The sequence below is a fragment of the Anolis carolinensis genome, chromosome 3 (assembly GCF_035594765.1).
Source record: "Anolis carolinensis isolate JA03-04 chromosome 3, rAnoCar3.1.pri, whole genome shotgun sequence".
Taxonomy (NCBI): domain Eukaryota; kingdom Metazoa; phylum Chordata; class Lepidosauria; order Squamata; family Dactyloidae; genus Anolis; species Anolis carolinensis.
In genome coordinates this window covers 115,723,338-116,011,695 of record NC_085843.1, presented here as the reverse complement: position 1 = coordinate 116,011,695, position 288,358 = coordinate 115,723,338, and the positions used below count along the sequence as shown (strand labels likewise).

General features: G+C 41.5%; 1 protein-coding gene and 2 long non-coding RNA genes across 18 annotated transcripts; 2 read left to right on the top strand and 1 right to left on the bottom strand.

Annotated features, from left to right (window-relative positions):
• Positions 1–60,374: 60,374 nt before the first annotated feature.
• On the bottom strand, positions 60,375–65,796 carry pou3f3 (POU class 3 homeobox 3). Its single transcript, XM_003224282.4, has one exon. It carries the CDS (start codon positions 64,406–64,408, stop codon positions 63,044–63,046), a length of 1,365 nt encoding a protein of 454 aa, XP_003224330.1. The 5' UTR covers positions 64,409–65,796; the 3' UTR covers positions 60,375–63,043.
• Positions 65,797–67,943: 2,147 nt separating this feature from the next.
• On the top strand, positions 67,944–226,722 carry LOC103279704 (uncharacterized). 14 transcript variants are annotated; one of them, XR_010004334.1, is made up of 4 exons: positions 67,944–69,443; positions 86,011–86,073; positions 142,779–142,876; positions 161,257–161,891. It is a non-coding gene; the product is annotated as an uncharacterized LOC103279704 (long non-coding RNA). The 14 variants fall into 14 exon arrangements; XR_010004333.1 differs by lacking the exons at positions 67,944–69,443; positions 161,257–161,891 and adding exons at positions 84,698–84,969; positions 223,672–226,722; XR_010004332.1 differs by lacking the exon at positions 67,944–69,443 and adding an exon at positions 84,698–84,969.
• On the top strand, positions 106,996–122,672 carry LOC134297548 (uncharacterized). 3 transcript variants are annotated; one of them, XR_010004337.1, is made up of 3 exons: positions 106,996–107,035; positions 109,999–110,087; positions 110,984–122,672. It is a non-coding gene; the product is annotated as an uncharacterized LOC134297548 (long non-coding RNA). The 3 variants fall into 3 exon arrangements; XR_010004336.1 differs by having other exon boundaries at positions 107,002–107,035; positions 109,999–122,672; XR_010004338.1 differs by lacking the exon at positions 106,996–107,035 and having other exon boundaries at positions 107,042–110,117.
• Positions 226,723–288,358: the final 61,636 nt, after the last annotated feature.

Below are 288,358 nucleotides of genomic sequence, written 5' to 3'. Positions count from 1 at the left end.
TAGGAACCTATTGTGTCATTGTGGGCTATCCCAGAAGACATTGTAATATACAGTAGGTTCTTTGCCAGGTTGTTCTCATCACTATATCTCATCACTTTATTTAAGGGTGTGTGTGCCTTGGTTGGATCTGCAGTAGGATTCTTCAAATCTTCTTTAAACTGACTTTTGGTCTGCTGATGTAGCTCAATGGTTTGATGAGCAAATTTTCTCTTCTATTCTTCTTCAGCATTTTTTTTACAGTTTTTTAATGTATAAGAAGCGAATTGAGAATATACTGCAAGTCGCTTGTGGTATGAGATTTGGAGGGAAGGTAATGGCTCTCCATGCAGTCATGCCAGCCACATGACCATGGAGGCGTTTATGGATAATGCCAGCTCTTCGGCTTAGAAATGGAGATGAGCACCACACCCCAGAGTTGGACATGACTGGACTTGATGTCAGAGGGGAACTTTTACCTGTTATGGGATTCAAAATCTGTTTGCACAGCAGTTCTACCACTTTAAGGAAGTTGCACTTTTCCAAAAGGGAGTCTATGTGTGATCACCAATGATCTAAGACATAAGCAGCCTTAAATCTAAGTACAGTACCTCAAAGAGTAGATGGTTGGTCAACAGGAATCACTACCATCATAATAGAGCAAACAAACACATATGTTGTTGAAGATGTTGAATGGGGTTTGGACCTAACTGGAATGAATGAACAACTCTAAAATCAAACAATGTAGTGTATATGAAGTCTTCATAATTACAGAAAAGAGAAGGCAAACCTGAGCATTAGTTCCCAGTAGAGATGGACAGGATATTCATCATTATTTGTTTCCCAGCAGAATAAGGTTTTCCTAATGTTTGATAAACCATTTCCAAAAAGAATTAAGCAGCAGCAAAGATTCCTTGTGGTTTGCAAAGTATTTTGAAAAAAATATTCTGTGTAGAAATTCACATGGTTTTATTCATTAAGCCCCCACTCTTTCTGCATAGCATAATCTTGTTTGTTTATATGAAAATTCATTTTCTGAAAAACATCTGAAAAATGCTAATATCTCCTAAGAATTCCACAGAACTCTCTGTTTTCTCTCACATGGGGTGAACACTACAGAAACTATTCATCTTTTTATGTGAGAACATAGAATCCAACAATTTACATCCCTAGTTCCCAAACAAATTTGTAATCGCGTAATGTTTCCTGAGATTGATCAGTCTTAACTTCAAAAGAAGAGCCAGTTGCTGGCTGCCTTGTAGGCGCTCAAGTATGTAGCTGGAATGAGAGGGTTTAATTAAAACAATGAGGCTTGAGCTTTAGGGTAACAGTATTTTGATATTCTCAGAGGTATCTGAAATCACTCAGATTGTGAACCAGTTCTCATTGTTTGAAATGAGATTTTACTAAACTGAACACAGACTGCATTTTCTGCCCAACTATATTATAAATGGTTTTAAATAGCCACGAATAAATCATTACTGGTTTTGATAAATGCCAACTGACTTCTAAACTTCGGTCAAGGTTATTGGATTCTATATCCATTACATTGCCCATGCTAGGCAAGCCAGATACGAGCTGAAGTCCAAAACATCTTGAAGTGGCAAGGATATCCTACGCCTCTTTTTTCAACGGTAAAGTTTCCTAGTGCAGTCTTTCCCAACCAGTTGTCCTCCAGATCTTCTAGACTGCAATGACTACAAGTTCAGAAGCATAGCTGGTGGCTAGGAATGCTAATGTTTGTAGTTCAAAACAGCCAGAGGCAGCATTTTGCAGGTGCCTTTATTGAGAATGAAGCTGTTGTCCAGATGTCCCAGGACTGTATCTGCCCTGCTGAGCTATCACCTCCTCCATGGGTTAATCTACCCTTCTTCTTGCTGTTTGTGGAGGTACCCTGTTCAGTCATCAGGAGATGTGTCCTTAATGGCTGAGAGGTCAAATGGTGCTCTGTACCTGAATAAGAGTGGCAATGTGTCAGAGTAATTTGCAGCGCAGCAGTAGTTGGATGGAGTCAGTGGAACGCAGAACGAAGAGACACCCATATATACAAAGTTTTACTGTACAAGACAAACAGGCTTGCAGACAATGGACACAGGACTTAACACCTAGGCAGACAGCACTCAACTCAGAACTGAACTGAACTGATCTGATGCAATCAGCAATGCACACACACTTGTGTCTGGACACTCCCTGTTCCAGCCACATAGCAAGGACATCACAGCTTCTCAGCAATTAACTCTTTCCAGATTATGTTACACTCTGGATGATGCAATCAGTATGCAATACAGGCAAGACACAAATTTCATTTAAACACTATCTATATACAAATCCCACATTAACACAATGGCCATGTTCCATCTCCTGTGCTGATCAGTGCAAGGAAAGGGTGATGTCACAAGTGTCCTGTCTGGATAGAGGATTGGGCTGGTTCATACCCAGACTGCCCTGAAGCTCTGTGATACTCCAAAGTTTTCTGCAAACTGTGGAGTGTGCCCAGCCCTTATCAAAATGGAGACAAAGTCATCAATACTCCCCAGAATCCATTGTGCCTCATGATGACATCCAGCACTCCATTAGTGGTTAGTCTGGATTTCTGGCCCAGTGAAGACAAGCCCTGAGAAACAGAGCAATGGAGTCAAACTATAGAAAAAGAGATTCCACCTAAACATTAGGAAGAACTTCCTGGTGGCAAGGGCTGTTCAATAGTGAACTAGGCTGCCTCTGCATGTAGTAGGGTCTCCTTCTTTGGAGGTTTTTAAATAGGGTCTAGATGCTCATCTGTCAGGAGTGCTTTGATTTGGTGTTCCTGCATGGCAGATGTTTGACTGGATGGCCTTTGTGGTCTCTTCCAACTCTATGATGACTCAATGTTTTTTAAAAACCCCTATAGATATTTGCAACGTTTTCATGCAAGTCAGTGCATTCACTTTGATATTGGATTCTCTTGTTCCCACCAGTGGAACATATAATGCTGAGGCTATACATCTGGGCCCCCTCCCAAAGTCCAGTGATATTGGCAGGGGTAATGTGGTACTTCCATGCCTGGATAAGCCATAGAAGCAGAAAAAAGGGAGTGAGGTCAAGTGACCTACTGTAGGATAAACAGAAATAAATAATTCAGATTCTCATTATCGGGGGAGTGTGCAACCCTCAAATAGAGCTGAGTGCCTGCTTTTGTGCAAACTGGTATGTGGTGGTTGCGTTGGATAGCCTTAGCAATGTAATCGTGCATTTATATTAACCTCAGAATCAATGGCAGAAATTACCATCTTTCTAACGTCTTCAGCGATAGTTGAATTCACACCATATTGTTTAGTCCTCCTGGGCATTTTAATAATCATGTAATAGAAATGTTGGACTGCTTGAGATGCTCTTTGTATTACTCTCTGAAAAGGTCTTTAACAGAATGTCTTTAGCAGACAGGTTGATAGAATGTGCTATAGGAAGAAAAAGAGAAAGGAAATATGCCTATTTTAGTTATATGGGAATGTTTCATTAGTTCAGCCTGCAGTGATATGACATTACATTTAAAAAGGAATACAATTAATAACAATGGGAAGGATGGTGGGTGGTGTGTGCGCAAAGTGTTTGCTCTCATAATACTCACTGAGTGAGGTGTCAGGGCAATTAAGGCAATGCAATGAGAAGCTTTGTTTTCAATTCACTGGCCAACTGAATAGAGAATTCCTTTGGATCCCGGCCCCCATTCACACATGTACTACCTACATCAATAGGTGATTTGTCACTGGTTGGCTTGCAGTTGAATGTGTGAACTCTTCCCATAAAATGGTTTTTGTTTTTGAAATGACGCAATAGCAGAGACTAGAAGTAATGTGTTACATTAAACAATGTTGCCTGTAATGCCTTACTTTGCTGAGTAATTAGCATGTATCGTTATAGTGCATTAGGAAATTAATGTAACGGCAAATAATATGAAAATTCCCAATGTAACAAGTTAACTTTTACTCCATTATCTCTATGATGTTTTGGAAGAATTTTATATTGGCCCTTTTGGACCACAGCTCTCTGGTTTTTCTATATAGTTTGCACTCAGTTAAATCAGGAAGTAAGAAAGGAGAGAAAGAGATGGGATATTGCCCTTCCCAGTAAATATGCTTACTGCAGCCTAACTATCCTAGTTTGTGTATTCTTCCTCAATAATACCCTTTGCCATCCTGACACCATTCTATTGTTGCTTGGCCACACATGGCCTTTTTCATCTGTGAAAATGTGATTATCTTAGCAATATGCTAGTTTTCTTGGCATGTATACTAAATCAGATCATTATCATCATTGGCTATCACTCACGGCCGAGTATGATTGTTTTCCAAGTGTAGAGTATTGGCAGTGGGTCCGTAAGTGATTGTAGAGGCCTATTCTTGATATGTATGTTCTGTTTCAGTGAAGACATTGGTTTCCAGATGGAAGGTGGTCCCAGCAAGGGCTGGCTTGATGCGCCTTCCTCTTGACTTGTTTCTCCTTTTCATCCCCGATTTGTGCCTCTTCGAATTCCACAGCACTGTTGGTAACAGCTGACCTCCAGTCAGAACGCTCAAGGGCCAGGGCTTCCCAGGTCTCAGTGTCTATGCCAAAGTTTTGTAGGTTAGCTTTAAGCTTGTATTTAAATCTCTTTTCCTGTCCACCAATGTTCTGTTTTCCATTCTTGTGTTGAGAGTATAGTAACTGCTTTGGGAGACAGTGATCAGGCATTCAGACAATGTAGCCGAGCCAGCAAAATTGATGGCAAAGGATCATTGCTTTAGTGCTGGTGATCTTTGCTTCTTCCAGCACGCTGATATTTGTCCACCTGTTTTCCCAAGAGATTTGCAGGATTTTTTGGAGGCAACGCTGATGGAATCATTCCAGAAGTTGAAAGTGATGTCTGTAGACAATCCACGTTTTGCAGGGTTATAACAGGATTGGCAGGACAATAGCTTTATAAACAAGCATCTTGGTATCCCTATGACTGTCCCGATCCTCAAACACTCTCTGCTTCATCTGGAAAAAATGCTGCACTTGCAGAGCCCAGACAGTGTTATATTTTGGTGTCGATGTTGACTAAACTTTCTGTTTAGAAGATTTATTTATTTATTTATTTTTCAAACTTATATGCCGCCACTCCCCTAGGGCTCGGAGAGGCTTACAAGAACCGGCTAAAATCAACAATTTAAAAAACATCTTAAAAACATATTTAAAAACATCTTTAAAACATCCTAAAAACATCTTTTAAAACATCAACAACAGAACTCAAAAGTCTGTCGAAACAGGTGTGTCTTACATGCCCTGCGGAAGGCCAACAAGTTCCGCAAGGCACGAACTTCAGGTGGCAAGGTGTTCCAGAGCGATGGCGCCACTACTGAAAAGGCTCTGCGTCTAGTTGCAGTTATATGCAAAGTCTTAAAACTGGGGACTTCCAGTAGGTCTTGGTCCTCAGAACGGAGGGATCTCTGGGGTTTGTAGGGAGTGAAGCGGTCCCTCAGGTACATAGGCCCTAGACCATGTAAGGCCTTGAAGGTAAGTACCATTACTTTGAAAGTGATCTGGTGCTCAATTGGTAACCAGTGCAGCTGCCCTAAGATTGGTGTTATGTGGCATCTTATCGGGACTCCCGCAACGAGCTGGGCAGCTGCATTTTGCACCAATTTGAGCTTCTGGATCACCGACACAGGAAGGCCAATGTAAAGGGCGTTACAGTAATCCAGTCTCGAGATGACTGTAGCCTGGATCACCGTAGCCAGGTTGTCCCTAGACAGATAGGGGGCTAGCCGTCTAGCCTGCCGAAGATGAAAAAAGGCAGTTTTGGTAACGGCGGAGACCTGGGCTTCCATCGTCAATGAAGGGTCCAAGAGGACTCCCAGACTCTTTACCAGTAGAGACGGGCGTAGCACTTTATGAGCTTGGGTTCAATTTATGAGCTTGGGTTCAATTTATGAGCTTGGGTTCAGATATGTTCAGTTAATGAGTTATTAAAGGAGCTATTAGTAATATGTGAGATATAGGCAATGGACACTATGTAGTTTGTCCTACCCAATGGGACAAAATATCCAGACATCTTATTTTGTCAACAGAATTATTTCTGTGTGCAATTCTGTGTCACAAATCTTTTGGCATTCTCCCATAAAACACATTCAAAATTAGTTATCTGTAGAAAAAAAGTAACTAACCCATTTATAGAATGGATAGGTTTCTTGGAATCTAGAAGAACATTTGATCGAACAAAAGCTTTTACCAATGAGAGGAGGAAGGTATTTTTTTCATAATTTTCCCCACTCTGTACTCTGGAGTCTTATCCACCCATGAAATTTCCTCTGCATCCTCTAATATGCTCTGTAGGTTTTGGAGACCCCTTTAAACACCTCAGAAAGCTGTGATGGGGAGAACTGCAAGGAACAATAATCACTGGGAAACATCCCTCACCTTCTGTTTGTGAAGGTCTGGGAGAGATTCAGAAACTTTTCAATGAATGGAAGAACAATCTTGTGCATTTGTGTGAACCACTGTGTGAATCAGGAGTAGTACGCATGTCCACACTAAATGTAACAAGTATTTAGAACGGATGATGACTAATCTATGTTCACCCAAACTGAACATATTTGAGCTGTAACCATAACCATGCTTACTAGGGAGTAAACTCGACTGTTCTTAAAAGGATTCATTTTTTCCCCAAAAAATAAGCACGGAACTGTTGTGCATATTGTTTAGGTGATCAGGGAGCTGTCAAGATTTAGGGGATGAACACCATTGACAATTTTTATTGTACAGAACTGTGCTTATTGATTTTGCTACATCTTTCAATAACTTCAACAATAATAGACGATATTGCCATAAAACAATACAAAATCCATCCTGAATTACTTTTGGAATTTTAAAATAACCAACCCTGGAAATCATTATTGGTCATGGATAGAATGATAGCTTGGATGTGTGTAAAGTGATCAGGAGACCAACAAAGCATAATGGATTCAGTAAGTTTTGTAATTTGAATTCTGTATTGTGTTTGCTGATCTGTAATAACATATATTTTTAAATAGGGCATATTAAAAAAAATCAACAGCAAGAGTATCCATGGCCATGCTGTCTAAAAATAAGTTTTAGGAAGAAATTTTGCTTCATACATATGGTTTTTGAGGACATTCTCTGACATATATTGCACTTTCTTATGGAAATCCTTAGTAACTCAGATAAAATTATCTTGAATATGTGCCATTGATGCTGATCTGTACTTACCTTAGTCATTTTTCATCAAATTGTCCAGATTAGACTGTGGATTGTGATACTGAAATCTGGACTATGATAGCCTCCAGAGTTTTCTCAAAAGAAACATTGCTTTGACTGGAAGCAGCAAGAACTGTCCTGCTAAGAAGGCAAAGGAAGTAGGTGGTTATTATTATTATTTCTTTATATAGCATAGGCAAGTGTTCATGGCATTTTACAGTAAAACAATAAAAACGGTAAATCCTGCCAATGAATACACTATACAATTTATACACATATAAACACAGAGGGAAAAAAGCAACAACAAATCACCAAATTGTAATATAATTCCAATACAAATCATCCAGCTGAAATTGGAAAAGAGGGGGACAACCACAATATAATACAAAACAATCTGACCAATACATGTAATAAAAATATACAAGACTACAAGACAATATCAAACTAAAAATCCAAATGTTTGGAAAATAAAAAAAGTTTTCAATCATGATTTTAAACCAAGGGGAGGAGTAGTCCACAAATGTTCAAGGAGGCAATTGCAAGAGCAGCAAGTGAAAAATGATGAAAGTGAGTCAATGAAGAATAAACCCTTGGTTGGGTGAGAGTTTAGAATCCTAGAACGAAAACCTGAACAGGCCAGTAAAAAGAAATAAGAGCTGAAAGTTAGAGAGGAGTGAGGTCATTTAGGGCTTTGAACATTAGCACAAGAATCATATACTGAATCTTAGGAATGGGTATGTTCAGCCCACTGCAAAGACACAGTTAGTACTCTCTTCCTCAATTATTTGCTTACACTAAATACTTACTGTCATAAGTATTTGGTGGTATATCATCAAGAGTTTAAGATTTGCAGATGATACCATACTACTCCCAGAAATAGCAAAGATATGGAATAAACTATTGAGGAAAATCAAGGAAGAAAGTGAAAAATCAGGGATACAGCTAAATGTTGATAAAATAAAAATAATAGGCCTAGAAATTGACTTATGTTGGCTCTGTTAATTTCATGAGGTTTTCTTAGGCAAGGAATCCTCAGAAGTAGTTTGGCCAGTTCCTTTCTCTGAAGTACAGCCTATGGTACCTGGTGTTCATTGGTGGTCTCCCATTCAAGTATTAACCATGAATGACCCTACTTAGCTCTCATGATCAGATGGAAACTCATGCCTTCAGCATATCTAAGCCCTCCACAGGTGACTTGCAGAACTTTAAAGTAGATGATAAAGCCAATGACTGGTTCAAGATTGGGAAAGGAGTACGTCAGGGCTGTATACTCTCACCCTACCTATTCAACTTATACGCAGAACACATCAAGTGACTTGCAGGGCTTGATGAATCCAAGGCTGGAGTTAAAATTTCTGGAAGAAACATTAACAACCTTAGATAAGCAGATGATACCACTCTGATGGCTGAAAGTGAGGAGGAGCTGAGGAGCCTTATCAGCAAGGTGAAAGAAGAAAGTGCAAAAGCTGGGTTGCAGTTAAACACCAAGAAAACCTTTGGTCTAAAACTATTTAGTTGTTTGTGATTTCCTCTATTTTTCCCCCATCATTTTTAAAATGTATTTGTTATGCAATGCTTTTGACACGAAATAAATAAATAAAACCAAGAAAACCAAGATTATGGCAACTATACTGATTGATAACTGGCAAATAGAGGGAGAAAACGTGGAGGCAGTGACAGACTTTATATTTCTAGGCGCAAAGATTACTGCAAACACAGGCTGCAGCCAGTAAATCAGAAGACGTTTACTTCTTTGGAGAAGAGCAATGGCCAACCTCGATAAAATAGTGAAGAGCAGAGACATCACACTGGCAACGAAGGTCCACATAGTTAAAGCAATGGTATTCCCCATAGTAACCTATGGTTGCGAGAGCTGGACCGTAAGGAAGGCTGAGCAAAGGAAGATAGACGCTTTTGAACTCTGGTGCTGGAGGAAAATCCTGAGAGTGCCTTGGACCGCAAGAAAATCTAACCAGTCCATCCTCCAGGAAATAATGCCCGGCTGCTCACTGGAAAAAAGGATATTAGAGGCAAAGATGAAGTACTTTGGCTACATAATGAGAAGACAGGAGAGCTTGGAGAAGAGAATGACGCTGGGGAAAATGGAAGTAAAGAGGAAGAGAGGCCGACTAAGGGCAAGATGGATGGGTGGTATCCTTGAAGTGACTGGCTTGACCTTGAAGGAGCTGGGGGTGACGACAGCTGACAGGAAGCTCTGGCTGGGCTGGTCCATGAGGTCACGAAGAGTCGGAAGCGACTGAACAAGTAAACAACAAACAAAGCCAATGAAATAGTGAAATGTATGAAATACCTTGTCTCAGTCATAAATCCAGCTATGAAGGAACTAGGTAAGATTCTTAGGTATAAAGCTGTATCGTTGAATTCAAAATCAGGATAATCCATGCCATTGTATTTGCACAATGACTAGTTGTAAAAACTGGAAATTCAAGAAATCTGACAGGAAAGAAATCAAGTCATTTGAAATGTGATGCTGGGTGAGAGTTTTACAGATATTACTGCCAATATGACCAAAAGAGAATATTAGAGCAAATCAAGGTTAAACTTTCCCTAAAAGTCAGAACACCCAAACATAGGGTATTGTATTTTTTCTGTGTCAGGAGAAACTTGAGAAACTGAAAGTCATTGTCCAGGGGACGCCCGGATGTTTGATGTTTACCATCCTGTGGGAGGCTTTTTTCATGTCCTTTCATGGAGAGCTAGAACTGACAGATGGGAGCTCACCCCGCACCCTGGATTCGAACTGCGGACCTTTTGGCCAGCAGTCCTGCCGGCAGAAGGGTTTAACTCATTGCGCCACCAGGCTATTGTATGATTTAATAGAAAATATACTGATAATTGGCAAAGATAGAGGCAATACAAAAAGAAAGAAAGAAAGAAACAGGATAGGTAGCCTCAGCCCTGACTTTGCAGGATCTTAGCAGGGTTATTAATGACGCAGTTTCTTGAAAAACTCTCATTCACAGAGTTGTCATAAGTCGAAATCAACTTAGAATCATAGAATTATAGAGTTGGAAGAGACCATACGGGGCATCCAGTCCAACCCCCTGCCATGCAGGAAAAGGACAGTCAAAGCATCCCCAACAGATGGCCATCCAGCCTCTGCATAAAAGCGTCCAAAAAGGAGCCTCCATCACACTCCGAGACACTAAGTTCCACTGTTGAACTGCTTTTGGCAATATGTAGCAATAATTTCCCTAAACCAGTGCAAATGGATAAGATCTGGGACATAAAGTCTGAAATCGATTTAATATTGCCATTGTTTGAGAAAAATAGAGACATGTCATAACGAATAATACTTGGGACTGTTTGGACTTGGCGTATTTAGCAGACTTATTTTAGAATACATGTGTCTGAACCTTTGCCAATAGATATTTTACTGTATACTGTTAGTGTAATTTACTGCCCTCATTATTAGCAATCACATTTTTTGCGATATTATTAACGAGCATTTCCCTCCCCTCTTATTCATGACTATTGGTTGAGCAATTTATTTATGTAAGCGGTCATTGGAAAGTACATTATTTTAATGAGTCCTCCAGCTCAGGATGCTAAGTTTGTCGCCTTAACTGTTGATCTTTATCGGGTGATAAACTTTGGCCAAATCAAAAGTAGCAGGTGAACTAAAATCAGCCAGCACCATTTCACAGAATGATTTTTGTGTGTGTCAGGACAACTTAAGAGACTTCAAGTCGCTTCTGGTGTGAGAGGATTGGCCTTCTGCAAGGACATTGCCCAGGGATGCCTGGATGCTTGACGTTTTTACGATCCTTGTGGGAGGCTTCTCTCATGTCCCCACATGGAGCTGGAGCTGACAGAGAGAACTCATCTGCGCTCTCCCAGGTTGGATTTTTGATGTTTTACCATCCTTGTGAGAGGCTTCTCTCATGTCCCCGCATGGGCAGCTGGAGCTGACAGAGGGAGCTCATCTGTGCTCTCCCCGGATTTGAATCAGCAACCTTCAGGTCAGCAACCGAACCTTCAAGTCAGCAGTCCGGCTGTTACAAGGGCTTAAACCATTGCGTCACTAGGGGCTCCTTCACATAATGATAGAAATGGGGCAAATGTACAGGCAGTCCCTGAGTTAGAAACATCCAACTTACATAATTACAAAGGGGGGTGAGACAACAGGAAGTGGGAGAAATCTATCCTTGAAAGGGAAGTTCACCCCTGAAAGAGTTATCATGGGGAAAATGGGTCTTCACTGAAGCTTTATCATAATACTTGTTTCCACAGTAAGACACATTTTTCAAAAACCAGTGATCACAGAGACAAAGTGAAGGGAAATCTTCTGAACAAGGGCACTATGCCATGCAAAGCTGAGATAGATAGAGACAGAGACAGAGACAGAGAGAGAGATATGGAACCCCCAGTGGTGCAGTAGATTAAACCACTGAGCTGCTGAACTTGACTGAAATGTCGATGGTTTGAATCTGGGGAGCAGAGTGAGCTCCTGCTGTTAGCCCCAGCTTCTGCCAACCTAGCAGTTCAAAAACATGCAAATGTGAGTAGATCAATAAGTACTGCTTCTGCGGGAAGGTAATGGCACTTCATGCAGTCATGCCAGCCACATGACCTTGGAGGCGTCTATGGACAATGCTGGCTCTTCAGCTTAGAAATGGAGATGAACATCAACCCCAGAGTTGGAGACGAGTAGACTTAATGTCAAAGGGAAATCTTTACCTTATATAGATATAGATATGGCTGAAGTTACAATTAAAAATGTACCTGTTCTGACTTACACACAAATCCAACTTTCGAACAAACCTACAGAACAAACCTTGTTTGTAACTTGTGGATTGCCTGTACAAGCAAATGTTTTTCTGGAGCCCGGAGGGTTAATCAGCAATGCCCTAGCAGTTGATAAGTAATGCATTACAGTATGATAGATAATAAATTCCTAATTCAGGAAGCTCCAGGTGTGTCCGAACTTGCATCGCTGCCAGGTTAATGTGCCACTAGGCCAGCCACTTCCGCAGTCCTGGTCCTGTGTTTTTCTCAAGGTTTCAGGAGGCCTCCACTTGGAGGGTTGCCCCGCGCTGACTGTGGACCCTGCTTAGCCCCTGCATATATGCAGAAGCACACAGGCCTCCCTACAATTAAATCACCCCAAACTGCCGAGGGACTGCGGCCTCGGGAACGTTATGGGAGCCATTCCCCTCCCCGGCTAAGTATTATTGACAAACCCATCAAAGGCAGTGATGCATCGGTTTCCACCTTACCTCGAAGGACGCCCGGGCAACGGCGACATGCTGTCACCGTGGTAACTGCTGCTGAAGTGAACAGCCTGTTGGGATAGGTGACCTGCCTTGGCAGCACGCCTGGAGATGTCGCAGCCACATGGCAGCCATGTTCCCCGAGCCCAAAGGAGAGGCCACGGCGCCCTCCAATTGATTCATTAGGCCTTAAAGGGTATCGATCCCTCCAATTTGCACGAATTTATTATATTGATATGGGGCTGATTAACATTTTGTGCCAGACCGGTTCGATATGTGCTTGTAACAGCTTTTAATGATTAATTGACTTTTATGATTCCATCTCGGGGCTGTCAGTGAGCTGTGAACTGTGGGCCGGCTCATTCCCCAGCCGCCTCCGCCGTGGCCCAGGGCAGTGATTGAATACCTGGGAAATTAGTGTCCTTGCTGTCTCATTTTATGAAAGATAAATGCTATGACATTTAATGCAGACCTTAATTTAGAACAGAACGAAAGCCGATCATTTTGCAATTTAATCATAAACAGGTAAATATCAGAACTTGTTTAGCATTTTACACATTAAACAGACAGATGACAGGGACAAGGCCAAGGTTTTCGTGGGGGAACAGTGGAGGTAGACTGAGGCAACAAGGACTACTGCTAACGCCCTTTTAATACCTGATGCGAGATGCAAACATTTGTATTCATATGTCCAGCTTCTGGAACAGTCTCTAGTGCATGCTTGATCTCACTCATTCTTTGCTGCTGTCGACACTTTACTGTGGCTATGACAAACTACTTTGGAAATATTATTTTTGGGCTTACAACTCCCAGCATCCCCAACCACAGTGACTATTTTCCCCAGCTCCGAGACATACATCTTCAGCAACCTCAGATAACTGTTCCATGAAATCAAGTAAAAGCTTCTTATCCCAAGGAGAATTGTGTGAGTGTGTTTGCATGTACGTGCACAAATAAAGCAACTTTTTGTTAATATTCGAAAGGATGTGTGTGAGAGTTGCTTACACAGTTATAGCCAGAGATTTAATCTTTGTAAATTCTGGTACAAACTGGCCCAATCCACCCAACTTGTAGAAAAGTTCCAATTCCCAGATTCCCCCACACAACATGATAACCAATATCCATCTCCCTTGGCAAGCTCTGGAAACTTTGGGTTTAAAAAAAAACAAAAAAACCTTCCCAGACTTGGACTAATATGTCAGTCAGAACTTAGATGTCTATCAACTTCCATATTTTCATACATTCCAGTGTAGTTTTCAGCTTAAATACGCATAAAAAGCATTAAAAATTCATATTTTGAGAAAAACACTCTAAAATGCTTATTTAAATTAAAATATGAATGGCGATTTTAATAACAGGAAAGCAAAACAGAATAGATACATGAGTGAACATATGTAAAGGTGACACATCCCAGAAAGACAGTAGCAGAGTGACCATATATATGTCTATTCAGACAGAATGGTCCATTGAACTAAATGGACTTTTCTCCAAGGTAAATAAACACAGGATGTCAACCTGGTTTGCCAGTGCGTAATTATACCCTATTGTACTTGTTCGGTTTGTGAAAAACAAAACAAAACAAAAACTCACCACAGCCATGTCTCTGTTAAATAACCGGATGCTAGAAAAACATCTGTTCCTTTCTGCATCTTTCTATCCATATAGGTAATGTGCATGGCACTTTAGAGAGTAACAAAAGCAAAGCTGATCTTACTAAATGAATTTACACCATGATGATGGAGAGCATGGGAGGGGGACACAGAACAATACAGATATAAGAAGGAGGCAGTTGGCGTTCGATGAATGGAAGCAACTGCATTAGAAAATACTGGGTTATAGTCTTCTCAAGCAGCACTTGCAATATTCAGCTGAGTCATTCTTTCTAGGGATTTAAAAGTGGCACTGGACAAGGAGAAGAAAACAACAAAGATTATTAAATGAACAGTGCCGTATTGTGTGATCCTGCACATGTGTATTCAGCAGTGAGTCCCATCAAGTTCATTGGGGCGTACTCTGTATCTCCTAAAAGCTGGCATAGGATTGCCCCCATAGGGCAGATCTTCACGAGGCCTCCCTGAGCCAATGTCACTCTCAGACATTTCAACACCAGATTCTTCTTCATATTCTGTAGCAGTGCTCCCTCCTTCCTTCCCTCCCTCCCTCCCTCCCTCCCTCCCTCCCTCCCTCCCTCTCTTCCTTCCAACTAGGAGAATGGTCATTCTTTGTAAACTGCTTCATGACTGAGAGCTTCATATGATTCCATTGTAAAGATCGCTAACATTTCTCAATCTGGTGCCTTCTGGATGTTATGGACTACCAGACTCCATCATTCACAGACAGTATACCCTGGGTTCTTCACACACTGAGTAAGAGTGCAGTAAGCATTCATTTTGTGCAAAAATATAAGAAAATTTATTTATATGGCCATATTGTTTGGAATTTTGTCCCTCTTTTCAGTCTGGCATCCAGCGATTCTTCCAATCTCAATGCTCATGGTAAAGCTGCATATAAATTCAATTGATTGCACAAATTGGGTATTTTCTTTGTGTTGAAGCTTCCTGCTCCATTCCACCCACCTTGGTAGGTGCATTGTAAACAATGGAAAACAATGTCATACCTCTGTAAACAGAAAAATTTACAGTCCAGGCACACTATATATCACAAAGCAAAATGTATATGGCACTTTAGAGTGTCCAGAGGAGGATGAACAAAATGATCAAGGGCTTTGAAGTCAAGCCTATGAGAAATGGTTTAGGAAGCTGGCTACATCTAGCTTGGAGAAAAGAGGGGTGAGAGGGAACATGATAGCAATGTTTAAATATTTGAAAGGATGCCACATTGAGAAGGAGCAAGTTTGTTTTCTGCTACTCTGGAGACTAGGACACGGACCAATGGATTAAAATTGCAGGGAAATTATTCCACCTAAACATTCAGTAGAACTTCTTGACAGGAAGAGCTGTTTGCCAGTGGAAGATGTTGCCTCAGAGCATGGTGGAGTCTCTCCTCTGAAGGTTTTTAGGCAAAGGCTAGATGGCCATCTGCTGGAAGTTGCTTTGATTGTGTGTTCCTTCATGGCAGAATGGGGTTGGACTAGATGACCCTTGTGATTTCTTTCAACTCTGTGATTCTATGAAATTACTGAATAAAATTCCACCAACTTATAATTTGTGGCAAAACCCTGGCCAACAATATGAAAATTCATGAATCCATATCTTAATGATTGAGGCCTATGTTGTCAGCAAATTTATATAAAGTTCCTAGAGACAAAGTCCCACTGAACACAATACTGCTTCATTCCTGTTGGGATTAAACAATCATAAGTACTTTTTTCTGCCATAGACCTGGCTGAGATCCAAGGTTTTATTTCAGCAATAATCTCAAAACTTTGGAACTTCTCCCCAGAAGATATTAGGAGGGCATAACCATAGGAACATAGGAAGCTGTCTGATGCTGAATCACTGTATTGATCTATCTTGCTCAGTAACATCAACTCTGGCCGGCATCCATCGCTCTCTAGGGATTTAGGCAGGGTTCTTTCCTAGCCCTGCTTGGAGATTTCTGGGATCATCTAAGGGTCTCCCATTCAAGAGACCTTCAATCCCAGCTTTGTGTAGGTTCAGACACCAAATGAGTTCATCCTGTTCTAGAGCTGTATCTACTGGCAGCTGAACTGCATCTGAATGAGGTTGTGGTTTTCCTAAAGCAGAAATGGGAGATGTTTCAGGTAAAAATGAAAGTTTCATTTGAACAATATTTGGAGGCCACACATTCTTCATCCCTAGCCTAAAGATATTTAATGAGTTAATTTTTTTTATGTCAAGAACGACTAGAGAAACTGCAAGTTGCTTCGGGTGTGAGAAAATTGGCCACCTGCAAGGACATTGTCCAGGGGATGCCTGGATGCTTGATGTTTTTACGATCCTTGTAGGAGGCTTCTCTCATGTCCCGACATGGAGCTGGAGCTGACAGAGGGAACTCATCTGCACTCTCCCAGGTTGGATTTGAATCGGCAACCTTCAGGTCAGCAATCCAGCAATCCAATGTGAGGGCAATCTGGCTGCGACATCTGTCACCCCATTGATCGCCGGGGTTGATTCGGCTGATCTGGCTGGCTAGGCAGGTGTCCCATCCCTCCCTCAGCGCTTCATGTGTGTCCCTCCTGAAGCTGCATGCTCGATGGAAGAGGATGGCTTCCCAGGTATAGAAGGAGTATACTTTCCTTCACGTCATCAGTCCTGCCAGCATAAGAGTTTAACCCATTGCACTAGCGAGGGCTCCTTATGAGTTCAATGAAAAAGCAACATTTGCATGAGAGACTGCCATACTCAGATCTTCGAAATGCCACAAGTAGAAACTCTCATTTGATGCTGCTTTCATCTCATCAGAGTTCCCATACAGAATAGGATGTCTACTAGGAATTGGTATACTTGTATAAGCTACTTCTTTGAACCCAAAGATATTTAAATCTTAGAGTGAATTTGTACCAATAGTGAACATGTTTCTGGTCTGAGGAATACCTGGCTGATGTGTACTGGTGGAACAGAAGACAGGGTCAGCAGAGGAAAATCAAAGTGTCTCCATCTCCTCCTCATCAAGCTTCCCATCCAACATCCTCCCTTGCAAAGTGTTCATTGTAAATATAAATTCAACCACTCCTGCTGGTTGGGAGTGGTGTGGGGAATTAAATGGGCAGTATTTCATCTAACCAATAGTATGATCCTCTCTGATCTCTTCTGATTATAGGTAGGACTTCGCAAAATATTTTTTCATATGACCTGGCAGAATCCTTCTCCATACAAATATTTGAAAGTATGGCTGGTTCCATGTGTGAGCAGCATATGAGTAGTATACTGGTAAATACTGAATTGGAGGTGCTTATTGAGTTCATTATGCTAGGCATGGCAAGGACAACCCCCTCAAAAGTCAACAAACGTAAAGTTAACAAATCACTTCTAGCAGTTTTAATCTCTACTACAAGAAGGTGTTCTATAAAACTTGGCTGTTGTTTATTGCTATCAAGTTGGCTTCAACTTATGGTGATTTTATGAATGAGAATCCTCCAAAATATCATGACATCACAACCTTGCTCAGGTCCTGCATGCTCTGGGCTGTGGTTTCCAGGGATCAAATATACCAATATCCACCTGTAATGTAAACTTCTTTTCTTATTGCCTCCTAGTTCATTCGGGTTGTAGAATTAATGAGTTTCAGCTGCTCATTGAAGGCCAAAATAGACCCACATGCCTTGTATTAGAGTTAAGATAACTCACAATAATGTAATGCTATTTATTCATGTCAGGAGCAACTTGAGAAATTGCAAGTCGCTTCTGGTGAAAGAGAATTGACCGTCTGCAAAAATTTTGCCCAGGGGATATCTGGATTTTTTTTGTCATTTTACCATCCTTGTCTCATGTCCCTGCATGGAGCTGGAGCTGACAAAGGGAGCTCATCCACGCTTTCCCCAGGATGGATTTGAACCGACAACTTTCAGGTCAGCAACCCAACCTTCAAGTCAGAAGTCTACCAGCACAAGGGTTTAACCCATTGCACCACCAGGGGCACCGTGTTGCTATTAGAAAAATCTGTTCTAGATACCACAAGTGTTGTTAAATTGAAAGGGTATAGTTATGTTAAGAAGGATGGTAAATGACATAGGACTTTAGCACATCAGCCTATTGTCTTTCAGCAATCTTGTTGTTTAAGCAATTTTTTTTGTGTCAGGAGCAACTTGAATGGCTTCTGGAGTGAGAGAATTGGCCGTCTGCAAGGATGTTGCTCAGGGAACGCCCGGATGTTTCGATGTTTTTACCATCCTTGTGGAAGTCTTCTCTCATGTCCCCGCATGGAGCTGGAGCTGATAGAGGGAGCTCATCCGCACTCTCCCTGGGTGGGATTCGAACCTGGCAGATTTCAGGTCAGCAACCCAACCTTCAAGTCACTTAGTCCACTATGCCATCTGGGGGCTCTGCTTAAGCAAATGGAACCATATCAGTAGAAACTATCTCTTTCACACCTTCTTTCCATAGAACTATGTTGCCACTTCAATGGTGCACATTCCCACAATTGGTCTTCTGTTCTTACTCACCTGACCTATTTCCTGCACAGTGGATATGCAGCTTAATCTTTTCTTCATGTTATGCTTCAATTGCATAATTGCACAGTTTTGGTGATACTCAAATATGGTGTTGCCATAATTGAATAACTACAGCATGCAATCGCACAACTATAGCAAAACAAAATATATGAAATCAAACGGAGTTAATGGGAATGGAGTAAAGCCTTGTGACTTCACCCTGTTTAGTAACAGAGAGGGGGAAGAAGAAGAGAACCACACCCATTCACACCACATGACTCCTGGAATAGCGTGGCTGCGGCAAAATGAAATGTTTGCACCAGAAACAATAGTTGAGCAATGATAGCAATACTGGAACCATTGATGGGTTTTTCCCATGCAATCCAATAATGCTGGAAATTTAATGGAAAAGTCATGAAATATGTGATAATGAAAGATGGAACATGGAATTAACCCAGTGTGATCATGCAACAAATCTATCATGTGATAAAGTCTATGGTCATCCTTGCTAATCAGAAGTCCTGAAGTTTCAGTCCTATGAACTGATATCAGCTCCACTGCAAGCCTGGTTATAATATAATAATATATAATATCTATATATATATATATATATAAAAGGATAAAAAAAATTCAGCCTAGGACAAAACAACAAAACTACACATCCCAGAAACACTAAACTTGACAACACAACCCCTCATCCATGCCTCTACATTTATACAACAAAAATAAAAGAAAAATAAAATCCTAATTAGAAGGAGAGGAATCATTTGTTTTTATCTAATTGCTGCCAGTTACAAGGCTAAACTCTGCCCACTTGGTCTCCTAGCAACCTACTCAGCCCAGGGGACAGGCACAGTTAGGCCTCAGGCCTCTTCCACACTGCCTATAAGATACAGATTATCTGATTTTAACTGGATTATATGGCATTGTAGACTCAAGGTCCTTCCACACAGCTATATTACCCATTTATCATTTTATATTATCTGCTTTGAACTGGATTATCTTGAGTCCACACTGCCAGATAATTCACTTCAGTGTGCATTTTATACAGCTGTGTAGAAGGGGCCTCATATAATCCAGTTCTAAGCAGATAATATAAGATTATAAAAATACAGTAGAGTCTCACTTATCCAACATAAACAGGCCAGGAGAACGTTGGATAAGTGAATATGTTGGATAATAAGAAGGGATTCAGGAAAAGCCGATTAAACATCAAATTAGGTAATGATTATACAAATTAAGCGCCAAATATCATGTTATACAACAAATTTGACAGAAAAAGTAGTTCAGTGCTCAGTAATGCTATGTTGTAATTACTGTATTTACAAATTTAGCACCAAAATATCACAATGAATTTAAAACATTGACTACAAAAACATTTACTACTAAAAGGCAGACTGCGTTGGATAATCCAGAACACTGGATAAGTGAATATTGGATAAGTGAGATTCTTACTGTAATATGAAATAATTACTGTGGTAATCCAGTCCAACCCAATTCTGCCATGGAGGACACAATCCAAGCACGCCCAACAGATGGCCACCCAGCCTCTCAATAATAATAATAATAATAATAATAATAATAATAATAATAATATCATACAATCATAAGGTTAGGAGACACCCCTAAGGATCATCCAGTTCAACTTCCTCATATCATGCAGGAGGACACAATCCAACCACTCCTGACAGATGGCCATCCAATATCTGCACAATAATAATACACATCGAATCATAGCATCAGACAGTTAGGAGACATCCCTAAAGGCCACCCAGTCCACCCCAATTCTGCCATGCAGGACACAATCCAAACACTCCCAACAGATGGCCACCCAGCCTCTCAATACTAATACTAATACTAATACTAATACTAATAAGAACATCATCATACAATCCTAAGGTTTGGAGTGACCCCTAAGGATCATCCAGATCAACTTCCTTCTACCATGCAGGAGGACACAATCCAAGCACTCCTGACAGATGGCCATCCAGCCTCTACATAATAATGATGATGAAGATGAAGATGATGATGATGATGATAATAGAAGCATAGAATCCAAGAGTTTGGAGAGACCCCTAAGGGCCATCCAGCCCAACCCTTTCTACTATGCAGCAGGACACAATCCAAGCATTCACAACACATGGACAATGTATAAATACTATACAATACTACACAGGGACATAGACCCCCTCTACCCTCACCACTTTCACAGTACACAAACAACCAAATGCATACTAAACATAAAGACAACCATACAACAGACATTCAATACCACCACTACCTCAACAATTTCTCAGCAACACCACCAGACAACGCCACAGCAACATGTGGCTGGGCACAGCTAGTAGTGTTATATATAATTATAACACTATAATAAGCCCCCGGTGATGCGGCTGGTTAAACTGCTGAGCTGTTGAACTTGCTGATCAAAAAGTTGGCAGTTAGAATCCAGGGAGCAGAGTGAGCTCCCACGGTTAGCCCCAGCTTCTGCCAACCTAGCAGTTTGAAAACATGCAAATGTGACTAGATCAATAGGTGGGAAGGTAATGGCACCCCATGCAGTCATGCCGGCCACATGACCTTGGAGGTGTCTACATACAACGGCAGCTCTTCGGCTAAGAAATGGATATGAGCACCAACCCTCAGGGTCAGACACGACTAGATTTAATGCCAAGGGAAAACCTTTCTATATATATAAAAGAGTGATGGCATCACGGCAATTCACAAAACAACAAAAGTACAGGCCCCCCAACCTCAAAATTTGACAACACAACCCATCATCCACGCCTCAAGGTTGATACAACAAAAAGAAAAGAAAAATAAAGTCCTAATTAGAGGGAGAGCAATAATTTTTTTTATCCAATTGCTGCCAGTTTAGAGGGCTAATCTATGCCCACTTGGTTGCCTAGCAACCAAGGGACAGCCAGGTTTCAGTTAGGGGACAGGCAGATTTAGGCCTCACTTAGACTTCTTCCACAGATTATCTAATTTGCACTGGATTATATGGCAGTGTAGACTCAAGGCCCTTCCACACAGCTATATAACCCATTTATAATCTTATATTATCTGCTTTGTGCTGGATTATCTTGACTCCACACTACCATATAATCCACTTCAGTCTGCATTTTATACAGCTGTGAAGAAGGAGCCTTATATAATCCAGTTCTGAGCAGATAATATAAGATTAGAAATATACAGTAGAGTCTCACTTATCCAACGTAAACAGGCCGGCAGGATAAGTGAATATGTTGGATAATAAGAAGGGATTCAGGAAAAGCCAATTAAACATCAAATTAGGTAATCGTTATACAAATTAAGTACCAAAACATCATATTATACAACAAATTTGACAGAAAAAGTAGTTCCATGCGCAGTAATGCTATGTAGTATTTACAGTAGAGTCTCACTTATCCAACACTCACTTATCCAACGTTCTGGATTATCCAACGCATTTTTGTAGTCAATGCTTTCAATATATCGTGATATTTTGGTGCTAAATTCATAAATACAGTAATTACTATATAGCATTACTGTGTACTGAACTACTTTTTCTGACAAATTTGTTGTCTAACATGATGTTTTGGTGCTTAATTTGTAAAATCATAACTTAATTTGATGTTTAATAGGGTTATCCTTAATTCCTCATTATCCAACATATTCGCTTATCCAACGTTCTGCCGGCCCGTTTATGTTGGATAAGTGAGACTCTACTGTACTGTATTTACAAATTTACCACTAAAATATCACAATGAATTTAAAACACTGACTACAAAAGCATTGATTATGAAAAGGCAGACTGCGTTGAATAATCCAGAACATTGTATAAGCGAATGTTGGATAAGTGAGATTCTTCTTTAATATGAAATAATTACTGGGATAGAATAACGCAGAACAATATAATCTCTAAAACCAGGACAGTAAATAAACGGGAATTCCACACAGGAAACAATCAGGGCCAGCTAACACCTCCCAACAAAGTATTCCCATCATCAAAGTCTGGCAAATCCTGTTTTCTCAGGGCCACAGACAGTAGAAGCACATAAAATATCGCAAACAACATCACTCTGAAAACAAGGGTATTCCAGACAGGAAACAATCAGGGCCAGCTAACACCTCCCAACAAAAAATTCACTCAGGGAGGAAACAGCCAGGCTTTAAAGCTGCAAGGCCATTACATCCTAATCATTTTTCCTAATTGCAGCATTCAGACTTGCCTCCAACAAACAAAAAAAACCAATCAGAAATATTGTATATTCACAACCTTTAGGAAATAATATCCCCTGATGGCGCAGCGTGTTAAAGTGCTGAGCTGCTGAACTTCTGGACTGAAAGGCCACAGGTTTGAATTGGGGGAGCGGAGAGAGCCCCCACTGTTCGCTCCAGCTTCTGCCAACCCAGAAGTTCGAAAACATGCAAATGTGAGTGCATCAATAGGTACTGCTCCGGCGGGAAGGTAACGCCGCTCCATGTAGTCATCCCACATGACCTTGGAGGAGTCTACGGACAACGCCGGCTCTTCGGCTTAGAAATGGAGATGAGCACCAACCTCCAGAGTAAGATACGACTGGACTTAATGTCTGGGGAAAACCTTTACCCTTGACCTTAACTACCACCAATTCCTCAATACTTTAGTTCCCATACCACCAGACTTCGCCACAGCAACGCGTGGCCGGGCACAGCTAGTATCTTATAATATTGTAGGTTGGAACCAACATCCAGACAAGTAACTTGCCACTCAGCCACTCATTCTATGTCTAGTCATTCTGCTTACTTAAATAAGTGCTCTTTCAATTTTTTTCTCTTCTCCTTCTGTTTTTGCCCTACCCATATGTTTTTTCAAGTACTTCTCATAATGAGGCAAGTGGAATATTATTTTTTTAGTCTTTTGGATGTCCTCCTTTCTGAGCTGCTTTCTCCGATTTTGAAGCTACGTGAATAAATAAATAAGGATCTGTGCCTCTGTCTGCAATGCCTTCAGCTCCTTCTTTATGATTCCTCTTAACTTTCTAAGTGTTCCAAATCATACAGTTTGTTGGTTTGTTTTAAACATAGACTTAACTGCCTTTGGCTTCATTTTGCATCATGATGCCTTCTGTTCATTTTAACAGTATGTATATATTGAATATACTTCTTAATTCTCAAAGATTTTTTCTGCACTTTTTAAAATGCAAAAACAGAAGCATGTTTGCTCTTGTTGGTTCACAATCTAGAATAGAAAAGACTTCTACAAACATCTGCCATTATTTAACTGGCTTTGAATCTCTCTATTTTCTGTTCTAATGCTATTTACTAATTATCCTACATCACCTTAATAAATGAAGGATCTGTCCACAGCAATGTGTTAAGTCCAGTTTGTTCCAACTTGGTTGACCCTTGAGGGCGGTAGAATTTAAGATTAAAGTCAAATAGCAAATGTCTAACAATTTTACTGAGTCTGCACTAGTTGGTATTCTCTCATTCTTCATTCCTTCCTCCTCTATTGTTTATTTAAAATTATTACAATCAATCTACCAATGGAATCCAAAGCTCAGTCAGTACCAAACTTAACCCTAAATCCATTTTTGACAGCCCCAAATATAACAGACTTATTGAATTAACTGCTGAATGGGAAGTCAAGAAATCTATAAACACTATTGATTCAATGGTTCTGTTCTAGTTGGGATTGGCAATTGGATTCGGTCCCATGCACTTCTACTCTAGATCATCATATGATGAAATGATGCTGAATTCATTGATTGTGTGGCACAAGATAACTGGGATTCATGAATTAAGAGTGTTGCCTTAAATATATGTGTGATTAAATTATTGTTTAAAGAGAGTAGACTAATAAGAGATAACAACCATCAGATAGAGAGTGGTAAGTTTATAGGTTTTTTATGGATTGGATTAAATGAACATGGTCCTCTGTAAGGCGGTTTTAATGGCAGTTTATGTATAATGCTATTGCTCAAATGGACAAAGAAGCTTTTCTTAGAAAAAGCCCCTCTAATAGATCTCACCCCTGCAAAATGCACTGTGTTACCATGCCTATATAAAGAACAACACAATGTTGTTATTTCCTTTGCTGTCCAATTCTTCTTTGTACTGTTTGTGTATCTGATTCAAACCATATTGCTATCCAGGCAGAATACTGAAAGCATTTAATTCTGCCCCCTTTACAGGATAAAAAAGTTTGGAACAGGTGGCCTTAAGGAGGAAGAAACAGATGGGCAGAAAAATCCTCAAATGCTGCATAGCTAAGGTTAGCTTCTTAAGCCCATCCATCGATTTCTTGATGAAAAGGTTTCCATTTCCAGAGATGGGGAATCAGCATGGTTTCCATTTAGATAGTTTTGCTCTGCCACCTTTTGTGTTTTAGACATATCCCTAAGATGTTTGAATATATACTTTTAAGGTGTAATGTGTAAATGCAACAAAAAACCCACCCCCCACCCCTGTGTGTTTACAAGGATGCAGCTGTGTTCATCAAGGACCCAAGATATGCCCCCTACTTGGTCAAGTAAATATGATACAGTTTTGTCACTAAATCACGTGCAAAATGGACTTTCAGCATCCTGTAAAATTTACAGTGTAAATTATTGTAAAATTTACAATGCAAATTAACAATGTAGCTTAATACACATTTACCTAGCAGCCTAAATACCAAGATCATGTTTCTCTGTTGGTGTTCCTAATTTAAGAAAGGGGATTTGGGAGGGAGCGTAGCTCAGTGTTTATCTTTGGTAAAAATGGAGAGGAAATAGCTCATGTAAATCAGGTGATGGACAACTATTATCTCTCAGTTGTTGGGCTTTATCCGTGATCAGCCCTAGGCAGAGCGAGCAATAGTAAGGAATGGTGGGCATTGCAGTCCAATACAGCACTCCACAAATTGTTCACCTTTGGCTGAGGGAAATCTTAGCATTATTAGTTGTGTCTTGTCACAAACATATAGACATGAGATACCTGCAGGTTCTTCTTCATTGTCTGCAGTTCATAATACAAAAAGAGAAAAGATAGTTTACTTGTTGAACAGATGAGGAGATGCCCCCTGAAAAATGGGCACATTTAAAATCAGATATTTGGTGGAAAAAGCAAGTTATTTACATAAGATTATGCTGACAGTTACAGAAGGTCTACATGTAGGGCATTTTGTGAATTTCAGGGGCCATGTGCTCAAGTATCTCTCTGTTTTCCAATATTTGCATGGAGCTGCTGGGGGGAAATGATTTTACACACCCATTTTCATTTCAAAGATAGTTTCCTTCCATCACAGTTGCCTGCCATTTGGGACAGGGCTGGAGTGAAATCAGCCTCCCATGCAATCCCCAGCATTTGGAATCAGCCCAAACAGTTCTGAGGCCAGAATATGGATAAATGAGATTTTGATATTTAGGCTGCATTCCTATACCCAGTTTCCTGGAAACAAGCCTCATTACACTCAATGGGAATTACTTTTAAGTAGGTCCATGTAAAAGCTTGCTGGGTCATTGGATATGTTTTTATACACACACACATCCTCTATAAAAATATGGTTTTACTTCAAGTGTGTCAGATCTGCATTCGTTTTTCTTTTTAACTAGAAAATCAATGCCCACAGTCCAAACCTAAAGGCAAAAGAATTGTTGGATGGGTCAGAATCAGTGGTGAATTAGTGAATTTCATACTATAGACACCGGTGGACAGAGATTTCCATGTAGTAGTGCAGTAAATCTACTTTGTATTTTTTTTTTTACAGATTTTGAAGTAGCTGTCCAAGAGAATTAATATATGGTGGTCTTCAGCACCTTGGATAGCTTCTTTCAAATCCAGAATAAAACCCAGCATAGATTCACTTCATCACTGTCATTAAAGTCATTGCTGCCCCTAAATAGAATACAATCTACCTTCAATCTGCTTCTGTACCAGTTTAAGGAATCAAACGGGGTTCTGTTCCCAGCACCACCAGTGTGGTGGGTTAGTTGAGAGTTTGACAAAGTTACTTTTGGATACTACAACTCCAGTAATCCTCCAGCAATCATGCTGGGAGTTATAGTTAAAATAAATAACATTATTTTCATTATTTAATGCACAACCTAAAAATAAATAAATATTTTTTTAAGGGAGGGATTTGAAATGTGACCTACAAACATATAGACCAGTGGTTCTCAACCTGTGGATCCCCAGATGTTTTGGCCTACAACTCCCAGAATCCCAGCCAGTTTACCAGCTGTTAGGATTTCTGGGAGTTGAAAGACAAAACATCTGGGGACCCACAGTTTGAGAACCATTGAGATAGACAATGGATCCCTACATTCTTTATACTGTATTTGAAGGGGATGTAGTGGTATGTCTTTAATAGTATCAAGAAAAGTTTGGGGCAGGTTAATCTTGTGTGGGCCTGGCAAGATTATCTCCTTGTCCACAGCACTGCCAGTTTGTGTCTAATGGGGAAGAGGGGTTTTGCTGGGTTCTTTAGCCTGATCATGGAAGCAGAAATTTGCTTCCTGATTTTTTCTACAGCCCTTGTTATTTGTCATGAGGTATGCTGCACATCTGCCAAAATAGTCCTCCCCTCTTCAGTAGTGGGAATTGCAATAACCATAAGCAATCTCAAACCTGCTCTGTGTTCTCTTTCTTCGGCTTGCGAGCATAATGTTCTGGCAGTCAGGCCTTGAAACTGTATTGAGATTCTAGGATTAAACCTTGTAGAGCTTGAGTTCACAAACTTCTTTGTTTCTGCAATTGGATCTTGAGTCTCATGAATGAGGGCATACCTTTATGATTGTTCAGAGTAGACATTGTTAGCTGGGGATTCTGGGAACTGAAGTCACTTTTCTAAACGCTGGCCCTCTCTTACAGAACTCTGTCCCAAAGGATGTATGCTTAGCCCCTTCAGTTGCATTGCCAAAGAACAGAATCAAAACCATGTGTTTAAAATGAATTTTAATTCAAATGTTTGCTGGATGTTTTGCTGCTATGGCCTGGAAATGATTATATACTGACTTATATTTAATGTGCCGTGCTTTCTGTGCATTTATGTGTGTTTAAATGTTTATACTTTATTTAAAATACCTTGCATTTTACTGTTATACTCTTGTCAGCTTTCTTGCAGTGGCCACAGAGCAGTGAGGTGGCTTATGAATATTTAAAATAAATTAAAACAACAACAAAATAATATGTGCACCTGTTGGAATGGCATTAACATATAATTTTATTCTGAGCAGCGATTCCTGGGAATCACTGTTTTATTTATCTTTTGGAAAAATATAAGAGTATAGATGGTATTCTATTTTTGGGGAGATGTCACAAAAGCATATTACTTTCAGGGGGACTGACACAATAAGTTTTCTTTATACCAGGATGCACTATTTGTTCATCTAATTCTAGTTTTGTATACACTGAATGGCAGCCACTCTCTAAGATCTGAAGCAGGAAAAGCTTGAGTTCTTCTAATCATGGAGTCTGCAGGCTGCATAGCCCATGTGCATTGGCTTTAGGATCCTCTTAACCAATGGTTCTCAACCTAGGGTCCCCAGATATTTTTGACCTACAGCTCCCAGAAATCCCAACCAGTTTACCAGCTGTAAGGATTTCTTGGAGTTGAAGGCCAAAAACATCTGGGGACCCCAGGTTGGGGACCTCTGCTCTAAACATTTCCACCATTGACAAAAACATTCTATGGAAAGGCACAGCCTCCTGGTAGTATGGAGAGGGCCAACATATTGCAGTGGTTTGAGTGTTGGACTACTAGACATGGGAGACCAGTATTCAAAGCCCTCTTGGGCCATGGAAGCCCTGTAGGCAGAGAGGGTGTGACTTGTACAAGGTTATCCACCTTCCATGGCCCAATAGGTAATGGCAAACCAATCTTAACAAATCTTGCCAAAAAAAGCTTGTAATTTGGTCAGTTTTAGGATTTATTTTATCATGTCAGAAATGACTTGAGAACATACTGCAAGACGCTTCTGGTGTGAGAGAAATGCCAGTCTGCAGAGATGTTGCCCAGGGGATACCCGGATGTGTTACCTTCATGCTGGAAGGCTTCTCTCATGTCCCTGCAAGCTGGAGCTAACAGACGGGAGCTCACCCCATCTCGTGGATTCGAACCGGCAAACTTCAGGTCAGCAACCTAACCTTCAGGTCAGCAGTCCAGCCGGCACAAGAGTTTAATCCATTGCACCACCATGGCTCACCAAGTTTGACATCAACATACGTTGTAAATGATTTGAAGGCACACATAAACAATAGCAGGAGCACACACTTTTAAAAGGGGTTATTTATTTATTTATTGAATTTATATCCCAACTTTCCCCCCAAAATGGAATTCCAGTCAATTTACAATAATTTTAAAAGGATGCAATTAAAACATTCATTTACAAAAGTTTTTAAAGGAATTATCATTATTAATAAATACAGTTAAAAGCACTTAAAATATATTTGCAACTTATTTACAATGTACAACATACCATATTCTTTTTAAAATCATGAGTGAGATTCCAGCCATTTCTAGTTTTAGTGGAGGCACCCCCCCCCCCCCCCCATTTATCTGGGCAGGAAATGCAATCCAGATGCTCAGAACTGGCCCAACACTATTCTAGTTGGAGATGCAAAGCTTGAACTTGGGTCCTTCTGCATGCCAACCATCTGTTCTAACTCTCAACTTTGTTGTCCTTGTTGTTGCTGCTGCTGCATGCCTTCAAATTGTTTCTGACTTATGGTAACCTTAGGAAAAATCTATCCAGGACTCCTTGACTAGTTTTGTTCAGAGGAGATTTTCTATTGCTTTCCTCTGAGGTTGAGAGTGGCTGAGCGATAATTTGAACCCAGGTCTTCAGAGTCTTAGTCAAATCTTAGGAACATTGAGGAGAAAGGAAAGGAACTACCTGGGAGCAAGCAGTAAGTCAAAGAGGGAAGGAAGTCATGGCACCTGATAGGTTGCACTCAACACCATGAGGCAAGAAAGTGTGACTAAAAACAACACCCATTCAGCATGACCACAGCGATAGAAGTCCTGCTCTGCTTGACTGGGATGTGTTTGCTTTGATTAAAACGTGAACTTAACATGGTTTTCTGTGAAACCAGCAGAAATTAAAGGCTGATTTCAAAGTTCTCAAGGGTTTTTTTTTTCATGTCAGGAGCAACTTGAGAAACTGCAAGTTGCTTCTGGTGTGACAGAATTGGCCATCTCCAAGGACATTGCCAAGGGGACGCCCTGATGTTTTGGTGTTTTTGCCATCCTTCTGGGAGGCTTCTCAGCTTCTCTGATGTCCCTTCATGGAGCTGGAGCTGATAAGGGGAGCTCATCTCTGGGTTGGATTTGAACCAGCAACCTTCAGGTCAGCAACCCAACCTTCAAGTCATCAGTCCTGCTATCACAAGGGTTTAACTCACTGTGCCACCGGAGGCTTCAGTTATCAAGTTATTCAGTTATCAAGGTGTGACAACTACAATTGGAGAAAGTGTTGTTGTTGTTGTTGTTGTTGTTGTTGTTGTTGTTGTTATGTTTCTTCAAGTAATCCTATATAAGGTTTTATTGGCAAATTTATTCAGATGTGGTTTGCTATTGCTTTCCTTTGTAGCTGAGAGTGTTACTTGCCCAATAGGTTTTCATGGCTCATCAGGAATTCAAATCTGGTTTCCTGGACTTCTTGTCCAACACTCCATTCTCTATCCCACATTGGCTCTTGGAGCAAAATGAAATAACCAACATTGGAATGGGCAGCTTTGTCCTTGGCTACTCCTTTCTCTTGGAGGACAGGACTTTCTGCTCCAGCAAGTCCAAATGTCTTGCAGACCCTGAACTACCCTGATGCTTCAGATGTGGTAGAGAAAACCATATTATCATCCAATGTTCCTCTGCTAGTCCAGTTCAGATCAGCACATGGAAGTAAATATGGGGGAGTACTTTGTTCTCAGTCAGCAAAATGCCTTGGGCTAATTTTGTTTAAGCTAAGTAGTTATGTTGGTTGCACCCTGTAAAATAATGACTGAAGGTGGGCCTGCTCAATGGGCAGAGTGCCTTGCCTTCATAACTGAGCAGTTACAGGAAGCCTCTACACAAATGGAATATGAACAAGGAGTTGCAACATAAAAGAAAAGGCCAAGATCCCAGCAAGTTTCATTTTAGTAAGGTCTGTTTCAATTTCTGAACTACATGGGTTTTTTTCAACCTGTTTCCAGAGAACTCAGGAGGATATACCAGTTTTTCTTTTTTCCCTTCTAATCTTCACAACAACCCTAAAAGGTATCTAAGTCCAGAAAGGCCTGACCTCTAACAGTCAAGGAGCTTGAGATGTTTCAGACTACAGCCCCCATTAACCATTTCAGGGTGCAATTCTCACTGACCATTAACCATGCTGGGACCATGAAAGATGTCAAAATAACCTGGAGGATGCGAAGATTGCTCTAATCACTATTCAACCCCTTCTATTTATAGTATAAAGACAACAGGATCAAAATATCCTAAAACCACCAGTTCGTCAGATCTTGGAAGCTAAACTGAAGCAGCCTTGGTTAGTACTTGGATGAGAGACCGCCAACAAACACTGGGTGCAGTGAATTCTATTACAGAGGCAGGAACGGCCAAAACCACCTCTGAGGATTAGTTGCATTAGAAAACCCAGCTAAAGGCTCTGTGGCTTGCATAGAAGCTCATGCATTCAGCAATTGAATTTTCCCATCTGCCCATTCCTGTTGAACTTTTGCCTGCCACACAGTTTTTGTTGGAAAGGAGAGGATCCCTTTAAAAAACCAAAGACATGTGTGGCCAGTTTGGGACAGTGAGCTGGTCAAGGCCTCATTTCCAGACTCCTCCAGGCAACCCAAGGTGGATCAACACTGTAGAATTATTGCAGTTTGTCATCACATTAAAGGCCATGGCTTGATGCCTTATAGTCATGGGAGTTGCTGTTTTACAAGATCTTCAGCTTTGGGTTGTTGTGAGTTTTCCAGGTTATATAGCAATGTTCCAGAAGTATTCTCTCCAGACGTTTCTCCTGCATCTATGGCAGGCATCCTCAGAGGTTGTGAGGTCTGTTAAAACTAGGCAAGTAGGGTTTAAATATCTATGGAAAGTGCAGGGTGGGAGAAAGAACTCTTGTCTGTTTAAGTCAAGTGTTAATGTAACAATTGGCCACCTTGATTAGCATTTAATGGCCTTGCAGTCTCAAGGACTGGCTGCTTACTCCCTGGGGGAATCCTTTGTTAGGAGGCATTAGTTGCCCCTGATGGTTTTCTGTCAGTAATTCTCCTGCTTTCTGGGTGTAGTTCTTTATTTACTGTCCTAATTTTAGAGTTTTTTTTAAATACTGGTAGCCAGATTTTGTTCATTTTCATGGTTTCCTCCTTTTTGTGGAATTTGTCCACATGCTTGTGGATTTCAATGGCTTCTCCCTGTTGTCTGACATGGTGGTTGTGAGAGTGGTCCAGGATTTCTATGCTCTCAAATAATATGCTGTATCCAGATTGGTTAATCAGGTGCACTGCTATGGCTGACTTCTCTGATTGATTTAGTCCGCAGTGCTTTTCCTGTTCCTTGATTCGTGTCTGGGCAATGCTGCGTTTGGTGGTCCCTATGTAGACAGCTGCATGGGATACTGTAGACTCCTGCAGAGGTGAGAGGATCCATCTTTGCTGTCCTTTGCTGAACATAGCATTTAGTGGGCCTGTAGATAGTTTGTAGGTTGTGTTTCTTCATCAGCTTCCCTGTGTGTTCAGTGTTTCCCTTGATGTATGGTAAGCTGCAAGGCCATTAAATGCTAATCTAGGTGACCAATTGCTATATTAATACTTGCCTCTTCCTGGATTTTCCACAGATATATAAGCCCCACTTGCCTAGTTTTCAACAGACCTCACAACCTTGGAGGATGCCTGCCATAGATACAGGTGAAACATCAGGAGAGCATGCTTCTGGAACATGGCCATATAGCCCTGAAAACTCACAACAACCCAGTGATTCCGGCCATGAAAGCCTTCGACAACACATCTTCAGCTTTCTCTGCCAAGGGCTGCTGGTGTCTCACTAAACTACAACTCCCAGTGTTCCATAGCATTGAGCCATGGCCAGTACCCGATTTAGCACTTTGCTTAGGTGTGCTGAAGCACAGGCCCCTTACCCCCAAAAGTTTGTTGTGCCACAAAGTAGGTGCTGTTGGCTTATCTGGCCTACCTCCTTCAGAGCTCAAGGCAGGTGGCTCATAACTTAATTAGTATAGGGTCTCGTTTGTCCCAAATCCGGCACTGGGGATGGCAGTTAAAGTGGTGTTCTACAGTGTAATCATTCAAGCGACCTTGGGCAGGAGAAGCGCCCTCCCTCCGAGCCGCACTACTCATGGCTCCCGTTAGGTGGCGCTAAAGACTTGACAACCATCCCTAAAAAGGGCTTATTGTCCAAAACACAAAAAGCGATGACATTTTGAAAAGGGAAGAACCCAGCCTTGGGACGGGCACATAATGCATTTGTAAACGGAGATTTGCAGGGGATTCTTTAGTGTTTGAACTGAACATCCCCTCCAAGACCTGAGAGACAGAGCGAGATGGGCTGCCTTCTTGCCTCCAAGGAAACTGGGCCTTTAGGATGTGTCCGACTGAGCTCTTGTTATTGTTGCTGTTGTGTGTTTTACAAGTCATTTTTTAATTATGGCGAGCCTTTCAGGTTTTTCTTGGCAAGGTGTATTCAGTGGGGCTTTACCATGGCCTTCCCGTGAGGCTGAGAGAGTGTGACTCGCCCCCGGTCGCCCAGGGGGCTTCCATGGACGAACGGGTTCAAACCCTGGACTCCGACATCCTAAATAATGATGATGATGATGATGATGATGATGATGATGATGATGATGATGATGATACTTTATTATTCTCTCCTCAAGGGACTCAGGGAATTTACAGACACAAAACAACAAGGCAAACATTCAATGCCTCAAAATAATCCAAGATAATACACAGTAACCACAGTAAATTTACAACAACAAAAATAAGCATAGAGATGAAAAAAAAATCAAAAACAATCCAATAAGACATAGTAAACTAAAACATGAGTTTACAAATCACTTAACTGCCTTTATCCCAGCATCTGATCCCAGATTATCTGCTTTAAACTGGAATATATGAGTTCCCACTGCCAGATAACCTGGGACAAACAAAGAATCCGGGATCAGATCCTGGGATATAGGGGCAGTGTGGGAGGGCCCTTAGCTTGCATTACCTCCCTTAATATTCACAAGAGAGGATGGAGGTTGCAGTCCAATCCATTTGCAGGGCCCAGGTTGGGGGAGCTTGAGTGATCTTCACGTAATGAGCAGACGAAGGAAGGAAGGAAGGAAGGAAGGAAGGAAGGAAGGAAGGAAGGAAGGAAGGAAGGAAGGAAGGAAGGAAGGAAGGAAGGAAGGAAGGGAGGGGTGGACTTCACAATATCCCTCCGTAAAAAACTGATGAAACTGCTACCCAAAACAACATCCCTATTAAAAAAAGTAGCTCCCGGATTCCACACATATAGTTCCTCAAAAGTAACGCTGTGTTGGTTTTTGAGCGCAGCCCCTGTCTGTTGTCTTGTCGAAGGCTTTCATGGCCGGAATCACAGGGTTGCTGTGAGGCTGCTGTGAGTTTCTGGGCTGTATGGCTATGTTCCAGAAGCATTCTCTCCTGTCGTTTTGTTTGCATCTATGGCAGGAATCCTCCGAGGTTGTGAGGTATGTTGGAAACTAGGCAAGTGGGATTTATATGTGGAACTTCAGGGTGGGAGAAAGAACTTTTGGAGGCTGATGTGAATGTTTCAACTGGCCACCTTGATTAGCATTGAATAGCCTTGCAGCTTCAGGGCCTGGCTGATTCCAGCCTGGGGGAATCCTTTGTTGGGAGGTGTTGGCTGGCCCTAATTGTTTCATGTCTGGACTTTCCCTGTTTTCAGAGTGTTGTTCTTTATTTACTGTCCTGATCTCAGAGGTTTTTAATACTGGTAGCCAGATTGTGCTCATTTTCTTGGTTTCCTTCTTTCTTTTGAAATTGTCCAAAGAAGTCAGCCATAGCAGAGCACTTGATGAACCAAATTGGACACAGCATATTTTTTGAGAACACAGAATTGCTGGAGCATTCCAACAACCACTATGTCAGATTACACAGAGAAGCTACAGAAATCCACAAGCATGTGGATAATTTCAACAGAAAGGAGGAAACCATGAAAATGAACAAAATCTGGCTACCAGTATTAAAAAAAAAACTCTAAAATCAGGACAGTAAATAAAGAACAACACTCAGAAGACAGGGGAATTCCAGGCAGGAAACATTCAGGGCCAGCTAATCACCTCCCAACAAAGGATTCCCCCAGGCAGAAATCAGCCAAGTTTTGCAGCTGCAAGGCTTTTCAATGCTAGTCAAGGTGATTAATTGCAACATTCACACTTGCCACCAGCAGACAAGAGTTCCTTCTCCCACCCTGGACATTCCACAGATATATAAGCCCCACTTGCCTAGTTTCCAACAGTCCCCACAACCTCTGATGATGCCTGCCATAGATGTAGGCGAAATTAGGAGAGAATGCTTCCGGAACATGTCCATACAGCCCGGAAAACTCACAGCAACCCAGTGATTCCGGCCATGAAAGCCTTCGACAACACATCAGATAATATTTGCTTGCTTTTCAGGAGGATGTTTGAAGCCAAAGGTTACTCCTACAGTTCAGTCGGGACTTTCTGTCTCTTAATCCCATTAACAAGAGTATTGCTGCTATTTATTCGTGGAGCGAGAGAATGAGACAGAATGCACTTTATATGTGCTCAAGAGCACCCTCGACGCCATTTGCATCTCCATCTGCATCTTCCCGGGTTGGCATTCAGTGCCCAGAGTTTAAGAGTTTCTGAACAGGATTGAAGTAAAGGAAAGTATGCCAATGTCTAAGATAATGTATTTACGCTTCCCCCGTTCCCCGTTGGTTACCATGCCTGGGTTTACTTAGGGTGGTGTTCAGGACTTCGAAGAAAACCATATTCTGTGTATCATCTGCCTATTTGTTCAGCTTGGGCTTGGTCCAGTAACATTCGTGGATTTAGGGCTTGGGTGGGAATCGTCTGCTCTTGATCCGCCGATCTGCTTGGTCCGAGGTTTGTGTCCACCAGCCCAAAGCCTCGACTCCCGGCTCAGCCCCGTGGATCCACCGTGGCTTCGGGTGGGTTGGGGTCTCGATCTCTCAGGGAAAGGCCAAATCGTTTTCTCTCCGGCATTTAGGAGAGGCCACGGAGTCGTTTCAGGCGGGAAAAACCCAACCAGCGGCCTCAGCGGATCTGTGCAGCCATTCAAGCCCTGCTTGAAGCAAGAGCTGAGTTTCGGGAAGGAAAGACTAACCCGTTCCCTCCGCCGGTCTGTGAACTCGGAGGGCCCAACAGTAAGAGACTACCGCCTCTGAAACGCAATTAAAGGGGTTGAAGTTGCCATGACCTCCCGGCTGGAAATCCGTGTAAATGTCGTTCAAAAAAGCCAGACGAATTCTATGTAGGAGGGCGACACTGGCAGGTAGGCGCCAAAGAAGCGACTCCAACTTGATCCCGGTCCTGCATCATAAGGTGGGTTTGGAGGAGCTGCCTTTACAATCAAATTGAGGGACGAGTATTTTAATTTTATTTATGAGTTCGAAAAGAACCCGATTCCCCAAGTCCACCCACAGGTTCGAAGATGAAGTCAGAAGGCTTGAGAAGGGGTCTCTGAATCGGGTTGCTGTGAGTTTTCCGGGCTGACGTTTCGCCTGCATCCTCAGAGGTTGTGAGGTCTGTTGGAAACTAGGCAAGAGGGGTTTATATATCTGTGGAATGTCCAGGGTGAGAGAAAGGACTGTTGGTCTGTTGGAGGCAGGCCTGAATGTTGCAACTGGCCACCTTGATTAGCATTGAATAGCCTTGCAGCTTCAAAGCCTGGCTGATTCCTTCCTGGGGGAATCCTTTATTGGGAGGTATTAGCCGGCCCTAGTTGTTTCCTGTCTGGAATTCCCCTATTTTCAGAGTGTTGTTCTTTATTTACTGTCCTGATTTTAGAGTTTATTTTAAATACTGGTAGCCGATTTTGTTCATTTTCATTGTTTCCTCCTTTCTGTTGAACTTGTCCACATGCTTGTGGATTTCAATGGCTTCTCTGTGTAGTCTGACATGGTCTACTATGTAGTCTGCAAGGCTATTTAATGCTCATCAAGGCGGCCAATTGCAACATTCACACTTGCCTCAGGCAGACAATCCACTCTGGACCTTCCACAGATATATACACCCCAGTTGCCTAGTTTCCAACAAACCTCACAACCTCTGAGGATGCCTGCCATAGATGTGAGCGAAACGTCAGGAGGGAATGCTTCTGGAACATGGCCATACAGCCCGGAAAACACGCAGTAACCCAGTGATCAGGTATGCTTTCGCCTCCTCCTCCTTCTCCTTGTCCCAATACCCATGGGAGCTCCCTCTTTCACCCATCTGATCTTTCGGCAGGACTAAGACTAGCAGAAGGGCAGAATAAACTAACCCAGTCCATAAACTCTCCCCCCACAATCCCTCCCTCCGCGCATGCGTAAAAGTGCGCCAAGCCAGTAGCTGTTCCCACCTGTAGCACAGAGGCCTGGTCAAGTCTCAAGTCCTTAGTTTGTCCTGAGTATCCCAAAGATGCTTGTTTTCGGAGCTTCCCGAGAAAGGCGGGGCGAAGTATGCCTGGCTGCAAAATGCAAAAAAGGGTGGAGAAGCTCTTCCCGGGTCGCCGAAGGGCTTCTTCCCGCCCAGCGGACGCCAACTTTTCCTGCTTCAAGGGTGAAAGGAGCCCTACGGGTGGGACGGGTGGGTGGGCCCCGGTTCCAGAGACTTTAAGGGAAAGGGAGGAGGGCTTTCGGCTGGCGAGGAACGGAAGGGAAGGGAAGAAGGGGGGGAGGGCATCCGCCCCGTCTAGCCGCCTGCCGTCATTGGGGGTTGTAGAATTGCCATAGACTTCTTCGAATCGTGAGCTTTGAATTCGTGGGTTTTGCTCCAGGCCTCTTAAGTGTGTGGGTTGCTGAAGGAGGGGGGAGAAATGCTGGGGTCGGTTCAGGAGCATGCAGGCTCGCTGTTGGGTTTCATGCCTGAACTTCACAAGTCTTTTGTGTCATCAAGTTTCCAGTCCTCAGTGAGTAGGTAGGCTAGAGACAGGGCTAAGCTGAGGGATTCCTTCCCCCACATCCCTATGCATGTTTTTCCCAAAAAGGGCTTTGTCTTTCCCTCTCCTGTTAGCCACTCTCTCCACACCGCATTGATGATGTAGTAATGGATTTTTGTGAGGGAACTTGATGGCCATTTGCCATTTTTCAGTTTTTTGCTTTTCTTTCTACCTATGAGGATGCAGATTTTTCCTCTCTCTAGGCAAAATGTAGTTGCATGCGCTTTTTACACTTTTACCTCTTTAGAAGATCAGATTTAGTAAGCTAGGTAGTGCCAATACCTTTCTATCAAAAATATATTTCTTTTACTTCAATAAATATTTTTGAACCTAAAGTTCCAACTCTGCAATCCTAAGCCATCCTGAGAAATGGAAGCCTATCTTAGCTCACCACACCTAAGTTTTGTCAGAAATATTAAAAATTATTATTTTTAATTACAATTAATGTGAGTCAAGCACTAAAAGGGTTAAATGGATGCAATGACTCAGCAAAAACTGCAAGTTCAATATAAGCAGGGGTGGCTGTAGCTTAGTAGGCTTCAGTGTGATGTGGGCCTCAGTGAGAGAAGGCCCAGTGAAAAAAGCACCAGTCTGAGAAGGCCTGTGAGAGAAGGGCCAGGTTACTGTGTGAAGCTCCTGTAAGTTCGTGTGAGAGAAGGTTCTGTGAGAGTGAAGCTGTTTATCTGCATGAGAAAGAAGCCCAGCTTGGAAGCAAAGAAGGAAGTATTAAAAAAAACTTTATTTGTGTTATGGAAACCTTGTTTTTGTAAATAGTACAACCATATTATTTTGCTATAAAGAAACGCCTTCTAAGGAAGAGATAATATTGGTCTCTGTGTTTTTGTTCTTTTTATCACTTTTAGTTACTGGTGCTGGGCCACGCTGATCTGCTGCTAATAAGTTACTCTGCTATATGTTTATGGGGAGGGTCTTTTGTTAATAAGCCCACTCGCCCAAAACATCACGCTTAAATTTCTGATGGTTATGAAGTTTACTTCTGGTACTCTTCTTTATTTATGGTGGAATCACTCCAGTTATGGGTTATATTGAGCCTAACAGCTCCGATTCCCCAACACTCGCAAAGGGTAGATCCCATCAACACCGAGCAGTTCATACGGTTGGAAGCTAGGCTCAAACTGCCTGGACCACACAAGTAATGTGTATCAGGAATCGAGTTTGTGCAGTCACATCCGGACCTCCAACTGGTTCTAGGATTTCCTCTGTCCATCACCTGCACAGTGAAACCGGTTCGAAACTGATTTAAGTCTGGGAAGACTCCGAAGAGGCCTGCTTTAAAGCTGGAAGGAAAGGAGAGCGCAAGGGAGGCGGGACAGGCTCGGGGAAGCCGGCGAGGCGGAATCGTCTTTCTTGGGGTTTGATCTCCACTTCCAGCCCCAGATGAGGGAGGGGGTGGGTTAAAATGCCAGGCACAAAGAGTAAAATAGAAAAGGGTGGGTCGAGCAGGCCCCAGGTGCCCGCCAAGAGCAGCATTTTCGTCTCTTCCAGGCCAAGTTGAAATCCGAGGAACAAGATTTGAGGCAGGAGATTTCAGAGTCGAGATTTCCCCTCGCTCCATCCCTGTTCCCAATGTGTACGAGCAATAGGCCTCACGGGAAACGAAAGCTCGTTTCAAGCCATGGCTCCTTCCCAAGGCCACTTGGAGAAAGTTTCTTTCTGAACACATTTGTTGACAGGCCCCAGAACCACCACCTCCAGTAACTTTTCCTCCCTCTGGACCCAATTCCTTCTTATTCTCAAGATATGGGCAAGATGGGAAGCCCCAAATCACAAGTCAAGGAAGGCGCAGAGAAGCCACCCTGTGAGAAGGGACTACTTGCCCCACCTTTTTCGCAAGGGATTTCGAGGGTGAAGAGAAGTGGAGAATTAAACACCCGCTTCAGTTAAAACTTCTCTTTCCATCTTGTCTAATGAAATGTCGCTTTCACAGCTCCCTTTCGGGATGCAGTAATTCCGCTTGAAAAACATTTTGATAAGGGAAAAGAAGATAATCAGAAAGACAGACATAAGATCCCTCTGCTCGGGACAGAGGTGGGTGGGAGAGAAATCGGAAGGTCAACAAGTTTCCTAAAATGATGGGGCAAACCCAACTTGAGCCTTTGTGCCTGTGCTCTCGCACCCAAGTTGCTTGAAATGTCTTTAGTGCTAACCTGTCTTAACTTTCTATCAGTTTGTGGAATGCTGGTTTGCCTTCCTGTTTGAGCAAGGAACCCCACAGTCAATGTCCACGCTATTGCTTTAGAGAAACAGGAGGATTTACTCATTGGTCTTGGGCCTATCTCCACCCAGGTACTACCTTGATTTCTGCACAACAAAGTCCATGCTTAAAGTTTGAAGGTAACTGGTTGTTTTTGAAGTCACTGCTAGTGGATGATTCCTGAGAAGAAGAATAAAGTTTCCCTTGCTCACTTTCTCTGGTGATCAGGCCAGAGGCTGAGAGAGCAGGTCTCTCCTATTGAGGCCTGTCACCCTGCTGAAGGCTCTGGAAACTCCACAGGCTGTCACTGACAGGAGTCCTAGGTCAGTATAGTCTAATGAGTTCCTGAATAGTTAGTTAGGATTGGCTTGAAATGACTTGTCCAAGCCTGGATCTCGTTGACACCAACTATAGACACATCTTGCTTCCAAAATGCCCTAATGGGAATAACTCTAATCTAAAATGGCTCCCTTTCCTCAGGTAAAGGGGCGGACAAACTTACTGATACAAACCAGGAAAGATTTTCTTAAACTCCACTCTCATAAACTAGCTGAAAAATTGCTACTCTCAAGCTGTGGGTGAGTCAGTCTAACAAAAGGAACTGGGACATATACAGTTCCAGCACAGTGGCCAACTTCTTTGGTTGAGTTCCTCCTCTAGTCATTTCTAACTTTATGGTGACCCTAAATTGGAGTATTTTTGACAAGCATTTCGAAATAAATTCCCATAGGCTGGAATCACATCTATACTGGCATGTGATGCAGTTTCAGACTGCAGCTTAACTGCATTGAACCGGGTATATGGCAGTGTAAACTCATATAATCGATTTCAAGGCAGCTAAATTGCGTTATATGGCATCGTAGATGGAGCCTGGTTCTACACTGCCATATAAAGTTCAAAGTGGATCCAGCTACAGAGTGCATTGCAAGTCAGTATGCTGGGCTGGGCCACCTACCACTTCCAAGGGCATTAGGATTTTTTTCAGTCCTGGATTGCTGTCCAGGCTCAATCCCAGCAGGCTCAATTGGGAGCCCTGGTGTTGGTTATCCTCTCAACATCCCAGACCAAACATCTAGCGATAAACACAGCCGAAGATGGCCTATGAACATTTTTGTCATAGGCCAAGGTGGTGTGATAATGATTTATTTGAATGTGTTGTCGAAGGCTTTCACTCGATTGCTGTGAGTTTTCTGGGCTGTATGGCCATGTTCCAGAAGCATTCCCTCCTGAAGTTTCACCCATATATCTATTGCACCTATCCTCAGAGGTTGTGAGGTCTATTGGAAACTAGGCAAGTAAGGTTTCTATATCTGTGGAAGATCCAGTGTGGGAGAAAGAAGTCTTGTCTGTTGGAGGCAAGCGAGAATGTTGCAATTAATTAATTATTATTTTTAACCCCTTTATACCCCGCCTTTCTCTACTCCAAAGGGGACTCAAGGTGGCTTACAATTAATCACCTTGATTAACATTCAGTGGCCTTGCAGCTTCAAAGCCTGGCTGATTCGTGCCTGGGGAAATCCTTTGTTGGGAGGTGTTGGATGGCCCTGATTGTTTCATGTCTGAAATTACTCAGTCTTCAGAGTGTTGTTCTTTATTTACTGTCTTGATTTGTGAGACTACACAGAGAAGCCATTGAAATTCACAAGCATGTGGACAATTTCAACAGAAACGAGGAAATAATGAAAATGAACAAATTCTGGCTACTAGTATTAAAAAACTCTAGAATCAGGACAGTAAATAAAGAGCAATATTCAGAAGACAAGGGAATTCCAGACAAGAAATAATCAGGGCCAGCTAATCACCTCCCAACAAAGGAAGCAGCCGGGTTTTGAAGCTGTAAGGCTTTTCAATGCTAATATAAATACTGTAAATAAATAAATAAAATACTCAACGTGATTGATTGCAACATTCACACTAGCTTTCATCAGTCACACTAGCTTCCAACAGTCAAGAGTTCTTTCTCCCACCCTGGACCTTCCACAGATATATTAACATCATTCACCTAGTTTCCAATATTCCTTACAACCTCTGAGGATGCCTGCCATAGACGGGGGCGAAACGTCTGGAACACGGCCATACAGCCCGGAAAACCCACAGCAATTTAGGCACATTTTTGTCAGAGGCCAAGGTGGTGTAACAATGTGTTAAGTATTGGATGAGTCCCCACTCAGCCACGGGAAAGGACTGGGTGGCCCTGGGCAAGTCCCCCTCTCTGGGCCTCAGAGGAAGGCAAGGCCAATCCCGCTCTGAAAAAAAACCCCGGGATGGCCAAGTCGACTTGAAAGCACGAGGCAGGGTTTGAAGCCAGTCCTTCTCGGGAAGGTCAGAGTTGGAGCAAGAGCGGCCTGCTTTCCCCAGATGAGGCGCAACCTGGCCCTATTTATTATTTCTCACAAAACGCTCCCCATAGACCTGGAAGAATTCCCTATCTTGCAACCTGCCGGTGTATATTTTCACATTCGCACTCACTCAGAATTTTTAAGAGTCTTTTTTCAAAGGGAAAGGGAAACCGTGCCTGTGATTGTTCCCACTACTAAACATTTCATCAAAGATCCGAAGATTTCCAGAAGCTCAAAGTGTCATTCAGCGGAGGGAAAGAATCAGAGCGAGCCCCTGAGAGCAAAGCCCAGAAGAGGGAAAACTTGAGAAAGAATACGAAAACCGAGGAGGCAAGACAAGGCCGGGGACAAAGGGGAGCCCGGTGACGCCTCTTTCCCTTAGACCCCTCTTTAGCCCTCGGCCGGGTAGGTATAATGGCGAGATAATCCATCTCCTATTGAAATCAAGCGCCAAACCCGGGTTGATTTAAATGGAGCTGGATGGAGCTATTATGAGGGAAGTTCAATTGGTCACTGTGACAGCTTCTCGAGGAGGCCTGACAGAGGCGGGAGGGTGGGGGGCAAAGTGGACGGCGTCTCAGCGTTATTGGGGGGAGGACTGGGGAAAACTGAACCTAGATCTTCTCTTAAGTTCACAAGAGCCTATAGATGAAATACTACTTCTAAATAAACTTTTAAGACGAGGTGTGTTGTGATATTTCGGTTTTAGGAGATTTGAGAGAAAAAGTTCTTCCTTTCCTCGCTAAAATTGGATGCTGGGCTGCATCGAGGGAGGCTTTCTTTCCCATTCAGTACTAACAATCTCTAATTGATTGAACTAATCCAAAAGGTTGCTTGCTGTAGAAAGCAGGCAGAAAGGCCTGAGTTGGGTACAAGGTTTTTACTTCGTACTAGACCTTAACATAGACTAAATGCTGTCTTCACATTACACTATCCCTTTCTTTTTCAAGTTTCCCGCCTTCTGGGTTTCTGTGACTTTTTCGGGCTGTATGGCCATGTTCCAGAAGCATTTCTTCCTGACGTTTCACCTGCATCCATGGCAGGCATCCTCAGAGGTTGTGAGGTAATTGGGAATGTTCAAGGTGGGAGAAAGAACTCTTGTCTGTTTGAGGCAGTTGTGAATGTTACAGTTGGCCACCTTGAATAGCCTTGCAGCTTCAAGGACTGGCTGCATACTGCCTGGGGGAATCCTTTCTTGGAAGGTGTAAGCTGGCTCTGATCGTTTCGTGTCTGGAAGTTAGCTGTTTTCCGAGTGTTGTTTTTCATTTACTGTCCTGATTTTAGAGTTTTTAAATACGGGTAGCCAGATTTTGTTCATTTTCATAGTTTCCTCCTTTCTGTTGAAATTGTCCACATGCTTGGGGATTTCAGTGGCTTCTCTAGGTATAGCCTGACATGGTGGTTGTGAAAGTGGTCCAGCATTTCTGTGTTCTCAAATAATATGCTCTGAGGTTGCCTGCCATAGATGCAGGGGAAACGTCAGGCGATAATGCTTCTGGAACATGGCCATACAGCCCTGAAAACTCACAGTAACCCATGAAAGCCTTCGCCAACATATTTCCACCTTCTGTCCTTTTCATTCTCGGTGTGAGACTGGTCAAAGCAGCTGGATCTTGTTTGGCGCTCCTGTTTGAGTTTAAACTGGTGGCCATGCGGCGGAAGGACGGGCTTGAGAGCAGCTCATCTGTAAATAAAAGACTGTGGAGAACTTTTTAAAAGAAGGAGTCTTCGAGTATTTCAGGAAGGGACTTTGGAACCAATGGGCAAAGGTTTGAGGGTTGGGTGAGCGCTCTAGCAGATCAGAGTTCAAATCCTAGTTTGACTGAAAGCCCACAAGAAAACCTTAGGCCTCAGGGGAAAACAATGGCAAACCCCCTTCTGAACAAACCTGGCCAAGAAAAACCCACCCCACTGCCCTTGGTTCTCCAGGCAGTCTCATTCCACCCACATCGAGAGCGTCCAGCTGGGGAAGGCCTGGTTAGATCCTAGGAAGGTCCAGACCTTCTTGATATTCCCCGCGGGGTCACGGGGTCAGCCTTGGACTGATGCCTCCTGGGCTTTTCTATCCTGAAATCCACAAGCATGTGGACAATTTCAACAGAAAGGAGGAAACCATGAAATTGAACAAAACCTGTCTACCAGTATTAAAAAAAACTCTAAAATCAGGACAGTAAATAAAGAACAACACTCAGAAAACCGAGGAATTCCAGACATGAACCAATCAGGGCCAGCTAACACCTCCCAAACAGTAAGCAGACAGACCTTGAAGTTATTCAATGCTAATCAAGGTGGCCAATTGCAACATTCACACCTGCCTCAAACAGACAAAAGTTCTTTCTCCCACCCTGAATATTCTACAGATATATAAACCCCAAATGCCTGGTTCCCAACAGACCTCACAACCTCTGAGGATGCCTGCCATAGATGCAGGAGAAACGTCAGAAGAGAATGCTTCTGGAACATGGTCATACAGCCCGGAAAACTAAAAGTAACCCAGTGATTTCGGCCATAAAAACCTTCGACCGAGGCAGTTAAACTGTACTATATAGCAGTGTAAATGGGGCCTGAGTCTGCGCGTTCTTGCCAATCTCCTCTGAATGCCTCCTCAAGCCTCCTTGAACTGGGCAGGACTTATTCCCAAATAGATTTGCCCAGGATTTCCCAGCCTTTCTAGGATGGATTGTCTCAGGAGTGGATTAATTCAACTGGGTTTCAAGGAAAGGGGCCAGACCCCCCCCCCTTGCCCCTCTTAGTCCCTATGTCTTCCCTTCTCTGCCGCCTCCTTTCCTGTCTCATGGCAGAGATGTTTGAGAGACTTCAAGGAGAAAGAATCACTTGGTTGGGAGAAATCTAGCTTTTACCTATCAGCAAGAATTAATCTCTCCTTCGCCAATCCCCAAAGAATTTCCCAGCTCCTGTGGGAGATGGTCCTCCGAATCAGGGGAACAGGAATGAAAGGCTGAATCAGCTCCAAGGCCTGCCAGTCTCACCCGGGGAGGCCTCTTCTTCTCTACCTCGAGACACAGGCGTTCAAGCCGAGGAGGCGCATTGGTGCCCGCTTAAGTCAGGTTCCCGAGTTGTGAGAGGGCACAAATACACACAACAAAGCAATATCGGGTCTTGTCATCTCCTGATTTCCACGAATTCCACCGGATTTTCTTAAACAAGAGTCCTTAGAGGTGGTTTTACCACGTCCTTCCTCTGAAATATAGTCTACAGCGCCTGCCATTCCTTACAAGGTTCCCATCCCAGGACTAACCAAGGCTGGCCCTGCTGCATTTCCAAGATCAGGCGACATCTGGTACCATACCTGTATTCAAACTAAAGTTTTCGACAATACCTTCCAAAATCCGCCAACCAATATGGTCATTTTTTCGGGGGGCTGCAAAGTAGACTATTCTGTCTTCATGATTCTGGGAGGAATTGGAGGGAGGGATTTCTCTGAACTATCCTTAAATCCCGCAAGACTTTTTGTGGGGGTGCATTGTTTTCTTACAATCAACGTAATCTCATTGCCCAAATAGGCTCTATTGGAGAAAGCCCTGCCTCCCTTTGGCCTAAGAATTACCATTCCGTCCTGACCAGAGGAGACCCATTCAATCAGCGAGACTAACCTACGTGTTGGCTTCCCATTCAAAATGAATGAAGAAGTTCTGGTTTAATGTGTTGTCGAAGGCTTTCATGGCAGGAATAACAGGGTCGCTGTGAGTTTTCTGGGCCGTATGACTATGTTCCAGAAGCATTATCTCCTGACGTTTCGCCTACATCTATGGAAGGGCATCCACAGAGGTTGTGAAGTATGTTGGAAACTAGGGAAGTAGGGTTTATATATCTGTGGAAGGTCCAGGGTGGGAGAAAGAACTCTTGTCTGTTGGAGACGAGTGTGAATGTTGTAATTAATCACCTTGATTAGCATTGGAAAGCCTTGCAGTTTCAAGGTCTGGCTGCTTTCTGCATGGGGGAATCTTTTGCGGGGAGGTGTTAGCTGGCCCTGATTGTTTCAGGTCAAATTCCCTTGTTTTCAGAGTGTTGTTCTTTATTTACTGTCCCGATTTTCGAGTTTTTTAAATACTGGCCAGTTAACACCTCCCAACAAAGGATTCCCCCAAGCAGGAATCAGCCAGGCTTTGAAGCTGTAAGGCTTTTCAATGCTAAGCAAGGTGATTAATTGCAAAATCACACTTGCCTCCAACAGGCAAGAAGAGTTCTTTCTCCCACTCTGGACCTTCCACAGATATATAAACCTCCCTTGCTTAGTTTCCAATACTCACATTTAGTTGAGGGTCACCAAGAAAACAATAGTTGCTGCTCACCACTGGTTGATTCCTCCATTCTGTTATTCTGGGCTAGTTTAGAGTAGGACTCTTGTCGCCAGTGGCACCTGGCGTTAGTCCCGGCTCAAGCAAGTCCAGCTTTGTTTCGGCGAAGTCCGATATGTGTCCCTTTAGGCTGGATCCTCTCTATCTCGTGAAAATGGACAGCCTCCAAATCTACCACACTCCCATCTTTTTTCACTTTGCAGAACAGTTACTCTCCCTAGGGAGCGTAAACTGTGATCCTCTACCACCAAAATTTAGGTGTAATATAATTTGAGGCGGTGGAAGAAAATAGCTTGCTCATTTTTCTTTCTTGATTTTGGGCTGCCTTCGAGGACGAGTATCTTCCTCTTAAGCCTCCTAAACACAGAGAGAGGTGCCCACAAAAGACTGGCAAATGGAAACGTGAAACTGGCCAAACTGGAGCTGGGAAGGGGAAGAGGGAGTCTATTGGGGTTTCGGAAGGGGTTGGCTCCCGAATCTTCCAACCAGCAATCGAAAAATGAACCCACCCAACCTAGGAAAGGGCCCCTTTGCTCTCTCCCTAATACAGACACTGAGGTTTTTGCTGGTGAACTGTTACAGATCTCCCCGTAAGGGCCTGCCTCTACTCTCAAAACATCCCAGTACGTCTCTCAAATATTGCTTTTCAATTTTCCATTTCAAAAAGTGAGATAAAAAGTGAGAGGAGGCATTATTCCAGTGCCCGCTCAGCTCCAAAAAACATACATTTGTTGCGTTGTTGTGTACCTTCCCGTCATTTCCAGCTTATGGCGACCCGAAGGCGAAGGTCTCAGTGGGAGGATTTGTTCAGAGGTTTGGCTCCAACTGAGGCTGAGAGAGTGTGGATTTCCTTGGCCGAGTGAGGAACTGAACCCTGGTCTCCCAGGGTCCTCCTTTCAGCATTCAAGCCGCTACACAGCAATAGCTGCCTTTTCAGACTTCCTTAGAAGTAAAATCACCAGAAATCAATGGAACTGAACCCTAGGCGAGGGCATCTCGAGGATTGTACTCTTTCCTATTATAAAACCCGTGGGAATGGGAAGTTATATATACATCGGTCCCCTTCTGTTCTACTTTATCTTCCTCGCTCAAAACTCAGACATTTCCAAGGAGGAAAAATGCTCCTATATCACGCCTTTGTGGGTGCAAAAGAGAGAAGGTGTTGCTACAGCCTTTCAGCGGTGATCCCCAAACGAGGAAAGGAGAAATTACCAAAGGCGCTCCTCCTGGTTGTAGTCAAAAATTTTGGAAGCATTCTCATAACCGATGCACATTTCTTTTATTTGGACCCTTTATAATAAAGGCTGAAGCTTTTGGACAACACATATGGGTGCATCTACACTGTGGAATTAAGGCAGTTCGACGCTGCTTTGATTGCCACGATTCAATGATATAGAATCCTGGTAGTTGCCGTTTTACAAGGTTTTTGGCTTTCTCAGCCCAAGAATGCTGGTGCCTCAAATCTCGGGATTCAATAGCATTGAGCCATGGCAGTTAAAGTGTGTCAAGCTTTATTAATTCTAAGTATAAATCAATCCTAGGACTTTGAGTTCGGCTATCAACAACTTACAATGGCCAATGGGTTGTCGAAGGCTTTCGTGGCTGTGCATTTTCCAGCCTGTATGGTCATGTTCCAGAAGCATTTTCTCCTGACGTTTCGCCCTCATCGATGGCAGGCATCCTCAGAGGTTGTGAGGTATATTGGAAGCTAGGCAAGGGAGGTTTATATATATGTGGAAGGTCCTGGGTGGGAGAAAGAACTCTTGAAGCTGCAAGGCTTTTCAACTCTAATCAAGGTGATAAATTGCAACATTCACACTGGCCTCCAACAGACAGGAGTACTTTCTCCCACCCTGGACCTTCTACAAATATATAAATCTCCCTTGTCTAGTTTCCAACAGACCTCACAACCTCTGGGGATGCCTGCTATAGGTGTGGGCGAAATGTCAGGAAGAATGCTTATGGAACATGGCCATACAGCCCGGAAAACTCACAGCAACCCAGTGATTCCGGCCATAAAAGCCTTCGACAACATATAAAACAAAATCCTCTCCTACATCTATACTGCCATATATAATCCAGATTATCTGATCTGAACTGGATTATATGAGTCTATACAGCCATATAATTCAGTTCAAAGCAGATAACTCGGAATTTATATGGCAGTGTGGACGAGGCCTGAGAGAGATAAGGCGGATTTGAAGGTACACAACAACTGCTTGCAGGAGAGAAAGGGGACAATTTTCACTCCTGTTGAAAACTTTAGAAATTGAACCCAGCCCAATTACATTTCTATGAGTTTGAAGTGGCAGGAGTGGATAAGGAATCTCTCTCTTTCTCTTGGTATATTTTGATAGGAATTTTGGCATTGACCTCAATGGGGGCGAGCAGATTTTGAGGTGCCTAATTCTCCTACAGAGCCAATCTACTTTGACCCCACTTTAACTGCCAGTACTCAATGTTATGGACTCCTGAGGTTTATAAGTAAAATGAAAACTCACAAGGTTCAATGTTTTGTTGAAGGCTTTCATGCCGGAATCACTGGGTTGCTGTAGGAGAAAACCATGAAAATGAACAAAATCTGGCTGCCAGAATTGAAAAAACGCTAAAATCAGGACAGTAAATAAAGAACACCCTAGAAACAGAGAAATTCCAGACATGAATCAATCAGGGCCAGCTAACACCTCCCAACAAAGGATTCCCTAAGGCAGGAAGCAGCCTGGTTTTGAAGCTGCAAGGCTTTTCAGTGTTAATCAAGGTGATTAATTGCAACATCCACACTTGCCTCCAACAGACAATAGCTATTTCTCCCACCCTGGACCTTCCACAGATATACAGGGTGTTTGAAAAAGAACTCCCTATTCACCATTTAAATTGAATGGTGAATAGGGAGTTCTTTTTCAAACACCCTGAATAAAACCCACTTGCCTAGTTTCCAATATATCTCACAACCTCTGAGGATGCCTGCCATTGATGTGGGCGAAACGTCAGGAGAGAATGCTTCTGAAACAAGGCCATACAGCCCGGAAAACTCACAGAACTACTAGGGTTCTTTAGCATTGGTTTAGGACAACTGAAGTGGTGTCAAACTGTATTTAAACCCCACTGCGTAGATTCGCCCACAATGGATCCCGTGAGGTATAGTTTCACCAAGTCTTTAGCCTTCTCTGCCAAAGAGGACCTGGTGCCTCCACTAACTTCAACTCCCACCATCCCAGAGCATTGACTGTATGTGTGTGAAGGGAGAGATATAGACTTTGGACCCCTTTCTGTGCAAGTACCTTGACTCTGCGTCCCAACTGAGAAGTCCTTCGACTGGAGGCGGCTGAAAGTTTTCCCCCTTCTCTCCACCCTTCGGCTTCCTCTCTCTTTCTCTCTCTCTCTCTTTCTCTCTCTCAATCTCTTCCTCGACGAAGCGTGCAGCTCCTGAGCAAACACTCCCCTGTTTTCTCTCAGAGGGAGGACGGAGGTGGGGCCCGCCGCCAGCGTTTCCAAAAGGAGCAACAAAAAGGTTACTGTCCGTCCACAACGTGCTCCCAGCCCCAGCGAGACTCGAGTTGTTTGAACGTCGGTTTGGGGCCCGCAAATAGAGCAGCTTGCGGTTCTCTCCTCCCTGAAAAGCTGGAGAAGGGCAGACCTTCCAGGAGAAGAATGTCTCCAAACAACACACGCTGCAATGTCTACAATAATAACACACTCTCCTGGAATGGTGGGGGGCAGTGTCGTTTCCTCCCACGCTTTGGCCTCCCAACATCACAACAAAGACACACCTACCTCTTCCACACTTCTCTTAAAGAGTGAAGGATCCCGGCCATGAACTTTGGCTGGACCTTGGAGCCACACAGGGCTGAGACAGACACCCATGGGACACCTTGGCTCCATCTACATTGGCCATTTAATGCAGGTCGAAGGCAGCTTTAAATTGGAGCAGCCAGACAACAAAACTGCCGCACTTGCGCCAAAGAAAGCCCTTTACGCGCATCTGGTTTTGACAACTCGCCATCCAGACCTCCTCCAACTGGTTCCAGGATTTCCTATGGACTTGTCTGCACAGATATTTTCTTCAAGACGGTTTCAAACTCCATCAAATGCTCAGTGTAGAAGGGGCCCTGGAGCCTGCTCCCTGTGCAGCCATCCTTCTGAAAACGCATCCTCAGTAGCGACTCAGGGCCCTTCCACACAGCCATATAACCCGGAATATCAAGGCAGAAAATCCCACAATATCTGCTTTGAATCTGTGTCCACGCTGCCATATATTCCAGTTCAAAGCAGATAATGTGGGATTATATTCAGTGTGTGGAAGGGGCCTCAGGCTGGATCTACACTGCCATATATCCCAGGAACTGATCCAAAATTATCTGCTCAGAACTGAATTATATGAGTATACACTGCCAGAAAATCTGGAATAAGAAGATAATCTGGGATCAGATCCTGGTATATAGGGCAGTGTAGATCCAGCCTCATATCGCAGGAAATCTCTACTGGAATATATTACCAGTTTTTTCCCCATTCCAGCAGTTTCTGCTGTGTAACCCGACTACTTTCTGACCATTTATCTATTCAGTCATCTATTCACGCAGGCATCCTCCAATTCTCTTCAAAGCAATGTAGGCAACCCTGGTCTACCTAGTGTTTTGGACTTCAACTCCCAGGTGCCCCAGTCAGCTTGAACAACAGTCAGAAATTCATGGAGTGGGAGTCCACTTGAATCAATGTTTAGGAGCCACTAGAAGAAGATACCCCTGCAAACCCAGAAGGCAGGATTTGAATCCCTGGAAATCTAATGAGGCCCCTTCCACACAGCTGAATAAAATCACACATTATCTGCTTTGAACTGGAATATATGGCAATGTGGACAGATATTGTGGGATTTTCTGCCTTGATATTCTGGGTTATATGGCTGTGTGGAAGGGCCCTGAGGTCCCTTCTACGGGCCCTTCCACACAGCCATATAACCCAGAATATCAAGGCAGAAAATCCCACAGGATCTGCATTGAACTGGGTATCTGAGTCTATACAGTCATATATTCCAGTTAAAAGCAGATAAAGTGGGATTTTATTCAGCTGGGTGGAAGGGGCCTACACTGCCATATAAAATCCAAATTATCTTCTTTGAACTGGATTGTATGGCAGTGTATACTCATATTTTTCAGTTCAAAACAGATAATGTGGATTATTCTGTTTTGATAATCTGGATTATATGGCAGTGTAGAAGGGGCCTAAGTGACCCTGAGCAAGTCACACCCTCTCAGCCTCAGTGGGACTCAAGGGCAAACCTGAACAAATGTCTTGAAAGCAGGAAACAAGCATGCATAAGAAGAGCTGGATTTCCATCCCAACAATCTCAGCTAAGTCCTAATGAATCCCTTGGGTTCAATGATTTCACTTGAATTCATTGACTGGAATCCCTTTTCCTTAGGCGCGGTCAGTTCCCGTCAACTTGAGATTTCACATTTCAGCCCTCGGTTACTGGGATCAGCAAAGAGGAATACTATCGTTGGTTTCCACCTCACTTCTAAAACATTGACTGATTTCCAAAACCAAGACTTACTCCAAGCAATGGAATTTAATGTGTTGTTGAAGGCTTTCTTCCACCCGGAAACATTCCACAGATATATAAATCCCACTTGACTAGTTTCCAACATACCTCACAATCTCTGAGGATGCCTGCCATAGATGCAGGAGAAACGTCAGGAGGGAATGCTTCTGGAACATGGCCATACAGCCCGAAAAACTTATAGCAACCCAATAGAATTTAAGAGAGGGTTCTTCTAGGCTACTGGTCCTCTTGTTTGGGATTGCACTGGAGTCATCCTGCTGTCTTAAAAAGGAGTTAAAGTAGAAAGTATTGAAAGAGAGCGCCTCCGAATTTCCTACACATGAAAGATGTTTTCTCCTAAATCAACCATCTCCCCTTCCAACAAAATTATGTTTCCTCTCACTCTCGGATTTTATACATCCCCCTTAATCTCACAAGTGCTGACATTGATCAACTTTCCTCTTTTTCAATGGAATCAAGACACGGAGAAAGTCTACGTTGTGGCCTATTGTTTATCTCCCTTTAACCTGTATAAGTTGATACCTTCGTCATACGAAACCGTTATAAGCCGTTATAAAACAACACAGACTGAGCTAGACACAGATTAATTTACCTGTGGAAATATCCAAGCTCTTTGCCGGACTCTGCGGCTAACTTGTTTCTTCTGTAGGGTCTGCACATTTAGTAGAAAAGCTGAGAGTTATACGTCTAAAAGGCAGATAATAATAATAATAATAATAATAATAATAATAATAATAATAATAATAATAACAACAACAACAATAGCAGCAACAATATAAATGCGATAGGGCCAAATAGCCTAAAAGCACCATATCCTATCTGATATTGGAAGCTAAGGAGGTTCAGCCCTGGTTACTATTTGGATGGGAGACCTTCAATACATTCCCTGCGGTGTAAGCTGTCTTTCAAAGGAATCGGCTAAACTTGAGTACTCCTTGCCTAAGAAACCCTTATATAATATACCTGGGTTCACCATAAGTCGACAGGTGACACATATACCAAGTTTTCCCCAAAACAAGACACTGTCTTATATTTATTTTTCCTCAAGAAGGCACACTATGTCTTATATTTCAAAGGATGTATTATTTTGATTAAGTATGGTACAATAATCTGCATGTATGGGATGATCTCCCTAGACTCAGTAGCAGACTGCTTGCAGACGGTTTCCCCTATCCCCTGATGCTTGTGGGGCGGGGGGGGGGGGGGGAGACCTACAGACTGTTGCTGATCAGTCCTGGGGAGCAGCGGCTTTACTGGTGTTTGTGTGGGGTGAGAGAGAGCCACCAGTTGGTTGGTGCTGGGGAGAGAAAGAGACCCACAGCTTTACTTCTTCTCCCTGAGGACACTCAATAGCTAAAGCAGAGCTTCCTGCTCCTCACTTCACTGAGGAAACTTACTTCCACTTTCAATGTCTCGCTCTATGCCTCAGCTTGTAGCTATGGGTACTATGGGTATGTCTTATTTCCGGGGTAAATGCGATATACATGGAAAGGGAAAACTAAAGCTCAGCTCTATTGGAAGAAAAGCCCGGAAGAAAACATTGGGAGGACTTCTAGAAGCAAATAGGCAGCACCGTGTGTGTCTCTTCCTCCCAGTCTCCTGTCGACTTATGGAGACCCCTGGAACTTAGGTTTCCTTTCTAAATCTTGGGTAGCAGAGTGAGATCACATTTTGATGACTCCCGTGGAGTTAAACTGCATTATATGGCAGTGTAGATGGGGCCTCAAACGGTGATCTCAAAAGTGGGAACGACTTTCGCTTCATCCGTATGTTTGGAATCTTGTTCCCGAAATTATTCAGTTTTCTGCAGGTAAGGAAAGAGAAATGAGGCGAGAGTGAGCTCAAGAACTGGGTCCAGAATATTTGCCCATTAAAATAAAAGTTTACATGCCGTTTATCGAAGCCACCAAGAACTAAATCCATTCAACAAACGCCGTTGAGCTGGCCAATTGCAACATTCACGTTTGCCTCAGGTAGACAAGAGCTCTTTCTCCAGCTCTGGACTTTCCACAGATGCCTAGTTTCCAACAGACCTCACAACCTCTGAGGATGCCTGCCCTAGATGTGGGTGAAACGTCAGGAGAGAATGCTTCTGGAGCATGGCCATACAGCCGGAAAAGTCACAGCAACCCAACGCAGCTGAGCCACCCCTGAGGTGCGTTTCCTCAGCAGTGAGTCCCCAGGAGTTGAGCCGGACTGACTCCGAGGAAAGTGGGCCAGGGCCGCCTGGGCAGGCCACCTCAAGCGCAAACACAGCTTCCCAAAGCAAACCCTTTCTCCCTCGCACGTACACACGCCGAGAGCCTCCCCTTGCCAGCCATCCCGATCTGTAATTAAATGCCAAGGCCGCCTTGTAATTCTCCAATGGCTTTTACAGAAGTTGCAGCGATCCAAAGTCAGGTTGCTGTGTCAGAGTGGCTCTTTTATTAATGAGAATACAAAAAGAGAGAGAGAGCCTTGCATATTCTTAGCCCTGCTTCAATCCCGTTGCTAAGCAACCCGCTTCGGGTAATTCATCCGCGAAATTTAAATCTCGGAGAAAAGGATCCTGCGTTGGGCTACAACAGGAAAGAGAGAGGGGGGAAATACCCCCCAAAACAAAGCACCCGACACGCACAAAATAGCCCACAGCCCACGATGGGGGAGAGAAAGAGCAGCTGGGAGGGTGGTCAATAGGTTCTCTGTGGCCCCGTGAGATCCTCAGCCTTACAAGAGCCTTAGAAGGAGCTCCCTTGATGCTGTGGAAGGCTTTCATGGCCGGAATCACTGGGTTGGTGTGAGTTTTTCGGGCTGTATGGCAAAAAAAATGGCCATACAGCCCAGAAAACTCACAACCCAGTTTCCTTGGTCCTTCTCCCCGCTCCAGAGCCTCCGCAGCTCGGCTGCAGCCCCGGCAGCATCTCCTTGCTTTCCTTTCCTCTCTATCCGCTCCTCCTCCTCCTCCTCCTCCTCCCGCTCCGCGAGCGCCAAGGCCCATTACATCTCCAAGCAGCGCCATTCATCCCCTGATCGGAGCCGCCCATTACTCAAACGGCGGTGGAGGGGAATTCCTGCCGCCGCCCTGCCTCCCTCCTTCCCATCCTCTCTCTCTCTCACTCTCTCTCTTTCTCTCTGTGCCTCAGTCTCTCGGGGGCTTCCACTGACTCCCATCTCGGGAGAGAAAGGAGAGGAGGATCCAGCGGTCAGGCGCGAAGAAACCAACCCCTTTCCTTCGGGGAGGTTAATGCCGATTAAGACCCTCCCTGGGTCCGAGTCACAAACGCCACCGGAGCTGGAAAGTGGGAAGGAAGGCCCACTCTTCCAGTCTGTGTGACTCACAGAGTGGACAAAAGCCAGGAGGAGAAAGGAAAGTATCTCCGCACTCAGCTACTTTGCCATCCTAAATAATATATCATTCCCCTTCAAAGTCCTTCAGAAGTGGCAGGCTAAAACCCGGAACCTCAAGCAATAGCTGGTACCGAATGAGAGCCTCCCTCCTGGGCACACAGGAGACTGGAAGACTTGGAAGGCACTGAAAAGACTGTGCTCTGGCACCACGAGATGTAGAGCCATCCTTAAGAAATGGGGCCACAAAGAGGAGTCCACCACATGCGAGTGTGGAGAAGAGCAAACCACAGACCACCGACTCCAATGCAGCCTGAGCCCTGCCACGTGCACAATGGAGGACCTTCCTATAGCAACCCCAGAGGCACTCCAAGTGGCCAGCTACTCGTCAAAGGACATTTAGTACAATGCCAAGTTTTTAACTTTATGTTTTAAATATATTACAACTGTACCCTCACTTCGCTTCCGATACGATAAATAAATAAACCAACCACCGCACACCCGCCTGCCTTCATTTAAACTCAACACGACTGTTTTGTCCCAACTGATGTGGACATTGGGTTTTTACCCAATGCTCAACAGTGTAAATCCCATAGAAATGAGAGCAACTGACTATTATGCTGGAAGGATCTCTTGTGAGATTCTGATTTGTATTTATTAGGAGGAGGAGCAGCATTTTGCACAACTTCGCCACTGAAGTAAAGACAAGAGAAAAGGAGGAAAGTGGAAGGACGCTTCCCACAGCCCGTCTCTGGGTATGGATGGGTGCCTCCAGCTACCATGCGAAAGGTTCATCGACACTATAGAATGAATGAAGGGTGACTCCGCTTCCATGACACGATGCTATGGGGTCAGGGGTGTTGTGGTTTTTCAAGGCCTTCTCTGACAAGGGGTGCTGATGCCTCGAAAGTTCGGAGGTTCGAATCCAGGGAGCGGGGTGAGCTCCCTCTGTCAGCTCTAGCTCCTCATTGAGAGAAGCCTCCCTCAGGATGGTAAAACATCAAACATGCAGGGCAACGTCCTTGCAGACGGCCAATTCTCTCACACCAGAAGCGACCTGCAGTTTCTCAAATAGTTCCTGACAGAAAAAAAAACAAAACAACAACAAGAAAACCAAACTACAGACCCCAGGACTCCATAGCATTGAGCTGCCCAGTTAAAGCCGTGTCCTGCTGTACTCATTTTACCGTGTGGAAGCACCCTCAGCAGTCCCAGTCCCCGGATGAGAGGACTTCTGGAAGTCTTGGAGGTCGAGTGACGTCACCTCCGGAATACCTCGGGCAGCGTGGCCGTGGGCCCTTGCCTTTCGGGTATTGGCCCCAACTCTCCCTGGAGGTTTTGGTTTAGACGGAGACCCTGAAGAGGAAGGTCCAGCCAAGCCAACAGGCTTCAAACTTCCCCTTTCCTACTGGAACACAACATACATGGAATGCACAAAACTGGAGAAACAATTGGTCAATTCTTAAGAACAGACGGACAGTTAACCCAATAATAAGCCATCTCAAAATGTGCCCCAACTGAGCCCAGGAGTAGAGGCTCCTTCAGATGTTTTCAACCTCAAATCCTCAAATCCTTGAAGCTCCTGCTCGACCCAAAGGCTAGGAATGGCCGGCCTTTGGGTAGAGCAGGACACTTGTCTGGTTGATGGCCTACCTGGATCACCACCACCACCACCACCATCACCTTCACCACCACCTGAGATTTGCTTGGAAGAAGCGCCTCATTTTCAGCCTTCCTAGCAGCAGCTTTCCCTCATTTCCCTGGCTTTTTCGCCTTGCTTTTTGCCAATGTTCTTGGACCCGGACTGAAGACTACTTGTCCCTCTGCTCAACCCTCCTTTCTGAGCCTACTTGTTGCATCCCTTTTAGAAATTGATTAATCGCCCTGCAACTCATGCGAGCTGAACTGCGCACCGCCGCCAAAAAGGAGGTCCCGCTTTTATCTCTAGGAGCTGGCAGGCACAGATTTATTTTTTCTCCTTCTATTTATATGCAAATATGGCCCGTGTCTTAATAGAACGATACTATATATATATATATATATATATATGCAAAAATATAGAAGTGTCGCCTTGACTTTCGTTTGAAGAGGCTGGTCATTTATTACAAAAATAAACGAATAAATACAACAATATGCTGTTGCTTTCGACAGGATACATATTTTACAAATATATAACCCCTTTTTTAAAAAACAAACACTACACGTATGGAAAATATGACACGCATTGAGAAAAATATCAATAATAATATACACTGTGCTGTCGAAGGCTTTCATGGCCGGAATCACTCGGTTTCGGTGAGTTTTCCGGGCTGTATGGCTATGTTCCAGAAGCATTCTCGTCTGACGTTTTGCTCACATCTATGGCAGGCGTCCTCAGAGGTTGTGCAACCTCGGAGAACGCCTACCATAGATGTGGGCGAAACGTGAGGAGAGAATGCTTCTGGAACAAGGCCATAGAGCCCGGAAAACTCTCAGCGACCCAATAACAGACACTGCATTTCTTATCAGAGCCGAAGGTTTCCTAAAGAGCCAGCTGAAAAGCACCCATACCAAAAAAGTTTCAATCCTTGCAAGATGCGAACTCAAGTCACTATATTTCAACATATTCCCTTTCGAGGTAATCTCTTGAAAGAGAAAAAGGTGGAAGAGGCGCGATTTAAAGGCAGGCTGGAGATTATGGTTCCAGTTCTGAAAACTGGGTGAGTGCCAACGACACCGAGGCACTTGGCAAATTATTGAATGGCTGGGATTTGGATGGGATTGCGATGGGAAATTAGCTAGAGAACTCCGGGGTGGGAGAAGATTTAGGAAAAGACTGGAAAAAAATAGGAGAGGGATGAAAAGGTTAAATGGTTAAAGACAACTCTTGGTAAAAATATTTCTACTTTCAGCTAGAAAGGAATATGGGGGAAATTACCAACAGTGTTTGGTAGAAATACACAAGTTTTACTTCCAGGTCAGTTTGTACAAAGTTGCACCCTAAATGACCAGTCATAAGACACTGGGTTTATACTTGTTTACACTGCTCAGAGTCATCAAGTGATCTGGTGACACAAAATATTACTTTTCTTATCCACATATTAGAAGCGAGCTCCTCATCGAGGTATATTTCGATGTCTGTTCTCATGGACTTGCAACCCTGAAACATGTGTTGTCGAAGGCTTTCATGGCCGGAATCACAGGGTTGCTGTGAGTTTTCCGGGCTGTATGGCCATGTTCCAGAAGCATTCCCTCCTGCATCTATAGCAGGCATCCTCAGAGGTTGTGAAGTCTGTTGGAAACTACGGTAGGCAAATAGGTTTTATATATCTGTGGGATATATATATATATATCCCACCCAGGATCTTCCACAGATATATAAACCCCACTTGCCTAGTTTCCAACAGATCTCATAACCTCTGAGGATGACTGCCATAGATGTGGGCTAAACCTCAGGAGAGAATGCTTCTGAAACATGACCATACAGCCCGGAAAACTCACAGCAACCCAGTTCTGAAACAGCTACATATTCTGGAGCTCCGGAAAGGGCTGAAGGAAAGGCAATGGCTTCCGTACCTTTACCTTTCGGCACCAGAAGGACACAAAGGTGGGCTCATCTTGCAAAGTGGTGACCTAAAATGCAACCGCCAAAGGTTACCTTAATAAACAAAACAAAAGAGAGTTTAAGATTTGCTGCTAACTCTCTGTGGTCGCCCACATCCACAGCAAACAGACCTTTTATTTTTGAAAAGGGGGAAGCAACTTACAGTTCCCAGTACCCTGCTTTTAGGGTGAAAAATAATAGTCTCCCACGTGCGAGTGGTCTCCAAAGACACTTTATGACCTGAACAGTGGAAAGCCTGCTTACTTTCTGTTCACTTACACAGAACAACAATTGATGCCTTTTCTCTTCTGGCTAGCAAATCCAAGCCTAACTGGGATAGCTAAAACAATAGCTCAAAGGGAAGAATAGCTCAGAGAAAAGACACCCTGCTCTCGCTTGCTTCCCTAAACACCCTTTTCCCATCCCTCCCTCTTTGGATGCTGCCTATCAACCTGGGGTGGCATTTTCTACTTTCATTTCCTGAAGGAAAATGGTTTCCTTGTTTCAAACCACCAGCAACACAGCATCAAGGGAAAGAAAAGGAGCTTAGCCGCCCATTGAAACCCTATATCCATCATCATTATCAGATTCACCGGCTCCTCCTTCCTTCCACTGGGGTTTGTTGGGCTTGTTTTTCTTCCTGGGGACACCACAACATTGCAAAGGTGGCTTCAGAGACCCCTTTCTGTGCCTTCCCAGGATGACTACAATACAACAACAAACAATTAGGGACCCTGCTTCTTTTCTTTAAAGCAGTGCATCTATTTGCGCCCTTGATATAACAGGCACTAAGATTAAAACAAGAGGAGAGAAAACACTGAAATATCTGCACACATACCACGCACCAGTCCCTAAAGCCACACAACAGATGTAAACCACACTGGGAATACTTTCTTCCCTGTATACATATCAACTTAGGAGCACCGTTTGTGAAACCAAAGTGACAAATTAAATAATTTTTTAAAAGTCGTAACCATTAGAAGTATCCAAGCAATCTATTTTTAAAAAAACAGATTTTTTTTGGTTTACATTTCGGGAAAGCAGGGGAGAAAGAAAGGGGGATAGATAGCTTCTCACCTGAAGGGAACTGTTGTGCTCAAACTGGATCTTGAATAAGGAATTCTACAAAGGCTTTTTGTCCCAAAGCCTTGCTTTATCATCCCATTAGACACGTTCAGGACATTGATCTAGGTTGTGGGATGGAATATGGATTTCTACTTCTAAAAAGCTAACCTGAATAATACTGGGAGAAGTGGGGATTCCCTCTCTGCCCCTGGCTCACAAACACACGCCAAAACACCACAAACAGGCCAGAGAAAGCAGCTTTCTTCGTCTCCCTTTGATCCAGCCCCGAGAAGCCTTCCAGGATCTTCTAAACCAAACTTCTTCGACCCCCCATTCGTTTTTGTATGCACCAGACAAAAGACTATTTCATTCTAACAAATTTATTTTTTCTCAATCAGCTCTTACGGAATCACTACTCAAATTAAATTACAATCAAATTATCACATCAAAAGATACCCTTATTACCTAATAGCTGTCCGTATTTTTTTTTAAATTTCATTTTTTAAATTTGTGCTCGTCTGAAAAAAACACGTAATACAAGATCTGGGGAAAAAATAAATTACCGTTTTGCAGCAGTTCATAGGTATTCTGAATAAAATATTAAAAGAAGTCATTTAATGAAAATATAAAGCAAATTTTTTTTAGATCAACCACGGATCTAAACATTTCTCTATTGCCGTCTTTTTTTCTTTTTTTGTTTTTGTTTGTTGAAAAGTTCTGTTTATTAAAACCTACCAAAAACACTGCGAGGAAATGGCAGTATTATAGAATCCCCTCCACAGCACCCATTCAATCAAGTTGGCAACGGATTTAGGAGAGAAGTTCAGAGAAGTGCAGCTGTAGGTGCCCAGTCCTTTTTAACTCCCTTTCTCTGCATTAGTCCAGAAATAAAAAATTAATAAAAAAATGAGCAGTGAACTTTTTTTGGAAATTAATCTTCCAGGATGACTGGCAGCCTTCAGAAGCATAACTGTGACAGCTCTGAATTATTATTCCCTTTATGTTGCTCTTTCTCTCAATTCCTGCAAATCCTACAGGGCTCTAACTTTAAAGATCAACCAACTCGCCTTGTTTCCCCTCTCCCCACTTTTTCTTTACTATTTTCAGGGTCAGCTTTCCATTTTCGGAGGTTTCTTTCTTTTCCCCATTTTTTTCTTTCTTCCTTTTCTTCTCCTCCTCCCATTCCTCCCCCCCCCCCCCTAATTCGTCACAAATTTGCGTTTTCTACCGGCTGCTTGCTTTGTTTGTTCTGTTTCAGTGCTGCTAATCTTACATTTCCTTCCTTTCCTATCTTGCAAAAGAGTCGAGCCCTCTCAATTTGGCAGAATACTGCTTCTTTTTATTATTATTTTTCTCTCCAAAAGAGAGAGGCCATCTCAGGGCCCTTCCACACAGCCCCATATCCCAGAATATCAAGGCAGAAAATCGCACAATATCTGCTTTGAACTGGGTTATCTCAGTCCACACTCAAATAATGTGGGATTTTCCGCCTTGATATTCTGGGATATAGTGCTGTGTGGAAGGGCCCTCCTTCTTTACCAAAACAATGCAGTTTGGCTACAGCAGTGGGGAAGCGAACAAAAGGACAGGAAAGGAGCAAGTGTAGATATAAAAGTAATGTTTTGTGTTGTCGAAGGCTTTCCTGGCCGGAATCACTGGCTTGCTGTGAGGTTTCCCAGCTGTATGGCCATGTTCCAGAAGCATTTTCTCCTGAGGTTTCACCCACATCTAGGGCAGGCATCCTCAGAGGTTGTGAGGTCTGTTGGAAACTAAGCAAGGGAGGTTTATATATCTATGGAAGGTCCAGGATGGGAGAGAGAACTCTTGTCTATTGGAAGCAAGTGTGAATGTTGCAATTAATTACCTTGATTAGCATTGAAAAGCATTACAGCTTCAAGGCCTGGTTGATTCCTGCCATATATTGGCCCTGATTATTTCTTTTCTGGAATTCCCCTGTTTTCAGAGTGTTGTTCTTTATTTACTGTCCCGATTTAATACAGTTTTTAATACTGGCCAGCTAACACCTCCCAACAAAAGATTCTTCCAGGCAGGAAGCAATCAGGCTTTGAAGCTGCAAGGCTTTTCAATGCTAATCAAGGTGATTAATGGCAACATTCACACTTGCTTCCAACAGACAAGAGTTGAATTCTGAACATTCCACAGAGATATAAACCCCACTTGCCTAGTTTCCAACAGACCTCAACAACCTCTGAGGATGCCTGCCATAGATGCAGGCGAATTGTTAGGGGAGAATACTTCTGGAACATGGCCATACAGCCCGGTAATCTCACAGCAACCCAGTGAATCTGGCTATGAAAGCCTTCGACAACACCAAAAAGTAATGTTTTGTCTTCCCTCTTTGACCCTCCTGACACCTAGTGCGTGCGGGTGTGAGACTTGATGCTATGTATGTGAGACAGAAACCTTTCTAAGGATTTGTAGGGCGATCCATTTGTGGGTGGCGAGTGGGTGGGCGGGAGTAGGTCTGGGGAGGAAGAAACGGAGCAGAGACAGAGAGATGGGGGGGGGGGGGAAGAGAGAGGGAGAGAGGAGAGGTAGCTGCTCCTTGATGGCGACCATCGCGGCCACTCCAGAGCATCCACGGAGAGACACCTTGTTTGGTGAGGGTGTTGCAAGAGGGAAGAGCTATGGATCTGTGTGTGTGGGAAGGCAAACTGGACTGGGCAACTCCAATTTGGTCCGGATCTGGGGGCGTTGCAAATGTTGGGGAATCTGAGCTGTTCGGCTCCAAATAACCCTCGGTTGGGGTGATTCCACCATAAATATAGCAGAGGAGCAGAAGTAAACAAGGCAGTTGGGGAAGTGGGCCGGAGGGATGTGTGTGTGCATGGCGTGACTGTGTGGCGCTCGCTGGCTCGTTAGCTCGCTCCCTCGCTGCCCTCCACGGCTGCCTTTCTCCGTCTCCCCCTCCTCCCTCTCTCCCTTCTTTCCCTTTGGTGCCTGCCTGCCTGCTTTCCCCAGCCCTCTCTGCCCTTCTCTCTCTCTCTCTCTCTCCGCCCGGCCCGGCCCGCCTCACTGCACGCCGCCCTGGAGTCCGTGGTGCGGGGGCGGCGTGTCCGCGCTGACGTTCCCGACCTGGGAGTAGACGTCGTCAGGCGCCTGCTGCGGGATGCCCGGCGGGGTCATGCGCTTCTCCTTCTGCCTCCGGTTGCAGAACCAGACGCGGACCACCTCCTTCTCCAGCTGGAGGCTGTCTGCCAGCGAGGTGATCTCCTGGGCCGAGGGCTTGGGGCACTTGAGGAAGTGGCTCTCCAGCGCGCCCTTGACACTCACCTCGATGGAGGTCCGCTTCTTGCGCTTCCGGCCCTGCGCCGCGATCTTGTCGATGCTGGTGGGGCTGCCCGTGGAGGAGTCGGCCTCCTCCAGCCACTTGTTCAGCAGCGGCTTCAGCTTGCACATGTTCTTGAAGCTCAGCTGCAGGGCCTCGAAGCGGCAGATGGTGGTCTGCGAGAAGACGTTGCCGTAGAGCGTGCCCAAGGCCAGGCCCACGTCGGCCTGGGTGAAGCCCAGCTTGATGCGCCGCTGCTTGAACTGCTTGGCGAACTGCTCCAGGTCGTCGGAAGTCGGCGTGTCCTCGTCGGAGTGCGGGTCGTGGCTGTTGAGGCCCCCGCCTCCGCCTCCTCCGCCGCCTCCTCCGCCGTGGTGCGCGTGAGGGTGGTGGTGATGCTGCTGGTGGTGGTGGTGGTGGTGCCCGGGGTGGTCGCCCAGCTCCGGCGTGTCTCCGCGCACCAATCCCGGGTGAACCCCCAGCGCTTGGCTGCCCGGCGGAGGGCTCAGCATGCCGTTCACCGTGAAGCCGCCGGGCTGCGAGTAGAGCAGCGGCGCTTGCTGTTGCTGTTGCTGCTGCTGCTGCTGCCCAGCCATGGAGCCCCAGTGGCCTTGGTGGGGCGGCGGAGGGCCCAGGTGGGGCGGGCGGTGGTGCAGCAAGTCCTCCCTCCCGCCGCCGCCACCCTTCACGTCCTGCTGCTGTTGCTGTTGCTGCTGCTGCTGCTGAGGGCTGCCGCTCATGCTGGACCACGGAGACCCCGCTTCGGCGGCCGCGGCGGCTGCGGCGGCGGCTGCGGCTGCGGCGGCGTGGGGCAACGCGGTGACCCATTGGTGGGCATGGCTCAGCATATGTCCGCCATTGCTCTGGACCATGAAGTCGCTCTGGACCATCTTCACCGAGGAAGGGTCGCCGCGGTAGCCGTTGTTGGCGTTGTTATTGCCTCCGTTGCCCCCTCCTCCGGCTCCTCCTCCTCCTCCGCCGGCGACGGAGGTGACGGCGACGCTGCCCGGCTGCATGCCCCCAGCGGCGGCGTCCGAGTGGACGATGGCGCCGGCGGCCGAGAGGAGGCTGTTGCCGGGCAGGTAGGGGTTGGAGGCCGCCGTGGCCATGCTCGCCACCGTCGACGCCGCCGCTGGCCTTCCGGCGCCCCCTCCACCGCGCCCTCCGCCAGCCTCCGCCGCCCAGAAATGCGTGAGGAGAATCCTCGCCCCTCCGCCCGGCCGCCTGCCAGCCTCCCTCGGCCGGCGGGCGACGGGCGAGACCTCCGACCGGGAGGCGCCCCTCCGAAGGAAGGGAGGGAGGGAGGCAGGGAGGGGGCTCTTACGCCACCAGCAGCGCCCTCGCCCTCGCCGCCGCCGCCGCCTTCAGTCCCATTCACCTGCTCGGCATGGAGAGGAAAGAGCGCCCAGTCCAGCCCGGCCCGCTTCTCCTTCGGCCTCGGAGGGGCTTTCTCTCACAACCTCTTTCTCTCTCTCGCTCTTGTGAGAAGGTTACAGTCCAGTCCCGCTTCTTCTTCGCTCCTTGGAGGACGTTTCCCTCTCAATCTCTCTCTCTTTTGCGGGAAGCCAGTCCCGCTTCTTCTCCGCTCCTCTCCTCGGCGGGGCTTTCTCTCTCAATGGCAGCGGAGGCGGGAAGCCAGCCAGCAGGTTACAGTCCAGTCCCGCTTCTTCTTCCCTCTTCTCCTCGGAGGGGGTTTCTCTCTCTCTCTCTCCCTCCTTCTCTTTCTTCTTTTCCGCCACAGAGAAACTTTCTCCCCCTCCTTCCTTCCCCTCCTTGGAAGGCAGGCTTTGTATGGCGTGAATGAGGTGCGTGTGGGCTCCTTTTCTTTCGCCCCTCGCTCACTCACTCCCTCACTCGCGCGCACTGAGGCTGGGAGGGAAAGCCTCTCTCTCTTTCTCTCTCTCTGGCTTTCTTCCCCCACCCCTTTCTCTCTCTCTCTCTCCCTCTTTACTCTCTCGCTCTAAGCGCGCAAGTTTTGTTTATGTCCTAAGCAAAACTTCTGGCGAAAGAGGTTTTCCGGCGGAGAAGCTGCTGCCTGGGAGGGGAGCAGAAGCATCGCTCTTCCAAGTTGCCTTCGGAGAGGGAGCCAGCCAGCCTGAAGAAGAAGGCATGCCGCTCCTCCGTTGCTCCCCCGGCTCGCTTTCCCAGTCCCAGCTCACATGGTTTGTTTGGTTATATTTTGGAGGGAGGGGGAGAAACCCCAAAGAAGAAACGAGAGCAGGAAATGTCCAAGGATAAAGTTGAGAAGGCTCCGCTCCGCTCTGCAACCAGGAAGCGGTGTGTGTGTGTGAGAGAGAGAGCCTCGCTGGAGGGCTGTGGGCGCGCAGAGATGGTTCTCCTCGAGTAGCCAAGGACTCGGCGCTTCCTCTGCCTCCTCTGTTGCCTCCTCCTCCTCCTTCGCCTCCTCCTCTTCCTCTCCTCCCCCTCCTCGCTTCCTTCTCTCTCTCTCGCCTTCTGACAGTTCTGCCTCTGTCCCTCCCTCCCTCCCTCCCTCCCTCTCTCTTTCGCTCTCTCTCTCTCTCTGGCGAGCGAGTGTTTACCCTCCGCCGAGGGCGCGCGCACCACCGCCCGCCGCCGCCACCCCACTTTCCCCAAATACAAGGAAGCCGAGCGCGAGGGCCCCCGCGGATTGGCTGCCCGCTGCGTGATTGGCAGGCCCGGAATGACTGGCTCAGGACCGGAGGCCCCCCCTTCCGGCCGTTCCGATTGGTTGCTTTTTAATTTAGGCGACAGCGTCAAAAGTGGAGGCTGGAAAGATGCCCTGCCTCTCAAGCCCACCCCCTCCTTTCCCTCTCCCTCGTCATCTTAACTCTTTTCAGCCCAGCGAGGAAAGCCGAGTCCCTGGCTCCCCTCCGCGACGAGGTTGAGCTGACCAGAGGGAGGCGGGAGAGAGAGAGAGAGAGAGCGTGTGGGGGGAAAAGCACGCGGGGATGGCCCTCTCCGGAATGCCTTGGGCTCGCCTCGCTTGCCTCTGAGGGTCCCTTTCCGGGGGGAGGCTCGCCATTCCCCACGAAAAGGCGGCGGCGGCGGGGGGGACGCGTGGAAAGGAAAGGAGCGCGCACAAACTTTGTCCTCACTCCCTTCCTTTATTCCCCCATTGGCCTGGGTGAGCACAGATGTGAAGGCCAAGCCCCCCCGCCCCCCCACGAGAGAAACCCGCCCTGCGACGAGGAGGCCAGGGGGCGGCAGCATGACTTTTCCCGCCGGCCTTTGTTTGGCTGCCCTCCGCTCATCCATCTCTCGGCAACGGCGAGGCGTCCCTGTGTGCGCCTCTTTCCCCGCCTCCCTTCCAAAGAAAACAAGAAAAATAAGAATCATAAAAAATTCGGGACGCTCCGAGGTTTATGTGAGCCACACCGAAACTTAGCAATCCTCTTAGTCAAGCATCTGCCCCTTGTTGTTTGAAACGGTGTTGTTTTTTCCCTCCCTCCTTCCCTCCCTCCTCGGTTGCCAAATGCCTTTGAATGAATCTTATTTCCAACAAACAGATTTTTTTTTTAATGTGGCCGGAATCACTGGGTTGCTGTGAGTTTTACGGGCTGTATGTCCATGTTCAAGAAGCATGCTCTCCTGACGTTTCGCCCACATCAATGGCAGGCATCCTCAGAAGTTGTTGAGGTCTGTTGGAAACTAGGCAAGTGGAGTTTATATATCTGTAGAAGGTCCAGGGTGGGAGAAAGAACTCTTGTCTACCTGAGGCAAGTGTGAATGTTTCAATTAATCACCTTGATTAGCATTGAAAAGCCTTGCAGCCTCAAGGCCTGGCTGATTCCTGCCTGGGGGAATCCTTTGTTGGGAGGTGTTAGCTGGTCAGTATAAAAAACCCCTCTAAAATCAGGACAGTAAATAAAAAAACAACACTCTGAAAACAGGGGAATTCCAGGCATGAAACAATCAAGGCCAACATATTGCAGGAATCAGTCAGGTCTTGAAGCTGCAAGACATTCAATGCCAATCAAGGTAATTAATTGCAGCATTCACACTTGCTTTAATACCAGTATTAAAAAAAAACTCTAAAATCAGGATAGTAAATAAAGAACAACACTCAGAAGACAGGGGAATTCCAGGCCTGAAACCATCATGGCCAGCTAACACCTCCCAAGAAAGAATTCCCCCAGGCAGAAAGCAGCCAGACCTTAAAGCTGCAAGGCTTTTTACTGCTAATCAAACTGGCCAATTGAAGCATTCACACTTGCCTCCAACAGAAAGAGTTTTTTCTCCCACCCTGGACCTTCCACGGATATATAAACGTCACTTCAGTAGTTCCAACAGACCTCAACAACCTCTGGGCGAAATGTGGGCAAAACGTCAGGAGAGAATGCTCCTGGAACATGTCCATACCACTCTGAAAACTCACAGCAATCCAGTGATTCTGGCCATGAAAGCCTTTGACAACAGACTATTGTTTGTTTTTTTTAATAATCCAACACCAGTCCACGCGCGATCTGGCAGAATATATTTGTGCAGGCTCTTATCTAGCGGCGTGGAAGCTTGGATGGCTGGCTGCTAGTCCGGCGGAAAGAGTTAAGGTGGGCGGGAGGAAGGGACGGCGAGAGGAGAGAGGGAGGAGAATGGGAGAGAGAAGGAGGGAGGGAGGGAGGGAGAGAAGGAGGAAGGATTGAGAGAGAGAGAGAGAGAGAGAGAGAGAGAGAGAGAGAGAGAGAGAGAGAGAGAGAGAGAGAGAAGGAGGGAGGGGTGGAGGGAGAGAAAACGAGGCGCCCAAGCGGAAACGCAGCACAGAGGCAACCTCAGTGAACCAAGGAAAAAGAGAAAGTGGCAACCCAAACAAGGGCAAATTGAACACTCCGGGGGGATTTCGAGGGAAATGGCTCCTTCAGGGGACACACCTTGGCTAACTGACCCTGCCTGCCTCTTTGTGCGGGGTGTGTGTTTGTTTATATCTGTGGACCAAGCCTCCCTTCCCATTTCAGAAGGCGCCTGAATCTCCCCCTCTCCATCTCCCCCCCCCCCCTTTGAGTCACAATCTTCTCCGGTGTGTGTGTGTGTTTACATGCAGCCTTGCAACGTACCGCCTTCCTGCTCCCCCTCCCACCGCAGAAAAGGGCATTTCGGGGAAGGTGTCCCCGCCATGGGGAGGTTTAGCGCGCATTTGTTTAGGACCCGGTCCAGCGCCTGCTTCCCTAGTCCAAAGATACCATCTCCGGTGGGTTTAGAAAAAGGAGATGGAGCTGGAGAGCCGCCTCTTTCTTCCCTTCTCCCTACTTTTTGTTTCCCCCTTCCAAAGGTTTCCCCCTTTTTGCGGGGAGGGTTGAGGGAGACGAAGGATCGAACACAGATCTCATTGAATAATAATAATAATACATTTTAAAAACCCCGAGATCTCCAGGTGCAGCCGCTTGCCAGAACCCCATGTTTTCTTTTCCAGCCGATTTTGCTTGGATCAGGCTCAAAATCCGAGTGAGTCTCGTGGTTTTGTTTACACTGAATGGGGAGGATAGGAAGGCTGCCATGGGGCCGTCTTTCATTAATATACAGTGAGGATTTTGTCTAAATTACTGCTATGAATTTCACAGTGCAGGCTTTCAAAAGCCGTCTCAGGTGGCCTCATGAAACGTGATCGCTCCTCTCCAAGCAAGACCCACCGAGGTAGCAGTCCTAGGAATCAATAAGAATAACAACAAATACATAAATAATAATAGATAATAATAATAAGGGAGTTTAAAGCCTGCTCCTGAAACACGGTGCAGTTATCCATCAAACAAAGCCGCCTCCAAGCAGAATGTGACATTTTATTATCCCCCCCCCCCGATTTTAATTTTTTAATAAAGGCAAACTTAATCCTTGCCCCATCCCCCAATGATCCACCCCCCCCCCCCATTTCCCCCCACCTTGCTTTCCTGTAGAATGTGATTGCTTTGTCTGGGGGGAAAAATCCAAAGTATATAACAAGGGGAGAACAGTTAGTGCTGATTTCCATTTGCATAAATTTTCATATATTTTGGTGAAAATAATAGACTAGTGGAGAGCTGGGCTTAGTGGAGTCAGTGCAAAGGGAAATCTTACCCTGGATCGGTTGGGGCTGCAGTGGAGGACCCGAATTCTCTCTCTGCAACTTTAAACGGCAGTCAAACACTTAAAATAATAATAATAATTCGAATTCTCCAAAGCCAGGACCTCCTTTGGGTAAGTGCTTTTATTTTTATTTTCTCTTTCCCCTCCCCGCATTTAATTTTTTATTATAGTGAGCATGTCTGTCCACATGAAACTATTTCAATAATAATAATAATAATAATAATAATAATAATAATAATAATAATAATTTACCCACTACCCTTTTCTCTAACATGGAGGTGAAGGATGAACTTGGAGTCATTTCAAAAAGAGCAAAGCAGTTCTTAGGTGCTAGCTTGGGACTACATTTTTCGACAACTTTGCTTTGGAGGGGATGAAGAGACTGGGAGAGAGAGTTCGAGACATAGATTGGAAGATGAGCCAGTGATTAACAATGTTTACCTCACAACCTCTGAGGATGCTTGCCATAGATGCAGGCTAAACGTCAGGAGAGAATGCTTCTGGAACATGGCCATACAGCTCGGAAAACTCACAACAACCCGTTGACTCCGGCCACGAAAGCCTTCTACAACAGCAGTGTTTACTCTTTATCCATGATCTTCAGGACTAGGGGACAGTAGCCGTCCTCCTTCCCTTTGCACAGCCACCTAGTTTTCAGGCATTGCACTAAAGGAGAGACGGTTGTGGAGGGAAAAAGAGGACTTCGGCACCTGCCCTGATCTGGTGAGGTTGGGGGCGTTTTTTTTGGGGGGGGGGGACGGGGAGAGAGAAAGGTCAGGTCGTTGAGGCTGGACCCAGGGGGCTAACCAAGGGGCAGACGGTGAAGCCTAACATCCCCAGCTCTGTAGCGAAAGTGGCTCATCCATCAAAACTAACAAGGACACCCCTTACTTTTATTGTCCAAGGAGGGCATAGGTGGCAGGAGCCTTTTAAAAGGAACTGGATTGGGTTGCTGTGAGTTTTCTGGGCTGTATGGCCATGCTCCAGAAGCATTCTCTCCTGACGTTTCGCCCACATCTATGGCAGGCATCATCAGAGGTTGTGAGGTTTACTGGAAACTAGGTCAGTGAGGTTTATATATCTGTGGAAGGTCCAGGGTGGGAGAAAGAAAAAAACTCTTGTCTGTTGGAAGCAAGTGTGTATGTTGCAAGGAATCACCTTGTTTAGCATTCAGAAGCCTTGCAGTTTTAAAGCCTGGTTGATTCTTGCCTGGGGGAATCCTTTGTTAGAAGGTGTAAGCTGGCCCTGATTGTTTCCTGTCTGGAATTTACCTGTTTTCAGAGTGTTCTTCTTTATTTACTGTCCTGATTTTAGAGGGTTTTTTTTTTAAAAAAAATACTGGTAGCCAGATTGTGTTCATGTTCATGCTTTCCTCCTTTCTGTTGAAATTGTCCACATGCTTGTAGATATTAATGGCTTCCCTGTGTCCTCTGACATGGTGTCTGTGAGAGTGGTCCAGCATTTCTGTGTTCTCAAATAATATGCTGTGTTCAGGTTGGTTCATCAAGTGCTCTTCTCTGGTTGATTTTGTCTGCAGTGCTTTTCATGTTCCTTGATTCCTGTTTGGGCAATGCTGCTGCCTTTGGTGGTCCCTATGTAGACTTGTCCACAGCTGTAGGGTATAGGGTAGGTGGACTCCTGCCTTAGGTGAGAGGATCCCTCTTTGCTGAACATAGCATTTGCTGGATTTTCTTAGTAGGTCTGTAGATAGTTAGTAGATTATGTTTCTTAATCAGTTTCCCTATGCGTTCCCTTGATATATGTTGAAAACACTTTTCCTCTGGATGGATCTTTGTCTTGACTCTCCTGGCTTGTTCTTGGCCTTGCAACCCTTCTGCTGTCTGAGGTGGAGTATCCATTAGCCTTTGGAACTCATTTTAGGGAATTCTTTGTTGGGAGGAGTTAGCTGGCCCTGATTGTTTCCTATCTGGAATTCCTCTGTTTTCAGAGTGTTTTTCTCTATTTACTGTCCTGATTTTAGAGTTTTTTTTAATACTGGACTTCTCCCCACATGGTCCACGGAATCCCACTTCGCACCCAAACAACAACAACAACAACATCGCATGTGTTTGTAAAAAAAGGGGAGGGGGCAAAGTGGTGTGGTGCTAGAGGAAAAACTTTACTATTGGTTGAAAGGGAGTTTTCTCTCCCTCCCCCCTCCAATTTTTTTTTCCACGGAGAATAGATTGATGGCTCTCTTTTCCTCAAGTCTTCTCTTCTGGTCAGATCTCTCCTCCTTGGCCCCCCGCCTCCCAAAGAAGTGTGCAGGAAGGCGGCAAGGGCGCGAGGGCTGGGGAGGCGGCCCGGGGTGGGTTTGGCCCGTGGGGATTTGGCCCCCTTTCTCTCCCCCCCCCCCCGCCCGCCCGCCCGCCGCTTGCTTCCCTCCCTCCCTCCCTCCCTGGGCTCGGAGGGCCCGGGTTCACTCTGCCTGCTCCCTTGGAACAGATGCCGCCCCAAGCTGCTCCCTCCCTCCCCATCATTTGTTTCCTTGATGGGGGAACATTGCTGAGCGGAACCTCTCGGTTGCCATAGCGAGAGGAAGAAAGGGGAGAACACTAGTCACATTAAGCTATATGTTTGTGCATTGGGCTTTAGATAAAAGGGCCCGGGCACGGAGAGGACAAGCCAAATGGCAGGCAGGCAGGCAGGCAGGCAGGAAAGCAGGCGCGAGCACGCAAAACCCCGCGCTTTTGCGCCCTGCGCGGGAAGAAAGCTTTTATTATTTATTATTATTTTGTACTGGATGGACTTTTAGAGCCGAAACCTTTTTTTTTTTACGGGGCGTCGTTAATTTTATACTGAGCCAAATGCAACTTTCCTCCAAGGTTTCGAGGACACACAGAGAGAAAGCGGGTCTGGCCGGCAGGGGGCGCTCTGGCGCGGCTCAACACTTCTGAAAGGAGTTGTGTTCCTGTCGGAGAATCTGAGCTGTTAAGACTCAAAATAACCCTCCGTTGGGGTGATTCCACTATAAATATAGCACAGTACCAGAAGTAAACTTCATAACCAGCAGAAACTTGCTTGTGATGAGCTGGGATAAGTTTCCATTCCTTAGGATGACTTGGGATTGCCATCCTATGGTTCAAAAACATTTATTGAAGTAAAAAAGAAATACCATACATTCTTGATAGAAAATGTCTTGTAGTTATCTCTCTTACTAAATCTCATCTTCTAAAGAGGTAAAAGGGTAAAAAGTCCATGCAGCTACATTTTGCCCTGAGAGAGGCAAGATGTGCATTCTCATAGGTAGAAAGACAAGCAGAAGACAATGGCGAATGGCCACATGGCCAGCTAAGGGCAATACAAACTTTAAAAGGAAGTTGCCTCACAGAATTCCATTGCTACATTATCAAACGGGGTGGATACAGTAGCTGGCAGGAAGAGGAAAGACAAAGCCCTTTTGGGGGGAAAAAACATCCATAGGAATGTGGAGAAAGGACTCTCTCAGCCTAATCCTATCTCTAGTCTAGCTACTCATTGAGGTCTGGGAACACCACATTCAGTGTGTATTTTATACCCCGTTATTTCGTCTCCCTGGGTGCATAGGTGAGAGAGTTAGGACAGCCAAAGGGAAGACCAGGGGAGCATTGCTTGTCTAAATCGTCCTAACCTTTGGGTGCCTTTATGGTGCAGAATTAATGCGGTTTTGACATCACTTGAACTGCCTAGCCTAAGTCCAATGGGATCCTGCTTTTGTCGTCAGGTGAGGCTTCAAGCAAGGAAGGCTAAAAAACTTGTAAAATTACAATTCCCAGGACCCCATAGCATAGAGCAGTTAAAGTGGTGCATAGCTGCACCACTTTAACTGCTCAATGCTATGGGACTGTCCTAACCTGGCAAAACAGCAGAATTGCTACAGGCCAAGGGATACTCCACCACATACATCAGAAGAGCTGCAAGGCCAAGAACAAGCCGGGAGAGTCAAGACAAAGATCCACCCAGAGGAAAAGTGTTCTTACCAGACATCAAGGGAACCACTGACCACATAGGCAAACTGATGAAGAAACACAACCCACATACTATCTACAGACCCACTAAGAAAATGCAACAAACGTTCAGCAAAGAACAAGAGGGATCCTCTCATCTCTGCAGGAGTCTACCGTATACCATGCAGCTGTGGACAAGTCTATATAGGGATCACCAAACACAGCATTGCCCAAACACAAATCAAGGAACATGAAAGGCACTGCAGACTAAGTCAACCAGAGAAGCCAGCCAGAGCAGAGCACTTGGACCAACTTGGACACAGTATATTATTTGAGAACACAGAAATGCTGGACCACTCTCACAACTATCATGTCAGACTACATAGAGGAGCCACACTCATGTAGACAGTTTAAACAGAAAGGAGGAAACCATGAAAATGGACAAAATCTGTCTACCAGTATTTTTTTTAAAAAACCCTCTAGAATCAGGACAGTAAATAGAGAACAACACTCTGAAAACAGGGGAATTGAATACATGAATCAATCAGGGCCAGCAAACACCTCCCAACAAAGGATCCCCCAGGCAGTAAACAGCCAGACCTTGAAACTGAAAGGCTTTTCTATGCTAATCAAGGCGGCCAATTGAAACATTCACATCTGCCTCCAACAGACAAGAGTTCTTTCTCCCACTCTGAAGTTCCACAGATATATAAACTCAACTTGCCTAGTTTCCAACATACCTCACAACCTCGGAGGATTCCTGCCACAGATGCAGGCAAAACGACAGGAGAGGATGCTTCTGGAACATGGATATACAGCCCATAAAATACACAGCAACCTGAAGGCCAAAGACCTTGTAAAATTGCTAATCCCATAGCACCGAGCCCGTTAAAGTGGTGTCAAGTTACATTGATCCTGCACCCCTAGAATGTCGGTGGGGCTGTCCTAACTGGCAAAACAACAGAACTGCACCAGAAACGGGAAAGTTTTTTAAGGTGTGGATTTGGGGCCTATGGTTCCCTTCACCCAAATAAAGGCCAGCTGAAAGTTTCAAGGAGTACACGGGAAAGGCGTGCAAAAGTCCTAGAAATGACTTCGGAAAGAAAAAAAAAGTCTTAGGGTATTTTTCTTTTTCTTTCTTGAGTTGCTATTGTAAACCCCGCAAAGGCGAAAGATATCCAAAGGAAGATAAAGTGGAGATGGCGGGGGAGGAGGAGAGGCTGAAGGTCCGGGCGGAGAAAGGGACATCCCTCCCGCAGACTTCAAGGGAGTTTGCGAAATGACCCTTAACTTCTCGGGGGCGCGGAGTCCTTTTGTGGCTTGGAAAGGGCCTCAAGGCTGCCCCGCTCCGCTGCCCGGATCCGTGCCTCCAGGGATCGATACTTTCCCACCAGGGCCATGGAGCTGAACCGCCAGCCGCCACTCCGTTTTACATTCTCCCAAGGGCCCAATTGGGGATTGGCTTGAGATTTCACGGGGAAATGTTAACCCAGGACCCAAAAAAAAAATGACCCAAGACGAAACAAAGACTGTGGGCTATCGCCGTTGTTGTTGAGCCGCTCAGTCCTTGCTTCATCTTGGGTCGTTTTGCTCTTTCTTCTCGACTCGCGTCAGACACCTGCTAAATTTTAAGAGACCCCTGAGATCTCCTGAGAATCCTGGCCCTTATGGTTTCCTGTCTTGAATTCTCCTGCTTTCTGAGCATTCCTCTTTATTTACTGTCCTGATTCTAGAGTTTTTTTTTAATACTGGTAGCCAGGTTTCCTCCTTTCTGTTGAAATTGTCCACGTGATTGTAGATTTTAATGGCTTCCCTCTGTCGTCTGACATGGTGTTTGTGAGAGTGGTCCAGCATTTCTGTGTTCTCAAACAATATGCTGTGTCCAGGTTGGTTCATCAGGTGCTCTGCTCTGGCTGACTTCTATGGTTGAGTGAGTCTGCAGTGCCTTTCATGTTCCTTGATTCGTGTTTGGGCAATGCTGCATTTGGTGGTCCCTATGTAGGCTTGTCCACAGCTGCATGGTATAGGGTAGGTAGACTCCTGCCTTAGGTGAGAGGATCCCTCTTTGCTGAACATAGCATTTGCTGGATTTTCTTAGTGGGTCTGTAGATAGTTTGTACGTTGTGTTTCTTCATTAGCTTCCCTATGCAGTCTTTGTAGTATTTCTTTTGCTTTATATCTCATTGAACAGTCAGCGTTGGACAGGAGCGAAAGGACGCCCACTGAGGCCTGATTGCATTGCATTGTTATATGTCTCGAAACTGACCACAGAATGCAGTTCCAAACTGCATTATGTGGCAGTGTAGATGGGGTCTGAGACAATTCAGGCCCATTCCTTTGGCGTTTCAAAGCGACCATGTCAAGGTGAAGACTTCTTAGAATGGCGCTAGGAATAAATACTTTGCATTTAAGTCAGTTTCAAACCGGGAGTGAAGAAAATGTTTGTGCGGATGGTTCCATAGGAAATCCTAGGACCAGTTGGAGGCCTGGGTGGCAATGACGCAAAACCACAGAGCACTGACGCGCATTACAAGCTTGCTTTCGCAGGTTTTTGTGGGAGTTTGTCTCGCTGCCATAGTTTGAAGCCAGCTGCGAACTGCATTAAATGGTCAGTGCCAGGCATGTAGGGGGGGCTTGAGAGGCTTCAGCCCCCCCCCCCCGAAATTCTCAGGGCGGTCTGCGAGAAGGCCTTACATTTATTATTTAAACTGTTATGTTTATTCATATAATGATCTGATCACCATGCTCAATATATCCCATATGCTTGGGGGTATTTGGATAAGATAAGAAAGGTTTGCTAGGGTAGATCCGCCCTCACCCAGACTCAGCCCCCCTCCCCCAAGCAAAATCCTGGCTACCCTACTGGTCGGTGCAGATGGGGCCGCAGACTGAACCAAGGGTCTGAGCGGTGACCAGGAATCGAGTCCCCTCTTGGTTATTGAAGCCTACCTTGGCAAGGCACACTCTCTCAGCCCCAGAGGAAAGCAAGGGCATATTATTATATACACAGAATATTATTTGAGAGCACAGAAAGGCTGGACCACTCTAACAACTACCATGTCAGACTACACAGAGAATCCATTGAAATCCACAAGCATGTGGATAATTTCAACACCAAGGAGGAAACCATGAAAATGAACACAATCTGGCTACCGGTATTAAAAAAAACCTCTTAAATCAGGACAGTAAATAAAGAACAACACTCTAAAAACAGGGAAATTCAAGACATGAATCAATCAGGGCCAGCAAACACCTCCCAACAAAGGATCCCCCCAGTCAGTAAACAGCCAGACCTTGAAAATGAAAGGCTTTTCAATGCTAATCAAGGTGATTAATCACATCATTCACACTTGCCCGAAAGAGACAAGAGTTCTTTCTCTTACCATGGACTTTCCACAGATATATAAACCCCACTTGACTAGTTTTCCAACAGACCTCACAACCTCTGAGGATGCCTGCCATAGATGTGGGAGAAACTATGCTTCTGGAACATGGCCATACAGCCCGGAATATTCACAGCAACCCAGTGATTCCGGCCTTGAAAGCCTTCGACAACATAAGGGCAAACTCTTTGGAAGAAATCTTGCCAAGAAACCCCGGCGAGAGATCCCCTTTAAGGCGGCCAAAAGTCGGAAACGACTTGAAGGTGGGCAACAAACCAGTTCAGGCAACTGAAAATTGCCACATAGATGAGTTGGCTGGGAAAGCGAGGACAAGGCCCCAGACAATTGTGGGATGTTTCCAGAGCGCCCGTTGGGTTTCCAGCCCCTCCTCATCATTACCACATCATATTTCATCTATCGTTAATTATGCATTCTGGAGTGCCATTCTGGGCATTGTGAAACGGTGATTTTTTTTTTAAAAAAAGAATATATATACTGTATTGTATCTGAGCTCTGCCATACGCTGGCCTCTCTTCCATGCCTTGCACCCCCTCCCACTCTTGTCACTCTTCTTCCCCTTCTGCTCTGCCGCCGTCCATGAAACTTGCCGGGTTTTTTTTATTTAGAAAGAGAGATAAGAACCCACAAATCCTTTAGTTTCTGGCTGTTGATATCAGAAAAGAGGAAGACTCAGAAAAGGAGCAACAAGTTCATTTGACTGGATGTGCTTCCTATAAATGTGCATTAACGCTTCAAGTGTCCGTGTTTATTCTTTTTTGATCCCTTTGTGAGGCCAATAGTTGGAAGGATATTATTTGTGGCGTTTAGTCACGTAGTTCTGTATTTGAACTCCCTCAGTGGCAGGAAAGGGATCAATGGCGCGAAAAGGATCCTAATGGGAAGGAGGTTGACCGAGGCGAGCGGGACTTGTGGCTCAGCTTCCCAACTTTGGAGCCCATTCTTTTGAAAGGCCTTTTCTTCCTGGGCCCATGAGATGCCTAGGAGAACTGGAAAGGGGGGGGGGGCATTGGGAGAGAAAGCCTATGTGTCTCCGTGTAGCTCGGAAAGAGTATCAGGCCCCCTCAGAGGACAACTGTGGGTGAAGGCCCTCTCCTTTCCCTCCCTCTCTCCGTTGCATTGTGAGGGCCTCCAAGCTCGGCTTTGTTTATTGTTTGGAGGCGAACAAAAGCCTTTCGGGTCGAGTCATAAATTAGGAGTAGGGAGGCAAGAGCAGAGCAAGGCCACCGCAGCCCAGGCTTGGAGAGGAGGAGGAGAGGAAGAAGAAGAAGAGGAGGAGGAGGAGGCATTTTGGGGGAGATGGCCGATCTTCTTCCTGGCGACCATTGTCCTGGTGGGAGGGGGGTTGGAGGGCGAGGAAGAAGGGAAAGAAAAAGGAGAAGGAGAAAGGCAGGAAGACTTTTTCACTTTGGAAGCGGGGTAAAGTGAAGGCAGGAACCCTTTTCCTCTTCTGCCCAATATCTAGAAGGAGCATGTGTTGGAAATCACTGCACCCAATGTCTGGGCACATATCCATTTGAAATGAATGGCAATCATAACCTTATTGGAAAGGAAACATGATCCGTTTGGCCAATGTGAATCTCCATGAACATGTGGAAACCATCTTTTGAAAACCACTAAAGAAAAGCATGACCTTGTTAGAAGTCAACCCTTTGAACAGGTGATATTCACAGACATTCATGCAATGGCACACAGGTAACTCAGCTGTTACACTAAAGAACCATGTCTTTGAACTGCCAAGGATTACAAAAATATATTTGGCTAGCAGAGGATGGTTGTTTCTTTGAAGTTGAAATTGCAGTTACAGAAGCTGGGGGGGGGGGAGGTACAGTTGTAATATATTTAGAAAAACAAACAAGGTTAAAAACTTGGCATTATACTAAATGTCCTTTGACCAGTAGTTAGCCTCTGATGTTGCTATAAGAAGATCTTCCATTGTGCATGTGGCAGAGCTCAGACTACTCTGTAATAGGTGGCCTGTGGTTTGCTGTTCTCCACACTGTCCTGGACTCCACTTTGTGGCCCCATTTCTTAAAGTTGGCTCCACATTTCCTGGTCCTTCCAAGTTGCCCAGTCTTCTGTGTGCCCAGGAGGAGTCTCTCATCTGATATCGGCCATGGCTTGAGGTTCCGGGTTTAGCCTGCCACCTTTGTACTCTTGCTTGCTGAGGTGTTCCTGCAAGTATCTCTGTAGATCTTAGAAAACTATTTTAGTTTTAGTTGCAGTTGCCCAAAAGATATACATTCCCTTGAAACCTCTTAGTTAAAATATGCACTCTGAGATTAAAAAAAACAACAACATTCACTTTCACTTTAAATATTCCTAGGATGGGCCTGATGCCTGGTTCCACGGTCAGGTCTTTAGCTGTCTCCTAAAGGCCAAGAGGGAGGGGGCAACCTGATCTCACTCTTATTAAAGTTCAGTTACAGATATGATGTAGTTCTCTCAGTGTGTTGAGTACACAGGGTATCATTCTTAATCAATAGTCTGTAGTCTAAGTATAATTGCACCGACTGCAGTCCATAAGTCATACTTCTCTACTGAAGTCCAAACAGGAACATGCATCCACCTCCACTGAGGTGTAAAGCAGACAGGATTCAAAATGGAGTCCTGAGTCTGAACATGCTCAGTACAATCACATGTCTATAACCCCTTCCACACCAAAGAGGTACAGTCAAACTGGCAAATCAACATACACTTAGAATACAGGTTAACAAATATATACATTAACAAATAAACAGTGAAAGGCTTGGGAGGTTGCTATTTCCAACAGAATGACCCCCCCCCAAAACAAAACAAAACAAAACAAAACAAAAAACCAAAAAAAAAAAAAGGGCGGATTTGGGAGTATTCCTATCTATCTGAAACCTTATCGGGGTCGAGGGCAAAGGTGGTTTTAGAGCCCTATGTAATACGATTGCATTTTGGAGATGTTGTTTTGTAAAGGGGCAGGCAAGCCAGCAGTTAAAAATGTAGTTATGGACAGGGCCTCCTTCCCTCCCTCCTCCTCCTTGACTCAGGCTAGAAAACAGAGACACGGAGGAGCAGGGAGGCAGCTCTGTTTGCTATTCTTCGATTTTTTTTTAATTTGACATTTGAACTTGTCTATTGTCTGAGCGCCTCGGTGCAGATTGCAGTAGGTCAAGCCAAAGGCTGCTCTTTTTGGAATTTCACACCAACAGCGCCCAGGCCACCGCCGCCTCGCACTGCTCTTGCGGACATGTTGGGGGTGCCATGGGGCGGGATGAGGGGTCCCCGTCTTTACAACCCCTCAAAGTATCCTCTAAAAGGGTTCTATTATGAATGCTGCCCCCTGCCTTCTCTCCCTGCCTCGGTGGGGCTGGCTGAGCTCCCCTTTCTTCACCCGCCCCACATCCTCCAGCTCTTTGTATCTTCCACGAGAAAGGAGAGAGAGAGAGAGACATGGATATGATAAACCTCCACGAAGCTCGCTCAGTGAGAGGAGGACCTGAGAAAAAAGGCCGAGGGAGAGGATATCGTCACTTAACGCCTTTCCCACTACGAAGATCCAATCAGTCAGAGAGAGAGAGAGAGAAAGAGAGAGAGAGAGAGAAAGACAGAGACAGAGACAGAGACAGAGACAGAGAGTATAATGTGTTGGGGAAGGCGTTCATGGCCGGAATCACTGAGTTGCTGTGTTTTCCGGGTTGCATGACCATGTTCCAGAAGCATTCCCTCCTGACGTTTCACCCAAATCTATGACAGGCTTCCTCAGAGGTCGTGAGGGCTGTTGGAAAACTATGTAAGCGGGGGTGTATATATTTGTGGAAGGTCCAGGGTGGGAGAAAGAACTCTTGTCTGATGGAGCCAAGTGTGCATGTTTCAATTAATCACCTTGATTAGCACTGAAAAGGCTTTTCGATGCTGATCAAGATGGCCAGTTGAAACAAACACACTTGCCTCCAACAGAGAAGAGTTTTTTCTCCCACCCTGGATCTTCCACAGATATATAAACCCCCCTTGCCTAGTTTTCCAACAGACCCCACAGCCTCTGCCATAGATGTGGGCAAAAGGTCAAGAAACAATGCTTCTGGAGCATGGCCACGCAGCCTAGAAAACTCACAGCAACCCCAAAGCGATCTTACCTATGAACACAAAATCACAATCATAAACGGGTGATTAGTAGGAGGCTTTATAATTTTCTAATGCATGTATTAAGAGTGGCAATATCCAACCCCCTAAGGCTTACATCGTGGCTCGTATTTATTGATAGATATATATGCATCATTCCTAATAATCATCCTTCGGTCCAGATGCCAGTGTAAAGGTGAGCAGGGGTGAGAATTGGGCTTTTGAGAGCAGAGGTTGAGGCCTACTAGACCTCCTCCCTCTCCAGCCCTGTTCTCTTCCCTCCGAACTGCTTGCTTTCTTCTTCTTCTTCTTCCTCTTCCTCTTCCTCTTCTTCCTCCTTCTCCTCCTCCTCCTTCTCCTCCTCCTCCTCCTCCTTCCCTTTGGGCCACGTCTCCATCTTTCTTGCAGGCCTGCCATTTTTGATCGCATTAGGCGCCTGGTGAGGCAGACTAGAAAGAGAGGAGCGAAAAGACTGCGAGGGGTGAGGAAAACATTGGAGCATTAGAACAAGTCTTTCCCTGGGAATCGTTATTTCTAAGCGGGCAAGCGTTATTTCTGGCGGCAAGAAGGCAACAAACAATACCAGCTCGATGTGTCGTAGAAGACCTTCATGGCCGGAATCACTGTGAGTTTTCTGTGGAAGCATTCTCTCCTGACGTGTTGCCCACATCTATAGCAGGCATCCTCAGAGGTTGTGAGGTTTGTTGGAAACTAGACGATTGGGGTATATATATCTGTGGAATGTTCAGAGTTCAACTCTTGTCTGTTGGAAGCAAGTGTGAATATTGCCATTAATCACCTTGATTAGCATTCAAAAGCCTTGCAGTTTTAAAGCCTGGTTGATTCCTGCCTGGGGGAATTCTTTATTGGGAGGTGTTAACTGTCCCTGATTGTTTCTTGTCTGGAATTCCGCTGTCTACTGAATATTGTTCTTCATTTACTGTCCAGATTCTAGAGTTTTTAATACTGGTAGCCAGATTTTTTGTCAAATTTCATGGTTTCTTCCTTTCTGTTGAAATTGTCCACGTGCTTGTGGATTTCAGTGGCTTCTCTGTGTAGTCTGACATGGTGGTTGTTAGAGTGGTCCAGCATTTCCATGTTCTCCAATAATATGCTGCGTCCAGGCTGGTTCCTCAACTGTTCTGCTCTGGCTGACTTCTCTGGCTGAGTGAGTCTGCAGTGCCTTTCATTTTTCCTTGATTCGTGTTTGGGCAATGCTGAGTTTGGTGGTCCCTACGTAGACTTGTCCGCAGCTGCATGGTATAGGGTAGACTCCTGCAGAGGTGAGAGGATCCCTCTTGCCCTTTGCTGAACATGGCATTTGTTGGATCTTCTTGGTGAGTCTATAGATAGTTTGTAGATTGTGTTTCTTCATCAGCTTCCCTATGTGGTCAGTGTTTCCCTTGATGTATGGTAAGGACACTTTCCCTCTGGATCTTAGTCTTTACTCTCCTGGCTTGTTCTTGGCCTTGCAGCTCTTCTGATGTCTGTGGTCATTGGCCTGTAGAGCCCAGTTTAGGTGGTTCACTTCCCCTTGGAGGGGGTGGGGTTCGCAGATTCTTTTCTGCCATGGCTTCTTTTTTTGACCTGGGTGATGTTCCTTGCAACTTCTGAAGATGCCTGTCACAGATGTGGGTGAAAGGTGAAGACATAATGCTTCTGGAACATGGCATATCTCCCGGAAAACTCACATCAGCCCAATATCAGCTCGCCCTGGGCCCATTAGTTCCAAACTGGGGGATTAGACCGATTTGATAGCCTAATCGAGGGCAAGTTTGAGGCTTCCCTGCTCTTTGATTGTGTACCTCTTTGGTTGAGCCTGAAAATTCTTAAAAATAGATGTGTGCCAGAGAATAATTGGTTCCTCATCTGAACATGTTTTCTCATCACTTCCCACCCCCGTGTGGGTGCATTTCCCCAGCTGGAGTGGAAGGCGTCGTCAGTCCTTCGTGCAAGATGGCCCTGGCTAATGGTCATTTTCTGGGCGAGGAAGGAGGACTGTCCTTCTTGTCTGGAGGAGGAGGGACCCACTGGGGAATGGGCCGGAGTCAGGCCGGGACAAGGCGCGGAGAGGCGCGTTGGGGTCTCTCTCAGTTCTTGGGGTCTCCGTCTGGCTGCGCTGACGGCCGCCTGACAGGCAAGAAGGGCCCCCAGGCGGGCTTGCTCCAGACCTCGGAGCCTTTCCCTCCCTCTCCTCCCCGTTTCCTTAAGGCGAGAAGGGCAGATTGCAAGAGTTGCGGCTCCCTCTGCTTTGTGTCCCCTCATTCCCTCCCCTCCCTCCTTTCCTCCCCCTTGGTCGGGTTTGTTTGTCAAACGGAGGCTCCTCCTGGGAGAAAGGCATTTGTGGCGGATCCCAGCCCAGGATTACGTTAATCAAGGCCTTATTTCCCCAGGGAGGCGGGCCACAAATGAGAGTAAATCCTAATAAAATTGGATCGCCAGCCAACGCCAGTCGTCTGCTCCTCCTGCGCTTTCGCTTTTTGTTTTGTTTTGTTTGGAAGGACCGGCCCAAAGGGTTGGTTGGTTCGCGGCGTCTGGCACTCTGTGGAAAGAGGCCGTCTTCACATTGTCTTCTTTTTGAGCCTTCAGTTGGAAGGCAGCTCCACTTCTTCACATGGAGTCCAAGCTAGGGCCTTTCTCTGGGCTTCCAACTGAGTCCTTTTCCTTCTCCGGGAGCGCATCTGATTCTACACCGTGGAATGGATGCAGCCTGTCACCCCTTTGCCTGCCTTGCTTGCCTCAGCGCTATGGGATCCTGGATGCTGTAGTTTGGCGAGGCTGACCAGCAACGGAGGCTGAAGACCTTTTCAAACTACAACCCCGGTGATTCCACAGCGTTAGGCCCTGGCAGGTGAAGAGGGGTCGGGTCAGGCGGCATTTATCTCACGGTGCAGAACAGCCGGCTAAGGAGAGGAAGGGCCGCAGAAGCCAGCCAAGGCCAAGGCGCCCCTCTGCCGCAGAGTTCAGAGCACAATTGGGGAATAGGGACCGAGCCCGTTCTTCCCTTGTTGGAAATAGCAACCTCCCAAGCCTTTCACTATTTACCTGCTAACCTGTATTCTATGTGTATGTTGATTTGCCAGTTTGACTGTACCTGTTTGTGTGGGCGGGGTTATCAACATGTGATTGTACTGAGCATGTTCAGACTCAGGACTCCATTTTGTATTCAGTGTGTGATTATGGAGGTAGATGCATGTTGCAGTAGAGAAGTATGACTTATGGAGTTCAATGAGTACAATTATACTTAAAGACTATGGACTATTGTTTCAGAATGATATACTGTAAATAAATAAATAAATAAATAAACATACAGAGAGAACTACATCCTATCTATAACTGATCTTTAATAAGAAATGTGCCTGTGTGTACAAGATGTTTGTGAGTAAACAAGGTACGTTTTTTCAAAGAAGACTTTGTTTTTTTAAATCTCTGAGTGCAAATTTTATACTAAGAGGTTTCAAGGGAGTGCATATATTTTGGGCAATTACAATTACAACTGCAATTTCAACTTCAAAGAAACAACCATCCGCTGCTGTTCAAATATATTTTTGTAGTGGCATGTCTTTGTCCTTGGCAGCTCCAAGACATTGTCCTTCAGTTTAACAGCTGAGTTATCTGTGTGCCATTACATGAATGCTTGTGAATATCACTTGTCCAGAGGGTGGACTTCTAACAAGGTCATTCTTTTCTTGCCTGGTGGCTTTCAGAAGGTGGTCTCTACATGTTCATGGAGATTCACATTTGCCAAAGGGATGTAACATCCTTTTTTCCCTTTTCAATAAGATTGTGATTGCCATTTATTTCCAAAGAGGCTGGGTGCAGTTATTTCCAATATATTTCCACGAGAGGAGCGCAGCGTCTTCCTATCGAGGGGCCTTTATTTCTGTGGCCGGAGGAGGGAGAGGAGACGGCGGCTGACTCTGGGCGTGTGTATGTTGATGTGCTGTGCATCATCTTCCTGCTCCAACCCCAGAGAAGCGGGGAGGGAAGGAAGCGGGCTGCTGCCCAGACCTCCTCCTCCTCCTCCTCGGAGGGGCGGCGGAGGCAAACCGGGGCGGCAGATGCGGCTCTAATTGCTTTCCTGGACCCTTCCTGGAGGCTTTGGGGCTGAGGCGGAGGAGGAGGAGTGGCAGGCTGGCGAGTCCCGTCCACTCCACATCCACACCACATCGGCGGAGGGAGGGGAAAGTCGTCCATACATACACATAATAGAGCCAGGTAGCCTCTCCCAATCTCATGCCAGCCCTCCCTCCCTCCTTCGCCATTCCGACGTGTGGCGTGTTTCCCCGGCATCCCTTCCCTCCCTCGCAACCCATTGGCCAACCTGAGTCTCCCACTTGGGCTGGCGACTTTCAAGAGTTCAGGTCTCTTCCTTCCTTCCTTCCTTCCTTCCTTCCTTCCTTCCTTCCTTCCTTCCTTCCTTCCTTCCTTCCTTCCTTCCTCCCTCCCTCCCTCCCTCCCTCCCTCCCTCCCTCCCTCCCTTCCCCACCTGCCCCCCTCATGGCGAGGCTACTTCCCTCCTGACGAGGCAAAATACGGCCGAGGAAGGGGAGAAGAGTCTTTGAATGTTCAAAGAGAGGGCAGCTCGGGGTGTGTGTGTGTATGCGTTGGGGAGGGGAGGAAAAGGGGAGGAAGGCTGAGCGAGGAGAGGCAGCGAGTGAGTGAGTGAGTGAGTGAGTGAGTGCCTTGGGGAAGCTCCCTCGCCCACGCCGCCCTCCCGCCTCCCCTCCGCTCAGTCGCCGAAGGACAGCAGTCTGCTTGCCTGGCTGACTGGAGGCTTCTTTCCCTCCCAATATACTCAACCGGGAAAGCCGCCCGCCGCCGTTTTCGAGCTAATCTTGAAGCGGAGCCCCGAGCAGGCAGCAGCGAAGCCATGGCCTCTCTGTCCCCTTCTTTGATGCCTTTCTCTTCCTCATCGCCAGGGCAGAGGATGGGGTGGGTGGATGAGTGGGGGCATGAGATGGTGATGGTGATGCTTCCTGGCCACTGAGCCTCCCCCTCTTCTACGCAAAACCAGAAAATGTGGGGCTCACGCTGAAGGGTAGGATTTCCTTCCTTCCTTCCTTCCTTCCTTCCTTCCTTCCTTCCTTCCTTCCTTCCTTCCTTCCTTCCTTCCTTCCTTCCTTCCTTCCTTCCTTCCCTCCCAGCCCCCTTGCCCCCTTCTTTTCTACCCCCGCCCTTCAAAACCCACTCCTTGCTCCCCAGCTGCGTGGATCAAAAATATCAAAGGAGACTTCTTCACTTGTCTCCCCTTGACAGGGCTGATCCCTTCACCCGCGAACTCTGAGGAGGCTGGAAAACCCTTCACTGCCTGGGAGAGCAGTAAGTTTTTTTTTTTTTTACATATTAAGCACCCCCTTTCTCTCAGTTCATTCTACCTTGATGTGATTGTTTTGATGGTGAGGTGTGTGCGTGTATCTATATCTATATGTTTATGTAAGTATATATCTCGAAAGAGAGCTATTTTAAACCTCACAATATATTTTATTTATTTATTTACTTACTATATTTATATACCAAATAGACAAATAAAATAAATATATCGTGAGGTTTTAAACTGTTCTCTCTCTCTCTCCCTCTCTCTTTTAAACTAAACTACATTGTAATTGGTGGTCACCTGTATATATATTTTATTTTATTTCATTTTAAATCAAATCCTTGCCTATATTTTCAATTTTGTGGCATTAGTAGATTGCATTCTCTACTCTTGATATATATATTTTAAAAAACACTTCCAGCCTTTTGCAAAGAAATATATGATTTCTTGACTCTCTAAACCCAACATTGTGCTACTTCTGGATCTATATGCATGCATGATTTGTGTAGTTTTGAGTCATTAAAAGAACCCAGAAGATGTGGTGGGATAATAGACCAGGGGCACATTCTACCTGGGACACATTTGATATAATTGCTATTGAACCAGATCAAAGATATATAGATTTGTCATACCATTTCCAAGACACCTTCTAGCAACAATGGACAGATGGATTTATAATTTAATCTATTGTTTAGTTGTTACAATACTTAGTGAAAGGATATGTGTTTTTGCTGGCACATGTTCACAGGTGAATTTTTAGGTGTCCACTGTTATATGTGATTTTCAGTGTGTTGCTGGACACTCATTCATTGACCAACCTAACTTTTTATCACTCATTTTTTCCATCTGGTAGTTTGTCGAAGAGCCACTCTCTCGATATCTATTTCCTCATCACTTTATTTAGAAATTCAGTATTATTTACTGTCAATGCATCAGCAACAAAGATCTTCACCAAGTTGCCATTGAATTATTTAAAATCTTATTCTGTTTTTGAGTTATATATTTGAGGCGTAAGCTACAATTGCACAGTTATGGAGAGAGAAGTAGTAATGCATGCAACAATCTGTTCATTTAGGAAACTAAGTGGAAATGATACGAGAACATTCATATTTATAAGCAGATGACTCATTCATATCAAGTGGTTAACTCACAGAGGCTTTAAAAATGTATTTCCTACTTGCACCTAAACACATTTAAAATAATAAAATTATTACAATTGGACTAGTAATATTGAGAAGGGAAGAAATGAAGTATAAAACAATGCTTGCTACATTCATTCATTCATTGTGACTCTGGCATTAGACATTTAGTGGTATTCTATTTGTTGAAACCATGAGATATTTTATAAAATAAATTAATTGAATAGTGACATAAAGAGAAACACATTTTCCCTTTGAATTATAAAGCATGAGTAACTTCAAATGACACATAGAAATCATTGAATAAATAATGGGCAATATTAATATTTGAAAATATGTATTATGTACTAATAGGTGTTTAAAATTAATCTGATCTTCTGTTTCATCTCAGCTATGTTTTTTAAATAAGTAAATACCCTAACAATTTATCTTAACATTTTGTCATGTATTGAAGCAAGTTTGAAACCCTATCTTGACACCCTGATCTGAGCACTTTGTCTTGGAAGCAGTCTTCATGGATGTAGATGAAATATATTTGTAAGTTAATTGACAAAAATCAACATCTTTTAAAAAAGATAAAACCCCTTAAGCATTTGAAATTCAGAATGTGATTTTCAGTTCTAGAAACAATAAAAATTCTGGCCACAATCCAGCACAGAGCTTGGCATACTTAAGTCAACTGGGGAAAAATGCCTAAGCCTGTATTGGATAGTGAGTCTAAGATTTATTTTCTATTTTACTGGGAGAAAAAGAAGTTAGAGCAACTGTTTATCAAAATGGAAGCACATTTTCTTATAGATCCGTTTTCTATTTGTAACGTAAACTGTTATCTGTGCATTTCAGATATATTACACAATAATGGGAAATGGATAGAGGTGTATTTGTTTGTGTAATCCATTATATACCTTCGATGTAATGTACGTTATATATGGTCGTGCGTGATATATATTAGGACATTATGGATATAGACCATTGGGATGCTGTCTACCTTTGTATTACAACAGCCTCAAAGAAATGTAAAACTTGATGATTTTAATGATTAATGTATTTCACATCAAATTGTAAAATTGTGGCTTGTAGGGTTTAAAACAATAGGTTTATTGTTTTCAGTTGCAGTAGTTTTACATTTTTACTATTACAAAAAAGCTAAAATAACTACATGCAAATAAAAATTAAAGTTCCCACTCTGCCGTCCAAATGGCAAGTAATTTTTTTGCCACTGGTCCTAATAGGCCTTGGTTCTTTTTTAGATGCAATTCTTGCTTATTTCAATATTTTCTGGCTCTGCTTGGTCCTGCAGAATGTAACATTTAAACCTCTCTTTTGTGTGTATACATTCATTCGGCAGGACCAGGTTCCTTGCCTTTGACTATTGAAAGCAACATGATACTTCTTTGAACAGTAAGAAAAACTTTTGGTTTCACTCAGCACTGTAGCCAAAATGTTTCCATAAGGTCGCAGCTGGGGCCTTATCTTTACACTGCTGCTTTCAGTAAGAAATGTGCCCTGTGATATGGAAATCAGTTATAAACATATTTACCTAAAAACTAAGCAGTACAGGTTTTAATTCTTAGCATTTACGGAATTTCATATGCATTAAGAACTATGTCCACTCTGTGTTATTTGCACATATAATACTACACTACTGTGTTTACTTAATTCACATAAATGTGTGACTTTTATTTTTAAAAGCAGAAAACAGAAATAAAAATGGCAACACAGGCAAAAGTCTTCAAAAAGAAATATGAATGCTTATGCAAAAAATATAGTGTAGTGTCTTATGTGATGCCCTGTAAGAAATGCATGCTTTCATAAAATCTTTTTTTTTGGTTTGGATAAATAACAATAGTGAATATTATAGTATTTTGTATTTCAGGTTGCTGAGACTTAAATAATATCATTGATTTGAATGGGATTTGGCTTAACTGGATTGTTAAAACTGGGATATTTAAAAAAGTTAAATAGTCTCTTTATTTTCTTCTTATTGGTCTTGCTATGAAATAAAACAAAACATTTCGAATGTTTAAATGTATAGATTCATGATATAAACACTAGGTATTTAAACATTTATTATTGCAATTTTGGCAAAGAGAATCCATGCAGACTTTCTACAGTGTGTGCTATATCCTGTTAACTAGACTTGGAATTAAAATGGTAGGCCATAAGATGATAACAATACATCTCTACAGTATTATTTCTGTCTTTACATCAGTGTGATTATACATGTATTCCCATATGTATACACACATAGATTTGTAAACCAGGATTTGTATTGTGATTTGGTGTATGTTCTTAAAAATAATATATTGAAATCATATCTATGCTACATTCTGGACAAGCCCTGTTGAGAAGAAGAAAAATAATAATTTATTCCAAACCAATTATTGAAATGAGAATTAACATTCTAACACTTAACATCTGCAAAAATATGAAATTAAGCTGTATACATTAAGGAAGGAAAAAATCCATAGGAACTTAGTCACCTGACAGCTAAAACTTCAGTATATATTAATCTATAGATATTATTCAAATGAGAAAAGTATTGTGTGAATTAAAATGATAGAATCCATAATCAATCCATAATGAAAAACAAAAAAATCCATGCTGTATTAGACTTAGTTGTACAGAAAAATAAAACAGTAATATAAGAAAATAATTTATTTGAAAGCTATTCTATGTTAAGGTAATTTCTCTTCTGGTGCTCATCAGTGCCCAGCTACATTCATTTCAAGCCCCTGGCTTGTTTGAGAGCTATATTCCTTTGGTTTACCTTTTTCCATATGAGATCTGTAGAGGTAGATCTCAATAATCATAAGTCTCATATTTCTGTGGGAGGGCATGGAATTAATGAAAGAGCTGCTGTTTAAGGGCATCTGGTTGGCTTCTGTGGCACACGACTACTGGACCAGACTGGCCTTTGGATGGATCCAGCACAGTGTTTCTTATGTTTTCTATTGAGGTCCAACTGAAGAATTCCTTCCTTGGGCAACTAACAAAGTTCAGTGGTCTTAATATTCAGAAATTTGAAAACACACTAATTTGATATAGCTGTCGTTAACTTGTTATGGATTTGTGTTTTTAGTGTGGTATCTATTTTCTGCTAGCATTGTTATTACAATAATTTTTACAGTTGGTTAGTAAGCCTGGATATAATATAAATCACACAAACACCTTATCATTGAAACATTCCAGTTATAAAGAATTCCCCCAAAATTCAGAATCCCTGCATTAATGTATAAAGCAAACATTGGTTAGCTGAATTTGTTGCTTGTACCAGTGTAATTCAGAATTTCCAAAGTGGGCAAAAAAAAAAATGCCAAATATGAATATTGTAGTCTAATATTATGTGCTTTTGTTTACAGGATGACGGCTCAGAAATCCTATTTAGTATTTCCAGCTTGGTTCTAGATAATGTTAACTTGAAGGCATGTCTTAGGTTGCAATTCTGTGTCCACTTACCTGGGATAAGCCACACTGATTTTAGTGGGTCTTATTTTTGGGCAGATGAGTTGAGGACTGAAGTGTCCATGTTTCAGTGGATCTTGTTTCTAAAGAAAAGTAAAGAAGCTTCTTAGCTTAAGACAGCTGAAGTAAGCCCCACTGAGTTTAATTGAGACCTGGGAAAATATATGTAGGTTTGCCAGTTTGTTCAGAGCAACAGCATAATAATAATAATAATAATAATAATAATAATAATAATAATAATAATAATAATTGAACTTGACAAATAAAAAATAAGTTGTGTTATTATAAATTCATCTTGACACTTTTAAACCACTAAGCCAAATGTTTTATTTTTCTGATACAGTGACACAGGTAAAATTGCATGTGAACTTATTGATATTTTATCTCAATTTTCAGGAGAAATGATTAAAAATTCACATACAATGTACCACTTCAACATGGCTACCATATAGATATACAAATATGAAAATGAATATTAAACTTGGCAATTAGGATGAAACGGGTTGAAGATTGTTAGTTATGTTTTAAAATGCACTCCCCCAAATTATGCCAGAGTTTTGTCCTGTCCTCTTTGTTAATAAAGATCCAATAAAACATATTCAGCTAAGAATCTAAAAGAGGAAAAATGAAGTTTTATATTTAATTTTTCATAGAAAGTATTTATTTGTTTAGGCTGTAACCTCAGTACCTGGTACCTGGAACCACTGAACTCAATAGGATTTACTTTGGAGTTCATACACTTACAAAATCTACTTGAAAAGTAATAAGAAAACCTTATTTGTAATAGAGCTAGGGTTGAAATCCAGTAGATATTTTCCTGGACATGAGCACACTTACCAGCTGAACTTACAAATAAACTTACATAGACATACACTGTAAATCATCAACACTAAATCATATTAACTTGTGGGTAATTGTTGCTCAGTTACTGGACATTGTTTTCAAGTTAATGAGGAGGGGCTTGTTGTCCTCCTAACTAAGAGCCCTTCCAAACAGGCCCTATATCTCAGGATCTGATCCCAGGTTTTCTGTTTTAAACTGGATTATATGAGTCCACACTGCCAGATAACCTGGGATAAACAGAAAACCTAGGATCAAATCCTGGGATATAGGTCCTGTCTAGAAAGGTCCTAGGAGGGCTGTCTATATATGACAGGACTGCATAGCCTATAGTGAGGAATGATGGGTATTGTAGTCCAACACTATCTGGAGGGAAAATATTTCCCCACATCTGATATTTGTATATTTAAGACAGTTTCTTAATAAAGTATATTCAGTTTTGGGCAGTATATTTAAGTGAAGATCCTCAACAAAGTTTATGCATTAAAAGAAGAAAAACATAAACTATTCCCAGTTTTTTCATTTTTAAAGATTTACATTGATAAATGGGGCAGAAATGACTCTCCAGCTGAAACATACATTACCAAGCATTCACTGCAAACAAGCTCATCAGGTCTAGCATTTCTCTCTCTCTCAAATTCCTTTGGTTGAAGAAGTCACTTATTACTTTTCACATCAATGGGATTTCTAAAAAACGAGGCATAAATATAATTTTAATGCTGGCACTTTTTTACATGATGTCTGAAGAACTGTCTTGAAGAAAAATGCACACAGCACATTGTTCTTTCCCGATTCATTATTTTTAGTAATGTAACTTGTACTTTTTGCATTCAAAATCCATACAATTGCTTCTTTTTATTGTAATAATAACTGTGAAACAGAGTTGCTTTCTGTCCATTTTACTGATGAGAAACTAAATCTGAGAGGTCATGATTTCCCCAGTGCTACTCTGGATCTTTAACTGAAATGAAATTGGAACTCCCATTTTCTAATACACCTAATATTGTGTCTTTTGTAACAAATACATTGATATTTTTGCTCCATAATTTGATTTATATTAGTTATATTTGAGTTTTGGAGGTCTCATACAAATATGAAATACTCAGAAGAAATATCCACCAAAATTATTCTAACTTGAGATGAAATAGGAAAAAAAGTAAGTTGTTTATTTGAAATAATAATGGAAACACTACATGTCGTAGTTGTTTCAAAATAAATTTGTTTGAAGCTGTTCCATGTGGTATTTTACAATGGAGGTCAATCTACATGTGCTAAAATTATGGTCTCTTATGAAATGCAATGTAAAAAAAATTATCTACTTTTGTATTAGTCAGTCTAATCTATGTACTAGTTTCATACATGAGGGTGCATATACTTTACGACTATTTGGAAAGTATGATTTACATTAATTATATAAACATATGTCCCAAGGATGACAATGTATGGATCTAATGGTGTGTTTATCTGTAAGTATTTGTGTACATATGGATATAACTTTTGTGTATACAGACACACACACCAACAAACACAGATGAGTTATACCTGTGCTCCTGTTGCAATTTAAATAACAATTTCTCTCTCTTATTTTATTTCATGTTAGAATATTTTTTGTTTTAATTGATATTTCTTTTGAATTTTTCCTATTTGTGTGACATTCCAAACATTCCAAGTTGTTTAAAACTCCCAAATATAACTGATAAAAATCTTATTATGGAGCAATAATATAAGTGTGTTTGTTATAAAGGACTCAGAGGAAACATGGGCCTCAATGTCATTTCGGTCATGGATCCATAGTAGCGTAAACACAGCAAACTAACAGAAAGTAACTTCAAATAGAAGACAAGGCTAATATGTTTTCAATGAATACAGGAAGGCCAATGAATCAGAATTCAACTAAATTTGCCAGGAGATGAAATTAGAAGTTAGTTTTTGCACCATAAAGATGCTATCTGCTCTTCTCCAATTTTAAGTTGGTAGAAGGGAGGAGAGGGAGACAGTGCAATGTAATAGGTTGCCTGTTGGATTATTATTCTTGGGCCAGGGTTTGAATCCCCCTCAGTCATGAAAACCTAGAGCGAGTTTGGGCAAGTCACTCTCTCTCAGCCCAGAAAAAGGCAAAGATATGTCTTTCAGGACAAATCTGACCAAGAAAACCTTGTGACAGGGTTGCCACAAATTGGAAAGGACTTGAAGATACGCAACAGCAGCAGCAACAACAGAGGAAGAAGGGGAGGTAGTGACCTTTTAATGACAGGCTGCTTAGTTACCATTTTCAGGAGCAGAAATACATTACTTTCCCAGCACAGCATGAACTTTGTATTTGAGGGTGATGGGACATAGCACTGACTGGTGGACTCAGTAGGCAAGCAGGTTTATGTGTCAGAGGGTGATCCTTTCAATATCCTGGTTCTGAACCACATATGACTTCAAACATCATGGCCAACACTTTATATTGAAAAAGAATAGAAAATTAAACAATACCGACGAGGCTGTCTCACACAGAGGCAGCAACCTCTTTGTAGCCATATCTGTGTTACTCCTGGTTCACCTCTGATAACGGAGACACAAGCACCTATGTCCTTTACCTATCTCTTGCAATTACCAGCTGTATTTAACTTTCCCCCAAGTAAGTTATTTCGGCGAATTGCTTTCAGCAAAGGCTGCTTCACAGCACTAGAGCAGAACCAAGCTGAAGCTACAAAAGAATATTAATCGAATGCATTCCAAAATCCAAATCCATGTGATTAATAAGCATTATCTATAAATAAGGCCAAAATGATTCTTTGGCAATGTTGTAAACATAAGAATCAGATGCAATTATTGTCATTATTGTTCTGCAAGTTCTTCCTGTGCATACCAAATGATATTGTTGTCCAGTTCCTTGGCAAATATATATCTTGTAACGAAACAGATGTCAGCCAGCTCGGTCTGCCTTCAATTACACTTGCCCAAATACAACGGGTGTGTAAAGGAAGAAGAAAACTAATTTATTGGAGGCAAATAACCTGCTGGTTGAAACTGTCTCCCAGTCCTTATTAACCCACTTAAAGCGTAAGTTTTACAGTAATGCCAGAGAAGTCATTTTCATCACCCTGTGAAGCCAACTGGATGTGCAATGACCATGATTATTAGTACCGAATGGACATTTGAATCATGGATGGATGGGCAGATAGGACAGATCCACATCAGGGAAATTTATCTGTGCCTTATCTGATATGAGCAATGGAAAACTGTAATGGAGGGTGAAGTATAAAAGCTATATATTAGTAGAGTATGGGAAATAACGCAGATCGTAAGTGTTACTACAAAAGATGCAGGTCAGATTTTCTGTAGGATTTACTTTTAATCTTGTGTTTATTGTGACTCCAACACAGAAGACTTCTGGTTCGATCTGTCTTGTTAAATCACTCACCCCTTTTAACATGCAAAGTATGGCACATTTTTGTAATGTTTACTTTTAACCATCTTTTGAGGAATGTCTTTGTAAATTCCTGTTTCTCAGGCAGGAATGCAGTAAGGGACTCTGAATAGCCTAGCATGTTTACTTTAATGTGAAGATAATAGGCATTCTGAACTTTGTGGCAACTCTGCTTTGGCAAAAATAATGTGCCAAGGCCACCCATCACACATTGAACAATTTTTTGTATTTTGTCATAGCACTTCTGGTTTGGAGCTATACACATGAACCTTATTTTTATGAGCTCACTTCATCCTGTTTCCTCTTCTAGTGAATCTAGGGAAAGAGCCAAAGCTTTTGCTTACATTTCAACTAACCTACAGCAGCTGGTAAGTCTATGCCAAAGGGGCAGGGAATCAATTCCAGGTTTTTACTTGAACTTTAAAGAAACTATCCCAGGTGCTGAAATTATTTTTGGGTGGGGTCTGATTTGGGAGTTTAGCTTCTTCAAAGATCAAGTGACTACTCAAAGCAGATCCACTGCTTACTAACATGGAAGCCATAAACTATCATAGCAATAAACTGGAGTTACTTGCTGTGCCTGGATCCTGACAGACTGTGGTTAGATTTATCCATGATCTAGGATAGTGGTTCTCAACCTAGGCATCCCCAGATGTTTTGGCCTTCAACTTCCAGAAATCCTAACAGTTGGTAAACTGGCTGGGATTTCTGGGAGTTTTGTAGGCCAAAATACCTGAGGATCCACAGGTTGAGAACCACTGCTCTAGGAAAACAAGCCAGCTTTAAATTATTGCTCATAATTCTGTTTCTTTGAAAACATTTTAAAGATCATACACAGTTTCATATTAAAATCCAGGTTAACTGAAAACAGAAGCAAACATTTCTCTTTTGCTCTGAGTTCCCAATTGTGTGTACGCACATGTGTGCCCTTGTGAGTGCATGCACATATATTCAAAACCTGTGTCCATGGCACTGACTAAGCTGCAATTTAGTGTTCTATTTAGACCAGATCATTGCCTCTACCTTTCACTCGAAAAGCCAGGCATATACTGTGATTTAAGGAATCTCACCCAGACACATCCATTATTTTCCTATATTGTAATAAGAGTATCATCATTTTCACATTAAAATCTGTATTAACAATTTCACCTTTGATGTCTCAAATGATAGTTCTCAAGGCCAACAGTCAAAATTTCATTAAGATTTCCCTTAATTTGTTGGTGGGAATTGTTCTACAGTTTTGTAAGAGTGTGTTGAAAACTGTGCAAAGCTTTGAAAACAGATTTTTTCCCCCTGTGTTTGTGGGAGGAAATAAAATTTCTGAAGTGTTCTCCACTTCCACCTCTGTCAAAATGGGAGCTAAGGCCCAGAATCTGGTTACCTTCCTGGGTGTGCTCCTCTTATCTTTCTTTGATCTGCCTTCTAGGATCCTCCGGTGGCCTAGGGGATAAAAGCCTCATGACTTGAAGGTTGGGTTGCTGACCTGAAAGCTGCCAGGTTTGAATCCCACCGGGGAGAGCTCCCTCTATCAGCTCCAGCTCCATGCAGGATGGTAAAACATCAAAACATCCGGGCGTCCCCTGGGCAACCTCCTTGCAGACGCCCAATTCTCTCACTCCAGAAGCAACTCCGGTTGCTCCTGACACGAAAAAAAAAAAAACCCAAAAAAACCTGCCTTCTGAGCCACAGCTTTACAATCTGGTTTCCCTTTGTGGGGTGAATAGCTTTGGAAGCAGAAAGTGATTTCAATTGAGAAAATAGTACAAGGAGAAGTGGAGTTTAAAAAGTTTCTTTTTCTGGATTACTGCTCCCAGAATCCCTCAACCAGTGGCTATGCTGGTTGCGAGGTATTCTAAAATGATAATTTCTGAGCTCTGCAAGTGCTAATCTTTATTTCCCCAATATCAAACCTTCCTCTAGCAGGTTCTAGTGTTTGAAACCAGAGGTATAATATAGGCAACCACATCCTGAGTCAGACCATTGGTCTATTTGCTTTGGACAGGATTTTAAGACAGGGTTCTACCTGATATGCCAGAGACTGAATCTGGGATGAGTTCCAGTCAGAGCAGTGCCTTTACTCTTAAAGAGGAATGGAAGTCGTGCAGCCTTCCAAATATTGTTGGACTGGTTCCCCCACCAGCCTTATCCAGCATAGCCAAGGGAGGCAACATGATTCTTCTAGCTGATCTAGAAGGTGAGATGGTATTATAAATGATCCACCAACAGAAGCACAAATCTACCTTACCCTTAACTGAGACATACAGTCTCCCTTTCTCTTCCCAGTCTTCATACAGAGCAACTCTAATACACCAGTGCGTTAATTTCCATCTGATTTAGATGGCTCTTTGGATGTTTTAAAATATGCATGTAGGAGGATCATACATGAGTGAAAGAGCCTATGAACCTGGATTTAGAATCCTATGGGGAAATGAAGAAAATGTAAATGCTATGTTAAGAATGTGGTGAATTCTGCCTTACTAATATTTTGAGCAAATAGCATGAGTTGTGCTAAACAAACTTTTTTGCATTCATAGGTATCACATTTGCTTAATTTGTGATATCAAAGGCACACTTAAGGTAGACAGAAAATGAGGATTGCATGGATCCCTCTCAGCCTTTGACACAAGTCAGTGCACAGGTTTCCTGTTTCTTCACCCTCTGTCATATTCAGCCCTTCTATTCCATTTACTATGATATTTTATTTCATTGAAACTGAAGATGTGTAGGAGTCTTCCTAGGGCAAGGGTGGTTGTTGTGATTTATAAAACAAGCAAATAAAAACAACATCAAAAGCTTCAACTAAGGTAGATAGGTAAGCAAATAAACAGAAACACTAATGCTGAACAGAATAAATATAACTACATCTTATTTAGCTCAGTTGTTTCCTGATGTCATAACAATGCAGATTTCTATTTTCTGGTTAAAATTGAGTTTTGAAGCAGAATTTTTTTTGCTACTATCAAAACCAGGTATTTGTTATATACTTGCAGTCTGGGCCAAGTAAGTTTTCTGCAGGAGCCATGGGATATGTACTTACTTTGGCAAAGCACTAAGCATTAAAAACACATATGTGTGCCTTCAAGTTGCATTACAACTTATGGTGATGCCATTAATTCCATAGGTTTTATTAGGCAAGGAACACTTAGAAGTGGTCTTGCCAATTCCTTTCTCTGAAATATATCCGACAGCATCTGGTATTTATTGACTGTTTCCCATTCAAGCACTAGCTAGAGCTGACCCTGTTTAACTTCCAAGATCAGATTGATTCTGGTGGCTTTAGGGTATTGAGTCACAGCTTTTTACTTATTCAAGCTACTTATAAATAGGATCTCTGGACTCCTTGCCCAGAACTAGGACCCTTTTCCATCAAAGGGTACTGACATTCCAGTTACTAAAGTACATTGAGGGCTACTGATTTGGATAGTTTCAGAACAAGATGAGAAAAAGTTATGAAGGATGGCAGTTACAATAGTTATGTGCAAGATTTGGAAAAAAATATCTTTTGGATCACAGCTCCCCAAATCCCTCAGCCAGCATGACCAAAGGACTTGTAATACATCCTCAGGGTCTGCATAGATTCCCAAAAAAATTAGGAAGGGCAATTTGCAAAGGACCTATATGAAATATCAGCTCAAATTTGTCTTAATTATCTGCATTTAGGTAAGCAAAGTCAATAGATAGATTGATAAATTGATAAGCAAATTAGATAAATAGGTAGATAGATAGGTAAGCAAATAAGCTGAAACCCTGATGCAAAGTACTAGATGCTCTTTAACATGCCAAATTATTGACTCAATAGATTGTTACGGCTTCCAAGCTATTAAGGTCTGCTGTGTCAATGTGTACTTGGGGACTGTTTAATATGCCAACAGATGACATGACAGGCCACAACTCCAAATGTCTATCACATCAGAAGAAAAACATGTGTGCATAGGTTGCACTCTTATTAATGGTGCTGTATGCACATAAATGTTTTTAGGGAATTAAAAAAAACTCTAGTGTTTATTGTGATTTATTTTTAGACTCCGCTTTTGAAATCAAGTCCTTTTTCAGGGATTGAGATTGTAATTTAGTGTACTACAGAGTTACTTAGGATTACAGCTCCGTCCTATCAATTCTTCTAAAATTAAATATATCATCTTTCAATTTGAAATGTGGTTTTGTTATGTGATAGAATAGAGGACAGGATCATTTCTTTATTTACTCCATAATCGTATTCAAAAGTAATTAAATAAGCTTATGCTACCTAAGAGATCTGTTAATACAAGATAAATAGCACGACATTTTTGTAGGAGAAGAAGAGAAACTCCACAGAATAAGTCTTTGATTGTTTACTATGTTGTGATATCTGCTACTTGCCTTTAAAAAAGTAAAGTATAAGATAACAAGAAAGCCCCATTTGATCATCATAAGGGGGAAAATCAGGACTTCTGATTTGTTTTTTTAACAACTCATTTTTAATGAAAATAGGCAGAACCAAGTGTTTGTTTAATAAGAGACACTTCTAATTTGCATGCCAACTATAAAAGTACATTGAAAGGAGAGTGAAAAAACTCTTGACATTAGTTGCCGAAAAAATCTCTGAAGGATGTGAATGTCTAGGAAACTGATGATACAGATTTCTTCATCTACTAGGCTCTTTCATCCTGCATGTGAATCCCTCTACATGTATATCTAGCTCCAGATGGACAGAGACAGAAACGTGGATGTAATTTGAGAACATTTGAAAAGAGGGAGAAGTGAGAGCGTTTTCAGGAGGCCGATTCTCTCTCTCTGTAGGGCTGGCCTAAGGCATATTACTGAAGGGTTGGGATGACAAAGTGGCACCTTTTTCTTTTGACTTACAACATTTATCTATAGTGGCAGGTGAATCTTACTTTAACAATGGCAATAGCATGGTGTTTCAACTTCACCAGAAGACAGTAGACTGCTTTGATAAACTGCAGGGCTGGTTCGGTAGTAGAAGCAACCTTTCCCTCCCAGAAAGCTGAGTGGCTGCAGTGGAGGTTGCCTCACTCTGCCTTGTAGGATGACTGAGCCTTTATCTGTGTGACGCTTCACCAGACAAGCCTCTCCCAAACTTCTTTCTTGGCCAAAGAATGGGGTGGAGAAAATATTTCCTTGGGCCAGAACCACTCCCTAGATTAAAACATCTGTTATAAGGATATGATCATTCTGTCTTCCACATCAAATCCCAAGCAGTGTCTTGGGGCAAGGGAAATCGTAAGTAAGAACAGATTGCCTGTCTTTCCCCTCCAGTGATCAAAATGCACCCATCTCAATAAAGGAGTCCAAAATGTCTGAAGATCCTTTCAATATGAACCTGCTTAGGTTGGCTTTTCATTTGGGTGATGTCTAAGGGAGACACAAAACATTAACCTTTTGACTGTGGCTCTGTCCTCCTTGCAAATAATTACATGGGTGTGTCCACACTGCAGAATTAGAGCAGTTTGATAGTAGGTAAAGGTAAAGGTTTTTCCCTGACATTAAGTCAAATCATGTCTGACTCTGAGGGTTGGTGCTCATCTCCATTTCTAAGCCGAAGAGCTTGTTCAGAGATACCTCCAAAGTCATGTGGCCACCATGACTGCATGGGGTGCCATTACCTTCCCACCAGAGTGGTACCTATTGATCTACTCACATTCAAACTGTTAGGTTGGCAGAAGCTGGGGCTAACAGTGGGAGCTCACCCCACTCCTCAGATTTGAACTGCTGACCAGTTCAGCAAGTTCAGCAGCTCAGCAGTTTAACTCACTGCACCACGGGTGGCTCAGTTTGATAGTACTTTAAGTTTAATGACTCCATCCTTCAAAATCTTGGGATTTGTTGTTGGTAAGGGACCAGAACTGTCTGACAAAGAACTCTCAATAGCTCGTTACTGTTGTTATATTTTCCCAACCTTAAGATAAACCTATCTTGGAGTTTTCTTGGCAGGATTTGCTCAATGTGGAGTTTGCTATTGCTTTGATCTGACACTGAGAGAGGATGATTTACCCAGTGTCACCCAGTGGGATTCCATGGCTAGGAAAGGATTTGAACACTTCTCTTCTGGAATATCAGCCCAACACTCAAACCTGTACACCCCACTATCTCTGACTAAATACTTCACAGAACTAGAAATCCTAGGATGTCATAGAATAGACCTATGGCAGTTAAAATGATAGCAAAATGCTATAATTGTGTGGTGTTGATATTTCATTGCCACTTGGAAATATAGGATAAAAATAAAAAAAACCCACTTTGGATTCATTTAACCATGCTTCTGAATTATTTTTGGCAGTTGGTGGGTGCCATTCTTTGTTGCTTTTATGGTTCATTTTCATTGACTGATTTACTTTAAAATCTGATATTTGGAAATGTGAGGAATAAATGTTTTAATCTATTGACTGTAAAGGACCAACATCCATTTTTTATTAGAAAGAGAAAAACTTATTGCAGATGTAATTAATATATATTTTAAAACCATTAATAATTGCTCAGTGAAAAAGAAAATGCATAGACTCTGCATAGACTTAGAAGAACGTTCTGTTTTCTTATGGTTTCCAATGTTTGCAGCATTCCATATGGATTCTGTGGGAGGTTCCTGGCAAATGAGGTTCAAATTAAGTTGCATGAAGTGCCAACGAGATTTGTGAAGCACTGCTGGTAGCCCCTAACACTTAAGCATAGAATATTCAGTCCCCTACGTTAAAGTTCAGAATTGATGATGTAAATCAAAAAAGGATTCAGAGAAAAATCAAAAATACGATGAAATGTCTTGGGTGGTAGTGAACTGGGAGGATGCTGGGCTGGAGGGTGAGGGAATATCTTTAGCGTGCACACACACACACAATGGAAAAAAAGACTGACAATCAAAAGAAGACATACTGAAACATTAAAACAGTTTAAAAGATGTCATAAGTGGAAAGAAAAAAAGTTTTCTAAACCCACTAAAGAGGAGAGCTTTAATCACAGAAGGGAAACTGAAGGTGCATCTACACTGTAAAATTAATGCAGTTTGACACCACTTTAACCATCATGGTTCAATGCTATGGAATCATGGGAGGTGTAGTTTAGTGAGCCACCAGCACTATTTGACAGAAAAAGTGGAAGTCCTTATGAAACTGCAACTTCCATGGTTCTATAGCATTGAGCCATGGCATTTAAAGCAGAATCAAACAGCTTTCATTCTACTGTGTAGATGCATCCTGAGATGAGATGTTACCACAAAAAAAAAATCAAAATCAAAATCAAAATCAGTCAAAGCCATACATCTCAGTTTTCATTTATTCAGGTAGGAGGTTATCTTTTGCTTGAGATTCTTCTGTGTTGATTTCTGATTCAGTGTTTCAGAGAGTGGTATTTGTGAACAATTTTAAACTAAGTTTGGTGTAGAACAAACTCCCTGAGAATCATGGCTAATCCTCTCTTGTTGGTGGTTCACACTGAAATACATTTAGGTACATTCAGGGCATTTTGCCTTAGAACACTGGGTTTGGAGGAACCAATGTTCAATGAAATCCTTCCAAATGTTCAGGTTCCAAGGGAAATACTTCTCAGGATTTTCAGGGAATACAACTAACCAGTCTGCAAATCTCCTCCCAACATGCATTTTTTCCCGTGGCTGCTTCCTATGGGCCCCTCTGCTGAGTTATTATCATCTTCTCAAGATGTTACACGCAACAAGTAATTCACTTCATATGGATGAATGATATCTTTTACTTGTGTGAAATAAAATGGCTTGGGGAAACAAGTAAAGTGGAGTGAGGACTAAACACACCTCTTCCAATGTCTGCAATACTGGCAGCAAAGGTCAGATTTTTCTCCTTTTCTGACTGAAGCATCAAAGACATGCAAATAAATGCTGAAGTTAAGACAAAACAGGGATTATGATAGATAAAAGTAAAGGTTTTCCCCTGACATTAAGTTTAGTCGTGTCCAACTCTGGGGGTTGGTGCTCATCTCCATTTCTAAGCCGAAGAGCCGGCATTGTCTGTAGACACCTCCAAGGTCATGTGGCCAGCATGACTGCATCGAGCGCCGTTACCTTCCTGCCAGAGCAGTACCTATTGATCTACTCACATTTGCATGTTTTCAAATTGCAGAAGCTAGGGCTAACAGCAGGAGCTCACCCTGCTCCCCGGATTCAAACCACCGACCTTTTGGTCAGCAAGTTCAGCAGCTCAGTAATTTAATCCACTGCACCAGTGAGGGCTCCAGGAATTATGATACAAATGATCAATTAAATTTACCTGTAAAGTTGGATTTTTAATGTGTTAGATACAATATATATCATATTGTAGAGCAGGGGTTCTCAAACTTTTAAAGCAGAGGGTTGGTTCATGGTCCCCCAGATTGTTGGGGAACCAGACTGCAGCTTGAAAAAAAATGAACCAGTTTCTATGCACACTGCAAAAAATTATGAAAGAACAATACAATATTTAAAATAAAGAGCAATTTTAACCATCATACACTTACTAGTACAGTAGAGTCTCACTTATCCAACACTCGCTTATCCAACATTCTGGATTATCCAATGCATTTTTGTAGTCAATGTTTTCAATACATCGTGATATTTTGGTGCTAAGTTCGTAAATACAGTACTTACTACATAGCATTACTGCATATTGAACTACTTTTTCTGTCAAATTTGTTGTATAACATGATGTTTTGGTGCTTAATTTGTAAAATCATAACCTAATTTGATGTTTAATAGGCTTTTCCTTAATCTCTCCTTATTATCCAACATATTCGCTTATCCAACGTTCTGCCGGCCCGTTTACGTTGGATAAGCGAGACTCTACTGTATTTCAATGGGACACGTGGGCCTGTTTTTGGCTGATGAGACAATCAAGTTAATTAGAATTGTTGTTGTTGTTGTGTGCCTTCAAGTCATTTCTGGCGTAGGGCAACCCTAAGTCTAAAGTTTAGGATGGGAGCTGAGTAAATGACCTTGGAGGACCACATCCGGCCTGAGGGCCTTATTTTGGGGACCCCTGTTGTTGAGTATTAAATATGAAAGACCTGAGCGCCAATGTGACGAAGGCAAGAAACCAAGGTCTGAATTCCTGCTAAGCTGTGGAATCCCTTTGGGTAGCCTTAGACAAGTCACATTCTCTCAGCCTTGGAGGAACACAAAGACCCCTTCCCCCAAACAAATGATACCAAGAAAACACTGTGATAGGTTTGTCTTTGGTTTGCCATAACTGAGAAATGATCTGAAGGCACACCATAACAAGTACTGTAAAGTATATATATATATATTTTAAAAATCTAATTTGTCCTCCACATTTCCTTTGAAGTCACATGCTACTTGAAATAAATAGCTATAGTAACAACCAACTATAGCAGGAAATTCAGTTTAATACAGAATTTCTTTGTTCCTGCGCATCTCAGTTAGCTGTATTACATGTGAGGTTACATGGATTTGGGGGAATCTAAATGTATCTGATTTAGTAACTAATAAGATCTAGCATATATTTTTTTAAAAAACACATATCATCTGAGCATTAAAATAATAAATGCAAAAATCACCCTAAAGCATTGTGTGTTTCCTTACTTCCCTGCACTTCAGCATGGATGGATTTTTAATAATTTATTTCAGAGGTTCCTCTCTAGGGAATAGTTGCCAAAGGCTTTTCATTTTGTGTTCGATGCTTGCATTAGGAGCGTACAAAAGATGCACACCCATTTCGTGCATATCCAGTATGGTACTTGAAAGGGCATCTCTTCACAGAATACACATACATAAATCTGAGTTTAGGGAAGGCAAAAACAAAAGGGGGGCTGGCATGGTAAATACTCTGCTCAGATAACATCCCCAGAAAGTGATTTGGGCTTGCTTCTGTGTAATGTGCCCAGATATTAATCTGTGTAGTGTGTACAAGAAAATTGGGAAGTTAATCTGTGTGGTGAGTGGACTCCAAATACACTGATAGGTTCTTCTTGCTCTGTGCCTCTGCCCAAAGGTTAGTGTCAGTTGCCACTTTAATATATGCATATTACTGGTGACAGGGTAGATAATAAATCTCTCACTGATGTTACTAGGGAGAAAAATACATGAAAGAACGATTAAAAAAAACCTGATAGCAATGTTATAGGCAGGATAGTTTATTGCAAGAAAAAAACTATATCCAGTAAGAAAAACAACAAAGACAAAGAGTACTGACACATTCATTGTGGGATAATATTTTATGATGTTCTAAAAGGGTCCTTCTAGGTATCCATGTTAATGTCCATTTATCTGTTAGAATGCTTTTGGAACACTTCACAATCCCTTTCCTACTGACTAGAATGATTTGGTATTAGTGACGAACCTGGCCACTTCACTGCTCACTCATCACTTCTGTACTTGAATCAAGAGTTAGATAATGTTGGCCCCCATATGGAGTCCACTGTGAGAAAGTCCACCCATTCATGTCTATTGTCTGTTTGTGTTTTTTAACAAGTTACTAATTAATAAGCGGGCTGCAAAGCTGTTGATGAGAGACTTTGTCAAAAGCCTTTGGAAGTCCTGTCATAGAATTTTTACCCAATCAGTTCTGTCCAAGAGTTTATTGACACCTTTAATGGACTTTAAAGGACTGAGGAATTCCAGTGCAGCAGCAAGTTAAATCGCTGAGCTGCTAAACTTGCTGACTGAAAGGTCGGCGGTTCAAATCCAGGGAGTGGGGTGAGCACCTGCTAATAGCCCCAGCTTCTGCTAACCTAGCAGTTTGAAAACATGCAAATGTCAGTAGATTGATAGGTACTGCTTTGGCGGGAAGGTAACGGCACTCCATGCAGTCATGCTGGCCACTTGACCTCGGAGACGTCTACAGACAACGCTGGCTCTTCGGCTTAGAAATGGAGATGAGCACCACCTCACAGAGTTGGATGCAATTAGACTTAATGTCTGGGGAAAACCTTTACCTTTACCTAAAGGTTACTGAGATAGGGCTTCAAAGCCACACTGATTATTTTTTTACCTGCTTTAGGTTTGTGTTATTTGTTGTTTTTAAAAAAGACAGAATACTGAAGGCATGGGTGAATTTTCTGCTGTAGATGTTCTATGAATCAATGTTTTGCGTTTCTGGCTCTGTCTGTTTGCACACCTTATTTGATCAAATGCACCCTTCACTTCCAGCATATCCTAGTGCAAATTTGGCTGAATACAATACCCCAAATGCTGAAAAAAAAGTGTCAAAGATTTAACATTTGCACAATGTTGAATGTATGAATGTTTGTTCCTTTTATTTATTTTATCCCCCCCCTCTCCCCACCCGAATGTATCAAGTTTGTGGAGATTGTGCAAAATATAGTGGGCTGGGGTCAGGTCATTTTCTTTTGGGAAGCTTACTAATGTTTTAAGAGGGCCACTGTATGACTTTGAGGTGTTCACTGAGAACCAAACTATAACTTCTGTAGAAGATCTACTGTTATCGGCATGTGTCTCTAAAGCTCCTGTTTGTTTGTTCGCCTACTCCATTGAGGAAATAGCAAATTAAAGAATCAGGGCAGGGAAAAGAAACATACTCCTCTCTTGTATCGTTTTTGTTAAGAACTTGGGTTTGGAAACATTTGTCTTGGGAGAAATCACAGTTCAGACAAGTTATTTTTCTAGAGAACAGTTTTGGCAATCCCCTAGTCAGCACAGACATTGAAGCTTTGAGAGAGACCAGGTAGAAATAGATGGAGAAAGAGGAAACAAGAGGCTATATCTGGGACTGTGGTGGAAGACTTATCAGTGAGCTCTTCTTTGAGAAATACTTTCATTTTTTCACTTCTGTTGATGTTCTGCTGCCACTCTACTCATTATTTATATATGAAACAGAAACTGGAAGTTTCCTCTTTCTGAATCAGACCATTGGCTTTTCTAACCTGGTCATGCTACATTGAATTGCAGCAATTCTGCAAGGTCTCAAGCAGTAGTTTGTAGTGTTTCTGCATCAGATCACTTTTAAAACTGGACATTCTGAGGACTGAACCTATTCTTTATACACAGCATGTATTCTGCCCCTGGCCATGGTTTCTTTTCACATCCATCCTCCTTGTCTTCTCAGCACAAGTCCTGTTGCCCAAACCAAAAACAGATGCTGGATGACGGCACAGGAGTCTTTTGGACATTTTTCTTATCAGAGAAAAGAGGTATGTGTTCTAGGCAGATGTACTATGTCCCCTAAGTTATCATTTGCGCCCATTTATAGAGGATGTTGTTTCATCACCACTACTGAAATAAGATTCAACTGCTATTTTTGGTTTCTTTAAAAATACCATCCATTCCTTTTCCTTAGTGCAGGATTTCTTAGGCTAGTTCATTAGTATTCTCCTCTTCTACCATTTATCTCATTTGAAGATTGCATTAAAAATATAATTCAGAATTGAAAGAGCCTAAATATCATGCGGTCTTGTATATCAAGGGGAAAACCTTCTGCACAAGACTTCCTCAAGTCAAATCTAGAGTGTGGATGGATAAAATCCATTGTTGTAGGTATAGCAGGAAATACTGTACATGAGGTTGAAATATTTCTTCCTGACTTCCATGATGAACATTTGTTCCTCATTTTTGAAGCTACCTGCTGTTTTAACTGTCAGGGTTCCCAAGTCTAGCACACAGATTTCACTCCTATTATAGAGTCATCGCTTGTCAGACTGAATTTTCTATAAATGCATAAGCGCGAGAGAAAATATCTTCAATCAACATGAAAAAAAATCATGTTTGTCTGTCTCTAAAATTGTTTGATGGGCTGTTTTTCACTTTGAGTTGCTTTTCAAAAAACCTGGGATTGATGTTTTTCTCTAACCAAAATTTCTACAGGGAATAGATTTCTTTACCAACCAAGCTATAATATGAATTGTTGTTGTTGTTTGAAAGGCTCCTGACTTCATTGTTATAGTCAAAAACAGTTGTTACAGCCTACGTTGTATCATTCGTTAAGCAATTAAGTTACTGATAGGCTTTTTACATTATTTACTGTGATGGAAAGATATATTTACTTAACCTGAGTGCAAATCAACATGTAGAGGTAGAAGTTCAGAGTAAATTTGACTAATGATGTTGTGTTTTCATCCTTAGAAGTAAGGTATATGTGTGTGTGTGTGAGTGTGTGAGGGGAGGGGAGACTTCCTGCTTTTGATGCTATTTTGTTTCTGCTGGAAGAGATCTGAAATGATCCAAGCTGTCGTGTGAGAGCTCAATGAAGCTGAGATCCCCTTTGATTGTATCTGAATGTCTCTCTCAGTGAGCGGTTGCCTCCCAAACAGAGGCACAGCACACAACACTTCAGGATGTTTACAGAATCATATTTTCACCTTTCAGATATTCATGTTTTCACACTGAAGTTGTTAAAGTAAAATATAGTGGAAAAGGTTTCCTTTGATAAGAAGTGTATGGAGATCTCAGTGTGGAAATCAAGTCCATTTCAGGCAGAATTTGGGCCACAATATGGATCACTTCATCTCTTGTTCTATAATCAAATCTTCTAATCAAAACTTTTAATTTCTATTATTATTTTCTTGCAGTGCATTTCCAGCTTTTCTAGTAATATGGGCTGAAGGATATCAGAACTCCTTTGTTCCCAATTTATCCAACATGAACTTCCTTGGTGATAGAATCCATTTTGCATTATTATCTGAATTACCCCCTAAAATTGATTTTTTAATTTTTTTTAAAAATATGCAGGCAGAGGGAGTCTGAATAGTTGCCCAAAGTAAACAAGATCCCAATTCTAAGTCCTAACAGAACTTTTTCTGTGATACTGCTGAGAAATGAAGTAAATTTACCTTCAGTGAGCATAGCTGACATAAAGAATCAAACAAAGACAAATTTATATACAGCAGATGAGAATTTCTGAGCCCAGCCACATGGTTATATGTGTCATAATACTGTATGCATTGTCTGAGAGAATCTTGAAGCCTAAATTGTACATTGTAATGAGTGCACAGAAAGCAGTGAGTGGTACCTTATACTAAAGGGCACAGAGGTCCAAAAGGTCCATGACAAAGGCCAGCAAGTTCCAATGAAATCCTTGTGAGAAACTGGCAGTATGAGCAGAGTGTAGCATTGCTTATGCATGACTATGCTTGATACATGCATCTGTCAGCCAGAGAAATTGTAACAATTCCTTTTTGACATAGGGCCTTTGTCTTTTTCTCAGTCAAGCAATATGGTAGCATATTTGCCACAGATTATTAGTTTGTATTGTGATAGTGAGCTTTAAATCCTTGAATCATGCCACTTCATGTCACATTCTTAGCAAATTTTGGCAGTCAGTAGAACAGTGGTTCTCAATCTGGGATCCCCAGATATTTTTGGCCTTCAACTTCCAGAAATCCTAACAGCTGGTAAACTGTCTGGGATTTCTGGAAGTTGTAGGCCAAAAACATCTGAGGAGCAGGTTGAGAACCACTGCAATAGTGCATGACATATTGATTCCATAAGATGATGGAGGTGGACTAAAGAAGAATTAATATCTCAATTGTCTATGTGAATTAAGGCTAAATTCATACCCACATGCTTATCTCTTGAGCTATGGTCATTGTGATGAGTGACTGGGATGTAGGAAATATTAAAAAAAGAATCCTTTTCAAAAGCATTTAGGGTACCAGAATCTGTAATGCTTGTAATACTCAACACTGTAACACAGTACTTGGATTTAGCCCTTTGAAGGAGTGGCAGAAGAGGGCCAGGCAAGGCAGCACCTTGGACAGTTCCTAGTGAGCACCTTGTTCTTGCAAAATCTGAAGCAGAACAGAGACCTTTTATTCTTCTTGGCCTAAACCAGTGCTATTCAAAATGGTGGTCCATTGACCAATCCTCACCCCTGAGCCATTGGTTGTCAGTCATTGGAACATTTCTAGAAATGAAAGAAACAATTGTAGCCAATGGGCACAAATATGGCACTGGTCCTTGGCATGCTGTGAAAAAATGCTCCTGTGGATTCCCCATATGAAATAGCTTTTGATGCAGTTGGGATTTGTTTATTGGATTTAGATACCTGTGGAGCTCTTGCAAAAGGACATGTCACCCTTGCACTGGGCCTAAATACAATGACCACCAATGCTGGCTGGGCTCTGGGACCTCAGATTCATGGGTTTCTGATCTTTTATAGGTGTCTAACTCTCCAGTGGTCCTGGGGCTGGAGTCTTCTCTGATACCATGGGTTCTTCACCTTTGTGCCCAGGCTACCTTTGGACTTAGGTATCATGCCATAGACCGAGTTATAAAAACGTGGGTCTTCCTGATCTGACAACTATGTAGAATAGATGTAATGTTGGGGATTGTGTTGGGGGGGGGGAAGAGAAGAATGAAAATCCTATTCTCTTTCTTCCTAATGCAGCTCCAATGGCTTCTTCATTGGGCAAAAGTGTTAGGTGATTTCTGTCTACCAGAGTCTCAGTGTCACTTCTTGCCATATACCACATGCACAACTGGTGATGATTCCATTGGTGCTAATGGTAGCTTTGAAAATTAAAATGCAAGTGGCTTCAAAAAGTTCATTTTGTTTAGGACTATGGCAGAGAAAGTTTTCACACACACTCTTCACCTACATAGCAAAACTGTACATTTTGATAAATTCTGTTCATGCAATTAATTATATATATAGTTTGAATATTTTTTTTAAAAAATAATCCTTTCCTAAATACATGCCTATTTTGGTTTATTCTTTTTCTCTATCAAAAAGCAACCTCTTTCAGTCCTTAGTCTAATCAACTTTAAAGGGATTGATACTCTATTCCCAAATATATGTCCTAAGAAATCAATTTCCTTGACTACAGTACACCTTAATTTACATAAGGGCCTAATTACTAGTTCAGGATGGGAATCGTGTAGCCCTCTTGATATCATAGGAGCAGAACTCCTAGCATTCTTACTATTGGTTATGCTGGTTACAGATTTTGAATGTCAACAACTTCTGGAGAACTTCATTTGATCCCAATGGTAGACAATGCATGATGTTCCATGCTTCCTTCCTTTACATGTCCACCTGAGCAGGCTGCCTGAAAAGGTGGACAAAATGTTCTATCATTTCTTCAACTAGTCGAAGCCATTTTTCTCAATGTCCCATTCACTTCTTTTTCTTTTTCTCTTCACAGGTAGACTTAAACACTGGTAATGTGTACAGTTTTGATTGTACAATGCCAGGCAGAGCCAAGGCTGAGCTACCTTTTCTTATCTTCTGGTTACTCTTCCATTCTAACGCACAGCTGCCAAAAGATTGCTTTTCCAGTAAAAACAAGCAAAGAATAGGCATAAAACACAGTGTTCATTCAGCTTAGCCATAGTACTTAGCAGTCATATAGCTTCAATGTCTAGGAAAGTAACTTTTTTGGACTACAGTTCCAGAAACCCTTGGCATGGCCAATGGTCCAAAAAGTAACTTTCTAAAAGTCTATACAGCAGTAATTTTAGATGTTACTTTTAGATCTTGATTGTAACTGCAAGTTTGTTTATTTGGGAGTTCAGTAGAGTCTCACTTATCCAACATTATCCAACACATGTTTGTAGTAGATTTTTTCAATACATTGTGATATTTTGGTGCTAAATTCATAAATACAGTAATTACTACATAGCATTACTGCATATTGAACTACTTTTTCTGTCAAATTTGTTGTATAACATGATGTTTTGGTGCTTAATTTGTAAAATCATAACCTAATTTGATGTTTAATAGGCTTTTCCTTAATCCGTCCTTATTACCCAACATATTCACTTATCCAACGTTCTGCCGGCCCGTTTATGTTGGATGAGTGAGATTCTACTGTAATTATTAGCAGTCATGTGTAGTATAGGGCAAGGATTATGCCATTGTAGGAATAGTTCATACAATTTACTTCCTTGTTACATGTTTAATTCCAGGTGCAAATGTGCTTTAGAGCTGCAGAAACACAAGGTATCACACATGCATACACTGGTATATAAGTATTAGCTGACTGTGCTAGTATTAATTACTATGTGTCGCAATGAAGATTAAATTTGATTTCCATTTAAGCAATATTAAAATCTTAAGAGCACAGAGAATATAGTTTCAGTCTGACTAGAATTGGGTAATTTATTCTTAAATTGCACTATAATACGTATGCCTCATTTTTAAAAAAGAGCTGTGCCTTCTGGGAAACTTAGGGCTGCTTCCAACTATCTGTCTTAAGTACATCCAAGAAATGTTTGCATGAAGCTAGATGCCGGAAGCCAGAAGGCCTTTCTTAGGCACACTTGTGTGATGAGTCGTCTCCTCCTTGTCACAAAGCTGCATCATTCTTGGCTTTGGGCGCAGTATTTTTGGAATGTTGAATTAAGAGGAAATAATTGGCCAATTCTGAATTTTAGCCAAGAGTTTTGAACTCCTACCTAACTCTTGTTTATCTTCTTCATGCTTATCATTTCAATCTGGCAGTGTTTTGGTCTTCCTGCCTGATTTTTTTCTCTGTGTAATTTAATAAAGTACTTTTGCTTGTGATAAGTAACACCCCAGATTTGATATGGAAAAAAATTGAACAAGATATCTGAGTAACGTTGTTCACATCATGTCTGTCAAATATTTCAGGGATGGGGACTGAAAATGATTCTGCATCCAAGCATCAGTTCAAGCATTATTCCTCACCCGGAGCCCTTTCACACTGCTCAGTTATGGCACTATGATTCCACTTTAACTGCCATGTCTGCATCCTATGGAATCCCGGGGGTTGTAGTTTGGTCAGAGGCACCAGAGGAGCCCCCTGGCTGAGAATTAAAGGCATTCCTTTCCAAACTACAAATTCCAGAATTCCACCAGATGTTGGCACCACAGCTGAAGTAGAATCACAGTGCTGTAACTATACAGTGTGAAAGTAGTCCTGGAGCTGCTCCATTACAAAACACTAAGCAGGAGCATAACCCACATTTTTCTTTGTGTCAGGAGTGACTTGAGAAACTGCAAGTCACTTCTGGTGTGAAAAAATTGGTGGTTTGCAAGGACATTTTACCATCCCATGGGAAGCTTCTCTCATGTCCCTGTGTGGTAAGCTGGAGCTGACAGATGGGAGCTCACTCCACTCCCCAGAGTCCTGCAGGCACAAGGGTTTAACCCATTGCACCACTGGGGGCTCTGGTGCTTGATTTCTATGCATATTTATTCAGATGTAAATCCAACAATACTTGAGAGGGCTTGGGGCTCATCCACAATACATAGTTATGGTACAATAGACTCTCAGTTCAGCAAAAACACAAGTAACTTGAACTCTCAAGCAACCTTCAAAAATTGAAGAAATACTTCAAATAAAATTAAAATAAAACATTTGTAGTGAAGCAAAGCTGTTTCTATATTACAGTAAAACTATGATATTACTAAGTTAAGTTTTCTTGATTTGCTTTTATTGACTGTATTTCAATATTAATATCAAGGCAATATGAGTGTATGGTATGTGTAGTATGGGATATGGTATTAGGCCTATTTTTAATAGTGACTCTCAAATAATCAGAAACAACATTTATCTGGCATTTACGAATTCGCATGGGTGCCAGTTAACTGAGAGTCTGCTGTACTATTATTTCACATTAACTATTGTGGCTCAACCCAATGGGATCCTGGAGTTTGCAGTTCAGCGAGGCACTACAACACTCTGGCTGAGAATTCTTAGTTCCTTTTCCTTAACTACCAATACCACAATTTCAAAGGAATGAATTGCAACAGATAAATTGGAATCATATCAATATAATTCTATAGTGTGAAGGAGCCCTTATTCCTTAGAAAAAGCATGTAAGATTGCATATCTTTAGTCTGTCAAGGGCACTACACTCTGCAATTAATTTACTAGTTTTAATATTTCATTTTAGTCTGTTTCAGGTGAAGCGTTGTTGTGTAACAGTGAAATAGAGCAACTCAACAACGAAACCGTTGTAAAAGACATTGGGACCAGTGGGTAAACAGCTTTTTCAAATCTCATGTGGTTGGACAAAACCAACAGGAAGGGCAAAAGAAGAAGATGAAACAGACTTGGTTCTGGCTTTTTACACCAATGGTAATACGGGGAAAGAATCCAAGCTTGATGTAAAACTGAACATGTGCCACTTTTGTAGGTTGCACATTAAAACAATATGATTCACTCACTGCCTTTAAACATGAGAGCTAAGGCTGTACTAATTCCCAGCTGTGCATAATGCCAATTAGATACTCATTAAATTAACATTGATAGCCTATCTGATGGGAGCTACAGTGCCAGATTAGTGCTATTGCACTAAATTAGAAGGGCAGGGAGCAGTTCCATGATTTTGAACCATCGTTTCACACAACAAACATTTCTGCAGACAGCTCACCCACAGTTCCCCAACTTGTGGCCTAGCAGAGATGTGAGAATAGTTGCTCTATAACATGCGAAGAATTGAGTGCATTGAATCAGCACATTTGAGATATCTTTCCTCCAAATCCTGTGTTGAAGGTGACATCATTCAAGAAAAAGATACAGAAAAGGATCCGGTAAGATTGTTTTTCTCTGAAGGTAGGTTTAAGAGAACGTTGTTGATTGGTATATTTGAGCTGAGAAGTCAAGCAATGCCAACAACATGATATGTATCAATATATGCATTTTTTTACATTCTTAATTAAGATGGGCACAAGTGGTGCATAACAAGGTTGCAAAATAAACCTTGAAAGTGAGAACCTTGACAGCTGTCAGTTATTGGCTTTGTAATACACTATGTTGTTCGTTGAATCTAATTAGTTGAACTTGGCTCAGTGGAACTGAATCATAAGGCCCATGTGCATGACTGCTGCTTACCAAAATAATAAATTATCATTCTAAATTGCAGCACACTCTCCTTTTTACTGTGCAGCCGTTTACCATTCAGGATTATTTCTGCTCCTGCTCTCCTTACTTATGCTTGATTTATGAAAGAGCATTAATCACAAACCAACACATAGTGGAAGATAGCATGATGATAACTAAACATTTGAATTGGGTGTTAGGGCTGTGTGTGGGTGGAAATGAAATATGGAGTCAGAACTTCAGTTTCTTGTTAATTTTAGCTCAGTTAATTTCATTATTTCATGGAGGAGTCTTTGGAATGAGTGCAGTTTTGGGAAGGAGAAACACTGGGTAACATTACAGAGTACAGCCTGCATAAAATTACTCAGTCCTCAACAACATGATAGAATAATAGAGTTGGAAGAGACCACATGGGCTATCTAGTCCACCCCCCTTCCATGCAGGAAAAGCACAAAGCACCTCTGATAGGTGGACATCCAGACAAAAGACATCCATCCAAAGAAGGAGCTTCCACCACACTTTGAGGCAGATAATTTCACTGTTGAACAGCTCTTACTGTCAGAAAGTTCTTGTAATGTTCAAGTGAAATCTCCTTTCCTATAATTTGACCCCATTGTATATGGCCGACCCCTGTTTTTAGTCACAAATTTTGTTCTAGGTGCTTCTACTATTTCAACTTAGCCCAAGTTGAACAGAAAAAAGGTTACAAAGAGCTTCTTATTTGTGATGACAGAATAAAACAAAGATTTCTGAATTCACAGTGTGGACTATAAGGTTGAGTCATGACCTACTTTGTATTTCAGTTGCACATTCAAAGAAGTAATCACTCACCTTCATTCTGAGGTGGAATATCTGAAGTGCCTCTTGTAGCAAGTCCCTGTGTCATGTTACTTCATTTGTGCCCTGTTAAGTTTGGTCCTTGTTAGCTTTTCTAACCACCATGGGTTTTCTCACAAAGGGCTCTGTGTGCACAGTTAGAAGGAGAGAGTTTTAATACTTTCCCTGGAGTCACTGTCAATTGATAACTGATATAGGTTTTTAGTATAGGTTAAGTTTTCATTGCACTCAGAGGCTTTGCTTTTGAGGACAAAATAAAAAATTCCTGTCTGTTCCTAGAAACTCTGCATTTCTCATTGACAATGTTTGGGAATTCCTTCATGGGAATCACAGGAATGGGGTAGAACATATCAAGCCCCCCCAGAAATTATTGTCAAGTAACCTTTCTAGTTTCTAAATCCCTGTTTTTTGCTAGCCATCTTCTCAAATACTGCAGTAACAATCTCCTTCAATATTCTTCTTAATTGATGGGATGATGGGGCAGATTAAAAGCTGTCCATACCCTCAAAATGGGCAACAGTGAAACCAATGAAACTTAGCCATAAACAGAGAATGTGGGCACATCTACACTGATCACTTCATGCAGTTTGAAAGCAACTTGAGACCATGGTATTTACATGAAGCATGTTGTGAATGTGCATAACATTAACATAAATGACTTTAAATGACTTTAAAGTGGGATAAACAAAATCAGGGGATATCTTGAAAAAGAGCTTGTAATGCTCATCAGCATGCCTAAGTGTAAACCATATCACATGGGAAACTTATAGAGGGATGGATGCTCCAGTGATCCACACATGCACATTGGAATTGAATCTTCCATGGCCACAAAGCTGTGGATACTGCAAATGGTGGAACCAGGTTGAAGCCAACCTCTTCAGTGCATGTAAGCACCATTCAGGCCCAGTGCTTCCCATGTAATCATCCCCACATTGAAATCACGTCCTCCTTTGCTAGTATCATACCAACCTAACTGGTCAATGTAGATATTAGGCATGTGCAATCCATGAAAAAAATGGTTCAATACTCACTTTCAAAGTAGAGGGCGCTGGTGCTTCATTTCTAATTTTATTTCTGGTTTTTGAACCAAAAATTTCAGAACTTTCTGAGAATTCGGAATATTAGTAATTACTTCGTTAATGGCAGACACGCATGCGCAATCGCAAAAAACAGCACTGGGGGAAATTTACAGGACTCTCCTGCGCTCATTTTTTGAGCTATCCTGATCGAATTTGGTACAGTGGTAGAACACATTTAACACTGCTAGCTCACCAAACTGCAGAATGATTCCCTTATCCTCTGAGTTTTGGCAAGTTTTCATAGCTTATATAAGAAACCATTTTTTAATAATTGCAGAAATCTGTTTCTGCTTTGAAAGTCTTATTTCCTGTTTCATAGAACAAGGACTTTACTTTAAAAGTCCTTGTTCTACTTGGGAACCTTTGTTTTTGTGGCCGAAGCTCCATGAAATTGGTGGACACAGTGCTGCCACAATGTGCAATGTGCTGTCATCCGGGAAGCTCCAGACGTGGAGCAGCCCACCTGGGAAGTGCCTGGGTTACTGGGAGAGAAGCGATGGGGATCACAGTACTTCTGGCAAGCAAACAAACACACACCAACTGTGGCAAAGGCAGCAAGGCAGAGAGGAACTTGAATTTGTCCCAGCAGCCAGGCAGGGAATGTAACGTGGTGGAAGGCTCCAGACATGGAGCGGCCCACCTGGGAAGTGCCTACCTGGGTTACTGTGAGAGGAGCGATGGGGATCACAGTACTTCTGGCAAGCAAACAAACACACACCAACTGTGGTAAATGCAGGAAAGCAGGGAGGGACTTGAATTTGTCCAGTGGCAGAGAATGTGCAGCCAGAGAGTAACCCTAACCTAAACCTGTACCCAACACACATGCAAAACGAGGAAGGCATGCTTGGCATTTGAGTGCCTCTCCCGGCCCCCGCTATTTAATTAAAAAATGCTTTCAAGTTTCTCCCTCCCAATCCCAAAAAACTTTACTTTAGTGAACTTCTACTAATTTTTATTTTTAAGATTTTATAAGAAAAATAAAAGGAGCCCCTTTGCCCTTCCAATGGTGCAGTAAGCTGCTCCAAACTAACCGCTGTCCAAAGCCAGCGAGGCCCAATCTCCCTCTCCCAAACAACCCACACCTTTTCCCCAAACCCCCTCTTTTCTTCAGTTAAGTTCTAATTATTTATTTTTAAAATTTTAAAAGAACCCCCCCCCCTTTTCTTCAATGGCTGCAATGGATGGTGCTGCAAGACACTCCAAAGCCAGCCAGCCAGACCCAACCACCCGCTCCGACGCCCCAACGCCAAATGCCTCATGGCACTCCACCACAGGCGCTTTTCAAGGAGGCACGTATGGGACGTGGAGCACGTACAAACCCCTTCCCCTTACATTAACATGCACTGCGATTGGTCAGGGAGGCAAGGCCATGTTAGCCTGCGCTCCGCTCCCAAACAAGTTTGTTTGGATTAATTTTTTAAAATAATAATAATAAATTCTGATCAAATTTTGAAGCCATTACAAACATTTGGCTAGAATGCTTCGAAATCGCGGGTTAGATCTGACATGGTAACCTGCATCGGAACCACATTCACAAGTCAGATTAAATCCGTTTTTAATCTGAATTACAAGGGATCCGATGATTTTGCTCAAGCTTAGGGACAGGACACAGTCGATGTGCAGAATAGCTTATTCTGGATCTGAAAGGACACAGGTTCTTTTCCTGGTACCTCCAATGAGACCAACTGATGGGAAAGACCTTTCTGCCTGAACCCCTGAAAGGCCATCCAGTATTGCCAGGGTAGAGAGTACTGAGCTAGATGCACAATAAGTCTGGGTTAGAATAAAGGCATCTCCTTTACATTTTTTTTTTACTTTTCACTTTGCACCCTCAAAAAGAATCCAGAAAAAGGACATAAACAAAAGCATAGTGTGGACACTCGTGATTCACCAGGTAGATCCACCATGGTGTGACTGACCAATTGACTGAAAACGCAGGAATTCCATTGGAACACACACCGTGTTGCTCTGAGTCCCCTCGGGGAGAGAGGGCAGTCTTTAAATAAAGTATTTTCTTTATTATTTTATTAGTTAATGATCCTATGTGGAAATTTCACTCAAGGTAGCAATGGCAATTTGTAACAAAGCATGCTATGTGAGTGCTGAATATATATAAAAGAGCCTTTTCTAATGCCAGGTATCATTTCTTTATTCTAGTAAACATACCTGGGATTAGAAAGAAATATGCACACTATAGTCTCAAAGGAAATACTAATCTGATTGCTATTCTTGTGTCTAACTGGTTGTTAAGAGAAAGACAACATGGCATTATTCTCTCTAAGCTACCAACAAAATAAAGCCACCTTCCTTTCAGTGCAATTTTCTAAATAATAAGGAAAACATTAATCTCCGCTAAGCTCTCCACCGCCCTGGTATGATCTGGTATGATCAAGAAAAACATCTCTCTTACCTATAGTTATCTGTGCTTTTTGTGGTAAATGCAATCAGAGACTCTTGCTCATTGGAGCAATTTGTAGACAGGTTAAGTAAATTAAATCACTCAGTCATTTTTTTTACAACAGCTGTAAAGTTAAAAGTAATCTGTAAAGAAAATACACAGTTTCAATTGGTTTGTAATATGCACTAATGATCTTGGGTAAAAATTTCTGATAACACACTACATTTTCCCCAGGGACACTTTTCTGAATAAGTGGATTTTTTTTAAAAAAAGGCTGAGATGTGATTAGTTAGTGATTTCTTTGAAATAAAAAGCTGTTAAAGCATGAATTGCATAGATACATCAGTTAACAGGAGTAGCATTTTTATGAATAGTACACATTGTGTCCAAATGCTTTTTGTCCTTAAAAGAAAAAAAGGTTCCAAGTTTGCAGTTTCTAACAGAGCCCAAAAATATAAGGATCACAGTGGGCATAATGTTTTTTTATGGAGCTATTTTAGAGGCAGAAGGCATATTCCAATGGCAACATCATCCACATGGCTAGAGTGAAGGAGACCTTGCTTCCCCTGCCTTTGGTGCATTCAGTCAACTATCTGATCAGAGGGTATGTACACCTATATCATCTCTTATATGTGTGTGCCTCTGTGTGGGGACTTCTCTAGAGGTTTGTTTAAGCTCACGAAGGTCAGAACCATTTGGGCATATTCATGGTTTCACTCTGTGTACTCAGATGTACAAAGAATCATAATCTGAACAGAATTATGAAGTGTAACATAAATGGTTTCTTTCCTCTGAATGTAGTTATTTTCAGGACAGAAATCTGTGTTCATTTCTATTTAAAGTACAGTGGGGCCTTGGTATCTGCTGTGGTTTGGTTCCTGTATTCCCCATTGGTACTATATCATATTCAAGTCCCATTATATACAATAGTGTAAAAACCCATGCCCCTTATATAAAATTCTTTTGAATATTTTCAAGCCACGGATGGCTGATTCCATGGATGCAGATTCTATGGCTAGGGAGAGCTTTCCTTATCCTTAAACTCATTGGCTACCATTCAACTTAGGGCCAGGTACAGTCTCAACTTATTTCCAGAATAACTAATTCTGTGCTGAATTATGGCTTCTGAACATTTGAAATCAATAAGCGTAGGAACATGCAATTCTGTCCTGTGCTGTACCTTCTCTTCTTTGGAATCAGTGCTGTCTTCAGCAATTGAAAATCACTTCAGAGTTAGAGCTAGTTTGCTGAATTACATTAGAACCCCTTCTGTTTTGGATGTGTTTCTCTCACAATGGCTAGTTGGACAGTTCTTGCAAGTTCTGATGCATGAATGAATTGCTCTGCCTCATAAAGATGTTTCTGGTCAATTCAATGTAACAGGATTGCCCTGAACAAAGAGAAGAATGCATGAAGTTCTATCTCGGATGGAGTGAACAGAGAAATGGAAAACTCAAATGGCCTGTTTGATGGCATTTGGAGATTTGGAATAACCAAGAAAAGAGGTATCAGTGTGCACAAGTGGAACCAGAAGTTCAGAGTACACAATGTTTTCAGAAAATAAAAAGCTTAGGGAGAAGAATCCCAAGGTGGGACTCATCCTAACTAACAGCTAATAAAGACCAAGTATGCTCTTTTGTAGAAATAGAAAGCTGCCTCTCTGGGGAGGGTACAACACAGAACAGAACTTCCTTTAAGAAGGCCAGCTTGGCTGGAAGAGCAACCAGCAGCATGGCATGTTTCAAAGTTTTCTTGCAGGTCCAACTAACGCAAGAGATTTGATATAACTTATACTGAAACAATATACCACTTCAGTCGGCGAGAGCTCTCTAAGGTATCAGGTGGAAATCCTTCCAGGCCCGGCTACTTAATATCTCCTGAACAATTGTGCCAAAGGGAAAGAATAAATAAATAAGATGGAGCCTGGGAGTTTTTCCGCATGAAATATGCCACCCCCACCACCACACATTAATTCATTTTTATGTTTGGTGACAGTAATTAACACATGGCCTGATGTGGACAACCACCTTCAAACTCCAAATTAAATTTCTTCTAGCATACATAGAAGAAAGCCTTATTATTCCTTTTGTCCCAATTTGATTATGTTCTCTTTAGCATCTTGTATATAGCACCTAATTCCATCACTTGCTAAAAATCCCCTTTGCATGATTTTGTATAAAATATTAAACGACACTAATGAATAATATGTTAACATATCCTAGTCAAAAGCCTTTTCAGGGATAAAAACATTCATACGTTCCCTGGTTATTTATTATTGATTACTGTTGCTTTTGAGGAAGTCCTGATGATTGTTTTGGGTGTTTTTAAATCCTCTCTAGATTCCTGTTTTTTTGCGCGGGGGGGGGGGGGGGGTTGGCGTTCTTTTATTGTACAATAGTAATACATTCACATTTATTTCATTAAAACCCTCTTCTTTTGGTGCTTGATGGCACGATTGGAAAAAAGAACCCACAGAACATATTGTCTTGTCTATTAAATAAATATAAACAGTGCTGCCATGGTGTGCTGCAAAAAGTAATTATATTGCTAGTCACCATCCTAACAGTTCATTTCAGGCAATAAATCCTGATCAACAAACAATACTTCTTCAGTGCTAAATTGGATCTCGGTTGTAATTGAATGTCCTTAACTTAGTATTCTCTTGGATTGGAGAATATCATTTTCATGTACTCTCTTTAAATTTTCATTAAGGAAAACTACAGCTACCTGCTGCCTCATCTGGTTGTGTTTAATGAGAGTCCCTTCCTCCCTCTTTGTATCAGCATGAGCCTTCTCTAAATTGGTCAACTGGGTGGAACATTATTTCCATGAATTTAATTCAGTTCAAATTAGTCTTGTAAAAATAATGATTTAAAATGACATAGGATACTAGCCAACATGGTCTTTCCATGGTGGAACAGTAGGATTCAGTAGAACTGGGAGGAGGATGACCTCCTCTTCCTACTGCAGACCCAAGAATTCCTCAAAGCTCTTCCAAAATCATAGAGACCTTCTGGAATTGGGTTTTAGGAGGCATTGTGGTCTATTGGAAATTCAAACACTTTCCCCAGTGAAACTGAGCTGAATATGATTCAATGCCCACAACTCTATTTACATTCTATAAGCAATTGTAATAAAGGAGAGTCATCCTTGCCCATTAATTTTCATAGAACAAAGTGACAATATAGCTGACTTCAACAGGATTTAAAATGTTCTTAACCATTCTTCTGTTACTCTTAGAGAATGGTAGACTCCAGTTTGGTGAGGGGCAATGCAGTGTCCATTATGCAGAGGCCATGGGGACTGGTATCTTCCATGTCAGTGGAGGGATGAATCTGCTCCAGGTTTTTTTCTGAACTTTGAAGCAGCTCTCCAAGCATGAACCTATCTTAGGGATAATATTTTAGCACCTTGGAGGGCTCCTTTAAACTTCAGACTAAAATTCAAAGCAGATTCACCATCACACTATTATGGATATTTCCAGTTCCCAGACTCAGAGAGATATAGGTTCCAAGCTTCTTTACAACATACAATCATTCAGTCAATTCCCTCCACCAATGCCTTCACTGTCCCAATGTACAATTCAAGTAGCTTTAAAAAATATATTGAATCCATTACTATATTGTTTGGAAAAAGTGTTCTTTGTTATCTATATGTCTGTTAATTTTGTAATGCAAATAAACAAAATGAAAAAATGATGCATCTGCAATAAAATGATTCTTTTATTTTAGCTTTCTTAAATTTATTCACATGTTTAAATATTTTATGCCATAATAGGAAAATGTAAAGTTCTGTATCTCCATTAATAACGCACATGTGGAAAAGCAAAACTGCATATCTATGTTTTTTTTATCCAATTTATATTTGTAGACTGCTTCAACTGATTAAAATTAGTCACACACCATTAACAGTTCATCCATATACCAGGATATTCAAATATATGTTTATATGAAGAGAACGATAGAAGTCTTCTCCTTTATGCAGCATGAGGCCGGATGGTTCCTGGCCAGTTGGGCTCAAAATGGGGCACACATACTCTGTAGTTGCTGTGGATGGATGTCCCTCCATCCACTATGAGAGAAGCATGGAGAGTTTTGCTCTGAGGCACTTGTCCACAGCTCTATTTACACAACAGAAAGTAGTCTACACTTTATTTGGCAAGCAAGTTCGCAGGTTTACTTACCACTTTTGCAACTTGCTCTTTGTCCAAAGATCCCAACATGAAACTTATCTCACTACACCCTAAGAGGTAAGTGAATCAGAGTTAATGTTTGACCCAATGTTTTTTCTCATATTTTCATCCTGATTTCAGCCAGACATCACTGTTCTGAAGAACTATCTCCTGCCATTACTGATAAATTTGCTATAAAGCTACACAGGGGTAACATAACATTTATCCCTGGATGCAGCAATAATGGAGCATAATATGAAGGGGAAATAACTTCTCAGAAAGGGGCTAGTATACATATGAGTGGCACACTGAAACTTGCAATTTGATTCACTCTATGCTCAACCAAATCTGTGAATAGTCTGCATTAACAAATGGCAGTTAATTTGTGGTAAGTCATTATGTATACAAACACTGGATGTTGCATGCATTGCTTGTTTAACATGCACACAGAGCCATCCCTAGGCAATTTCAAGAGTAGGCAAAGAGAATTTTTGTGCCTCCCCCCCCGAATTTTGGCGCACCCCCAAACCAATCGCTGCAATACTTCACCTCTGAGGAGGAGGAGGAGGAGGAGGAGGAGGAGGAGGAGACGGCGGTGGCGGGCAAGCACGCACGCCGGCATGCAGGGCAGGCACACGCTGGCACGCTTCCTTCCGCCGGTTGAAGCAGGTTGAGAGCACGCACGTTGCCCGGAAAGCCCAGGCCGGCCAGAAGGTGGCACTATCTTGTAGGGGGCGCTGGTGAGGTGCTCCCACGTGCGCCTTAATATGCATGTGCATATGCATGCGCACGCACCCGGGAGCACCTCAATGGCACCCCTTACAAGATGGCGCCACAGGCAAGTGCTTAGTTGGCCTGCCAGTTGAATCGCCTCTACGTGCATATGTGAACTAGTATAGCACTGCAATATTATTTCTAGCAAAGAAGACAAATGGCAATTGACTAATGTAACATCACCAATATATGATGAAAGTTTAAGGAGTTCAGCTGGAAAACCAGAAGAATCATGTGCTGCAGTAATACTATACAACTCCAGATTACAAAGGCATGGGTAATGGAGGAGACAAGAGGGTGACATGTCTGAATTTTCAACAGATCACCCCTCCCCAAACACACACATGTTTCTTGTAGAAAACTGGAAGAAGAGCTTCACTTTAGTCCTTTCCCTGCCATAATATTTTTCTTTCTTCTTCTGAGGAGTGAAGGAAGGAGATAAATGGCACAGGCAAAAATGAGAGATGCATCACACAATTCTGCTGATTTTGTCCCTCTCTTTGGATAATGTAGTGCTTTTACGTTATACTTCTCTTGGAAATACTACAGCTAATATCCTTTTCATTGTATTTGTCATGTAATTAATTTTTAAAAAAATCTCACTTCTCATCATTTTAGGGTTTCCTCTGTAGTGGCACTGGATATATGGAATTTTGTGTGTCCCGAGAGCCATCCCTTGGGAAGTTGTATGCCAACAGCACTCTCCATGTGTGAAAAACTTGTTTCCATGCATGGGTAACTTCTGACTTGATCTGATGCCCCTGTCCTACAGTTGGTCAACTGTGCAATTTCCTCAATTAGGACATTTTGCCCCAGAGAGTATCCCAAAGCTTCAGAGTGGGTCAGACCATGGGGATGTTGATATAACTTTAAGGTTAAATGAAAATCTTACCTCATCATCACCACTGAGTTTGGTGCAGGAATTCCTGTGCCAAGGGCACTTGGCACAGGAAACTGAAGCGTGGCCTTTATACAGAATGAAGTCTCTGAGGAGGAAGTTATCCAGTAACTTGAGAAACTCGAGTGCCATAAATCACCGTATGGTGTTTTTCCCTCAGAGTTCTGAAGGAAAGAAAGTGCAAAAAAGTCAAGCTACTGACAAGAGCATGCAGCATTTCCTTAAAGGCAGCAGCTGCTCCAGCTGAGGAAAGGAGAAGACCTGCCGTAACCTCGCTTTTTAAGAGTGAAAGAAAAGAGAGACACTTGGCAAGTCACAGGTCTTGGCTCACAGCAAACATCAATTTGAGCAATGTAGTGCAAAACCTACATAACTCCTTTAGGATATTTGGTTCAGTTGTTTGCAGTGATGGTGTATCCACAACAGTTCTCTGAACTCCTTTGTATATTTTGAAAAAATAAAGATAAAATGGTGACATAAGTTGTTATATCAGATGGAGGGTTCTATTTATTTATAACCAGTGGTTATCACAAACATATATGTTGCCTACCGCCCATCCCCCCTTTTTCTTTACAAGTTAAGCAACAACAGAAGCATAATAAGCAAAATGTTTAAAGTAGTAATAAAACTGGTTACTTGCTTTGTTAAAACAAAGATATCATTACAGTTCAACAGACTGTGTCTACTCAAAACAAAACAACTACCATTTTCTCAAAAAGACTTCATTCTTTGACTTCTCCAGAAATGGTGAAGATTAAAGGGAGTTCTCCTGGAGATATCAAAGTTATGGGAACAAAGTTTAAATGAAAAATAACAGGAGGAGTAATATTTTTTTAAGAGCAACTCAAATGAGATAATCTTTCAAGAAATTGTCCGAATTCCATAAAACCTTTTCTGAATATGAAATTAAGCAGAATAGAGACCAGCAGTGAGGATGGGGAAGCAGAAGCAGGGTTCGGAGAAAGAGGAAATATGGTCTGTGATGGACAAATGTTGTGGATGACTTGAAATGGCTATGAGTCACGTGGTTATATATTACTTCAAGCATCAGTTGCCTCCGGTGGCTTATGGGATAAAAGCCTTGTGACTTGAAGGTTGGGTTGCTGACCTGAAAGCTGCCAGGTTTGAATTTCACCCAGGGAGAGCATGGATGAGCTCCCTCTATCAGCTCCAGCTCCATGCGGGAACATGAGAGAAGCCTCCCACAAGGATGGTAAAACATAAACAAACAAACAAACAAACAAACAAAAACAAACAAACAAACAAACAAAAAAACAAACATCCGGGCGTCCCCTGGGCAAAGTCCTTGCAGACGGCCAATTCTTTCACTCCAGAAGCATGAAAAAAAAAAGTTGCTTCTGCTATATTTTTGGGTAGTTCTGCAGATGATGTTTTAAATAGGGGTGTGATATTTATCATGGCGTTTTCCTGCTGACCCACATTTCCTCATTGCATTTCTATTTACCAGACTAAATGTTGCTTCCTTTCCTTCTTTTCAGAGGGTTAGTGATACAGTGGTACAGCCTAATAACACTTCAGTGCTATAGCTATACAAACAGCTTAAACTAAAATTTAAAAAATGAAATAGAAAATAGAAATAACATACAGGTTTAGGGAACATACTGGGGAAGAAGATATGGGAAATGAAGTTCATGGAAGGGATGTCAAGAATGGAGGGAAATCATGTCCATACTTTAAGGGGGAGAAAAGAATAAGTTATAGACTGAGGTAGTGCTAAAATCTGCTAGAATTAGCAACAAAGAAATGCCAAAATCTTAGCATATTTAATGCCCAACTAGATGTAAGAGAGGAACAAGGTATTATAATGTGTTAAATCTGAAAACAGAATGACCCAACATTTATTACAACTATTCAGCTGTCTAGAGTAGCTCTTAGCCTAATGAAATCATAATGATTACTTGTTTACACACTTGTGAAATGACTCACCAAGGACCAAACTAATGGATGTACACTAGTGCAAGGATGAAGACAGGCTTCTGTAAATGGGAAGAGTTTTGCACTAGCAGGATGACACTATCAGACAGATACAGCTTTTTTGGTTGTATCATATAAAGATACCAACGCTTTGGTTTGTATTTTTCCTTCTCCTAACCAGAACATCAAAATATGGTTCTTATGTGTTGGGAATGAATATTTTGATTTTACTTAAAAGTCAGGAAGTGACTGTAACACCTAGGAAAATAAGGTAGCATGAACATTCTATTTAAATGTATAGCTTATATGAGAATTTCAAGGAAGATCTGTTTACCATATGTGTAGATACAGTCTTACAGCACAAGTCTTTTTGACACCAACTGGTTTCTTAACATTGTTGTTGTTGTTTGCTATCAAATTGTTACCAATTTATGGTGACCCTAAGGTGAACTTATGGAATTTTTTTGGCAAGATTTGGTCAGAGACAGTTTACATTATCAAGTATATTCAGATTACAACAAATAAGCAAAATGTAGCAGTATAATATATATATGGAATTGAACAATATTGGCTATAGAAGATAAACATATGAAGTGCAGGAGTGAAGCAGAATTAGTTTTCACAAAACTATTTCACACACACACACATACACATACACAAAATACAATGGATAACTCTGCTTTCATTATTTTACAATGGCAAGACCAACTGATGAAAAAAAGATGAAGGTACAGTGAGTTACGCCAGGAACATTAGAAGGAAGGGCACAGGAGAATATGAGAGGGATATGGCCAAGAGCCAAGGATGGCTTAGTGCCAGAGTTAGTGATTTGTAAACACACACACACACACACTCATGCACACACACTTCAATACAGTTTCACTAAACCTGGTACTGGAAAAAGAAAACCCTGGCTCAGAATAACATGCACTTGGACATATGAAATTGTAGGCTTTGATGTTGGCAAAGAACTTTTGCTATGGAACTCGGCTGCACATTTGCCGCACCAGGATCATCTCTCTTGTGCCATATTGAATGCATTTAAGAGTGGGTGCCAAGAAATACTGAGAACTTTAAGGTGGAATTAGTGGCAGAAGAAAATAATATAGAATTAATTATGAATCAATATCACCTCTGAAAATACCTTGCTCGGATATTACTTCCAAATCAGATATTACTTCCAACGTATAGCCAGCAATGTGTCTTTTCTACTTTTGAGCAGCGATAGTCAATGTATAACCCACAAGACACATTCTAGGCCCTTAGCTTTCTTGTTTCTTCTGTTTTCCCCAAATCCAACTTCTTTTGCTCTCCCTGTGATGTGATTTCATCCAATTTTTACTCTGAACCCATTTTAGGCCTGTGGGACCCCATTTTTATGGATCTTGAAAAAATGGCCCAAAGTTTTTAAAACAGAGGCTGGGACAGGAGTAAATGGCTTATTTAATCTCTTAGAGAAAAGGTGTTAAAGGCAACCATAAGGTTGATGTGGCTCTCAGTGAAAAGGAGTTTGACACTCCTGTCTTAGGACACTTCCAGACAGGCCCCAAATGCGGGATCTGTCGGGATTTTACCAGAGGCATCCAAACAAGCCTTTAGTAAAAGTGAATTAATTAGATTTCCCTTAGATCTGGGCCTTCCTGAAAGCCCGGAGGACCAAGATCATGCCCATCCCTCTCCCCCTAAAAGAAGAAATAATAATAGAAATAATGCACCAAGAAACCAGGGTGGGGGGGGGGGAGCAGGAGCAATTTTTCTCCTGGCCCCTCCCCCAGTTTCCTGCCATGTCATTTCTATGTGCCAGGAGAATTCCAGTGGTACCTTAATGGCGGCCTGGTAAGTTATTTCTTCTTTTAAGGGCTTTTTTGGAGGGCGGTTGAGTGGTCCCATGCCATCCCAGTAGTTACCAGGATGGCATGGGGACACTATCATGGGAAAGCTCGGTTTTGGGGGTGGGTGTGAGGCCTCAAATCTGCACCAAAGAGGGTTTTTGAAACCCTCTGTAGCACAACTTTTCTTAACTTTTTTTTAACCTGGAGGAATCCTTGGGATTATTTTCAGATCTTCATCCCCCCTCCCCAAATGTTTTTAACAGGACAGTTCCCCCTAGAAGATGACTCCTTGCATGGGGCTGGAGGAACTTTAATCTCATGGAAAGGATGACTTCTTGCACGGGGCTGGGGGAACTTTAATCTTTGCTCCATTATGTTTGTGATTAGGCCTGCCATACCTGAATTTTTTATTGCAAAATAGTGACCTATGGGTTTATGTTCCATTTTCTATACTCTGACTGGGAATGTGTGTACTTTTGAAATCACCTAGCATATCACAGGGCCCAATCTAGACCAGATCCCTTGCATTAACAAGTCTCTTGCATTTACGGTAATGAAAAACATGACACAAGGCTTATCTGTCAGTTATCTCTTCGAATACTCTTTTTAGTGGTTTGCTTGCACATAAGCCATTTACTCACAAGGAAACATGTGGAGGATCACCCCTCCCCAGTCTGATTCCAGTTTTAGCACCGAGGCAACAGTGGCAGACTTCTCTTGTCTCAGTGGCTTGTGAATGCAACAGAATCCCATTTTTTCTAAGAGCAGTCTTCGAAATAAACCATCTGCACAAAAGAACTGGAGGACCACTATTTACCCTTTCAAAATGTGGCTTAGTTAATCCCAAGTCTCTCTTCCTAGATGTCAAATAATGCCCATGCCAAATCCCAAGACCAATAGTTTTAATGCTCTGGAGGATTTGGAGAACACAAAACCATTGGTATATTGATAACTGAGTTCTACTGCAGGGCATTCTGATTTTTAGTTTCACAGGACAGGCTTTGGAAAAATTTTTAGATGCTAGTATAGGCGAAAATACTATTGGTAAGATGAAAAATATCTGTCAAGTTTTTAAAAAAATACATAGTAGCTTTACCATTTATCTCCAGCCCTTCAAGCCTAGTAATAAATCAGGTCATGAATGCTGCTAAACGTATTGCCAACCGATCTTTGATTAAATCCAAAAGTACCAAGGAATGAATCTCAATGCACCAGCATTTGGGGCGGTTCTAATAATCCTACACAGGGAGCAGGAAATTCATTCTCAAGTATATTTCACAACCTTGCATTCTGTCTGAGACTCTTCTATCTTTGATTGGTTTGGGCTACTGAAGGATAGCTGTGGGAAGAAGGTATTTGGTGGGAGACAGCCTCAGAAGGGGTTTCCTGCATCCTCCTTATGAGAATGGGAAACAAGTGGCCTTTCAGATACTGTTGGATTGCAGATCCCATCAACTCTTTCTATCTAACAGTGAAAGATGATAGGATTGCAGGAAGGCCATATAAATTACAGGAAAGGCCCTTCCCATCCTTTCATTTTTATTAATTCTTCCCAATAAGGAATTTACTAGACCTTCAATTGTACATATATCTAAAAAGGCAAAGAAACTTACACAAGCGTAGCAGAAGGTGCCTAGTAAGGGGCTTATGATACCAAATTCATAGCAGATCTTTGTTGACTGGAACAATACAAATAGATTTTAAGATAAGAGCTCTAATTGATCATTGTGAATGGGGCTTTTACCATGGATTTGCATTGCCCAGCATCTGACAGCAGACAAAAGAGCTTAATGGTCTTGAAGGGCTGGAAATCTTCCTCCAGCCTATGGAATATCATGCTGTTCAGTTAAATGTTGAAGGGCAAAGAACCCGGCTATTGCTCTTTTGAGAAAGCATGAGTCTGAGAGATGGGATGTTAGCAGGATTTAACTAAACTAGAAAATCTCCCCACACTTTGGGAATCTTCTCCAAGATTATTACATTTGGTTTCTAGTGCTCCTTTTCACAGGAGTAACACCTTACATAGAGATCACACCAGAAATCCTGGATAATGTTTGGAAGGAAGCTCAACTGCTAACCTACTTCAAAGAAAGAGTGAGAAATGAGCTAGTGTGATGTAGTAGTTAAGAGTGTTGAACTAGGACTAGGCAATCTGGGGTGCAAATATCTATTTAACCATGAAGCTCACTGGGTAGACTTTTGGGGTAGTGACCATCTCTTAGTCTCACTTTCCCTGCAGGGCATTGGATAAAATCAGGAGAAACACCCAAATTTTATAATAAATGCAATAATCCATGCTATACATGGAACCAATCAATCTATAAGGTAAAGGTAAAGGTTTCCCCTGACGTTAAGTCCAGTCGTGCACTTACTCCGCTCCCCGGATTTGAACCTGGGACCTTTCGGTCTGCAAGTTCAGCAGCTCAGCGCTTTAACACACTGAGCCACCGGAGGCTCCACAATCAATCTATAGTAAAGGTAAAGGTTTCCCCTGACATTAAGTCCAGTTATGTCTGACTCTGGGGATTGGTGCTCATCTCCATTTCTAAGCTGAAGAGCCAGCGTTGTCCGTGGACACCTCCAAGGTCATGTGGCCGGCATGACTGCATGGATCGCTGTTACCTTCCCGCCAGAGCAGTACCTATTGATCTACTCACATTGGCATGTTTTTGAACTGCTAGGTTGGCAGAAGCTGGAGCTAACAGTGGGCGCTCCCTCTGCTCCCGGGATTTGAACCTGGAACCTTTCGGTCTGCAAGTTCAGCAGCTCAGTGCTTTAACACACTTCACCACCGGGGCTCAATCAATCTATATAAAAGTCCAAAAGACCTGGAGAACCAAAGTTTGGGAACCACTGGTCTGTGGTTTCCTAAGAATGCCTCTCCAGCACCACATTCCAAATGAGTTGATTTTTTTCCATATAAACTTACTCCGCTATCCAGCTTTCACAACCATACATAGAAATGGAAAATACGACATGAAGAATCTTAACTTTAATACTCTATGACAAGATCTTGACATTAAGGGGCCGGGCTGTGGCGCAGCTGTTGAGCAGCTGCCTTAAATCACTCTGACCATGAGGTCATGAGTTCGAGGCCAGCCCGTGGTGGGGTGAGCACCCGTCAATTAAAAAAAAAAATAGCCCCTGCTCGTTGCTGACCTAGCAACCCGAAAGATAGTTGCATCTATCAAGTAGGAGATAAGGTACCACTTATAAAGTGGGGAGGCAAGATTAACTAATTTAAGACCTGGAATGAGGAAGTGCCGTCAGTGTGGATGATGAAGCAGCTGCTCCCCCCTGTGGCCAGAATCGAACATCCCCTCAGAAGAAGGTTAACTTGCCTCTGCGTGTGTCTCTCAGTCTCTGTTTGATGTGTTTATGGGCATTGAATGTTTGCCCTATGTGTGTTATAATGTGATCCGCCCTGAGTCCCCTTCGGGGTGAGAAGGGCGGAATATAAATACTGTAAATAAATAAATAAATAAATTATAGGATCCTGAATAGTTCTTTCATAGCTACCCCTACAAGTCCCAGTCCTTGACTGTACTCCATCCTGATTAATGACTGAGCCAAGCTATGGAAAATCTTGAACTATTTAAATGTTTTCAACATCTACTTGAAAATGACATAACCATAGAAACTTTTTGCACAATCTCACTTGTTGTAGGTGGATCACTGCGTTTTGTTTTTTCCCCCTCTCTTTTTCCCCTTTCCCCCCTCCATACACAGAGAGAGACATGTAGAGAGATATATATCTCCTTCCCTTCCCCCCTCTTTTTCTTCTTTTTTTCTTTTAAGCTCTCTCTTATTTTGAATACTCTTCAGCACATTTTCCTACTTTCCTCTAAGATGCATTGTTCACCTACTTTTAATGTAATGTACAAAACAATATCAGAGAAAAGATATAAGTGGAACAAAGTTTTTTTGTAAACTGTCAATAAAAATGAATACTAAAAAAATGACATAACTCATCTGTGGTTGTTTTTAATTTTTTAATGTTCAAATTTGCCTTTGCACTTTCTTCAGTAATTCTTTCAAGTCTTTGCTATTTTCTGCTACTAGTATGGTGTCATCTGCATATCTTAAACTATAGATGTTCTTTCCTCCCATTTCATGCCTCCTTCCCTGAGTGTAATCCTAATTTAAATATTATATGTTCATTGTACAAATTAAACAGATGGGCTGATAAAACGTAGCCTTGTCTGGCTCTCTCTGCCAATTAGGAGCCATGTAATTTTCCTGCATTCTGTCCAAACAGTAGCCTCTTGTCCTGTGTACAAGTTGTCTATCAAGACAATGTGGCATGCTGATTTTTAAGACTGATCCACAGTTCTTCATGATCCACACAATCTACTAATTTTCTGAATTGCCTGTAGGCACCTGAAAACTAATTTAGCAGCCCCTTGTTTACTCCTAGCAAGAATTTCTAACATTCAGACTATTCCCTATAAATCTTGCTTCTCATTTGAATGCACAGCCCACTGGGATCATACATTGATAGTTTCTTTGCGTTGTTTATGATCGCTTCTAAAAATGAAAACACATACAATTACCCACTGACAGCAAATACATTGCCTTTTTTGGTGGCGGTAGGGCTCACCAAGCATTCACTACTGATCATAATTCTACAATTTACAGTCAGCATCTCTTGATTTAATTTTGACAGTGGTACAATGGACACCAACACTGGAGCTGAAGAGTACAAATGCTTAAGTGATACCTTCCACAACTTTACTCTCTTTTAAATAAATACTGTTGAACATTTCTTATTTATTTATTTATACTATTTATATATTGCTACTCAACCCACCAGGGCCCCTGAGGTTATGCCCAACATACCTCATGGGTAACGTTTACCTCCCTTCTGGCTTGCATTTATGCTGAGAAAAGAACAGCTTGGAGAGTGTACGTAACCTATTATGTACTAAAAATGTAAATGTATGTGCGCACGCGCGTGTGTGTGTATGCTTTTCTGTGCATAGACTTACATATTCTGAGAAACTGAGTATTATATATATTATATATATATATATAAGATTAAATTTCATCTTATAGTGTAAATTCCTCATTTTTCCACATAAAAGTATAAGATTGAAGTGCTAAATCCTACCAGTTGGTCCCCTGAAAAGAAATGGGAAAAAAAGCCCAACACCAAGAGTTCCTGTTTGGTTTCTTTTCATGTCTCCAGAAAGGCCTGAGATATGCAAAATTACACTGAAACAGCCCAGGTTTTATTTTTCCCCAAAGCCATCCTGCTGTTTGGGCTGACTTTAAAAAATGAACCCTTGTCCAGCTTTATTTGCGTGGGTGGTTCATATTTTGTTCTGCCTGCTTGGTATCATTTTTCTTCACATGCCATTAATCTTCAGTGACTATTCCATAGGGCTGTTTACCCCCTCTTCTGCATGTATGGCTCCGAGTGAAATTTGTGGGCTGAAAAACAGAACATTCTTCCTGTATCAGTATCTGCTTCAAATAGGTGTTTTGTTTTGTTTAAGGAATGCTTAGTCACAGTATGTGAGGAGGTACAGCACAACTGTGCATTTGTATGCTGAAACCTGGGTTAAAAAAAGGCAGAGAAGTAAATTAGTTTTTCTTGGATTAAAGAGGAAAAATGACATCAGATGAATAAGAGGAGGGATTTTAAAAGCCTCGAGGACATAGCTAAAGGGCTGTGGCTATGGTACACAGTGGGCACAGAAGATATGTGGTAACAACTCCAACTAGGAGCCATGATGGCGCAATGAGTTAAACCTTTGTGCTGGCTGAACTGCTGATTTGAAGGTTAGTGGTTCGAATCCACGAGGTGGGGTGAGCTCCTGTCTGTCAGCCCTAGCTTTCCTTGCGGGGACATGAGATAAGCCCCCTGCAGGATGGTAATATTTCCGTGCATCCCCTGGGCAACATCTTTGAAGAAGGCCGATTCTCTCACACCAGCAGCAACTTGTTTCAATTTGCTTTTGACACGATAAAAAAATCAATTCCAGTTTAGGTTTAGTGCTCCCTAAAAGTCTACACAGATGCTTATTCATTTCTTTAACAGTGAAGCACTTTATGCATTGAAGAGTATATTGAAATAATATTCAAATAAAAATGCTCCAAGAAGGATGGTGATTTGAAGCGATTATTGATCAAATTAAATATACTGATGTATCTCTACTAACTATAATACATAGAAAAAACATCTTATGTTTCAATACATTAGAGCAGTGGTTCCCAACCTTTTTTTTCACCAGGGACCACTTTGACCAGGGACCATTCTCCAAGATTAGTACCAAAAGGATTACAAATAAGTTTTTGTTCAACTTTAGATTTGGTTTGGTTATTTGGGGTGCTGATTCAGAAAATTGCATTAGATAGACCACATCAGCTCTAGTTTCTGATACAGAACATATGCCGCCCAGTAGTCACCATCTGCTCGCCCACAGAAATAATAATAATCTAGAGCTCATGTGGTCTATCCAATGCAATTTACTGAATCAGCACCCCAAATAACCCCAGGAACAGGCCTAACAGGCCAGGAACACCAAGGCGCCCCTGCTTCCAGGCACCACATGGAATGGCTCTGCTCAGGTGAAAGGAGGAGGAAGAGAAGCAGTAGTCAGGAGGCTTTTTGTTGCACCTTGAGTCCCCTTCAGGATAGAAAAAGGTAGGGTATAAATAGGGCAAATAAATAAATAATAAATTTCATGGGTAGTCAGCCTCTCCCCTCCTGACAGCCTCATTGCCTCGGCACTATAAGAGGGTTTCATGAAACCAGTCACTCTCATTGCAACAGTTAGTAATGGTGTGGCCGCGGGCCATATTTCAGTTCCTGGGGACCACTGGTGGTCCACAGACCACAGGTTGGGAACCATTGTATTAGAAAGAGAAAAGAGTGTTAAAAATCCTTCCTTCCTTTTTTCCTTCCTCCCCACTCTCCCTTTTTATCCCTGACACACCCACCCACGCACACACACATGAGCATAGACATGTGTTTGGAATGCTTTAAAAATCGAGACAAATAATGGCTTTCTACCACTATAAAGATTGAGACATCTCCCTAGACAATAAGGCTGCGGTGTCATGGAAAAGCACTAAATGCATTTTTGCCAAGTAGTAGATGGAGGTGCTAATGGGATTTTTTTGGCTCTGGTGTCCAAATAATATGGTTGGTTTTGGGTACTATAAAAGCCAGTGTGTTGTAGTGGCATGACTGTTGGAATAGGATCTGGGAGAGCAGGGTTCAAATCCCTGGCCTGCCATGGAAACTCACTGCGAGGCTATGGCAAATGACACTCTTTCAGCCTCAGAGGAAGGCAATGGCAAACCTCTTCTGAATAAATCATTGCAAGAAAGCTCTTCTCATTAAGTCAGAGTCAACCTGAAGGAACATAACAACAATCTGGGTGCTACACATCTTGAATCATATATCAGACAACAAAATATCTATCAGCGAAATTATTCTTCTCCTATTGATCTATTTAGAGATAGCAAAAAAAGGAGGATGGTGAAATTGTACTTCTATCTATTTTGCATTATTCTTTATTAATTTAAAATCACTCTGAAATTTTCTTCTCTGTTTGCAAATAGGATCAGATGAGTAGGTTCTGGCAGAGGTGTGAGCACAACTGGGATGGGCCCAGGGGCCCAGTTTTCTGCCTTAGAACATTGGGTGGGTGCACAGACTACAAAATAAATAAATAAATAAATAAATAAATACTAGAACCCATGTCAAACAAGCATCCTCCCTATAGTATCCAGAAATCTGTGTCTAGCTTTGAAATACTGTTTCTTAAAAAGTACTGATACCTTTCAAAAACTTGAATTACAGCTTCTGTGTTTAAGAGAGCTCTATGGAATATATAGGGGGAAAGCTGTGAAAAGAGCCTGAAAGGGGCTGCATTTCTAAGGCTAGCATAAGGGCACTCTTCATCCTAGGACAGGAAACTCACTTGCAGCCCAGGCGCTAGAACAGGAAAGGCAGTACTGCGGCCATGAGGGCTTTTTCAGGACAGGGCAGGGACAGCGAGAGGATGGGGATAAAGAAGCATCCAAGTGGCCGTTCATCAGTGCTGGAGCCAAGAACAGTGGCGCAAGATGAACTACTGTTTGTGCTACAACAGCGAAAGCCAATTTATAAGATGAGGCTGCCAGACTGTTTGCTGCCAACATACTAATCTCCTGCTGTTTGCTTCTTGGGACGCTTTGTACTGTGGACTCCGGGGAGGGGTAGTCACAGGCAACTACTGAGAACGGAAAAGTCTCCATGTTTGGCATGTTTCAACTCGATGTGCACAATTTGTGGCTCACTGAACTAAAGCTAGCCCACTATTCACACATTGAGAGAGTGTTCAACTGAGAAATCTTTCTCTTTTTCCCAACTGGCAAAGACATTTTTTTTTAAAAAAATCACTTTCACTTTTTAAACTTGTTTGGCTACAAATATATTAAATGGCTGCGAGTTAAACTGCTGAACTGCTGAACTTGCTGACTGAAAAAATTATTGTTTGAATCTGGGGAGCAGAGTGAGCTCCCACTGTTAGCCCCAGCTTCTGCCAACCGAGCAGTTCAAAAACATGCAATAGGTACCACTTCAGCTGGAAGGTAACGGCATTCCATGTAGTCATGCCAGCCACATGACCTTGGAGGTATTTACGAAGAAGCTCTTTGGCTTAGAAATGGAGATGAGCACCAACCCCCAGAGTTAGACACAACTAGACTTAAGATCAGGGGGAAACCTTTACCTTTACCCCGTGGTTCTCAACCTGTGGGTCCCCAGGTGTTTTGGCCTACAACTCCCAGAAATCCTTGCCTGTTTACCAGCTGTTAGGATTTCTGGGAGTTGAAGGCCAAAACATCTGGCGACCCAAGGATTGAGAACCACTGCCTTTACTTAATATATGTTGGTTTGTTCTTAATTGTCTATATTTTAATTGGCTTGATTGTTTGATGCTTTTAAAACATCTGATCCACATCTTGCTTTAGCTAGTTTGTTTATTATAAGCTTTTGGATCCCCTATTGGGATAGAAGTGGGATACAAATCCATCAAACAAACATATTTAGAGGAATCACAAGTTTTATAAGACCGGCATCATCTGGCATGTTATCATTTTTTAAAATGCACTAATGCATAAAACTGCCAGTACTTGTTCTCTATGATCCAAATGCTTGAGCTCTGACTGTAACTATTTAGATGTAAATATAGTTGTAGGGTTTAAATATCTAAAGCCACCAGCTCCTACCTGATCTTGGAAGCTAAGTAGAGTTGGTCCTGCTCTGTACATGGATGGAAGTCTGCCAGTAAATACCAATATTTCAGAGGAGGGAACTGGCAAAACCACATCTTCAGTATTCCTTGCCTTAAAAAATCCTAGAAAATTCTTGGGATTGCTATAAGTTGAGAGGTGACTTGAATGCAGATAGACCTTTATGGCAAGAGGTAGTTCTCTTCTTCTTCTTCTTCTTCTTCTTCTTCTTCTTCTTCTTCTTCTTCTTCTTCTTCTTCTTCTTCTTCTTCTTCTTCTTCTTCTTCTTCTTCCCCTTCTACACTGCCATATCTGCTTTGAACTGGAATATATGACAGTGGAGAATCATATAATCCAGTTCAAAGCAGATAACACGGATTTTATATGGCAATGTAGAAGGAGCCTTAATAATAATAATAATAATAATAATAATAATAATAATAATAATAACAATAATAAATTAATTTTTGTACCTCACCTCCATCTCCCCAAAGGGACTCTGGGCAGCTTACATATGGCACAAAGTGCAGAAAACAACACATAAAATAAACATAGAGTATAATACAAAAAGTAAAACCAATAGAATATAAAACAATAATAACAATATAAACGCAGAACAATGCCCAATAACCTATAGTGACACCTGTCGTAAAACATGGCTAAACTGTAGACAAAAGCAAGGAAATGGGATAGTGAAATTTATAGCTAAGGAACAAGGGCATAGGATGAAAGTGCAGTGCTGTGTTATTAATTGCGGACCATTGGGGCCAGACATTCTCAAAGGCTTGTTTAAACATCCAAGTCTTCAAATCCCTCTGGAAGGAGTACAGTGTGGGAGCCTGCCTGATCTCCCTGGGGAGGGCTGTCCAAAGCTGGGGGGACACCACCGAGAAAGCCCTCTCCCTCATCCCCACTAACCGCACTGGAGATGGTGGTGGGACCATGGCAGGGCCTTAGTCTTCTATTATTAGTAGTATGTTTCTATCTACTATTTCCAAGCTTTAAGGCTGAAGGTTTAACAGTTGAATTAGCCCATAAAGTAACAAAACTCAATGACCTAGGAGGAAAGAGAAGGGTGCAAATAGGGTAAGAATTATTTGCATCCCTTACTTTTCTTTAAGGAGCTTCAGGGAGATGTATATACTATGCCTGATGTAGCTAGGTAAATCTAGACTTTTATTTTATATATGATGTTTCATTTCTCCCTCTTAGATAGCCATTGAATGATTAATTAATTTCCTACTTTTCTCTCTCAAATAGGACTCAAGGCAACTTAAAGTAAAAGAGTACAAAAGTAGGAATGAAGGCATAAAAATTTAAAACACAATTTAAAAAACACACAACACAAATTTAAACATATCAATTGAAAATCCATACCAATAAGCAGGCTTTTGAAGTGTGAATTTTAATTATGGAATTGTGCTGTTTGAAATTATGTTTTAATTATATTTTAAGTGTTTTTAACTGTCTTTAATCATGTTTTAATAATGATGATATTTAATCCTTTTTAAAAAAAATGTAATTATGTTTTAGCTACATCTTTGAAAAATTAGTGTAAGTCACTAAGAATCCCATTTGGGAGGAAGGTGGGATATAAATTCAATAAATAAATAATGAATAAAATGCATTACATATCCAGTTATAATCCTTTTCTGCCACAAATAGTTACTTACCAAAGACCAGCCTAAATAGATCTTTGTCTACCACCAAAAAGAAAGGAAAGATGCTGCTTAGGGTCCCTCAGCAGGATATTCCAAAATCTAGGACAGTGGTTCTCAACCTGGGGTCCCATGATGTTTTTGGCCTTCAACTCTCAGAAATTCTAACAGTTGGTAAACTGGCTGGGATTTCTGGGAGTTGTAGGCCAAAGACATCTGGGGACACTAGGTTGAGAACCACTGATCTAGGAGCAGGCACCAAGAAAGTTCTGTCTCATTGTGCTAATGAAGACTTTCCCAGAAGATCTCAAGAATTGGGCAAACTTGAACAGGAGAATGTAGCTATTTGGCCCCTCAGGACAAAAAGTCACTTTGCGCCAGGATATAGAGAGACAGGGCAGAGCTGAGCTTATTTAACCCAATGCCACCTTCTGCTCTCTCTCTCGCTTTCTTTGGACCTCATCACATGGAAGTCCTTGATGTGTGGAACAGAAGGGGAATCCATAGGGCAGTGGGACAAATCGTGGTGCAATAGGATGAATCTGTTACCCAGTGCCCTGAATCACCTGCTTGCCCACCACACATCGGAAAGTGTACCTTTCCAGCATACTCCTGTTCTGTCCCCATGATTTCCAATCTGAACACAGGTAGTCTCCCATGTTCAGAATTCCCCATTGTAAAACACTTCACAGGCACAGCCATTATGGAGCCCTGCTAGAAATAGCATCCTGTGATGAGATCTGGCAGGCTCTGTGCTGACTGTGTCAGCAAAGTATTCTAAGACAGGGAATTTACCAAATGTGATGAGGTCCTAAGACCCACTCTCCTGTCACACTGTCAATAGGTGAAGTGCTAATTGGCCAGGGCAGAGTCTTAACTAGATTACCATTTCACAGGTATTTGTGGGAGGTGGTGGGGGAGAACGGAAAAGTCTGGCGAACATTCCTGGCATCTATTTGTTGAGGTGTAAAACTCTGGAACTGTCCGTGTGTCATGCAACTCAAGAGATGGGGAAAGAAACTATCTTCATGGCTAATCTCTGGGTTTTGCCATCATGAGAGCTCATGTAACTTGAGGTTAGGGATTCTTGGGTTTGCCTTCCAGAAGATGGCCAACCTGGGAGCAGTCCAGATTTGGGAGATTTATCTCAGGGGCTCAGGTACTTTTGCCCGGTCTCGGGGAGAGACCAGCTCCACAGCTGTTCCTGCACTAGGTTTCGCTCCCCACTTGCACACCTCAAAGAAAAAAAAACATAAATGACATAAAGTCACTCATATTCAACCATATGCTCTGCATAGCTTCATTATTTCATGGGTCAGTCAACAATGTGGTAAGCCATCTTTGCAGCAGTGTTCTTGCTTATTCTGCTGGGAACAGTCCTAGATCCCTCCCCTCCCTGAATTTTGCATCACTGAAAATAAGATTTGCTCCAAATTACGCAACCAGTGTCATATCATAGTAAAGACTGAACCCAATTCTTTCAAACTGGAAGCAAACATTCTATCTACTACCTCACCTTGCTATTACATTATTTCCCTATATTAATTCAGGTTTATCTTCAAGAATAAAAATTACTTGGTACTAAACATATGTTGAAGTCTGCTTTGACATTTGAGAATATTTCGGATTTTGGCTTATTTCTCTGTATGCTTGTATTTGTGTATGTGTATGTATAAAAATGTTCCTAATTATTACAAATGTTGCTTTGAGCTGGATCTGAAACCGATCACTGTGGAATTGTTTTAAGATTAGCCTTGTCAAATGTGTTTAAATGGGCTAGGCAAATACATACAAATAATTCAGTTATAGGCAAAATTAACTAATGCTCTTTTTCATGGTGAGCTGCTATAATGATTTTATATAGCAGTCAAACTATTTAAATACTAATGTTGCCTTCATGCTGTAATCACCATTCCAGTCAGATGTCATTTTTAGCAGCCTATAGGGAATTCCATCCCTTAATTATTCTTCAATACACAAACCAAGCATTCTTTAATTGGTGTAAATTGAACAGTGTTCCAATGCAAACAAGGAGAGGACAAACTAATCAATGATTCCGTGCATGTCTATTGGAAAGCTATTGCCATTAGATCAAGTAACAAATCCTTAACTCCATGAGCCTCGATTGCAGGAAACTCAAACAAACAGTATGCTAATGCTACATGATGGCATTATTGGCCACAACTGGGAATTTGTGGGGCAGAACTTGAAACCAGAAATGTCAGGGCCAGGAATGTACTGAATATAATACATTTAGATAACAGCAAAGTATGAGGAAGAAATATATGCATCACAGTCAATGGGGGAAGCTATTATTGCTAATCCAAACAGAAGTTATTGTTCTTACTTGTTATACAGTAGAGTCTCGCTTATCCAACATAAACGGGCTGGCAGAATGTTGGATAAGTGAACATGTTGGATAATAAGGAGAGATTAAGGAAAAGCCTATTAAACATCAAATTAAGTTATGATTTTACAAATTAAGCACCAAAACATCATGTTATACAACAAATTTTACAGAAAAAGTAGTTCAATACACAGTAATGCTATGTAGTAATTACTGTATTTACGAATTTAGCACCAAAATATCACAATGTATTGAAAACATTGACTACAAAAATGCCTTGGATAATCCAGAATTTTGGATACGCAAGTGTTGGATAAGTGAGACTCTACTGTATTTCAGAAGTAGCAAAACCACCTTTGAGGATTTTTTTTGCCAAAGAAAACCCCATTAAACTTTATGGGGTTCCCTTATGTCAACAGGGAACTTGAAGGCACATATGAACAGCCCCAGAAAAGTCTGGATCTTGCATCTCTAACCTCCCCCTCTCCCCAGTTTCATGGAACAGATTTGAAGTTTCTATGAGCTGCTCATTTCCAATTTTAGGTTGGAACACTGTAACTAAAATTTGTACAACCCACTTTCTTCCAGTGGCATCCACTTTACCATGTAATTCTCTATGCTAAAGTAGGCCAATACCACATGAAGTGTTGTGACTTTTTCTAAGGAATCCTAAAGTGTGTATTATGATGAGATACTAGATCTTTCTAGCAGCACCTCACTAAACAAATCAATTTCTTCTCCTTTTTCTAAGACTTTTTACAGAGATTGTAAAGAGCCTTTAAGAGAAGCTCTGGGCAACATGCCCAGTGGCCTCTATAAATGTACTAATTGCCTCTATATGAGATAAACCCAGAAGGCCCCAACACTTGCAAAGATTCATTTCTGGAAAGAAGTGAGTAGCTCATGCCTGTGTAGCTCCCCAGAGATACCATTTCATCACATGGTTTTTTTTTCTTTTGCCTCTTACAACGCTGGGGCTCCTCTTCGCCACAGATCCAGACATATCCAATCAGATGACACAAGCTGTGGACGCATCCCATCAATGGGAGAAGTGGCAAGGAGGCATTGAAAGAAGCTTCCTCACCACCATGGTGAGTCTCTCATCTTTTGGCTAGCTCTGACAGAGCGATGTTTGTTTTTTACCCTTTCTCCATCTGATGTGGGAAGTGCCAATGTGCCTTGCCCTGATTCTGCTACCCTTTCCCCATGTGACAGGACAGAAGGGGGGGGGTCATCAGTGTGATGAGGTCCCTAGAGACAATTCCATGCTTCCAATTATCTCAGTTTGACAGGGACTGTCCTGATTGCTGTCCTACTTCTTCTGTCAATTTGAATGATTTCAATTTTCACTCACCTCCTCCCATCTTCCCCCTTTTTCTCTACTTACTTTTTTCTGCAAATAGAGTTCAAATTGCAAAAGAAATTAGTATTACATTAATTCAGCAGAGAGAGGATCAGACAGAATCTTTCCCTTTTCAGTGGGCTCAGGCAAAAACAAACTGCAGCAGCCTCTCGTAGTTTCAGTGTTCTTCCACATTAGTATCTTGTGCTATCTTCTCTACACTATAGTTTCACTTACCACAGGTAGCCCAGTTTCCATCTGTGAAATGGTGGCAGTTATGCCATCCTGGTCCTATTTTAGTTATATTATGGATGAGATTTAGAGATCTTAGAGAATGATCTTTACTTTTTTTTGGCAAAATTTCAGTGCACACTAGATTTTGAAGGCCTCTTTCATGAAGCCTTCAAAACCTACCCCTTGGTGGTTGGGAATTGCATGAGGCCTTGGCCTGATGGAGTGGCATAACTTGGTGTAACTTCCCAAATGGCTTCATGCTGCCTGCCTCTCTGATGTGCTATGTTTGTGCTGTTGGATGCATTAAATTTGAGAGTAAATCCATTCTCAAAATTGAGGTGACGTTCAGAACAATAGATGGCTGAGCTGCTATTTGTCCTCAAGCAAATATTGAGGAAGAAGCACAAATTCTATGAATTTGTATTCATCCAAAAGTTCCTTGTTTTCAAGCTGTCTCCATTGTGGTCCAACCCAGAAAATGATAGAAGAATCCTGACAGAAAATTTGAGTCTCATGAAATGAACCTGAGAGTTCATCATATTAAAATACTGTAGTCAGACATGATATCTGAGCCAAAGCTTCCTGGGGGCCTCGTTGCTGCTGCTGCTGCTGCTGCTGCTGTTGTTGTTGTTGTTATTATTATTATTATTATTATTATTATTATTATTATTATTATTATTTATATCCTGCTTTTTCTCTCCATATGGAGACTCAAAGCGGCTAACATTAAAAGTATTACAATATAATTTAAAATATACAAATATTAAAACAGTATTAAACATCATTAATATTAAAAACAATGCAGATTAAATCTATAAAAAATATAAAACCACAGTTTAAGTGCCTTCAAGTTGCTTTGCAACTTATGAAGTCCCCCTATAGTTTCATAGGATTTTCTTAGACAAATAATACTCAGAGGTGGTTTTGTGACTGCAAACCATATAGCCTACAATACCCAGTATTCATTGTTGGTCTCCCATCCAGGGCTGACCTTGCTTTGGTTTCAAAGATCAGATGGGATCTGGTGACTTTATGATATTCAGGCCCATTTCAATGGGTTAAAGTTTGACTAAATCTAGAATCAGCCCACTATATGTAATGAACATTGAACACATCCCCATCACCTCCATAAGTATGAAACTATTAATGTTCTATCAGCTGAAGGGAGGTTTCAGTTCACCAGCTATAACCAGAGATTTGAAAACAAGGCATGCTTCCTTTGTGAGACACTGCTCCTCTAAACGTATCGATCAGAGGCCCTTGACTATATAGCCTGTCTGGTTTTACTTCTTCTTGTCTTGTTCCCTGTGCAGAACATGTGGGGAAGAGGGAACTCTTTTACAATTTGCTGGCATTTAACAGCTGCTTCTAATTCCTGTTAAATGCAGCCATTGAAGTGCATTGAGAAGAGTGTGTTAGAGATTACAAAGGATGAACTACAGCTCCTAAAGGCCAATAGAACCTAAGAACTATAATGTGCAAAGATGCCATTCTCAGTGGTCTCAATCGTCAAATTAAATCAATTCCTCTTTCACCCTTGAAATCACCTTTGCCTGGCCATGTCAGTTGTCAATGGGAATGGAGAAGCATCTCTGTTTGGAAGGTCAAACCAATAACCTCCCTGGTTTGACTCTGCTGAGATATGTTTTAAGATGGAAGGCAAAGTCTGTGGAAGAATTACATAAATTACACTGAAGCATTGCTAGCAGGGAAAACAGAAGAGATCCCAGGAAATTATCCAATAGGTTGTGGATAGGATTCACTGCCTGATTTAAAGCCAGAGGTTATTCGTATTCTTGTAAATCTCCCAAAGAGCTCCTATTGTCACTCCTTCTTCAGCTCTTTCAGGGCTCTTCTACGCAGGCCCTAAAATCTGAGAGAAACTGGGATAAAAGAGGTTGAGGTGTGGCTAGATGACGTATAAGGAAAATGTGTGCTGATTTGGATTAACAGCTGAAAAACACTTGTTTAAAAGGTATGCTTAAAACCCAATTTCAGCCGAAAAATGAACATATTCACATCACTATATATCCTTGCATTCAAGAAAATCACATGACGTCCTTCCTATACCCTGGTGTGGACTGCTCCAGTGCATGTACGCATTTTAAAATCCTGAAGCAACTGTAAACAAATGGAGCCACAGACACACAAGTGGCTAAATGGAAGCACAATTGGAAAGCAATTACAATGAGAGCCTTTTGAAACCATTCCTTTGTTCTGATATTTATGAAATTAAACAGATCTTGAATTTACAGTAGGTTGAGGAGAGATAATAAGAAATCTGCTTGTGTGCACATTTAGATATCTGCATTAGCACGTATGAGGTCCAGTGCATCTCGGAGAGTCAATTAAAAAATAAAAGAAAATTTCCGCCAAATCTCCCACATCCATCTTGCAGATTTCTAAATTTCACTACAACCAAACCTGTCAGGATGCCGGGGGACCATTTTCCAGGAGTGACAGCTCTGTTTTTGGACTTGCTTTCAGGTACCACATTTTTTAAACCCACTTATTTAGCCCACATTATGAGACTGCCTTCAGTGATGGAAGTGTTAGTCTGGGAGTATCTCACCCAAAAATTAAACAAGCAAGGAAATGGGTGGATGAAGGATGGAAGATAATATGAGCAAGGAAAATAGCAATCTGCCTTGTTTTCTGTGGTATCTAGTGGTGGATGTCTTGGTAAGATTATAAGGGTGAAGATATAAGAGACAGCCCTTGTGATGCTATTAAACATGACACACTATGTATCAAGCACAGTTTAACTGAGTATGCCATTCAAACAAACAAACAAATATCCAGTTCTAACAAACGAGGGAAATGTATAACACACAGTTTTCAAAGCAGTATTTTCACCCACTCTTGCTCTGAGAACATGAGAAGTAGTCCTGAAATCTGGCAACCCACTAGAGAGGAGCCTCTGGTTTTATGGTGGAGCAGGGAAGTTTTCCATCTTATCAGCTCCAGGATATCAGGGAAGAGAACACACGAATGGCCTACTTGTTTATTCTCCCTCCGTGGTTTACTGCTACTCCTGGAGAATCTTTGGCAAACTTTGAAGGTGAGCTATCAGTGAGGACCAATCTTAGGTCTGATTAGATGTTTTGAGCCAGAGTCTTCAGCAAGACATTGTTATCTGCTTCTCTAGAGCAGGGGTGAACAACGTGCAGGCTTTCAGAGTTCAGGCTGCAAATCTTGGCAACTGTAAGTTGACAACTCCCTAGGCTATATTGGCTGGGGATAATGGGAGCTGTAATCCAATACCATCTGTAGGATTGCTTGAGAGACAGGGAATTTTAGAAAGAAGAAGAGGTGCTTTTTGTATTGTGGATCAAGCTGATTTTCTCAAATAGTGCCCCCTGTTAATATACCCATTATGTGCCTTTTATCTTTATTGTAGGGTTTGAGGACACTATTGTTAATACAGAAGCAGTATAATTCCTAGTTCTGTTTAATGTTAAGACTCCTTAAGGATTTGTCAGACTTTTCTGCTGTGAGGATGTTCTCATGCATTCATCTCTGGCCCATCAGTGCAAATAAATATTTTACAGGCATGAATCATTACTTTTCTTTTCTCTTTTGAGAAAATCAAACTTAAAAATGGCGCTACATTGTTTGGTTCTTCTATTCCATTAAATTCTAGTCTACATGATCCTGAACAAACATTTGCTGTCAATATTTGATTTTTTTTAAAAGTCCAACTCAATCAAGTAAATAAAGCATTAGAAAACATAATTTCCTTCCTTCGTTAAACTAAGCCCATTAAGACTTTAACACAAGTATGAATGGAAGACAAAGGGTACATACTTCTCAGAATGTGAAGACCCACTGCACATTTGCATTTTAAAATTAATTGCTGACCTAATTATTTGTCAGTAGAGGCATAAATTAAGCAAATATAACTTACAGGAAAGCCTGAGACACCCACAGGAGTTCTCCTCCCCGCAAGAGTAAATTTTTGTAATGGTCCAGTTCAACAATTCATTTTTTTCTGTCATCTCATGGCTGAAGGAAGAATTTCTACAAAATTCTGCACCATATAGAGAGATGAGAGAGAATGATATACTTAGATCTCCTGTACAAATGAATGATAAGTTATGTCACCAGAGAGAATCAGGAAACACAGCTTTGATTTTAGAAAAAGGAGGATAAATCTTTTTACATCATTCAGTTTATATTTTTTTGCAGTTCTGACTAAAATTTTCCAGAGGACTGGCTCTCTATCCATCCATTATCCAGCCAATTCCCCATCCATGTTAGCATTTTGTGTGTGCCTTCAATTTCCCCACTGACTTGTGTGACCTCATGAACTTTTCTTTCTTAGGCAAAAAAAAAACTCAGATGTGGTTCACCAGGTCCATCCTCTGAAATATTACTTAGGCTGGATCCACACTGCCTTATATCCCAGGATCTGATCCCAGATTTTCTGCTTATCCCAGATTATCTGGTAGTGTAGACTGATATAATCCAGTTCAAAGCAGATAATATGGGATCAGATCCTGGGATATAAGGCAGTGTGGATCCAGCCTTACAGTGCTTGGTATTTGTTGGCAGTCTTCCATCCAAGTATTAACCAGGACCTATCTTGCTTAGCTTCCAAAATCAGATAGGATCTTGTGCCTTTTAGGTAGTTGGGCCACATTAGCATTAGCCACCTTAATATGCTGTAATAATCAAGACATTGAGTTATTCATAGGCCTTCTGATGTAGATTGTTGCAGCAAGCATCTTGGGGGTTTCCAGACTACACACTTCTCATGCTTTGAGACTACTTTTAACTCTCATGTTTCCATTCTGAGATTGGGAGTTTAGGGAGGGACATCAGGAGTTCTGAGCCTGGATGCTTCAGTGCCTTGTCAGACTACAAATCCTAGGATTCCATAGCACATTGTTATGACAATTGAACTATCATAGTGCTGTAACTGTGTTCTGTGAAAGACAGCTATGCCACTCAAATCCCGGTGAAGCAAACAGAATTAAATCCACTGTGGTGTCATGGAAGCAATATCTGACTAGACGGCCAAGATGAGCCAGGGTGCTCATTACAGTATCTAAGGGCCCATTCAGACAAGCCCAAAAAGCAGGATCTGCCTGTTTTTTTTAAAACCAGGGGACATTCAAATGATATCCCCAGTAAAAACAAATTAATTCGAATTAATTTGGATTAATTAATTAGATAGCCCATTAGATCTGGGCCTTCCTAAAAGGCCTGGGTCTAATGGGGTATTGGGCCTGTGGGGATTCACTCCCGGGACTACCCATGGTGAGTCCCCACAGTCATATCACTTCTTCAGGCTTCCAAAAGCCCAGAGGAGGAGCATGACAGCACCGCTCCCCTCCCAGCCCCCATTCTCTCCCCCAAAACTTACCCCACAGGCTTGCCAGATACAGACTACCTCTCCAGAGAGCTTTGGAGTCACTTTAGAATTACATTTTAGGGGGGGGATTTTCCCTAGCCCCCCTCCCCCCTCCAGTGTCATTCTGAAGTGACTTCACAGACTCAGGAGGGCATGTAGGCACCATGAGAGGAAAATCCCAGGGTTGTCGGAGGGGTGGGAACTACAATGCAGGTGAAAACAGATTAGTTTAAGTTGTTTTCGCCCACATTTTATTTATGTCTGGAAGCGCCCTAAGCTGTAGGTAGTTCACAAGTTCTTGTAATGATATGAGGAGCATAGAAGGACAAGTGTATCACTTTTAAGATGAGATACAAGCCCCCTTCACAGCATGCAGAAACACCATCTTGTTTTACAGTTCTACATCATAAACTGCCTCCTCTCCCATAACTTTCCTTTTTATTTTTAATTCTAGGCTAACTGCTAGAAACTGTCATTTCCTCTTATGACATGAAGTTAAAAAAAACATATGGCTTAATAGCAAACCTTCTAATATGCCACCAGATAACAAAACATGCAAATTCTGTGGCCAACATGGTGCTTCTAGAGGGTCCACTTGTAAGAGGAGGAGAGCAATCCCTGATTGTTTCTGTAGCTGAATGAACCACTCTCCTGCTCCTTTCATTCTGTGACTGCTTCTATCTGTCGTCAGCTGGCATTGGCAACCTGGCGTATAGGATGTTTTTCTGATCTTTTTTGCACTCATTAAATACAGCTGTCACAATAGCGAGTGCGAGAAAGCGTGCCAAACTTTATATGCCACGTCAAAATAAAGGAGAAACATTTTTATATTTTTAAAAAAACAACCCACCACCACCACGCTCAAACCTTTGAGCTTCTCCTTGAGAAATGCTGAAATCCTTTTTATGTTGTTGTCTTTGACAATCCAAATTGTTCCATGGCAACATGCATTAAAATTTCACTGCGGAACAAAACGTCAACCTTCAGAATTATTAAAAAATGTAACAAACAAATAAATAAATGAAACTACAAAGCTAAGCTGACTTCTCAGTAGTATAAAGAGCTTGGACCTGAAGTTGTCCTGAAGTTGTCACCTGATATCTAGGGCGGAAGCAAAACAGCTCTCGAAGAAACATAGTAAGACTGCATTGTCATAAAGCATTCTTTTTCTACATTTGACTTGAAGATCTCAGTTTTAGAAAAGGAATCCATTCTACTAGTCCTGCTTCAAGACTACCTTCTTTCAACAAACATTGCCGGAAGCAATTTCAGTGGGCTGCAGCATTGAAACACTTCATGTTTTCTCCCTGTCCCCCTCCCTTCCTACCTTTTTTCTTTTTCCATGTCTTTTTAGACTGTGAATGTGCTTTCAAACCCCCTGAATTTCATAGGGTTTTCTTAGACAAGAAATGCTCAAAGGTGGTTTGCCATGGCTTTCCTCTGAATATAGCCTACAGCACTTGGTATTCCTTGGTGGTCTCTCATCCACGTACAGGCACACCTCATTTAACAAAACCTCTTACAAAGAAGCTCATTTTACAAAGTATTTTAGCCCACCCAGCCCCCATCATTTCCTTCTTACATTCTGTCTTGGCAGAAGTTTTTTAAAAATAGCGTTGATGCATGGAAGATAGTGAAAGAGGGCTGGAAAAACACAGCCCTTTGTTTCCAGATTGTAGCAGTGCTTCTTCCGTAAGCAAAACATGCAAGTTTGAGATAGGAAAAAATTTGGATTCTTCTCCAGTTGATCCTGCTCTAGGTGGCTGTGCTTGCCTACAACAGGCCAAGAAATCAGCAGCTCCCTCCAGAATCCCCCACTGAGAGCCCTTTTACACATGCCAAAAATCCAAGAGTAATTGGGATTTTAAATCCCACTTCCTCTTGGGATGGAGGCCACACAGGATTTTGCAGGGGTGATGGCTAGATGCTCTCCTGTGTTGATCCCAGATCAGCATAGGTAGGCAAAAACACTGCCAGCCTCCCCCTCTCTGCCCTCCATTTCCCCCTACACTTACTAGAAGAAGATTCCGACAAGGCTTGAAGTCTTCTCCCCACCCTTGGAAGAGCTGTGATAGGGCTTTGGGTGGGAGAGGAGGATTTCTCCAAGGTTCTGCCAGGGAGAAGTGGGGGGGGGGGGGGAGGCTCCAGGCCTACATTGGATCTTTCCTCTGGTAAATTGAGAGGGAAATGGAGGCCACTGAGGGAGTTTACAGGGAGGAGGGAAGGAAAGCATGTGTTTTTCATGCCTGCAGAGATACACAGGCATGGAAATATGTGTTTTTTTCAGGAGGAATCAGGTTTAAAGGGCACCTTTTAAACATGTGTTTTCCAACCTTTAATCAGATTCCTCCTGATTCCTCCCACATTTTGGATAAATGCCAATTTAACCTGGGTTGTAATGCATATGTAGAAGGGCCCTGGGCATGTATCAACAGCAAAAAAAAAAAAAAGAAAAAGAAAAAAAGAAAGAGAGAGAGAGAGAGAGAGAGAGAGAGAGAGAGAGAGAGGAGAAAAGCCTGTGGCCCCTTCCACACTGCCCTGTATCCCACGATTTCATCCCAGATTATATGCTTATCCCAGATTATCTGACATTGGAGACTCATATTATCCACTTTAAAATAAATATAATAATAAAGCAGATCATCTTGGATCAGATCCTGGGATATAGAGCAATGTAAGAGGGACGTGAGTCACTAGTAACCCTAACAAGTTAAAACCCCCACACAGAACTACCCTGTTTCCCCAAAAATAAAACATACCCATAAAATAAGCTGTAGCAGGATTTCTAAGGATTTGAGCAACATAAGCCATACCCTGAAAATAAGACATAGTGATAGGCATGGCTATGCAGCGTACAAGGTCAGCTCCAGGGACAGTCTGTGGGTCTGTCTCACCCCCCCCCCACAAACACCAGTAAACAGTCTGTGGGTCTCTCTCACCCCACACAAACACCAGGGGATAGGGGAAAAGCTTCAGCAAGCAGTCTTCTACTGAGCCCAGAGAGATCATCCCATAAATGCATATTGTTGTACCATACTTAATAAAAAATAAGACATCTCCTGAAAATAAGCCATAGTGTGTCTTCTTGAGAAAAAAATAAATATAAGACAGTGTCTTATTTTCGGGGATACACTGTATGTAGAACTGCTCTTTTTAAAGTGGTACAGGAACCTAGCCCTATTCTTTCTGTTCTTTGTATCTAAATTTATTTCCAAGTATATATTACGCTACATCTAATGAAAACTTGTTAAATTGATACTTCTTCAAGTTTCATTGATTCAATGGGTCTCCTCCAGCTGGGACTACCAATTGGTTTTATGCCTACCCCTTCCCTGAATTTTTTATACAAAGAAAAATGTCTAGTCCTAAGAAAAGCAGCAAAAGGGGTAATCATGGTTATGTTTAAATGACACACAAAGCCTTTAACAATATCTTAAAAGGGAATAACAATTACATTATTCAAGTTAAATACCACATATGTCTGAAAGCAGCAACCCAAGTTAAAAGAATTTCAGTTGAAATTGTTAATATTGCAAATGCAAATGTTATACAAGGTCTCAAATGTTTACATTTATATTTTATAATTTTCCCTACCAAGAGGCATTTTAATTCCTTTTTGTGACCAGTTCTGGCCAGAAAATATCCTGGACTTTTCAAACAATACTGTAAGCAAAACTAAAAGAGAGGCAGACCAAAATGATAACCCTCCCCACATACTATGAGTGGGAACTGACCATATTGAGAAGCAATATGAAAGGAAGCATAAATATATTGTACATCATCTAGTTTTTATTTTAATAAAATGTAATCAAATGTGAATTGAATACTCAATTTCATACTTTGCACATGTACATTCCTTTTGGAAACCCACCTCAGAAGTGCTGTAATGTACTTGTGTTGTCTTCTACTTTTGCTTCTCACATCTACGCTAAATGTTAAAAGATCAAAACAGCAGTTTTACTTATGGCATTTACTTATGGGCCCAATTCAAGGTGCAGGTTATTACCTACAAAGCCCTAAACGGTTTGGGAGCCACCTACCTTAGAGACCGCATCTCCCTCTATGAACCCACACGTTCTCTTCGCTCGTCGGGGGAGGCCCTCCTCTCGCTTCCACCACCTTCGCAGTCGCGGTTGGACGAGAGAGAGGGCCTTCTCCGTCGTGGCCCCCCGACTTTGGAACTCGCTCCCCAGGGAGATCAGGCAGGCCCCTACCCTCCTCTCCTTCCGGAGGAGCCTAAAAACCTGGCTCTTCAAAAAGGCCTTCGACGATTAACTATTAGGTTGAACTATCTGCCCATCCAACTACAGGTCTTTTCTGCCACTACTATTTTGCACTTTATTGAGAAACTACCTCTCCCATTTGATATACTTTGCACTTTGGCCCAGATCCTTGTTTTACTCTTCTGCTTTTAATATTTTATGCTATATGCTGATTACTATGATGGTTTTATTGATATTGATGTTTTATTGTTGGTATAATTGTTTTATCATTTTATTGTTGTATGTTTTCGGGCTTGGTCCCCATGTAAACCGCTCCGAGTCCCCATTGGGGAGATGGGGCGGGGTATAAAAATAAAGTTATTATTATTATAATATTATTATTATCCATATTGAAGGCTGAAGAAGCAAGATTGCACATAAGTGCCATTGTGCATTGTACATGCAGATGTGCATTGTGCATTGCAGTCTTGCATTTGACATTTGCTTGTATTTTTATTTGTGCGGTGTTATAATCCACTAATGCACATTTTTCAAGTAACTCCTCAATGCAGGATCTCAGCCATAATTTATTTAGAAAACCTCAATGAATTGGGCAGTCTTTATCTGGAAACTCAGAGCATAAAAATTGATCCAGCTGACCCGTTTTGTTGAGGTGGTTTTGTAGCAGATGTGCTACTATTGAAAAAGTCCTCTCCCATTGGTACTTGTAGAAATTGGAAAAGTTACTTTTCTTGATTACAACTTACAGTGGCTCTCTTTGTCCTGGAAATTCCCTTCAATAAAGGCTTTACCAGATCACCAGATCTGTTAATGGAAAAAAAAACAGCCATCATTCAGGATTTAATTCTGGATGAGTGTGGAGATCTGGTGTGCATAATGGAGACCTTGTTGGATGAGGCTAGGGGGTGCAATCTCTCCCAGCTTTGTCCACCAGGTTATTCCATTTAGCACCAACCTATATCTGGGGGGGCACACTGGTCTATAGGGATTCCATCTCCTTGACCAGGTGTGCCATCCCACAGTCAACCAGTTTTGAATGTGTCCACCTGAGGGTAGGTGACCGGGACAGAATAGGGATTCTTTTAGTGTACCGACCACCTTGCTGCACTACAGTCTCCCTGCCTGAGCTAGCCGGGGTGGTCTCAGGCCTGGCATTGGAGTCCCTATGGCTCATTGTGCTGGGGGACTTCAATGTCCATGCAGAGACCATCCTCTCAGGAGTGGCTCAGGACTTCATGGCAACCATGGGGCTGTTCCAACTTGTATCTGGTCCCACCCTGACAGCCGGGCATACATTGGACTTGGTTTTCTGCCAGGGATGGGAGGAATGTGGAGGTGTGGAGGAGTTGACCATCACTCTGTTGCCATGGACCAACCATTACCTGATTAGGTTTAGGCTTACTGTGCCCCCTAACCTCTGCGGGGGTGGAGAACTGATTAAAATAGTCCACCTCAGGCGGCTTATGGATCTGGATGGATTCCTGATGGCTCTTGGGGAATTTCCCCTCCACTGTGGTAGGTGACTCTGTTGATGCCCTGGTCTCTCTCTGGAATAGGGAGATGACTAGGGCAATAGACACGATTGCTCCAGAACGTCCCCTCTCGAATAGCCGAGCTAAACCAGCTCCTTGGTTCAACAAGGAACTGGTAGCGTTGAAGCAAAAGAAGAGGGAACTAGAGTGCTTGTGGCATTTAAAGCCAAGTGAGTCAAACCTAAGGGCATACGCCACGGCAATAGATGCTGCAAATAAATCCTTCTTTGCAGTCAATATTGCATCCACAAGGAACCATCTGGCGGAGTTGTTTTGAGTAGTCAGAGGGCTGTTAAATCACATCTCCCAAGATGGGATCCCTGACAACTCAGCAGCTCGCTGTGAAGCATTTGCTTGGTTCTTTGTGGAGAAAGTCACTCTGATCCACTGTGCCTTGGACACCATGTTAACTTCAGTCTCTGAGGATGTAACACTAGCACCTGCATGTCTGTTTTTGATGGATTTATTTCAATTGGTGCAGCTCGAGGATGTGGACAAGATTCTTGGAGAGGCGTAGACAACCACATGCATCCTAGAACCCTGCCCATCCTGGCTGGTAAAGGAAGCCAGAGGGGGCTTGGTAGAGTGGGTGAAGGTGGTGGTTAATGCCTCACTTTGGGCTGTAATAAAACCGCGGTTGAAGAAACCATCACTGGACCCCACTCAATTCGTCAACTTTCAGCCAGTTTCCAACCTCCCCTTTTTGGGCAAAGTCTTGGAATGTGTGGTTGCCTCGCAACTCCAGACATTCTTGGTAGACACTGATTATCTAGACCCGGCACAGTCTGGCTTTAGGCTGGGTCATGGAACTGAAATAGCCATGGTTGCCTTAGTGGATGATCTACGCTGGGAACTGGACAGGGGGGAATGTGTTGGTTCTACTGGACCTCTTAGCGGCCTTTGAGACTCTAGAACATGGTATCCTTCTGGGATGCCTCACAGGAATGGGTCTTGGAGGTACTGTTTTACAGTGGCTCTGTTCCTTCCTGGAGGATCGCTTCCAGAAGCTGTTGTTGGGAGACAACTGCTCGGTCCCACAGTCATTGTCCTGTGGGTTTCCTTGGGGCTCAAAACTGTCCCCCATGTTGTTTAACATCTACACGAAGCCGCTTGGAGAGATCATACGGAGTTTTGGAGTTCGATGCCATCTGTACACAGATGGCGTTTGATAACTTTATTTTAAATGTTTATTTTATTGTACACTGTTTTTAAAGGCATCAAATGGTTTCCTATGTTGTAAAGCTGCCTTGAGACCCCTTCAGGGTTGAGAAAGACGGGGTTAATTACATAATTCATATTGAATTACATAATTAAAATATTAATATTGACTTATATAATTAAAATATTTTTTCAGTAAGAAGGGCAAGGGCCAACAAAAATGAACTGGTGGGCCGCATGCAGCCCATGGATCACGGGTTGGACCACACTGGCCTAAATAATATAAAGACAGATTATATCTGATCTTAGAAACTAAGCAGGATAAGCCCTGGTTAGTACTTGAATGGGAGACTGCCAATGATTCCCATGCCAGATGCTGCAGACTGTATGTTGTAGGAAGGAACTAGCAAAATCAACTCTGAGTTTTCCTTGCCTTAGAAAACTCTATTAAATTCATGGGGTCACCATAGGTTGACAAGCAACTTGAAGGAAACCTACTAGGCATATGTGCTTGAGTTTGGGCCTCAGAGGAAGGCAAAGGCAATCGTTTTCCAAACAAATCTTGCCAAGAAAACCCTGTGAAAGGTTTGCCTTAGGGTTGTCCTTAGTTATATATGATGTAAAACTGTCAGAACCCTGCTACTAGAGCCTGGATGTGGCTCTGAGTTTCAGGGTCACTGACATTAATAAGACACCTGCGTCTCAGGACTCAGAGAAGAAATGGCTGCTGGACTTGGCGGGGAATCTGCGCGGGGTTTTGCTGAGCGGGAAGAGACTTTTCAAATGAGGGGGAGGGTATATAAAGGATGGTTGGCCGGAGCCTCCCATTCTTGGCTTTTCTGATGTTTATGTTTCCTGCAGTAAAGTTTCTAGTGATATCACAGAGAATCATAGAATCATAGAAGAGTCTCGTGTGTTCATTCAGGAGCGGCTGTAGTGAGCTGACACTAAGCCAAGAATTACGGACACCATCCCGCTGTAGCGGTGAGGTGCAACATGCAAGTGGAGGATGAAGAGCACTTGGGCGCAGGAGGAGGAAGGTCGGGAAGGGCCACTCCCAAGCCGGACGCTGAGTTCCACCAGCTGGCGGCCCTGGCGTCATCCACCGCTTATGCCCAGCCGAATGGGGTAACCCAGAGGTGTGGAGTGGTGCAGGGAGACAGCACCGGAGGAGAGGAAGATTTACCTTACCCAGCCCCACAAAGGATGGTGTTTCTGGAGGAGAGGATGTCGGCGATGGAGACCACCCTGGCAGTAATGTCGAGGGCGATGGAGCGCCTGGCGTTTTTGGCGGAGCCAGAGAGAGGAAGGGAACTTCGGGCTGGCTCAATGTGGGACATGAGCGTGGGAAGCAGCCAGGGCTTTGCAGACCTCCCAGCACCGAAGGGAAGGGGAATGCGAAAGGAGCCCGGCGCCCGACCCAAGACCCAAACAAGCCTGACGCGGGTGGAGGAGAGTGACGACGAAGGGGAAAAGCCTCCGAGAATCCCGGCTACGCTCCCAGCTGAGACCCTAGTGCCCCTGGCGAATGCCGGACGTGGCACAGGGCCAAGAGAAACAGCAGCGGGGCCCACTGGTCCGCAAGGGGGCTTGCGACGGGCGGTGGATTGGGGATTGCCACCACAGGGACTCCTACCGAGACGAGAGGAACTAAGGATCGAGTTTGGGGGAGAGTCCTCTGAACTGGATTTTTTCCTTACCACGGTGAGGGGCTATATGGAGGACAATGCTCACACTTTTAGAATGGAATCCAGCCGGATCCGGGCCATTGGTGCAGTGTTGAAGAGGGGAGCGGCTAGCTGGTACGTTCAGCTGCACGCGCGGCGTGACCCATGTCTGGGGTCAGTCCGACGCTTTATGGGGGCCCTGGAGACCCGTTTCCGAGATCCATTGGAGCAGATCCGGGCGAGGGAGAAGTTGAAGACCGTCTCCCAGGGGCAGAGGTCGGTATCTGAGTATGCGGAGGAATTCCAATGCCTCGCCGAAAAGGTGCCGGAATGGTCTGCAGTGACAAAGATGGAACTCTTCAAAGAGGGGCTCAGGCGGGAGATCCTCTCCTGGGCTGTGCACCGTGATGAGCCTGACACACTGCACGGATGGATTCAGCTGGCGGGGCGCGTCGAGAATTCGCTGGCCCAGGCGAGGAGGCACCGAGGAGGGCTACAGCAATGGCCGCAGATGAAAGAGGGGAGCCGGAAGGAGGGATCAACCCCAACCGGGAGGAGAGCGGAGCTGAGAGGGAACGTGAGCACCAGCAGGAGTGGCTGCTTCGTGTGCGGCCGGTTGGGCCACAGGGCTGCCGAGTGCTGGCAGAGAAAAGGGGAAGGCAGAGGCCCGCCCAAACCAAGAGCCGTGGCAGGAAAACGCGCCGAGGAAGAACCACCGATGAGGCACCATTCGGGGGGGTTGGTAAGTCAGGACAAAGCTATGATAGTGGTCCCCATTCAGCTTGAAAATGGCAGCAAACAAGCAACATGCAAAGCGTTTGTGGATTGTGGATGTTCCAGGAACATCATTTCCCCTGAATTAGCCGGGGGATTGGGATGCGAAAGAATGAGCCTAGAATCCCCAATAGCATTTTCGCAGTTGGATGGATCCACAGCATCAGGATCGTTAGCTAGGCACAGTGCCGAAGATGTAAAGTGTAAGATAGGGAGTTGGGAAGGAAAGGTGTCATTTGTGATATCACAAATAGCCAACTATAATGTTATACTAGGCATGCCGTGGCTGGGGCAGGCCAACCCGCAAATCAACTGGGAGGATAAGAGCATGATTTTCGGGATGAGTTTGGAAGAAGGGAGCCAGGAAGTCGAGAGGGAGCCGGGAAAAAGGGGGGAGGAAGACTCTATCAGAATAGCAGAACTGGCAGATAAATTACCCCCAGAGTATCGTGATTTTGTGGACGTGTTTGACGAGAAGGAAGCAGACAATTTCCCACCGAAGCAGAGGGTTGAAGTGAAAATAGAGCTAGTCCCAGGAGCAGAGTTTCCCAAGGCAAAGATATACCCGATGTCGGCTAGGGAAAAGGAGGAACTGAGAAAGTACATTGATAAAAACCTAGCGAGGGGTTTCATAGAACCTTCGAATTCCCCTTTAGGGGCACCTGTGTTGTTTAGGCGGAAAAAGGACCAAACGCTGAGGCTCTGCATTGACTACAGAGGCCTGAATGCAATCAGTACTGTAAATAAATACCCTCTACCCTTAGTGAAGGACTTGATCGCCCAGTTATCGGAGGGACAGATATTCACTAAATTGGATTTAATTGAGGCTTACCATAAATTGCAGATCAACCCAGAGGACAGGTGGAAGACGGCCTTCTCCTGCGCCTTCGGATTATTCAATTATTGTGTGCTCCCATTCGGTGTATGCGGGGGAGGGGCCGCGTTCATGCAATTAATCAACGAAGTGTTGCATCCATTATTGTACAAGGGAGTTTTTATTTTTTTAGATGATATATTGATAATGTCTCGGACCAAGGAGCAACACATATAACTAGTCAGGGAAGTCCTACAAAAGTTGAGGGAAGCGAAACTGTATGTGAAACTTGCCAAGTGCGAGTTCAATAAAGACCAGATAGACTTTCTGGGGTATAGGATTTCCTCCCAGGGAGTGGCGATGGACCCTGCGAAGGTGGAAGACGTAAGGGGGTGGGAAGCCCCCAGAACACGGAAGCAGCTGCAATCCTTCCTGGGGTTCGCAAACTTCTATAGAACATTTATCAAGGACTTTGCGCGCCTCACTTTGCCATTAACTGATTTGTTAAAGACTAAAGGCAGGGGAGAAACAGCCAAAGTGAAGGCCCCTGGGGCCAAACTGACTTGGACAATAGAATGTCAGGAAGCTTTCGAAGCCCTAAAAAAGCGTTTTACTGAGGAGCCTGTCCTACAGCACCCTGATATGTCTAAGACCTTTGTAATACATTGCGATGCGTCAGACCGGGCATATGGGGCAGTCCTGCTGCAGAAAGACGAGGGGGGGGGGAACCTGAAGCCATGTGGCTATCTGTCGAAAAAGTTTAGCGATACAGAAAAAAACTGGCCGATTTGGGAGAGGGAAGCCTTAGCGATTCTGAAAGCACTAGAGTGCTGGAGACACTTTCTGGAAGGGAGTGGAATACCGTTTGAGGTGTGGTCTGATCATAAAAATTTACAATATCTAAGATCCCCTCGCAAACTATCAGCGAAGCAGATTAGATGGGCCCAATATTTCAGCCGTTTTGATTTCAGACTCAAGTTCTTCCAGGGGAAACACAACATACTCGCTGACGCTCTCTCTCGGATGCCTCAGCACGGGGGAGGAATTCAGGAATCTGAGGGGAGCCTTTTCCTAGATAAGCAATGGGGCCTGGCAGTACTGACTCGAGCACAAGCGGCCAAAGAAAACAAACGTACTGCCATTTCCACGGGGGGAGGAGAAATATGGGAGGAAGAGTTGAAGCGAGCATATGGAATGGACGAATGGTTACAAACGAAAAAAGAACAGGGAGAACTGTGTGGGGATTTGGTGTTTGTTAATAAGAGATTGTATATTCCTGAATGTTTGAGACAAGAAATATTAAGGAAATGCCACGATAACAAGGGTGCAGGTCATCTAGGCCCTACCAGGACTATTAAACTGTTGGCCAAACAATGCTGGTGGCCCGGAATGAGGAAAGACGCCAGGGGGTACGTCACGCAGTGTGAATTATGTGCAGAGAGCAAAACACCACCTGGGAAGCCCCAGGGGCTATTGCAGAAGGTGGTAGAGCCCATGAGGCCATGGAAATGCGTGGCAATGGATTTTGTAGGCGAACTACCCCCCCAGCAGAGGCCACAGATACATTTGGACAATATTGGACCTATTCTCAAAACAGGCGCACTTTGTGGCCCTGCCAAAACTCCCCTCGGCTGAAAAGCTCGCGGATTTGTATGTAAAGCATGTATATCGCCTACATGGGTGCCCCGACAAAATAATTAGCGACCGGGGAGTCCAATTCACTGCAAAATTTTGGGGAAAATTCTTACAGCTGTTAGGAGCAGAAAGGAACCTGAGCTCGGCCTTTCATCCTGCGACCAACGGGGGGGTCGAACGTACCCAACAAACACTGTGCCAATTCTTGAGGATGTACACCAATTATAGACAGGACGATTGGTCAGACCTTCTGCCGTTTGCTGAGATGGCATTTAACGGGGCCGTACATTCGGCCACAGGTCGTGCCCCATTCGAAATAGTATACGGACAGGAGGTGGCACCTTTCCCCAGGCTACCCGAGTGGAAGGAAGGAGAGGGCCAGACCGACAAGGAATGGCCGGCTAAAATTAAGCAAGGGTGGCAGAACGTGGTGGAGGCATTGCGGGAAACGCAAAAGAAGTACAAGCTCTTTGCAGATCGTAGGCGCCGAGAGGGGGACAAATTGGGCGAAGGAGATCTGGTTTGGCTGAGCACAAAAAACCTGAAATTGGGGTTCCCATCTAAGAAATTGGCTCCGTTCAGGGTGGCGAAAAGAATAAACGAAGTGACCTATCAGCTGAGGCTACCCAAGGACCTAGGAAAGGTACACCCGGTATTCCATTGCAGCCTGTTAAAAAAGTATAAAGGAACTCTGGACAGCGGAGAACAATAGTTGTGTTAAATCTTTTCCTTCCAGGACGAAGGGGAGGAGGACGCCATGTCAGAACCCTGCTACTAGAGCCTGGATGTGGCTCTGAGTTTCAGGGTCACTGACATTAAGACACCTGCGTCTCAGGACTCGGAGAAGAAACGGCTGCTGGACTTGGCGGGGAATCTGCGCGGGGTTTTGCTGAGCGGGAAGAGACTTTTCAAATGAGGGGGAGGGTATATAAAGGATGGTTGGCCGGAGTCTCCCATTCTTGGCTTTTCTGATGTTTATGTTTCCTGCAGTAAAGTTTCTGGTGATATCACAGAGAGTCTCGTGTGTTCATTCAGGAGCGGCTGTAGTGAGCTGACATAAAACCATACAACAGCAAACACATACAAACAAAGATGTACTACCGTATATACTCGAGTATAAGCTGACCCAAATATAAGCCGAGGCACCTAATTTTACCACTGGAAAACTGGAAAAACATTGACTCCAGTATAAGCCGGGGGTGGTAAATTTCAGAAATAAAAATAGATACCAATAAAATTACATTAATTGAGGCATTAGTAGGTCAAATGTTTTTAATATTTACAAAAAGCTCTAATTTAAGATAAGATTGTCCAACTCTGATTAAATCATTATTGTAATCTTCTTCAATGTAAATGTGCTTATGTATCCTTTTAATAATAATAGAATAAAATAATACATGTAATAATAATAATAATAATGGAAAATAATAAATGTAGTAATAAATAGAGTAAAATAATAAATATAATAATATCAGAGTGAAATAATAAATGTATTAATAATAATAATAATAAAAATAGAGTAAAATAAATGTAATAGTAGCAACAATAATAGAGAAAAATAATAAATGTAATAATACCAATAATAATAGAGAAAAATAATAAATGTACCATATATTCTCGAGTATAAGCTGACCCAAATATAAGCCAACCAGGACCCTCACCCGAGTATAAGCTGAGGGGGGCTTTTTCAGTCTTAAAAAAAGGGTTGAAAAACTAGGCTTATACTCGAGTATATACAGTATTTTAAATTTGAAAGGTTCACTAGGTTTCTTTCAAATATAGCTTCATTTCAAGTTCTCTTTACCATGTCACTGTTTTATTTTATTTTATTTTTCTCCCCCAACTAAAATGCATGGGCGGAACTGGCACATCAAGCACATGAAAGGTTTTGACTTTTTATTCCTATCATGCATTTTGGTGAGAGGAATTAAATGTCAAAACACAAAAGTGATTATACTCTTAATGGCAAAAATATATATAATTCCACAATCAGTTCCTTTTTAAAAAATTTCTCTCAAATTGTCAGGACTGTAATGAAAGGGCAAAGGGGTCTTACTTTGACATTATGTGAAATTGAAAGTTACATCTGTATGCCTTTGTTCGCTCAAATAATTTTTGTGTCTTCAGTCAGTCCTATTCATTTCCTAATACTTCATGCTTAGGATTTAAATAATATTTTGTTAAAAATTTTGACACAAATAACTAAATGAAATGTGACATATATGATATCAACAAGGTAAAAGTAAATTTACCTTGCTGATATCATATATGTCACATACATGATATAAACAGGGAGTCCTGGCATGGGCTAGTCCATGAGATCACCAAGATTCAGAAGCAACTGAATGAATAAACAACAACAAAAGTAAATATTTTTATGGGTGGTCACCTCCAGCTGTTATCAATGTCTTCAACCTATGATTTCAGTGTCATCATTGAAGCCACAGATGGCTGACTAGGGTGCTTCCAATGATAATTATAACCAGGCACCCACAGATCTCATTGAAATTTATGGAAGTCTAGGTAACAAAGGGTGGGTCTACACTGACAAATAGAGTGGGCTTGAACTGGCATCTTAGATGCCAGTTTGAGCCCACTTGGTGGCTTGAAAGGAACTTCCTGAGTCACAATGATGATGGCAGCAGGGAAGTCCTGCTGCCCAGCTATGCCTAAAATGGTTTGGCATACTGGGCGGGGCCCCAGCTACTGGCTTTCTCCTTCCCGTCTTCCACCCCCATCCATGATTCATATGACCTGGTAGAAGGAAAGAGGACCCCCAAAGGCCCTATCGCTATTGTAGCTAGCAGTAACATGGGGGAATGGGATGGGATATGGGACAGTCATCCCACATCCTTGGGCCACCTGCGCCCGGAGAGTATGAAATGGTTGTCAGCGTTAGGAATTGCAGCTATCTGGACAAGCCCTGACTCAGGGGAGGACTCAAATCTTGCTTCAGGATCCCCCACCCCCATTAGTTTAACCCTGAGTAAAACTGCATTAACTGGATTTTCCCCAGGTTAATTCAAATCAACTGATTGCTTTCCACATCCATCTAAGTATTCAGTGCTAATGTGCTCACAGTCAAATGTCAGGTACCCTAATCCTATGTGCTCCAGGGAACTTGTTGCTATTGTTGTGTGCCTTCAAATCCATGTCAATGTATAGCAGTCTTATTGTAGCCAAAATTTGTTCAGAGGATGCTTGGAGCTGATGATGTGTGAGATCCAAAATCACCCACTGGATTTTTGTGGGTGACCCTGATCCTGTTTTGTGCCTAAGAATCCTAAAGACACAAGATCTGATCTGATATTGAAAGTTAAAGCAGAATCAGTCCTGGTTAGTACCTAGATGAGAGACTGGCAATGCTGCTGTAGGCTATGAATCTTACATTAGGCAAGCAAGTATTAAAGCTGGTCAAATTTGGTGCCAGTCCCTATCACAGTCCTCCATTGTGTGCATCCTGCTGTCGGTCTGCCTCTATGCCCCTCTGTGATTCTCCTACTCTTAGCTATTGATGAATGAAATCCATTAATAGCTCCCAGTCCTGCAACATTCCCATCACCTGTCTTGATGTAGTGAGTCCAGGGGCGGTAAGCGAAGTATGCAACTGCAGAAGGCGCCAATCCCCTAGGGGCGCTATTGAGGCACCTGGCACAGTGCCAAGAGAAAGAGAGAGGCGGACAAATAAAAGTTCTAGGAAACAGCAATGCGGCCCAGGTTTCCCTAGGCGGGGCCTTGACCGGAGGGAGGAAACTCCTCCCTCTGGCCAAGGCCCAGTGGCACTTTGGGGAAACACATGGCGCATTGCTAAGCAGCAGTGCACCACATGTTTCCCTAGGTGGGGTCTTGGCCGGAAGGAGGAAACTCCTCCTTCCAGCCAAGGCACAGCGCCACTTTGGGAAAATCTCCACGGCTGTCTTCTTCCACTCTCACCGCATTGGGGGGGGGGGCATCAAAATACGGTTTGTTTACACTTGAAAATTGCCTAGGGCCAACCCTCGGTGAGTCCCATTTGCTTCTGTGCTGGCATGTGGAAGTAAAGTGATATCAGGGGGCAGAATTCTCTTTCTTTCCCTCCTTGCTATTCCAAAGCTGCCTGCCTTTCTCCCATATTTATATTTGCTTCTTTTTCATTTTTCAGTGTTGGAATTGCACAGTTGTGCTGAAAATACTAAATTTAGAAATACCAGTAGTGCAGGAAAGTGAGGTTATGAGATTTTGTGGAAGTAAGATGGCAGGACTATGAACTAGCAAATTCAAGAGAGATGCAATATCGAGAGTGCTCAACACAGTTTGTATCCACTATCAACAATAATGTGACTGTGGTATAATAGCAGGTTTGTGCTTTAAACTTCTCTATTTCTGAGGTAGAAAGTAGCAAAACCATCTGTACCTAAGAAAATCTATGCAATTAATGGGGTTGCCATATATTGAGAAAAGACACGACCTTGTCACATGGCCACTGAAATTGTCACGCTTTATGGCGAATCTGGTGACCTTCATCGTGGGGCATGGGGAACCTGCTGCCCCATGACTCGCATCGTCTGGCTCCTGAGGAAGCTGATCCCATTGGGAGAAGCCACATTGCTTCCTATGGCACCCATTGCTTCCTATGGCAACATGGGCAGCCTCCCGTGTTGCTGTTGTGACGGCATTTGCTGGCGCCACCCTAGAACATCCACGGAGCCCCATCGGAAGTTCATCTGCATTGTTTGATGGGAGCTGACGGGCTCCATGGATGATTTAGGGCTTAATCGGCGTATCATACGCCGATTAAGCCCTAAGTCATCCACATACACCGCGTATGTCACCGGTTTAAGTCCTATATGATGAGGTGGTTGGAGGGATATGCTCCTAGTCCAACCCTTATTCCATTGTATTATGCTAGGTCTTGTCATGGGAATCCTCATAACATAAACTGAATGCTACTGATCACAAAATATATCAATCTGTTCTACCAGGTGCTACCATCAGTGACAAAGGATCTGGAAACTAACCTTTTATTTCTAAAAATTGCACCAATGTAATATACAACTCCAGGGCATTATGGAAAGTTAGAGTTGGGGCTCCCACAACAACCCCCTTGTCCCTAATTGGAGTGGTGCTAGTGCTAGATAATTCTGTTACTACAGATGTACATAGAAAGACCCACTAAAAAGTAGAGTTAGTGTGGAAGACAGGAAGGACTTTGAAACTAAAGTTTTAACTAGGAACCTCTTGGCAGCTGATTTCAGCTCAGTGTGTATCACACACAAAAGAGATTTGAACAATATTTTTCATCTGCTGGTGTACATGTGCAAAATTAGAAATTATTACTTTCAGTTAAAGGGAAATAAAATACATCTTACACCATGGTGGAGAGGGCTGTGACCAACTGACTGTGAACCTACTTGGTCTTGAATCTAGACTAGTGGTTCTCAACCTGTGGATCTCCAGATGTTTTGGCCTTCAACTCCCATAAATCCTAACAGCTGGTAAACTGGCTGGGATTTCTGAGAACTGTAGGTCAAAACACCTGGAGACCCACAGGTTGAGAACCACTGGTCTAGAAGGAAAACCTCAAGGTCTTAGGGCCCTCTGCCTTTAAATTAGACTGGGACAGAAAGAGGAGTATTCCCCAACTGGCCTTTAAAGTGGACCATACATTTCAAATAGGGAACATGGCAGCCTCACAGCTCAAGGTTAGGCAGTAGCATTAAGTACTCAAACTTTGCTCAATGAAGAAACACAATCATTTACAACTGGCAGCCAAAGTAAAGCCTTTTCATCACCTGGGACTAATAGTAATCCTAGATTCCCATCTTCTGAACTCAGGAAAGCCTTCTCTGTACACCATGCATTGGCTTTTCTTGTTAAATCTCTTAGCATCACCCACAACCCTGTGAGATTCTAACCTTCTGTCTTGAGTTAGATACAAATGACCCTGACTGCAGCCTAACCTTGGCACTCCAACATGGCTTTGGATGGATTCCCCTCCTGTGAAAATTGTATTTGGGGAGATCTGAGTGTTAAGCTTCAGTCCCTTCCAGTACAGGATTTGGATCAATGCCAAGTTAGTTTGCTTCTATTTCCAATCTGCTGAAGAAAAAGAGCATTGCCGATAGCAGAGTTTGATAAGTAAAAGGTGTCACTCTTTCTCACCTACTCAGGCTCCGGATTGTCATCTTTTCCCTTTGTTCCTTTGCAAGTTGCTGTTGTCAGTTCCTGAGTCATGGAACCATTTGCAGGAAGGACTCTAGAGAATTTGGAGAGAAAGAAAAGGAGGAAAAACATGCTGCAATTTAATAAAAAGGTGAAAAAGGGAACAAAAATAGGAAGAGAAATGAGGACATAAAGAAATTGAGGGTATTCTCAAATCTGTAGCCTGCGGCCTTGTCAGGTAACATTTCTTTAGATGATGTTCTCTCTCTGTCTCCACCCCAAGATCTCTCTTCATCATTTTTTAAAAACATATCTTTTGGGAGAGGGACATGAAAGCAGACTGTGGGTCAAAGACAGGTATTAGGGGTTGCTGGGGATTCTGTCTGATGGCTTTGCTTCATCTTTGTGTCCGAGCTTTTGCCAGTCGGCAGGTACAGAAGGCTATCCATTCCAGTCACATCATTTTCTGCTTGATGACAAGCATCACACCTTCATCCATCACATTTACATTTCAAACTGCCACACGGCTGCTATTGATTAATTATTTAGCAGCCATTGCCCACTTGTGAGTATTTCTGATCTTGCATTTCACATAGAAGAGGCTGTTCTCTCTCATTCCCCCTTTCTCTCTTTTGTGGCTTAACCTCAATCATTTCATTTGAGAGAATGCATGTGTGTAGTTCATTTTAAAAACAAAACGGGTGTATGTGTCTGTCTACCTCCCTGAGCACAAGTGTCCGTTTAATGGCAGACAAGTGTGCATATATTTAAATGGCCACCCAAACCTAAACACAAGTTAACACTACTCATTCCATTGTCTACAAAATCACATTGATGTTTAAACTGTCGTCAGACTGTAACCTTTCTCTGTTTCCACATTGATCTGCCCTTCTCCCTGAAATCCAAATAGTGGAATAATGACATAATGCATTTTGATTATTGGTACTATAAATCTTTGAACTGGGAAAAAACTTAGGACCCTTTCACACCACATAATTGTTGTGCTATGATTCCACTTTTGTAGCCCTGATTCCATCCTATGGAATCTTGGATTGGGTCACATTGGGAAGAACACTGAAAATTCTCCATTGCTTCACAAACCTCAGGACTCCATAGATTTCTGTTATAATAAAGTGGAATCATAGCACTGTAACTGTGTAGGGTAAAATGAACTTTTTCTGTTTTCTACCCCTTATTTTAATAATAATAATAATAATAATAATAATAATAATAATAATAATAATCTGTGCACATCATCCAAAAATACATCACACAGTCCTAGACACTTGGGAAGTGTTCGACTTGTGATTTTGTGATACAAAATCCAGCATATCTATCTTGTTTGCTGTGTCATAATAAAATAATAATAATAACTACTTTATTTTTATATCCCACCACCATCTCCACAAAGGGACTTGGGGAGGCTTACAGGTGGAACCAAGCCCAGCGCAAGTGCTTGGCCAAGTAGATGGGACGCTCCAGAGGTTTTTGGATTGGAACAGCAACCCTAGCTGGAATAGCTTATGGTAAAGAATGTTGAGAGCTACAATACAGCGACACCAGGAAGAGTTGGGCTATGAGATGAATTGTGGACAAGAATGAGGATTTTTTTCTCTCTTCTCAGTCAAAGAATGGAGCACAGTGAGCTTTGATAGATAAGGGAGGCAAAAGGACAAGAATGGCAACATCCTCCATACTCTTTCCACATACAGAAGCTAAGCTTACTGGCAGCTAAATCATATTTCAACATTAGCAAGGAGAGGAAAGCATCTCTGTAAGCAATTGCACTCAGCAGGGGAACTTAGGGGATGTAGGTCAGGCCATGGGGCATGCATTTCTTTGTCCTCTACCCAGGATATTTTGGCTGAGGCAGTTGTCTCACTCTGCATTGGGAGAATCTTAGTACTAGATATTGGTGTGGGCTGATTAGCACGCATCCAAGAAACATAATAATTAAAATAACTCCAAAAGTTTACCTGAGGACAAATAAAATAAAATATTGATCGGTCAAGGGATTTATCAAAGAGTTGCCAGTAATACCTACACTTCCTTCAGAAGGCCCAGTCATAAACATGCAGATTTCCACGAAGGAGCATATTTTGGAAATCAGCAGCATCTTGGCCTTTAGATCAATGTTGCGTTTAAACTACATTAACAACAAACAGCAGATATTACAGCAGCGGAATTGATGTTTTTGTGTATGTGTGTGAGCGTGAGAGAAGCACTGTGAGTGTGCTTGGAGGTGCCGAGGTGCTTTTCCTGGTGCCCCCAGTCCCTTCATCAGGCTGTCTGTCATGGGCTGCAGCTGTTAAACGGCAGGCCTCTGACCTGCCTGCTGATTGCTCTCCCTTGAAATGTGCAGAGCACTGAATATTGGACAAACTCCAAATGTATGCTGAAAAAAAATCCCAGTAGTTGTTTCACATGCTCATCAGGATTCAGTCAGATAAAGGCCAGGTTTTATACCGTATTCCAAGGGCAAGGTATGGTCTAGAAGGAAGAACAGTACCATATGCTTTAGCCGTATGGCCTGAGACACCTGAAAATAAAGAATGGGCAATGTAGGTGGAGGGACTGCAGCCATTGGAGGTGGTTAGACTGCAACCATTAGCTATGTTGCCAAAGGCTGATAGGTAGGATGGAAACTAGGGAGGATTCCTGTATTTTTAATGGTTGTGTGGCAGAGCAAATTTCAGTACTTGGTTGTATGACAAGCAACACTTGCTAAAATTGCTAGTCTCTTCAGGGAGATGGAGGTGGGTTATAAGAATAAAATAATAATAAATTATTATTATTATTAAATTCCCTTTATGCCAGTATTAAATGTGCAGAAACCACACATTTTCAACCTAGAAAACCTATAGTGGAAGTTGGTGTTAGAAAATAACTGGAGGATGAAAAGCATCTACTTTAAAGCATCAAAGCTCAGTGCCTTCCATATCTCAGGCTTCCACTGTAGCTTGCCACAAGCATGTCTTCTCAAGCATAACTAACTCCTTTCTCCAACCAGTTCTACTGCACCAACAGCTTCAACTGCAAGAGGGAATTATGAGCCATGTATAACATTGCCTATGTTGAAGTTGTTAATTAAAGGGCAATCCAGAAGACATTATTGGTAGTGCTGGAGGAGCAGCAGAGAATGCTTTCACTTGGGAGCAGAACCTGGTGTGTCGTGTCCTAAAGACACTTGAACAATCCTAGTCTTTTATGGCCATGCCAGGAACTTGGAAACAATTAAGTTGCCCATGTTTATTTTAAATCCAAAGATTGCTGTTCTGTTATTCAGCAGGTTCTAATAAATAAAATTTGAGTTTGAAGGCATCTGGTGCATGCATCAATGTTTCAGAAAAAATCCAAACCAATCCTGCATTTTCTACCAGGAATCACAAATGTTACTTGTACATTTACTGAAGCAGTAGTGTTGTCCTGACACACACAAGGGACAGGTATACTCCAGGCGAGTGTAGTTCATCATCTTTTTTTGACAAAAGCAGAGCTTTGGTATGACAAGTGGCTGTTATCAGGGAGAAGCTATTGCCCTGTCTTTACTTGTGACTTCTGTAAGTCAGGGCTGGGGGCAGCTGATAGCTTGGCCAGGATTGAGGAGTTGTACAGTTCAGGCCCAGACTATAAATGGTTCGGGCTCAGATTATTTAGCAAACTGCATCTCCTCATACAAATCTCTTTGGGCACTTTAATCAGCAGAGGAGGCCCTACTCTTGGTCCCACCCATGTCTCAAGCACAGTTGGTGGGAATGGGAGAGGGGGCCTTTTCTGTGATCGCCCCCACCTCTGTAATTCCCTCCCTAAAAAGATCAAAACAGTTCCCTCTTTAGCCTCATTCAAAAAACAACTAAAAACTTTTTATGTGCTCAGTCATATAAAGATGACGAGGCATTGTTTGTTCTATCATGGAGTGGAAATGACTAGTCACCCTGGCTGTTGATGGTAATCAACCTGTAATTTTATCCTAATTTTTTAATCTCACTCTGCCCATTTTGATTTCCTTGTTTTTCAATGTTTATTATGGAATCTTATATTCTCCCATCTGTTTTAATGACTCTTACTTTTGATATAAATGTCTATTTGTTTTGGGATTTGTGTGGGATGGGTATTTACCTATCTATGTTTGTTGTACGGCATTGAATGTTTGCTGATTTTGTTGTTCACCTCCCTGAGTCCCTTTGGGGAGATAGGATGATATATAAATAAAGTTTTATTACTATTATATTATTACTATTACATTTCTTGAGGAACTCAGCAGTTATAACCATCTAACAGTCCGCATTGGATGCGTCTGGAAAGTTACCTACATAAAGGGCCTTGGAACTCCTTTCCCTGATTATAACTAATTGATAGCAGTCCACTTAGTTTCACCTGCTTTGTCTGCTCCTATCTTACCATCAGTGCTTTCTTATTGCATGGATATGCTGTGTAGTTGCCTGGGGGCTCCATGAGCATACAACCCCCCATGCTAATCTATGTGCAGATCAGACTTCAACATTAATTTTCCAATCATTCACCTCAACATTCAAATCTCTTGATAACTTGGTAGAAGGAGAAACATTATGACTTGTAACAGAAAGCTGGCATTTCTGTATTTGTGAGAGAAATGTTACTGTTTTATTGCTTGCAATGTTATATACTGTCACACATTATGTGGCAGTGTAGATGGGACCAAAAAGGATTGGTGTCTCATCACATCACAACTCCCATTTTTTTGTAAGGCAAATAGAATATTGTAATGGATTTATGGGAAGAAATTAATGGCTGAGGGCAACAATTGCTGATAGTGTGCATTTCTAGTATTGGAAGCAGAGCCTCCACTATTTGTGTTTCAAGAATTCGATTTGTGTGGTGAAGAGTTAGAGGAAGTGTAAGAAAGTGAAGTGAAGGAAAAGAAACTGTAGAAATGTTACATGGTACTAATAAATATAAATGTATGTTATTGATAATTTGCTTTTTATTCCTGTGAGTGGCTATGTAAACAGGGCCAAGTGCACTCCTTTGCTTGGGGGCCTATAATACTATTAAAATGGCACTCTTTTTCAGAGGGGACTCCTCTATATTGTTATAGATACATCTGTCTCTTTTGCATCAAACCAGTTCTTCTAGCTCAGATAAAAGACATAAAATAAAATAAAGACTTCCCCATGAAGAAAACATGACTCTGGCTACAACATTTCCACATGATCTCTTCAAAGACAGTGCCTTCTCGGTGTTGGCAGAATATGAATGGCAAGCAGATGTTTACTGAACATCTTTGATTATAACCTATGGGAAATCCTGATTCACATGGGGATTAATTAGATCACCACAAGCATATTTAGCGACAACAAAAATAGTGTCTTTTCACATTCATCAATTCTCTCTGTTTATTGCAGCTCTCAGTTAACAAGCTTGTTTTGTATTGAAAAATAAATAAATTCTAACGTACGTAATTAGTTCATCATAGGTGTGCCTAATATGTATTGTCACAAATAAAAAGCAAAAATGCCATTTAATCTTTTTATCTGGGCTTAATGGGATCAGGAAGCTATTTTCCATAATTGAGTTTTGGGTGTTTTGTTTGTGTGTGTGTGTTTATATGTGAAAAAAATCGTCTAAAATTAGTGATACCAGCATATAGCACTTCCAATGCTACTAAAAATAAACACAAACCTGACAAGAAACAATTAGATTACAAATGAACCCATTAATTATTAACAAATATAAATACAAAATAATAATTCAAGGTAATTTATAACACTCCACTCATTTGACACTTGGGTTTGCAACCAGTGATGAGGCATCAACTTAATAGTTAAAGACAGAGAAATTCAGTATGCAGTTTCTTTCTCAGTATATTAAATGTATAATTCCCAAGAGTCAAGAAGAATGACCTTTGGTAGCACATCTGTGAACCACATTTACTTTCAGGATGCCGAGACATTATAATTCCTCTGTTATATTGCTTCACCTGCATTCTCTCATCCCTCACCAGTCTTGTTCTTGCTTTGCTTATATGTGTTTTGTTGTCTATCTGCACTTTTTATTTGCCATTTTAAATAGTTTTGGTTTTAGAGGTTTTATTTTTTTATTGCTTCATGGCATTTTAAAGATTTGTATTTTCTTAAGTCCCAAATTGGGAAAAATGTGGAATATAAATACTTATTAGGACAACAACAATTATTACAATAATTATCTCTTTCCACACTCTTCCAATTAGCTTTCCCATTTTTTGAACGCTAATCTCACTTTTTATATTGTGTTGTTTTATGTTCAACATATGGAATTGGCCTTGTTTCATTGGTTCTTTTCTGATTAACCAAAAATCAGAATCTACATGAAGAAACTATGAACATCTAGAAATTGCTAAAGATTCTCCACTATGAGGCAATGGGAAAGATAACATCTCTTCCTGGTCCCCTTTGTTGATGTTTTTTAAACTCAGGATAAACTCGGATTGACAGCTTTATTCTGAATCAACTCGCATTTGCCTGGAGTGTTGTTTGGATGCCCCAGGCTAATGCAGTTACTATCAAACATTATATGACAATGTAGATGGGGCCAAAGAGGATTGGTGCCTCATCACACCACAACTCCCATGATTCCATAGCCTTGAGCCATGGCAGCTAAAGTAGATGTGCAAAAACTATTAAAGGATATAGGATAAAGTCTGACCAAATAATATATGTGTAACCACAATTCATGTTTATGCCCCAACTACAAAGGAAGAAGAGAAAGGAATGGAAAGATTCTATGCTGATATACAGGGAGACATTGATCACAGTACATATTGATAGTCATAGTCCACAGTAATACAAAAGAAGGAAACAAAGCAGAACCAAATGTTATTGGAGAATTTGCTATAGGATCTCGAATTGAAGCAAAAAGGCATCTTATCAATTTTTTTGTAAGGCAAACAGTTCATTAACTGCAAACACATTTTCAGGTAGCCACAGAAACAAGGCCTGAACAACCTGTAGCTCTCCAGATGTTTTGGACTTCAGCTCCAAGAATTCCTGGCCATGGAATAAGCTGGCTAGTGCTTCTGAGGTGTGAAGGTTGTGCAGGTCATTGATGTCATTTGACAGTCAATATAGATTACATTACTGCACACAGAAGATGGAGAAGCCAAATCTCTCTGCAAAAACAAGATCAGAAGCAAATTGTGGTGCAAATCATGAACTACCAATACCAAAAATAAGCATAAAACTAAAGAAAAAAAAGAGTATACAATTTAATGCCAAAATGTTGGGTGTTTCAAAATGATGGACCCAATTTTAAAGCTGTATATTTCAGGATGACAGTATATTACAATTAAACAAAAATTACAAACAGCTTTATGTGTTTTCAAATTATCAAGTTTTACTAACCATTTTGAACTAGAAACTAATGTAAAAAATAACCTTGCAAGGGGAGAATATCTCATTAGGCCTTATGATGTGGGGTCACCATTTTGTGAATGACTGAGGCTAGGGGCTGTTTGTTTGCTGGGAGAGGCATCTACCAGTAACCATTGGTATTCTGTGCTCCACCCTTTCAAGGGGTAAGAGTTTCATTCATGGATGGCTCATGGTGACAGAGATACAGCAATGTTTTTGAAACATCCTGTACAATTTAAAGAATATTTGTGAAACATTTTAAACTATGTAAATAACCTTCATAAAATCTACCTGGAAATATTTTTCAAATTGGTGGACTATTGATTTTAAGTATATAAAAGCAGAGACATACTGAATCTTTCACTCCCTAGCCTTTAAACTGCAATATGTGTTTTGTGCAGATTAAAAACATTGGAAGAGGTGTATGTGTTTTAAAAAGAGCAGCTCTGGATGTTGACTCACATTCAAGAGAATGTGCATAGAAAAACTCTTCTGACCTTTCCAATCAACAAGGGAATGTTAGGATGGGAGAAGACAAGGATTCTGGAGTGGCTCAGAAGACATAGTCTCTGTGCACTCCCCTTCCACTGTTCAGTCATTGTGCAATGGTACCCCTGTAATATCAAGATAGGATTATGGGTTGATGAGTAAGTGAATTCCGAGCAGACAAGAACGCAGGTGGCTGGGCATTCAGTGAGTCTCTAATTTCAGCTAAAATAAATTTTTGAATCTTTTCATTCAGATCAGGTATGTTGTTATCAAGTAATATTGCCCCCAGAGGTCCAGGATTTTCCCACTAGGACTCTGTCCGTTCATTAATTGCCAAGCATCAAGCAAACAAAATCCAAGTCTGTGGAGAAAAAGCAATTAGATATTTTAAGCAGTGATAAAAACACCACAAATAATCAATTTCTATGGCATTAGCAGCTACTGGGTCCAGCAAAAGTCTATAAAAGCTAGAATTTATTGCAGAACACTAGGCAGCTTACAAAGCATTGATCTTTGGTAGTATACATAGTTTGCTGGATTTTAAGGGGAAAGAAATTTACCTTTAGTAAAGGGGAAAGAAACCTCAGGAAAAGAAGATACAGCAAGGTAAAACTATCCTAAAATGTGTGTTTTGTTTACTTTCAACAAGCAACCCAGCTGTAAATTGTTGGGAAGCAATTGAATGTAATCTGATGCACAGAACCCTATAAAAAGGGAACAGTTAATTGCAGTAATAACACCTTGCATTAAAGGATTATTGTTGTTATTCTTAAAATTGTTTGCTACGCCTTGAAAAAAATAGAAGAAATGGAAATACATTCCTATATGTTACTGAAACCCAGAGCTACTCTTTTTAAAACACATACATCCCTTCCTGGTGAAAGTTAATGCCAGACGATACTTAAATTCATATTAACCTTTCCAATACTATTTATTTATGTTAAATAATCCCACATTAGGCTCTTGCTCACACTATACAAAATGAAAATGGGATGAATAACACTCATTAGAAAGACTAATTCACCTACTTACCTTAAAGACATAGCTTGGTAGGTTTGAAAATTGAAAGCAAAGTATTCCAAGACCAGAAAAGTGGCAACTGAAATTGAAAAGCCCGTGGGGTTCTCATGTGCTTGTACAGCTCCAAGAATATGGAAACATTAGGAAACTTTTCTATATGTGCCTCTTTTTCTGTCCATTTGAGATGTGGGGCTATGTCCAGATGTAGGAATATGGTGGGTAAGCAGAAGCAGGGCATCCCTGGCTTCTCTTCTCCACGGAAACCCGTCTCTGTTCCCCTGTAGAGAGTACCATTGGACTATAATGAATGGGGTAAGATGTGGTGCATCAAATGCAATACAATCCTTCCATCTACTCTGACTTCACTGGTCTGATGTTGGAATCTGAAGAACTAGACTTAAAAGAGTCAAAGTGTTATGAGATTATTGCCTCAGAAAATGGTGGCCTATCTAAATCCAAGAGCCTGGGGGCTGAAACAGTTAAGAGAACCCTTTTGCCAGGAGGACATGACAGATGCTGAGGATGCACCCTTTTCCTTTGCAGTTTGCTGGAGAGATTAAGGATTTCATCACACTGACAATTGGAAAGCAGAGGGAACTGTCTTAAATTGTTCCCTACTGTCTTACCTCGTCTTCTGGGATGGACGGCCATCCCACGTCCTTTCGCGTGCTTTTCTTACTTCCTCCTTGTTTTTTGAGTCAGGATTCAGGTAGCACCCATCTCTTGAAAATGGAGTTTCCTCTCTGTTTTAACACATTGGTAATATGGATTTCCATGGGCAGCCACAGGAGCCACTCCATGGGACATTTTGCCATTGTGTTAAAATGAAGAGAAGACAGAGAGAGATGAAGGTGAAGGAGAGGCTTTGGGGGTCTCGGTCTTGGGTAAATACAAGAAGCAATGGCTTGGTTAAATGCAAGAAGCACTTGGCAGCCAGGAGTGTCTGTCTGTTAATCTCCCAGGAGCCTTTGGTCTATCTACACTGCTATATAAAACAGTTTCCAGAATGCAGTTGAACTGCATTGAACTGGATTATATGAGCCTACACTGCCATATAATGCAGTTCAATGCAGTTCAATTGAATTGTGAAACAACATTGTATGGCAGTTTAGATGGGGCCTTTGTTCCTTGCAACCATTCTAGCTCTGGCAGTACTCTATATGGTCATGTGATCTTGATCTTTGGACTTGCTATCATTAATGACTCAGTCTTATATATTGTAGGTTTTAAATTATATTGTTTTTAATTTTTGAGCCATTTTGGGTCTTGATCAAGAACAAAAAGAACGACCCAAACAATTACCGTCCGGTCAGCCTCACATCAATACCAGGCAAGATTCTGGAAAAGATCATTAAGGAAGTGGTCTGCAAACACTTAGAAACAAATGCGGTCATTGCTAATAGTCAACACGGATTTACCAAAAACAAGTCATGCCAGACTAATCTGATCTCTTTTTTCGATAGAGTTACGAGTTGGGTCGATACAGGGAATGCCGTGGATGTAGCATATCTAGATTTCAGTAAGGCCTTCGACAAAGTCCCCCACGACCTTCTGGCAAACAAACTAGTAAAATGTGGGCTAGACAAAACTACGGTTAGGTGGATCTGTAATTGGCTAAGCGAACGAACCCAAAGGGTGCTCACCAATGCGTCGTCTTCATCATGGAAAGAAGTGACAAGTGGAGTGCCGCAGGGCTCCGTCCTGGGCCCGGTTCTGTTCAACATCTTTATTAACGACTTAGACGAAGGGTTAGAAGGCACGATCATCAAGTTTGCAGATGACACCAAACTCGGAGGGATAGCTAACACTCCAGAAGACAGGAGCAGAATTCAAAACGATCTTGACAGACTAGAGAGATGGGCCGAAACTAACAAAATGAAGTTCAACAGGGACAAATGCAAGATACTTCACTTCGGCAGAAAAAATGGAAATCAAAGATACAGAATGGGGGACGCCTGGCTTGACAGCAGTGTGTGCGAAAAAGATCTTGGAGTCCTCGTGGACAACAAGTTAAACATGAGCCTACAATGTGATGCGGCAGCTAAAAAAGCCAATGGGATTTTGGCCTGCATCAATAGGGGAATAACGTCTAGATCCAGGGAAGTCATGCTCCCCCTCTATTCTGCCTTGGTCAGACCACACCTGGAATACTGTGTCCAGTTTTGGGCACCGCAGATGAAGGGAGATGCTGACAAGCTGGAAAGCGTCCAGAGGAGGGCAACTAAAATGATTAAGGGTCTGGAGAACAAGCCCTATGAGGAGAGGCTTAAAGAGCTGGGCATGTTTAGCCTGCAGAAGAGAAGGCTGAGAGGAGACATGATAGCCATGTACAAATATGTGAGGGGAAGTCATAGGGAGGAGGGAGCAAGCTTATTTTCTGCTGCCCTGCAGACTAGGACACGGAACAATGGCTTCAAACTACAGGAAAGGAGATTCCACCTGAACATCAGGAAGAACTTCCTCACTGTGAGGGCTGTTCGGCAGTGGAACTCTCTCCCCCGGGCAGTGGTGGAGGCTCCTTCTTTGGAGGCTTTTAAGCAGAGGCTGGATGGCCATCTGTCGGGGGTGCTTTGAATGCGATTTCCTGCTTCTTAGCGGGGGGTTGGACTAGATGGCCCTTGAGGTCTCTTCCAACTCTACTATTCTATGATTCTATGAAAATCTGGAGTGATAATAATGATGGGTTGCTGTGAATGACCACAGTTATCACTCCTAGCCCTGTGCATTGTTTTTATTCCTGTTTATTCTGACTCTCATAGGCTATGCCTACACTATCCAGTTATAGCGCTTTGATTACTGCATCTAAGGGATCCTGAGATTTGTAGCTTTATGAGGTACAGTAGAGTCTCACTTATCCAACATAAACGGGCTGGCAGAATGTTGGATAAGCGAATATGTTGGATAATAAGGAGAGGTTAAGGAAAAGCCTATTAAATATCAGATTAGGTTATGATTTTACAAATTAAGCACCAAAACATCATGTTATACAACAAATTTGACAGAAAAAGTAGTTCATTACACAGTAATGCTATGTAGTAATTACTGTATTTATGAATTTAGCACCAAAATATCACAATGCATTGAAAACATTGACTACAAAAATGCGTTGGATAATCCAGAATGTTAGATAAGCGAGTGTTGGATAAGTGAGACTCTACTGTACTTAAAATTTTCTGCTGCAGAGCTGCAATGCTATAAAAGAACAGAGTTGGAGCTCTCTAGCAAAGATCCTAGGATTCTGTCAGATGACACCATGGTGATAAAAGTGGTATCAGGCTGCTCTAACTGTGACTATATTCCTTCTTGACCACATGGAGTCTGAGGACAGGTATAAGCCAAATCCTCAGTCTCCAGCAGCATCAAAGTACTTCCTTTCAGATCTAGGTCATCTCTGTCCTAAACAACGTTATGGCACATTTTTGGCCTCCTGACTCATATACTCCTAGGAGCTGGATATAGCTTAGATCACAACTATTGAGCAGTGATTCACTGCTTTGGTAAGGGTTGGGATAAAATAAAAATCCTTCATGACAGAAGGGAGAGGAATAGATTTCTTTTCTTTCTTTTCCTACCTTGCCTCTTGCTTCCAGTTCTGTCACCTAAGTACTGTACTATTGAATTCCAGTTCCATACAGCTCTTTGCCTTATCTGTGACTTAGTCCTTATATCCCAGAAGACTAGCCAGATGTATTGCTTTTCTTCTTGACTGTTGAAAGTAGGGATTTTATTGCCTTCTTCTAGCAGTTGGGATGGTCCCCCCTCCCTCCACGAACAATTTGTCCAAGATGGCAGCAGAATGCCAGGTTTGCTCAGAAGTCTTTGGAGCTGATCCATATCTCAACTGTTACAGGCTCTAAAAAGACAAACTCAGCTTTGGTGGTGATAGAAAAGAGGGATAAACAGGAAGAGATAGAGGAAGGTTGAATATCCCTTACCCAAAAGATACCATTGGATTTTAGATTTTTTAAAAATTTTGTAATAATTGCGTATACATAAAGAGATAACTTGGAGATGGGGCCCAATCTAAACACAAATTCACATACGTTTCATCTATATCTTAAACGCATAGCCCAAAGGCAATTTTATGCACAATATTTTTTAATATTGTATACACTGAAGCCTCTGAAAGCAAAGGTGTCAATAGTTCAGCCACCCATGTGGACTATTTTGGAGTATTTCAGATTTTGGAATTCCAGATGGAGGATGCTCAAGCTGTGTGTAAATATATGTGTGTATGCATACTGTATATGCATATGTATATGTGCATATGTGTCCCACTCATGTGAACATTCAAAATATACACTGTGTTTACGCAGTAGTGGAGTGGAACCTGACAGTGACACTTGGCATGGGATGGTAACATTCCCTGGCACACTCTTCAAATGCCATGTGGAGCTATTTGTATAGTTCAGCAGAGACCCCTGCAGCACAGGAAATACCATCGGAAGTACCGCTGACCCTGCATGGCCTTCCATTCGACTCTCCTTCTCTACTTATCACTGGCTCGAATTCAAACACAATCTCTGGAGAAAGCAAATCAATTGAACACATGTTTGGTCTGAAAAATGCCATTTTTTGGAAGACGCAAAGATATTCTCTTACACAGGAGCATTTCTTTTGCCCTGAAGATTTGTCAAGTACAATTGAATGTACACACATCACAGCACATGCCGGTGCCAGAAGAAAATAATTTCAATGTGTCCTTTACTGCTTCGATAAAATACAGGCAGTCAGTGTTGAAACAAGATGCCCGTGAAAGTCCTAAACACTCCAGAATTCTGCATTTCGTCCAGGAACATTTGGGATGGGTCCAAATCAGCAGGTTTTGTGTAAGAACCAAGAGAGCAACTGCATCAGCTTTCTTCCTTGTCTCCTAGACAGTGGTTTTTAAGCGGAATAATTGATATGTTCCTCACAGAGGGGCACATTTTGGAAAACTCATCCTGAAGACGATTGTTATTTGATGTGGTGAAACAGTCTTACAGTGAACACATACTCTGCAATGGGACTAGCAGTTCAGTTCATTTGGCGCAATTCTTTGTGTGGCATGTTGCTCGAGAATATTTTACAAATATATCAAGTATGAATTGCTGGCACAGCCAATGCTTTTATTGGCTTGCTCTTGGAGAGGATTTTCCATGCTCCCGTTTTCATGGTGGCATTCAGATTAAGGAACAGTCTTCCCAGAGAAGCTTGCTTGGCACCCGGATCACCTACTTTTAAGTGGATGCTGAATACTGTATTCTTTTTTGGCAAGCATTTCAACATTAATCTTCCTCTGATTAGTTCTTTGCTCTACTGATTCTGCTGTTTTTTTTAAATTAAAAGAAACACTTTTGGGGCTTGATTATACCTCAAATTGGCCTCATCTACATTGCCATGTAGTCCAGTTTGAAAACTACCTTATATGATCAGTGTAAAGGTAAAAGTAAAGGTTTCCCCCTGACATTAAGTCTAGTCATGTCTGACTCTGGGGGTTGGTGCTCATCTCCATTTTCAAGCCAAAGAGCGGCATTGTCCGTAGATGCCTCCAAGGTCATGTGGCCGGCATGATTGCATGGAGCGCCGTTACATTCAAGCCATAGTGGTACCTATTAATCTACTCACATTTGCATGTTTTTGAACTGCTAGGTTGGCAGAAGCTGGGGCTAACAGCAGGAGCTCACCCTGCTCCCCGGATTTGAACTGCCAACTTTTCGGTCAGCAAGTTCAGCAGCTCAGCGGTTTAATACACTGTGCCATTGGGGGCTCCCTGATCAGTGTAGATTCATATAATTTAGTTTAACTATATTGAATTGTATTATATAAATCTACACTGAGCATATAATTCTGTGCCCTTCGATGGACAATTTGCCTAGAATGGGACAAAGTTTTGTTACAGAACATAACACAAATGGGATAATAATAAAACTTTCTGAATATGTATGTGCTTCACTAACTACTCTAACTCAGCAGAAATTCCTTTTGAGAATAACTAGCCTCAGAAGATGTTACAAAACCCTTTTCAACAAATCAACTCCTCCCAGTTTTGCATGAGGTCAGTGCGGCACAGACTGTTTTGAATGGATAAAGTTTCCTACAGTTTTGACCACCATTGATGAAGGTAAACTCACACTGAGAGGGTCAAACTCCCTGGCTTTCACTGAAAGAACACAGAGGCTGCATTGGAGTCTGATAGTATGTGGACTGAGGCAAGTGTACCTTTGAGAAATCTGCACTGAGAGCAATCTGGAACATTTTCAGTCCTCATGCATTCAACATTTTCTGCAGCATTACACACACAGACCAACACGCACACTTACCAACATGAAACACAGCAAAGAAGTTGGCAGCAGCAGAGCAGGAAAAGAGATGCTTGCAACAGAAGAGTGCTTTTTTCCTAACGCGTTTCTTTCTCTCGGTGCTAATTTATATCCACATAAAAAGCTTTGTACAACTGCGTGCAGTCATGAGTGACAGAATGGCAACATTTGCGTGGAAAGGGCAAAGGCCGTTTATGGATAAAACAGCTTGGCACACAACCCTGTCACTTAAAATTAAAGGAAATTACAGTGCTTTAAAAATACAACATAACAGAATGGTAGCGCTCAACTTTTTCAGCATCAAATATTTTTTGTCAAAAAAACACCACACAGGAAAGGAGTGATACATTTCTGGGGTGTTTGAGTGCTTCACGTTGCATGAATTAGTATTATTTTATTAACGCCTTTTATTAGTGTGTGCGGACAAGGCAATTTTTGATTTGATAGTTTGTTGTGTTTAAAAGACATTGTAAAAACTCTCCTGGCAAACAGTTGTTTACAGTGCGCATTTGGGCACAAAGCTGTTTTAAAGCTCAATTGTGCATTTTGCAGATAAAGTGGGAAAACTAACTGAAGGCTGTATTGTAAGCCGCGGTTGCCGTGGAAACCCCAGTTTCAAGAGCTGGTTCTCCATTACCACTTAATTTAGGCTTCCTAATTGCATTCCACTAAATCGGTAGCGACAATATCTGCAGAGCAAAACTGCATGCCCAGTCTAGCGCAAACCTCTTTGAAACAAGCTTTTTGAAAGCCAGGAGCTATAAAAACTCAGCATGACGCGGAGCATATGAGAAACCTGTAGTTCAAATGTACTGCTGCTTGCTTTCTCATCCTTAGTAACTTCAGTGTGCGCCACACCAATCTATTAGTTCAGTCTACCTTAAAGATCATAAAGCTCCGCCAAGTGGAAACTCATCCGTCCACCAACACATGGGTGCAAAAGAGATTTAATTGTCCTCCCAACCCAGTATCATGTCCATCTTATTTTACTACACGCCAGCAGGTAGCCTGGGCCGAGGCTCACTTTTCCTTGAACTGCCCTTGCCGCGACAAACACAAGGAGAACAATACTTCCTCCGTCTAAATTATTTGCCACTGTTCAGCTGCCTTGCAAGCCAGACCGCCCATCTGTGGCCTGAAGAGAGCCTTGTCAGAACCACTAGACATAAAAGCATTCCAATTATCGACCACACTGCTTTAATAGAGGAGGCAACTAATATGATAGTGTAAGTGATTTTGCCGGTGAGAAGCTCTCCGTCACTGTCAGATTAACACTTCAGTTAAACTCCTGTAAATCAGTCACATTATGCCGTTGCTGCAGGAATAAACACAGGCCCATTATGCTTAAAATTCCAGAGGGCTAGCCCCTCAAATAGGAGTTCCCCGAGATGTTCGATTAATCTACATTTCGTGTCATGTTTATTATTCCACAATTACTAATGGGGGCCTTTGTTGGGAAGATTTAAGTTGCCTGCGATGAGGTTCGGAAAGGGATGTGCTGAAACATGAGGGATGTGATCTTCAATAGAGTAGGTCCCATTGACTTCAAGCCAGGCTTACTTCAGAGCCAATGTGCCAAAGATTGGACTGCATAGGGGAAAGTGGTAATGGGGCAGGATAAAGAATTGATATAGAATCTCTATGGGTGTATCTCCACTGTCGAATGAATGCAGCTTGGCCCCACCTTAACTGCCACAGTTCAATGCTATGTATGGGATTCTGGGATTAATACTTTGGTGAGGCACCAGCAGTCTCTGGCAGAGAAGGCTAAAGACTGTAAAACTACAGACCCCTGTGATTTTATAGCATTGACCCATGGCAGGTAAACTGAAGCATTAATTCTACAGTGTAGATGCACTCCTCTCTCTCTCTCATTGGACCTAATTATACTGCCATATAATGCAGTTTAAAACTGCATTATATGGTCAGTGTGTATTCAGCTTGGCCCCACCTTAACTGCATTGAAATGAGTCTACACTGACCAGATAATGTAGTTTAAAACAGCACTAGATGCTCCCCTCTCACACACTGTACTTTGTGGCACAGTATTTGACACAGTAATCCAACTAAGCATATGCTCAGTGGGAAGAATTTTCTGAAAGCATTTAAAGCTGAAAGCTTCAATCTCCTTGATCACCAAGCCCTCCTACTAACACACGGTGAACTGTACCTCCTACCTAATCCAGTGGTGAAAGCAGACTCTTGTATTGCGAATCAAATATACATTGTGCGTGTAAATAATCAGCACACTGCTGCTTTTTCAACATTTTTCTTTGATTCACTCCCACCAGTGTTTACAAAACAGTCTCCAACCATACCTGCCTTTGATTAGTGTTCCAACACGTCCTCCTGTTTCAGCTGGTTTCTCTTTCGAAAGTGGCTTTGCAACATCACTGCACAAAATATGCATCATTTATAGATTTTTTTTGCTCTAGAGGAGAGTTTCACATTATTCTTGCATGGAGTAGCTCATTCTTAATGGCCAGAATGAGACGGACAAACATTCTGCACAGTTTCCCTGCTCAACCAACCACTCCAAGTTTTTAGTCACAAGAACTATATGGCTAATGTTAGGCAATTTTATGCACCACCTTCAGAATCAGTTTCAAATATCAGGACTAAATCTTGGAGATTCTGGATTCACAAATAAGTCTCTAGGTAAACCTAGCCCTTCACATTTGCAGGTTTAAATTTTGTGGACTTGGATTATGCACAGATTTGATTAACATATTTTCTCTAAGAAGCTCTAGGTCAGTGGTTCTTAACCTGTGGGTTCCCAGGTGTTTTGGCCTTCAACTCCCAGAAATCTTAACAGCTGGTAAACTTGCTGGGATTTCTGGGAGTTGTAGGTCAAAACACCTGGGGACCCACAGGTTGAGAACTACTGCCTGGTCCTCCAGGGCAACTTTATGGTTAACTTCTGTATGTATTATCTCCAGTTAATAATATTCCAAATTTTTCCTACTTGTGCAGGGGTCCTGCACTTCTACAAAAGTGGAGGCTTGCTATATATGTGAAGTGCCTTTCTTCCACCTCTGCAAATACAAATCTACTAATGCAGTCAGCTGCCAACCATTTGGAATTATAACACACCTTCAAGTCAACCTTCTATCACAGTGGTTCTCAACCAGATGTTTTTGGCCTTCAACTCCCAGAAATCCTAACAGCTGGTAAACTGGCTGGGATTTCTGGGAGTTGTAGGCCAAAAACATCTGGGGACCCCAGGTTGAGAACCACTGTTGTCAAGTATTTCCTCCCTTCCCTATTTTTAGTGCTTATGTTTTGCTAGCAGTGTATTGTTCCTCTTTCTAAATTTGGGGCATTTTTCCTTACATAGTTTTATACGATTCCAACTGCCTTTGGAATCCTGGCATTGGTAGTTTGATGGGAAATTATATTTTGGGTAGAAATACTAGGGCAGTGTTTCTCAATCTGTGTTTTGGCCTACAACTCCCAGAAATCCCAGCCAGTTTAATAGCTGTTCGATTTCTGGGAGTTGATGGCCAAAGCATCTGGGGACCCACACGTTGAGAATCACTGTACTAGGGCTACCTACCTATTTATCTCTATTAGCCTGCCCTCAGATAAGTCATTGGGAATATAATTAAACTTTGGAAACTATCAGAGAAAATCTGAGGGATTTTTATGCTCCAAGAGAAAGAAATTTACTGGACTAGCTGCTGACATAGAATGGATAGCATTTGGTATTCTACTTTAGGCAACAAAATGTATTGACCTAGCCCTGGGAAAGAAATGAGACTCTTTTGCATTACGCAGTTAAAGGACTGTGGTTCTACTTCAACTGCCATGGATGCATCCTAGAGAACCCTGGGATTTGTCTTAATAACCCTTCATAAACTGCAAATCTCAGGAGTCTATAGGATAGAACCAGGGCAGTTAAAGTAGGATAATGGCATTGTAATTGTTCAAAGTTATGCTTCTGGTCCCTGGCTTCCATGGTCCTGAGACTTCAGGAGTGTTGCCAAAGCTTGCTACTTACTACTCTAGTCTTCACTCCAGACCATGGCTGTATAGATAGGGAGCCTTGTAATGGAGGGCATATTTTGGTGAACTGGTGTGATATACTCATTTGAGTGTTGGATTAGGACATTGGGAGACCCCAGAGTTCTAATCCCCTTTCAGCCATGGAAACTCACTGGGAGTATTTGCTTCTGATGTAATAATTTGGGTAGAACATGCAGAGAGCAACCTCAATAAATGTCTAGCCTTAACTTTCATTTTCTATTAAACCAACTTCTTTCAAAGGCAAAACTTCTTGATGTTATGGACTACAACTGCCCTAATCCCCTGCCAGAATGGATGTGTGGCCTAACTGAATTGGAAACATATAAATACATACACATAAAGACAATTACATGCACTCTATGTCTTCTCTCATAAAAGAATTGGAAGGACAGAGGCTGAATCCCATAGGTTCACTGAGAAGAGGGCACACTGTTCAACCTGTACTGGGACAAGTTTTGTTGTAGAAATAACAGCAACAACGGCCTGCTGTGGTTGCCCCCATGACCTTGTTTCCAAATGGTTTGGAGATCTCCCATTGCTCTAATACTGGCTGCTCTCCTGCTGGCAAGTTCTTTCTGTGTACAATGTTAGCTTTGTGTCTAGCATCAGGGAGTTGTTAGAGCAGAGGTCAGCATTGATAATTTCAGGCACTTGGCTGAATACATAAAGCATCAATACATTTCTGGGAAAAGTAGTGCAAATCAACTCTTCTTTTCATTTATACACATACATATATGGTCTCCTTCTGCCAAAGAAATAACTGCAGTGTGAATAGTCTAGTAGGAGATGTGCAGAGGTGTTCATAACAAAGGTCCCTGAACTCCCATTAACTGTGGAGCAGGAGGTGAAAAGAGGAACGAGTGAGTGAAGAATGATGAACAGCAATAAGACTTCCCAAATAAGACCTGTGCCCAAATGGCACACTTCTTTATCTCCAGAACTTTTGGATAACCTTTCAAGGGGGAGAAGTAGTCCTGTCCTTGCCACTTGGCCTTGAGGAATTGGTGTCCGTGACTGAAGTTGAGCTAGGACTCAATTGTTTTCTTTCCCTCTGGCTGGCAAATTTCTTAGTAGATGCTTCCTTGGGAACTGACAAGAAGTTAAGGGAAGTGATGTTCTCCAGTAGATGCAGCTTTTATGGTAGAGATGGAGATGAGCCAGATATATAATGAGATTTTAATGTAAAAGAGATCCATGGTGATTTGGGAAGTAATCACAAACATAGCTACCCATGGATTATTATCTTGAATTTCTCAATGTCATTGTCATGAAACAGCACCTATGATCATTTTTAAGGAAAGGTTTGGTTCAGAAAGCTGTCACAATTATAATATACTCTGCTAAGTTGTCCATATGCCCCATCTTTTCTTGGGCAAACTGATATTTAAGTTTGATTTTTCAAAGAATGGTAGTTCAGTCCAGTGTGGCCTCAAGGAAATTCAAGGAAGTGTACCAGAGATTTCCAGCAGGAAAATCCATTTATTATGTCATTTAGTACCTTTTTAGTACCTTTGAGTTAATTCTGATATACTGTGACACTTTCTTGGCAAGATTTATTCAGAAGATGTTTATCATTGCCTTCTTCTAAAAAAAGTGGTTCCCAACCTTTGGCCTTCCAGGTGTTTTGGAATTCAGCTCCCACAATTCCTAACAGTTGGTAAATTGACTGGGAGTTGAAGTCCAAAACACCTGGAGGCCCAAAGGTTTGGAACCTCTGTTCTAAAGCTTAGAGGGTGTGACTTGCCCAAGGTCACCCATTGAGTTTTTTTTTAGTAGGGGTTTAATCCATGGTCTCCAGGAGTCCTAGTCCACTAGGTGTCAAGCCTCTCCCCAAATTACAGATCCCAGGATTCCATAGGATAAAGCCACCACAGTTAAAGTGGTATCAAATATTATAGCTCTATACTGCCTTTGCATGTTTTATTTATTGTTAATCCCACTAAGGAGAAGCAGGGCAATGGCATGTATGTATGAATAACTATGTTCTAGCATTTCATACACATTTACACCAGATGGGTAATAAAGATCTGAATCACAGAGCTGGAATGAACCATAAGAGCCATCCTGTCCAACCCTATGCCATGTAGAAACAATCAAAGTACTCTCAAGAAATGGCCAGCCAGCCAAAACCATCCCAAATTCCCTTCTCTATCCAGAATCCATCACAGCGACTCACAAAACAACAAAACTCCAAACCCACCAAACTCAAAAATTGCCAACACAATCAATCATCCCCGCCTCAAGTAAGGTACAACACAATTACACTAAAAACACAATCACAACAGCAACAACCACAACAGGCGGCCAGGTACTCTTCACCCAGCTGTTTTCAACTTCAACTCTCACCATTCCTAACACCTTAAGCTTCTGAGAGAAAAAACAAAAGGGACTCCGGCTGTTACGAATGCTGGGAGTTGAAGTCCAAACCACCTGCAGCAAAGGCCCAAGTTGGCCCACGCCTGTATCCCAGGGCACAGACAAACTGCATTTAGACCTCATCCATACTACTGTCCCTAGAAAATACAGATTATCTGATTTCAACACCATTATTTATTTATTTATTTATTTATTTATTTCAAATATTTCTACCCCGCCCTTCTCCCCGAGGGGACTCAGGGCGGCTTACACAACTGGTAGGATCACTACCAGTACATCATAATACAATAAAATAAGAATAAAACAGTTAAAATAATTAAATAACATAGTAAAATACAATATATAAAAATTTAAAACAATGCAACACCAAATATATATACCAATCATCCATCAGACTTTGTGCAAAACCTTTATCAGATCCATGTCAATTCTGAGTTCATTCATTAAACGCTTGCGCGCATAGCCAGGTCTTCAGCTTCTTCCTGAACCCCAAAAGGGATGGAGCCTGCCGGATGTCACTGGGGAGGGAGTTCCACAGCCGAGGAGCCACCACCGAGAAGGCCCTGTCTCTCGTCCCCACCAGCCGTGCTTGTGAGGCCGGTGGGATCGAGAGCAGGGCCTCCCCGGATGATCTTAAGGTTCTTGTGGGCTCATAGGAGGAGATGTGTTCGGACAGGTAAATTGGACCAGAACCGTTTAGGGCTTTGTAGGTCAAAACCAGCACTTTGAATTGGGCTCAGTAGCATATTGGCAGCCAGTGGAGCTGGCTTAGCAGGGGGGTAGTACGCTCCCTGTAAGCCGCCCCAGTTATTAATCTGGCTGCCGCCTGTTGTACTAGCTGGAGCTTCCGGGCCGTCTTCAAAGGCAGCCCCACGTAGAGCGCGTTGCAGTAATCCAAACGAGCTGTAACCAGAGCGTGGACCACCATGGCCAAGTCAGACCTCCCAAGGAACGGGCGCAGCTGGTGCACAAGGCGGAGTTGTGCGAAGGCTCTCCCGGCCACCGCTGAAACCTGAGGCTCCAGGCTCAGCGATGAGTCCAAGAGAACCCCCAGACTGCGAACCTGTGTCTTCAGGGGGAGTGCGACCCCATCCAACACAGGCTGTAACCCTATTCCCTGTTCGGCCCTTCGACTGACCAGGAGGACCTCTGTCTTGTCTGGATTCAGTTTCAATTTGTTAGCCCTCATCCAGTCCGACACAGTGGACTTATGTGGCAGTCTACACTCAAACCCCTGCTACACAACAATATTACCCAGAATACCAAGGCACATCTGCCAATATCTCCTTTAAACTGGATTATCTACCTTGGCATTCTAAATAATATTCCTCTAGGACATCGCCTTCACTTTACACTGCCATCTAATCCAGTTCAGTCTACATTTTATACAACTATGTACAACTGACCTCATATAATCCAATTCTAACCACCTAATATAACATTATAAATATAATATATAAGACTTACTATGGTATAATAATAGAAAACAACATGATCTCTAAAACCAGGAGACGAAATAAAGACCAACACTCGGAAAGCAGGGAAATTGGGAATTCTACAAACGAAACAATCAGGGCCAGCTAACACTTCCCAACAAAACATTCCTCCAGACAGTAAACAAACACCCTTTCAACCTGCAAGGCCATTAAAAACTAATCAAGGTGGCTAATTCCACCATTCAAACCTCCCACACCGACACTATTAATTCCTATTCAAACTGACCAACCAAGGATTCCGCAAGGTAAAAACCGAACAGGCTTACAACCATCAAGGCTATTCAATACTTTTCAACCAGGCCAACCAACATTTCCCCTACATACAAAACCCCCAAACTTTGAAACCACAACACTACTCTGTCCTATTCAACCTCGCCTAGCAACAATACCTTATGTGCAAACCGACCAGGCTTTTAATAATAATAATAATAATAATAATAATAATAATAATAATAATAATAATAATAAGTTTATTTATATCCTGCCTCCATCTCCCCCGAAGGTTGTTTTAACCTACAAACCTATTCAATACCATTCAATCTGACCAAACAAGAATTCCCCTACTAAGGAAGTACCCACACTTCAAAGTGCCTCCTTGATTAATGCTACAACTCCAACCACTCCACAAAATGGCCAGACTTTCACGCTGCAAGGCTATTCACTCCTATTCCACCTGGCCAATAAATAATTCCCATAAGCCACAGCAACGCGTGGCAGGGCAAAGCTAGTGTGTTTATAAATTAATTCAGGGGGAATGTTTCCTGTGATCTGCTGGTAGGATGAAAATTAATCGAAGAATTTCTTTGGCACAGTTTTTAATGGGAAATTGTTTTGTCTTACATGAAATGCAATTTCCAGCAATTCTTTCTAAATTTGGGGATAGCCGTTTAAATTGCCATATGCAAATATGGTATAAATGTTCATCCTCTGTTCTCCTTTGCTGTGATGGCAGTCCTTGTAGTCCCTTTCCCTGACTGAGAAATAAGCACCACTATCAATCAGATCAGTGGGTTGGAATATATATGGTGCCAGGGGATGAATGTATGTGTTCATGTACATATACATGTTTGTGTAGCTAAGATATAGTATTTGGATCATGGTCATATACTTGCACACTTCTTTTGGTGCAGTTTTCTGATTAGAAATTTTAATAGGATTTGATGATGTTTGGTGATGTTCTTGATTGTATGACTACAGTGAGGGCAACATTCATAAGGTGCATCTACACTGTAGAATTAGTGCAGTATTGGATGAGTTGTTCATTGTACTAGCCATAGGCCATGACATCAAATAATATACAACTTTTAAAAGTACAGCACACCATTTCCAATATAAACATTAAAACTTATTCTATAAACTAAATTTCAAATCACAGTAGCAATGAAGAATCAATGTACTTTGTCACTCCTTTATATGCCAAGGCTCAAAGCTATGGAATCATGGGGGTTGTAGTTGGTGAAGCACAAGCATTAATGACACTGTTAAACTACAACTCCCATGATTCCATAGCATTGAGTCATGGTTGTTAAATAGGTGTCAAACTGTATTAATTCTACAGTGTAGATCTACCCATTGTGGAACTGGCTTAATTGCTTTAAAGTTTGACCCAAGCAAAAATAACATCTCAGGGCACTTCCAGACAGGCATCTAATGTGGGCAAAAACAGGTTAAAGTAACCCATTGCTGGCCACATTCCTGCCCCCACACCTCCCCCCAAAACCCAGGCTTTTATGCATGGGGGTATTTCAGGATGGCATCAGGCCATCCAACCCCCTCCCCTCCCAAGCCTTAAAAATAAAGAACTTACAGAGCTGTCATTAGACCTCTCTGGAGGCCTCCTGGCACATAGAAATGACATGCCAGGAGGCAGGTGGAGAAGCAATTTGGACCCCTGCCTCCTGGCGCATCATTTATATGCACCAGGAGGCCTAATAGCGGCCCGGTAAGTTTTTCTTTATTTTTAAGTCTTTCAGGAAAGCCCGGGTCTAATGGGATATCTAGTTAATTCAGGACAAAGCAGGGTTTGGACATCTCAGGTAAAAGTCAGACAGGGCCCACATTTTGGGCCCTGTCTGGAAGGGCCCTCAATCCATGCATCATATCCTTATTGGCCGCTGTTTCAGATGCTCCCTTTGATCATGTGAACAGCAAGAAGTATGCAAGAAAATGGCAATACTACCAACCAGGCCACTGTCTGGGAAGAGCTGCATCATTGACCTATCTCCCTGGTGGGGTCTCAGGCCAGTTTACAACAGATCAGACTGTGTTCTGATAGAGAAATTATTATCAACTTTAAGTGGTGAACTACATTTTTTTTTCCAAATAATCAGAATAGATCTTTAATAAACTAAATAGTGCACTAGCCACATATACAATTTTCAGAGAATCTAGAATCACAATTGGGGACTTACTGGGTTAGATCATTTTAAAATTCATAGGAAGTACATATTAGTCTGAGCAGCTACAAATGGAGTTTTTGCTACAAATAATTTTTTGGATGCCTTCCAAATTTCAATGCTTCCATGCATTTTTTAAAAGGAGGAGCTGGATCAAGGCTTAATGAGTATGTGATGTAATTACTTCTCCTAGTGTTGGAATTATGCCATATACTTAGTTATGGATGCCAAGCTCTACTGTGGAATCCCGTCTCTGTGTAGTTCTAGTACTGTTGCACTGATTGTTGTATTATTGCCCAAAGCAGCTTGAAAGTCAGCACAGAGTCTTTTATTATCAACAGGCTTAAGATCTGGATGAAGGGAGATCTCCACAAATGTGAACAATTCAAGTAAACATCCTTATCATTATACAACTTCCATGTATAAATATATCCACTCATACAAATACCTCCCAAACTCATTTCCCCAAACTGTCTGTTGAACTTTCCTGTTTGTCCAATTTAATATATAAGAGAGCATGTACTGTTTAATGAGTTCTCACTTAACACTTTGATGCTAGTTTTTTTCTAGTCTGCTAGACAAATGTCAAGATAAAAATGATTTGAGCTACTGATTCTACTTGATGTCATTTAGTTGACATCAATTAGGGATGCCCAAGGATGCTTAACTTTTAAGAAAAATTCCTGGATTAATCTGCAAACCAGCACACTATTTAAGGCTCCAATTACACTGACCATTTAATGCAGTTTCAAACCAGTTTTGAAAAAAGTGGTTTTGCTATACAAATAATTACATAGGAAATCCTGGAATCAGTTTGAGACCTCGATGGTGATGATTACACAAACCACAGAGCACTGATTCACGCTAAGGGTTTGTGTGTGTGTGTGCATTTGTGGGAATTTATGGTCAGTATAGATAGTTTTTGTACTTGATTAGGTTTTAAGATCATCTCAGAACTACACAGTTTTCATCATGGGATTAAGGTTTAAAATCAACTGGTAGTCTGAATTAGAAGCAAGAAGACTAAAGCAACTAAAACCTGGCAAATCAATACTTATTTAACTCTCATTGATTCATTGGGTCTACTCTAGTTAGGACTAACAATTGGATTTAGGTCTTCCGCCCGACCTCTCTCTTTTGCAAAGGAAAAACATTATACAATTCCACTCAGCCCTGAGGAAAGCAGGAAAAAGGCCACGACTATGTTATAGATGGCACACACACAAGAAATGTAAATACCACACACGTTTTAAGGCAAATATCTGACAGGAGCAACTAATTCAAGTTTCCGGAGAAATTATTATCCTACAGAGTCTCATGTCATGCAAGGTCTTAAATACTTATATTTTATACCCAATCTTTTGCCCTATAAACTGTCAATTTGGATTCCTTTCTGGACCCCTGGACATTTAAAACTATGTGGTAGCCACCACTAAAAAAGGGGACAGACCCAAATGGCATCCCTCCTCATGTTCTGTGAGTAGGCACCTTCCTCATATTATTTCTCCAGGCAGGTCTTGCTTCATCTTGCTTGCATATTAATGAAATGTATTAGAACACATTTTGATGGAATGCTCAAACTCTATAGCCTGCACATGAAAATACTTTTGAGAATGTCATGTTCTGGTGCTGATCTATCTTAGAATTTTCAAAACAAACTGCCATACAATAACATCTGGGAGAACAGAGGATTAACTGGGACTGTCCCTGATAATTTGGAATAGTTGTGGGCAAGTTTACTTCTGAGTGGACGTGTTTAGGATTATGTTATGTCTTCATTGTTTCTTAGGACTGTGCAATAAGGTGTGTGTGATTGTGTATACAGTGTTCCCCTGCTACTACGCGGTTCGCTTATCATGGACTCATTGTTTCACGTGAAAATTATTTATTTATTTATTTACCCCTCCTCCTTATGGCTGCCCCCTTGCTTTGGCCCTACTGTGTGGCTCTGGATGCCTCTGCCAGGGAAGAAGGAACACCGCTCTGCTCCGCTCGTGAGCGAGGGAGGGCAGGCGGCAGTGGCAGCAGAAGAGGAGTCTGTCTCTGGCTGCCTCTGCCAGGGAAGAAGGAACGCCACTCTGCTCGGTGAGTGAGCAAGGGAGCGCGGGCGGCAGCGGTGGCAGAAGAGCCTGGAAGAGGCGGCCAGACTCCATTTTTGCCACCGCTCCAGCCAGCCATGCTGGGAAACATGGATGATTTGGAAGAGGGGCCAGAGTCCTCCACAAGTCCCACCCCCTCTTCCGAGTTCTCCATGTTTCCTGGCATGGTTGGCTGGAGCGGCAGCAGAAGTGGAGTCTGGCCAGCAACCTCTTCCAGGCTCTTCTGCCGCCACTGCCGCCCACCCTCCCTCACTCACTCACCAAGCGGAGTGGCGTTCCTTCTTCCCTGGGAGAGGCAGCCGGAGCCACATGGCAGGGTCGAAGCAAGGGGGCAGCCCTGAGGAGGAGAAGCAGCAACAATGGGGTAAATAAAATAATGTATAAATATTAAAATTAAAAGTGTCCCTACTTCACAGATTTCCACTTACTGCGGGTGATCCTGGAACGTAACCCCCACGATAAGTAAGGGAATACTGTACTCATGCATACACAGACAGACACACACTCAGAGAAACATCAGGAAAAATGTGAATGGACAACTGATAAAATTTTGCCTTATATTGAATGTTGTTGCCTCATTACTCTTCAGATTTTATGGATAGGGTGAGAAAGCCTTTTAATTGTATGACTTAATTGTTTAATTAAGATCCAATATTATAAGCATTCTATTTCATGCAAAGTGTATGTCAAGGTAACATCAGCCTGAAGAATGGAAAATACATTTTTCCAATTATATAGAAGGTAAATACAAGAATCCTTCTCTTTCTGTTTTCACACTTGTATTTGTGCACAGCCACATGGCACCGTCCTCAGAATCTCCCAAATGTGCACTTCTGCATCTTTCTCAGAAAACAAAGTACTTTATTTGCCAAGTTTACATTCCTCCAGATTCCAAAGCCACTGAAGTCAGTAACATCAAGTTGATTTTAGTTTTGTAGTGCTCTTCAAGCTCTAAACATAAAGAGATGTTTGAAGAAAATCAGTTTGGAGACTTTCAAGTTATGAAGGCTTAAGTCTAGACTCTTCTGTGAAAAGTTCACAGGTCAGAAAGAGAGAGAATGCTTAACATGTTACAAAGAGCAACATATTTTCAGAAGGTTATAACTGGATTACTTGATAGCCAGTAGCTTTTATGTGATTTACAGCATACTTATCCATACTGCCTTCCAGGTTTAGTTATTCTGTCTAGAGTCAGTCTTGTTTAAAGATGTAATAGGCCTTGAAGGTGCTCAACAGGAGAAGCATCTAGGGTTATTCTCTTCTGCACTATGATGAAAGGCATTGTTGTTATAATAATTGTCATTTTGTACCTTCAGATCCTTATGGAAACCTTAAGGCAAACTTATCATGGAACTTTCCTGGAGAAATTTGTTCAGAGAGAGCTTGACTTTGATTTCTCTGAGGCTGAGATATCAGGTTCGGCTGGTGGGAACGAGGGACAGGGCCTTCTCGGTAGTGGCTCCCCAGCTATGGAATGCTCCCCAGTAGTATTCGACAAGCCCCGACACTCCTAAGTTTTAGGAAAGCTGCCAAGACATGGCTATGTACTCAAGCGTTTGAGGAATAAATATCTGAGGTGATATGGCTGAATCAAGGCGTACGCGAAAGGCATCAGCGGATGAATCTAATTACTCATGCATTTTAATATTTTATCATTCAGGTTTTAATAGAGTTAATATAGCTTTTAATTGATTTTGGCATTGTTATTGTTCTACTGAACTGCCACTATTTTATTGAATGTGTCTTTGGGGCAATGGAATTTGCCGACTGTTGTAAGCCGCCCTGAGTTCCTACGGGTGAGAAGGGTGGGGTAGAAATGATGTAAATAAATAAATAAACTTTAGAATAAGGGCCCTTCTACATTGCCCAAAATGTGAGAGGAATTGGATTTTAAAACACTGTCCCCACTCTCATTTTGTGGCTAGTCAAGGGGTCGTCACCCCCCACCTTTTTGACTGGTGGGTGGCCAGATAAGTACTTCTGCTGATTCACAATACACCGTGGATGCCTTATGACTGAAAGAAGAGCATAATATTTTTTTAAAAACTACTGAGTTCCATTCTCTTTAAAAGCACTAATAATTCAAAACATTTTAAAATACAAGTAGTTGCTAAAATATTTATTTTTAGGGTGGTGCCCCCAAGATTTGTTTCAAATTTTCAAAAAACCCAAACAAACGCACACTCACTTAGAAAGTGTCCTTTTTTTCGTGTCAGGAGCAACCGGAGTTGCTTCTGGAGTGAGAGAATTGGCCGTCTGCAAGGACGTTGCCCAGGGGACGCCCGGATGTTTTGATGTTTTACCATCCTTGTGGGAGGCTTCTCTCATGTCCCCGCATGGAGCTGGAGCTGATAAGAAAGTGTCCTAATAATGTGCTCCATTAGGATAAAATACCTGCTGGTTTCAACTGTAGTTTTGGAGGCAGGGAAATGGGGGCATTGTTTCCCAAATAAGAATTCTGCCACCTAATTATTTTTCCTTAAGTTTCCAAATTTATAGCATTGCAGAGAGTAAGAAATGACAATTGTTCACACCACCTATGATATTTGCTATATTCATAAATTTGGTAACTTTGCTTGTTCTTCTTCTTTATAGATGTCTAAATTCAATTTCTCAATGCTCAACTGAAAGTTTTAAGTAACTGCAATGCTATGAGGGAAATTTCATTGGGACAGAATTTTGATTGGAGGTGAGTAATAACCCCCCCCCCCCAACGGTAGCTAAACTTCTTTATGTTGATTACGACTTCACATCCAAGACTACCTGTGGACTACTTTGGCATTTAGGCTCCAGTCCTCCTGTTTGCATTCCAGCAGGATTCCCTCCTAACATTTTATCTGCATCTGTGGCTGGCATCTTTAGAGATTCTGTGACTCTGAAGATGCCAGTCACAGATGCAGGCAAAACATGAGGAGAGAATGCTGCTGGAACATGGCTATACAGCCCGAAAAACCCACAGTAATCCAGAAGTTAGGATTCTTTGCATCTATTCATGGCAGACTTCTAAAAGCAACATCCAAGCAACTTCACCATCACCAATGGAATATTATAGGCTAAATGCGTACATCCAATTTCTGGACCTTTTCTGTAGTCAGTTTCAAGAAAGGTTTACAAAGCACAGGAAAAAATTCTCTTTATTAATTGTGGCTATTTAAAATCCAACTTGAACAATTGCACAGAACTTCACAATGAATGCCTTCAAGATATGACACACTGATGGAAGAATTTGATCTGTGGTGTAGAAAATGGAAAAAGATTACATCTGCAGAAAAAAAAATCAAATGCACTGGAAGCGTATCTTGTCTGTGAAAGACATTTTTTTTCCAAATGTGAAGAAACTTCTCCAGATTTCTGCAACATTGCGGATGTCATTAGCTACAAATGAAAGGTCATTTCCAACTCTTAAACATGTGAAAACATACACAAGAAACACAATGGGGCAAGAAAGACTGACTGGACTTGCACTTTTGAGAGTCCACCGAAGTTGTCAGAATAATTTCTGATAAAGTGCATTGACACAGTTTTCAAGTGTTTCCAACAGGTGCTGTGGTTTTTTTGTAATCACTAAACTACCAATTAAGAGCCATTTTCAGTTTTTTAAGACTTCAAACTTTGTAGCTAAAATAAAAAAAAAAGATTTAATCAAATCCATATAAAATATAGAATGTGTCATCAAATTTAAATTATTTTGTGTTATGGATGGATCTGCTCTTCGTGACTTACTAAAAAAATGGTTTCAGCCCCTCCCCCCCATTTTTTTCTGACAACAAGCCTGATGGGGGGGATGTGGCCACCAGATACACAGTCCCTTTACTTTCCCTATGTGTTTTCATTTATGAGAGAATGTTAAGTGCTATATCTTAGCAGTAGAAAGTTGCTGAATCAATGTGGGGTGACGAAGAAAGCTGATGAATGGAAAATACATCAAGAGATAGAACACTGAGGGCAGCCAGGGCAAGTGTCTGGCTTGTAATGAGACAATGCACGACTCAGCAACAGAAAAGATGCTGGTATGTCCTGCACCTCTGAATAAAATTGGACAGGACTGACCTTTGCAGGAAGCTGGTGCTGTTTAAAATGATTTAGTTAAATCTTTAGAATTATAACCAAAGCAAAGTAAGACTGTAAGTTTGACTTTCTGACAGTGCCTGATTTACCGGTCTAATTTTCATTGAATACATACAGACTTCTACTGCAGCTTAAGATTACTTTTATGAGTGGTTAGGTGTCAGAGTTAGGATTTAAGCAAACATGACTTGCTAAAGATTGAAATTCAACTGATACTAAGAGTTTCAGTGCTTTTACTTGTAAATTCTGCTATAGGAGGCTGAATCTTAATTGAACCAGTCTTCAGGTGCATCTACATGAGAATAAATGCAGTATGATACCACTTTAATTGCTCAATGCAATTGAAGTATAGAAGTTGTAGTTTGGTGAGGCACAAGCACTCCTTGGCAGAGAAGGCTAATGATCTGTAAAACCACAACTCCCATAATTCCATAGAATTGAGCCATGGCAGTTAAAATGGAGTTAAACTGCATTAATTCCCCAGTGCAGATGCACCCTTCATCTTTCTCAGAAAAAAATAACACCATCTCAGGAATATATTTTCAACCCAACAGATAACAGTTTCCACAATTCTTTACAAACCAGTTCCAAGGTAAACTATACAGTCAGTGTAGATGATCCCAGACACAAATTCTTCCTCTTCCATACTAATTTCATCCAGGAATCCAACAGGCTCCAATCCCAGTTCAATGCATTTCAAACAGGATCCTTAATATAAGATGGATTGGCCTGATGTTTTCACTTTCAGAATGACTACATGGTATGTTCTGCTACGTAAAAGCAGATTTGTTGCTGTGTGCCTTCAAGTCATTTCTGGCTTATGGTCACCCTAAGATGAAACTGTCATGGGGTTTTTCAACAGGAGCCTTTTCTGAGGCTGAGAGAGCAAGACTTGCCCAAAATCACTTGGTGGGTGTCCATGGTCTAGTGGCATTTGGTCCAACATCACACTGTCTTTCCCACTAACAAATTTCATTTGGTTTAAAAAGGGACTTGGCCTTCTCACATCCCTAGAAGTATACAACAGAAATTCATATAATTTGTTCTTAGGATACTAATGAGGCACACTCCAGAGATCCAGAATTTAGATAAAAGATAGATCCGTCAGCTGGCTCATCCATGAGTTTCTGATCTGGGAAGAGTTTCTTTCCAAACTGAAGTGAAATGAAGATGGTGACTTGGAGGAAGGTCTCTTACTATGATCTTGTCACTCTTTTGGATCTTTGATCTTATTCTACTCCCATGTCTACCAAAGATCTTGTAGAGATGGTCACACTCATACACTCACACAAGCTTACTGTGCAACCCTGCCAAGTTGTAAGGAGGATACCACACATCTAAGGGCACATTGAGGTGGGCTGTATGGCAAAATGTGCAGTCATCTTCAACTCAGTCTAGCTTATTCTAGCATTCTAATGAGTATTATCTACAGTACTTTTAAAAGCCCATTGAAATCAATGCACCAAAGTATTTCCATCCCATTCATTTCTGTGCAGTTCAGGTATGTTTAACTTCCCCTGAACTGTATCTGATGTGTTTCCAAACTAAGCTATATAATAACCTGTCTCCATACTTCAGTGTTTGACTTGAACATCAATCTTGCCACCAAATGCATGGTGCTGAAGAAGCTGTTAAGAAATACGTAAAGGGTAGACACCACAAGGCCGCTAGGATCTTAGTAAAATGTGCCTTTTTAATTTTACTAGCTTCCAATTTTCACTTAACTCATAAATGTGATAATATACAAAATGGAGCAAAACCCAAGATACCCAAATTGACTTAATTTGTGACAGGATGATAATAGGATGGGAATTAATAGCACAGTAATCAAACTAATACATCTTTTCTAAAGGAAAAAAATATGAATAAAAGGCTTTTAGCTTTTGAGAAATGGAATCCTATTGTAATTAGATCATGAACTAGGGCCTTTCAGTGCTGAAAATTCAAACTGTGCACTATTTAAGTGGCACCTTTTTAATTCTTCCACAGCATATACTAACAGCAAACTCTGGTCTGTTTTTCTTTGTATGAACCCAATTATATCACATCAAATTATACAACTAATTAACACACACTCCTTAAAAAATTGCATATTATTTTGGCAAGCCAAATTAAAGCCAGTCCCCTGAAACCATGTTTAGTAATTCCCATTGACTGCAGCAACGCCTACAATTGAGAGATGGTCTAATCAGCTACGGGGCTCTCCTGCTGATGAGCTGAACCAAGGAACCAGATGTTCTTGCTTTCTAGGCTAATGAAAATGTCATAGATGCTTCCCCCTCCATCTCAGTGAATAAGTAATTCCACCATGGTCAGGATCCAGGTAGCCCTCATTGCTTTCTTTGGCACAACTGGAATGATGGAAAGGATTTACTGTATATAAACACACTCTTGTACCTAGAATTTTTTTTACAAATACAGAGTTACTTGTAATTGTTCTTTTTTTTTGCAACAACTAAAACATAACTAGGTTACTTTGTAATCATATTGCTTTAAAGGATAACACATCTGTTATCATTGCAGTGGTAGTGCAGTTGATTGCTTAGGATTATTCATTGGATAGACCAGCAGCTTGTGGCATCCTATTGTTTCTGACAAGTAACTAAGAGTAACTACAAGTTATATTTGAATTATTTTAAAACTATAACCATAATTTAGTTTTAGTTCCTGGTTCTCAGCACTACAATTGTAACTAATTACTTTTTAAAATGGGGAATATCTACTGCAGCGGAATCAATGAAAAGTCTTGTAGTACCTTCAAGACTACCATGTTTCATTTGGCATAAAGTTTTGTAGGCTTCGTGTATCAGATTAAGTGGAATGGAGTGCAAAAAAAGTCTATGCCAAATAAAATTTGTTAGTCTTTAAGGTAACACAAGACTCTTTAAAAAGAAACCTCCTCAATTCTGCTCCTGTAATTATATATATAAATACATACAGAGACGTTTTACAGATGCACAGCTGTTGGATATTTGTTCCTGAAATTTACCGCAAATTCCAAAAAGACGTGGAAGTAGATAAACCTCAGTAAGGAAATTATATTTCCATCTCACATTATATTGTATATACAAGCTAGCAAAATATGTTTTCTGTTTATGGGCAAGGGATCTTGCCAGCATTAAATTACTTAATGAGATGTCTCATGCAATTAAAATAGGCATACCATTTCTATTAACTTTTTAAAGCTTGGTTATTCTGGGAGGGTTAGTTTACTTGAGTTTAAATAGGTGATAATGAGCGTGATGAATCAGTCTGCTTAAAACTGAGTACTGTGTAACTGTCTAGTAAAATCTTAATGTTAAACTGCACAACATACAGCACATTATAAATACCTTTGGTATGGTGTTATTCCACATTGGCTTACAGATTGTGGATTTGGAACTCACTATGTAGAGGAAAATGAGAGAAAATGTAAATCTCTAAAATATATTCAAAGATTTCCCCCCAAATTTAGGTTTCCTTCCAAAGTAATAATCCTCTGCCTTCATCATTTCTATGCTTACAAGTTGCTTTTAATTAAACACAGAGATGACAACAACAAACTCGTTTCAGAACTTTGTTGTAAACGTTTCTAGGAATATATAGCTTGATGGTGGAGCACTGGAGTTGGGGCATTATACCGTGTTTCCCCGAAAATAAGACAGTGTCTTATATTAATTTTTGCTTCCAAAGATGCGCTAGGTCTTATATTCAGGGGATGTCTTATTTTTCCATGAAGAAGAATTCACATTTTATTGTTGAACAAAAAAAAAAATGAACATTTATTATATACTGTACAGTAGTTGTCATCACAAACCAGCATAACCAGACAAACTGTGAATCCTATCAAGAATTTCTTGTTACTACCATTATTTCCATGTACAACTGGTATGTACATTTACGAATCCTGCATGCTCTGGTGTTCTGTTTGGCAGGCACTGGGCATGCTTCGAAACAAAAACTTTGCTAGATCTTACTTTCGGGGGAGGCCTTATATTTAGCAATTTAGCAAAACTTCTACTAGGTCTTATTTTTTGGGGATGTCTTATTTTTGGGGAAACAGGGTACTACAAGTTTCCCTTCTCTGGAAGTCCCAAATACTCTAAAACATGATCTTTTGCTGCTTCCACCTTTAAGGAAAGAGGGCTAGCCAAAGCAGGGGAAAATGCAAAAAATCCAGATGCATCTTCAGCCCTGTAAACAAAACAGACTAAAGAGGTTGACCAATCCACACCACACTCTCCTTCTACGTGACCAGTGGTGGTTCATGACAGGACAAGCAATCTGGAAGTGGCAAAGGGTGAATGCAGCTTGGTTTAGATGGGCAGTCAGAGAAATCCAACATTCCTCAATCCCATGGCAGCAGGATGCATTTGGATTTTCCCCTCCCCAGTGGTCTGCTTTTTGCAGGGGTTGTGTGTAAGGACATCATCAGACAGATGGGGGGAAAGCAGGGGAAAGCAGTCTTACACTCTTCTTTCCCTGGTCTTTCCTCCAATCTTTATGGGTTGGCCAGCCATGCCACATTCTTTCTCCATCTTCTCCCCGCTTCCCCCTACATTCTGTTGCTTGGAGGCGGGTAACACCCAACTCCTGAAAATGGTCTTTGGACTTCATTTCCATGCACTTAGGAAATGGAGTATCATGGAGTCCCACCAGAAGTGCCCTTACATCATGTGATGGCCTCCGTGGGGTTTCTGTGGGGTTCTATTTCCTAAGCGCATGGAAACAGAGCCCGAAGACCATCTGATGAGGTCCTAAGTCAAGTAACAGGACCTGAAGCCCTCCCCCTATTCCTTTTCTATCCCTTCTCTTTGAAATTTCTGACATTATTGCAGTGAGAGCTCCTTGAGAAAATCTCAGCAGGGACTGGATAGAAAGCTTTCCTTTCCATTCATTATGTTTATGTAAATACAAGTATTCCAAAATGCGATAAAATATGAAAAAACCTGTGATCCTAAGCATTTTGGATAAGGAACCTCACCCCACCTGTATCATTTTGGAAGCATACGTGTGCCAGTTGCACAGGTGCTAGACATAATACTGTATTTAGTTGATTCTAAGATGGCAGAAAGAAAGTTAAAACTTGGCTGTGGGACCATGTGATGACTCATGGGCCATGTAGTCCCGTTCCTAGTGCTGTTGTAACGGATGAAGAGGAAAACTTGGGTTTTCCACCATTTCAGCCAGAAAGAGAACTTTCCCAGCCGGAATTGGAGCCCTTGCACCTGCAAGAGGTTTGTCCTCCAGAAATCTGCCAAACAAGCCCTGAGTCAAAATCTCCCCCATTTTCTCGCCGTAATTATTATCAGCAACAAAAAGGAGTTCAGCAGGCTAATCGCAGAAGCCTGAGAATCGCAGCAAAGCATTCAGATGATTAAGCCTGCTTCCATGAGAAATTTTAGGGAGTCATACATCTGGGCACAGAGATTGACTTTCGTTTCTGATTCCCCAGAGAAGTGTTCTTTGGTGGGAAAACGAGAACCTATTTAGGTTCCTTGCCCTTTAGGAATCTTGCGGAGTCAATTCGTCAGCTACTGGAGTAGTGTGTGTGGACAGCGCTACTCCCGCTTCCAAGCCTCGTTCCTGTTTCCAAGCCTCGTTCCTGTTTCCAAGCCTCCGCTCCCAGCCTTGTTTACTCCCCGGATCTTGCCTTGCTTCCCGGACCTTGCCAAGTAATTACCACAGATCTTGTTCTTGCTCCTCGTTTCTTGTTGCCTTGTTTCAAGCCTTGTGTTCCAAGAATCAAGTTACTTCCTAGCCTTGCTCAAGTTTCATGGACTAAAGGACCTTGTCATCTCCCCTCACTTTGCTTGGCAAAGTGAGTGTTTCGGTTATTGGATTACAACTTTGGACCTTAATATTTCATATTGGACATTGTTTCTTTGGACTAATTTTGACCTTCCCTGAAAGGTCTACTTCTGAACTATTTCCTACACTTGCTTTTATTAACTTTATATATTCCCTTAATAAAGATATTAGATAGATTCTGGCCTCTGTGTATGGTTATTGGTGCTCTGCAGCCTGGGTCGTGACAGACCATGCATTTGGGGAGAAGAACTAACCACAGTGCAATATACACGAATCAGTTTGGACTGTGATTGTGGGATTAGGTGCTATATTTTTAACTGTTATTTAATTTTATTTATATGCTTTATTTTCTGATTTTAATGTTTAATATGTTGTGTATATGTATGCTTTTATGTTCAATGTGGCATTGAATCATTGCCAAACTGGAAGCCCCTTGAGTCCCTTCTGGAATGAGATAGAGAATGATAAAAATGCAGTAAATAAATAAATTCAAAGATGAATATTAATTGTAGTACCAGCTCTCTCTCTCTCTCTCTCTCTCTCTCTCTCTCTCTCTCTCTATATATATATATATATATATATATATATATATATATATATATATATAACCTGTCATTCTAAGATGCATCACATTTTTTTGAGATGCTTATATGGGAAAAATTTTGCATCTTAGAATTGCTGAAATACAGTAGTCACAAGTACATAACTTAGCTATATTGGATCAGACAATAGGTTTATCTAGTCCAGCAGATTTTCACTGGGATAGGCCATTGGCTACTAGAGGACCAGAAGTGAGGCAGGAGCACTGTAGGAGCCTCCTGCTGACTATAATTCAGTGGCATGTGCTTTCTGATACTAGGGATCATGAACAGTAATAATTGCAGTAGCTACAAATATCTTCTTGTCTTTTCAGATAATTTCTGTCTCTTTTATCTCTCATCTGTCTGTCTACTTCACGTTCTACCTTTCTCCCAGTGGTAGACACGAGGAAGCTTAGAACACAAATTAAAGTAAGATACAAGCCAACCAGTTGGTAAGCCTGAAGAACACTTACAAACTACAGTAGAGTCTCACTTATCCAACATAAACGGGCCGGCAGAAAGTTGGATAAGCGAATATGTTGGATAATAAGGAGGGATTAAGGATAAGCCTATTAAACATCAAATTAAGTTATAATTTTACAAATTAAGCACCAAAACATCATGTTAGACAACAAATTTGGCAGAAAAAGTAGTTCAATACACAGTAATGCTATGTAGTAATTACTGTATTTATGAATTTAGCACCAAAATATCACGATATATTGAAAGCATTGACTACAAAAATGCGTTGGATAATCCAGAATGTTGGATAAGCGAGTGTTGGATAAGTGAGACTCTACTGTACTGTAATAAAAATGTAAGGTCAAATGAAATATCAATGTACATACAATCAGAAGTTAAGCTTCATGAACTTTTGAAGAAATAATTCACCAATTTCTTTCTGGTATGCTCGTATTTTTAACAACATGTTTATGAAAAGATCCATCAGAGTCTGCCACCTCTTTCCTAACTGAAAATTTGGATTGTATTATTGTAACTAAAATTATACAAAAGAGAGTATAAATGAAAACTCTTGATACCTTTTTAATCTGTTTTTCTTAGTCTAGAGTACTAGCTAATTAGATAGCAATTAAATGATTTCTCAGTGATGAATCTTTTTTGGGTATGTACTGCCATAACATTGCTTTCTTCCATGTACTTTCATACCCAAAAATGGCACACTCAGCAAGATGTCAACGCACATAATAAGTAGGCCATGGACTTAATAGAGACACATGCACAATACTTTGCAATTAGGAAAGGTCTTTCAGTGAAAAGTAACCTATTATTTTATTATTATAAAGTTATTACCAGCTCCAGGACCTTGTTGTCATACTGGAGAAATAGTCGACCACAGATGAGAGAACTGCCATTTCAAGGCATGAGTAAAGTAGTCAGACTGGATTGTTGAAGAATGAGAAGCATATTCATATTTAAATGGCATGGAATATTTTGTGGAAGGGCTGAAGAACAGAGAGCCAGGACTATAGCCAGAAAAAATGGGGCGGGGGGGTGGGGGGGGGGTTAGCAAATAGTTCCATAATGCAAAATAATTTAGAAATCAGGCTCCTGATAAACTTCAGTCGACACTCAAGATAAATAAACTTCAGTGGACACTCATGGGGATTTGGTTAATCAGTTGAAATTTATGAGTAAACCAGTTTTTAAAAACCTGAAAAAATGGGGGGGGGGGTTGAATCCCTCCCCTCCCCCCCTAGCTACAGCCCTGCAGCTTTCTTGATATTTTGTTTTTTTTCTGTCTTCTGTAAACAGACTTTTTATGTAAATGGATTGGTGTAGGCAATTTTTTAAAATTAGGAATTCTGTATTGCAGAGAAACTGCAAAACCTCTCTGTTGTTGGGCAAGTACTTACATGGTGGTCTAAATCCTATTGTTTGTTTAAACTAGATTGGGTTTATCTAATCAATGGGATTGACCGATGTGTTGACTCAATGAATCAGAATTGAATCAGTGGATCTACTCTTGCTGGAGAGAGATTTCTACTTGTTTCCCTGGGAAACTGTTCTGGGGTTATATTATTATTATTATTATTATTATTATTATTATTATTATTATTATTATTATTATTAAACTTATATACCGCTACTCCCGGTTTGGCTCAGAGCGGTTACAAAAATAGATTAAAACAATACACTTGGCTTTAAAATAACAATAAAAACAATAAAAGCAACAATAAAAGCAACAATAAAAACAGACATAGCTTTATAGCTTTAGTGTGTCTCAGATCCAAAATATAGGGATCAATATATGCAAAATTAATAAAACATGGATGCATTTAAAAGGGAAGGCAATGTGCTTATTTATCCTAAAGAAGGCTACAAGAACAACCATACATGTCACAGCAAAGTGTGTTATTAGAAGACGGAATAATGTACAGTTTTGGACTTGTATTTCTCTTTTCACAACTGAGTACACAGTTAGGAAATTAGTCAGACTTCTACATTCACTGGGCACAGGATCCCTGTGAAAGTGAAAAATTTGCAAATAATAAAATTTACTACTGTATTTTTTTAAAGTGAGATAACTTTTCTCTAGGAATTTCTTCCTCCTTTAGTATGGTTCTATGGTCAATTTTGCAAGAGAACACCTAATGATTCCTAGAGAATTGTTCTCTCAACACATTTCTAGATCCCCCTCCAGAGAAAGTTGACCACAGTCACACTAAAGGACCTGGAGAGTCCTGGAGAGAGCTTATTCATGTCTTTTTCATTGCCATTATAAACAATGAAGTATAATTTTATCATTATAAGCCTAATCTAAATAAGGCATGGTTAGGACTAAGCTCTTAAAGAGTACTCCTACAACCTCACTGGTTGTTGACAGGCTCTTCCCTTTAAGGCTTTGCCTTTTTTCCTGGATCATCACAGCTGCAATGTGCAAGCTCATATTTTCATAGCTGACCTAAATATCCCAACATGTTTGTTTATCCCAAAAGGAGCTCAGTGAAATTTAGTCTTAGACCTTGTCATTGTTCCATCTATCCTGAGATCAGATATAATAAAGTATTTTGGGAGATGCATGGTAGAAACTCTTCTCTGCGTAGATTCATGGTTAACCTTATATCTACATCATGGCTAATGTTCTTTTTTGTATCAGGAGCTATCCTTTAGTTTTGTCAATTTATAGTGCTTTTGTGGTTTCAAATGCTTAAGTTATTGCACAAAATAGACTTGACTGACCTCCCAAGTGATTTTCTGTATTTCAGTTGCAAACTCATTAGGATTTTGAAGGGGGCAGCTAAAAAGGAAATAGCCTCCCCTGCCCCAGAACAGTATTGACTGAGTAGTGTGAGAACCACAGCAATGGTGAATTAAGGGGGAAATGTCAAGCACACTGCCCCAAAATGGCTCCAAATATTTTACATTCATGATTGGAAGGGAAAACAGCAATTCTCTCATTTTTCAGCTGCCCCATTCTGCTTTAAACTATGTAATTCATGGAAGTTGTACTAACTAAAGAAGAATACACTCTGTGAATCAAAGAGATAATGCTCCATGGGTTTTCTTTGGCACAAAAGCAAAAGGCAGAAATGTCTTTTTTGTAATGTTCATATAGAACTGTAACAATGACAGTTCTGTGAAAATTGGTTGCTTTCATGAGGGCTGCATCTGCCTGATCTAAATCCAGATCTAAGAGATAGTTCCAAGCAGACCTCTCTAGACACATCAACTCTGCAAAATATATGAAGACCCTGGGCAAGTCTATCCATGTGTATCCCCACCAATTATATGAATAAGCCTGATCGCCACATACTGTATTGTCATTTATCACTTTGATTCTTGTCTCTTGGAGGAAAGAATGGGAAATAAACATTGAGTTGTGGCAGAAGAGTACAGGTGGGAAGCATCTGGACCTCTAAGCTATTGTTGGACAGAAGCACCTAGCATTCTTCATCATTGACAATGCTGATTGGAGCGGCTTCAATCTGCAGTCCAACTTCTAGAGAGGTGTTCTCTCAACCCTGCTAGATATTCTATGGGATGCTGATATCATTAAACTGGGAAAAGTGGTTGGCGGGGGGAGGAAGCCCTGCAATATCAGCTTTAAGAATTTGCTTGTTGAAGCAGTGGTTCACGGGCTATTTTTTAAAGTTAGCCGACCGTTACAAGCAGTCTGTAATATGAACTTCCTGAAGCCAGCACAAGGACCTATACCACAGATCAACAACTCCCAGTGCAAGGGCTTTCTTGGCTGTTGCACCCTGAATCTTGAACGTCCTTCCTTTAGAGAACAACTGGCATTGACATGGCTCTTATTTTGCCCCCAGATTAAAATCTTACCCTCGCTCAAGCATTTGGGACCCAGTGAAACGACATCTTGATTATCAAGCTTTTAGATTGTGGTTTACCTTTTTTTGAATTCATTTGTTTACAAGAAGTGAAAAAAGTTGTACCCAGACAAAGGGATAAAGAGGCGAGACATATAAACCAGGACCACACATTGATTTACATTTTCTAACACAGGGTACTTTCACACTACGCAATTATGCTTTCATTTTAACTGTCTTGGCAGCATGCTATAGAATCATGGTTCATGTAGTTTGTGGCCAAGAATATTAAATACCCTTCCCTAAACTGCAGCTCCCAAGATTCCATAGCATGTTGCCAGAGTATTTAAAATTAAATTGTAACAGTATGATTCTGCAGTGTAAAAGATTCCTTAATCATGAAAAGTTCATGAACAAGGTCTATAATAATTTTCCGTTACTATCCCTCTTTTCAGGAAGCTACTCAGATGCAGTCGCTGCCAGTAGCTATAGCTGTCTATTATTATTGTTGTTTATTTATATATATAGTGGCATTGAATGTACATGGAACTTAGAGCTGGAATTATCCAAAGTGACCTTAGATAGTGGTTTGCTGCTTACAATTCCCACAGTAGTATGCTGTTGACTTGGCAGGTCCCAATACAATGACTGCTCTTGAAATGCCATGTACAGTTGTTACACCTCACACTAGGGCCCCCTCTACACAGCTGAATAAAATCCCACATTTTCTGATTTGAACTGGAATATATGGTAGTGTGGCCTCAGATAACCCAGTTCAAAGCACATATTGTGGGATTTTCTGTCTTATTCTGGGTTATATGGTTCTGGGGAAGGGCTCTAGATGTCACAGAGCTGCAAAGGGGAAGGAAAGAGTTTATAAAAGGATCAATGGTCTGGAGCAAATCTCTGAGAAGAATGATGACAATTTAGGGACTATTTCGATTAAAAAAATTGTTTAGAGGGAGATAGGATTGAAGTGCCCAAGTCAAAGTTGGTATAATGAAAATGTATATAGGGGAAATTATAAGATTGTAGACAAGGAGTCAACAGATATTAATTTAGAGCCTATTATACCTTTATACGTGTTATTTCAATAGAAGACTGTGACCCCTTAAAATATATATTATCAGAGAAATGATTAGAGAACACTAATAACTGGAATGTATTGCACTGTATGCAACAAACACTTACAAATGTATGTCTATTTGAATAAAGAAAAAAGAAAAAAAAAGAAAATGAGCAGGGTTGGGTTTTTCTTTCATAATACTAGGATTCAGATATATCTGAGGAAGCCAAATGCTGGGAAATTCACAACAGGTGAAATTAAGCATTTATTTGCACAGCACGTAGTTAAACAGTGACATTTGTTCCCGTAACATGTCGTGATGGTCATCAACTTGGATGCTTCAAAAAGGAATCGGAGGAAGTAATGAAGGGTGAGCTTGCAAGGTGTAGGACTCCAGAAGATTAGGGCTTGAATCCCTGCTCAGCAAATCACATTCTATCAGCCTGAGAGGAACCTAGTTCCTTTACAGTTTAGATAACATTCCACAGTGAACTCACAACTCCACTGATATAGGAGCCATTAGATTCCATGGGTTACTTTTAATACATTACTTCCAAATTCTTGAACATTAGGAAGAACTTCCTAACTGTGAGAGCTCTTTCAACAGTGGAACTCTCTGCCCCATAGTGTGGTGGAGGCTCCTTCTTTGGAAGCTGTTAAACAGAGGCTAGATGGCCATCTGTCAGGGGTGCTTTGATTGCGATGTTCCTGCTTCTTGGCAGGGGGTTGGACTGGATGGCCCACAAGGTCTCTTCTAACTCTAGGATTCTATGATTCTATGATCCTGATTCTATCCTCAGTCTGGTCTAGCAATCAGGAGGTGTAGTGCATAGAATGTATTCTTGCAGATCAGGTTATTGGGGAGAAAAATAAAGATTTGGATTGATCCTCCATGGCTTATCCTTTTCGCTTTTCAAATAAAGTATGTATGCACTAATGTGGGAGCTGGAATCTGTGTCTTCCTTGAAAATAGGCATGGGAGTTTTCCAATCATAATTTCCATTCGAAAAATTGCACAGATGAATGAGATCCAAAAGCTATTTGTGTTCATGTTTGTAGTGGTGATTGTAGAAAATGTCCTAGTTGGTTTTGTAGCTATGTTTCTTATGCATCACTGTTTTTAACAGATGGTTGGTTATTATAACTGCCATACCTTCCATAAAGCTGGGCTGGCTTCTGTGTCTCTCTTTTGCTTTCTCTACATGACCATTTAAGCCAATTCCTTATTTGAATTCTAAAAGTTTATGAGCATTATTTCCAGATGCACTTTTCCTGGTGTTCAGCTGTTGGATCTCCCATGGGCTTGAAGACAGTACTTGATCTGGACCCAAATGTCTCCCCTTTGTGTGTGTGTATGTATGTGTTTGTGTATGTGTATATATACGTGTGTGTGTGTGTGTGTGTGTGTGTATATATATATATATATATATAATTTTTAAATAGCAACCTTTCCTTTATGAGGATGTTCTGTTCACAGCTTGAACAGTGTAATTTCTACACAGGTTCCAGCAATCAATAAAAAAAGCCACGGGAGGAATGATTTATCTTGTTGGTTACCGAGACTGTCACCGAGAGAAATTGTAAAAGATCAATTTACACAACCTGGTGTGAGAATGTTATTGATATAACACGGCTGATCAGTTTCTGGTTGTCTGTGGGCAGTCACTGAAAAAAAGAGTCCTGCCCTCTGATAGGGCCACTGACCAAGATCTTAATAGACTCGGTGGTCCATAAAATGGACAAGAAGCCAATGGAGGAAGAGATTGCCCAAGGCGCTTGGGGTGCTAACCTGCCGGGGGCAGGATGGATTGGCTGAATGCCGATTGCTTCGTTAAGCAGTGTCAGACAGCCTCTCTCTCCCCCCCTTTTTTCTTTTTTCTTCCTCCTCCCACTGTGAGAACAGTTCGCTTGGAGACTTGCTGCCTTAATTACAAAGAGCCCTTTTAAATACAGGTCACAGGAGTTGGCTCACTTGAAAGGAAATAAGGAAACAAGCTACCTTCCTGGAATAAAAAAAAATAAAACTTCCACTTCTCAAATTAGTTAAATGAAGCTTATCGGCCATTGTTAGTTGATCCTTTGACAGTCTGTTAATTGTAGCTCCTCCGTTAACTATGTTATATGCAATTGCGTATATGATTTTTATTTTTTAAATCTGTAGAGGTATATATATTTTGGCACAAAAATCTAAGGTTTGGCTTCTTTGGCCATTTGTTGTAAATATATATACATAATTTTAGGCACTTGATTTGCACATATGAATGCAATTTAAAACCAAAATCAATTCCATTTTTTGGGCCAAATGGCTATTTTTGCTTTCTGAAGAATATTGTATTAGTTGTAGAAAGCCAGTGTAGTCCAGTTGTTAGAGCAGGTGCAGGTAAAATACTTTTGGTCTATCGCTCTCACCTAGTCAACATGGCCAAGAGTGAAGGATTGTTATAGTTCTAGTCCAAAACATCCGAAGGGCCACAGTCCTCCAAACCTGGGTTGGAAAGTTGGACTATAACTGGAGAGATCCATGCATCTCACTGGATGCTTATTAGCCCTTAGCCTAACATCCCCTAGATAGTTGGTATGAAGATAATAAGTGTGACCAGAGAAACTTTGCATCAATTAGCTGTCATAATAGTGTTTTTTTCCTGAAGAGAAGGGTGAACACTGTTTGTATAAATAAAAAAGAAATTAAAATACATTTGTTGATAAATATGAAATGTTACCAAGGCACAAAACAGCAGCAGCAGCAACAGCAGCTACTATGTATAGGCTTACACAGGATGAGACCAGGATTGCATGTACACTTAGATAAATAGTCTTGAATAAACTGCTTTGGAACTTCTCCAAAGCACACTGATAGTGTCCCTCGAGCCCCTTCGGCACCCAGATGGCCAGCAGGACTGAGAGTGCATTGGGATCACTGAGAATTGCTGATGACATTGCTTCTCCTAGTCCCATGGCTGGGCCCCCTGTTGCGACCTCATTAGTAGTGATGCTGCCAGCAAGTCTATGTAAGGGAGCTGCTTATAGTTGGTGACATATCAGTGGGTTTGTTTGACATATAGAATCTGGATTGGATCAGATCTAGCAACCACACTTCTAAAATAACACGATCACTTCAGAGCTTCCTGGAAGCGCTAGAACACGTTCTGTTTTCTATTGCACATAATTAATGGCTAGAAGCAGCATATATATATATAAATTATATATACATTAATATATATAAAATTGACGTTTTTATCATTGATGTTTTAACTATTTGTTTTTAACTGTAATTGTCTTATCATTGTTGTGTTTAGCATCTAATGATTGCTGGTTGTGAGGCTGCCCTGAGTGCCCCCCCCCCCCGGGGTGAGAAGGACGGGATACAAATGTATGAGATAATAAATAAATTATATTGTCAGTCCACTGTATATCATGTAGATTTCTCACAGTAGTTGCAAGGTGAGTCCACCTTATTTGACCCATGTAATCAGTCCATATTGCATGAGGAAAGATTATGAAGACCCTATCTGAACATCACGACAAAACATGACAACCCTTTGTTCTATGTTAAAAGGCATTGAATGTTTGCCTATATGTGTAATGTGATCTGCCCTGAGTCCCCTTCGGGGTGAGAAGGGCGGAATATAAATGCTGTAAATAAATAAATAAACAAACCCTGCACTCTGATAAAATTAATTATGAGAATCACCTCATCTTTTTCTTAGTCTTCTCCTTTGACTATTCCCATCTAGGCTGCTTCTGCCCAGCCACGTATTCTAGATCACAATGTGGATTAAATAAACCCAGTTCCACTCTGGAGAATTTCCACTCACACCCCAGGAACCACTAAAAAGCTCCTGCAGCATCCACAAAGGTCCCCACATGCTGAAATGATCCAACAGAATGACTTTTTTTCTTACTCCATTGGAAGAAATATGTTGTACTGCAGCAGCTCATCAGATGAGAATCAGTGATGGAACTCATCTTTCAACTCAAAAGCACAAAGGAGAAAGCAATTTCCTCTCAGGAGAGAAAGGTGTTTGTTTACCTTCCTGGGAGTGCCATATCTAGTTCCTTCATCCAAATTTTCAGCAGTGGTGCTGTTTACACGAGCATTGTTCATATTGGTTCTGAAATTTTGCTCTGCAGCACCCATACACTGATCAGCTGCAGTGCATTTTATCATCAATTTCAGACTTTCTCCCGACTTTTTTGACATATGGTTTCTGTGTGGATATGCATTGTATTAAGGTATGCATTTACTAGACACCCCCTCCCTCCTATAATCCAAACCATTCTGAATTTTGCAGCATGAGTAGATGGGGCTTCGGTTTAACTTCAAGGAATCTGGAATCTTTTTCTTTCAAATTGATTACCTGTGGCCTGTAGTGCTGTGTCAACCTGACAAAGCTTATGTGACAAGCCAACATCAAATTATTATTATTTTTATGAAATTGCTTTGTTTCAATAAATTGTAAGTAAGAATCACCATGGTTAGGAGTTTCAGTGTCATGTGAAATTGTGGTTGTTCTAACTTTGAAAATGAAGCCATAAAAAAACAAAGGAAAGCAAACTCTGGTTTACAAACTATGTTTTATTGTGGCTTATTATGACATCAGAAGACAGTTACACTTTATTATATATTGTTGGGTTTCTATACTGCTACTTTCCTGACAATATAAAAACTGGTCTAAATATCAGGCTTGCACATTGATGTGTGACAAATGAAGTCTTAAAATTAATAGTGTACAGATATAGAAGCTCAGCTAGCTTGCTTTATTTACTAACTTTCATTTCTTCAGCATTAATGCAGAAAAGAGAAACTCCATCACAATTAAAAATCCCACAGAGGTAATTTCTGCCTTGGTGGAAGTTATTATTCTGTTTTAAAGCTAACAATATAAAGGATCCTGAGGAACATTAAGAGGGGGAAAGTAATGTTGTCATGTGTTTAACCTGTTAATTATAGTAATCTACACTACACTGTAAGTATCTTAACCTGGAATGAGTAACAGGGGGGTGAGAAAATGAACAGGCTATTGCCAATGGGGGAAAATGAAAATCACATTGCCAACTGAAGCTTTGCATTTTGAATTTGTTTGTTTTCACATTTCCACTCATACTGGAATATATTAGACATAACACGTTTTTGTGTTGGACCAGGGGGCAAGGACATTTTGGTTTTCTCTTCTACATTTCATAAAGTATCTCCAGAAAGCAGCTATGTTTGTTTGAATGCTTAATGCCCATTTTAAAGAGGCAAAACTGGACAAAGGTTCATGTCCCACATTGAAGTCAATTGTAACTGCTTGTGGGCCAAGTTACCATGGGTTCTTTTGTTATCACAAGCAAAGAAACAAACACAGGTTGTGGTGCCATGCCAATTTACATAGTGAATGATAATTTACTATCCCATCTTTAAATATGAAATGCCTTGACAAACTTGCAATCACAGCCAGTCTAATACTAGTGAGAGGAGTTTGGAAGTGAATGACTCTGTGGGTATAGCTTGGGGAAGCTATTGTTCTTTTTGGGTTGAGAAGAACTCCTAGAGTTGTAAGTAAAGTTTTATTATGGTCAATGACCAGCTCATATCAAGGATACCCAGTCTCATACATCCATATCAAACCCAAGGGGTTATATACTTCAAACTTCAATGATAATAAAAAACCATTATAAAATTGAATCATTGGCAAAATTTAAAATCTAGGCTAAAGTCCACATACAAGTTCTATTAAGACACAAGTCAACCCACGGGAGAGAGCCAAAAGAACTAAGTATCACCTATAGAGCATAGATGGGAAATCAGATATAGACCAATATTTATAGTTATGGTTATAGACTGTTATCTACAGTTATGGGTATCTCTCCCCCCCCCCCCCCCGCCCGGTGCCATTCCCACTCCCTCCCTTTAGACTCCCCCTGGATGATCCTGTGGGTTGAGAAAAAAGAAAAAAAAGAACTCCCAGAGTTAGTATGGCAGGTATTTATTTATTCATTCATTTCCCATGCTTATATCCCACCCTTCTCACCCTGAAGAGGACTGGTAGCTGTAGTCCAAAAATGAAAGCTTTTCTGAGCTGTAGTACATAGTAGGTTTCTTTCAGTTCTCTCCTGTCCACACATATGACCATTGAAGGATTTTGTCTGGTTTCACATAGACTTGCTTCCCTATTCACTTGAAAAGATCTGGATAAGGCTTTTTCCCACTTGTGTGTTTAGTTAGTTCTGAACTTGATGGATAAATTGAGAGTACAAGACAACTCATTTTTCATTGAGACTAATGCCAGGATCTGACTGGTAAATTGTGAGGGCTTAAGTCAGAGTTAAACCATCACTTTTTGGTCATTGATGAGCCGAGAATTTTGTTTTGACTATGTAGCAATGAAACTACATTTTAAGCTGCCCTCCATCTCCAATACCAACACATCAATTTCTGTGTTGTGGGACAGAAGGGGGAATCGCAGAGAAGCATTCCACTATTTTCCTTTTGCTGGGTTGGGTCCAAGGATGAAATCTACTGGGATTATCCAAGGATTCCTGTGGATGAAGATTGTGAGATGTCTAACCACAGGAAAATTGTTGGATACATCGCTGCTTACCATCTGCTTTTTGACAACATGAGAATGGCTGTGTGTGGGGGGAAGGGGGTTGTAGTTCTTACAAGGTGTTTTGGGGGGGGGGAGGACATTATCATTGGGAGACATAATGTTGTGATACTTGGGCCTAATACTTGATTGTTGACTCTAATGGATAGAATAGCTGATCCTATCAACAGGCAGGATGAGTCTGTCCCTTTTGGCACCTAAGTGTAGAAAGCAGCAGCAAGGTAGTGAAGATGAGAAATATATGCTGTGTTGTCTGTCCCATCACCCTCAAAGCTATCTTGCTGACTTCAGGTGTAGTGTGGATAAATTTTGTCTTATTCGGATTCTCAAAGTATGTACAATGAAAGAGATGCATGTTCTTCTTTGTTTCAATGAAATTTCAGTTGAGTGAAAGGTCTTGGACCAACCTTGGCTAGGTGCCTTTGATTTTATGACCATGGTAGTCTTTGGAGCCAGATTGGAAACTCCATTCTGTTTTTCATCTAACAGCTAGAATTGCTAGATAACAAACAAAACAGGGATCATGTATCCTTCAGTTTTGTGTTGAAGAGGACATTTCAATAGGTGTTGCTAAATGACCTGCTGAAACCCAGCCTGCAGAAATTTCCTTTTCCCCACAACCATTAAACATATAGAAACCTGTTTTTAGTTGTTAATTCTACTGCTAGTGCATATCTCACAGAGCGTTTTCCAGGCTTCACTCCATTTCATCAGTAAGGATGCTAGTTTGACCCTAACTAAAAGGTAAATGTGTATGTTCCGTATAGTCAGCTAACCAATGGAACAAATTTCCTAACAGGCTTTTTCATGGTAATTTTCAGAGAAGGCTTGACTGACAATTAACTCTCAAGCTGTCCTGCCTTCCGGTAGGTAGCTGAGCCAGGCTGGAGATAGTTCTGAAAATGGTTTGTCAGATTTTTTTCTTCCTATCACATTTGCACCTAAATATTTGTCACCATTTTCCTTTGCTATTTAAAAGCCTGACACTGGTCAGGCTGGGAAAGGTTCTTTTTGGGACTATGGATCTCACAATCTCCTAGTCAGCTTTCAGAACTTCCTAGGGATTGTGTGACCTTGTGAATGTTAGGGATTCTGTGAGCTAACGTCAAATAAGTAACTTTTTCCAGCTTCTGATGTGATATAGGTAGTCACCATGAATAGATATCCCATTTCCAGACCTTTTCCACCCTCTTCCGCTCTAATCAGTTTACTGGATCCTTGCATTTTAGTCATAGCCCATGATTTCCAACTCCTGTTTTTCTCCCCATGCCTAGCTGTAAAAACCACTGTACCTGATAATTCTACCTAAATCCCTTTCAGAAAAGAACTTGCAAGAATATTTGCAGTACAGTCAGTTAGGGTATGATGGGGGCAGAAGATTGGGGTGGGAAATTTTTGCTTCTTTTGGTTTAACAATCCTTTCATTGTCACAGACAAGTAAATACATAATCATTGACTAGGAATGACTTCCTATAGCACTCTTCCTTGCTAAACTAGTTTTAATAATGTGTATCCTAAGGACTGGTCATTTCCTGCTGACAGAGTGATCTTATTCAAGCAGAACAGCTGATCAACATTTACCTGTGAGAGAGACTCATTCCCCATGATTTAGTTCTGCTTTTCTTACAATGTAAAACAAATTTCTTGTAACAGCTGGTGCACCTGTTTATATATGATACTATAGCTCACAATTATCTTTTGAGAATACAGATTTTCTGTTGTGTACTAGCTAGCTAGACTTACCTGTGTATGGTAATTTGTTTTAATGCATGTTTATGTGTGCAGTTAGGTATCCTGGGATGTTGTGTGGAAAGTTGGGATCAGAAGAATATGTGTTTACTGTTTCCAGAACAAAACTTATTCGCTATAAGGCATAGAACTATATCATGATAGCAGTAGAAAAAACAGCATATACCAGGACTCATATCCCTCCTTGCCATTTAATGAAGCCCCATACAAACAAAAAGTAACAAAAAGTTCATTTGCCCCATCTGTCATTTATGACACAACTGTAATTCAATTTTATTATTGCAAATGGGATTGACATATAACTAGTTATTTCCATGTCTTTGAAAGGCTCTGATTTTTGGTACACAAGGACATGGCACACAGACTATGAAGTATGTTTTTGTATTAGCTAGAAGAAAGATACCAAACTAGCTTAATTATTTGTGGGGTCCTCATAGCTGCATTAGCTTCAAAATCATTCCAGTGATTTTTTTAAAAAAGCACAAATTATATCAAAGGTGGATATGATTGAACTGAATAGAAGTTTGTGCAGCTTTGAAAATGATGTGGAGAGAGGAAGCATCTGTGAGTATAATGTGCGCATGAGCCATTCTGTAAAGCAGTGATTCCTAACTTTGATTCTCCAGATGTTATTGGACTACAATGCCCAGTTATTCTGGGCATTGTTATTCTGATGGGGGCTGATGTGAATTGAAATACACAACTTCTGGGCACCCAAGGTTGGGATCCATGGTTGCAGAACATCTGTGATGACACTATACAAATGGAAAATGGTGAGTGTTGCTTAAATCCAATGTCCCACGGGAACAAGATTGTATTTTGTAATCATTTGAACTGGATATGAGGATTTAGCAAAGGGTTCAGATGACAGCCTCAATTACCTATGAACTAATTACTGTTGGAATGGAAACACTGCTCCCAGGTTCAAGCACCAGGACTTTTTGATTAGCATGGAGCCAAGATATCATGGCCCACCTTTCTTGGGTTCCCGTATGTCCCTTGTACTTCTTTGTGGCTGTCACTACAGCTTGGGGATGGAAAATCATTTCCTTTCCCAGCTTTAATATGTTGATGTGAGCTTTGCAGTAAAGTGCTTTGGGGTGGCTTGACCCGAAATGGGCAACAAAGACCCGTTAGTTTTACAAACTCTGTTATGGATGGTTTCAGAATATTATTATCTCATTTCTTTGTAAGGTTTTAGTTTTTAGTTTTAGATGTTTTATCCAGTGATAAATTTATACTATGCATTTATGTTTGTATAGGTTATTTAGGTTTTTAGTTTGGGCTAATTTTGTCCGTTATTAAGTTTAAAGTTCGGCCACTTATATTTCTTGATGTGATCTGTTTTGATGTAATTTGTATGTTTCCCTCATTGGCATTGAATGTTTGCCATATATGCTAGAAACTGCCCTGAGTTCCTTCAGGGAGATAGGGAGGTCTACAAATAAAATAATAATAATAATAATAATAATAATAATAATAATAATAATAATTATTATTGACACAACGACGTTGTATGACACAGCAAACAAGATAGATATGCTGGATTTCGTTTCACAAAATCACAAGTTGAACACTTCCCAAGTGTCTAGGACTGTGTGATGTATTTTCGGATGATGCGTGCAGATCCCAGTAAGGTGGCCTTTTGCAGTTGGCAGATCGTAATTTTGTCAATGTCTATTGTTTCCAAATGCCGGCTGAGATCTTTTGGCACGGCACCCAGTGTGCCCATCACCACCGGGACCACCTGCACTGGTTTCTGCCAGAGTCTTTGGAGTTCAATCTTGAGGTCCTGATAGCGGCTGAGTTTTTCCTGTTGTTTTTCTTCAATGCGACTGTCACCTGGGATGGCAACATCAATGATCCAAACCTTGTTCTTTTCCACAACTGTGATGTCTGGTGTGTTGTGTTCCAGAACTTTGTCAGTCTGAATTCGGAAGTCCCACAGTATCTTTGCGTGTTCATTTTCCACAACCTTTGCAGGTTTGTGATCCCACCAGATTATTATTATTATTATTATTATTATTATTATTATTATTATTATTATTATTGACACAACGACGTTGTATGACAATTATTATTATTATTATTATTATTATTATTATTATTATTGATACAAAGACATAGTATGACACAGCAAATGAGATCTATATGTTGTGAATGAGCCTTCTGGGGTCAGTGATACTACTGATAGTAGCAGGAAGAGAAGAAAGACTCCTCAGGAGCAAGACTCATTTGAGGAGTTACAGAGAAAGAGGCTTAGAGAGATATTTGAGAAATCAACAGATGAGGATTCATTTGAGGGTTTTGAAGGAGAGGATGGGCTTGAAATGGACGTTGGGGATGTGGTACGGGCAGAAGAGGATGGCATGGAATGGACACGAGCTCCAGAGGGTTGTGATGGGGAGACTGGGCTCATTGATAATGGTAATTGGAGGAGTGGGGATAGTTCCACAGCTGCGGGTAGGTCTGGGTGTTGGCAGGGCGATTCCAGCTTGGATGAGGAATGGGAGCAACCTGTGGGAAGGGCGGTGCCCGGCTCGAGTTCTGAAGACGAGTTGTAAATAAATAGAGGGCATTTGGCCATTGGGCCCTTGTGTGTGGCAAGGTGGTTGTTGGGTGCCATTGGGTTTCGTGTTCGTGTTCCTGAAGACTGGCTTGGGACTGTGCAATCGACTTTGCCTCCGTCGTTTTGGCTACTTGTGTCAACCCATTGACGAGGACTTTGCTGTGACGACTTCTTATCTTGGACCTTGGACTGGACATCATTTTGGCATTACTCTTTGCTCCCTATTCCGGCTTGGCTTCGTTCTCAACCCTGTAACTACTCTCCGTTACCGACCGTTGGCTTCGTTCCTGATCCTGAAGTAACGCTCCACTCCCAATTCCAGTTTGACTCCTGGTTCTGCAGTTACTCTCCGTTACCCGACCGTTGGCTTCGTTCCTGACCCCGAAGTAACGCTCCACTCCCAATTCCAGTTTGACTCCTGGTTCTGCAGTTACTCTCTGTTACCGACCGTTGGCTTCGTTCCTGACCCTGAAGTAACGCTCTTCTTCCAATACCAGTTTGACTCCTGGTTCTGCAGTTACGCTCCGTTACCGGTCACTGGCTTGGCTCCTGACCCTAGAGTAACTCTTTGCCCTTCGTTGCCTTGTTTTTGGCATCGGTTTGTTTGCACTGCTTCTGGTGGCAAAGTTTGGCCCGGTTTGGGACATTGTTTGTTTTGAACCTTAAAACTATTTTGTAACCCAGTTTGGATTCTGTTTATTTTGGACCCTTGGGAATTCGGCTCGTAGTTTGTTTTGCCTTCTCCAAGTTATCCTGCAACTTTGAGCTGAATCTAAGCAGTTTTGTTTTAATCAGGATTATATCTCTGGATAATCCGGATTATACTCCGGTTTGGTTTTTTGGAGTTTTTTCAGTTTTAATGTCTTTTTCACACTGAAGTTTAAGTGTTGCAAGCTCCTGTGTTTGTTTTATGAGCTTTCTTGAGTTGTTTATACAATAAACTGTATTTCCATTCATTGGCTGGCATCTGACCTTGACACTATATGCTGGATTTCGTATCACAAAATCACAAGTCGAACACTTCCCAAGTGTTTAGGACTGTGTGATGTATTTTCAGATGATGCATGCAGATCCCAGTAAGGCGGCCTTTTGCAGTTGACAGATCATAATTTTGTCAATGTTTATTGTTTCCAAATGCTGGCTGAGATCTTTTGGCACAGCACCCAGTGTACTACTATACACTGTAGATACAGCACCCTGTGTGCCAATTACCACGGGGACCACCTGTACTGGTTTTTTATAAACTTTTTTATTTTCCACAACCGTAAGGTCTGGTGTGTTGTGTTCCAAAATGTTATTATTATTACAGTAGGGTTTCACTTATCCAACGTTCTGGATTATCCAACGCATTTTTGTAGTCAATGTTTTCAATGCATTGTGATATTTTGGTGCTAAATTCGTAAATACAGTAATTACTACATAGCATTAATGTGTAATGAACTACTTTTTCTGTCAAACTTGTTGTATAACATGATGTTTTGGTGCTTAATTTGTAAAATCATAACCTATTTTGATGTTTAATAGGCTTTTTCTTAATCTCTCCTTATTATCCAACATATTCACTTATCCAACATTCTGCCGGCCCGTTTATGTTGGATAAGTGATACTCTACTGTATTATTATTATTATTATTATTATTATTATTATTATTATTATTATTTTGATTCTTCTATCACATATTACATATGTTGGATAAGTGAGACTCTACATTATTATTATTATTATCATCATCATACTGATTTTCAATCCCATATCACATATTCAAGTTCCATCTTAGAGGAGTAAAATTCACTAGAACAGATTCACTGATGTAGACCAAAACTTTTCTCTTTGGTTGAGACTGAGGACAGCAGTTGGAAACTATCCAGATGAGCACCTATACTTCAAAAAATAATTCTACAACACTGATACTAACCTACCACTTTCTCCTTTTTCATGACATTGGTTTTTCCACAACAATGAACCTTCAGGAGAGCTTAATGCCAGCATTCACTAATATAGCACTACTCCTCTATGCTAATAACCCCTGGCTGCAATTTTGTTGCCTGGCAGGATATGTACTAACTGTACTTAGTGGCATGGTGATGGTGCAGTAGTGGCAGGGCAAAAGGACCATGGGCAGTCTGCCTTTTATGTGTCTGTTGGGGGGAGGACCAAAATCAATGTCTTTTTGAAATGGCAATTGGGACCTAAGTTGCTTGTAAACTGGTAGAAAAGGCAATGGAGGAATAGATCGTCAAAGGAAATAGTTTTCTCTGCTGTCTTCTGCCACTATTAGACACCATCCCTCAAAGTGCCTCATGCTGTGTAGATCTGGCCTCTGTGTGCCATCAATTCTATCATTTTATGCTACAGCACTGGCAGAGAAAAAAACAAAGTGAGCTAGAATTGTCTCTATCAAAAGCTTAGTTCAAAATGAACTTGAAGATTTCTTCCCAGCAAAAAAAACATCAAGGGAAGTCAAAACAATGTCTCTTATGTCAGCAAACTTTTAGAGAGGATATTCTAATGGCAGCTGCTGAGTCCCTCTTCTTCTTTTGTTTAAAAGTCAACCAGATGGACTTTTAAATGTACATGAGGAACTTGAATATCCATGATTAAAGAGTAATTCCATAATTTGTTGGGTATGACAAAACTTATAACTCAGCCAAGTGATGTGTGGAACATGGCAGGTATCACATTGGTCCAAGTATCTGACTTTTAAAACTATTTCTCTTATTACCTTTTAACCCCACAGGAAAAAAGAAGGAGGAACAGAAGGTCAAGTTCATGCAAGATACTGCCAGTCAAAACGAGAACTCAGCTTGCTACACTTTACAAATTAAAAGTGAATACTTAGCAAAATACAGATGTGACCCTTTGGTTTAGAGGACTGCACTTGTTAATAAGAGGGAGACAGCAGGAGAGTGGAGACCAGATGGGAAGAAAGTAAATCCAGAAGCATAGAATGATCTCAGATCAGGTGCCTTCGACAGGACTCAGACTGGCAGGATAAGGGATATTCAACCTGCATTTTATTTTACAGGTAACATTTCTTCCAAAGTGTGACCTTATTCTTCCCTATGTTATCTTCAGAAAAATCCTGTGAGGTAGGTTAAGCTAAGAGAGGGTGACTGTCCTGATTTCACCATATGTATCCTAATATGGTCAAATCTGCCAAATATGGACCATTTTGGTGCCCTTTTAAAAATGTGAAATAAATGGAAAATTGACTTCCAATTGATTTGCTATTTTTTTAAGTCCTCCCAAGATCTCAAAAAAGAGTCATCCTCCAATGTGAAAAAATTACTTGCTCTATCCTAATTTTTTTACAAATGGAATTCTCAAAATTCTCATTGTTGCTCATCAGTATAAATCTCCTCTGGTGTTTCTTCATTCTGTGCTGGTAGTAGATCTTGAAAGAGCTGTAATGAAGATGAGTGGTTGCTCATCTTACTAGTTTTTTTTTTTAAAAAAAATCATTTTGTCTTGTTGAATAATCAAGCAATCAAATTTTATGTGGGTGTGTGAATCAAAGTGTGCACCCAGCTCAGAACAGACTGAGTCCAGATTAGCATGGTCTGAAACAGGTCCAGATCCAGATGTGAATTGGTTCCAGATTGAAACTGGGCACCCTCTAATAATAATAATTATAATAATGTACTTTATTTATATTCTGCTCTATCTCCCTGAGGGGACTCAGAGCAGATTACAGGTACATATATGGCAAACATTCAATGATGTTATACAATTGACAAAGACATAAACAGAGGCAAGGCTTCCCTCTTTTCCTCTCCGGCATCCACTGTGCTCAACTCGGCCATGGGAAGGTGCTGTTGTTTCATTTTTCACACCGACGAGCCTGTCATCCATGGACACCTTTTCTGGTTGGATTTTGGCTGGCATGTTTTTCAGGGTGCCTTTTACCTCCCCACCAAAGCGGTACCTAGTTATCTACTTATATTCTTGTTTTTGAACTGCTAGGTGAGCGGAAGCTGGGCTGATGGCAGGAGCTCATCCTGACCCAGGCTTGAATTACCAACCTTCCAATCGGCAGGATCTTCTATAGCTGACGGTTTAACCCCCTGTGCTAGCCCGGCCCAGCAATAATTTGTTTGTCTTTATGGAATATGACTGTCAGGACCCAGGCTGCAGAGCACCAATAACCATGCGCAGAGACCAGAATCTATCTAATATCTTTATTAAGGAAATATATAAAGTCAATAAAAACAAGTGTAGAATATAGTTCAGAAGTAGACCTTTCAGGAAAGGTCAAATATAGTCCAGGAAAATAATGTCCAATATGTGATATTAAAGTCCAAAGTTATAATCCAATAACCGAAACACACACTTTGCCAAGCAAAGTGTGGGGAGAAGACAAGGTCCTTAAGTCCATAGAAACTTGGCAATTAGGCTGGAAAGCAAACTTGATACTTGGCTAGAACAAGACTTGAAACAAGGCAACAAGAGCAAAAACAAGGTCCGTGGTAAACGCGGGACAAGGCAAGGATGGAAACTTGATCCGGGAAACAGGGAACTGGAGTACAAAGTCTACACACGATCTCACTCCTCCAGCTGACGAATTGACTCCGCAAAGTTTCCCTTGCGGCAAACACCTAAATAGGGTCTCGTTTCCCGCCAGAAGAACACTTTCCCTGGAGAACTAGAAGTGAAACTCAACTTAGTCCAGATGCAAGACTCCTTAGAATTTCCCAAGGGAAGCAGACTTAATCAGCTAATTGTTTGGCTGCGATTCTGGCGCTCCGGCGATTCGCCTCCCTATTTCCTCTATCTCTATTATAATTGTCTCTTCGAGAAAATGGGGGAGAATTCTGCCCAAGGCTTGTTTGGCTGACGTCTTGAGGGCAAACATCCTCCAGGTGCAAGGGCTCCGTTTCTGGCTGAAACGGTGTAAATCCCATGTTTTCCTCTTCGTCTGCCACAATAGTACTAGGAACGGAACTACATGGCCCATGAGACATCACAATGACTTTATAGAAGTGGTGGGACTGTGGCAGGCAAGTGGCTGCACAAGTATGAATCAGGGAAAGAGCTCTTGCAAGTGAAGCTTCAATAGCTTTATAGAAATATCTCTGCCAAATATCTCAAGGGTAATGTTGTCAATATTGGTTTGTTAAAAGTTCTTTCAGTCCAGGAGCAGAGTTTACATGCACAACTGGTTTACCTAATGTGCATTTCATCTGCCCATTATACCATAAATATGAAACTGAAACAGAAGGTGTTTGCTACCTTCAACTGCCTGTCCACAACATCAAATTGAAAAAAGGCCCACCATATTAATATGTAAGCATTTCTCTCCACAGACCCCTTTGCCCTATGAACAGTTATATGTCACAGGAAAATCCCAATCATCTGTTCATCTGTCAGATATAGTAAAAGCTTCACCTTCCCAAAGAAGAGAATTTCTGAACTAAGCTATACATTGTATTGCTATTATTCAAGTTCTTGGAATCTGAACAAACTGAAAAGTGTAATTTACATGTCATTAATTTGCTACATTAAGCTGTTGTACAACTCCTCATTGTTTAGGTAACTATTCTTTAACAGGAGATATTCGTTTTAATTTAATTCTTATAGATTTGTGTTAATCTTGGCCTACTACTATAATGGGAATTTCTTTTGCCTTTTTATTTCATGCAGTAATTGTGCGTTATATTCTTCTCATCATTTCTTGACACTTTTCTCTGTACATTTCGGTATATGCACAATGCTTACATCAATAGTAGATTGCTGAATGCACTTTATATTATATGCAATATATTATGATGAGTTCTGTTTCTGAATCTGATAAAAAGTTGCTCTTTTATGTTGAAGCAAAAAAGAAAAGGCAGGTTTATTATCCATGAACTAAAACCAAAAACAAGAATGGGCAATACTTTTACTGGGCCACTAAAACATAATTTAAAAGGCAATCTTTTGATTCTTCATCAGACTGGGCAATGAGGGGAAAAACGGAAAAGTCCCCCAAATCACTGAGGCTAGATATTGGAAGCACAGAATCCATGGTTCAGTTCACATCCCAAGATGGAGCCTGCAGACTTGAAGAATCAGGTAAGCTGGTATCAGGTATCATTTCAGGAAATGTTGAAAACACTGGACCTTTCAATCATTTAAAGGGCTGCCAACCTCAGGCAACATTTAGATTGTTTTTTGTATACTTCTCATGATCATGAAGTGAGTTGCTATACTGATGTAAATGTATATTATATTCTTTTTTTAAAAGATTTATTTCCTTGTTCCATCAGAAGCACACTTGCTAGAGCCTCAGGTGGCCTAGGGGATAAAAGCCTCGTGACTTGAAGGTTGGGTTGCTGACCTGAAAGCTGCCAGGTTCGAATCCCACCTGGGGAGAGTGTGGATGAGCTCCCACTATCAGCTCCAGCTCCATGCGGGGACATGAGAGAAGCCTCCCACAAGGATGGGAAAAACATCAAAACATCCGGGCATCCCCTGGGCAACGTCCTTGCAGACGGCCATTTCTCTCACTCCAGAAGCAACTCCGATTGCTCCTGACACACACACACACAAAAATTTGCTAGATCAGTATGAGTTCTATTACAAAAACGAATATCAAGAAGTATGGTTAATGGTTATAGTGTTGGACTGGAACTTTGGTAATCCAAGTTTTTTTCCTCACTTAGGGCACATTTACACTGACCCATTGTCTTGAAAGTGATGGGAGAATCAGCTCCATGAGACATGGCATTGATTTGGATTAATACTAGGCAAGGCGGCTTTGAATTACCTTGGCAAAAATTGCGATTTGATCCGAATTCTCCCCAAGAATCCAGAGCAAACCACAACTTTGGGCTCCTATAAGCAGTTGGGCTGGTTCTGAGACAGAAATGTCCACAATTGTTTACCCAGCTATCCTGCATTCCCCAGGCTCAGGCGACCCAGGCATGCGGGATGACACTTATCATCTACTTCCTATTCTTGTAGTGGTTGACAGTAGGTGCAATATGGCTCATGTTTGTTGCTTGTCGCTTGGAGAGATGTCTGCTGGAATGTTGAGATGATTGGAAAAGGGAGAGGGGAAAGGAGGCAATTCCTCTTCTCCCTACTTCCTTCTCCCCTGTTGCCCTGGCACTCTGGCTGATGTCACTCCAGCTGAAGAGCGATTGGCACTAGCTATGTTGCACCCACTGGCCACTGCCACAGTGAGAATGGGAGGGGGAGAGTAAGCGTGGCTGTGTGAATGATCAGGGCAGCAGCTAAAATCATCCCCAGTCTGGTCCAGAATTTGACACTCCAGATCATCTCCGAGATAAAGTGTGCATGTGGAACTAAATTCATTGAGGGCTTGCCTACATGGATTAAGAAAAAATCATATTCACCTTGTAGTGGCCTTGATCCTGACATATGATATATATAATCCCTTTAGCAGTGAAATTGCTTCTGTTAGGTTTTAATATGGTATTCCAAAACTCACTTCTTACTCCACAGTTTCCAGTAATATCTAGTCTCTTGCTGTGTTTTGCTATGTGTTCCATCTAGATCAGGGTAGTTTTTGGGTAAGGGGTGGTGAGACGGATTGCTGGGTGGCAAGAACCAGAATTTTTTCATGTCTAGTGCTGCTTGCTGGGGTATATTCATTTATTTTATTTATTAATTTATTTACAGTATTTATATTCCACCCTTCTCATCCCAAATGGGAATCAGGGTAGATCACAATGCACATATGCACAGCAAACATTCAGTGTCGTTTTTAGACATACAACACATACAGACAGAGGTAATTCAACATTTTCCAACTTTGGCTTCTGGAGGTTATGCTCAATTCTGGCCACTGGAGGAGCTGTTGCTTAATCCACTATGACACTGAGTCCTTTTTTATCATAGTATTTCCTCCTTGCTTTTTGATCACTTGCAGTTTTATAGTGCCATAAATTAAATTAAATTAACCTCTCTGCTTAAGGGGTCTCTAATTTTTCTACTCAGTTGCAGCTGTTTTCGAACTGTTTAGGTGGACATTAAGCTAGGCTGTTGGAAGTCAGGTGTCCAATCTGATTTGGGCTTCGAACTTGCCACCTTCTGGTCGGCAGTGATCTATTGCTGCTGGTGATTAACCAGCTGCGCTACAGCCTGGCCCATTGTGATATTACATATCCTTTTGTTTTTGTTTTTTCGTTAATCTGGAGCACCAGGGCCTCCCCTCACTTCCCAGTTGAGAACAGCCTCATTGCAAGAAATAAAAAAGTTTCTGCTTTGGATTATTCATGCCACAGAATTTGAAGGAATTGTATCTACCATCTGTTCCAGTGGAATAAATTCACTGGGAAAGTGGTGGAGGGAAGGTAGATAGGTTTGTGAATTTTCTTTCTGCTTGAACTGCCATTGCTTTCTTGGCCATAGAGGTTCCTGGCAGAGTCCCACTGGCATAGTTGCTTGTTGGGTTACATCAATACAATATAACTGAGGTATAGTATGAGCGTGTATTTCAGAAACGCCTTCCACACAGCTGTATAAAATCCACATTGAACTGTATTATATGACAGTGTGGACTCAGATAATCCAGTTCAAAGCAGATATTGTAGATTATCTGCCTTGATATTCTGGTTTATATGGCTATGCGGAAGGGCCCAGAATAATCTGAATTAAATCTGGATTATTTTGGTGGTGTAGACAAGTCCTGGATGATTTTGGGTCAATCACTGCCAATCAGCCTAATTTACCTGTTGTTATGTGGATAATTGTATGAGAGGAAAAGCAATATACACTACGTGGGAATTCACTGGCGAAAGGATGAGGCATAAAGACAATAAACCAGTTGACTTAAGCATTAAGTACCTGAACTGACAGCTTGAGGAGGATATCTTTTCAATAAAACAGCTAATGTTCAAATTTCCACTTGTATTTTTTCCGAAAGGGAGATTTCAGTTTTCAACTATCTTAAAATAGTTAAATTTGAGCAATATACTTTATTGTTAAAAGTCATAATGAATACTATTTCTATTTTTAAAATTAATGTTTATATGGCCTCAAGCAGCATGTGTTAGAAAGGCCAAACCATTAGAGCTCCATATTTCAGAAAAATAGTCAAACAACAAGAGAATGTAAAGTTATTTTATATGGGTGGAGGGTTGGGGGAGAAGATGAAAAGGAGGGCGAGAGAGAGGACGAGAGAGGAAAAGTCTGTCTTTCAGTTCCAATAGGTCTTGATGTTTAAAATCTCTGAAGTTTCCTTATGTGTTAAAAATGAAAAGCTACAAATTTATCTTTTGCCATTTTCCCAAGGGAAGCTGACCCAAATCCTCCAGCAGCAGTTGAAAAGATTTTTCCTAGCTTTATCAAATGGCCCCAGCAGAGCCCAGCTTAAAATTAAAAGCTTCCCCTACCAGAGGGAATATATGTGACTTTAATAACTGAAATGTGTTTTTACTTTCTATTACAGGGGTCAAAAGGTTTCTAAACAAACCAAATTTATCAATTATTTAGAGCTGATTTCTTCTGAAGTGGTATTTCTAAGATATTATTTGGTGGAGAAATTCAATGTTCTAAGGCCGGCAGCAGCATTTTATTCATAGCAAATTTCTCTGAAACTGAATTTGCCGGGGCAACTTAATTTCCCACTATCGTGTTTGCACTGCAGAAATATCAACTGAAGTGTTATAGGACCTTAACGAGTGGGCTTTTCAAAGAGAAATTCCATATAAGCATGCTTATTCAGCACCCACCCCGGCTTGCTGTTTATTGCTTAAGAAATGAACCAGCCGATTGTATTTGGAGCTGAATTTCTTTAGGTGCAGCAATCATCTCAAGAGGAAGAAAGAAAAAAAAAACCCCATACCCACAAACAAACATGCACAAAAGCACCTTTAAAAATCCGGAAACAATATCTTAAAGCACATTGTGTCACCCAAGTAGCAGATGGGAAATCAGATCACTGTCAGATGTTTAGTTAAAAGTATTTCCAAATGAAGGCATATAACTTTCTCAATACCCCCTGAAGTCTGTGCAAAATGTCATTTAGTGGAAGAAACAAAATGAATGTATATGTAGAAAGTGGACGTTTTCCCTTCTGCTCCTAACGGGAGTCCACAGACCATGTAAATACTGTGTTTATTATATAGCTAAACACACATTGGGTTTCTGCCTAAAGACTGCCATTCCGTGCTGGCAGAAGATGTTACGGAACAGTTCATAAATTCATGGGTAGCCCTGTTAAATGAAACCAACCATCCAGGAGCTGACATTCTGCCATCTTTCAAAACCTGCCTTTCCAGCAGTAAAAACAGCACGTTTATTTGGCCAAGAAAGTATGAAGGAGAAATGCAATCGAGGTGTTATATAGGGCAATTAATCCTTTTTAAAGAAAAATAATTTGTCCATTGAGCACACAGAAATGAAACCGATACCAGGCTGCGCCTGTTAATGGCTAGATAAGAACTCACTGTAGCTCAGTGGCATAGTGCAGCCTTTGGCTTGAAAGCGTTCTGGGTTCAGGCCCTAGATTCAGTCCCTGGGTTCAGCAAGGATTGGGAAACAACTTTGAAGTGCCTAAGTATACAGCTGATAATACTGATTTAGGACTTTATTGCACAAACCTTCTATTCCGCTACGGATGTGTTATTGGTGATAGTGATACATACACCTCTTTTTGCAGTGATTTGTGATTCTGTGACTGAATGTCTGCACACCCTTATAATCCTGTTTTCCCACAGTCCTGCTGTCCCTTAATTTATAATAATAATATCTGCCTGCGACAAAGAACTGGTGGGATCACAAGCTGGAAAAAAGTTACAGAGAATGAACATGTCAAGCTACTCTGGGACTTCCGAATTCAGACAGACAGGGTTTTGGAGCACAATACTCCTGACCTCATGATCATGTTAAAAGATAAAGTATGGATTGTCGATGTCGCAATCCCAGCTGATGACAGGATTGAGGAGAAACAACTGGAAAAGTTGACACGATATGAGGATTTAAAGATTGAACTACAAAGACTCTGGCACAAGCCAGTCAAGGTGGTCCCAGTGGTGATCGACACACTGGGTGCAGTGCCTAAAGGCCTTGGCCTGCACATAAACACAATCGGCGCCGATAAAATTACCACCTGCCAGCTGCAGAAGGCCACCTAACAGGAATCTGCTCGCATTATTCGCTGATACATCACACAGCCCTAGACACTTGGGAAGTGTCCGACATGTGATCCAATTCAACAGCCAGCAGAGTGTCTACTGTGGACACATCTTGTTGTGTTAAATAATAATAATAATAATAATAATAATAATAATAATAATAATAATAATAGGAGCCGTGATGGCACAATGGATTAAACCCTTGTGCCGGCTGGACTGCTGACCTAAAGGTTGAGTTGCTAACCTGAAGGTTGCTGGTTTGAATCCACGAGATGGGGTAAGCTCCCTTCTGTCAGCTCTAGCTTGTGAGGACATGAGAGAAGCCTCCCAGCAGGATAACACATCTGGATGTCCCCTGTCATATAACTTGGTACAATGGATCCCTTCTGTTTTTCTTCCAGTAAGTTGCCATCAAGAGACATTATTATTAAGATTGGAATATTAAATAATAATACCGTCTCTTGATGGCAACTTACTGGAAGAAAAGCAGAAGGGATCCATTGTACCAAGTTATATGACAGGAACATTGTGAGATTGGGTGTGTGGATTGGCTTTATGCATTAACAGCTGGAGACGGGCAAAGCACGGAGGTGGGGGACGCAAATCAGCAGTGGGATGCATACCACATTATGTGATAGGGAACAACACTTTAGCTCCAAAGCCAATTTCCTGCCTCATGCAATAAATTCCTTAGGTGCGCCAAATGCATTATAAGATAGGTGTATTTTGTCTTCTTTTTATTTATAAAACACTAGCTGTGCCCGGCCACGCGTTGCTGTGGCATTGTCTGGTGGTGTTGGTGAGAACTTGTTGAGGTAGTAGTGGTATTGAATGTCTGTTGTATGGTTGTCTTTATGTTTAGTATGTATTTGGTTGTTTGTGTACTGTGAAAGTGGTGAGGGTAGAGGGGGTCTATGTCCCTGTGTAGTATTGTATAGTATTTATACATTGTCCATGTGTTGTGAATGCTTGGATTGTGTCCTGCTGCATAGTAGAAGGCTTGGGCTGGATGGCCCTTAGGAGTCTCTCCAAACTCTTGGATTCTATACTTCTATTATTATCATCATCATCATCATCATCATCATCATTATTGAGATTATAATGGGCAGTGCTGATTAGCACTTGAATGAATTAATACTAGATGTTGGAGGCTATATTTGAAAAGAAGTTAATGGCAAACCACCTTTCAGCACTCCTTGCCTAAGAAAACTATATGGAATTCATAGGCAATGTTTCTTTGCCTCTCATGGCCCCATGGGCAGAGGAAAGGCATTTCTTAAACAAGGAATTGTCCTAGAAATTGAACTTTGGTCACTTCTTGAAAAGGGAGCTTCTCTTGAGACTAAGGACTTCAAGAGGGAGAAAGCAGGGGAATCATCTTTTTGCATGGCATTTCATGGGGTACCATCTTTAAAGAAGATGGAAAATTTACTTACCCCATCACACAGGATGGTCTCCTCCTACTTATAGCTCAACCATCCTCTTAGAGGAGACACAAGGCATCATCTTAAGACACAATTTCTATGGGGTCCTTTGCCCCTTACTTCAGAGGAGACAAGCAAAACACTTCTTTCAATGGGACCCACACTGTCTTTAAACCTCTAATGCACAAAAGGATCATGAAGGGGCATTTCATAAAACAGACTGTAAAGGAGAAATCGACCATTTCCTATCCCATGGACAGATATCCATTTTAAGGCATGCATGCAATGGAGTTGATTTGTACCTGGCTTAGAAATCCTTCTATTCCAACATGCTATGGAGATGGAGTCCCATGCTGGGGAGACAAACAATCATGGGAAGCAGTCCTGCATTGTTTGATGGGCTACATGGGAGTCCGTCTTTGAACAGTCTTTGAAGTGTGTAGAAACGGAGGTGGCAAACCATCTGATGAAGTCCTAAAACAGCTCAGGAATCTGAAGTATGGCAAATCCTATACCCTAATACCTTCAAAAACAAATATTTTGGAAGCAGGATTAATTTTGGAATTTGGGTACCACAACGATTGTGGTGAACTGTCAGTCTCTAATAGCTGCCCACCTCTGTTATTCAAGGAAGTTTATACATCTTACCTGAATATAATAACTAAGGTAGTTCAGCACCATTATTCATATAATGCAAATGGGTTGTGGGACTTACTGTAAGCTGGGAGAGAGAGTAGCTTGTTAAAATCCTACTTTTATGATAGATTTGAAGTTCGTCCCATTTTAGTGGTTTGTAACTTTTTATTTCTTGGGAGTCAGGATGGTACATTTAAAATATGGGAATGACAAGTGTTCAAATAGGAGTTTCCCACACATGCTATACAATGTCAAGCTACACTGAAACTCTGCAGAAAGGTACACAAATAAAAGGAGGGAGGGTGAAGGATAGCCTGGATGAAGTATGAAGGAATCATGAGTCTTTGCTCTCTCCCACCATCTAGTATTCATAGGGATATAGCCTTTAGTAATGATCCTCCATTTTGAACCATAACACTAGTACCCTTTGTTACATATTGCAGAAATCATTTCTATTAGTTTTATCTATACTTGGGCCTGACAAGATGCAATGCATCTTATATATCCAGACAAAATGTTTCCCCTCCTCCTTAATTTTTGGCTCTCTCTATTCTGGCAATTTCCTTTAGTAGAGACTATGCCAAAAATGCTAAAGGCACCAGATCCGGTCTAATCTTGGAAACTAAGCAGAGCAAACCTGGTTAGTATTTGGATGGAGACTACACTACCAATGCATTTTACCGATCCAGAGGTAATATTTTACTTTTTTCAAATGATGCCTGTCTGTAACAAAGCAGGGCCCTGCAATGATCTTGACAGCATGAAAGAAAAGGTCAACTCTGAATCTATAAGGAGTTTCTCGAAATGATTTTAAGATCATCTTCAAAAGAGATTTTATAAAGAGGTAGACAGGGAGGGAGAGAGATGTGGAATTAATTCACTAACTGCAATCCTATTGCAATTTACACAGAAGTTAAGGCCTTTGAACTCAATAAGATTTATGTTGATGTAAGGTAGGTAAAGGTTTTCCCCTGACGTTAAGTCCAGTCGTGACCGACTCTGGGGGTTGGTGTTCATCTCCATTTCTAAGCCGAAGAGTCGGCGTTGTCTGTAGACACCTCCAAGGTCATGTGGCCGGCATGACTGCATGGCGTGCCGTTACCTTCCCGCCGGAGCGGTACCTATTGATCTACTCACATTGGCATGTTTTCGAACTGCTAGGTTGGCAGGAACTGGGGCTAACAGCGGGCACTCATTCCGCTCCCGGGATTTGAACCTGGCACCTTTCGGTCCGCAAGTTCAGCAGCTCAGTTCTTTAACACACTGTGCCACCACCAGGGGCCCTATGTTGGTGTATGCATGCCTTAATTGCACCAGATCCCTTCTGTCCTTGAAAGTTAATCAGGGCGAGCCTTGGTTAGTACTTGGATGGGAGGCCACTAGTGAATGCCAGCTGCTGGATAGAGTCACATTGTTAACTGTTTCTGAAGTTTTCATATTCTATCCTGCCATTGTGAACAATCACCTCCAATGGTATCAAATTTATCTTCCAGATATACATGGGCCTTGGATACTTTCGATCAATCTCAAGTACAGAAACTTCATTGAAAGTTATTGGTTGTTGTTTAGCTTATGTTTTATGATATTTTATACGTTTTATGTATTAATTCATTGTAATTGGAATGTATTTTATATCGAGCTTTATTGTTGTACTATTGGGCTCCATCTCCATGTAATCCGCTCCGAGTCCCTTTGGGGAGATGGGGTGGGGTATAAGAAAAAAGTTATCATTATTATATTATTATAACGTTTCATGAATGGTGTGTCACATATAGATCAAATTTTATTGATCTGATGGGTCTATTCTAACAAAATGTTTCAGGCTACAACATGTCTATATGCTATAATAAACCATATTTTGTTGCTTAAATCCTGAAACGCCTGACTGCTATTCAGCTAAATTATAATTTCTCCTCTACATTTCTGGTTTGTCTTGCTTCTTTTGTTTCTGCCAACTTATGTGAAGTTATAAAAATGAGCCTAGGACAAGCCATGGATATAGGTCTAGATCCCATAGCAAATCACAGTTTAAACAATCCAGGGTTTGCAAGTCAATAACAGATCATGCTTCAAAGTGTAGTTTGGATCTTGGAGCTGGTTAACACAGGTTTCAGCAATCCACATTTAAATTACATACATGCCATATTGCACTAGTGCCACTGGCAAGATTTTAAAAAATATAATTTTATTTAAAAAATAATTCCAAACATAGTAACAAAACAAAAAAAAACATATGCAAGAAAACATATTGAAACAGTATCTGCACCGAGAAAGTACAGTAACAAGATTTTTCTTACTGTATTAATAAAGCCAACAAATAAAGTCAACAAAGATTTTGCATCAATAACATAACATAATTATAGATGTAAAAATAAAGAAGCACCTAATTTAGTTTGAAACTTTCTTCATCTAAAATATACTGCACTTATAGTTTTAATACAATTTTTCTAATTACTTATTTAGCTTCCCCCACCCCCTGACCCTTTCTCTTTCATTTTAGTCACCTTCACCTGGATCAACTTATCTTATTCTTTATCCCCAGAATTTCATTGTTTCATTGTTTCTATTGCAGGTTTGTTCCCATCATTCAGTAAATATAAATTCTATAAATTTCCTCCATATTTTCCAGAAGTCTGTTTGTTTTCATATTCCCTTTTTAACCTTAATGTCACAAGTCAGTTTATTGTTAATAGCTATGTTCCAAACTTCTCTGTACCATACTTCTAACTGGATTTCACTTTTATCTTTCCAATTTTTTTTGCAATGATCAGTCTCGCTGCTGTTAATAAACTGGAAGTTAATTCCTTCACCATTGGCAAGATTTTCTTATTTTCCCTCACCCGATGCAGCTCCCTGCAGTGCTGAAAACCTGCTCTGGAGTGATTCCCAGACCTTCAGAGAAGATTTTCAATTTTCTTAAATATGATACAAAAGGCAGAGAGAATGTGAGAATAAAAATAAAATAAATAATGTATTTTAAAACATTTAATTTATCCTTGGACATAACTTTTCCTATGTTTGTGGGTAAATGTTTTCCCTTGTAATTACAATTTTTTTAGTTTTTTCTTGACTTCTCTCTATAACTTACATTAGCTACATACTAGGTTTTTAAAATGATTTTTTAAAGGAAAAGAAATAGAATAAAAAGAAAGATATGAAAAAAATGGGAGAGTAGGTAGGAATGGGCAGGGCATATACATTTATTTATTTATTTCTCACATTTATATCCCGCCCTTCTCACCCGAAGGGACTCAGGGTGGCTGTTGTATTTTATACATGTCAACGTCAACAAATATATTTTAAAAAGCAGTGAGAAATAACCATTGAATAATATATGGTGAATACTTATATTTCTAACCATGGAATATACGGTAGGTTTGTTAATAACAGTAAAAGTATGTAGTACCCAGCCATATTGACTATAAGTTAAATTCCATTTTGCAGGGATATTTATTTATTTATTTATTTATCGTGTCAGAAGCAAATTGTGAATAGAATTATAATGTATAAAAAACCCACAAACAATATTAAAAACTTGGCATTACACTAAATTTCCTTTGACTTGATGCTGGCCACTTTGAGTGCCCCTGGTGTTGCTGTATGGTGGTCCTCCATTGTGCATGTGGCAGGGCTCAGGCTGCATTGTAGTAAGTGGTCTGTGGTTTGCTCTTCTCACACTCACATATTGTGGACTCCACTTTGAGGCCCCATTTCTTAAGGTTGGCTCTGCATCTCATGGTGCCAGAGCGCAGTCTGTTCAGCACCTTCCAAGTTGCAAAGTTTTCTGTGTGCCCGGGAAGAGTTTCTCATCCGGTATCAGCCAGTGATTGCAGGGATATAATATAAAGCAACACATACATTTACAAATGCCAAAGATTTTTGTAATATGAAATTAATACTATGTAATACTTTATACCAGAAAGGGGAAACCACCAAACACAATTATATGTTGAGTTTTAATTTATTTGCCTTTCTCAGCTGACAAAGGTAGGGCATAAATACATTTTACAATATGTGGTGCATTCCATTATACTTCCACCAAAAGCCACTTTGAACCCCTTTACCTTACTAGATAGTTTTAAAAATTGAATACTTCCAACTGATTAAATCCCTGAACCAATTGTTTCCTATGATGCTTTTCCAAATCAGGCCCATTCAATGCTTTTCCAACTATTTTGCGCATGGTAGTGGTTGTGACAGAGACGAAGGCATTGGATCTTGTCTTATTATCATGACATAGGAATACAGTCAAAAATTCTGTAGAAATCCAGAATAATGTCTGTCACTTGGATTAATGGAGAATTTTCTTCACAAAGGACTTTGTAGCTTTGTCCATTGCTAGGAAATTGGTAGAAGGAGCAGTTCCGCTCTTAAACATGTGGAGTTGTTTTATGGAGGGGGAGGAAAAAACAGTTGTTTCATATGCAGTGTATGTGGTCATGACCCAAAGACAAGAGTAGGTTTCCTTTTTGCTTACACTCTGCCTTATGGATTCCAGCATTGTTCAAAGAGAAGAGTTCTTTCAAATGAAATAAGCAAAGGATCCCCTTACTGGATGAGGAATGGGATAAGAGCAAAACAGAGAGGTCAACCTTGAAATAATTAATCCCACACTTAGATCAGATAGGCACAGCTTCCTACTTACTCCTCAGGAAAAAGAAATGTAACAAAAATGGAAGATATTACAAGAACTGGTGGTGAACTTTTGTAGCCACAATGATATTACAATATTGTCACAAGGTCTTACAGCAATACACACTGTATCTATTCTTACACTTTGTCTTAGATATTTGGTAGATCCTAAAGAAAGACAAAACTGCCTAGTTCATGTGCTAAGAAGATGTGTGTATGTGTGTGTTTTGCAATGACTATCCAAAGTTAGATGAATAGACATTTAAATGCAAATGCTGATCACCCTCAAGAGGAATACCTGAAGATTGATCCATTCTTTGATATATAGATTTCCCCTTTTTTCACGCAATCAATGGACTAAGCTCTCAATTTTCTCCAGTCTATCCAGAAAAAAGGATGGTTCCTTTTTTGGGATAAGAATTCAGGTATATTGCTCACATTGACACATAGATAAATTAACCCAGGTTTTTTTTAGTGGATTTTTTGACTAAAATTTCTAGACATACATCAGTATATAGGGCACTTAAAATTTGTATGAAAAATGCTCAGTTGTCTGTGGTTTGCTTGATGTTTTGAAGATGCCAATTTTATTGGTGATATCAGCCCAAGTTCATCTACTATATATACTCTGGTTATAAGCTGACCTAATGCGTAAGTTGAAGTAGAGTTTAGGGGCCAAAATTATGGAATTTTCCATAGATGAGGGTCAGTCCACAGAAGGGGAAAGCATTGGCACTGTCCTGGGGCTATTTTCTCTAACCAGGGATTTAAAAAGACCAGATATGTTACCCCAATGGAGAGAATTGAGGGGATCGGTACTTCTAAGGGGATGGTTTCTTTTTAAAAAAATGCATAGTACTTACATTCACTTATGGATAAGTTGACGAGTTTTTTGGGTTGACTTTTTGACTAAAATGTCTAGACTTATACATGAGTACAGTGGAACCTTTACTTAAGAGCATCCTTACTTAAGAGCATCCTTACTTAAGAGCATTTGAGTTAAGCGCTACCACTCATTCTGGTTTTTGCTTTGACATACGAGCAGCATTTTGGGTTAAGAGCTAGTGCCAGAGGGAGCACTAGCACAAGAGTACAGGGCTTTAGGGTTTCAAGGGAGCAGCCACTGTGCCTTGTGCTCTTGTCTGCTTTGGGAGATTGCTGTCCATTTTGCTCTTGTACACTTTAAGGAACTTTGAGTTAGTTGATTTTGTGTGGTTTTTATTCCTCATATGTTTGGCTTCATGAAGAGAGAGAGGGAGGGAGGGAGAGAGCAAGAGAGGCTGGAATGACTACAGTATGAAAAAATGATGCTTCTTCCTCTTCACTTTGTGCTTCCTTGCCGCAACTTTGTGCTTCTACCATTTTAAAGTTGATCTTTCTTTTTATTGTTCCAGGTGAATGTGCATGAATACATTATTTGTTATTTATAAAGTGAATTTTCTTATTTTAAAACACATATCAAAAATGGGAGGGGGGAGAATTTTGGGGGCCCTAGAATGGATTAATAGCATTTCAATGGGAAAACTACTTTGAGCTAAGAGTATTTTGAGTTACGAGCACAGTCATGGAAAAACGTAAACTCTTAAGTCAAGGTATCACTACCTCAGTATGAAGGAGGCAAATATGAGAAGAATCTATCCATGATGTTGTTATAAATTCATTTTTGTGTAGGTTTAAATGCATGACAAACCTCTCTGGAATTCGCACACTGTCTGTGATAATACTGTCACTGCACTGCCAATAAATGGCATCATGCAAAGGAATGCTGAAGAAATGCCACAAAGCCCTCTGATATCTGGACTTCCCCTTCCCCTAACAATTAAACGTCCTTAAATATTAAATGGTAGTGAGAAGGGGGAGGAAGGAAACACCACCAGTGAGTCTCGTTATAACCATATTTTTAAAAGTCATGGTCCGGAGGGGTTATAACTTGAGAGGCAAGACATTAGACTGGGGACCTGAATCAATGGGGGCTTGGGGTGGGAAATCGGGCTTGGGGAGGGGAGAGGATGCCTGCTTCCTCCAGCCAAGCATACCTTTGCAATCGGGCACATTTCCTTACACGGCCTCGCTCAGGCTTATAAACCATTGGAATCAATTTCTTTTAAAAACACGTTTTTCAGAAACTTATTACGCACTTTAGAGATATATTATATACCTTCAGCGGGCGAAAGAAGAAAAATTACAGGTGCAAAAGCAACCCATTTTTCTCTCGGCTGAAAATGATGCTGTGTACTAGTCACAAGGGAACAGTAAAAATTACACTCCGGCAGCAACAGGGCAGAAGCCCACAAAGCCACAGCCGGGAGAGTGGCACAGCCAGGCAGTGCTCTAATAAATCAAGATAATTCTCTGCCTGCCTTGAACTTAGACCCGACTACAATTCACTGGTACAGCAGGAAAAAAAAGTCTGTTAGAGGAATTCAGCTTTACTGGGGGGACGTGATTAGTCACTGGCCAGATTGAGCCTCGATTGCATCTAAATGGTCCACTTTATGAACCATTTATCTTCTGCTCAGACCATTTTCATTACACCAAAAAGTGATGCTGAGCTACCAGCTGTAAGATACAGCCTGGTGAAAATTAATAACCTTTCCTCCCCCCGCCTCTTTCCCCCTTCCTCCTCCTGCAGAACTCCTGCATATGTGAGCAGGAGCATTTATCCCTGTTTTGTTGCTATTTGCATCCTGGCGTTTCCCTGGCAGTCTTTCAATTTTCTCAAGTCTCTTAGCCTTTGCCCCCTGTTTCGCTTTCGCAACACAAACAATTCATCTGTGCATTTAAAATTCTCTTAGTGCCCTGACATCAGGATATAGCCTTAGAGCAGGGAGCAGTTTACACAGAGAAAGAGGGGAAAAGAAAAGGAAAGGGGGGAGGTCTTATTAATTCCTCTGTCCTGCCTTCCCGCTAAAATATAGGGATCTTGAGATTACCGCCAGGTCCCTTAAAGACCATTTAGAGCAGTGCAATTTTAAAAAGGAGACCTTTATTAATACCTGCTTAGGCTACTGACTGCGGGGAGGGCAGGGAGGTCTGGCTGTGATGGAAGATAGTCTCTGAGCAGGGCGTCACGTGACTGATAATTCACCCACAGCCTACAGAGCCTTCTGGAGCTGCAGAGATATATGCTGATATGATTACAATAACACACAATGAAATTATGGAGTATTAATGGTGCTTAGCCACTGTCAGGAATTAAGTAGAATTAACACGAGCCTTTCTTTGAGCAGAAATAGTTTTGATAGGGCTGATTAAGGATTTGGCTATCGGAGGAAGCTCATTATAGTATTAATTAGGATACAATGAAGACCAAACTGTGTTGTTTGGGCTGATTTCTGCTTGGAACCACATCACTGGGAAATGCATTAAAAATATCCAATCTGATCTGATGGGATATGTCTCTGAGTGGGGTAAGGGGAAGGATTAAAATTACTATAAACCATTCCTAACTCATTCTCATTTTCCAGCTTTCTCGAATAGTTCCTTTGCCCATCGTTAGGATAGCAGCAAAACCACATTCACTACTGCCATAAAAATGGTAGGCCAGATCTATCAACTATATTGCAGAAATGGGATTGGTAAACCACACCATTGAGTCTGTGTCCAAGAATGAAGAGATTAAAAGGAAAACCAGTTTTTAGAAATCTAGACTCTTTGACAGTGTGGGTAATAATATCATGCATAGCACTGCTTCCCTCCCCCTCCCCTGCACATCTCTAATTGTAGCTTACATAATAGCAATCTAACAATATCCTAGGTGAACTGGGGGAATGCTAATAACAAAATTAAAAATATCCATGCTAGTTCTTGTATTCCATTAATAATTAATAATTCAATAATCTTCTTAGCAAAAATGTTAAAGTGTTTGAATTAAGAACATAATTAAAAACTATTAGACAAAAAACCATTCCATATGTACATTTTATCACTAGGTTTGTTTGTTTTTTAAAACTTAAGTAAGGTTGAATTGTTTCCAAGAGAGCGTTTGTAGTGGGCGGTGTTCAAATATTCACTTTGGGAGCAATGAAAGGAGAAGAAACAGAACTAATTCCTCAAACTGGGCTTTTGGGGAAAATAGTTCATCCTTATAATTCCACAAAAATATGAGCTGCCCTGTTTCAGAAAGATCTGGATGAGGAGATGCAAAAACATAACTCTGGCTTCCTTTAGAAGGAATTCCTTCTTCTAATAATTAACAAGTAAAGAGAAAGACATCTCAGCTTTGTCCTAAGGGCAAAGGCAGGTACAAATTGCACCCACTGGATCTCAGGGAGGAATTTGCCTCCTGGAGGGTGGAGGTGGTGGCTTCACCTTTAGGAATGCAAATGGTTGAGTCATTACTGCCCTCTCCTGGGTATTTGTTGGGAACAATAGATATACTTCTATTCAAAATTCTGAATCACTTCATAAGACAATTTCCTGAATAGCCTCGGCTCTCTTTCAAAGAATCATAGAGTTGGACAGAACTACAAGGACCATCCAGTCCAATTTCTTGCCATGCAGGAATAAACAACAAAAACACTTCTGAGAGATGGTCATCCAATCTCTGTGTGAAGATCTCCAAAGAGGAAGAGGCACCACATTCTAAGCCTTTTTATTCCACGTTGAACAGCTCTGTGATGAAGTGTCCCTCCACCACATCCAATGCTTAGGAATCTCCTTTCTTATAATTTGAATCCACTGGTTTGTGCCTAATCTCTGGGGTAGCAAAAAACTGTTTGCTCCTCTTTTACATGGCATTCCTTCAAATATTGGAATGTGACTATCATATCAGCTTTCAGTCTTCTCTTCTCCGAAGTAAACATCTCTAAGCCATTCTTGATCGGGCTTGGTTAACAGGCCATCGGCCATCTTGGTGACTGTCATAAGTTTCTCAAAATTTGGTGCCCATGACTGGATACAATATTTCAGGTGTGCTCCTACAAAAGTGGAATAGAGTAGTATCATTATTTCCCTTGTTCTTGATACTAGAGTCTTACTGATGCAGCCTAGAATTACCTTGGCTCTTTTTCAAATGTCAAAAATTCCTTTGCCTTTCAGTGAAACTTCAGCAACATTGTGAACGTGCGTAAATATTTGTATATGGGGATCTTAGAAACATTGCCTTTTGGATTATAGCTCTGAGTGGCTATGCTAGCTGGGGATTGTTGGAACTGTATTAGTTTAAAAAAAAAAGTTCCAAGCTCTGTAGTGTGTATGTGTATGGTGAAATCATAGTATTGTTCTGAAAGAAAGAATGTGTTGGTTTCATCCCTTCTTAAAATGAAGACAAGGAACCAATAGCCCTTTGAAGTTGAAATACTACTATTCCCATCATTCTTTGCTACAATTCCTAGAATTATACAACCATCATGACCAGTAGTTATAATGCCTTAAGTTACTGAGATATGTCAACCAAAAAAGCTACTTTTCTAAGCCCAAGTTGCAGATGAGGATTGGATTTTTTTTTGAAATAAGTGAAATAATGATAATGAAATTATTGATTGAATTTTGTGAGTTTTCAAGCCATGCTGAAGAGCCAGCACAAATGTGCCAAATAACTACTGGGCTGCACTATTAGTAATAGGAGCCACCGGTGGCACAATGGGTTAATCTCTTGTGCTGGCAGTACTGCTGACTTGAAGGTTGGACCTCTGACAAGGATAATAATAATATAATAATAATAACTTTATTCTTATACCCTGTCACCATCTCCCAAACAGGACTTGGGGCAGCTTACATATGGGACAAAGTACCCATAGACACAAATATAAACAATCCACCAAGCAAAAACATTGTTAAAAAATAACAAAACACAAATTCAATAAAACATAAGAATATAAAATGGCCGTGCAACAATACACAGCAATGGTAAGGATGGTAAAACATCAAAACATCCAGGTGTCCCCTGGGCAACGTCCTTGCAGATGGCCAATTCTCTCACACCAGAAGCAACTTCCAGTTTCTCAAGTCACTCCTGACACAAAACAAAAATTAGCAGTAATGCGTGGTGTATGTATGCATACATGTATATGGCAATGGTGGAGGATCTCTCACAGGTGACAGCAATGGCACTTTATCTAACTTGTGTTAATATTGTGTAAAAGTAAATGTTTATAAACTACTTCTGAATATTGTTTAACATGAAACCTTTGATGAGACACAAAATGAACAAAAGTATACCTGCACATCAACAGAGAAATGTTGACTAGAATCCTTTTGTTTTTATATGCAGCACATCTATATGTATGGATAGTTTTTATTTCTTGTGGTATGGAAGAATGCTCAATCATGAGACCCTGTGCAGTAGCAGTTTGTAATAAAATAATAATGCATGATATGAGACCATTCTGCTAGAATCTAAGACAAAAGCTTGATGTGCTAAATCCTGGGTAGGTCTGAGGAAGCTCTGAGCAGCTACAGATCTTCTTCATAGCAGATATATTGCTATCTCTGTTAAGGGTTTCCAGGAGCGCACAAGTCTGTTGAAGGTTCATTGATTACAAAATGCCCTGGGGTGCATCTACACTATAACATTAATGTTGTTTAACACCACTTTAACTGTCATGGCTCAATGCTATGCAATCATGGGAGTTTTAATGTGGGGTGGCACCAGTAGTCTCTGGCAAATAAAGTAAAACTGAACCTCCTCTGATCCCATAGCACTGGGCCATGGCAGTGGAATCAAACTGCATTGATTCTACAGTGTAATTGCACTCCTTGTTATTTAGATGGTCTTGGACTTCTAGAAATAAATTTAAGAGTTTGTTTATAGAGCCTGCAGTCTTTTAATCTCTGAATGGTGACCACTTATATTGGAACATGGGAATTTTCTGACACTGCACAACTGGAGTAATTGTAATGGATGACTTCTTCATTTCAGGAGCGTGACAGAAACAAATAAATACCATCAAATAGCGCCTTCTGGATCTTATCTTGTTGTTTTCTGGATATCATATTGGCAAGTATATTCCTCACTCTGAATCTGTCCCTCCATTATCTCCCAAATGAGATTTTTTAGTAAGAGGCATTGGCCAAATATAGCTCATTTTGCAAGGCCCATCAAGAGAAAAGGAGCTATGGAGTTGTGACAGAAGAAGAGAACACCGTGGCCTTGCACTATTTTATGAACATCACTGCCTCTATATTTGCTAACAGATGGTGTCATATATTATATTTAAATCACCCCCTCCCCAAGCAAGCATTTAGGAAACTGTGTTGTAGTAGAGACTCACAATTTTTAGTAACCAGTATCCATATGCAAGAATTTTATACACATCCACTATAAAGGACTTTTAAACTCTGGCAAGTCCCATTCATTTTGGAAGGGTTCTGTATTGGAATAATATTTATTTTATACCGATTATTTTATGCTATTATCGAACCCAGCTCCAGTGAATAGTAGTTTTTTTTAATTCAAGCTAACATCTTCAACTTGCTTTCAATGATTCAAAGCAGATTAAAGAACGATGGATTTTGCAGCTGTATTAATTGCTTCTAACTATTAGGTTTTATTGTACACTGTACAGCCGCAAGATCTATTCCACCATGGGCTTTGAGTCTATAATTTCCATTTAGCTGTTGCCAATATTCACTGGCACAAATCTCTCTTTTTAACAATTTCTGTTGTTGCCGCTGTTTCTATACAGCATCAATTACATCTCACTCACTCCTGTGGTATAATGTGTTCCAGGTTTTTTTTAAAAAAAAGAAAATTATTTTCCCAGTGCTGTAATTAACAAAATAATTAACATCAGCCCTGGAATGCATTTGTGTATCACCTTCGTTCTGTTCTTTTCTCTTCATTTCTATAAGGTGAATAGCAGGGACCATGTAATAAGTGCTGCCTCTTGCCAACTTCCATTCTCTTCAGTGTGGATTATGTAGGAATACCATTTGGTGGATCAAACCAATAAAAAACGAATAAAGGGAAGTGTGTTAAGGTCACCCTATTAAAAAGCTCCTTGGAATCTCAACTGTGGAAAATTAGTTAAAGGATAGAACAAAAAGTCAGCTTGGCTAGAGGGAGTTTGAGAGCCAGGATATAAAAAAGTGTCTTTCTGAATTTCTGCTAGAAACAATTATATGTAAGTGCATTGGGCTCTAATTTGGATCAGATTGTGCCCTAAACCTCACTCATCCTCAAATGGAGGCTAAAAATACATGAAACCTCCCATTGATATCTCATTTTGTTGGGACCTGTTTTATTATTATTTTGTTTTTTTGTTACTCCCATTATAACTTTTAAATCTTTATTCACTCAGTTTTTGGGGCAGGAAGTGATGCGTAAGTCTTGGAAAAGAAATAAAGCATGCATGCTATTGCATGAGGTTTTTTTTTTCCAGAGCTCCTTTGACTTTGGTTAGAGATGCTAACCATTGACTTTCATCCTTGTATATGTTTTCTGTACATATGAGGGAACCCGAAGAGTTCCTTTACAGCAAGGGTCCCCAAACTTTTTAAACAGGGGGCCAGTTCACGATCCTTCAGACTGTTGGAGGGCCGGACTATAGTTGGCCACTGAGCAATAATAAGTAATAATAATAATAATAGTAACAACAATAATAATAAAAAAGAGGGTTGGAAGAGACCCTTTGGGCCATTGAATCCAATCCCCTTCTGCCTTTGTGCACCGAAAGCACAAGCAAAGCACCCCTGACAGATGGCCACCCAGCCTCAATATTAATAATAATAGTAACAACAACAACAACAACAACAACAACAACAACAACAACAACAACAACAAAGAGGGTTGGAAGAGACCCCTTGGGCCATTTAGTCCAACCCCCTTCTGCCTTTGTGCACCAAAAGCACAAGCAAAGCATCCCTGACAGATGGCCACCCAGCCTCAATGTTAATAATAATAATAATAATAATAATAATAATAATAATAATAATAATCTATATATATAAAAGAGTGATGGCATCACGGCGACCCACAAAACAACAAAACTACAGGCCCCCCAACCTCGAAATTTGACAACACAACCCATCATCCACGGCTCTAAGTTGATACAACAAAAAGAAAAGAAAAATAAAGTCCTAATTAGAGAGAGAGGAATAATTGCTTTTATCCAATTGCTGCCAGTCAGAAGGCTAAGCTCCTTCAACTTGGTCTCCTAGCAACCCAATAAAAAATAATAAAAAACACTAAAAAATAATTAAAAACACTAAAAAATTAATACAATAAAATACTATAATAACAGAAAATAACTAAAAATAATACAAGAAAATAATAAAATATAATAAATAAAAAGATAACTTACAATAAAATTAATTAAAAAATACAAGTAACGTCAAATAAAAATTACACAACAATTTTTAACCAATACCACCACCACTTTGCCACAGCAAGGCATGGCTGGGCACAGCTAGTAATAATAATAATGGGTTGTAAGAGAAGAAGAGACCCACCCCTTGGATCATTTAGCCCAACCCCCTTTTGCCCTTGTGCCATGGGGGCCGGATAAATGGCTTCGATGGGCCGCATTCGGCCCCCGGTCCTTAGTTTGGGGACCCCTGCTTTACAGGAATGTCTTAAGAGCTGAGGTTTCACCATAATCATCATAGAATCATAGCTGGAAAAGACCACAAGACCCATCCAGTTCTAACTCCCTGCCATGCAGGAAAAGCACCATCAAAGCATTCCTGACTCCACTACACTCATGAAACCCCATCACAAAGATCTAATTTCTCCAGCATACACTGGTTAAATCCTAGTCATCCACAGAGTCCACCAGCTCTCATCAAATGATGCCGGTGGGGCTCTGTGGGTGATGTAGGTCAGAGCAGGATCATGCCACCGTGGCGGCAACACAAAAGGCTTCCTGTGTTGCCATATGATACAATGGGGAGAAGCCATGTGTTCGATGCTTTACCTCATGGGATCACCTAAATCAGGAGCTGGGCAATGCATGGAGTGGGGCGCCAGGTTCCTCATGCTCCCCCCCCCCCCGATTATGTCTGACGATTCCAGTGACTGTGTGACAAGGTTGCAAGGCAGCATATTCCACTATTAAATAACTCTGATGATGAGAATTTCTTCCTAAAGTTTAGGTGGAATCTCCTTTGCTGCAATTTGAATCCATTGTTTCATGTCCTAGTTTCTAGAGCAGCAGAAAACAAGCATCTTCAATATAACAACCTTTCAATTATTGTAACATGGCTATCATGTCCCTCTCCATCTTCTTTTCTCCAAATTAAACATACCCAGCTCCCTTAGGTGCTCCTCATAAGGCTTGGCTTCCAGACTTTTCATCATTTTGGTCACCCTTTTCTGGATATTTTCCAGCTTATCAATTTCCTTCTTGAATTGTGTCCTTCAGACACAAAATTTTTCATTGGACAACAAAGGATTAACATCAAATGCTCACACTATGCGCCATTAACTACAAATGAGAAATAAAAAGGAACAGACATATAAGTAATGGCGACTGGTGGGTTCCATAACAGTGGAGTCTCGAATCCTCTCTTGATATTATCTAAGTATTAAAGGAAGAATCGCAAGTGCTGAACCTGCCTAATTTTCAATGCACTTCTTTGGCTGCATCTACACTACACAATTATAATACTCCATTTTAATTTAACTGCCATAGGTTCTGTCCTATGGAATCGTGGAACTGGCACATCAAGGAGGAACTTTTAACATTTTCTGTTCAAGTACTTCATGCTTCATAAAACCGCAAACTCCAGGATTTCATACAGCCGAATCATAGCAGTTAAAATGGACTCAAAGTGCTATAATTGTGCACTGGGCCCCTGGCAGGGTCATGGCTATGCAAATGGGCTGAAATAACCTGACTCAGTACTTTGGTGGGTTTCTCTTGCCACATTCTCCTTGTGAACATCTAATGGGCAGCATTTGATAACAATTTGAATGTGGGTCCTCTGAAATGTGTATTTTATTTTCTGTATCATTTGCATTATATCCAGAATCATGGGATTACTTCATAAAATGAGGTACGACATACCCAGAATTTCAGAACAAATGCAATGCCAAAGTATATCGGTTTTATTTTTTGAAACAAACCAAGCAGTACTCTTCAATTTTATATCCTTATCCATTCTCAATATTCAGACAAAGAAAAGTGAATGTCTAACAGTGCATCTGTATACCTTGCCAATCAATAGAAAGTGTAATTGAACTCAATTGAGCTTCATCCCAAGAAAGTTAGGCCCCTTTCACACAGCTGTATAAAAGTAAAGGCTTTCCCCTGATATTAAGTCTAGTCCAACTTGGTGCTCATCTCCATTTCTAAGCCAAAGAGCCAGCGTTGTCCATAGATACCTCCAAGGTCATGTGGCCAGCATGACTGCATGGAGTGCCGTTATCTTCCTGCCAGAGCGGTACCTATTTATCTACTTCCATTTGCATGTTTTTGTACTGCCAGGTTGGCAGAAACTGGGGCTAACAGTGGGAGCTCACCCCGCTCCTTGGATTAGAACTGCTGACCTTTCAGACCTTTCAGTTTAACCTGCTGGGCCATCAGAGGCTTTATAAAATCCACACTGAATTGGATTACATGGTAATGTGGACTCAGATAACCCAGTTCAATGCAGATATGTGGATTATCTGCCTTGATATTCTAGGTTATATGGATGTGTGGAAGGGCCCTTGGTATGTCCTTTCTAGCTGACACACGGACACAAAACCTGGTGTCTGAGTAGGTATGCCAAGGATTGTACTTTTCATTGTAAAGTGGAAGAGATTAATTTCTAGCTGTATGACAAACACAAAATGCACCCTCTACCTCTTTTTCTCTCTATATAAATACACACTCTTTACAAATAAATCTGAATTGTGGTAAGAATGAAGTGAAGAATCTTCACTGCATATGTGTGTATGTACACATAAGGAATCTATATTTCCATTTCCTACAAGGGACATTTTCTTTCCCCCACAACAATTGTTTTATTCTGTGTTCATCAGATATGCGTAAAGAGGAAAAATTACAGAATTAGGTAACTTTTTCACCACAGAGGGCAACAACAGAACACCATCATAAGTTAAAGGGCCACAGTTAATTGCATATTTCACTTTCATCTAATTAACATAATTTGCCTATCAGGTCACAGTTTGAAACCAAACCACAGCTTGAAGCTCAATCGTATATGGTGGACATATTGCATTTATTTTATTCTATTTTTATCCTGGAGTGTTTAAAAGATGAAACACCTCTTTTTCATTTAAAACCAAACAATATATTAGCAATAATAATTGGACTGATCGAGCTCATTGTTCGGTTTATATGTCTAGTTCTGAATACTTTTAAAAAGGAACCCTCTTATTTAAAATGTCAAGAATATCATTATCCATGCTCCTCTTTTCCTGGAGTACAAGCCTCCTCCCCTGGACTTTTGCCCCCCTCTCTCTTTCTTTTCAATTTTTAGGTGCGCCGAGTCCCAGCTCTGATATTTTCAGGCTGCAGAATCCTGCTTTCTTGCTTTGCTCAGCATAGAGTAATATGGTTTACATGCACATTCAGCCCTCTAAGGACTTTCTCAGAAGAATAAATATATAGCCAATCAATTAATAAGACATTCTGGGTTTTAGACAATGAATGGAACAATGTTCTGCCACTATATCTGGTCTTCATACCTGGTTTATTTATGTGTTTCAGTTTCTAATCTATATCACAAATCCTATTCTTTCATTTATACTAGATTTTTATAGTGCTTGCTATGAATATATTTGATACCTACAGCTGCTTCCATTCTTCTCTGCTGCTGTCAGAATGGGATGCCCATGACAGCAGAATCTCATGTAGAGCTCTATACCCATCTGGGAGTGGTAATGGTGGTAATATGGGCACAATTCATCTCCTTTTCCCATACTGATGAACACAGGGAATAGGGGATGAAGATGCTGTATGTGGATATTGCTGCTGCTCAGTTGCATAGTCATTTCCGACTCTTCGTGACCTCATGGACCAGTCCACGCCAGAGATATTGAATTGGTCCAAATTGTATCTAATCTTACATAGTCACAAAGCCTCATGGTTGCTCTGGAGTTTCAGGCATCCTCAGCTTTTCTTAACATGGGACTTTTGACCTCATCATACAAGCTAATTTGCTCATGGTATACCACAGGGGTCCCCAAACTTTTTAAACCGAGGGCCAGTTCACTGTCCCTCAGACCGTTGGAGGGCCGGACTATAGTTTTTTTTTAAAAAAACATAAATTCCTATGCACACTGCACATATCTTATGACACTGCTTTTGGCTAATAAGATGCTCAATGTCTGGTTCCATATTTGTTCCCTCAGGCAGGAAGCAGCCAGGCCTTGAAGCTGCAAGGCTTTTCAATATTAATCAAGGTGATTAATTGCAACATTCTCACTGGCCTCTAACAGAGAAGAGTTATTTCTCCCACCCTGGACCTTTCACAGATATATAAACCTCCCTTGCCTAGTTTCCAACAGTCCTCACACAGCCTTTGAGGATGCCTGGCATAGATGTGGGCGAACGTCAGGAGAGAATGCTTCTGGAACATGTCCATGCAGCCTGGAAAACTCACAGCAACCCAGTGATTCTGGCCATGAAAGCCTTCCACAACTCAGAAGAGAAATGTTTGCGTTGTACACAAGGGATTCCTAGCCTAAGGAACCCTATGAAATATATAGGGCTGCCATAAGTCCATGCATGCAGATCTTTTTCCTCAATGCTGCAGATTAGAACTGCTCAAAAGGGTGCACAGCTGGTTGGGGGATTCTGGGAATGGCAGTCCAAAAAGTCCCTTCCCCAATCAATCCCCAAAGGTCTGCCAAGGAATCCCAGGCACCAGAGGCTTTCACTTGCCTAGTTTCCAACAGACCTCACAGCCTCTGAGGATGCCTGGCACAGATGTGGGTGAAATGTCAGGAGAGAATGCTTCTGGAGCACAGCCATACAGCCCGGAAAACTCACAGCAACCCAGTGATTCCAGGCATGAAAGCCTTCAAAAACAATGTCTTTATTACAGAAGCAGCGCGGAGGAAGGGACTTTAGGACCCAGCTCGCCCTTTTCCTCTCCTTCCTTCCTCTTCTACCAAAGCATGGGCGGGGGAGAGAATTTAGGAGCCCGATCACCGGTCTCCTGCTTTTCCTCTCCTGCCTTCTCTTCCAAATTGGCAAAAGAGACAGTGCGTCGTCTTCTTCCTCATCCAAAGCCATGGTGAAAGCACTGCTTTGGAAGAAAAGGAAGGAGAGGAAAGTATGCCGCCCAGCCTGCAGCCATGCTACCGCCGCCACCACTTTGGAAGAGAGGGAAGGAGAGGAAGAGGAGAAGGACGACACGCAGGCTCCTAACGTCCTTTCCCTGCCTGCTACTTCGGAAAAGAGGAAGGAAGGAAAGGAAAAAGAGAAGAACACGTGGGGGCTCCTGAAGTCCCCCCCCCACCTGCCCGCCCGCTCGCTGCCAACAGCCTTCAGAAGCAGCAGCAGCAGCCTTCCTCCTCTTGGCTGCCTGTCCCCCATCCAGAACGAGTAACACCCGGGGGGCCGGATAAATGGCTTCAGCGGGCCGCATGTGGCCCGCGGGCCTTAGTTTGGGGACCCCTGGTATACCAGTTCCTCTTCTCTTTTGCCATGGAGCCCATTGCACAATGTGCACGTACTTCCGGTGGGGCTCCATGGTAAAAGGGGAGAGGAAGTGCCATATGCAGCCACCATTGGACCACGGGAGGCTTCCTGTGTTGCATTTGCAACAATGGGAGGAAGCCAGGTGGTGGGTGCTCCCTCCCCCGTGGGATGGGGTTCCAGGTAAGTCAGGTGATGTGGGGCATGGGGCGATGGGACCCTACAGATTCGCCACAATGTGGGGGAGAATCCCAACATTCATGTGATACTGTCCTAAACCAGACTAACTTGATTTACCCCACAATTCCTACTAGAAGTTGAGGAACAACTGAAAAAGCCCCCTTCGGCTTATGCTTAAATGAGAGTCCTGGCCGGCTTATATTCGGGTCGGCTTATATTTGAGTATATAGGTAATCAGATTGGACAGTCTTATCTTATTAAAGTCTTATTATTATCTTAAATTACAGTTTTATGTAAATATTCAAAAACATTTAACCTACTGATGCCTCAGTTAGTGTAATTTTATTGGTATCTATTTTTATTTTTGAAATTTACCAGTAGTTGCTGAATTTCCTACCCTCATCTTATACTCAAGTCAATAAGTTTTCCCAGTTTTTGTGGTAAAATTAGGTGCCTCGGTTTATTTTCGTGTCAGCTTATACTCAAGTAAGGTAAAGGTTAAGGTTTCCTCTGACGTTAAATCCAGTCATGTCTGGCTCTGGGGGTTGGTGCTCATCTCCATTTCTAAGCCGGAGAACTGGCGTTGTCCATAGACACCTCCAAGGCTGGCATGACTGCATGGATCGCCATTGGCATGTTTTCGAACTGCTAGGTTGGCAGGAGCTGGGGCTAACAGCGGGCGCTCATTCCGCTCCCGGGATTTGAACCTGGGACCTTTCGGTCTGCAAGTTCAGCAGCTCAGCGCTTATTATGTTACTTGTTACCTTTCATTATTTTTTAAAAAGTTTGAAGCAAAGGCCCTAAAATGTGTGTGGGTTTCCCTAAGAAAGCCAATCAACTCTTCCAAAGCAACAAGAAAAAAACAAGATGTAAATGTTACACATGACATGACATATTATTTATAGGTAATATCATTACTTCTAGATTTTACTTCTAAGTTCTGATTTATTCCCCACAATAGTTAACCAATAGCCTATGGAAAGCCAATATCAACAACATGCCTACAATAGCATCACCAGTGGTTCACCTCAGTTGTTCACTTCAGGAATTCATCCAAAGAGATATACTATTGATACTGGAAAGGAGTATAAAGGAGTATGTGTTTTAAAGACAGGATTGTTCTGGAAAAGTTCATCAAACCATTTCAGTATTTGACTTAATATCTTTATAATGCAATGTGACCAAAGATGGCCAGCTAAGAAGAATTTACCTCCATCCCCTTGGAAGTGGGTGTCTTGCACTTTCTGGATTTTATAGCATCTTCTGATACATACACCCATGAAAGTTGATACTCTTTCACGTTGATGTTATTTTGTTCTCATTCCCCATGTTAGTAGGAAAAGCAGGACTGGTAGCCAGAGACACATATTATCTCCTCTGGGAGAACTGATTGGTATGCAAAGCTAAGCGTCTGTTTAGGTTTCTCTTTTCAATGCATAGTTTCTTTGTAGATTTCTTGGGAAGATGTGGGAAAGGATCTTCTGAGCCATGTTATCCAATCATAGAATGTGCTTTATTTGGAGGTGCTGGATAAAGAATGCTCACCCTATATGTTTCTGATAGTGCTGCTTTGAATGCTCTGAACTTGAAGTCCTCTGGAACTATTCACCCTTAGGTTATGAGCACATATGCCACATTTATCTCACTTCTGAATTACGTGATACTTAATAACTGAGAAGAATGAGGAGGTTGACCAAATGTCAGCAATTATTATGAAACATAACCCAATCTAAAAACATCATGGCAGTACCGGCAGGACTTCCGGTAATGGCAAAGATGGCGGACGCAGCTGATCGCTGAGGCTCCTCGTAAGCTTAGCGTTCAGTCCTCTCCAGTCACTCTGGTAGAGCAAAACCTGGCAGCTTTGCTCCCCCTCGCATGGTTGGAGGCCAGCGTGGCGCGAAACCGTCGGCTCTCTGAAGGTCAGAGGCACTGAATACGGTGTTTCGGGCAGGAGGAGGACCTGAGGTAGGCGGAGTGCGGCGGAGGTACCCAGGCTGTGGCTGGGATAGAACGCCGGCCATTATTTTAAATATAAAGAAGATAAAGGGCAGAATTTGAGCGGAGAAAAAAGAACCCCTACATGACAAAAGAAAGGGCAGTGACAAACAATAAGCGGTGAGGCTGCTCGCGCCTGAACCGCTGGAAATGGGATCCGAATTGGCATTGTTCCCAAGGATTCAAAGACTCAAAGACTTAACAGGACCTGTGGGGTGCAGCACATTTACTCTACCTATTGTATCTCTTCCGAGAGCGCCACACAGTCAAAATTAAAACAGAACGTCAGAACACCAGATAGAAGCAAAGAAGCTAAGAAATAAGTAAACAAACTGATAAATAGACAAACAAACAAACAAACAAACAAACCGGGCCGTATTGAAGGAGATCTGAGAAGGGAAGGAGAGGAGGCGGCGGATCGGGACCGGGCGGCGGCGCGGGGCAGAGCGCAGAACGCAGGACGTAAAATTCAGACGCAAGACGCAAGATGCAAGGAGATTGAACGTAGCGACGTGACGTGACGCACGCGACGGACGTGACGTGAAGACGCGCAGGAAAGGAGAGGGGGGCAGAAGGGCGCAGATCCAAGGGAAAGGAGTAAAAGGAAGTAGGAAAGCCCACCGAGTAAATAGAGTGACCGGGACAAGTGAGGACAAGAGGACAAGAACGTCATTGAATAAGCAGCATGCATTTTGGAAGGTGAATTTAAGCTGAGTTGGAGAACTAAGATATTGTCTACGACAAGGTGGTTGTCTTTTTGAAAGGGCGGGAGGGGAAGGGATAAAGGAGATTGTGTTGGGAGGAGGGGGGGGGAAGCGACAAAAGATAAAAGATATAAAGAGAGAGGAAGGAAAACAGAGCCGTCTCTCCCCACACCTTCGCCCAGACCTCCTTCTACCCCCACACCCAAGCTTCAACAACTGTACGGATCACCAAAGACAGAAACTCTCCGCCTCCTGGGGGGGGGGGGGTATCTATTTATATATATATATATATATATCTGTTTTCTTATTTATTTATTTTTTTTATTTTTATTTTTGTTTTTTGTCTTTTTTTTTGTTTTTTCTGGTACAAGGGGAAGGCGGGGGTAGAGCGGGGGATTAGGGAGGGGAGCATCTGCGAGGGCTATTGTAGCCATGAGCATATCCAAAACTAAGATGGAAAAGGATAAGGAAAGAAGAGGAAGTGTAAGAAAGGAGTCATTAACAGAGGACTACAGTATAAAGGATGTGATGATGGAGATTTTAAAATTGCAAACGGAGGTAACCAAAATCCAGGAAAAGCAAGATAGACAATATCACAAATTGAGAGAAGAGATGTTAGAGATGAAGAAGGATATAAAGGAGGAAATACAAAACCTAGTAAAGGAAGAAATAAGCAAAATAAGAGTAGATTTAGAATTAACACAAAAAAGTTGCAAAGAAAGGGAAAAGGAAGTGGAAGTGATTAAAAAACAACAAGGAGTCCTGAGGAAAGAGATCGGTGAAATTGAGAAAACAATAAATACAGTTAAGATACAGCAGGAAATCCTGGAATCGAAGGAGAAAGACTTCCAATTAAGGTTCCGCAACTTAAGAGAGGAAGAAAATGAAAATATAAGAGATAGGATTGTTGAGATTGTGTCAATCATAACACAAAAATCCAAAGAAGGGGTGGATAACAATATAGATAAAGTGTTTAGAATACAATCAAATTATGCTAAGAAATATAATACCCCAAGAGATGTAGTGGTCTACTTTTGCAAGAGAAACCTGAGAGATGAGGTTCTAAAGGGCAATGCCAGTAACCCAACAATAGAGAGGGGAAATAGAATTGCAATTTTAAAAGAACATCCTGCATCAGTTTTGGAAAAGAGGCGCAAATACTCCTTTCTGACAGAGGAACTAAGAAGGAGGAACATAAGATTTAAATGGGAAAAAAGGAAGGCTTGATGCTGACATTTGAAGGAAACAGGCACTGGGTCACGAGTGAACATAAAGCTAGAGCGTTCTATGAGAAACATCTAAAGAGAGGGACGGGAGGGGGAGGGGGGATAGACGAGCACGGGGGGGGGTCGGGAGGAGGGGAGAGAAAAAGACGAAGAGACAATCAGACAAAAGAAAAGGTTAAGGGAAAAATCACCGGAGGATTTTATAAACCTAATGGATTTCGAGAGAGAGACAGTGGAAAAGGAGGGCGAGAAAAAAAATGATGATGGCGGCGATTCAGAGAATTAGAATTTACTCTAACAACATCAATGGTTTTAATTCCCCAAATAAAAGAAGTAAAATATGCTATCAATTGAAAAAAGGGAAATACGATGTGATCTGTTTACAAGAAACGCACATTTCAAACAAACATGTGGCACATCTTGTCCAAAAAAATTTAGGGACAACGCACTATGCATCAAGCACAGAAAAGAAAAGAGGGGTAGTAACATATGTAAATGAAAAGATTCCATCAAAAAAAATGTTCAATGACCAAGAGGGGAGGATGTTGGGGGTTATGATAGAAATGGATGGAAAGAAAATTTTAATCTGCAATATATATGCACCAAATGGGAGCAAAATAAAATTTGTAGAAATGCTATCCCAAAAAATATTGGAACAGGAATATGATGACCTCCTCCTTATGGGAGATTTCAATGGGGTTCTAAATCAAAAAAATAGATAAATCAAAACAGGGGAAAACCAGTAAAGGAGAAGTTAAAGGAGAACTACCTAAAAGATTTAAACAGATGAAAGAAGAGCTGGGACTACAGGATATATGGAGGCTTCAACACGAAGACGAAAGAGATTACACATTTCTCTCTCATAGACATCTAACTTGGAGTCGGATAGATATGATCTGGGGTACGAAAGAAATAACGAAACGGGTAAATAGAATTAAAATAATGCCTAGGCAAAACTCGGATCATTCACCGTTAGAAATGGTAATAGAGGACAAAGGAAAGAATGGCAAAGAATTTAGTTGGAGACTAAATGACTCATTATTAAAAAACGAATCAGACCAGAATAGATATAGAGAGCTACTAAGCGAATTTTTCAAAAATAATAAAGAAGAGGATACATCAATTGGTGTAATATGGGACGCAAGTAAGGCGTACACAAGAGGACTAATGATTCAACATAACGCCAGACTGAATAGAGCAAGGTCAACGAAACATAAGAAGATATTAGAGGAAATGGATAAGTTAGAAAGTAAATTAAAAGAAAAACCCCAGGACAAAGAGTTAAAAATTAAAATAGAGTTGGTCAAAAAAGAAATTGATGCATTACACGTGGAAGAAATGGGAAAAAAATTAAAATATATTAGACAGTATAACTTCGAGAATGCGAATAAAGTAGGTAGATGGTTGTCAAGGAGGATAACAAAAAGGAAACAGGCAAGTATAATTAACAAAATACAAGAGGGGGGAAAAACATATTTTAGTAATGAAGATATAGAAAAACAATTCACAGAGTATTATGAAAGACTATACTCTGAAGACAAAACTCCGAAAGAGAAGGTAACACAATATTTAGGCAAACAAGAAATCCCAAGGATCACAGAAAGCCAAAGAGGGATTTTAAATAGGAAGATAACACAAGAGGAAATAAAAAAAGCCATTAATAGACTCCCGCTTAACAAAGCACCGGGACCCGATGGGTTTACGATGTTATATTACAAAACATTCAAGGAAATCTTAACGATACCACTACAGAAGGTCATGACTAAGGCATTAGAAGAGGGTATAATTCCAGCAACTTGGAAAAGTGCAAATATAACATTGCTCCCAAAGGACAAAGCAGATACCACCAATATAAAAAATTATAGACCAATATCACTCCTGAACGTTGATTATAAAATTTTTACAAGCATTCTAGCAACAAGACTAAAGGAAATACTAAAAGAAAGGATCAAGGATGACCAGACAGGTTTTTTACCAGGTAGGCACATGAAGGAGAACATCAGAAATATCTTGAACGTCATAGAATACTACGATAAAAACCCTCAAAAGGAAATAGCCTTTCTATTCCTTGATGCAGAAAAGGCATTCGACAATGTCAACTGGTTTTTTATGCTAGAAGTTCTTAGAGAGATGGATGCAGGTTTCTTCTTTACAAACGCAGTCAAGGCAATTTACTCTCATCAAATGGCAAAAATAATAATAAATGGAAACCGGTCAAGAACTATAGAGATACAAAAAGGAACAAGGCAGGGGTGCCCTCTCTCCCCGCTACTGTTCATTATGACTCTGGAAGTCCTTCTGGAAGCAATTAGGAAAAACAAAGATCTTCAAGGCCTAAGGGTAAGAAATCATAGCTATAAAATACGTGCATTTGCTGATGATTTAGTTTGCTTGATAGAAAACCCATTACAACAATTTGACCATTGGTGGGAGACAATTACAAACTTTGGGGAAGTAGCGGGATTGAAGATAAATTGGGAAAAAACAAAAATATTAACAAAAAATATGTCACAGAAGAATAAGGAAAACCTAAAAGAAAAAACGGGTATAGAGACAGTGAAAAAGCTAAAATATCTTGGGGTAGAACTGACGGCAAGCAATGCTCAGTTGCAAAAAAATAACTATGAAAAGAAATGGAAGGAGATAAGGGAAAAAATGAAAAGGTGGGGGGCGCTCAAACTCTCCCTACTAGGTAAAATAGCTGTAGTCAAAATGAAAATCTTGCCGGAAGTTCTATTTTTATTTCAGAATATACCGATTCTGAGAAATAAAAAAATGATTAACAATTGGCACAAAGAAATTAGTAAATTTATATGGGAAGGCAAAAAGGCCAGAATCGCAACAAAATATCTGAAAGACGAGGTAAAAAGAGGAGGACTGGGCTTACCAGATTTACAGCTATACTACGACGCAGCAGCACTGAGCTGGGTAAGAGATTGGGCCAACCTTAAGGATAAGAGGACATTAGATTTGGAAGGACACGATCTAAACAAGGGATGGCATAGCTACCTATGGAAAGAGAAAGATAAAAAGGAAAAAAACTTTAAGAATAATTACTTAAGAGCTGCCTTGATAGAGACATGGAACAGACACAAGAGAAGATTCTATACGAAAATTCCGTTGTGGTATTCACCACTAGAAGCAGAACATAGAAGGGAAACACCAAGGGAAAATTGGCTAACATACAGACAGATGCTAACGATAGTAAACGAAGATATTAATTTGAAGAGATACGAGGAAATAAAACAGTTGGAGCCAAAATGACTTGGTTAAACTATTGGCAAATTAACGAAAATTATAAAGAAGACAGTAAGATAGGATTTGAAAGGAAGGAAACCAGTTGGGATAAGATGCTAAAATCAGAAAAGAAAATAATAAAAATTTTATATCAACAGTTATTGGCTTGGGATACGGAAGAAGTACAGGTCAAAGAGGTGATGACGAAATGGGCTAGAGATATAGGCCATACGATAAGTATGTCAGAATGGGAGAAATCATGGAAAACAAAGATCAAATATACATATGCTGTGGAAATAAAAGAGAATTGGTATAAAGTATTTTATAGGTGGTACCTCACTCCAGTCAAGCTTGCTAAAATGAGCAAAGGGAAGGGGGACGACAAATGCTGGAAATGTGGGGAACACATTGGTGATTTTATGCATATGTGGTGGAGGTGTAAGAAGGTTAAGAAATACTGGCATACCATTCATAAAGAAATGGAGAAAATAATCAAAAAGACATTTGGCTTCAAGCCAGAATATTTTTTACTTGGTATAACGGATTTTCAGATGGACTATAGCACAGAAAAGCTATTCACATATATGGTGACGGCAGCCAGGATTTGCCTAGCAAAAATGTGGAAAACAAAAGAAATTCCGCTAAAAGAAAACTGGGTTCTGAGACTTATGGACATTCAAAACATGGATTTACTAACCCAAATTTTAAAACGGGACAATGTTACCACGCGAGAGACAAATTGGACTCTATTGAGAGATTACATAGATAAAGTAAAGTGGGACTGAAAACAAAGCACTGCAAGAAATTGACTTATGACGGAACATGTGCTAAAGTACAGCGCTTAAAATTGATTACACGATGAGCAAAAATATGTTGTCATGTAAAGGGTCTGGAAGGATATGGGGTTTTCTTTTTTTTTTTTTTTTCTTTTATTGTTTTTTCTTTTTTCTATGTGTCCTGCACGACTCTTTCTGCGGTATTGGTTTGCTTCGCCTCTATCGGTTACGAATGTAAATTTAATAGATAGTGCTGTAGGTTGGATAGAGGTATAGAAAATCGCGAAGAGACGTCACAGTCTTCATGTTAAAATTTTATCTATCACAAAAACCTAATAAAAAATATTTAAAAAAATAAAAAAAAATAAAAACATCATGGCATACCAGAGAGAGCACATATTTTGATAATGGTCAAACCCCTGTTAGGTCTTGAAGCTGTCTAGGTGGCCTACTTTTTGACTGCCTAACCTACTTCACAGGGTATTGCAAAAACAAATGAGGTATGTATTGCAAAACATATTATGTGCTGAAATCTGCTATTGAAACATACAATAATGGTCACATAAAATGGAATGTCTGGATATTAATGCACAAATCTGTATGGGCTGGAATCCAAATACTATTTTTTTCTTTATGAACAGAAGAAACCGCACATCCATGGAAGCAGCAAGGGGAACTTTGGGTGGAAAGTCTCTGCTCTGTTCCAATAGACATTTGGTCAGGATTCCATATCAAAGTGATACATTCCCGCAGTAATATATTTGCAAATATTGCCACCATTTGCATTCTGTCTGAAATAACCAGACTCCAAAAGGGTGAAAACATGGTTAAAGCAACTTCAGAAGGTGGGTCCTGAGAATCTTGGCTGGGGATTATGAGATTTGTGGTGCAATCCATGTGGACATATGCTGGAGAAGGCTGGGGTTGCCAATGGATTGTTTACAATCATGCCATTCAAGGAACTCTCCCAACTATTATCTTATGAAAGCTTAACATTTTTGTTCATCAATTGTTTAATCAATTAATGATGAATGCATTTCAGCTGCCAATAGCAATACTATGATGTTTATTATACAGATATAGCCATATACTTTTTTTAAAAAACCGATTATACAAATCTGCCATTTTGACTGAGATATGCATAATTCCCATAGTATAGTTACACACTAAAGTTGAAAAAAGACACTCCACGAGGAGAATGTTATATATTTCATTTATTATAAATTACTCTTATGTTTACAACTGAAATAACGCAGTTCCTTGGGGATTGTGCCATCATTTATTTCAAATCAATGTTTAAAATTAAATGGTAATCCTCCAGAGAGATGGGACGCTCTTCACTTACCAGCCTTTCCAATTGGAAATCTTTCTTTCATGTTTCTATTTAATACTCAGTCCAGGGTTTGAAATTAATTAAAAGATATCCTTTCTCTAATCTTTTGATTATTAGCTTCAAAAGATTTTCTTATTATTATACCAAACGTTACAGTAACTTCGTCTTTTAGAAGCAAACCCAAGCTGTTATTAAATGTACAAAATGTATTCTTTTAATTCACCAATAAACAGAGGAATTGAACCTGATTTGAGGAAAGATGGGGGTTAGGGGAAGGGAGGAAAGAGCAGGATTGTGGCAAACATGGGTTCTCTTTCTGAGCAAGCCACCGCATATGTAATTAATTCCTCTTCATGTGTAGCTAAATTGTGGTGGATTAATATTAATGACTTATTTAAATGAATATTATAATGAAGCTTAAACCTAGCAAGTCAGCTGATACTTCCTGGTCTCCAAATTGTCTAAAATGTTCATGTCAGGCAGAATATATGTTAACAGCAAAGTGTCCATCATTATGACAAGTGTGTGACATGGGTGGAAGCAGAACCTTTTATGTTGCCAGGAGCCTCAGAAAGTGAGAGCAGCTGAAACACTCACTACCCGAGGATCCATGGCAGTAAATGACTTCAACAGAAAAGGAGATAAAGTCTGGAGGAAAGACCCTCCCATGTCCCACCAGTATGAAGCACTCTGGATGTGCTCAGGGACAACAAAAGGGGGTAAAAGTGGAATCAGCCTTGATCCTAACTCCTCTTTCTGATACAATAACTAAAGTAAAATATTTGGGAATTCAATTGACAAACCAAAACTTTGAGTTATTTAAAAACAACTATGAAAAACTATGGCAAGAGATACAAATAGACTTACAAAGGTAGAATAATTAGACCTGTCTCTACTGGGAAGAATATCAACAATCAAAATGAATTTAATCCCAAAAATGTTATAGATATTTCAAACAATAACATTTTTTAAAAGGAGCACTTTTAAAAGTTTGGAATAAAGAACTGACAAAATTCATTTGGAAAAATAAAAAACCTAGAATAAAAATTAAAAATTTACAAGATGCAAAAGATAGAGAAGAAATGGCACTACCAAATATGAGACTATACTATGATGCAGTAGCTTGGACATGGATAAAAGTGTGGATTTTTTTAAATGAAAGACTACTTACAATTGAAGGAAAGCTTGGAAAAGATCATGATGCTGGGGAAAATGGAAGGAAAAAGGAAGAGAGGCCGACCAAGGGCAAGATGAATGGATGGTATCCTTGAAGTGACTGGCTTGACCTTGAAGCAGCTGAGGGTGGCAACGGCCGACAGGAAACTCTGGTGAGGACTGGTCCATGAGGTCACCAAGGGTCGGAAATGACTGAGTGAATGAAGAAGAAGACTTACAATTGAAGAGACTGATTTAAAATATGGATGGCATGCATATCTGATTTATGATAAAATGAAATTGGACTCCAACTTTAAGAAACACCAGATAATAAAATCATTGATGAGAGTATGGAATAAATATTAAAAATTTAGACTAAAATATCTGCATGGATGAAACCACAAGAGATATTTCCACAACTAAGAACACCTAGGAGAAAATATTTATCAAACTACTATTAGAAAAAGGAGCTCTGCAGAAATTAAAAACACAACAAGACTTACAAAAAGAAGACTCAACAATGATATGGTTTCTTTATAGGTTTCATTATCAACTTCAACAGAGAGTTCGACTAGACAAAAAGGGGTGTCCAAGAATCGGAAAACCAATGCAGCCAGCTACTATAGATGAAAAACAAGATGGGAAATGATCAATTTCTTTTGAAAGATTTTACAATTGATGAACAAATAAAATAAAACATGATTCAATGGGCAAAAAATATAGGTTGAGTAATAAATCTAGAAAAATGGGAAAAACTTTGGAAAAAATGACTAAAATTTTCAAGTTACACCATCAAAGAATTTTTTTACAAAATGATATATTAATGGTATAAAACTTTCAAAGATATATAAAAGATCTGACGTATGTTGGAAATGCAAATAAATGACTGGTGGTGGAATCTGGCCAAAGGTTAAAGGATTCTGGATACAAATTCATAGAGGCATGGAAACTATCTTAAAGTATAAAATTCCATTGAAACCAGAGCTCTTTCTACTGGGATTATTAGAAAAACAGATATTGAAACGTCAAGAAAGAATCTTTCTTTATATGAAAACAGCAGCAAGAATTGAATATGCAAAATTACGGAAACTACAAAACACACCAACATTAGAAGATTGGATTACAAAAGTTTTGCAATGGCCGAAATGGACAAAATAATTTTAGCTTTACAAACAAACGAATAAACAGAAACTTCAAGAAGAATGGAAACCCTTTATGGAATTTATAAAGAACCAGAGGAAGATGACCACAATATGATTTGTTGTCTAAAAACAATATTAACAGTATATAAATATATTTTGTATTATGCGTACACTTTACATTCCAGAAACTTTGGATAATTGATGTATTAGAACCCTTTAATGAGAAAAGAAATATTTGCAAACTTTGATATATACACATTACACACATAAAGTCTGCGTAGTGTTAAAAAACACACAAAAGTCAGCAATGTAAGATAGTAAACTCTTACCTAAACAATATTAATTTACTATCAAATGAAATTAACATTTAGATTGATGTGGCAATAGTTAAAATTAGATCAAAGACATTAAATAAACAAACTGATAAGCATAATTAAGTTGAACTTTTAATGTAAAGATCTAAAAGAGAAGACAAGAAGAAAATGGGACAACATAAGAAGACATAACTACCAGTTTTAACGTCAAATGAAATTTTGTTATAGAGCATATATGGAATTTTCTATATTTTAGGCATTGTGTATAATAGTAATTTAGATGTCAAAAACCATACAGAAGAAAAATAGTGATGTTATAGTCACAGGTCGGCTTTCCAAATGAGATGTTATCAATTGAGATGGTTAAGCAAGCATTAATAACAACACAGAAACTGCTGTTGTCTGCGCAGAAATATCATTTGTGAATTTTATGCACAGTGCATTCTGATTTGTAGAATGAAATAGTCATGGACAACTATATAGATATTAGGCATGTGCGATCTAGAAAAAATGTTTCTAAACTCTCTTTGAATGTAGGGGGTGCTGGCGCTTCATTTCTAAAGTCATTTCTGAATTTTGAAGCTAAAAATTTGAAACTTTCAGAAACTTCTGAATATTCATAATTAATTCATTAATGGTGGATGCACATGCGCAATAGCGAAAAACAGCACTGGGGGAACTTTAGGGAATTCTCCTGCCCTCATAAGCTATCCTGATAAAACTTGCTACAGTCATAGAGCAGATTTACTACTGCTAGCTCACCAAATTTCAGAACATTTCCCTTATCCTCTGATTTTTGGTGAATTTTCATAGCTTTTTAAAAATAATTACAGAAATCTGTTCCTGGTTTGAAAGTCTTATTTCCTGGGTTGTCTTTACTTTGAAAGTCATTTTTCTACTTCAGAAACTTTGTTTTTGTGGCTGAAACTGTTAAATTGGTTGACAGGACACTCAGCAAACCATAATGTGCTATTTATAGGATGATGTACCTTGCACGAAGACAAAGTTTGGCAGTGTAATAAAGTTTTACCATGTTTTTGTGACAGAACCAATTAGGAAATGACATTTATCAACCAGGAACAGAAATCATAGGACACCATCAAACCACTCCCAACAGATGCCCATCAGCCTCAGAATAACAAAATCTGCTCCTGGTTTGAAAGTGTTATTTCCTATTTCAATGGGTTGTCTTTACTTTGAAAGTCATTGTTCTACTTCAGGAACTTTGCTTTTGTGACTGAAACTCATAATGAAATTCATAATGTTTCACTTATCCACAGAATTTCAGGGAATTATTACAGCTTTTTAAATCCGCTTTTTTAAAAGATCCTCTCTGCCTCCCCCTTGGAATGATGGGACACACAGTGCTTTGAGGAGGCCAAACAAACAAAGAGAGGGCCTTGAACCCAGAGGATTCAGCTATGTAACGTTGCTGCCTCTCCCCAGACGAAAGAAGGGCAGTACACCACCAGCAGAGAGGGTTTTTGGGAATGATGGGACATGCAGTGCATTGAGCAGGGCAAAGGCATCAGATATTTAAAACAAAACCACCCCCTTTCCCTCCCCATACTTCCAACCCCCATTTTTGTTTCCAAAAATAAATGCTTCTTCTTACTCCTTTATTTTTGAAGAAACTGCATCAGATTTTTTTTTAAAAAAACAACCCCTTTCCCCTCTCCAAACTTCCAACCCCCACTTTTGTCTCCAAAAATAAATGCTTCTTCTTACTCCTATATTTTTGAAGAAACTGCGTCAGATTTTTTTTTTTAAAAAAACTCCTTTCCCATCCCATCCCAAAAAATGCCGTCTCTTCTTTGTGAAGAGTCGACTCCTTTTTTTCAATGGCTGCCAGTCCCCCTGCAACAACAGGCCAGGCGGACAGGCACAGGCAACAAAAGACCAACAACCAACCACCCTCCTCACTCCAACTTCCAGGCCAGAATGAGCCTCAAGGCAAGCAGCAGATGCTTTTAAAGGAGGACATCCAAACCCCTCCCCTTACATGAATGTCCACACTGATTGGGCAGGGAGGCAAGCCCAGGGTAGGCTGCTCCTCCCTGCAAACAAAGTTTGGTTGCTTCAAAAATGCTTTCTCATATATCTGAAAAAAAATTACGAACCCATTAAATGAATGGGCTCCAACACTTTGAAATTGAGAGTTAATTCCAACGCGTGAGTGTGCATAGGAACTCTGTTGAAAAATCGGAATAGATCCGTTTTTATTCCGATTTATGATGATTCCGAGGAATTCACCCATGCCTAATAGATATCTAGTTGTGGAAAGAATATTGTTACAATTACTTGTTATTATCTTTGAGAATGAAATTAGTGACTAATTATATGTAATTCAATAGGAAGAGATCTTTGCACAATATTCAATCTACTTCAGATTTCTCAAAATGAGCCAGATGAGAAGCTTTAAGTGGATTATGCTTTACTTGGGTGAAAGAACTGGGTGGGTAAAGCCAGGGTGAAATCTCTCCTGGACAACATGCTCATTTCAATCACAAATGCATTTTCTCTGTGTTTTCTTCACATGAAGAATGATTAGATCTTAATAGAAGGAAAACTCATTCAAAAAGTATTTATGTTGTGATTAAAGCCTCATCTAAGACAATGAAAACATCTGGAACCATCTGTCTTTTTTGTTTAAAAAACAAAAAAAGTAAGGGTGAAGGAAGCTACTGATGAGAGCTTCCACACTCATTTACCTAATCTACAAATGAAATCATATTCAATACTAACTTCACTACCAATTTCAGGATATTCCACATAAGTAAATAATAAGAGAAATGCTTTTATCACAGATGAGCCTGAAGAGAAATGTCATAATAAGCTGCAATATCAGGACAGGTAAGTCGAACAGAAAAACAGTAAAACTAACACTGGGTGATCAACCTCCCAGCAATTGGAAGACGTTTGTTCTTTCAAGTCACATTAGTGATTCCTGTACCTTTATGCAATTTTCATACTGTCTATTAGCAACATTTGCATCATTGGATCCACTTTCATATCTTCCAAGTGAGAATCTTCGGAAATGTTTTGGCAGCTTTCATATTTTATTTAGGGATTTTAACTTACTGTCAAGCGTTGTGTTCCACTAATATGAAACAAAAGGAATGGTTGTTACACTTGTGCAATTTCTTTAATGGAAGCAATGCAGATAGTGAATCTGGACCTTACAATATTTATTTATTTATTTATTTATTTATTTATTTACAGCATTTATATTCCGCCCTTCTCATCCCGAAGGGGACTCAGGGCGGATCACATTACACATATAGGCAAACATTGAATGCCTTTTAACATAGAACAAAGACAAGACAAACATAGGCTCCGAGCGGACCTCGAACTCATGACCTCCTGGTCAGAGTGATTCATTGCAGCTGGTTGCAGCTGGCTTGCTCTCCCGCCTGCGCCACAGCCCGGGCCAAGTTTGTCTTCTCAAGGGTAATCCTACTGAATTCAATGGGACTTACTCTCAAGGGAAAGGTGTTTAGAATTTTTGCCCAACAGGATGATCCTATCCTGTCCTATCCAGATGTAAGTGCTATTCAGTTTAGTGGGACTTCATTATGAGTGCATGATTTCTGGATTGAAGTCTTACCTCATGCAGTGCTTTTACTTATTGACTTATGAGGGACAGTATAGGTCAAAGATGTGCAACCTATTTCAGCCACACTATGAAAATCCTAGCTCATACCCTTTCCCTGGTCTGTTTTTCTTTTGGACCTTTCTGAGTTTATCCAGGTAAGTTGCCTACTCTCCAAAAGTCTGCAGACATGGTTCACATAATGCAATTTTAATATACAATGTTCATATAATCAAATAATGTAATGTCAAGGACAGAACGCCACAAGATTCAAAGTAACAGAGTTTATTAGATTACAGAACTCAAAAATGCCCGTAAAAACACAAGGGCCAGGCAGTTTTTGCCTTTAGGAGCAAAAAGGGACAAAAGTAAATGTTCAAAAGATAAACCGGATTAAACCGGAGTTTAATCCGGGTGAAAACAAACTGCTTGCTTCAGCCTAGGTATTAACAGAACGAAAGCCAAGGAACAAAAGATACAAAGAATGCAACTAATTGGCAGCAGATTCCTCTCTGCTGCCAGCACTGTGCTTAGAGTAACTTGCGTCGCTCCCACACACACACAGTAGACAGGATCTCCAACACGAGCAATTCAGCCAAGGATTGTAGAAGTAGAGTAGACCAGTTCCGTTCCGTAGATCAAAGCCAGAAGCAGACGTTTGTAGTTTTTCCAAGTCCAAGAAGGGGGGAAGACAAGCCGTGGTCAGTTCAGTCCGGGTTCTCAAAGCAGGAGATGGCGTCCGTCAGAAAGACGACGGAAGGTCAAGCTAATAAGAGTAAGCACAGGTTTGCACAAACAAATGCCCACACAATCCCTCCCGCCGTCTGACCTTGGATTCCAATCAACTTACGTCTCAGCACAGGAAAGCACACAAGTCTTCAGGGAAGCGTCCCACACACACACACGGATCCCAAGCGTTTGCCCAGATTACCTTGCCCGACGCAATTTGCAATTGCTCCCAAGCCCCATTTTATGCCAGTTACAAATCTTCATCACTGTCAGCTGTCCTCCTTAACCCGGGCGTTTCCTCATCACTTTCCTCGTCAGAGCTGGAACACCTCTGACTACGCCCAACAGCATCTCCAGCTGTGGATCCCGTCCCATCCCTCCAGCTAAGCCATGGGTCTAATCCTGAAGGTCCCCATTCATCTTCTGTCCCATCATGGCCAGTGGCACCCAATTCCTCCCTTACCCGAGTCCAATCCATCTCATCCTCCTCTGAGCTAACCAGCCCCTCCTCCATTCTCTCCGTAAACCCTTCGAAAGATTCTTCGTCAGATGGTGCTGCAAATATGTCTCGCAGTCTTTTTCTCTCTCGCTCCTCGAGAGTATCTGACTCTCGAGGAGTCTTACGCCCACGTCTGTCAGTAACAGAGCCATGAGGCTCAATCATAACACTATCCCCTCTCACAAAGGCCTCCTCCCCCGATGGTGGAGAAGTGGCAGTGATACCCTCCGCTATAGCACCACGACGACTAGAGGTATCAAGTTTCAACAGCGAACGATGAAAGACTGGATGGACCTTTAAACTAGACGGTAAACGCAAACGAAACGCAACGGAAGAAATTTTTTTAACGATAGGAAAGGGACCCAAATACCGAGGCGCAAACTTTCCCCCAGCCTGTTTAATATGTTTGGAAGATAACCACACCAAATCCCCTTCTTCCAACTCCTCCCCTGCCTGCCTGTGGCGGTCAGCCTGAGTCTTCTGCGTTGCCTTAGCTTCCAGCAGTAAGCGACGGGCAACATCATGCAATGCAGCCATTTCCGTAGAGCGGTACACAGGGTCCGAAGAGACCACATTGGTCGACGGCGCCACACCTCCCCGTGGGTGAAAACCATAAGTTAGCTCAAACGGCGTATGCTGACTAGATGTGTGCACCGCATTGTTGTAAGCAAATTCCGCCACCGGTAGCCACTTCACCCAAGCCGTGGGTTGATCTAAACAAAAACAACGCAGATATTGCTCTAAGAGCCCATTAACCCGTTCCGACTGTCCATCCGTTTGCGGATGAAAGGCTGAAGAAACGTTTAACTTAGTCCCCAAGCACTCATGGAAATGTTTCCAAAAGCGTGACACAAATTGCGGAGCCCTATCTGAAATAATCACCTCGGGTGCTCCGTGCAAACGATAGATGTGCTTAGTAAATAGTAAGGCCAACGTAGGGGCCGCCGGAATGGTTGAACAAGGAATAAAATGAGCCAGTTTACTAAATAAATCCACCACCACCCAAATACAAGTATAACCCCCAGACTTAGGCAAATCTGAAATGAAATCCATGGAAATGATTTGCCATGGCCTGTCCGGAACAGGTAAAGACGACAACAACCCTCTAGGGCGCCCAACAGGCGTCTTACTCTGCTGGCAAACGGCGCAGCTGTCACAAAAGCGCAGAATGTCTTGCCGCATCTTTGGCCACCAATAGCTCCTGGTAATGAGCTGCACGGTCTTGAATCTGCCAAAGTGCCCAGCCATGGGTTCGTCATGGTGGGCTCTAATCACCTCCAACCTGAGGGCCCCCACTGGTACGTAGACCTGCCCCCTGCGTACCAATACTCCGTCTTGATCTTGTAGATGCGGCAGTATGGTACGGTTACCTGCTGAGAGCAGCATCAGTTGCTCCTGAGTCCACACATCATCCCTCTGAGCCTCAAGGATCTGGTCATGTAACCCGAGCTCATTATCTACAACACACAGAGAGGCAGTAGGCAAGATGGTCTGACATACAACCTGCTCATTGGTCTTAAACTCCGGCTTGCGGGATAAAGCATCGGCCCGCAAGTTTGCCTTCCCCTCTACGAACTGCACCTTGAAGTTAAACCTGGAGAAAAACAAAGCCCATCGGATTTGACGCTGGTTTAACTTCTTTGCTGTTTGCAAGTGCTCTAAGTTCTTGTGATCAGATCTGACCACGATCTGGTGCCGTGCCCCTTCAAGCCAGTGCCGCCACACCTCAAACGCCACCTTAATCGCCAACAACTCCTTCTCCCATATGGTATAGTTCTGCTCGAAGGGTGTTAGTTGCCGTGAGTAAAATCCACAGGGACGCAAGGTCCCTGAGGAATCCTTCTGAGACAATACAGCCCCCAACGCGTAGCTAGAAGCGTCCGCTTCTACCACGAACGGTTTGTCAACATCAGGATGGGTTAGTATGTTGTCCGATTGAAAACTAGACTTAAGTTGTAGAAACGCCTCGTGAGCTTCCCGCCCCCACACAAATGGCTGTTTCTTGCGCAGAAGCTGCGTCAAAGGTACCGTGAGCTTTGCAAAATTCGGAATAAACTCCCGGTAGTAATTAGCAAAACCTAAGAACCTTTGTACATCCTTCTTAGTTTTCAGCTCCTGCCATGAGTTGACGGCGTCAACCTTATGTGGGTCCATTTTAAGTTCCCTACCTGACACTACATGACCTAGGAACTCCACTTCAGGCACATGAAAGACGCATTTGGAAGCCTTGGCGAAAAGCCCATTAGCCCGCAGTCGGTGCAGAACCTGCTTGACATGTTGACGATGTTCTTTCTCGTCCTTAGAAAAAATCAAGATATCATCCAAATAAATCACTAAAAATTGGTCAATTAGGTCCCTGAACACATCGTTCATGAACCTCTGGAAGACCGCAGGAGCATTACAAAGCCCAAAAGGCATGACTCGGAACTCGTGGCATCCGAAACACGTGTTAAATGCCGTCTTCCATTCATCCCCTTCCCGTATACGGATTAAGTTATAGGCCCCCCGCAGGTCAAGCTTGGTAAAGACCTTAGCCCCTTGCACCCTTGATAACAGTTCCGAGATTAAAGGGAGCGGGTACCTATCCCGAATGGTGTATTTGTTTAGGATCCGATAGTCGCAGACCAGCCTAAGTTCCCCAGTCTTTTTGGCTACAAAGAATACTGGTGCCGCAGTTGGAGAACTAGATGGGCGAATAAACCCCTTGGCTAAATTTTCATCTAAAAACTCCCGCAAAGCTTGCCTTTCCGGTACAGTCAAGGCATACAGCCTCCCTGCTGGCAGTTTCGCACCTTCTGCCAACTTGATGGCGCAATCATATGGCCTGTGCGGTGGTAATTTGTCCGCTTCTCTTTTACAAAATACATCAGAGAACTCCCCATACTCAGCAGGCACTCCCTCCATATCAGCATGAGTAACGTTTAGAGTGCAACAATCCTGCCTCTTTAAGATCACTTTACGTGTTGCCCAATCCACTTGTGGGTTTACTACAGCTAGCCAATCCATCCCCAGGATCACATCATATCTAGGCAAGCTCGTAATATCCCACACAAACGTTCCCGTTACTCCCTGCACCTCCCACGTTACTGCTGAGGTTTCCTGGTTAACCACCCCAGTCTCCAGCAGTCTCCCATCTGCTCCCTCCACCCACACGTCGCATGCCTTGCGCACTCTAGGAATGCCATGCTTCTTAGCAAACTCAATATCTACATAGGAGACCGTAGCTCCTGAGTCCAGCAGTGCCAGAGTAGAAACAAGTTCCCTTCCCCCAACAGATAATGTAATGGGTACGAAAACATGCTTCCTCCCCTCAGTTGACTGCTTGAGGAGCCCTAGTGCGTTGGACTCACGTCGCACTAGGGCTGGCCTTTTCCCGAAAGCTGGGAAGGTTTCACATTACAATTTTTGGCAAAATGCCCAGCATTCCCACAGTACAAACACAAGCCCAGCTGCCTCCTACGGCTCTTTTCCTCTGTAGACAGTTTTTTAAAGACCCCAAGCTCCATGGGCTCTTCCCCCATCACCACAGGTGCCCTGGTTACATGCATGGGTGGCGCACACATTGCTTTTGAGTGTTTACGAGCCTCGAACCTTGCGTCTAAACGCAGCACCTTAGCTACTAAGGCGTCCCAGCTTTCAGCCGGCTCCAAGCGTGCTAATTCATCCTGGAGCATATCACTTAACCCGGCAGTAAATAAAAGCATGAATGCATTTTCCCCCCAATCCAGCTGGTGGCGATACAGGTTAAACTTATTTAAGTAATCCAAAACAGTCCCCTTTCCCTGTTTCAACCGATACAGAGCCCACCCAGCGTTCTCCGTGCGGAGAGGATCCCCAAAAGTATCAGTTAACAACCTTTTGAAATTATTCAAATTGTCCTTGACTGGGTCATTTCCCAAAATTAAATTAGTGGCCCATTGTCCTGCGGGACCGGTCAACAAACTCAAAATAAAAGCCACCTTACTAGTGTCAGTAGGAAAAGCATGAACACTGAGCTGAGAAAAATAAAGCTCCACTTGTGCCAAAAAGGTTGGCAACTTGCACCTGGTTCCGTCAAAGCGTTCAGGAGTCAAAACATGTCCTTTCACAGCAAAAGCTGTTTGGCTTACGGTAAAGGCCGTTTGCAATTGGTCTACTTTGGCTCTTAACTCATCCATCGTCTTCCTGACGGGTTTATTGCTGCAATAAACTTTTTATGGGCGTCGGGCAATCTGTCAAGGACAGAACGCCACAAGATTCAAAGTAACAGAGTTTATTAGATTACAGAACTCAAAAATGCCCGTAAAAACACAAGGGCCAGGCAGTTTTTGCCTTTAGGAGCAAAAAGGGACAAAAGTAAATGTTCAAAAGATAAACCGGATTAAACCGGAGTTTAATCCGGGTGAAAACAAACTGCTTGCTTCAGCCTAGGTATTAACAGAACGAAAGCCAAGGAACAAAAGATACAAAGAATGCAACTAATTGGCAGCAGATTCCTCTCTGCTGCCAGCACTGTGCTTAGAGTAACTTGCGTCGCTCCCACACACACACAGTAGACAGGATCTCCAACACGAGCAATTCAGCCAAGGATTGTAGAAGTAGAGTAGACCAGTTCCGTTCCGTAGATCAAAGCCAGAAGCAGACGTTTGTAGTTTTTCCAAGTCCAAGAAGGGGGGAAGACAAGCCGTGGTCAGTTCAGTCCGGGTTCTCAAAGCAGGAGATGGCGTCCGTCAGAAAGACGACGGAAGGTCAAGCTAATAAGAGTAAGCACAGGTTTGCACAAACAAATGCCCACACAATCCCTCCCGCCGTCTGACCTTGGATTCCAATCAACTTACGTCTCAGCACAGGAAAGCACACAAGTCTTCAGGGAAGCGTCCCACACACACACACGGATCCCAAGCGTTTGCCCAGATTACCTTGCCCGACGCAATTTGCAATTGCTCCCAAGCCCCATTTTATGCCAGTTACAAATCTTCATCACTGTCAGCTGTCCTCCTTAACCCGGGCGTTTCCTCATCACTTTCCTCGTCAGAGCTGGAACACCTCTGACTACGCCCAACAGCATCTCCAGCTGTGGATCCCGTCCCATCCCTCCAGCTAAGCCATGGGTCTAATCCTGAAGGTCCCCATTCATCTTCTGTCCCATCATGGCCAGTGGCACCCAATTCCTCCCTTACCCGAGTCCAATCCATCTCATCCTCCTCTGAGCTAACCAGCCCCTCCTCCATTCTCTCCGTAAACCCTTCGAAAGATTCTTCGTCAGATGGTGCTGCAAATATGTCTCGCAGTCTTTTTCTCTCTCGCTCCTCGAGAGTATCTGACTCTCGAGGAGTCTTACGCCCACGTCTGTCAGTAACAGAGCCATGAGGCTCAATCATAACATGTAATGTACACAAGGAAGATATGCCTATTTACATTACCTCTCAGTACTGCAGTCAATGGGAGTTAGTCTTAGGACTTCAATCTTATACTGCAATCCCAGATAGGATCACCTAGAAAGAAACTCCATTACATTTAATGGCTCATCCAATATATTCAATTTATATAAAATGAAAACTATTCAATAAAATGTTCATAACAATAAAATGAAATTTAATATAATTATATTGAGAAGAATCCTTTATCGATACTTTGTTGTTACTGTCTATTTTCAAGAAATTTCAGGCTTGTGGTGACCTTAAGGTGAACCTAATACAGGCTATTTATTCATGACATGATTTGTTCAGAAGAGCTTTTCTGTGAAGCTGAGAAAGTGTGACTTGTTCAAGATGGATTTCATGGCTGAGTAGGGAATCGAACCCAAGTCTTTAGAGTAGTAGTCCAATGCACAAACCATAACACTACCACAGTGTTTAAATCATTGTGCATAGAAATATATCTTGTGGTACCAATCCTCATGCAAATATGCATGCATGCATACATACCCATGCACACAGAGATCCTTAATTTCACTTGAAATGTGATGGGTGTGGAACTAACTGACCATTGTGCAAAGGGCCATCTACCCACTGTGGAACCATGTGTTATGCTAAAGATAGGTCGATGTCTGGAAAGGTTTAATATGCAATACCAAATATGGTTTTCCACACTGGCATTATGTGTTTTTCTGTCTTCCTTGTGAAAACATATGTGTTCTCCTGTCATGAAAACTCTTGACAAAGGTATCATGAAGACCAAACCCGAGAACAGAATCTCACTCTTTGATGTCATAGCAGTACCAGCTGATGCAGCAGCTTGAAAGCAGGCAGGTAACATATGAATTCAGAAACTTTCAGAAATGCAGGTGTTAAAACTTCATTTTATGATTAACTAAACTTCCCAGACTGCTGCCTTGTGAGCTGACAGAAAAGGTGAACTGAAAAGAAATCAACCCATTCGGCTATTGTGGTTTCCCCCACAAGCAGGCTATTCATCCCTGCATAAGATTCTGGCATGAGTGACTGATGGAATATTTGACTGATGTAATTTATGGTGCTTGATATGACAGCCCATTTCAGGGAGCTGGAGGTTTACAGTCTTTGGTACTACTACTTGCTGCTGAAACAAGAGATTACTCTCCTTGGACAGACTGTAATTTAATAGTACAACTGTGCAGCTAGCCACCTCCCACTGTATTTCACCACCCACTCCAGTCAGATCTTGATAGATAGATCTCAGGGACTTGGAAAGCGATGCACTAATGTATCCTGCTGGCAGTCTTGAAAGATACATGAAGGGCAAAAAGAAAACAACACAACACCTTTCCATCTCAAACACGCAGCCACAAAGAACTGCTTTGCAAAAACCACTACACCATCCTGGCTCAAGTGCTTATATCAGATATATAATTGATTCTCTATTACAAATACACAAGTAATTCAAACAGAACATGGCATAAGAAACATGCATTGTCATTAAATATATCATTTGAAAATGCAATAAATGCTATCCATTACTCGACATGCTGAGTATTATACATAGGTTGTTTTGTGTGATGATTATCTATAAGAATATAGATTTTGAGAGTCTTTTTGATGACCTAGGTTGTACATCCAAATTGTACATCTGGGCAGACAGCATTCATAATTACTCAGAAAAAGAGAAGAAGAGAGATACACTACTCCAACATGCCGGGGCCCAGAAGCAGATGAAACAGTCCATCCCAACAGTCACTGTCCTATCCGCAGAGGGAAGGACTAAGAGACAAGCACAGCCCCATCATTTCTAGATCCAGAAGGTAATGAAAGGCCCTATCCTCCATTCCAACTTCCACTGCTTTGTCCTCAGAGAGAGAGAAGAAGAAACAGGCATAGCTCCATCATGCTATCTTTCTTTTCCAACTGCTACTTCTGTGGTCTCAGAGGGAGAGAAGAGCAGGCATTATCTGCTAGATTTAACCCCCTCTTGTGTCGTTTTATTTTTTTGTATGCCATGTCTTATTTAAATTGCAATCCCAAAAGCAGGGAACTGTCAAATTAACTTGGAAGGTGCTTTGAGAGCCTTTGTGGCTGAAGATCTGTTCTGTATTTAAATACTCAACAAAATAAAATGTATCAGCCACAATTAAGAACCTTAGCAGGCAAATGCTTTATTTCTGCAACAATAAATGATCCATGAATGATCTCATCTAAAAAGAAGCACCAGAGCTTGGAAAGTTTGAAATTAATATATTACTTGTTGGCCATGCTTCAGTCTGAGTGACATGCTGCTTGTTCCATTGTCTATGGCTTATGAGTAATGGCAGTAGTTGCTAATGTCTCTCCTATAATTGGAGATGATGGTTCCATTCTGGTTTTAGTTTAAACTCTAGAGAAATTATCCAAAGTTCCATAGCCCCACTGATATGGAAGCCTCCAGTTTCCATATCCATGTTCAGTTGTGAGCAAAGCAACTTTTTCAAAGTCATTTAAGACCTTGCTACTCAAAGTGGTGGTCTACTAGTATCGATTTCTGATCCATTGTTATGACAGGTGAGGCCATTTGCTGCCACCAATTATATTATATGTTTCTTTGCTACCACCAGTGATATTCTATGTACATGTGCTGCCACCAATTATAACATATATGCCACCGATCACCGGAGCCAGCATACACAGAGACCCAAAAATGGAGGGAAACTCTGTCTTATAGAGCAATGGTTAATAAGCAGACAGGTCACCTCTTTATTATGATGAACAGAAAGACACACGAAAACTTGAGGTGAAACAGAAACAGAACTGTGATGCTTATTTGCACTTGAACATAAAGGTTGTGTATTGGTTTCAATAAAATAGCAGTCTGTTTACTTAAACAGAGAATGTTTTTTATCTTGGCTTCTTCAGAAAACTGTTCCCTCACAAAGGAACAAAACAGGCTTTTTAAAAACAATACGGTCCTCCCTTTCCAGAGGCATTAAACTTAAGCACTCTGTTCCCTAGAGGCTCTCTTCAATATCTAGCACTTCTCCCTGAAGGCTAATTCAACCTTTCCCTCAAAGAGGTTTCTCACTAACAGTTCCCAAACTCTTCCTTCCTTCCCCTTTAAACTTTACTCCCTAACTAAACTAACTCACTGTCTGCATAGCTCTTACTGTCTCTTTGGCGCCACCTACCTCCTGTTGCTAGGCAACTCCTTCAAATTCCATCAACCAATCAGACTCCACTACCATATATGGAGCTGCATGGTCACTCCTCCCCTTGCCTGGCTTAGCCTTTTCTACCAAGGCCTTGATCTGCCTTTACACCCCAACCCTGCAAGTCGGCAAATCCATTACAATTGTCTACCAGTCCATATCATGTTGCCAAGAAAGAAAGATTTAGCTGCAGCTTGATTGGTACAATGGTTGGTATAGCTGGAGAAAGATTGGTTAAGTTCTTCTCCCCACTGCTGCCACCACATAGACTGTGCTTCTCTTCAAAAATACATTTTCCCCTCTTTCTACAGCCTACAGGACATATATGGCTGCTTTGCAAATCAAATAGGGTTTTGGGAATTCTTTTGGAAATGTCAATAGCCTTGTAAACAAGTCATTTGGGGCCTGTATCATTCATGTGACTTTCTTTTTTGCAAGATTACAGGGAAACTCTAGAATGGCAGCACTCTGATATTATACCTGTATTACAGGCACTTGCAAAATTAGCTCTTAGAGCTCTGTAGTGAGCATATGCCAAATTAGCCTTGCAGAATAGCCATAGTGTGAGAATATTACAGCTCACTAGGCTCCCAGTAGTTCTATAGGATGTAAAATATAATAATGCAAGCAATTGACCTACCATTTTCTGCCTTCTGCTGCTCAATGAGTAGCTTGAAAAACTTGTTCATTGGATAGCTCAGTGGGTGTCCATCATAGAAGAGCCCAGAACGGAGATAAAACAAACAAAATCTTCTCAGTCTTTCACTTTCGTAGGAACATTAAGAAGCCTCTGATGCCAAAGTTATCATTTGCAGCACACTTTCACTCTTAATCCAGGCAGACAGCCAGACTCTGAAGCCCCGCCAAACAAGGATATGTCTGAGGCTGCTCTTTGTGGCATTGATGATTGTTGGGTAACAGCATCTTGACATTACTTTTTAATTTTCTCTCAGTCTTTCTCTTAAAAATACCTAGACTTGCTCTTCCCAGTGCACTCTTACAGCACCCTCCTTCATATTCCATGCACCATACACATACACACGTAGGCAGCCTTCATTTTTGTTTGCAAAAAGTAGATATGCCAAAAAAAGATGAAAGAAAGCAGAAGGAAGCAGGACAATCATTCACAGTGATGTATACATTTCTGTGTACCTGTACGCTAGCTTTGATGGAAAGAGTCCTATCTGACAATATTCTAGCACTTTCAGTTGACCCATAAGATCTAATAACAGCACCAAATGTGATGAATGAAACTTAGCACAGTATAAGCCCACAGCTTTTACAAAATCCTCAAAATATGGGCATGTTAACTGGAAGGTTTTGGGAACTGGAGTCCAAATAGTAACTTTTAGTACTCTGATGAAAATACAATACAAGCTTGTACTAGAGAATTTCTGGCATCTTTTCTAAGGATGAAGATCAACTTTATTTGATTTACAAGCTGTGCCCTGCCACACGTTGCTGTGGCTTAGTCTGGTGGTGTTGGTCAGTCTACATTAGGTTGTATTTATGCTGTGACCTCCACTCTTGTTTACACTCACATTAGTAGTAGTATTTGAAGTCTGTTACCTTCTTCTTCTTGCCTGTGATGGTGTTGATTCTTATTGTTGTTGTTGTCATTATTATTGTAATTGCTTTTTGGGAGGCCAAGTGTGAATGTAGGGATTGGGGAGGTGGATGAGCACTGAATGGCCTTGCAGCCTCAATGCATGGCTGATTCTTGCCTGTGTAGGTGTTTATTATTAGTGGGTGAGTGGATGGATAGATAGAGTGGGTGCTCTCTTTGTTTCCTTTATTCCTATGCTGTTCCCTTTCTTTGCTCCGATCCTGAGCTCGCCGATAAGAACACACTGGTCAGAAAGGAGGGTAAATATAACCGGATCAATGGTCTTTCTTTCCCCCTTTTGCTCTTGGCCTTCTGGACAGAGAGGGAGGGGTCTTGTCCTTGGCTTCCCTCCTCTCCCTCCTTCCTTCGTTCTACCCGTCCCAGTCATTCCTGCCTGTGGAGCCATGGAACTGGATCAGTGGGTTGGATGGCGGGGAAAGGGAGAAGAAAGAGACCTCTAATTGAAATGCATGGACTCCATCCCATGGGGTGCTGGGATTTGTAGTTTGCATCCAGTCCAACCCCTTTCTTTCTTTTTGTTATGGAGGAAGACCCCTACCCAAACCTCTCAGACAGATGGCCATCCGGTTTAGTTGTGTTGTTATAGTCACAATGCGTTGTTGTGAGTTTTGTGGGTCCAGATTGTGGTTTTGTGGTGTGTTTGTGTTGTTACAACCATGAGGGAAGGCTTTTGCATTGTGTTGCCAAGTTTTGTATTTCTGGGGTGTTTAGTTGTGTGCCAAGTTTTGTATTTCTGGAGCGTTTAGTTTTGTTGTTATAGTCACGATGTGTTGTTGTGAGTTTTGTGGGTCTGGATTGTGGTTTTGTGGTGTGGTTGTGTTGTTAAAACCGAGAGGGAAGGCTTTTGCATTGTGTTGCCAAGTTTCATATTTCTGGGGCATTTAGTTTTGTTGTTATAGTCACGATGTGTTGTTGTGAGTTTTGTGGGTCCGGATTGTGGTTTTGTGGAGTGGTTGTGTTGTTACAACCTGGAGGCAAGGCTTTTGCATTGTGTTGTCAAGTTTTGTATTTCTCGGGCGTTTAGTTGTGTGCCAAGTTTCGTATTTCTGGGGTGTTTAGTAGTGTTGTTATAGTCACGATGCATTGTTGTGAGTTTTGTGGGTTGAGATTGTGGTTTGTGGTGTGGTTGTGTTGTTACAACTGGGAGGCAAGGCTTTTGCATTGTGTTGTCAAGTTTTGTATTTCTCGGGCGTTTAGTTGTGTGCCAAGTTTCGTATTTCTGGGGTGTTTAGTTGTGTTGTTATAGTCACGATGCGTTGTTGTGAGTTTTGTGGGTGCGGATTTTGGTTTTGTGGTGTGGTTGTGTTGTTATAACCGGGAGGCAAGGCTTTTGCATTGTGTTGCCAGGTTTTGTATTTCTGGGGCGTTTAGTTGTGTTGTTATAGTCATGATGCGTTGTTGTGAGTTTTGTGGGTCCGGATTGTGGTTTTGTGGTGTGGTTGTGTTGTTATAGCTTTTGCGTTGTGTTGCCAAGTTACGTATTTCTGGGACGTTTAGTTTTGTTGTTATAGTCACTGTGCAAATATATATATATATATATATATATATATATATATATATATATATATATCGTCAATCTGTTTAGTCCACTGACCATTATACAGATCAAGACAATTGCACTTTAAATTGCACACATGATTTAATTTTGTAGATCCCATTCACACTTCTTAACATGAAGTGAAGCAGTATTAGGAAAAGCTACATACAAAATGTGTAGGTTAACTGATATTTACATACAAATAAACCTGGATTTTCACATATGTGTGTGTGTTTTTAAAGACTGGCAATCACAAAGACAGTTATGAATGTGAAATCAGTTTAGTGGAGCCCCTGGTGGCTTAATGGGTTAAACCCTTGTGTCACCAGTTGAATCCAGGGAGAGTGGGTGAGCTCCCTCTGTCAGCTCTAGTTCCCCATGCGGGGACATGAGAGAAGTCTCTCACAAGGTGTCAGACCCCTGGCTGCTGGGCACCAATAACCGTACACGGAGGCCAATCTCTATCTAATATCTTTGTTAAGGAAATATTTAAAAGCAATAAAAACAAGTGAAGAATATAGTTCAGAAGCAGACCTTTCAAATGAGGTCAAATATAGTCCAAAAATATATTGTCCAATAAATGATATTAGAGTTCAAAGTTTTAATCCACTTGACCGAAACACACACTTTTGCCAAGCAATAGTGTGGGGAAATGTCAGAGTCTTAGAGTCCAATGAAGCTTGACAACAAGGCTGGAAATAAACTTGGTTCTTGGCTAGGTCCGTGACTAGAAACAAGGCAAAACGTGAAGCATGGAGCAGGGTCCGTAGTTAAACAGCAAGGCAAGGCAAAGGCTTGAAAGCTTGATCCGGGAAGCAAGGAACTGAGGTTACAAAGTCCACACACGATCTCTCTCCTCAAGCTGATCAATTGACTCCGCAAAGAATCTCCCGCACCAAACACCTATATTGGGTCTTGTTTTCCCGCCAACAAGTCTCTTTCCCTAGAGAACAAGAAGCGAAACCCAACTCTGTCCAGATGCAAGACTCCTTAGAATTTCCCAAGGGAAGCCGGCCTAATCAGTCTGTTGTTTGGCAGCGATCCGTAAACTCCTCCGTTGGGCCTCTCTAACTCCTCTGTCTCTAGAATAAGATTCCTTCCTGGGAAACGGAGGGGAGTTCTGCCCAAGGCCTGTTTTACTGAATTCTTGAGGGCAAACATCAACATCCGGCAGGTGAAGAGACTCCAGCTCTTGTTGAACCGGCGAAAACCCCATGTTTTCATTTTCATCTGCCACAATAGTACTAGGAACAGGACTACAAGGCCCATGAGGCATCACACAAGGATGGTAAAACATCAGGGTGTGCCCCGGGCAACGTCCTTGCAGACGGCCAATTCTCTCACATCAGAAGCGACTTGCAGTTTTTCAAGTCACTCCTGATACAGAAAAAAAAAATCAATTTAGTAACATAGCTATGCAGTGACTCCCAATCTGACTTCCGCAATCATGACTTATCAGGCAATAATGGCTGTGAACAATGAGGGTCTGTTCCCCTGCTGATTAGGAAGAGACTGCCTGCCTTTTCCACCTCCTCCAATAAGCAATCTCTGGTATGATAAGAAGAAGAGTGTCTCTATCATACCTCTCCTTCATGCCAAACATGGCTTTACACAAGGGGTCAATAGATGAGAATATCATTCAGTTGCTTCCTAGTTGACAGGGAAACAGACCCTTGTTGCTCACATCAGCTGCTGCCCAGTGAGGGCTGGAGAACTTTCATGGTCTTACATATTCCCTAAACTAGAGAATTTGTAGGGATTGTGAATACAAACCAGCCACGAATGCACAACTCTAGGTTACACATTTGTAACTGCCTTAGTGAATTCCAGTCTACATTCCGATACAGAAATGGAACAGAAGGGACTAATTAATGACTCATATGGTATAATGGCAACTAATAAATGAATACATGTGGAACAGAAATAGATCAGATAGAGATTGATTAGTCTGCCACTGTCCTTTTCACCCTGTAAAATCTCTTTCCCTTGTGAGCTTAAAGTATAAAGGTTATTTTTACACTTATTTCTCCTTCAATAAACATTCAGATTAAACAGCAGAATGTGCCTACAAAAGAGTATTCTTATATTTATGTGGATCATCATCATCATCATCAATCATCATCATCATCATCACATTATCACATAAATCCATTACTTGTAATGCCTGTGTAGTAGTAGCAGCAGCAGCAGCAAGAATGCTGATGCACAACAAAACAAAGAAACATAAATGGCTTTGCTTACTGCGCATGGGCAATGTACTCCCCATTCTCATTCCAGACTACTGGACATAGACTTTCCATTTGTTACATTTCTATTGTTCCTGTGTACTTTTAAGATGACTCTGACTTATGGCAACTTTCTCATAGGATTTTATTGGCAAAAATTATTCAGAGGGTGTTTGCTATTGCCTTTTGCTAAAGGTGAGAGAGGAACTGACTTACTCAAGGTCATGTAGGTAGTTTTCATAGCTGAGTACACTTAACACCCTGATCTTACAAGACTCTTTAACTGCCATGGCTTGGTGCTATGAAATCCTGGGAGTTGTAGTTTCACAAGGTCTTTAGCCTTTACTGCCAAAGGGTTCTAGTGCCTCATCAAATGACAACTTTCACGATTTCATAATGCTGAGCCATGGTAATGAATCCGGTCTCAAACGGCACTAATTCAACAGTATAGATGCACCCTTGGTCAAAGACTCAAATCATTATACCATACTGGATCTTCTTTGTCAGCTCTTGGAGAACTGTCAAAGAAAGGCTGATAGCTGATAGACCCCAAACTTCCAAGCTTCTGCTGGTATGGGGCCATTCATACTAAAAAAAAGCTATAGTGATATATTTAACTTTAACTGCCATGACAACAACCCATGAAATCCTAGGACTGGAATTTTTGGGAGGGACATTTTGAATTCTTAGCCAGGGAACTCCTCTAGCATTTCATTAAATTCTAAACCCCAGGATTTGAGGGATTTTTTATGGCAGGTAAAGAGGCCCACAGGGATATATTTGTGTCTTGTGTGGGGACTTCATAATTTACTACAAATGTTCAAGACCTTGGGCAGATTTCTTTTGTAGCCTAAATACCTCAGAGGCCAGGGACTAAACCTGGACTCTTATGCATGAAAATCATTGGCGGCATCATAGGGTTATGTAGTCACCTATAAGATAAAAAGTATGGTAATTCAAATAATACAAGCATTTCATTAGAACACTGTTAAAGAAAAGAAACAACAGATTCCTGCCTCTCTCAAATCTAGGTTAGTTTGCGATACACACACACACACACTCACACAGAGTTCTCATCAATTTCAGATAGGTAGCTCCTCATTTATACCGGTTAAGCTGACAGCTGAACTGAGTCCTAGATTCTGCCACTGTTAGGACTAATATGGTCTAATTACAAAAAAAGTTTATTTTTCATTTCATCCTCTGAAAGAATACCTCCTCAATACTTATTATAAATACAGGAGCTGCTTCGTTAGTCAACGCTACTCCAGGTTAAAAGTGCTCAGCTGTATGATTTGTCTGTTTCATTTTTTGTCTTTGTTGTCAAAAATTCTTCATTCCCTTTCCCTTTGAAATGCAGAGCAGCACACTTTCACTCACCCACCATTTTTGAAAGCAAAATGTAAATCACTGGAATGTATTTTCTTTGCTAACAACCACTTCCTCTTGGGAATTTTTATCACCTTTAGATATTACTATAGATTTTGGTATCCCTCCCTCCTTCCCTTTAAAAGATAAAAATTAAATCAGACTATTCAGAAATTTCCCAGAGGAAAATCACTATCAAATATAAAGCACCACCATGGAAATTTCTATAAATCTTATAATATTTTCTTCAGCTCTCAGAAAGAAGGATAAATGCTGCTACTGATCTTTATGGCACTGACCAATAATGGGATAGGCTAGGATGAATGCTGTCCCATTTAAAGCTAAATCTAAGCAGTGCACACAAAACCTTCTTGGAAGAGAAATATATTCTTCTCCGTCTTATTCTCAGGCGTCAGACATAAACAGTGTCTTTCCACCCCAAGTTTTTGCAATCAGATACTAAAGATTATGAGCTCTCCCTCCTGTTTTTGCAGAGCTTTGATCAGCAGATTTGATATATGGACTGAGATCAATTTTTTTTCTTATAGCAAATCTATATGTTATTCTACTTCTTCATTTGGTACTGTTTGCTGAGTGGCTGTTACTTGGGGGCAAAGGTTACCGCCTTGCTGTTGGAGCAGCCGAGTAATATTTTACTCCTCATAAGGGTAGTGAGAGATATTAAATCACACTTGACGTACCTGGAGCTGAGCAACTTCATCCATATTTTATCTGCTGTAAATTTAATACCACAGCACTTTTTAGGGGTGATATATTTATTAACTGGCTGGGGATGAGCACTACAGAAATTCAGTTTGTTCAGGAAAATAAAATGAAGACACTCTGACAAGTTTATGAAGTAAGCACAATAGCTATTTATTACTTTTTAAATACATCGCAGGCCTAAATGTTTTTAGCAGGATTTGCCCAATAAGTAAATAAAACTTCCCAAATCATCTCCCTGTGCTTTCCTTTTGAATTTTAATAAATTTTTGATCTTTATTTTTAAAACACTGGCTGAGCTTCCATCAGCATAAATGTTGTTCTTTATGGAAATAAATATATCTAAAGGGCACAGATAAACCATACAGTGGGATTATAAAGAGTGAAATAAGTTATCTACGGCCCCTGTTGCATATTAAAAAAAATTTAAAACTCATTTGTGGTATTTTGATGCAAATGTTATTTTCTTTTCCTTTTTACATTTTTACAAAAAGTTCCACTCACTAAATATATTTAATATGAATGCATTTCTTAACACAAAGGCTGGTTCACAGTTACTCTATTACTTTTCCTTAAGGACTACTTTACAGAGTTCATTTTCTTTCAGTTTTGAGTTATATGATTCTTTCTGTTCCATCTTAACAAAACTTAGGAGCCATTAGGGCTGAATCCTGGCAGGCCTTGTTGAATTTAAGAGGACATCGCTTTAGACAATGAAGGCAGTATTAAATAGGTAACTAGGCACTTGTGTCAAGACACAGAACTTGAGTTAGAAGAAATGCAAATGGCACCAAGGACAGCTCCAAAGTGACCAACAACTTGCTTTCATGTAAAAATCTTAGTTAAAATTCAGGCTAGATGCTATGGTGACATTGACTGATCCAGCCGTTCATAAAGTATTGATGGAACAAGGGGAAGCTCTAAAGTTGTATGAACCCATCCTATGCTTACTAACTATTTTTCTCAGTACCATGCATATGTCCATATGGGGAAAAACTACAATTGGAAAAAGACTCCCTTTTATAGTATTGTTTATTTCTGTATTGCAGAAGGTTGGATGAGAATAGCTCTTGTGGTTTCTTCCAATTCTACTTTTATTTACAGTATTTATATTTTGCCCTTCTCACTCTGAAGGGGACTCAGGGCAGATCACATTGTACACATATGAGGCAAACATTCAGTGCCATATAACATAGAACAGAGACAGAGACAGACGCAGAGGCAATTTTAAACCTTCTCCAGCTTCCAGCTTCCTGAGGGTATGCTTGATTCCGGCCACAGGGGGAGCAGCTGCTTCATCATCCACTGTGACGGCAACTTCCTCATTCCAACAGCGGCTGGATGATTTTTATGGTGTAAATCAGCTTCCCCACATATAAGTGGTACCTAATTTTCCTACTTGATAGATGCAACTATCTTTCGGGCTCCTTAGGTCAGCAACAAGCAGAGGCTATATTTTATTTTTAATTGTTGGGTGCTCACCTCGACACAGGCTGGCCTCGAACTCATGACCTCTTGGTCAGAGTGATTTATTGCAGCTGGCTGCTAATCAGCCTGTGCCGCATTCTATTACCCCCCCCCCCCCCCCCACACACACCTCTCTGTCTCCTCCTTACCCATTTTTACTTTTGTTTGGAACCTCGGATCTCCCACAATCCATGTGAGAAATGATAGTGGCATATCTACACTTAAGACCGCAGGACTGCCACCATAATGACTTTGAGGATCTAACTCCGGACTTCAGCGGTTGCCCTTAGGCTGAATGGAGTATAACATCAATTTAAAGGTGTATTGATCTGGCTTAGAGCATTGCACTTCCGAACCTGCTAGCATTTCATGTGGAAGGTCCTCAAGGGACATGTTGGACCTTGGTCATTCTCTGTACTAATTTATCAGTGACTTCAGGCTGTCCATCACTTGGTTGAAGTAACTTAGACATAACACTGCCATTTCAGCCCAAGTCCCTGTGCATTTTGCTGCTGTTAACAGAAAAGCAGACTCCTGTGCATTTTCCACGGATGCAGTCCTTTCCTTATATGTGTGATATGCCCTTGTTACCTTACCCTTGTCAGGAGATGGTCTACTACAATATGTACTAATTGACACTTGGAGGCAATCCTCAAGGGCACACCTTGCATACAGTCTATTGGAGCAGACTAGGTTGCTAAGAATGATGGTTG

Bases quoted from the DNA above. Each gene is read 5' to 3' on its own strand.
- pou3f3 (XM_003224282.4), bottom strand. From the start codon at position 64,408: ATGGCCACGGCGGCCTCCAACCCCTACCTGCCCGGCAACAGCCTCCTC.